The sequence below is a fragment of the Erythranthe guttata genome, chromosome 11 (assembly GCF_056151865.1).
Source record: "Erythranthe guttata isolate IM_541 chromosome 11, IM_541, whole genome shotgun sequence".
Lineage (NCBI taxonomy): Eukaryota > Viridiplantae > Streptophyta > Magnoliopsida > Lamiales > Phrymaceae > Erythranthe > Erythranthe guttata.
Genome location: NC_142543.1, coordinates 13,360,001 through 13,630,000, shown reverse-complemented (window position 1 = coordinate 13,630,000; position 270,000 = coordinate 13,360,001). Strand labels below are relative to the sequence as shown.

General features: G+C 35.1%; 12 protein-coding genes, 3 long non-coding RNA genes, 1 other non-coding gene and 1 pseudogene across 26 annotated transcripts; 4 read left to right on the top strand and 13 right to left on the bottom strand.

The window, feature by feature from the left end:
- Positions 1-31,170: 31,170 nt before the first annotated feature.
- LOC148767034 (uncharacterized) lies at positions 31,171-31,839 on the bottom strand. Its single transcript, XM_088825922.1, has one exon. It carries the CDS (start codon positions 31,837-31,839, stop codon positions 31,171-31,173), a length of 669 nt encoding a protein of 222 aa, XP_088682048.1.
- A 6,901-nt stretch (positions 31,840-38,740) lies between these two features.
- LOC148767033 (uncharacterized) lies at positions 38,741-40,230 on the top strand. The gene is made up of 3 exons (XM_088825920.1): positions 38,741-39,230; positions 39,342-39,485; positions 39,803-40,230. Exons 1-3 carry the CDS (start codon positions 38,741-38,743, stop codon positions 40,228-40,230), a joined length of 1,062 nt encoding a protein of 353 aa, XP_088682046.1.
- A 730-nt stretch (positions 40,231-40,960) lies between these two features.
- LOC105965804 (uncharacterized) lies at positions 40,961-44,586 on the bottom strand. The gene is made up of 2 exons (XR_001173482.2): positions 43,737-44,586; positions 40,961-41,212 (listed from the first exon to the last, which is right to left on the bottom strand). It is a non-coding gene; the product is annotated as an uncharacterized LOC105965804 (long non-coding RNA).
- Positions 44,587-51,809: 7,223 nt separating this feature from the next.
- LOC148767032 (uncharacterized) lies at positions 51,810-53,343 on the bottom strand. Its single transcript, XM_088825919.1, has 3 exons — positions 52,866-53,343; positions 52,676-52,777; positions 51,810-51,973 (listed from the first exon to the last, which is right to left on the bottom strand). The coding sequence occupies exons 1-3, from the start codon at positions 53,341-53,343 to the stop codon at positions 51,810-51,812; spliced, it is 744 nt and encodes a 247-aa protein (XP_088682045.1).
- Positions 53,344-53,355: 12 nt separating this feature from the next.
- On the bottom strand, positions 53,356-53,994 carry LOC148767031 (uncharacterized). Its single transcript, XM_088825918.1, has one exon. The coding sequence runs from the start codon at positions 53,992-53,994 to the stop codon at positions 53,356-53,358; it is 639 nt and encodes a 212-aa protein (XP_088682044.1).
- Positions 53,995-61,738: 7,744 nt separating this feature from the next.
- Positions 61,739-64,188, bottom strand: LOC105971108 (uncharacterized). The gene is made up of 2 exons (XM_012995955.1): positions 63,046-64,188; positions 61,739-62,551 (listed from the first exon to the last, which is right to left on the bottom strand). Exons 1-2 carry the CDS (start codon positions 64,186-64,188, stop codon positions 61,739-61,741), a joined length of 1,956 nt encoding a protein of 651 aa, XP_012851409.1.
- Positions 64,189-97,411: 33,223 nt separating this feature from the next.
- Positions 97,412-100,529, top strand: LOC148767030 (uncharacterized). The gene is made up of 3 exons (XM_088825916.1): positions 97,412-98,855; positions 99,001-99,500; positions 99,589-100,529. The coding sequence occupies exons 1-3, from the start codon at positions 97,982-97,984 to the stop codon at positions 100,372-100,374; spliced, it is 2,160 nt and encodes a 719-aa protein (XP_088682042.1). The 5' UTR covers positions 97,412-97,981; the 3' UTR covers positions 100,375-100,529.
- Positions 100,530-111,646: 11,117 nt separating this feature from the next.
- TRNAK-UUU (transfer RNA lysine (anticodon UUU)) lies at positions 111,647-111,719 on the top strand. Its single transcript has one exon. It is a non-coding gene; the product is annotated as a tRNA-Lys (tRNA).
- Positions 111,720-112,901: 1,182 nt separating this feature from the next.
- On the bottom strand, positions 112,902-115,588 carry LOC105971128 (putative zinc transporter 10). Its single transcript, XM_012995974.2, has 2 exons — positions 114,837-115,588; positions 112,902-113,576 (listed from the first exon to the last, which is right to left on the bottom strand). Exons 1-2 carry the CDS (start codon positions 115,416-115,418, stop codon positions 113,121-113,123), a joined length of 1,038 nt encoding a protein of 345 aa, XP_012851428.1. The 5' UTR covers positions 115,419-115,588; the 3' UTR covers positions 112,902-113,120.
- Positions 115,589-120,027: 4,439 nt separating this feature from the next.
- Positions 120,028-121,462, bottom strand: LOC148767028 (uncharacterized). The gene is made up of 2 exons (XR_016034271.1): positions 121,195-121,462; positions 120,028-120,297 (listed from the first exon to the last, which is right to left on the bottom strand). It is a non-coding gene; the product is annotated as an uncharacterized LOC148767028 (long non-coding RNA).
- Positions 121,463-124,474: 3,012 nt separating this feature from the next.
- On the bottom strand, positions 124,475-125,999 carry LOC105971132 (putative zinc transporter 10). Its single transcript, XM_012995976.2, has 2 exons — positions 125,323-125,999; positions 124,475-125,168 (listed from the first exon to the last, which is right to left on the bottom strand). Exons 1-2 carry the CDS (start codon positions 125,932-125,934, stop codon positions 124,713-124,715), a joined length of 1,068 nt encoding a protein of 355 aa, XP_012851430.1. The 5' UTR covers positions 125,935-125,999; the 3' UTR covers positions 124,475-124,712.
- Positions 126,000-150,629: 24,630 nt separating this feature from the next.
- LOC148767027 (uncharacterized) lies at positions 150,630-152,204 on the bottom strand. Its single transcript, XM_088825915.1, has one exon. The coding sequence runs from the start codon at positions 152,202-152,204 to the stop codon at positions 150,630-150,632; it is 1,575 nt and encodes a 524-aa protein (XP_088682041.1).
- Positions 152,205-152,720: 516 nt separating this feature from the next.
- On the bottom strand, positions 152,721-181,079 carry LOC105971110 (O-fucosyltransferase 23-like; annotated as a pseudogene).
- A 6,716-nt stretch (positions 181,080-187,795) lies between these two features.
- On the top strand, positions 187,796-192,795 carry LOC105971144 (uncharacterized). Of its 11 annotated transcripts, none has more exons than XR_016034211.1 (9): positions 187,796-187,982; positions 188,210-188,391; positions 189,904-189,967; positions 190,089-190,164; positions 190,669-190,837; positions 191,096-191,249; positions 191,394-191,521; positions 191,790-191,875; positions 192,495-192,795. It is a non-coding gene; the product is annotated as an uncharacterized LOC105971144 (long non-coding RNA). The 11 variants fall into 11 exon arrangements; XR_016034210.1 differs by having other exon boundaries at positions 192,396-192,795; XR_016034204.1 differs by having other exon boundaries at positions 187,798-187,982; positions 190,762-190,837.
- Positions 192,796-204,226: 11,431 nt separating this feature from the next.
- Positions 204,227-205,406, bottom strand: LOC105971133 (senescence-specific cysteine protease SAG39). Its single transcript, XM_012995977.2, has 2 exons — positions 204,965-205,406; positions 204,227-204,847 (listed from the first exon to the last, which is right to left on the bottom strand). The coding sequence occupies exons 1-2, from the start codon at positions 205,404-205,406 to the stop codon at positions 204,258-204,260; spliced, it is 1,032 nt and encodes a 343-aa protein (XP_012851431.1). The 3' UTR covers positions 204,227-204,257.
- A 17,632-nt stretch (positions 205,407-223,038) lies between these two features.
- On the bottom strand, positions 223,039-224,971 carry LOC105971112 (uncharacterized). Its single transcript, XM_012995958.2, has 4 exons — positions 223,850-224,971; positions 223,592-223,774; positions 223,410-223,523; positions 223,039-223,336 (listed from the first exon to the last, which is right to left on the bottom strand). Exons 1-4 carry the CDS (start codon positions 224,969-224,971, stop codon positions 223,238-223,240), a joined length of 1,518 nt encoding a protein of 505 aa, XP_012851412.2. The 3' UTR covers positions 223,039-223,237.
- Positions 224,972-225,079: 108 nt separating this feature from the next.
- Positions 225,080-226,833, bottom strand: LOC148767026 (uncharacterized). Its single transcript, XM_088825676.1, has 2 exons — positions 226,714-226,833; positions 225,080-226,347 (listed from the first exon to the last, which is right to left on the bottom strand). The coding sequence occupies exon 2, from the start codon at positions 226,343-226,345 to the stop codon at positions 225,080-225,082; it is 1,266 nt and encodes a 421-aa protein (XP_088681802.1). The 5' UTR covers positions 226,346-226,347; positions 226,714-226,833.
- Between the last annotated feature and the right edge of the window lie 43,167 nt (positions 226,834-270,000).

Genomic DNA, 270,000 nt, shown 5'->3' with positions numbered 1-270,000 from the left:
TTTGATCCTTCTGACCCTGTTCTTGATCCAATGTGGAGACATAGTCCATTTGCCAATCAAGCCTTTCGAGAATAATATCTCGCTCCCTGTAAATAGACATGCCATAGGAATGCATCATGGTTACCCATCTTTGATCAAAGTCTTTCATTATTGTAAATATTCACGGGTTAAAAAGTCATGAAGATTATTTTCAGTTCTTTTTTTTTATAAATTATATCAAAATCAAAAGGGGCTAATTGGGCTTGCCACCTTGCAAACATTTGTTTGGAAACATCATGTTTAAAATCTTTTTTAAACATATATTTTGCTGCTTGGCAGTCAGTCTTAATTATAAATTTCTGATTATATAAATCATCTTGAAATTTTAAAACACACTTAAGAATAGCTAAAATTTCCTTAGCTATAGTAGCATATTTCTTCTAACTATTATTCCATTTTCCTGAATGGAATCTAACAAGATATTCGTGTTTATTATTTGGAGAAACGTGTTTAAGGATACCTCTGTAACCTACTTCTGAGGCATCAGTCTCGATAATCTTTTCCCAATTTGGGTTAGCTAACATGAGACAAGGAAGATTAGTGACTTTGTTCTTAATTTTCTGAACAACATGGGTATGATTCTCAGTCCAAGGTTTTGGATATAGAATAGCAGTATCCTGAGCAAGATTTTTAATATAGGGGATATATAATTTAAACTACCTAAAAATCTTTGAAGCTGAGTTTTATCAGTCAGCTGGTCAGGGAATTTAGAGGCAAATTCAATACTCTATCAATAGGGATAATTTTCCCTTTTTCAATATTATGACCGAGAAATCTCACTTGTGTTTGAAAAAGTTGCATTTTAGGTTTAGATATAACTAAACCATTTTGAGTAACAATTTTCTTGAAAATGTCCAAGTGTTTAAAATGGGTTTCAATATTTTGATAAACAATGATAAAATCACTATAAGGATTAAAAATATCATTCATAATATTTTGAAATTCTGAAGGAGCATTCTTCAGACCAAAAGGCATAACTTTCCATTCATATTGACCAAATGGAACATTAAAAGTTGTTATATAAATATTTTTTCATGAATTTGGATTTGCCAATATCCATATTTTAAATCAAATTTTGAAAAAATCAAGGCATCATGAAGCCTATCAATTAAATCCTTCTTATTAGGGATTGGGTATCTAATCCATTTTAAAGCAGCATTCAAAGGTTTATAGTTAATGACTAACCTGGGAACACCTCTTTCTTGCTCAGCATGTTTATGAACATAGAAAGCTGTGCAAGACCATGGAGATTTGGAGGGTCTTATTAACCCTTTATTTTGCAAAGTTTCAATCTCTTTTTTGCATAGCTCAAGATAATCCTTATTCATTTGACAAGGTCTGGCTTTAGTCGGTATTTTTTTCTCATCAAAATTATTCTCATAAGGAAGTGAGATAATATGTTTTTTCCTATCCCAAAAAGCATTTGGATGATCATTACAGATTTGTAAAGAAAACTGATTATTATGAAGTTTTATCTTATACTGTAATTTAGGATTTTGAAGAGTTTCATCAACATTTAAAATACTTATCTCTTGTTTAAGAAAATTAATTTGGTTTTCTTTATTCTTTATAAAAGAATCTTTTATTTGATTAAGAATTCTAGTAAATGGTTACGTAATGAAATGAAAATTCATTTCTTTGCCATCAAAGGTTCCTACAAAACCTTGTTCATCAATTCTTTTAATTTGAAATATTTTCTTTAAAAAAGGGGTTCCAAGTATAACTTGGTTAGTGATATTTTTGACTAGTAAAAAACTAGTGGGGATGCAAACTTTATTCTTGCAAATAAACGCTTTTGGAATCTTAAAATTATTTTCCATGTTCTGACTGTTGGGTGCTAAATACCTAACACGCAAGTGCACGTATCGCAAACAAGTAGTAAAAGTGGACTCGTGAGAGTCGGATGTCGATCCCACAGGGAATACTCAAATTATCTAATCCTAAGTACCAAATTCTAACAACTATGATTTTTATCCAGCCTACGCAAGTTTGTCGAATTAAATAAATTAAAATAATTAAGAAAGCAAAGAATTACGAGAAAATATCAATATAAAACGGATCTAGGATTTTATCTTCCCCCTATGCAAGAACTGCTCACCCAAAACCCCTCAATTATGAAATATATGATTCATGATTATTAACCCGAGACACTAATTTACTCATAACCCGCTGTCGCGTGTATTATGAGTGTATTATTCATAAACGGTTCACTATATGTCTATGCAAACAAATTATGAATAAAGCATTAACTAACAAGTCTCGTAATTGGCTACCTAAGGTGATATCTGTATGTCTACGACACCACATGCAATTGACACACTCATCCGGTGAAAACTACTCGAAGGTTCTTACACTTACCGTCTAATTATCAAAATAGCTCTTTCGATTCAATCCCAATAATCACAGATAAAACACATAAATTGATCAAGTTCATGCACTAACAATCATAACAAGTATAAAAAATAATCATAAAATCATAATTGCATAATCTCAAGAAAACGGGTTCACCATCCCCACATAGGGTTCCAACAAAATCCTAGATTAAAAACTTAGCTACTCATAACGAAAAACATAATAAAAGTAATAAAATTCATAGCTTAAGAAAAGATAGGTGAAAGAAGAATTATGATGAAGATTCGTCAGGTCTTTGTCTTCGTTTCTTCGTTCTCCCGCTCCTCTCGCTCCAAGGTTGTGTCGAAAGTCGTGTCAAAAGTTTTTTAATTCGTGCTTGGTTTGCCCTTAAATAGATGTCCCAACTTCTTAGATGATTCTAGGTTTCCTTGTGTGATTAAAAGTCCAAAATTGTCTCCAGCGTGTTTTGGCACGGCCGCGCAAAAATCAGTGCAATTCTCACACGGCCGCGCGAGAATCGCCGAAACCTTCTGCCCAAGTTCTGCAGTTGGCACGGCCGTCCCAGTTTTAAGTGTAAATCTGGGACGGCCGTCCCGTGCTAATTTCTTCAGATTTTTGATTATTTCCCTTTTCGCCCATATTTTCTCCAAAATTGCAGTTTTGACCCAAACTTTTCCAATTCTTCAATTTGTACCTAAAATACAATAAATCAACTTTTTAAACACCAATTATCGTTAAATCACACCAAGAGCTCAAATAAAAAGATACGATAAAGTGTAAAAATATACACTTAACACACCCCCAAACTTGATCTTTTGTTTGTCCTCAAGCAAAAACAAGCAACTTTCACAGCAATACTCTCAACAACTGCCTCTCATCACATAGATTAATGGTCAACTTTCATTTTTTTCAGAACTTGCAATTATCATGACAATTCTCAAAAATTTACAAGCTCGTACTTCAAAGATACATATTCAGTTACCCTTGCCAAAAACCACAAACCATGCTATCGCTTCAAGTATCCCATATTTGTAAATTAAAAGTGGAGAAAATTTATACTTAAATAATAATATTCAACTCCAAAGACTTACCAAATTTCTCTACTCGGCTAGTATCAAATAATTGAGCTATTAGGATCATTGGGACTTTTTGTCTTTCAAATGTTGGGCTTTTGGTACAAGGTAGAAAATATGGGTAAAAGTGGCTACTCTTCTCCTTTCATCTAACAATTAGTCACTAAGAGTTGCTCTTGACGGAATTTTTAACTCTCGTTCTTGACTAGAGGTGTTTTTGCTAAGATTTATCTTTTGGACTTATTTCTTCACCTCGAAGGACTTAATACCTAACTCGATTCGTTTAAGAGTTCAAAAGTCTCCATTGAGAGTAAAATATACACTCAACACTGACCATTTGCAGAACTTAATGAATGAGTTGTTTTATGAAAGTATTTTGTAGGAATGATTCCTTCCTGTATGCTATTTAAATTTGCACCACTATCAACAAGTGCTATAAAATCTTTTTTATAATTATGATCAATAAGAAGAGAGATTTTTATAAACCATTTCTGAGAAGTTACCATTTCTAAAGTTCCTAAGAAAACTATCATCCTCAGGAAGAGTATTTTGGTAATAAAAATTAATAAGGGGTCGTTTTCCTTTATTAAAACATTCCAATTTATAAACTCTTTCTTCAAGGTTTCCATTAAAACTTTTCAAGCTTTTGATCTCATTTTTGAGATTAGAAATCTCAATTATTAAATCATTAGCATTAGTTGGGGTTTTATCAACTTGCTTTTGTTTTAACATTCTTTTTACTGCAGCCATAATATATGGATCTGAAGAGTTTTGAATAAAATCATCAGGTTTGCTTGGGGGATCTTTTTCTCCTAAAAGATCAAGAATTTTCGATCGAATTTCAGGATCTTTAACAGATCTTAAAATCTCTATGAGATTATCATTATTAAAAACATTAAAAACAGGGGGCGCATTGGCTCTCTTTTGTTCCTTTCTAAATTCTCTTTTTTCTTGTCTTTTCTTATGTTTCCTTTTAAAAAACTCATGAGATTTATCGCTTTTCTTGTGCTTCTTAGCCTTGCTATTATCCTGGCTAGTAGATGGATTTTTTTATTCCTAACTGGTCACAAAATTGACCTAGTTGTTTCTTCTCATTAAGATTCTGCTTCTTAATTTGCTGGCTTAATTTTATCTCATTACAAAAAGACAATCCTTCCTGAATGCAAGTTCCTATTAACTTACCATAAGTATAATTATCATAATTTATATTAACATCTCCTTTTCCAAGGTTTTTTCTAACCATTTCAGCAAATAAGGGAGGTAATCCATCAATCAATTTGGATTTCCAGTGAGGATTATTAGACTCAGGAAGTTCCATAACCCTACTAAGAAAAGTATCTTTGTACCACCTAAAAGATGTAATGGTACGACATCGTAAATTATGGAGTAAAGTCCTAAGATTATCACTATTATCAGACCATCTTCCAGTACAATGTTCAATAACATTAATAATTAAAGTATAGACAGAATTTTCAACCTGTGATCGACCATTTTCATCTTTAATCATATTTAAGATATCATTTTTATTATTCAGGGTAAGATAATTATCCCACCAACCTTTAAGTTGTCCGGCGAAACCCCCTATAATCATATTAGCTATAGCTCTATCAGAATTACCAGTGTTCTTGCATATAGTACTATACATGAGCATCCTATGGACAACATTATAAATATGTCTCTCAGTAAAACCATCAATATTCCATTCATAAATATTTTTACCACTATAGGAATTATTAACAATATACTCTTGTTCTTCAAAAAGAACATCCTGGGGAGTAGGCCTAGGATAATAATACATCCTTTGGGTAGGCTTATCAGCATATTTTGAGAGTTTATTAATCTTTTTTCGGATAGTATTTTGATAATTATCATTATGACTCATATCGCTTTCAAACCCATTATTAAGAGTTTTAATAGAAAGATTCTTGAATTTTTCATCAAGCATTTTTTCAAGCTCAGACATCGATTTTAATTTAAAATCATTAACATCTGGAGGAGGTTGGATACTAGGAGTAGCAATGCTTTCTTGATTAAAAGTCTTATTAATATGAAATGAACTTTTGAGTTCATTTATGCTAGAAATAATTTTTTCTACCCTATCATGTAAAGACACAATTTGTTCTACAAGAACAATTAAATAAATATTACTAAATTTTTTTTATTTTATTAAACCATTAATATGAGCAGTAGTAATGGGTAGGACTTCACTATCAAGAAGTTTTTGGAAAGTAGTATAATACCTAGTTTCAGTATTTTTTCAATTTGAAAAGATTGAGAAGGAGGGAAAATTGTTTTTAAAACCTTTCCCTTTTGAGAATACTTATATTCTCTTTCAATAACAAAAATACAATTTTCAGAATAATTGGTTATAAACCATGGGACAAAAGATATTTGAATAATTTTTTTCGAAAGATCATTATAAAATTCTTGAAATATTTTTCTATCTTCTTTTGTAAAATTTTCAAAAAACCATTTTTTGAATGGTTCCCATCTGGGAAGATTGAATTCTTGCTGAATAAGTTTTCTTGTCGGTGATCCCGGGCTAAAATCAATTTTTGATTTAAAATCCATTAAACAGAAAAATTCATTTCGGATGCAGTCATGTCTGCTTCAACTCTATAAACACCCCTTACAATATTGTCAGGATGAATTCTTAATTCCTCAACTGTATCGAGAAGAGCATCATCAGAAGATTTTTCTGTTTCTGTGATTTGAGAAGTGGAACACCTAGAAGGGGACTTAACCTCATAATCGAGAGGAGATATATGATAATAAGAAGAACTGGATCTAGAAAGATGTGATCTAGATTTTTGCCCTACAGAATATCTAGATTTATCAAAATTGATGACAACGTTTCCCTCAGGAGTTTGCACTATATTAGTAGCTTTATCCTGAGTATTAGGAAGAGCAGGAACATTTTTTTCTATGATCCAATTTTCTGGGAATGTTATTGTTGGAGTAGGTGACCAACAAGTCAACTTGTGGCTGTGGTCTTTCCTTTTATCTTGTAATAAAACAATCGTTTTTCGTTCGTAATAATAAAACATTTCATTTGGCATTCTATATCTCTTATCCCATGCAAGTAGAATAGATATAGTCCTAACGAGTTACTCTATTACTGTGAGTTGATCTAGTAGAATCATGAGATAACTCAGCAATGTAATGTAACTGTTAAACCTTGTTCCTAGTCGATGGGTTACGCCAATAATGAGGATACGGGCCTTTCCCTTTTGAGACTAGCACTTAGTGTATGTGTACTGCGTCTCATCAGTCCTCGGTGTTGTGACATCGGCATACTTGAGTGGGTGCTCATACTAGATGAGTTCACTGAACTCCCTCGCCCTAGAAATCTATAAGTGGTTCTCATTCATCGAGTAATAGGTTTCTAAGATATAGTTGTACACCATTAGTCCTTAAGACCCAGACATCACCGTGACTTCACTAGAGGACCGATTGTATCGTGACCTGTCCCTGAGTCCCACCGCGGACCGCTCCAAGGGCCAACGTTCGTGCAATCCGAAATCTAGTGTGAAGTCTGTGCATTGTAGTAGGGGATTCGAGCGCTTGAGTAGTCATGGATGTCCTGTGTGTTCTGACGGTTTATAATCCAAGGAATCTCTGGCCAGAGTTGATAGTGGGGTGATTAGGGAAATGTGTTTCCCTAAGTCGCACACGAACGGATTTATAATACCTAGAACGTTCGCACGGTTATTGAACTTTGTAAGAGGTCTCGGTGAACCAATGGCTCTAGTTCAATCGGGACATATGCTGCGAAAGGATCGTAATGTACGCTAACTATGTCATAAGGTTCTTGCAGGCACGTCACTTGTATCTAGGGAATCATGATGCGTAGTTGCTAGACGCCAATCTTGATTCGTTGGGCACCGATTTGATCGGGATTAGGTAAAATGAGTTTTACTCTAATCGGGACTCTTGGGAGGAGTTCGTATAAGAACAATGTGTTGTTCGAATCACAAAGAGTTCGAAGAGGCACTCGTATCGACGAGGACTTTGAGCTCGTCACAAATATAATTTTGTTATAATTTTGTGGACGATCGTTTATTAGAAACGAGGCCGACGAGGGAATGGGCTTTATACATCAGTGGGTCAAGCCCAATGACTTAAACCCACTAGGGTTGAAAACCCTAAGTATAAATAGACCTCAAACAAGAGTTTGAGATCAGATTTTCTGGACCAAACCCTAGCCGCCCAAGCCCTAGCCGCTCTCCCCTTCGGCTGTTGCTGCCCCGCCGCACCACCGCCGACCAACGCCGGGAAACCGCCGGTTTTCTCATCTCTTCTCCTTCGTTTACTTGTTGTTTATCTAACTCGTTTACATCTAGTGCTGTAGTTCGAGTGGGTCGAAAATACGAGGTGAAACCTAATTGGAGAGGAGCTGCTGCCCCGACGAATCCACGCACCGCTACGCCGCTCACGCGCCGCCGCTGCTGCTGCCACGCGCCGCCGCTGCTGCTGCCATTCACCGCCGTTCGTCGCTTGCTGGATCAGCTTGTTCCAGCCGTGAGTTGCAGCCCCGAGGATTGGTAATTTGCAGCTTGTACGTGATTGGTTCTAGATTTCGATTCGTCGAAATCTCACGCTACAAGAGGTAAATAAATCGAAACTTTCGTAAATTATTTCGAGCATGTTTGTATGAATTATAATTTATGATTATGAGTAATATGTGATTACGTGTTTCGATTTTATTGAATGATGAACAAGCATGTTTTGTAATTTTCGGTTTTACGCGTTTTTCAATTAAATCGATAATTACCATATGTATGGCAGAAGCGTTAAGGTACGTTGACTATGTGATTAGTTTATGCATGTAATCGAAACTAGTTCGATCTAAAATTTTTAAATTCCGCTGCGTATACATGCACGATCCCCAAGAGTGGTATCAGAGCCACGGGTTAATCGTTTAATTGTCAACGTGTTTATCGTTTTCGAAAGCATGCTTCGATTTGTTGAATTGTTGAATTTTTGGTGTTATCAAATTTGGTGGTTTAATATTAATTAAATATTTCAGAAAATATAAAAAAAAAAATTTATTTAGAAAATCGTTTTTTGCTGCTGCTTTTCAGCTGACCGAACCGGTCCGGTCCGACCGGTCCGGTCAGCACACAAAAAAAAAAAAAAAAAAAAAAATTAATTTAATTTTCTGAGATTAATATTAAAATTAATTGATTTTTAATTTTTGAAATTATTTATCAATTAAACCCAATTAGATAATTGATCCATTAATTTAATTTGAATTCAAAGAATAGTGTTGGATTAATTATTTAATTTAATCGTTAAATTAGTTTAATTAATGGAACACAAATTAGATGGCAAATAATTAATGGACTTCATTCTTATTTGATTGATTTATGAATGAAGGGAGTCCGTTAATTATATTTGCAATTAATCGTATTAATTAATTAATTCATGAGATGAATAATTGTGATTAAGTACGATGATGATCGTATGTCTCTCTTAGGATCAATATGCGTTTCCACATACCTAGAGAACATAGTTGTAGGAATCACAAACGATCATAACCTAAAACTTCCGATGAGCTAATAAGATTTAATAAATAAAATCCCTCATTCTTAATCAAGAATAATTATCAAGCTATAAAGAAAAACCAAATTGTTGAATTTTTCTTTCCTTCTACCAACAATTAAATTATGTGTAGCCTCTCATAATAGTGCAGTAAGCCGTGTCAGCGGGGAGTGCTATTGTGGGATAAGCTGTAATTTAATTGACATTAGATGGAGATACGGTCATAGATAAAATTATATTGGATTAATGTGGTCGGCTAGATTAACTAGGGATTGCATTAGTTTGATATAGTTGGATCTGTGACATCTCATATTGGTAGGCTAAACTTGACACACGAAGATTTTCATATTCGCTAGATTAACTTAGGTCATTATCAAGTGTGAGGTCAAACAAACTTTAGGGTCACATAGTGATGTGATTGATAGTACTCTACCTTTAGGCTTGTGTAATCGGGATAGATTAACTACGGGTTACATTAGCGCTATTGGACCTAAAGCCCATTAAAGAAAAATAAGTTTTCTCGATTGTCTGCTAGAGGGTAGTGGAATTCGATAAAATTAGTGGGAGAACAATTAAAACATAAAAGTCCAAAATTTTAATTGTAACGATTATTACGAAATAAACTCTAATTATTGTCTTCTTAAAATTTTCTCAGCAACAATGTCCAAACATCCCCTTTCCTCGATCCTCGACCAAAACAAACTCACCGGTCCAAACTATTTGGATTGGCTTCGCAATCTGAAACTTGTGCTCCAAGTCGAGGAGCGTTTCTATGTGCTCAATGAACGTCCTCCCGCTGCTCTCCCTGCGACTGCTACTGCTGACGAGACTGCCACTTTCGAGGCATGGAAGAAGGACGACCTCCATGCGAGGTGCTACATGCTAGCATCCATGGTGCCAGAGCTCGCGAGGAAGTATGAGTCTCACGTGCATGCTTATGATATCAAGCATCATCTTGAAAGCATGTACAGTGAGAATACTAGGGCATCGAGGTACTCATCTACCAAGGAGTTGATCACCATGAGGCTGCGTGAAGGGGCTTCGGTCCACGAGCACGGTCTCAAGATGATCACTCTCCTTGAGAAGCTGGTGAGCCTTGATGTCACCCTCCCGGCCGAGCTCTCGGTGGATTTGATCCTACTGTCCCTTCCTAGTTCTTATGAATCGTTCATAGTGAACTTCAACATGAACAAGCTCGATCCGCCATTGGATGAGTTGTTGAACATGTTAGTCAGCTATGAGTTCACGATCAAGAAGGAGAAATCTGTTCTCCTAGTTGCTCCTTCTGCGAAGAAAGGTTCTTTCCAGAAGAAAATGAAAGAAAGGAGTTTCGGCCCGAGCAAGAAACTTGAGAAGGGCGAATCGAGCGGAGTGAAGAATGACAAGGTCACCAAGCAAGTTGATGACGCTTGCCATCATTGTGGAAAGAAGGGCCATTGGCGACGCAAATGCAAGGCTTACCTCGATCAGAAACGTTCTGAAAAGGGTACGTATTTAGTTGAAGTTAATTTGTCCGTTAAATCTTCTTCTTGGGTATTGGATACTGGTTGTGGCTCACATCTTTGTAATGATTTGCAGCTCATGACAAGAAGTAGGAGACTTAATGTGGGTGAGACCTACCTAAGAATGGGCAACGGAGCAAGGGTTGCTGCTGAAGCCCATGGGACGATTTATCTTTCTGTTTTGGATTCTAGTTTTTCCATTGTTTTGAACAATTGTTTATTTGTTCCGTCACTTATTCGAAACCTTATTTCTATTCCTATTTTGGATAATGAAGGTTTTACTTTTGTTTTTGGAAATTCGATTTGCATTATACAAAAGGATCAAAATATGATTTGTAAGGGACAACTTATAAACAACTTATATGAACTAAATCCAAATGAAATACCAATTAACGTTATATCGGCAAAACGAAAAGATATAAGTCTTAACCCCGCACAACTTTGGCACGCTCGACTGGGTCACATTTCCTTGAGAAGGATGAACAAGTTTGTAAGTGAAGGAATGTTCTCCTTGGAGGACGTGAAATCACTTCAAACTTGTGTGTCCTGCCTTAAAGGAAAAATGACCAAGACTCCCTTCAAGGGGAAGATGGAACGAGCCGAGGGTCTTTTGGATTTGATCCATTCAGACGTGTGTGGTCCACTAAGTGTTAGTGCTAGGGGTGGTTTTAACTACTTCGTTACCTTTACCGACGATTATTCTAGGTATGGTTTCGTGTACTTAATGAAGTATAAGTCTGAAACTTTTGAAAAGTTCAAGGATTTTAGACACCAAGTAGAAAACCAACTCGGTAGACGTATTAAGAAACTACGATCCGATCGTGGTGGCGAATACTTAAGTACTGAGTTTATAGACTATCTTAAAGAGAATGGGATTCTGTCTCAATGGACTCCTCCTGGAACTCCTCAACTTAATGGAGTTTCCGAACGTCGGAATCGAACACTGTTAGACATGGTTCGATCTATGATGGGGTTCACCGAGCTACCGGCATACCTGTGGGGTCATGCACTCCTAACTGCCGTGTATTTGCTGAATAGGGTTAATACCAAAGCAGTTAACTCCACACCTTATGAACTTTGGCACTCCAAGAAACCCACGTTTAAACATATTAGGATATGGGGTTGTCCCGCTTACGTGAAGCGGCTAGTGGGAGATAAGTTGGATAGAAAATCCGACCTATGCCATTTTGTGGGGTATCCCGAGGATTCCATAGGATACGAATTTTACTATGTTTCCGAGGCAAAGGTGTTCGTTGATACGCGTAAAACCTACGTATAAATAACCGCAAGTGTACAGTATCGCGTTTTGCAGAATAGTGAATTCCGGATATCGATCCACAGGGAATTAAGTTCCTAAATCTACCAAATACCGTAATTATACTATCCTAAACTTTATCTAGACGATCGAAAGGGAGGGGAAAAATGAAACCAAAAAGAAACAATAAATAAAAACAACGGTCCGCCAGTATAAGCGAGGAATTCCGACGTGTGATGGCTTCTAGGGTAAAATCCACCAATGTACTATCGATAAAGATCTACAAATCCGAATCTATTGTCAATTCTATGTTCGCTAACCCAGACACTAAAATACCCTAACCCCCGTCTCCAGTGTTGTTAGAGTCTACCCACAGGTCCGACGTCTCCGTTCAGAACCTGATATTAAGAGAGCATTTAGGTCAAGTCCTTAAGGGCTACCCGAGGTGCATCACGTCTCCGTTTCCACAACCCGAGCTATGCTTTCCTAAAATCAAACGAGAAATCCTCTCTCGAGTTCATTCCCATTTAGAATCAATTCAACTGTTGGCCAAACAATCGAAAGCATTTAATACAGGAAAACATAAACAGAATCAAAGAACGACAAATAGATCACAGATCTGGAAATCAAAATCAATATATACAAGGTTTCATTTCCCTAGAAGAAAATGCTCAGTTCATTACAAACATAGCATTAAAATGAAGAACACGAGAAGTTATAAACTAAACGTAAAGAAAAGCTTATGAAAAACCCGAGTCGAAACCCTCGTCGAAGCTTCCCGCGAAGAACTGGCGAGAACCGAAGAAAAACCGAAGAATAGGTCGAGATATATGTCGAGCGATTGAAAAATGAAAAAGAGACCTTCTATTTATAGTGAAAAATCAAAGAAAAATATCTAGTCTCGATTTCTGTGCTCAGATCGCGATCTGGGCTTCTAGGATCGCGATCTGGCAACCTTGAAAACTGTGAACCGCCTTCCCAGATCGCGATCCAGGAAGTGCGGATCGCGATCTGCTCCAACTTTTCGCTGCTACTGGAATTTGCCACCAGATCGCGATCCGGTTATTCTGGATCGCGATCTGGCCTCTGCATCAACTTCAAACACTTTTTTCACCCTTTTTCAGCCCGAATTCGACAATTGTGCATTTCACAAAAGTTGTAGCCCTTGAAGTTAGGTTTCTAAATCCACTTGAATCAGCGCAATAGGAGGTCGTATGCAAAAGTTATGCTTAAATTACCAAACACTGCCACAATCCGCGAGAATGCACTTTTGCACGTGTTTGGTTTGATTCTCGGCTTCGCTTCCAAAATCGTCTCGAATCGGCAAAAATAGCTTATCTTTACCTAAAATATAAATAAAACAAAAACAACATAATATATACAAATAAAGCCGAAAACTCGGACGAACGAAGACCAAAACTCGAAGAATTGATAAGTGAAAATCATGCAAAATGAACACTTATCACACCCTCAAACTTAGATCTTTACTCGTCCCGAGTAAATCAAAACAAAACAACAACAACCCAAAAACAAAAACGACGAAAGCAAAAAAAAACTAAACCTAGGCCACTAACGTAGGGAAACACGATTGCATTTAGCGTATGCAACAAGCCGTTGAACCCCTGGGTACCCCCAAAGGACGAGTTGTGTCTCGTGAGGGTTTTCATACAACACACCCACAAAGTTGCCGGATTGGTCAAAGCATTGCAATTAATTCCAAAGATGAAACGAGCTAGATAACCTAAAATCTTAGAATGGCATACGGCTTAAGGTATTCGACTTTCTTACCGACGCAATTAGTTGTTTCTACACCAAAATGAAAGATAGACTCAAGAATCCGTAATTAAAAAATAAACACAATTATCGAGGGTTTTGAGTAGAAATGTGGGTGAAAAAAGTAAGTTTTGATTCTGCAATTCAAAAACTCGAGTTGGGCATAAGTAGGTCTATTTATTCAATAAAAGAAATGATAGCAACAATATTTTTGGTGACTTTCATCACAATTTTTTTCTCTTATTTTTTCATTTTTTTTTTTTGAAACGGGCATAATCGTGACTCGTGCAAGGCTCGACACCACTGTGTTATCTCCCTGACCCATGTATCGAACTTTAGTCCAAGAAACCCCCAAGCTCAATAGCTCGAGAGACTTAGGCGACGAGGTGCACCCAACGGGTTAAGCTCGAGTCAGAAAGGCGAGGAAATCAGAGCGTGAATCACAACAATACCACAAATTATTATTTTTCTCTTTTTTTTTTTTTTTTTTTTTTTTTTTTTTTTTTTTTTAACATCGAACATAAAATAAAAACGTAAAGACCATTGATAGAACTTTTAGCCAACAACTGGAAATCGTGAACACATAATTCAATTCTAACTCGCCCCCCAAACCTCAGACTATTATACCCCTCAGAAACGTGCGCTCAAGCTTAATCGGAAAGAATTCGAAAGGCTATCCACACAAGTTGCAAAAACGCAGTCGGAAGGTACATCTATAATTAGCCGGTTATCCATAATTTCAATTTTAAAATCAACTAGCCCATCTACTAATTCATTAATTGCTTTGCTTCAATAGAATCCGGAAATGCAACTTACACTCGATCCTAAATGTGATGCATGTGACAAACATAACACAATTACGGAAATTGATGTACATAAATGAAACTAAATTATATGATATGCATGCAAAAGACCAAAAAGAAAAATAAGCTAAACTCACCCCCAAACTTAAATCATGCATTGCCCTTAATGCGAAAAATAAAAGATATGAGAAAGAAATACGCCCTGAACAGTCGTGCCGCAGATTGATCAGTGTTCTACGGTTGTGAAAGTGTTCTTTGGTTGCACGGGGTGCCATGAGTTTTGGCACCGAGGGCGAATTGCCAGAATTGCCTAGACTTCCCGACTTCTTACTCTTCTTTCCTTGGGGACGAGATACCGGCAAAAATCAAGAAAAATGGGTGAAATCTAGCTTTAATAAAGAAAAAAAAAATGCAAAAATGACAAAAACAAATAATAACAAAATGACGAGAAATAAATAATGGGTTGTCTCCCATTCAGCGCATGTTTTACTGTCGACGGCTCGACACGTTTTGGACGGATTATGTCCAATCCAAAACCTTGTAGATTGCGCATCCATCCGTCAGTCTTGATACATACTTTGCAATCATATCATGGACTAGATTGCAATCACGTAGTGCCCATCCCATCCCATGGAACTTCTCGTTTGCTTTGGAAATCAGTCGGTAGGAGACTAGAATGGGTTGCTTGCCTACCGATCTCTCAAACTCGTATACAAGATATTCGAGCTTTGGAGTAAGCTCTACCTCGAATTTGATACTCATCTCCTCAGTCACAATCAAATCCGGAGTTACAATGTGGATAGGATTTTGTTCGCCAAGTTCCTCTACCATCATCTTCATCTCACACTCATCACACGCAAAAGTATCTACAGAACTGGGATGAATAATTCCCTCAAGGTGCTCAACCACATCGTTCATACGAAAATCTGTAAATACCTCGTTGTCTTCATAAAGGATGGTCGGATGTGGTTTGTGAATGTGACATCTCTGAAAATTTTCGAAAATATTTGCCAAAAAGTGGAGTTCTTCTTGTAGATAGCAGAAGTGCTCATTTGTTTGTGCAATTCCATTTTCTGGGTTCAACCTTCGATGTCTTTCAATATCCTCCAACTCATGTTGAATGTAATCAGCTCTGGATTGAATCTTGCAAAGAGAGAGATCATAAATCGAGGCCATCGATGTATACAAATCTGCTATAAAAATAAAAAAAAATCAAAAGAAAAAAAAATATCTAAAGTAAAGTAAGGATAGTTGGTAACGATATTAGTAAATTCTAGATTAACTAATTCCCCGGCAACGGCGCCAAAAACTTGATACGCGTAAAACCTACGTATAAATAACCGCAAGTGTACAGTATCGCGTTTTGCAGAATAGTGAATTCCGGATATCGATCCACAGGGAATTAAGTTCCTAAATCTACCAAATACCGTAATTATACTATCCTAAACTTTATCTAGACGATCGAAAGGGAGGGGAAAAATGAAACCAAAAAGAAACAATAAATAAAAACAACGGTCCGCCAGTATAAGCGAGGAATTCCGACGTGTGATGGCTTCTAGGGTAAAATCCACCAATGTACTATCGATAAAGATCTACAAATCCGAATCTATTGTCAATTCTATGTTCGCTAACCCAGACACTAAAATACCCTAACCCCCGTCTCCAGTGTTGTTAGAGTCTACCCACAGGTCCGACGTCTCCGTTCAGAACCTGATATTAAGAGAGCATTTAGGTCAAGTCCTTAAGGGCTACCCGAGGTGCATCACGTCTCCGTTTCCACAACCCGAGCTATGCTTTCCTAAAATCAAACGAGAAATCCTCTCTCGAGTTCATTCCCATTTAGAATCAATTCAACTGTTGGCCAAACAATCGAAAGCATTTAATACAGGAAAACATAAACAGAATCAAAGAACGACAAATAGATCACAGATCTGGAAATCAAAATCAATATATACAAGGTTTCATTTCCCTAGAAGAAAATGCTCAGTTCATTACAAACATAGCATTAAAATGAAGAACACGAGAAGTTATAAACTAAACGTAAAGAAAAGCTTATGAAAAACCCGAGTCGAAACCCTCGTCGAAGCTTCCCGCGAAGAACTGGCGAGAACCGAAGAAAAACCGAAGAATAGGTCGAGATATATGTCGAGCGATTGAAAAATGAAAAAGAGACCTTCTATTTATAGTGAAAAATCAAAGAAAAATATCTAGTCTCGATTTCTGTGCCCAGATCGCGATCTGGGCTTCTAGGATCGCGATCTGGCAACCTTGAAAACTGTGAACCGCCTTCCCAGATCGCGATCCAGGAAGTGCGGATCGCGATCTGCTCCAACTTTTCGCTGCTACTGGAATTTGCCACCAGATCGCGATCCGGTTATTCTGGATCGCGATCTGGCCTCTGCATCAACTTCAAACACTTTTTTCACCCTTTTTCAGCCCGAATTCGACAATTGTGCATTTCCCAAAAGTTGTAGCCCTTGAAGTTAGGTTTCTAAATCCACTTGAATCAGCGCAATAGGAGGTCGTATGCAAAAGTTATGCTTAAATTACCAAACACTGCCACAATCCGCGAGAATGCACTTTTGCACGTGTTTGGTTTGATTCTCGGCTTCGCTTCCAAAATCGTCTCGAATCGGCAAAAATAGCTTATCTTTACCTAAAATATAAATAAAACAAAAACAACATAATATATACAAATAAAGCCGAAAACTCGGACGAACGAAGACCAAAACTCGAAGAATTGATAAGTGAAAATCATGCAAAATGAACACTTATCATTCGTCTCGAGAAATGCCGTGTTCCTTGAGAAGGAATTTCTATCGGATAGAAAGGGGAGTGTAGTTGATCTCGAAGAAGTTCGAGAACCACAATCTGAAGTTCAAGCACAACAATCAGAGAATAAACCAATTCAAAAAACCACTAATATACCTCCTGAACCGACGCTGCGTAGATCCGAAAGAGTTCGGAGAGCGCCCGATAGGTTATTCCTCGTTGATGAAGTTGACCAAGGATGTGATCCTAGAACTTTCAACGAAGCTGTATCGGATACAGACAAGGGACATTGGCTTAATGCCATGAAATCCGAAATGGACTCTATGTACTCCAACAAGGTATGGACCTTGGTAGACCCACCCGAGGGAATCGTTCCCATAGGCTGCAAGTGGATCTATAAGAAGAAAATTGGAGTAGATGGAAAGGTATCGACCTACAAGGCTAGATTGGTAGCGAAGGGTTATACTCAAAAGCAAGGAGTTGGCTATGAGGAAACCTTCTTCTCCAGTTGCTATGCTTAAGTCCATTAGGATTTTGCTGGCCATCTCTGCGTGGTATGACTACGAGATATGGCAAATGGATGTGAAGACCGCTTTCCTTAATGGGGACATTGATGAGGAAATTTACATGGCGCAGCCGGAAGGCTTCATATCTTCTGGAGATGAGCAAAAGGTTTGCAAACTCCAGCGATCCATTTATGGATTGAAACAAGCATCCCGAAGTTGGAACAAAAGGTTCGACACAACTATCAAAGAGTTTGAATTTGTGAAAAACCCGGAGGAACCTTGTGTCTACAAGAAGGTTAGTGGGAGTGCAGTGACTTTCCTTGTACTTTATGTTGATGACATACTACTCATTGGGAATGATGTAGGGATGTTGCAGTCAACTAAAGTATGGTTATCCACACGTTTCTCGATGAAGGATTTGGGAGAAACATCCTACGTATTGGGAATACGGATCTATAGAGATAGATCGAGGAGATTGCTTGGCTTGTCCCAATCCATGTACATAGACACCGTTCTTAAACGGTTTAGCATGGAAGAATCCAAGAAGGGATTCTTGCCAATGTCCCATGGGGTTCGTCTCTCGAAATCCATGCATAAGGTGTCCTTTTCATGCCAAATGGAAATCGAGAAGATGAAAAGGACACCTTATGCATCCGCTATAGGAAGCATAATGTATGGCATGCTATGTACACGACCTGATATTGCGTATGCTGTGAGCGTCACAAGCAGATATCAGTCCGACCCCGGCCCAGCCCATTGGAATGCTGTGAAGGACATTCTCAAGTACTTGCGAAGAACTCGAGATTTGTTTTTGGTCTATGGGGATACCGAGTTGAAATTAGAAGGCTTCACGGATTCTAGTTTTCAATCGGACGTGGATGACTCGAAGTCAAACTCGGGGTATATATTCAAAGTCAACGGGCGTGCCGTGTGTTGGAAGAGTTCCAAACAAGGCACGACGGCTGATTCCACCACCGAGGCTGAATATATTGCAGCATCAGATGCTTCAAAGGAAGGGTCATGGATTAGGAAATTCATCCAAGAGTTGGGTGTATTTCCGAACGCTAGCGATCCAGTACGGCTGTACTGCGATAACAACGGAGCCGTAGCGCAAGCTAAGGAGCCAAGAGCTCATCAGAAGTCGAAGCACATGTTGAGAAAATACCATGTGATCCGAGAGATCATAGAGAGAGGTGAAGTCAAGCTAGACAGAGTCACCTCGGAGGACAATATTGCAGATCCCTTCACCAAGCCATTGTCAGGATCAGTCCACGAGAAACATCGAGAGTCGATGGGACTTAGATTTATGAGTAGTTGGCTTTAGGTCAAGTGGGAGATTGTTGGAGTAGGTGACCAACAAGCCAACTTGTGGCTGTGGTCGTTCCTTTTATCTTGTAATAAAACAATCGTTTTTCGTTCGTAATAATAAAACATTTCATTTGGCATTCTATATCTCTTATCCCATGCAAGTAGCATAGATATAGTCCTAACGAGTTACTCTATTACTGTGAGTTGATCTAGTAGAATCATGAGATAACTCAGCAATGTAATATAACTGTTAAACCTTGTTCCTAGTCGATGGGTTACGCCAATAATGAGGATACCGGCCTTTCCCTTTTGAGACTAGCACTTAGTGTATGTGTACTGCGTCTCATCAGTCCTCGGTGTTGTGACATCGGCATACTTGAGTGGGTGCTTATACTAGATGAGTTCACTGAACTCCCTCGCCCTAGAAATCTATAAGTGGTTCTCATTCATCGAGTAATAGGTTTCTAAGATATAGTTGTACACCATTAGTCCTTAAGACCCAGACATCACCGTGACTTCACTAGAGGACCGATTGTATCGTGACCTTTCCCTGAGTCCCACCGCGGACCGCTCCAAGGGCCAACGTTCGTGCAATCCGAAATCTAGTGTGAAGTCTGTGCATTGTAGTAGGGGATTCGAGCGCTTGAGTAGTCATGGATGTCCTGTGTGTTCTGACGGTTTATAATCCAAGGAATCTCTGGCCAGAGTTTATAGTGGGGTGATTAGGGAAATGTGTTTCCCTAAGTCGCACACGAACGGATTTATAATACCTAGAACGTTCGCACGGTTATTGAACTTTGTAAGAGGTCTCGGTGAACCAATGGCTCTAGTTCAATCGGGACATATGCTGCGAAAGGATCGTACTGTACGCTAACTATATCATAAGGTTCTTGCAGGCACGTCACTTGTATCTAGGGAATCATGATGCGTAGTTGCTAGACGCCAATCTTGATTCGTTGGGCACCGATTTGATCGGGATTAGGTAAAATGAGTTTTACTCTAATCGGGACTCTTGGGAGGAGTTCGTATAAGAACAATGTGTTGTTCGAATCACAAAGAGTTGTGAGCCCACGGCTAGCATACACATGAACCATTGAGGGTCACACTTCTCGTGTAATATAGATCCTTGATAACAACAAGCAAAGATTAATGTGTTAATCTTTGAAAGTTTGGATGTCGATATGATTGAATCCAAGATTCGTAATTGTGGATTGCGAATCGGAATAAACGTAGAGAAAGAGAGACATGCGGAATTTAGTGAACTTTCTAAATTGGGAAGTTTCCCGATTTAGCATGTCCACTGAAGTGGAAGTTTCAAATTTTGGAAATTGGAAATTTCGAAGAGGCACTCGTATCGACTAGGACTTTGAGCTCGTCACAAATATAATTTTGTTATAATTTTGTGGACGATCGTTTATTAGAAACGAGGCCGACGAGGGAATGGACTTTATACATCAGTGGGTCAAGCCCAATGACTTAAACCCACTAGGGTTGAAAACCCTAAGTATAAATAGACCTCAAACAAGAGTTTGAGATCAGATTTTCTGGACCAAACCCTAGCCGCCCAAGCCCTAGCCGCTCTCCCCTTCGGCCGTTACTGCCCCGCCGCACCACCGCCGACCACCGCCGGGAAACCGCCGGTTTTCTCCTCTATTCTCCTTCGTTTACTTGTTGTTTATCTAACTCGTTTACATCTAGTGCTGTAGTTCGAGTGGGTCGAAAATACGAGGTGAAACCTAATTGGAGAGGAGCTGCTGCCCCGACGAATCCACGCACCGCCGCACGCGCCGCTACGCCGCTCTCGCGCCGCCGCTGCTGCTGCCACGCGCCGCCGCTGCAGCTGCCATTCACCGCCGTTCGCCGCTTGCTGGATCAGCTTGTTCCAGCCGTGAGTTGCAGCCCCAAGGATTGGTAATTTGCAGCTTGTACGTGATTGGTTCTAGATTTCGATTCGTCGAAATCTCACGCTACAAGAGGTAAATAAATCGAAACTTTCGTAAATTAATTCGAGCATGTTTGTATGAATTATAATTTATGATTATGAGTAATATGTGATTACGTGTTTCGATTTTATTGAATGATGAACAAGCATGTTTCATAATTTTCGGTTTTACGCGTTTTTCAATTAAATCGATAATTACCATATGTATGGCGGAAGCGTTAAGGTACGTTGACTATGTGATTAGTTTATGCATGTAATCGAAACTAGTTCGATCTAAAATTTTTAAATTCCGCTGCGTATACATGCACGATCCCCAACAGTTATTTCATTCCATTTGATAGATCTTCTAGTAGTGATTTCAGATCTACTAAAATTCGTCTCTATAAGAATGGTTTCGTTTAATGGTTTATCAACCATTTCACAGTGGGGATTCAAGGTATGACGAGGTTTGTAATATATTCTATAACAAACAAATATAACTTCAGATCCTGGAGCAAAATTATAACCATGAGTTTTAATATTTAATGTTAAAGTATCCAAGATATTAATATCAGTTAAAGATAACTGTATATTAAGATAAACATTAAAATAAACTGGGCCATGGGCCAAACTGGACTGTATAATACCCATCAACGATTGTTTCCAATCTAAATTTCTACCGTCTCTTAGAGCAGCTATAAAGCTTTCTGGTAACCCTTCTAAGGTTAGAGGTTTAAAAGCAACCTGAACTAATCCAATATGGATGAATTTATATAATTTTTTATATTTATTCAGATCTCTATTACTGAGTAATCGAATTATCATCTCATCCTTATTAAGGGAGATTGTTTCTTCAGTGGTCTTAACCACCTGTTTTAAACCGATTCTCTCAAAGGTACCAAATTTATAAACAATTTTTGGATCTATTTTTGGAATAGTCCACTTATTAAGCAAATCAAGATTTTGAGGAATATCATACTCCTCTTCACTACTATTTTTAACAGTATCATAATTTCTTATGATATTCATTAAAAGAAAATTGTGTTGAACAATATCATTCTACCAAGATCTTAATACCATGACTTTGATACCATTTGCTAACAGGACCTTTATTTAATTTAATTATATTTGGTGAGAACCACAAACAAATATCTTGAAGACTGTATATGGATGTTTTTACAGAGTTAAAAACTGTCAAGGGATTTAGTTCTTAACCAGTCATGGAAGCAAGCCCTAAAAACACCGAAAACATGGCAACAAAGTGGGCGAATCCAGACTTCGATGTTAAACCTAATCCCTGTCTGTTTTTAATCCAAACCATACCAGACATCATAATTTTTGTCCATGGTACCTTTTTTTTTTTTTTTTTTTTTTATGCCATGATATCAGATCTTAGTATCATGATATTTATTCAACAAAAACTTAGCCGGCCATATAGGCGGCGATACGGAAAATATAATTTAAAATTCAAAACAAGAATTGAAAAGAAGAGTAAGAACTTACTTAAGAGCCCACAAGTATGATACTGGAAAACTTTAAACTTCTCCGGAAATTTACAAAGAAAATTTATTAGAGAATTCTTGATTTGTAAACTCCTGCTCCTAAACAAGAAAATAACTCCCTTAAATAGAGGAGAGAGGTATCAAAAAAGTGAAAACAACAAATAAAAGAAGACAAAAATATACATTACTTTATAAAAGCATTTGCTTTATTAAAGTGACTTTTTTGAAAAAGAAGATACCCTAAACCATTATGAAAGGTGGTAGAGACCCGAATGCATTATTTCTCCATTCTCTCTTTCCATTTGGCTGTAGTGGAACTTTGAATTTGTTCCGTAATGGATTGTTTCACATTATTGATGATATCATCAATTGAAATATCTGCTTCGTTTCCATATGGATCTTGTGATTCACCAGGATTGCAATATTCTTCATCATCATGTGAAGAGGTGGCCATGGAAATGTCTGAATGATATTCAATTCCAAAATTTCTTACCAAGTATTTTTTGACTTCTTCCATGTAAGAAGCAATTAATTCTTTGTCAGTCATCTCTCCTTTGTGGAAATTTAATTTCCTTGAGAGACGTTGAAACGGGCTGGGGGCTTCCCTTTATTGCTTCAACTAGATTTGTTCTTCATATTGGTGGATATGATCCTGGATCTTATCAATAGTTTATTGTCCTTCAATGACACCATGCTCATTTTTTCTGAGCATTCTTTTCCAAAATTTGGTGTAAGTTGCCGTTTTTATACAGGGTATATTTTGTGGGGTATGACCCAACTCTGGTTCCCATTTCCAGATCCATGGAATACCAAACTCAATAAAGAAGTGCAAAAAGGGCATTCCCTCAATCCACTTATTAGTGTGTTCAGCATCGATAAGAGTTGGTGAAATTTTTACCCATTCTGCATAGAGACCTTTATAAGGTTCTGGTAAAATTTTTACAGTCGGGCCAAATGATAGCCACCATTGGTATAACCAATTTGGAATATCCTTCTTATAAACATTAGGACAAATTTTGAAGAACCAAGTATGTTTTCTTACTAGGTTCTCATTAAATGCTTCGACATAATCCCAATAATTGTACTTAACCTGGATTTTTTGGCCAGGTCTGAAATATTCTTTTTCTTCTAGGGTACTTAACCCCCATTCGTCTGCAGATATTATTTGCTTAATGATTACTTTGCTGAAGCTATAAGCTTGTGCATTTTTTCCTGAATAAAAGTGTGAGAATTCACATGAGCTAGTAGCTTTTAGAATAACTTCATAATGAGTTCGCTGTTTGTATGAACCAGCAGTAAATGATGTTGTATTAAGATATCTATTCATAAGGTTCCAAATTTCACCTTTCCATCGAAGATCTTTATCTTCTAGGAGTAATATTACCTCTTTGCATGTATTCTGCGCAAAGGGCAAATCATCAGATTCTACCTCATCTTCCAGAACAACATTAGCATAAGAAGGGCCGTTTTGATTGGTATTACCATGCTTTGCTTTTGTTAGAGTATATTATATTATTAGATATTATAGGATATTAGGATTCTATTATGATTCGGTTACATAGATTAATTAGGATTTAGTTATCTAGTGAAACTCTATTACCTCGTATTATTTCTCTATATATATTCCATGTAAATCAACCTATAACACAATGAGGGTTTCTATTCTATTACGTATTATTATTTCTCTCTTTCTCCTATTTTATTCTTCCTATATGGTATCAGAGCACCAGGTTTTTTAACCTAGCCGCCTTTCTTCTCCATGGCGGTGACCACCCAATTTTCTCCCTCCCCCGGTGGTGGTACTCTAATATTTTTTTGTTGTTCTTCTTCTTCTTCTTCTTCTTCTTCTTCTTCTTCTTCTTCTTCTTCTTCTTCTTCTTCTTCTTCTTCTTCTTCTTCTTCTTTCTTCTTCTTCTTCTTCTTCTTCTTCTTCTTCTTCTTCTTCTTCTTCTTCTTCTTCTTCTTCTTCTTCTTCTTCTTCTTCTTCTTCTTCTTCTTCTTCTTCTTCTTCTTCTTCTTCTTCTTCTTCTTCTTCTTCTTCTTCTTCTTCTTCTTCTTCTTCTTCTTCTTCTTCTTCTTCTTCTTCTTCTTCTTCTTCTTCTTCTTCTTCTTCTTCTTCTTCTTCTTCTTCTTCTTCTTCTTCTTCTTCTTCTTCTTCTTCTTCTTCTTCTTCTTCTTCTTCTTCTTCTTCTTCTTCTTCTTCTTCTTCTTCTTCTTCTTCTTCTTCTTCTTCTTCTTCTTCTTCTTCTTCTTCTTCTTCTTCTTCTTCTTCTTCTTCTTCTTCTTCTTCTTCTTCTTCTTCTTCTTCTTCTTCTTCTTCTTCTTCTTCTTCTTCTTCTTCTTCTTCTTCTTCTTCTTCTTCTTCTTCTTCTTCTTCTTCTTCTTCTTCTTCTTCTTCTTCTTCTTCTTCTTCTTCTTCTTCTTCTTCTTCTTCTTCTTCTTCTTCTTCTTCTTCTTCTTCTTCTTCTTCTTCTTCTTCTTCTTCTTCTTCTTCTTCTTCTTCTTCTTCTTCTTCTTCTTCTTCTTCTTCTTCTTCTTCTTCTTCTTCTTCTTCTTCTTCTTCTTCTTCTTCTTCTTCTTCTTCTTCTTCTTCTTCTTCTTCTTCTTCTTCTTCTTCTTCTTCTTCTTCTTCTTCTTCTTCTTCTTCTTCTTCTTCTCCATGGCCTAAAACCTAGCCGCCGCCTCTCTTCTTCTCCATGGCCGGCGACCACCAAATCAATTATCTCCCTCCCGGTGGTGGTACTCTTCTCTCTATAAATCTTCTTCTATCAGATCTATAAAATCCACCCAAATTTCCTCCCTCCCCCGGTGGTGGTAACTTATATTTATATTACCGACATCTGCTTCTACTTAGTCGGTTAATCTAATTTTTCTCTCTTTAATCTCTATCTTCTTTTAATTATTCTTCTTCCCTCTCCCATCTCTTCTCTCTATCTCGACAAAACAAAAACAAAAAAAAAAATAAAAAAAAAATAAAAAAAAAGTTGCTTATTTTTCTCTCACCCGTTATTATTATTATTATTATTATTATTATTATTATTATTATTATTATTATTATTATTATTATTATTATTATTATTATTATTATTATTATTATTATTATTATTATTTTAATCAATTGGACAGATATTTCCACAGAGGAATTCTCTAGCGTTGTGTTTCGCTGTTTCTGTCCAGTCTTCACTTTTGAAGTTTATTCGTTTCGACTGCGAGAGCGTGCTAGCAAGTGATTGTCCAGTCTTCACGTTTGCCACATTTCGACTGCGGGGGCGTGTTAGAGTATATTATATTATTAGATATTATAGGATATTAGGATTCTATTATGCTTCGGTTACATAGATTAATTAGGATTTAGTTATCTAGTGAAACTCTATTACCTCGTATTATTTCTCTATATATATTCCATGTAAATCAACCCATAACACAATGAGGGTTTCTATTCTATTACGTATTATTATTTCTCTCTTTCTCCTATTTTATTCTTCCTATAGCTTTGAATTCCGTAAATTCTTTAAATAAAAGCTCATCTCCTCCTTTTAAAGTATTACGTGAAGAGGATGATGTAATATTGGCAATATTCTCGGCTATGAGCCTTTGATTCCCATTTTGAACTACAACCCTAGATGTAACCCTAGGGGTATTTATGTAATTCAATCTTTGGCCAATCAACCATTTCTCCTGCACATCCGAAAACTGCTCAATCATTTTCTTTTTCCCTTTTTTTTTTGCTTACCATTTTAACTGGCTTATCAGGTTATTGAAATATATATTAGGGTAAATTACACACACCCCCCTAGGTAAGCTTAAATAACAGTAAGGTCCCTGTGGTATCGATAATTACACTTAGCCCCCTGAAACGTAGTGAGAAACTCTAATGGGATAATGAATTGGATACGTTATTCCGATAGGGTTCTAACGGACTATTGGTTTCAGAAAGTGGTGAAGACAACAAAGAGCTATGGGGTGACATGGCTCCCCGAACATTCCCGAACATTTCTTAAATCACCCACATAGCTCTTTGTTGTCTCCACCACTTTCTGAAACCAATAGTCCGTTAGAACCCTATCGGAATAACGTATCCAATTCATTATCCCATTAGAGTTTCTGACTACGTTTCAGGGGGCTGAGTGTAATTATCGATACCACATGGACCTTACAGTTATTTAAGCTTACCTCAGGGGGGTGTGTGTAATTTACCCTATATATTATATACGCACGATGATAATATCTAAAGATATGGGGGAAGTTATTTTAGTTTTTCATGAAACCGTATAACCACGATGATAATAGAATTCTTAATTATCATATCTCCTTTTATAAAAGTAATTTTTTTTTTCATGAAACCTTAGATCCATTTTAATTGAATGTTAGTAGTCCCAGGATTTTTTTTGTCTTTTTTTTACTCTACACGATTTAAAAGAAAAAATAATAAGATAATAAAAAAAATGTACCCGAGATAAGAACTGAAAACACGATCCCCTCTTAATCTACACACGATCTGCTCTCAACTTCTATTCGTAACTTCTCTCATTCTTAAACTTGATTGACTGTTCTTCCGCAAGCCACAAAAGAATAAAGAATTGACGAATAGATTTCTTTCCATCATTTGAAATGTTTTCAGTTAGTTCATTTTTTTCTTCTTCACTATCTTTTCAACGAATGATTTTTTTTTTCCTTTTCAGTTTTGATCCTCAATAAGATCCATTCATCAGCTAGATTATATGGTAAATTTTCTGATATGAAGTGAATGTGAAGAACGAAAAGACTTTATTTTTTTTAGAGAAATCAGACAGACTCTTTTTCTTTGTCTTTCTTCCAATATTATAATCATTTATAATAAGGGTTCAGATTCATGATTAATTATTGATGATTATTAGGAATTCCAAGGAGATTCCATGGCTGAAGTTGGTGCTGATATTTGTTACGGAATCTTCTGCTCACAGACAATGGTTTGGTTGTTGCTTAATTAAAGGTTTCTCACTCATTTTTCTTTTGAATTTTTGTTAAATTTTTTTTATTTTTCAATCAAAAACTCCGTTTATTTCCTTCTCCACTCTAACACCTCACTGATGGAGAACTTCAGCGAAAAACACATTTTTTTCGTCCTCTTCTTCCTCACCAAGATTTTTTGTAACGGTAGTCGTATTGTTTGGCAAAAAATTTTAAAACCAAAATCAAAAATTCTAATTCCAATTTCAAAATTAAATTAAAATTTATCCGGTTCTGCATTCACATGGACCGATCACCTCCATGGCTCCACCAACATCACTCAAGAAGGGCCAACAACTAAATTTAAGATTTAAATTAGTTAATTAATCAAACACTCATTTACTGAACATTATTGATTAATGGATCAAGTATTTGGATTGGCTTTAATTGATCAATAATTTTAGAAAATTAAAAATCAATTTTGATTTAATTTTAATTTCAGGAAAAAGAAATAATTAAAACATTTTTTTTCCAGTTGTCTCAACCGATCAGATCTGATCATAACAACTTTGGGATTAGCTTCGATTCCTCGTTTTGAATCATAACCAATTTCAAAATCGATCAACTCCCATTTTAAAACCAAAATCCAAAATTCTAATTCCAATTTCAAAATTAAATTAAAATTTGTCCGGTTCTGCATTCACATGGACGGATCACCTCCATGGCTCCACCAACATCAATCAAGAAGGGCCAACAACTTAATTTAATATTTAAATTAGTTAATTATCAAACACTCATTTATTGAACATTATTGATTAATGGATCAAGTATTTGATTGGGCTTTAATTGATCAATAATTTTAGAAAATTAAAAATCAATTTTCATTTAATTTTAATTTCAGGAAAAAGAAATAATTAAAACATTATTTTTTCCAGTTGTATGAACCGATCAGACCTGATCAAGCCGGTTGGATTGGTCTGACCGAGCTGTCCGGTTCGGGCAGTTGTCAAAATGCAACTTTGGAATTTAAAATTCAAATCCAATTTTAATTTTAAATCCAATTTTCAATTCAAATTTCAAAATCGATCAAATCCAATTTTAAAACCAAAATCCAAAATTCTAATTCCAATTTCAAAATTAAATTAAAATTAAACAAACCCAGTTCCAATTTCACTAATTCAATCTATTCAATAAACTATTCACATGCAATCGAAAAGCAATAAACACGTAGGCAATTAATTGCGCAACCATAGCTCCGATACCACTATTGGGGATTAGGCACGTGTACGCAATGGAAAACACAAATTTTATTTTGTTTATACAAACTAATTTATATAAACAAACACGTGCACAATAATTACAATTAATTGCGTACCATTTCGCTTCCAATCACCGACAAACATGCTCGCATATATAATTAATTTAAATAACATAAAATAAATCATCATAGCATGCTCGAGAAATTAAATCAAATAATAAACATGCTCAAAGAACGATACATTAATATATATATATATATATATATATATATATATATATATATATATATATATATATATATATATATATATATATATATATATTAATTAGGAAAAACGACATTTTACCCATGAAGCATGAATCGAATGAAGACTCGAGAAGATGGCTAGCTGCTCTTCCCACTCCTACTGATCCAACCTGTTTGCTGATCTGAAGTTACAGGCCTGCTCCGACTTTAATATCTCCATGGATATTGACTCTATCCACAATTACCTTTGTGTTATTGTAGATCCATGAGTCCTGAAGTTGTTGTCAAAATGTCACGTCCATCCACGCACTGGTTAATTAATGGCGAATTTTCTCGCTGGGTTGCGCAGAAAATCTGAGAGCAATTTTTCAGAATTGCCTTCTCGCACTACCGGCTTGTGGCGGTGCATGGAGGCCGTGAAGGTGATCCTGGTGGCGGCGTTGGTGGCAAAAGAATCTTTCTCATCTTAGGTTTCACCTCGTAAATTCAATCCACTATCCTCGCAACACTAGATACGTGATAGGCTAAGTACAACGAAGAAGAACGAGGGAAAAAGGAAGATGCCGATGCGGCAGCGACTGGCGGGCGTGCGGCGGCTGGTGGCAGAGGTAGGGTTTCGGCTGCAAGGTGGACAAGTGATGGAGGGAGAGAGGCCAGGGTTTCATTCTTACGTTTCGTTGTTTTTGTGTTGTCTCTTTCACAAGACATATAAATCCTATTTATATGCTCCTTGTGAAAACCCTGACATGCCTTAAGTTGGGTTAGGCCCAACATCTTAAGTCCACTCTCTTTCTCCGCTCGTTTATAAGAAACGAATGCTCGAAAAAATATAACAATGAGATTTTGATAACAAGCACAAATTCTCGTCGATACAAGTACCACTTTGCAATTTACCAATTTCCGAAACTGGAAACCCGAATTTAGGACTTGCCAAATTGGGAAACTTCCCATTATAGAAAGTTCACTAAATTTCCGTCGGATTCTTTTCCTCTACTTATTCTCATCCGTAATTAAAACTTATAAAATGTTAGATTGAATCATATTGACTTCCATTTACACTAAGATTAACTAATTAATTTTAGCTCGTTGCATTAAGGATCTCAAGTACACGAGCAGTGTGACCCTCGATGTAAACTCGTCCCTAGAGTTATAATTAAGTTGAAGCTAGTTTCAACTTAATCACCCAACGAATCAAGATTGGCGTCTAGGAACAACGTGTCATGATTCCCTAGATACAAATGAAGTGTCTGCAAGCACCGTGTGATATAGTTAACGTACATCACGATCCCTTCGATACATATATCCCGATTGAACTAGAGGCATTGGTTCATCGAGTCCTCTTTATAAGTTCAATAACTATGTGGACGTTCTTGATTATATAATCCGTTCGTGTTTGACTTAGAGAAACACATTTCTCTAATAACAATACTTTCAGCTGTGGCCACAAACTTCATGGATTATAAATCGCAATAACACACATGATATCCATGACTGATGAAGCGATCGAATCCCCTATTACAATGCACAAACCTCCCACTAGATTTCGGACTGCACGAACACTGGCCCTTGGGGCGGTCCTCGATGGAACTCAGGGACAAGTCACAATACAGCTGGTCCTCTAGTGAAGTCACGGTGATGTCTGGGTCTTAAGGATTAATGGTGTACAACTATATCATAGAAACCCCTCCTTGATTATTGGGAACCAATTAGAGATCTCTAGATTGAGGGAGTTCAGTGAACTCATCAACTTATGAGCACCCACTTATGTATGCCGAAGTCACAACATCGTTGACTGATGAGACGCGGTACACATACACTAAGTGGTAGTCTCGAATGGGAAAGGCCGATATCCTCACTAAAGGCATAACCCGTTGACTAGGAACTATGTTTAACAGTTAATATACTTAAATAAATAATCTCACGATTCTACTAGATCTATTTATAGTAATCAAGTAACTGTAAGGACTACATCTATGCTTATGCAAGGGACAAAGATATAGAATGCCAAAGAGGGTTTTTATCACTAATCCAAAATATATTATTTACTAGGAGCGTGAGAGAACACAACAATTAGTTGGCTCTTCGGTCACCTACTCTAACAATTAAAAGATATGATTAAGTCTAAAAATATACACTTAACACCGACAAAGTCTACTGCCCATTGAGCGAAAGGAATTGGGATGTCAAACGGTTGCATTAACGCTGTTGGCATGTGCAGATATTGGCATATTCTTGGCCGGGTTTACACCGCTGTACTAATTTCTTTGCGTCTTCAAGCATTGTTGGCCAGTAGTAACCTTGCCTTAATAATTTGAGAGCCAAGGTTCTTCCACTTTAATGATTTATACAAATGCCTTCATGTACCTCTCGAAGTACGTAGTTTGCTATAGTTGGGTTGAGGCATTTGAGGTAGGGGAAGAAGAATCCTCGTTTGTAAAGTTCTTCTTCTCAATTATGAAGCGAGCGGCTCTCGTTTTTAATTTTCCTGCTTGGGTGGTGCCGGTTGGAAGTTCTCCCTTCTTGAGATAGTTTATGATAGGAGTGAACCAACATGGTTCGTCCTTCTCATTGTAATGCACTTCATCGGTGGATGCTATCTCTGGTTGAGGTGAGGCGAGGAGAGTAACTTTCAGACTCCCGATGCTTGCCATGGAGCTTCCAAGCCTAGCTAATTTATCCGCGTGGATGTTGCTGGAGCGAGGTACTTGTTTAATCTCATAGCCCTCGAGTTTGGACACTAGAGTGTGTGTGATGGCCAGGTATTTAGCCACAGAGTCTTCTTTGGCCTCACAGGGTCCGAGAACTTGGTTGAGGTCGCTTTTTATTAGGAGGTTACGTGCTCCATCTGCTAGAGCGAGGTTGATTCCAGCACTGAATGCTTCGTATTTAGCTACATTGTTCGATGCTGTGAATGTGAATCGTTGATCATATTCGAATTCTTCTGCATTGGGGCTCAGTAATAGGATACCTGCGCCACTTACTGTGGCTGTGGAAGATCCATCAACGCTTACCGACCAAGTGGGTAGGGAGGTGCTTTCCTCTATAGCGGTCATTTCTACCAAAAATTCGGCCAATACCTGAGCCTTTATGGTGGGGCATGGTTTTAATTCTACCTCGTATTTACTCAGTTCTATGGCCCATTTGGGTAACCGTCCGGATGTCTTGGGACTCCAATATCTGCTTGAGGGGATAGTTAGTGAAAACCACCACTTGATGTTATTGGAAGAAAGGTTGGAGCTTCCGAGTTGCATTGATGAGGACGAGGGCGAGCTTCTCCATGTTGGTATAGCATTGTTCAGCTCCTTGAAGGGCGCAACTTATGTAGTATATCAGCTGATGACCTTTCTCTTCATTTCAGATGAGGACCGCGCTGATGGCATCAACTGAAGTCGCTAAGTAAAGGAGAAGGGTGTCTCCGGGTTGAGGTTTCGTGAGTAAGGGTGGAGATGCGAGATATGAATTCAGTTCGATGAAAGATTTTTGAAATTCTTCATCCCACTCAAACTTTTGTCCACCCCTTAAAATCTTAAAGAAGGGAAGACCTCTATCCGCCGACCGAGAGATGAATGGCGTTCAAAGATGCCAAACATCCGTTAAGTTGTTGGCCCTTCTTGATTGATGTTGGTGGAGCCATGGAGGTGATGGCTTCGATTTTCGTGGGATTAGCTTCGATCAAGATCAAATTTCAAGTATCCCAAGAATTTGCCTCCTCGAACGCCGAACGAACATTTGGGGGGGTTGAGTTTTATCTTGTACTCTCGTAGGATGGCAAAACATTGATTTAAATCGGCTAGGTGGTCCGATACCTTGATACTTTTTACGACCATGTCGTCGATGTACACCTCCATATTTTTTCCAATTAGGTCTGCGAACATTGTGTTCACTAGACGTTGGTAAGTAGCTCCCGCATTTTTGAGGCCGAAAGGCATGACTTGGTAGCAGTAGATGCCTTGGTCCGTGACAACGCTAGCCCTCTCTTGATCTTCTAGGGCGAGCAAAATTTGATTGTATCCTTGATACGCATCAAGAAAGCTGAGGAGTTCGCATCCCGAGGTCGAGTCAATGAGTTGGTCGATCCTAGGCAATGTAAAAGGATCCTTGGCACAAGCTCTGTTGAGGTCGATGAAGTCGACACACAATATCCACTTGCCCCCGGGCTTGGGAACAATTACTACGTTGGATAACCACTCGGGATACTGAACTAGTCGGATGTGGCCTGCCTCTAAAAGTTTTGCAACTTCCACTTTGATATGCTTGTTACGTTGAGGACCAAATGTCCGCTTTCGTTGTTTGACCGATTTCAGTGTTTTGTCGACGTTGAGTTGGTGTAGAGATACCTTGGGGGGGATTCCTGTCAAATCTTGCGCCTTCGAAGCGAACACATCTCCATTGTGCCGCAGGAAGTTAGTTAGCTGATATTCCATCTCTGGATCAAGATCGGATCCGATGCGTAGGAGCATGGAGTTATCTTCAGAAGTGAGCTTTATGAAAGTTCTTCGACGGCGGCTAGCTTGATGATGTCGTCAGGTACACTGATGAGGATTTCTCTATCAGCCTCGATGACCGCATTGACCCATTTTCGTTTGTCGGGCTTTAGGGTGTCATCTCCCCTTCCAGATGGCTTAGGCTTTTTAGATGGTTAGAATAGAGCTCTCGCGTAGCATTCTCGCGTGAGTCTTTTATGTCCAAGTACTTCTCCCATCCCATAAGGGGTGGGAAATTTAATTTTTTGGTGAAACACGGATGGAACCGCCTCCAAAGTGTGTATCATAGGTCTCCCTATGATGATGTTGTATGGAAATGGTGTATTAACTACCACGAATTTCACAATTTTCGTCACTCGACATGGGCTATCTCCGAGTGATAAGGGAAGTTCTACTTCACCATTGGAGTATACATCTTCTCATGTGAATCCTTTCAGCGGAGTGCTCACGGGGCTGAAACCGGCGTTGTTGATCCCTAGTTACTTGAACGCGTGAGTGTACATGATGTCGGCCGAGCTCCCGTTGTCGACCAGTATTTTCTTGACTAAAAAGTTGGCCACTGAGGCCGTGATCACTAGAGCATCGTTGTGAGCTTCAGTTTGACCATCTAAGTCCGATGAATTGAAGGTGATGCTAGTGTCGGGTCTTCTTATCTCATATACAGATGCGGACAAAAATGCATGTTCTTGACTCATGGGTGCCGATCGGGCAAGGTTGCGCCTAGAGTTGTGTGATTCACCCCTGGAAGTCCTCGCGAGATAAAAAAAATGACCCCTCGATTGGGTTGATTGTCATTGTTGTCTTGGTCACGCATATGACCTCCCTCATCTCGTCGCTGCTATTGATCTCAATGGTTATCTCGATGTGGGGGGTCATCTCATCGTTTGCTTTTGGACTTGTCGATGTATTCGCCCAAGTGTCCTTGTTTGATTAGCCTCTCAATAGATAATTTAAATTGTGTGCACTCATCAGTGTTGTGCCCTTTGTCTTTATGAAAACGGCAGTATCGATCCGACTTCTCCCGTTTTGCATTGGGGTTCATGGGGGAGTGGAGACTCCATCAAACCTTTTTTTTCTATTACATGAAGGATTTCAATGAGGAGAGTGTTTAGCGGAGTGAATCGGTTATAAGAGGAAGATGGTTGGCCCTCAGGTGGGGGTGGAGGACGTCGATCATCTCGTCTCCTAGTGTTCTGGTGGTCATCTTCCCTCTTTCTCTTGGGAGGGGCATGGGCAGAGGCCTCTTCTATGCGTATGTATTTTTCTGTTCGATTCAACAATTCATCCAAATTGATTGGAGGCTTTCCGGCGATAGATTCCTTGAACCTATCCGATTTCAGGTTTTGCTGCATGATTCCTGAGAGCATGTCTTCTCCTACGCTGGGAACTTCATGGACAACTTCCACAAAACGCCTGATCTAGTTGCGGAGTGTCTCTTTGTCTCTCTGTACAATAGAAAAGAGGTGTGCTGGGGTCTTAGCGAATTGGTTGGTAAAACACTGTGATAATCGAGAGAAAGTGTCGATTGATCCTGTAGGTAAGGAGTTTAACCAATTCATGGCCCTCTTGGAGAGTGTGGTGCGGAACATCTTGTACATTGCTGCATCTGTTAGGCCATACAAATAGACCATGGCATGGAACTTCTCTATGTGTTCCTGCAGGTCAGTGGTTCCCTCAAATTGAGGTAAGCCTGACACTCTCACTCCTTGAGGCAATACCTCATTGAGTATGTCCATGGTGAAAGGACTGCGTCTTGCTGGAGCTGGCGCTCTTCCGCCAATTAGGTTATTAATTTGGGGGAAAGAGTTTAGATGAGATACTCTACTATTTATCTCATATTCTCCTTTATTAAGTGGAAGAGCTCTCCGTGGAGATGCATTACCCCTTGGGGGTGAACGCTGGCGTTACTGTCTGGGATGTCCCCCCCTGTGATTGGTGGATTGTTGCATCCGAGACCGTGGGTCTGAGGTGGATGATGACACACTTATTCGGTGGTCGTCCCTCTGGATCGGTAGCTGTGCCACTGGTGGCATCGCGGGGGGAGCATTTGCTCATATAGTGGCGATGTACTGGGCCACTGCTTCTGCGGCTACGCGAGTAGAGGCTCCCGCTATCATGCGTTGGAGTGCTTCCTCGGTTATCTGACCCATTCAGGAAACAGGGAGTGGTGGATCAGCGAGTGGCGGATCGTCGAGTGGTGGATCACGAGGGGCATTCACTTGGACATCGTGAGGTGGATCCGGAGCACAGGGAGGATGTGGCAAGACAGAGCCTCCGTGAATTGGGAGGTTGTTAGCTGTGTCATTTTCTCTCCGAGCGGATGACTCAGGTGTTGGGAATCGGGCATGTGTACGCAGCGGAAAACAAATATTTTATATGAAAAATACGATATTATTCATATAAACACATGCCCGACAATTAAGCAATTAATTACGTACCTTAACGCTTCCATCGAAATTTAAAAACAACATGCATATTAATTCGATAATTAAAACATAGAGCATGCTTGCAACGAATCGTAATATTCACACAAATATTTTCACGAAAAACGATCAAGTAAAACATACAAAATCAATTTCATGAAAAACATATAACGTGCAATATAATCTAATTAAATTAAACCTTATATCTAACGGATCCGAAAGATTACCACTTGAAGCGTAAGGCGAACTATCGGATTGAAGCAAACAACTTAAGTTCGTTAGTCTTTATTCGCTCGTTTCTCACAACTCAATGATCGGAAAATTATAACGATTATATATTCGGTATCATTAAAACGTCCTTGTCAATACGAATGCCAATTCTCGATTTCCAATTTCTAAAAGTGGAAACCCTAATTCAGTGGACCATCTAAGAAACTTCCCAATATTGAAAGTTCACTAAGATGTTCACCTAGTTCTTTTCCTTTTCTTATCTCATTCATAATTCCAAATTACGAATGTTGGACTCAATCATATTGACTTCAAATTATGCAAAGATTAAACATTTTTATCTTTCACCGTTTATTCAAAGAACTCGAGTGCACGAGCATTGTGACCCTCGATGGTTCAGGTATAAGCTAGTTGTGGGTCCACAACTCTTTGTGGTTTGAACTCGTCCCAAGAGTTACAATTAAGATGAAGCTCGTTTCAACTTAATCACCCAAAGAATCAAGATTTGCGTCTAGCAACTACGCGTCATGATTCCCTAGATACAAATGAAGTGCCTGCAAGAACCTTTTGATATAGTTAACGTACAGTACGATCCCTTCGAGTCATATGTCCCGATCGAACTTGAGGCATTGGTTCATCGAGACCTTCTTAGTACTTCAATAATCGTACGATCGTTCTAAGTGTTGTAATCGGTACGTGCATGACTTAGAGAATCGAATTCCCTAATCATCACTTAGTCAGCTCTGGCCAGAGACTTAAAGATTACAAACTATGAGAACACACATGATATCCAAGACTATTCTAGCGATCGGATCCCCAACTACAATGCACAGACCTGTTGGGATGTGAAGCCCATGAGTCAATGAAAATTTGCAAGAGGTTCTAGATTAGCCGGTTTTAATTTTATTAACATGCTTTCATTAGATTCATTTAAAGCGGAATAAATCTAATCTAGCAACTTACATTATCCGTGAGCAAATTCGTTTCTATCTTCGGCGCACGAACGAGGATCCACGTCAAGCCTTCAATTCTCGAAAAACTGTTGTCCATAAATTTCTAACTATCTTCCTTCACCGATATCTCCGATATGGTTGATCTGATTGAGATATCTTTCAGATAGATTATAATACTTTGTGTAAGTAAGCTACTGTATAAATTTCAAGCCTATCGGAATAACAGTTGATTTATGGTGAATTTATTTGCAGGACTGCTCCGAAATTTCGGGAATAATAGTTTGCACTAAAAACCTATAATCTACTATTATATATCCCGGATTCATAATTCTTCTACAAGGGTGGACTTGTACTTGAATAAATATAATTCTATAATCAAGAAACTTCTCTTCCAACGTGAAATAGGCGTGTGGCCAAAAAAAACTTCTCTCTCATCAACCTAATCTCTATTATTATTGAATATTATTTTATGTTTGTTATTTCCAGCTTAAGTTGTTTCTTGTTAAAGTTGTTATTGAGTAAATAGCAACTTCTATTCTTTTAAATAAGTGAGTAACACTTTTTCCTTATATTACTTTGTATATATAGTTGTACTCTTAGTTTTAGCAGATTAACGAAATAATAACAGTGAATATTAAAATACGAATAAAGCGGTATCTTCTTTCTCTCTTCTCCAGTCTTCAATGGAAAACCCTAATTGTTGGTTTCAACATGGTATCAGTTAGATATTTTCAATTTTAACTTCCGCATACAATTCTTTGTTTTTCAATTACATTTCGACTCTTCGTTCCTCGATTTGTCTGAGAATCTATGGCGCCGACAACTCGAACACCGTCGCCCATTGATGATGTTTCGAGTTCATTTTTCCTTCAACCTTCCAACGGACCGAATTTGATTTTGGTTTCGCAAGCTCTTACCGAAGATAACTACGCCTCCTGGTCAAGAGCTATGACGATTTCATTGACGGTCAAGAACAAAGTCGGATTTATTGATGGTACGTTTTCAGATCCTGGCGATGCCGATCCAGTTATTCGTAACGCTTGGATTCGGAATAACAACATTGTTATGTCATGGATCATTAATGTTGTTTCTAAAGATATATAGGGCAACATCATGTATTCGATTTCTGCAAAAGATACATGGGATGATCTTAAAACCAGATTTTTACAGACTAACGGTCCTAGGTTTTTTCAATTAATGCGGGATCTCGCAAATCTAACTGAAGGCCAGCAGTCTGTAAATGTTTACTACACCAAGATTAAAGCTACTTGGGATGAATTGGCTAATTATCGCCCATCTTGTCTCTGTGGTAAATGTGAGTGTGGTGGTGTTGATAAAGTTTTAGCTCATTATAATCAAGAGTATGTAATGAGTTTTTTGATGGGCTTAAATCACACTTTGGGGCCAATTCGTGGCCAGATTCTTCTCATGGATCCCCTCCCCCTATTAATAAAGTGTTTGCATTTGTTTCTCAAGAAGAGCGTCAAAGATCCGTTGTTTCCATGAATTCTGAGTCTATTGGTTCTGTCTTCGCTCTCAAGAATGATTCTATAAACAGTCTGATGGAAACCAGGTTCAATCCCATAATCAGTTTTATAGTGGTCCTCAGAAGAAAAGAGAGCGAGGTTTTTGCACCCACTGCAACATATATGGTCATACAGTGAATAAGTGTTACAAGATTCATGGTTACCCTCCTCAATATAAGCCCAAAGGCAGATTTGCTCATCAATCTTATTCTGGTCATCAAGTCTCTGGAATGGAGTCTTCAATGAACCATCTTCCTAGTCTTCTGTTGGCATGGATAATCTTCTGAAAAATATGACACCCTCTCAATGTCAACAACTCATGGCCATGTTCTCTTCACGGATGGCTTCAATATCCAGTGCGACAAGTGGTAATATTTCTGACACTGTTACAGCTTCTTGTGTCACAGGTATATGTTTTGCCTCTTTAGCTCCTTATGAATCTTTATTGCCTAATCATTGGCTCATTGATTTTGGTGCATCAAGACACATTTGCAACAACAAATCTATGTTTCTTAATTTTAAAGCTATAAATCATGCTAGAGTAGTCTTGCCTGATGCTTCTTTTATTGAAATTCCCTTTATTGGGGATGTTCAACTTACTTCAAATTTGTTGCTGAAGGATGTGTTTTTTGTTCCTCAGTTCAAATTCAATCTCTTATCTGTTAGTGCTTTCCTTGGCAAAGCTCCTTACATTGTTAGTTTTTATTCCAATGTTTTTGTCATACATGACACTTCATTCAAGATGATTGGCAAGGGTAGCAAGATTGATGGACTTTATGTTCTGGATCAAGCCCCTAAGCCCTTTGATTTTACTTCTTGCAACCAACTTGGTTTTTCTAATAAAGTTTCTACCATTGTTTGGCATAAAAGACTTGGGCATGTTCCTTTTCAGAAATTAGGTTTTTTAAAACACATTCTTGGTTTGCATTATGTATCCTCAGACCATAAAGACAATTGTTGTTTTGTTTGTCCTATTGCTAAACAGAAAAGGTTGTCTTTTCCCACTCATATTCCTTATGGTTCTAGTGTCTTTGATCTTCTTCACTGTGATATATGGGGTCCATACAAGGTTCCATCTTACAATGGTTTTAAGTATTTTATTACTTTAGTCGATGATTCTTCCAGATTTACTTGGGTACATATGATTAAATCTAAGTCAGATGCTTTGATAGTTATTCCTAGATTTTTGTCCATGATTAAAATCAATTTGGCAAGCAAATCAAAGTGTTTAGGTCAGATAATGCTCCTGAGCTTTCTTTTAAAACATTGTTTGCTGATCTTGGAATTCTTAATCAGTTCTCATGTGTTCAAACTCCTCAACATAATGCTATTGTTGAAAGGAAACACCAACATATTTTAAATGTTGCTAGATTTTTATATTTTGAATCTAAAATTCCAATAGAATATTGGGATGAGTGCATTAGTACTGCTGTTTTCCTTATTAGCAAAACTGCAGCCAAAAATTTGGGAAATCAAGCTCCATATAACATTCTTTATCCTAGCCTTTCTGTGGATTATGTTGCTTTGAAGGTGTTTGGTTGTTTGGCTTTTGCATCTACTTTGCAGACAACTAGGGATAAGTTTCAGCCCAGAGCTAGAGCTTGTGTCTTCATTGGCTATCCAAGTGGTATTAAAGGGTACATATTACTTGACTTTCATACTAGAGAAGTTTTTATTTCTAGAGATGTTGTGTTTTATGAAAATCAATTCCCTCTTATTGCTATTCCTAATACTGAATGTTTTGATGATATTCCAAAATTTGTGCCTCTGTTAGTCACTCCTACATCCATTACATCATCTTCTTCTCATATATTTCACGATGTTATTTAGCCTATTGATCCTTCTTCTGTAGTTAATGGTTCTGAAGTGTCTTCTATTGCTGAACCTAGAAGATCTTCCAGAAATGTTAAGCTCCCTACTTATTTATCTGAATATGCTTGTTCGTAGCTTGTTAAATGCAAGTATCCTATTTCTAATGTGTTAGGTTACGAAAAATTGTCTTCTGACTATAGACATTTTATTATGAATGTTGCTAATGAAACTGAACCTCACATATATAAACAAGTTGCTAAGCATGATGTTTGGATTCAGACAAAGCATGAAGAAATTTCGGCTCTTGAATCCAACAGTACTTGGTCCATAGTCCCTTTACCTTCTGGCAAACATCCTATAAGTTGCAAATGGGTGTATAAAATCAAAAGAAAACATGATGGAACGCTAGATTGGTAGCTAGGAGTTTCACTCAACAAGAAGGCATAGACTATACGGAAACCTTCTCACCTGTTGTTAAACTTACTACTGTCAAACTTTTATTGGCTTTAGCTGCTGTCAAGGGTTGGGAATTACACCAACTCTGTAGCACCCTCAATGATTTAATAGAAATTCTAGAAAATACGGACTTTATTAAAGACTTTTGGAACAAATTTGAACTTTGAGAAAAACCACTTTAAAATTTTTGAACCATTTTCCTTTACTTCAAATCTAATCCACAATCGGAAAATAAGATTTTTCATAGAGAGTGTACCATAACATGAACGGGATTTTTAAAAGAATCTCGAGGTGGCGGAATAATCCACATAAAACATCACCGGGGTTTAGAAAACACTCGTAAGACAGTGGAAGGAAATAAACTTTATTTAAGATACCCCCGTTTAATAGACTGGGTTCCAATCAGAGTACAAAATAAGGTTATACTATGTGATTAGTTTTTCGATAAAACGTTGCGTAGAAAATACGAGTAAAATAATCTAGGCACCAAGGCTCGTGATTCCTCGAACTCCACTCCGCCGGCCTCCTACGTAGCTTGGAGAACCTGAAAAGATAATTTGCATAAAAGCATGAGCCCAAACACTGGCTCAGTAAGGACATTAGTCTTAGTCTGACGAACTCACGCCTCTCTCATCGTATCTCTCACGACCTATGGGAGTCCTAAGGTATTCGTCTATGTCCTTTCCAACTAATTATGTTATCCCTACAAACATGTCACACATATTCAATCACATAAATACACATATAAGCACATAACATATTTTCTCTTGAAATCGAGAGCTTCACAACGAAATTATGGTTTTGTTTCAAAAACTGCTTAAAAATCATTATGGGAATCATTCCTGTAATTTAATTCACAATTTACTTGCGAATCCGATTTAGGCAAAAAGTCCCTTTCTTTTAAAAACATAATTTCTTTTAAAATCTTTTGAAAATCATTTTATTTTTATGCGTAGATGCGTATGACGGGATCCCTTAACGTAAGCAGCGACAATAGACGTTTTTATACTGAGCCCGGTCTTTGGTGAGAGCTACCCACCCTGCAGTCTATAGTAACTTGTCATTTGGGATACCGGCCCGCCGTATCCCGTGTCTATTCATCGGAGCAACGTTAACGTTTTGACTCTTCTATACTAGACCATGCAACCATTTAATGACTCGAGGAATGCACGTAATTTAAAGATCTTAATACACCATTCAAATAAACAGTAATAATTTCAAGTACGTCATTCACATAATTTCAAAGGAGTTAAATCACATCACTCGATAATCAAATCATATAAATTGGGAGCAAATTCCGAAACAATAGTAAGTACATATAGATCAAACATTAGTAATAAAGACACATATACTTTTACACGTATATACACATAGGCACTTATCCGTATTTATATACTTATACATATACGTATATACTCTAATTTATAACTATGGGTTATAAGTTTCCTCAACCCGAGGGGAGTACGCCTATAACATCATAGGTCTAAACTATCGATATACATATATATATACTTATATATATACATACTTATACTTCATAAGAGTAAAACACATTATTCAATAATGATCATTGAAATTCAATATTTCACATAATTTCTATTCAAAGGACCATAGAAAATCGAATCTATTAAAAGTACTAGCACATAGAAAGTTTCAAGAACAACTTATCGCTCTAAAGATATACTAGTCTTTTTATCTTACATATATCTACTCTAATAATGGTTCTAAGAGGGGACATAATAATCTATGTAACTTAATCTATATTTATTACCATGTTAAGTCATGTCTCAAGAGTTTAAACCATGCCCACGAAGGACCCCTTTAATTCGTTTTTAGGAAAATCTGACAGTTTTGACACTTTAACTTTGAAAATACATTTCTCTTAAACCGTAACTCCAAAAATTCTGAAACTTTAACAAAATACTCCTATATCAGTGGAAAAGAATCCTTTAAAACAGTTTTCCAAAATAACCAGTAGCCTAAGAGAAATAAGTAAAACAGTACAGTAGTATGGTCACACTTTCAGAAACAGAACCAGCCACTTTAAAAATACCCAATAAATCACCCTTTTCTTAAAACACTGCACACCTTTGTCAAAAACTGGTTTTATAAGTTATAAATCCATTCCAAGTGGAATAAAGGAAATCAAACTGGGAAAACATCGATTTTAAAAGCAAATCCTCAGCTGACTCAAAAACTGTGCAGGTTTAGTAAATGATTCATATCTTAATCATCTGAAATCCGATTGATGATTAAAATATATCAAATTAAAGAGAACAGAAAGATCTAGTTACCCATGAAATTTCGTGATTTTAAGAAAAGAGGGCATCTGTGAAACATGCAGTAAACTCCGGGACTGAAAACCTGAAAATTCATTAGTGATCTATATCTACATCTTTGATCAAAACAGATCTGGCAGTTTAGGCACTATAAATTCAGAAATTCATATCTCCTAATCCGTAGATCCAAACCTAATGAAATTTGGAAAACATGTTTATATCTAAGTCTAGTTTATAGGGTTAAAACAGTGTATGAAGAAACTCACCTATGTAAGAGATATAATCAATTTAGTGCAGTAACCTAAGCAGAAATTCAGAACAGATCCACTAACTTTAAAAATACCAAATAATTCATTACTTAATCCAAAAATTACCAAATTTTGTAGAATATTAGTTTCATAAGTACATAATCATATTCGAGTGAAATCACTTCAACAAGAGTAGTATAAAAAGCTATTTAACACATAATTCGTGGATGACTCCGAAACTGTGCAGATTCAGAAAACGATTCATAACTCACTCAATACAAATCCGATTTATGCATAATTTAAATCCACATGAAGCTAACCGAAATATCTAGACTACCATCAAATTTCATAATTTTATCTTAGGGATTACCCGATGAGACATGCAATACAATCAGAAGCTACGAAACTGAAATTCACTTAGTGTTCATCAAGAGCTTTATCTTCTAGAGCCCAAAATTAAAACCACAAACATATAATTCATTAAGACCCATATAATTTATATTAATTAGGTTATTATTTCAGTAAAGACCAAGGTCCTTACCCAAGAGCAAGAAATCGAAGATGGAGTAAGAAAACCAAAGGCTCGGTGGATTTTCGGTGGGTTTGGCTTGGATGTTCTTGGATGGCTTTGGGGCTGAGTTTGAAGGATGTGAAGGGGCTATTTCTTGAATATTTTTAGCAGAATTGAAGAGAGGGAGTTTCTCTTGGAGAGGAATTGAAGAGAGGAAGGAGAGAGGGGCTTTGATGGGTGATGGAAGAAGAGAATTCTTCTTTGGGGCTGTTTTTGATCGATGGAGAGGGAGAGGAGAGGGAGAGGAGAGGGCCTTTTTGGCTGATGTTTTTGGTGTGAAGAGAATGTGAAGAGGAGGGGTTTATTTATAGGGGAGATGAGGCCCTTATTTGCAATATAAAAGACATTGGGGTTTTATTGGAAATTTGGAAGAACATACCTTGGGGGCTTCTTAGCAATATAGAAGAGAAGAGAGGAGTCCCTTGTAATTAATAAACTTAGGGAGTAATTCACTTTCCCTCACACACAACACACGGCCAATACACACACTAAAACATATAATGCATATAAATTCCATAGGATACCAATTAAACTATAACGAAAACTAATTTCACATCATCTCAATCCTAGATTAATTATCAATTAAAGCACATCATTAAAATCCATGGACTAAAGCACATAATTCATTAAATCACATAATTAGAATCAACTACTCAATTAATAATAATGTCTACTTCTAAAAATACTATAATGTATCTAAATCACATAAACACATAGAGAACGTATAAATTGCTACTCAATTCATTAAATGCACGTATATTCGTATTTACTATATGTCAATATAATCATATATAAATGCTTATGAAAATGCGGGCTGTTACAAACTCGATGTAAACAATGCATTCTTGAATGGTGACTTAAAGGAGGAGGTCTATATGGATTTACCATCTGGTTATCCACATTCTGCTCCTAATATGGTTTGTAGACTTAACAAATCTTTGTATGGCTTAAGCAGGCTTCTCGGCAGTGGAATGATAAATTTACAGAGGCTGTTTTGCAATTGGGCTTCATTCAATCCCAATCCGATTATTCCCTCTTTACTAGAGGGCAATGTGGTAAATTTATTGCTTTAATAGACTATGTTGATGATATGTTTATAGTTGTTCTATTTCTAATATCAGTCAGCTTAAACTTGAATTGGGAAATATTTTTAAACTCAAAGACTTAAGTGATATGAAGTTTTTCTTGGGCATTGAAATTGCAAAGTCAAGAGCATGTATCTCTATTTCACAGAGACAATACACTCATGATTTACTTAAAGAAACTAGTTTAACAGATTGTAAACCTGTGCTTTTGCCCATGGATCCTAAACTTAAATTGAGTGCTGCCGATGGTGATCTTCTTGATGATCCTTCTTTATATCGAAGACTCATTGGTAGATTGTTATACCTCACTTTAACGAGACCTGATGTTACATTTTTTGTGCATAAATTAAGTCAATTTGTTTCTTCTCCAAGATCTGTTCATTTGCAGGCTGCATATCATCTTCTTAGGTATCTTAAAGTTGCTCCAGGCCAGGGCTTGTTCTACTCTTCCAAGTCAGATCTTCTTCTAAAAGGTTTTTCTGATACTGACTGGGGCTCTTGTCTCGACACAAGAAGGTCTACCACCGGTTTCTGCATTTTCCTCGGAGATTCTCTTATTTCATGGAAGTCTAAAAAGCAGATGACAGTTTCTAGATCTTCTGCAGAAGCAGAGTATAGAGCATTGGCATCTACATCGAGTGAACTTGTTTGGATTAATTAACTTTAAAAGGATTTCCAGATTCCTTCTTTTTCCACTCTATTTTTTTGTGATAACTTAGCAGCCGTTCATATTGATTCCAATCCAACATTTCATGAACGTACCAAGCACATCGAAATCGATTGCCACTTTGTTCGAAAGCATGTCACCCAAGGCACACTTAGACTCATGCCTATTCGAGGATCTGACCAGCTAGCAGATGTTTTCACCAATGCTCTTTCTCTACCAGCCTTTCAGTATCTTTTATCCAAGATGTCCTTTATTAATATCTACAGTTCAAGTCCATCTTGAGGGGGATATTGAATATTATTTTATGTTTGTTATTTCCATCTCAAGTTGTTTATTGTTAAAGTTGCTATTTAGTAAATAGCAACTTCTATTGTTGTAAATAAGTGAGTAGCACTTTTTCCTTATATTACTTTGTATATATAGTTGTACTCTTAGTTTTAGCAGACTAACGAAATAATAACAATGAATATAAAAATACGAATAAAGTTGTATCTTCTTTCTCTCTTCTCCAGTCTTCAATGGAAAACCCTAATTGTTGGTTTCAACAATTATATATAGCACATGGAATTAGAGTCCCACATAGAGAGGAGTACATGGAAACAAATCCCACTCCTTCTATAACTCTATATAGTCGAAAATTTCAGTTCAATGGGAACTTAATTTTCGGCTATATTAATTCCAATATATAATATTGGTTGAACTTTATTTTCTCGATTAACTAGAAAATCCAACGGGCTACAATAGGGACTAAAGGAGAAAATATAAATTGGGCAATTAATAATTAATTAAATCCAAACTCTTAAAAGAATTCATTTAATTAATCATTAAATAATTATTTATTTTCCACTACCAAATAATTATTGAACTCCCGTTTATATTCTCAAATATTACATTCGAGCTCCATTCGATCATTACTTATATTCTCCCCACATTAAGATATCTTATAACCACCAAATAATTTATTCACAGTTAAATAAATTAAAGGGATACTTTTCACGAGTCTTACCGGCTTAACTTATTTGAGTATGCCGGATACGAAATCCACCTGGCCAGGACTTGGCATAAACAAATCTTATAAGCTACTCAAGGGTTATTATCAATCCCATATTTCAGAGATATGGATTCCTTTCAATAATTAATTTCCACGTATTAATTCTTAATGTCTCTACCCAACGCACCGGGGGCCATTTGACTCAATATAGGAATCTCTCCCATTGTGACATCAAAGTAGAGATCATCAATTAAATATGTACGTTAATTATCTAGGGATTAAGAGAGTACATTTATGAACAGTGATGAAACAATTATTTCACTTTGTTCGGTTCAACACATGCCGGGTGTGCTAGCACAATACGTCAAAACAATAACTACAAAAGTTATTATCTGTTTACTGTGACCAAGACCAATCAATTAAATATTGTGCTACAATCTTTTACCAATGGTTAGTCCATTTCCATCTAGATTGTGAACGTTTATCTTTATATTCTAAACGAACTTTCCAAATGATCTTTCTGTGCGCCGTAGCAAACCATTTCGAATATTATTAGAATATTAGCCTTATGCTTTTAATTAATTGACAAACAGTCAATTAAATGCATTGAATACCCTAGTGCAGATTCTCATAAAATGATAATAAACTATTTTATTAATTCAATAATAAAAATGAAGCTAAAGCGAGACTTTTAGCCTACTATCCTAACAATCTCCCACTTAGACTCAAAGACTCGCAGTTCAACATATCTAACCCTTGCATAGAACAAATCTATGGGGCTATCATCCGATGTAAAAGCATACACTGTATGCCTAGAAGAATATGCAATCGCAGGATTGCATAAACCTCCCATTATAAATTTTCACTTACTTAGGAAAATAAATCTCCCAAAGTGGTAACATAAATAAAAATTACTATTAATCGACCATTAATTATTGAGTCGTACCAAAACTATCCGCCTAGTAAACTAGTATATAATCTTGTATCCTTGAATACTTAAGAATATAGTTTACCGCAGTCCAACATACTAGCCTTAAATAAATTCACATTTGCTAACTGTGCTAGATGCAAAGCAAACCTTGAATTTAATTATTTACTATAGCATATGTAAGGCTTCCTTTACAATAAGGAATTGCCTTCAACATGTCTATCGCATTACATATTCAAAGACACTAATTTCTCGATAGAGTGACTCCGTGCCTGAAAGATACAATTCTTTCTTCGGAATTTGTACATGCTAAATTTGACAAGTATTTAAATCAATATAACTTGTCTGTGACAACTTAATGTCATAGATCTTATAAAATGATCAATACGACATAACTAGTTTCACTCAAGTTATCTATATTGATTTGATTCGAGAATCAATACCCTTACTTAAATAATTTCCAAATAATTTTCTAAAAGGAAATTATTATTAAATACATCTTTTAATACTTTCATCACGCTTCCGTTACAAAATGTGACATATCTAGAATCCTAATCAAAATCAAAATATTGATTCTAAGATCAATTTAAATATCACATAATATGCGCACTTTGCTTAAATTCATAAATGAATTTATTAAATTTGCATTACAATGCATATGGCTCTAAGATAAAATCCATTTAATTTGCATCGTGAAATGCACTCGTCAAGAGATACGAAATCTGGACATCCATCTACCAAATTTAAAACATGGCACTGATAGATTTTAGTAATGTGAATAGACTAAAGTGTGGCTACTAGCTAGTAAGTTTCCTCGTAGTCGATCCATTTCTTTCCGACAGAACCTTCTTACTGTAAGCCTAACCTTTTAAAAAGTTTTTCACTTTTCTCTGTCTAACCATTTCCACTTTGGATTCCTATAGTACTAAGCCAATCTCTTGCATCTATAGAAATGGGCGTTCATTCATAGTTCTAGGAAGGAATTATATGTTCATCAAGAATCTTGTTATCACTAACATTCTATAAATATACAATCTTACGGTTTCATTATGAATCCTCCCACTAGGATAAATGACCCTAAATGTAACACTAGTAACTTAAATTCCTCCCATTGGAAAGTGACATTGGAATTTCTATACTAGAATACAACCGAAACTCTTAACGTATTTAGGGTATACTAGAATATTAAGACGGTCAAACTTCCTTAAAACTTCGTCATTAGGCTATGTAGTCCAAAACATGATCTTCCTATAAGAATCCAACATTGATACAAATCAATGTTTTCTTAACTCTAGGAATCAAAATGGACCACCATATTTTTTCTCTTATTATTCCATACAAGAGACATTTATTTCTAACTTATCTTCTGTCAACCATGTTCTCCCGAAGCATAATTGCTAACTGACTCCAGTTCCGAATTCTACAACGATTGTACGTTCAGACAATCTTTAATTCGGTAAGAGACATTGGATACTAACTCAGAAGATCTTAAGTTCGTAAATAAATAACCGTCTCAAATGTGTATATTAGAAAAATAAATAATACTCAACAAATCACTATAGATTAACGACGAAAATAATTAATTTAACCGTCTTCAATGAGCATTAATTATTTTCGTCGTTAAATTACATTCTATTGTGGTTCAATTTGGTACAAACATATCTAGAACAAATCCCTAGTTTAACCAAACAGTTCAATAACTTATACCCATAAGTTTCGCCATATCAAATGACTTGATATATTTATCCAAATGCTTATCTGTCACGGTCTTCAATTTCTTTAAGACCTCAGATGTATGGCGCATAATATGAACATATCTATGTCTCGAGATATCATCACTAAATGAGACGAACTACTCAAAACTACTTTAACTAGGGTATTTGTAGGTCCACAAACTATATAATAAAATAAATCCAAAAATTACTTGATCTTATTTACACTAGGCCCATCAACCGGGCACATGGTCTTTTTACTTTCCGAATAAAATTCTTAGACTGACAGTGCCTTCACTTTTCATGAACCGTAAAGGCCCATTGTAAATCAGTCTCAAAATTGTATTTAAAATAAAATCCAACCTCTTGTAAATATCAAATAATCATGCCATGGATGCGATGCGAATATATATATACTTTATTGAGGTTAATTAATAGATTTATCTATTGAATATAATAGTAGTGTAGGAAATAAAAGATTATCAATGTATTTATTATCAATCAATGTGTCTAAATAAAATTGTTTATTTTCAACAATGACCGAGTCATTATTAAATAAACAAACTATTTATTTTAAACCATCCTATAAAAGAAAAATAAATTCCTTCTATTTAGAATACACAAAATGATAATCTCTGAATATAAAATCCTACTTTCGATTTAAACATAATTAAATGTCACTACTATTATATATGTCACGTGAGTGACAAGAAGCCTAATTACTAGCTGACGATTAAGGATTGACTGAATATGAATTCTTGAAGTGCCTTCTCCGATCATCAGAGGAGCACAAACTCTATTTGAATTTCCCATAATAATTTCAATAGAAAAGATCCTTTTCTTATTCAATTGAAAATATTAAAATTCAATAGTTTTCTTTTGGATTAAGTTGATCTCGTTATTCCGCTGATCTTGGTTTCTAAGAAATCATGAACTGTCAAAAGACGTATAGTCTTTCGAACATAAAGACTAACCAATTATCCAAATAAATATGCATGTACTCAAGAGGCTTTTAATATGGCTACAAATAAAAATATAGTTCCAAATTTCTCACGTTACTAAGAAATTTACTATTATGTTATTTTGTACTTGCCATGGGCTCATCGTAGTGTTTCTATATATTGAACCAAAATTCAATATATAACACCGAACCAATTAATCGTCCTAAGAAAATAAATGAAGAACTAAATTTTCTTCCAAAAATTCACTTCATTTATTAACTCACGAATTGCATCAATGAAAATACATATTTTTAATTCCTCAATCGAAAGACAATACTTAATATATTATTATAGGTCGATTAATCCTAGCAAGGTGAGTCTATAAAGCGGATCTAAGGAATATATCATTAATTGCTAGAGAATCAAGGAAACTGTTTTAAACTATCAAGAAGGGCATCCTTAAAAACTCTAGATTGTCACTTAAAATGGCTCCCTCAAGCCAAATTTTGGAATCAACCGACAATCCATCACTATGAGGAACCGGTAGGCTACCGAGTGTAGACAGACTACAAGTTTTCAATAGATAGACATGCAAAACATCTTTAATTTTATTATCATTCCAATTCGGCGGTCTTGGAAAATAAAATTAAATAGTCGGTTACTTTGGTCCAATAAAATATAACAGGGACTTCGGAGTGAAGTATAGTTATAATTATATTTTATTGTTAAGTGTTTAACCATCAAGTCATCTTTAAATCAATTTTTCTATGATATCGGTCGACTCGGAGTGAGACAAACATATCCCTACAGTTTCTTTAATAATTATCTGTTAGGAGACTTTTCTAGATAAGTCTATGATTAAAAGTGCCCGGAGTGGGAGCGAAATTCCGGATTTAGACTCCTTAATTTTCCGCTATTATGGTTAAGTTGGGACTCCCGGATTTAGACTCCTTAAAATTAGGAAGTCCAAAAGTCCCCGTAAACTCCAGAACTCTCGAATTCTAGGCTACCCGGAGCCGCTGCCCGCTGCCCAATGTCGAGACCCCACGCGGTTGATAATTCTGGTATTGTCTTGGAATTTCCAGCCTTGTTCTGAAATTTATATTTCTATTTGGGTAACTTCGATTCACGATCCTAACGGTCCAATTCTACGGCAAGAAGTTAGGAACCTCCAGAAAACATTTCAGCTCGATCCGACGGTGGACTAGGCTGTAATAACAGAAACGGCACAGTTGTGCAGACAATTCCGAGAACAAAAATTGCTCTATTCTATCTATGTAATTTCTATCTAAAACTCCTCTAGAAAAATTACAAAAAATAAAAATATCGTAGGCACACGATCTTCCATCAATATCTCGCGATGGAAATTAAAACCGACAAGTAACCACTCACGACGCAGTGGGATCCATTCACATAAAACAGAAATAAAACATCCATAACCATAATAGCGGATTTTCTATTCTGCAAAACAATGTCAGAAACAAAACGCTACATGCAGTGGCGGAGCCAGAAATTCGAAATAGGGTGGGTTTTACGGGGTTCACGGGCAACGTCCCCGAATTCTTTTTTTCCGATTAATACATAAAGTAGCACAAAATAACTACAAATTTATAAAATTTAACTAATATAACATAAATTCAATCCTTTAAAGTTACAACTCTAAATATAGTCATAAAAGTTATTACAAAATTACAAATGACCCTTTCGTGTTTTCATTTTCTAAAAACTCTCAATGATTGTTTCATTATCAATTTGTGTGGAGACTTCTCTCTCAATAAAGACAAGCAAAGAGTCACTTAACCATTCATCATTCATCCGATTGCGCAATCCATTCTTTATGATATTCATAGCTGAAAATGCCCTCTCAACAGTAGCGGTAGCAACTGGCAATGTTAATGCCAATGTCAAAGCAAGTATACCAAAGGATACACCTTATTTCTCCTAGTGTCTACCATTATCCGAGCAAGATCACTTATACTATTCAATCCAAACAAATCCTTGCTTAGGCGCATATCAACAATATAATTATCCAATTGATCACTGAGCTTACATTTGTCAAACTCGATAAAGTCTTCTGGATAATAATCAACAAGACGAAGTAGTTTTTCCTTGTTATAATGGGAGAATGAGTTCGATGGATCAAGGCAAGAAACACACATAAGCAGTTCCATGGTCGAATCAGAAAATTGAGCATTTAATTCTCCAAGTTGCATATCCAAGACAGTGTAAAATGTCTGAATCTTATAATGATGTAGGTTTGTCATTTCTTCTTCATTCCGTCATCTTCGCCCTCGAGCAACATATTTAGCATCCATTTGAAGAATATCAACTCCGTGTTTCTCACAAACAGTTGTAACGCCATCAAGTAAAGAACTTCACCCACTTTTTTCTCAAGGATTGAATTTGAATCTTTCACAATTGAACTAATGTCATTGCATTCACAATGTCTTGATCTTTTCTTTGAAGTGCTTGAGATAGCTCATTTGTGATCGCTAGTACTTTTTTCATCAAAAAGAGGCTCAACAAAAAATCAAATGACAAAAGTCTATCTACAATATCCCGTGCTTCGGTACGATGACTTGTACTTGAAGCATCACGACCAATAAGTTCAAGTACATCAATCACCGCACCAAACATATTGATCAAGCTCAATAAAGTGTTGTAGTGAGAGCTCCAACGTGTATCACCTGGACATTCAAGAGTATTAAAAAATGAAAATGGCAAGACATTCTCAAAATAAAAAATGAAAATCTTGAAGCTTAAAAATAATCTAACCTGTTCGCTTAAGATTCGTTTCTTGATTTAAACCTCGCCCAGTTGAAATTTCTCCCATATCGAGTGCTTCAAGTATTTTTTCAGATTGCTTCTCTCTAAGCAAATCACGACGTTTACACGATGATCCAACAACATTTAACACTCTTGTAGTAAAATCAAAAAGTGAAGAAATATGACCGTGTTTTCTTGCAACTGCTACTAAAGCGAGTTGTAACTGATGAGCAAAACAATGAATATAATATGGCGAAGGGTTCTCATTCAAGATAAGTGTTTTTAGGCCCTTAAGTTGACCTCTCATGTTACTAGCTCCATCATAACCTTGACCTCTTAATTTCAAGAAACTCAATCCATATCTAGAAAAAACATTATAAATAGTTGATTTAAGAGTCAAAGCACTAGTATCGGTAACATGTTCAACTCCTAGAAAACGCTCAATCACACTACCACATTTATCGACATATCTTATCACCAAAGCCATTTGCTCCTTAATTCATATATCACGTGCTTCATCGACCATCAGACAAAACGGCGAATCACCAAGATCACTTATAATTACTTTCATAATTTCCATTGCAAAAGAATTTACAATCTTCATTTGAATATCCGGACTTGTCATCTTTTGGTTTAGCGGAGCATTATTCAAAGTAAGTGTCTTGATATCGGGATTAGTTCGCCCAAAAGTTTCTACAAGTTGAATAAAATTGTCTGGATTAGTCGAACTTTCACTTTCATCGTGACCACGAAATGCCAATCCTTGTGTTGAGAGATATCGGGCCACCTCAATCGACGTATTTAAGCGGATTTTATATCTAGCTTTTTCTTGATTTGATTGTTTGCAAACAACCGTCTCAATATGTTGCTTTTGATTCATCAAATCTTGACATTTTCTCCAAGCTATATTATGTGCACTGTTGGGCCCCCCTACATGAATAGATAATTTATCATTTCTCTTCCAATTTTTAAACCCTTCAGTAACAAAATGATCACCATAAACAATATGCGGCATCTTTTGATACACTATACTCCAACCAGTTACTATGTCCGCTAAACCAAACTTTATTAAACCGTCTATTTTGGTTGCCAAAGATTGTAGGAGGAAAGTCGTGGTTATGAGGTTGGCAAGGGCCATTTTGCAAATATGCTCTCCGAACTTCATCTCGAACGTTAATGTTATAATGCAAAATACTAGGTCTTTGTCCAGGATCTGCAGGAAGATCTCCCAAGTTAACCTCTTGGAGTGCATTACCGGATGAAGAATCATCACTTATTTGGGGAGGAGGTGATTTTCTCTTCAAATATCTCCTCATAACTGTTTAATCATACAAAATTAAGGACGTAAAATTTACTAAGCAAACAAATTAATCCAATAATCATTTTCAATGAAAAAACATTATTTTAAAAGTTGAAACTCAAAACTACTCTAACCTACTGCTTCTTACATAGACAATAAAAAAATGTACATATTATTTTTTTATTTTATTTTCTTATTTTCATATAAAAAAGTTAACCCACATAAACAACACTATACTTAATATAATATGAACATATGTTATCGGATATGGCAAGCACAACAAGTCAGCAACTAAAAAATAATTAGGTGAATTGAGTTTCATACAAAATCAAGACCACTGACTCTCCACACAAAGTAATAATTAACTAAAAGATTTTTTGTTTGGGGGGTAAAGTGCAAAACGGGCTATAGTTTAGGGGGTAAACTGCTTTTTACTCTATTTTTAATAAACTTATGAAAATATACATTCTTTACCAGAAGACAAAAGTGAGAGGAAACAAAATAATGGAATTGAGTTTTCATGTTCTTCACATACTACTATACAAAAAATTGGAATTGCTTTTATGAAACTCGTCACTATTAAAATCACTTCTTACATAGACTTCTACCTCCCTCTTTTTCGATTTTTCTTTTTTTTATGCTAAAAAAATTGGTCAAAGGACAAGCAATCAAATTAAAATATCTCACATTTCGAATAATTATATATATGTGAAAAACAGAAAAAAATAAAATATGTAGTACCAAAAGACAACTTCCATTGAAATTGGTAAAGGAAATATTCAAAATCCTAAAATTAGTTCCGTCTGCTACCCACATATAATTAATTACTATTAAATTCATTCTTAATCAAATATTATCAATTAAACCCTAATTCCTATATAAATATCTGTACAATATTATAAAGGGGATTTTTTTTTACCTTAGTTGGAAGTCTGTTCCGTTTCTTATTACAGAAGAAAAATTGCAGAAGATAGAGTTGTGGCGTATCGTGTGTTATTCCGTAGTAGAATTTTGCAAAAGAAAAATTGGACAAAAAACAGAGACAGACGATAAGCAAGAAATACTTATTGCAGAATATTAATTCTTAAAAAAGAAACGAGGCTTTGTGGTGGGTGGGCTAATTAAAATATTTGGATGGGCTGAATATACATGGGTATATATAGGTAAAAAAAAAAATGCACAGTGGGCTGGAGCCCACCGTTGCCAAAGGGTGGCTCCGCCACTGACTACATATAACTGTATATTCACCTGACCCAAATCACCCATCTAAGTAACCACTACTGATTAAGTTTCTACTATAGGCAAACAGAGCTCTCACACTTGAGGCATTTCGGATCATCTTCAAATAAATACAACAAAAATAAAAGACATGTGATTTATAGCAAAAACGAACAACATAAGAATCAAAAAATTAAATAATCAAATTAATCCAAAGAAAAATATTTTAATATTAACTGTTTACAGATCTTAAAAAACATAGTAGATCTTATATTTTTTTTAATAAAAAATACTAGATCTGATTTGAGTCCTCCCTCAACCAAACAAAGAGAAGAAACTAAAACAATATCGTAGAAACCATTTCACATGTATATAACTGTATAACTGTATATACATACAATCAGTAGTGTATAACAGTATATACATATAACTGTATATTCACCTGACCCAATTTCTATAGTCATGTATGTTATATGTATCCATGACTATACATGACTACATATATGACTGTACATGACTACATATAACTGTATATTCACCTGATCCAAATCACCTATCTAAGTAACCGCTACTGATTAAGTTTCTACTACGGGCAAACAGAGCTCTCACAGTATTTCGGATCACTTCAAATTAATACGAAAAATAAAAGACATATGATTTATAACAAAAATGAACAACATCAAACAAAATAAAAAATCAAATTAATCCAAAGGAATTTATTTTAATATTAATTGCTCACAGATCTTCAAAAACGTAGTAGATCAGGATTTTTTTTTTTTTTGAATAAGAAATAGTAAATTTTGTTTGAGCTCTCCATCAACCAAAAAAGAGATTTGCATATAAAACAATTTTAAGGCCAAGATCTATCACTGTCTAAGTACTATTCATATATACCAAATATATGTTTAATTTCCAAATAACCTGACCCCATTCAATATTGGAGTCCAAAAATTTCTACTGTTGTTCAATTGGCACGCCATGCCAATTTTACAGGCTTATTTTTAAGGCCTAAGCTTTAAGCAGAAGAAAACTTACATTAATTAAAAGATGATTTGTTTTATATTAACAGAGAATACCCAAGCCTCTGCCGCCCGTCATCACCCCCCATCTGTTGTGCATCTTCTTCGTTGGGGCCAGATCTACTGAGAAAGAGTTTTATGGATAATAAGCGAAGTCTTATCCATAACCTTCAGCACAAAAAAACACCGAGTCGATGCTCTTCTTCGACTTGTTCTTCGTTCGTCGCCGGAGACTTTTCTGTTTTTTTTTTTCTTGGCGATAGAGTTAGAGAGACGAAGAGAACGAGAGACGAAGAGAACAAGAGGGGAAGAGATAAAACGGCGGATGTTGTGGGTGTGAGTGGAAGAAAGACAAAATTAGAGTAAATTGAAATTAAAAAGGCAAAACTGGTAATTCAAGTTACCCAAGGGACCGTCTCACTAATAAAGATTAGAATTTAGGTTTTTAACAATGACAAAATAATTCATTCGACCTCGTCCTATATATTTTCAAAATTAGGGGTTATCACTCATTTACCCTTTATAATAACTTTGTTGTTCATTCTCAAGAAGTTGGAAAAGCATATCTCTAATCTTACCACCCTGTACTCCACAATTACCATTAAATCAGCTCCATGTAAATGCATGCATGCACAAATGGTTACATATATAGAACAGGGTTCAAAGAAAAGTCTGAATGTTACCTCTTTTCGAGGCCAATCTCTCCCTTGTATGAATTAATTCGGTGTGCATATGGGAGGGCAAAATCTGACCATTCTTCACCCTTTATCAATGATACAAAGCATTAGGATCCTGACATATATAAATATATGATCCCACCCATTATTATTTATCTTCCAATTATTTAGCTGCTGGTTCTTCGTATCATAACTCTGTATAAGTAAACAATCAAAATTTTACAAATACCGCACGCACCTGTGTTTGCTCGTCATTGTTCACAGTGGCTGGTCGGATCGGATTGGCGACGAGTGAGACTCAATCCCCAGTGCTGATTCCCACGATACTTGAGCAGCACGTCGCTCCCCCAACGGTTTCTCCTCTACGCGCCTCCGCATAACTCTCAACCACCACCCGTATGTATCATCAACACAACGAAAACTCCGATTGTCTAAATTAGTGTTATAATTGGGAGGATTGTAGAATAGGAAGGAGTATAGGGAAAACAAAGGCGAGGACAAGAGTGGGTCTTAGTAGAGATTTACGGGGCATTTTCCGGAGTACGGTTTTACTGCTGTAAGGCAGTGGTGATGTGGGTGGAGACGGCGGTAACTGGCAGCGATCTGAGTTTCGGCTGGAGATTCATAAACTAATAAGGTGCACGCCACATACCAGAGGCGCGTGAAACTATAAACTGTAAAGGAGGAGAGAGTAATCGATTTGCAGAATCGTTTGTTTACGAAGAAGTTTCACAAAGCAAATATTCGATTTGGAATAAGTTAATCCAAAGCTCCTTTTATTTTTTTTTCTTTTCGCGTTAGCGTTCTAGTGTATTTTGACTCGTGTAGCACCTGTCAGTTTTAAAAAAATAAAAAATTTATAAATAAATATTTTCTTTATACCATTTTTTAATATACTGTCTCTTTTGATTAATCTTAAAAATCATAATTTTTTAACATTCTGATGCGATCGCTTTGGTACCGACAGATTTTCTATGCAAGAATTGTAAGAAAAACGAGAGAAAACTTTATTTATTCAACGTCTTCTGTTTATCACGTTGGTTGAAATATATAGAAAAAAAGAAAGACAATCCTAAAGCTACGTAAACTAATACTCAAGGAATAATTCTAATCCTAATAATTAAAGAAGAGTAACTTAACTAAAATACTATAAAAATATAATAACTAGGAATTATAATAATAAGGAAGCTATTAATAAGGACACATAAGCCACGACTCTTCTCCTGACTAGTCCAAGTAGTGTCGGTTAGGTCGGATGGTTCGCATGCTACGACGTGGCTTATCATTCCCTCCCTTTTCAAATACAACCTTGTCCTCAAGGTTAAGGTGGGGAAACTTTTCGACAAGCACCTCCGAAGCTTCCCAAGTGGCGTCTTCTACTGGCAAGGAATTCCATTTAACCAACACCTCTCGCACGCGGCCACCCTTTCCAGCAACAGCCCTTTGTTGGTTAAAATACCTACACGCAAGTGCACGTATCGTACAAGTAATATAGTGGACTAAAAGTCCGGATATCGAACCCACAGGGAATATTTAATTATCTAACCCTAGACGCTAAATTCTACCAATTATTATCAAGCCCACCCTACACAGTCGAATTTTAGAGAGAATTAACTAAATTAAACTAAATTAAAAGCAAGCAAAAACAAGAAAGCAATTTTAAACGAAGATTTAATCAAGATAAGCAAGCCTAGGATTTTATTCTCCCCCCTATGTGATTATTACTCCCCCAATTCCTTCAATTATGCAAGCAATTAACCCGGATTATTAACCTGAGATGCTAAAATATTCATAACCCGCTTCCGCGTGTATTACGATTCTAATACTCTAGATTCAATTACTATATTCCTATGCAATTAATTCTAGAACACAGCGTTAAGCACAAATCTCAATAATAGCTACCTAAGAGATTAACTATATTCCTATGTTAATACCACAAAGGCTCTTCTACCACAGTTCTAATTATTAACCCGATCTTCCGATTCATGCGATTAACAATAACATAAAAGCACATAAAGTGGCCAGTTTCATGAACTTAATAAAATAAGTAGAAGAAATAATCCGGAATTAAAACTTGCATAAAATCATAGAAAATGGTTCATAAATCCCACATAGGGATCCAAATAAAATCCTAGAAATAAGTAATTTAGCTACTCATGATTAAAGGAAAAACGCAAATAAAATAAGTCATAAACGATAAATCTATGCTTAGAGTCTTCGAATTCTTCGTCTTCGTTATTGCTTTGTTGCTCTTGAAATTGCGTAAAAAGATCCCAATTGTGTGCTTGGGTTGGTCTTATATAGGGTGAAGAACTTGGGGAAGAAGGCAGTTTCCTTGTGCAATTAAAATTCCTTTACTGCGCAGCTTCGGAGTCTCGGACGGGGGTCCCACAAATTGAACTAAAACTCGGACGGGGTTCTGAGCTTTAAATCTTCAGAATTTTGATTTTTTCACTTTTGACCCATATTTTCTCCAATATTGCAGTTTTGACCCCACACTTTTCCAATTCTTCAATTTGTACCTAAAATACAATAAATCAACTTTTTAAGCACCAATTGTCGTTAAAACACACCAAAAGCTCAAATAAAAAGATACGATAAAGTGTAAAAATATACACTTAACACCCTTGACTCTAGAATTTGTGTGGGCTCAAGAACAGGTTCTCCGTCCACGCTGTAAGGTGATAAACTAGCTACTGCAGACTGTTGATCCCCAAGCTTACACCGAAGCAATGAAATGTGAAACACTGGGTGTATGCGAGACTCGCTAGGAAGGTCCAACTTATACGCCACAAGGCCAATTCTCTCGACAATGCGAAAGGGACCGTAAAAACGGCTAGCCAACTTATGGAAAACCCTCTTGAAAACAGACCGTTGCCGATATGGTTGAAACTTTAAATACACCCAGTCGCCTATCTCAAACTGCTCCTCACGTCGATGTTTATCAGCAGCTTGCTTCATTCGATCCTGAGCGACTGCCAAGTGAATTTTCAATTCCTTAATAATCTCATCTCGTGCCCTCAAGGTTCGATCAACCTCTGGTACATTAGCAGTTCCAGCCATGTATTGCACCAATGGTGGTGGAGGTCGCCTATAAACTGCTTCAAATGGTGTTATTCCAATGGATCGATGGAACGATGTATTGTACCAGAATTCAGCCCATGCTAGGTACTCTTCCCATTGTCTTGGTTTGAGGTAAACAAAGCACCTTAAATATTGCTCAAGACACCGATTTACTACTTCGGTTTGGCCGTCGGATTCGGAATGGTAAGCCGAACTAGTGCACAAGGCAGTCCCTGCAAGCGAAATAGCTCCCGCCAAAAATTACTAATAAAAACTTTGTCTCGATCAGACACAATTGACGTGGGAAGGCCATGTAATTTGACCACTCCTCTCACAAATGTAGCTGCCACATCTTTAGCCGTGTATGGGTGGGTTAATGTCATAAAGTGGGCATATTTTGATAATCGATCGACTACCACGAAGATCGTATCTTTCCCTTGCGATCTCGGCAATCCCTCAATAAAGTCCATACTTATATCGGCCCAAATGACAAGTGGTATTGGCAATGGTTCGAGCAGACCCGCCGGCCGACGATGATCAGCTTTATTCCTTTGGCACGTGTCACACTCTCGCACAAATTGCCGCACCGCTGATCGGAGTCCGTGCCACGAAAACAACTGTGAAATGCGTTTGAATGTGTGAAGCTCTCCTGAGTGGCCCGCAATTGGTGAAGAGTGAAATTCTGTAAGGATCTTTTGCCGTAGAGGAACCGCCTCGGGAACCATTAGACGTCCTTTCACTCATAGGCACCCATTTTTGACTGAAATCCCGTCTTCACTTGAAGTATTTTCCCATTTTTTTTCAGCTCGTTCAACTTTGGATCCTCTGCAGTTGCAGCCGCGATCTCGTCCCACACGACCCAAGTTGGTATGGTAATCGCGGATAACTCCGACTCGCTAACCATACCCTCGTCGATTTCTGGATTTGCATGTTCGCGGCGGGATACGGCATCAGCCGCGCTATTTTGTTTTCCCGGCTTATAAATGATCTCGTAATCAAAGCCCAATAACTTAGCTATCCACTTTTGTTGTTCAGGCGTAGTAATACGCTGCTCAAGAAGATAGCGAAGACTTCGGTGATCGGTGCATATTTTGAATTTACGCCCTAAGAGATACGGTCGCCAACATCGAACTGCTTCTAAAATCGCTAGCATCTCTTTTTCGTAAGTGGACCAAGATCTCTTTGCTGCGATGATCCCCTTGCTAATAAAAGCAATAGGTCTTCCCCCTTGACTCAACACTGCTCCTATGCCTTCACCGGAAGCGTCCGTCTCAATGGAAAATTCCTCCTCAAAGTTTGGTAGGGCTAGAACAGGGGTCTTCGTCATTGCTTCTTTTAATTTTTCAAATGCTAATTGTGCCTCTTCCCCCCACTTGAAGCCCCCTTTTTTTAGTAAGTTTGTCAGTGGTCGAGTAGAGCTATACTCCCATAGTTGTGTACAAATTTTCGATAATAACCGGTTAACCCTAAGAATCCACGTAATGCGCGCACAGTTTTTGGAGAAGGCCACGATACCATAGCTTTAATTTTTTCTTGATCAACTCTTACCCCTTCATGTGAAAGCCAATGGCCTAAGTATTCCACTTGCTTTTGGCCAAAACAACATTAACTGGGTTTTAGAAAAAAATGTGCATCCCTCAATATTTGCAAGGTGGTTCTCAACTGTTGTAGGTGATCTTCCCACGATTTACTATAAACTAATATATCATCAAAAAACACCAATATGAATTTCCGCAAGTGTGGCCGAAAGATCTCATTCATAGCAGCTTGGAAAGTCGATGGTGCATTACACAATCCGAACGACATTACTAGATACTCGTAGTGGTCATTATGAACTCGAAAGGCAGTTTTGTGAATGTCATCAGGATGTACCCGGATTTGATGATAGCCCGCACGTAGATCGAGCTTGCTGTAATACTGAGCCCCGTGTAGCTCATCAAGCATGTCGTCCACAGTTGGTATAGGAAATCGATCTTTAATAGTTACGTCATTCAATCCCCTATAGTCTGTGCAGAAACGCCACGAACCATCCTTCTTCTTTACGAGAAGAACCGGTGATGAAAAAGGACTTGTACTTGGCTGCATCAGTCCCGACTTAAGCAATGCGGCTACTTGTTTTTCGATCTCGTTTTTCTTGAAGTGTGTGTATCGATAGGGTCGCACATTGACAACGGTTGCTTCATCGTGTAAACGTATACGGTGGTCAAACTCTCGTTGTGGTGGTAAGGTTTCGGGCTCTGTCTGGATATCAAGAAATTCAGTCAATAAGTTTTTTATTTCCACATTGTCGGTACCAACTACTTCGCTTGTTTCTTCCCTATCGAACGATGCCGCTACTCCGAATAGCTCGCCTCCTGCTTTCCAGTCCCCGATCAGCGCATGGAGCTCGCTAATTTCGATGTCCTTCTCTTCCCGTCCCTGAATGTGATATTCACGGCCTTGGACTTTAAATTTCATTGATTTTTTTCGATAATCTGTTAGCACAGGACTCAGGTCCTCGAGCCATGGTAAACCCAGTACTACATCCAGGGGCGGATCCACCTATGGTCTAGGGTGTGCAGTTGCACACCCTTGGGTTTGAACAAATATTAGTATTATAGATAATTTGACAAAAAAGGCTGTTGGTTGAGGTGGTAAAGGTGTTCTGAATCCACTAATAGGTCATGGGTTCGATTCCCCAATCTCTCAAAAACTGACTTCTCTTTCAAATCTTAACATTTTCACATTTTTTGTCTTTAAATATTCCACAATTCACCCAAAATTTTTAAATTGTAAATTTTTGGTCCACTATTTTTAACATTTTCAAATTTTTAAAATATTCCCACAATTCACCCAAAATTTGTAAATTGTAAATTTTTGGTCCACTATTTTTATAAAGTGATATTTAAATTTTTTATTCTACAATTTCGAACCCCCTTGGCAAAAATCCTGGATCCGCCACTGACTACATCTAGTCCGTCGATCGGCAGAGGATATAAATTGGCACGAAAATCATATCCATTTACATGCATTGGGACGATTTCATACCTTGCCGAACACTCCAATTTTTTACCATTCGCCATCCGCACCAGAAAAGGCTTAATCGGTTTAACCTTCAATCGTAGTCGTTGAGCTAATTCCGAGTTGAGGATGTTGAGACTGGACCCGTTATCCGCCAACATTTCGACCGGCGAATTCTCAAGCTTTCCACTTACTCTCATGGCTTTCTTTCCTGACTCTCCTCCAATAGCATGCAATGAAATTTGTTGTTGTTCGTCAAAGTCAACTCCTTCCTCGTCGCCCTGATCTTCCGCTTCGATTATTAAAGCTTGTGCTTTTTTACACTGGTGCCCTCTTACAAACTTCTTATCACAATGATAACATAGGTTTTGTTCCCTACGACGTTGCAATTCTTCCCAGGTCAGACGCTTTGCTCCATCAGCAACCAATTGACGAGCGGTCGTTGCCGGGTTCGGGTTCACGAATTTGAGGTTTATGGAATTCACGGTCCTTGTTTGGCCTGCACTTCTTTTCCCGAATTGCAACTGCTCGTCCTTGCGTTTTGCTAACTCCATAGCGGTCTGTAGATCCTTAGGTTTGAACAGACGAACGTCCCTCGCAATATCTTCACGGAGACCTGCCATGAATGCTCCCATAAGTGCCTCTTCGGGCCAATCTGGTAGACAATTCATGAGCTTTTCGAACTCTCCTAAGAATTCTTTGAATCCTCCCTTCTGTCTTAAACGACACATGGACTCGTTGGGGTCCTCGTAATTGCCGTGGCCAAAACGCAATAGTATCCCTTTCTCGAATTGCCTCCAAGATATTTTACGACCTTGATTCGCCCTTTCGAACCACAACCACCATTGATTGGCATCGCCTTCTAGATGATACGAAGCCAGCACTACTTTACGATGGCCATGTAAGTCATTAGCCAAGAAAAATTGCTTCGCCCGATTGAGCCATACCCTCGGCTCTTCACCATCAAATTTTGTAAAATCCATTCTAACCTGGTGGTGTCGCCTTCCGTGTTTGCAGTTGTTCGAAGCTCGACTCCTAATCGAATTGTTCGACATGCGGCTATCTTGGCTATCGTTGCCCGACGAGTCGTCCGATGGTGGCGGCGACGACTCGTTTCTTCTTCCCCATGGGTTTTGTCGATCTTGCCCTCATTCAAGCATCATTTGCATCTGTTGCATAGAATTCTGAATCTCTTGCACGGAGCCTTCCAATCTATCAAATCTTTCCTTATTTGTTGCCATGACCGTAGCGGAGCGTTGATGTTATCGCAACCTCGCTCTTGATACCAATTGATGCGATCGCTTTGGTACCGACAGATTTTCTACGCAAGAATTGCAAGAAAAACGAGAGAAAACTTTATTTATTCAACGTCTTCTGTTTATCACGTTGGTTGAAATATATAGAAAAAAATAAAGACAATCCTAAAGCTACGTAAACTAATACTCAAGGAATAATTCTAATCCTAATAATTAAAGAAGAGTAACTTAACTAAAATACTATAAAAATATAATAACTAGGAATTATAATAATAAGGAAGCTATTAATAAGGACCCATAAGCCACGACTCTTCTCCTGACTAGTCCAAGTAGCGTCGGTTAGGTCGGATGGTTCGCATGCTACGATGTGGCTTATCACATTCAGTCAACAAAATTTGAAAAGCAGCACAAAACTCGAAAAAAAATATGTTCCAAAATAGGCAAAATTTGGATCGAAATCATCGGAATTCGGAAATTTCTATTGTAGTCACCGAAGATATAAAATATCCATCAAGGAATTTTAAAATAACTTAAAAAAGTAGACTCCATTGACAAGAAGGTTGCAAGAAATACATGTTTGTCTATATAGGGGATAGTTCATTAACAAAAGCCATGACTAAAGATACAAATCATTCCCTCACTATCCAACTCCCAAACACACTTTGAAAAACATGTATACTCTCTTCAATGAAATACGAAATCCCAATAAGCTCCTCAATGTCTCATTTTGGGCAGTAAAATTTTGTACCCATAGTGTCCACTTTCTGAGAATATTTAACGAATGATCCGTAGATGCAAGATAAGAATCTTTATCATCTAATCTAACAAAAAATAATGGATTGAAATAAGTGAATTTCGGCGCCATTCTGCAAGCGGTATATGAATTTAACATTAATAGGCACATTACATCAATTGTAGAACAACATATGCTGAATGTTTATGTAATTCATTCTAAGAAAAAATGTATAAAATGATGATACTTGCAAAAACTCAAGAAGAAAAAACAAATGCGGACAAAATACTGTGTCGAAAAGAAAAAAAAAATCGGAAAAAACAATACACTCGAGCAAAGAAGTACATATCCAGCAAGTACACCAGTGAAATAAAGTGGAGAAATTAATGTGCTAGAAAAAATGCACATATCCAAGAAAAAAAAACTAACGCAAACAAAAAAAAAAATACAACGAAGAAAAAAAAAAAAACCTAACAAATCTTTGACAAAAGAAAAAATCTGAAGAAGAGTTTGCAACCAAAATTTTCGATGATGGAGAAATAATGGCGGTAGAGAGAAACTGAGATGTGGTGGAGAAAAAATGGTTGTGGAGCGAAATAAAAACATAAATAAAAACCGCATGGGAAGGTGAGAGAAGACGTGAGGAAGAAAAGTTGTACTGCGTTGAGAAGAGAAATTGTAGGAGAGCAACTTACGTGTCAAAGATTTATACCAAAAAATCCTAGGGGAGAAAAGAAACCGACGTTACTTCTTTTATATATGGGATTATTTTAGAGACCCCCTAATTTTTACATTATATCTAATTAACTACCATGCAGATTGCACCTTATGGGAAACCTCCCTCATTTCGAAAATATTTTGACAGTGATGATGCTAATTACTTAGATCACTAAGGGTAGTGTGGTAAACGAATGGGGAGAGCAAAGTAGATCAGTAGCTTGCCAATTAGATGGTCATGAGGGCCCTGCGAAATGAAACACGTGAACTAAGCCAGGGGTTGATCCGGCGGAAACCCCTCCGACGCTCAAGTCAGATGTACGGATCGTGGAGATGGTAGAGAGAATATGCACTCTAGAATACTTGTGAATAATAGAACGTACCTTAACAAATGTCGTTGATTGGGTTCGGTTTACTTTGTTGGGCCCAATCTTTATTTTGAAGGTGTTTGGGCTTTCGTGTAGCGGGCCCCATTGGGCTTTCGTGTAGTGGGCCCAATTGTTAGATAAATTGGGGCCCCATTGGGTCGGTCCAATTAGGTATATCATTAAGCCCCCCAACTCTCGAGTCGAGATGGGAAACTTGTCGAAGGGATTCCGGATCGTGTCGAGAGTTAAATGTGCTGTGGTTTGACTGATTTTCATTGCCGTTGAATTAATTCGTAATTAAGTAATAAAGAATGGCTTATTGTATTTATTTGGCAGCAAGATATATATTTAAGGGTTTTAAATAATATACTAGGACCAAATAAATAGAATCCTTTTACGGTGGAGAGAATTAAATTCGAACTCTTGTGGGGAATAAATATGGGTAAGTATTTTTAACTTTTGGGTCTTCTTGTATGCTCTTGCTTTTTATTTTTTGTGGTAGAGTAGAAGATTTTATTTTTTGAGTGTTTCTTTGGAGAAAAATATTTATCATGTCGAACCCGGGTAAGTCAAAATCTTTGCGAATTAAAATTCGAGATCCGGTTAAAGGGGGCGAGAAAACTTTTGGTACTGTGGGTATGGAACACGAGAAGCTTGTAGTATCGGGTGCGGAAATCGGATCCTCGTCGGCTAGTGCACGGATCGAAGGGAGAGGAGAGGTAGTTGGTGTGGGAGATGGGCCGGTTGCAGCCATTGGGGAGGAGCGAGCCGCCGCTGTGCACGGCTTGTCTTTGGGCTCGTCGTTCGATGTGAGGCGCGGAGAGAGAGGTCAGCCGGCTTTTGCGCCGTCCAAGGGGAGAAACGGCTCAAACGGCGCGGTTGGGGTGCTGGGGAGAGGACGCGCGCGCGTGTCTGGCAGGCCGTCCGAGGCACGTGCGCGCGCCGGGTGATGTGTCTGGTGGACGCGTGCACGCGTCAGGCACGGTTCTTGGTGAACGCGCATGCGCGTCAGTGGCTGGGGCAATTGGCTGATGCGCGCGTCACGCACGGAAAACGAGGGACGCGCACGCGCGTCCGAGATGGGGAGCGTGGAAGGCGCGCATGCGTCAGATGCACCGCACATACAGAGCGAGAGTGAGGCGCGTCTGTACAGGGTGTTTTAGGGTGCGGGCCGGCGCGTGGATCGAGCCGGAGGTGCCGTTCAAAGACATTCTTGATAATCGGACAGTGGGACGTGGATTTCGCGAAACTGTAGGTGCTTGGAGTGATGATTTTGAGCGAAATGTTAATATTTGTTCCACTATTAACGAGGTCGGTTCTAGTAGGCGTCGTTCTCGATGTCAAGTCGTGGATTCTGGGAGTGATAGTGACGAGTCAAATCAATCGCACTCGTCGAGTGAGCCTGCGGGGCCGAGTAGTGAAATTGACCCGATGGTTGAAGTGGAAGAGAAAGATGATATTCCGCTAGGTGATGTTGAGATGGATACTAGGAGGCAAAAGAAGATTAAGCCAATCAATCTTGATTTAGTTGATGTTGATAGTGCATTCAATGAAAAGCACTTGCGGTCTATTCGTCGGTTAGTTGGAGGGCCAAGGAATATCGAGTTTCTTTTGCCTCAGAAGGGCGAGCGTTGATATTCACCACATGTTGGGTTTCATACGGTTTACTTGGCGTATGTGACTTGTACTTCTCACATCACTCCGCATCCGACGTTGTTGAAGATTTGTGATAAATTTAAGATAGGATATAGTCAGTTGTCTCCGACCGTGCTTCTTACATTTGAGGCGTTTCACCATAGAGTGTCACAAGTAGGTTTGCCTAGTAGTGTCAATTTATTCAAGGCGTTGTTTACGTTACATCGGCCGAATATGTTGCCCTTCTTTTGTGCTCATCCGAGGCTTCCCTACAAGTTTTTGAAGCGTGTGAAGTTTTCATGGGGGGTTTGGAAGTCCCGTTTCTTTTATGTGAGGGTTCCATCTTTTGATGTCCCCCTAATCTGGAATCCCACGTGTGAGAATTTCAAGATTACTGAGAATATGGCTAAGAGGATCACATAATTTAGGTTGTGTGATGTGGAATTTGATCATAAGCATTTGATCCCGGGCGGTCAACGCCGCATATCCTTTTGTTTTTATCGAAACATTTTTTTTTCTGTGTTGTTCTTCGGTTTTATTTATATTTTGTCTTTTTTTTTTTGTAGATGATTGTATTGACTTTTCGGCGGTTCGAGCCAAGGCGAATGGGATGTATTGGGTCACAGCCTCTGTGGCGGCGCGAGTTGAAGCTTCTGCTATCATACGTTGGAGCGCATCCTCGGTTATCTGAACTGTTCAGGGAGCAAGTAGTGGCGGATCGGCGAAGGGTGGATCCCAAGGGGGATTCACTTGGACATCGCGAGGGGGATCTGGAGCACGGGGAGGAGGTGGCAAGCCAGAGCCTCCGCGGATTAAGAGGTTGTTAGTTGTGTCATTCTCTCTCCGAGCGGATGACTCAGAAGGATCTTGCTGGCTACGTGATCGGGTTTGCATTCCCACAGACGACACCAAAATGATGATTCCAATTACTTAGATCACTTGGGGTAGTGTGGTATGTGACACCCCTCTCTCGATTACTCTTATTATATGTAATCTCAGCGGAAGACTTTTTAAAAATGATTATTGTGGATATAAATTTACGTAAAAAAAAAATTGTTTTAAATCAGAGGGAGAGAGGTCACCCAATACTAAACCCTAATAAATCCATTAACACAAATACACACTACATGTAAGACTAGAAAATAACTAGGTATGATGGACCTAATGCAAATTCAGACAAACTCGGTGCAGAAACTTTAAAAATTAATTCCTCTTAAACTACTCATGAAAATGACCCCAACATAATACCATACCATCTACCATGGGTCTAAATCACATAGTTAATACAATTTTGAAAATCACTAAATTTAAAATCGAGAACAGGGGAGGGAGTTTTGAAAATTCGTAATAAATTCCTCACTGACCCAAAAACTACCAAATTTTAACCCAAGGCAGAAAAATAAGTTTCAAACATTTTCCAAGTGGAAACAATGAAGTTGAGTGAGTAAACCTCCAGTTATAACAGAAAACACAAGACTGACTCTGTTTTAGTGCAGTTGTGAGAAATATTTTATAACAAATTAAATACTTACCCAAATCATGCAAAAGACCTATCAAAATGATGAGAATAGAGAGATGCAGAGACTCCAAAAAAAACATGATTTTCTAAGTAGAGCACCTATATGAAAACATTTTTCAAACCTCGAGACAAAACACGAAGAAGTTACTAGCCGAAAAGCGTGCATGCATATAGTTAGTAAAATTCGCTTTCGTTTACAAAATGGGGTAATCCTAATTACTATTACACATATTGTCTTTTAATAATTCCCACCGATCGGAGGAAGGGAACGGTAGAAAATACCTAAAACTGTATCAAATGTCTTTACAAGCATATTATACAAATAAAACCACATAACTAAGTTGAGAGCCAACACAATTTACAATCCCTCCATACGATCTCCTTTCGATTCTCAAGCTCGATTCCCAACTTCACTCCTCGGGCTCTAAATCGGGTATACCTACAAACATACAACACCTATATGAGCGTTTGACGACTCAATGAGAATCTTGAAGTATTATCAAATACACATAACACACAGAGCATATATATATATATATATGTTAGAGTAGGTGACCGGCAAGCCAACTTGTGGCTGTGGTCTTTCTCTTTTCTTTGTAATAAAACAATCGTTTTTCGTTCGTAATAATAAAATATCTTATTTGGCATTCTATATCTGTTATCCCATGCAAGCAGCATAGATATAGTCCTAACGAGTTACTCTATTACTGTGAGTTGATCTAGTAGAATCGTGAGATAACTCAGCAATGTAATGTAACTGTTAAACCTTGTTCCTAGTCGATGGGTTACGCCAATAATGAGGATACCGGCCTTTCCCTTTTGAGACTAGCACTTAGTGTATGTGTACTGCGTCTCATCAGTCCTCGGTGTTGTGACATCGGCATACTTGAGTGGGTGCTCATACTGGATGAGTTCACTGAACTCCCTCGCCCTAGAAATCTATAAGTGGTTCTCATTCATCGAGTAATAGGTTTCTAAGATATAGTTGTACACCATTAGTCCTTAAGACCCAGACATCACCGTGACTTCACTAGAGGACCGATTGTATCGTGACCTGTCCCTGAGTCCCACCGCGGACCGCTCCAAGGGCCAACGTTCGTGCAATCCGAAATCTAGTGTGAAGTCTGTGCATTGTAGTAGGGGATTCGAGCGCTTGAGTAGTCATGGATGTCCTGTGTGTTCTGACGGTTTATAATCCATGGAATCTCTGGCCAGAGTTGATAGTGGGGTGATTAGGGAAATGTGTTTCCCTAAGTCGCACACGAACGGATTTATAATACCTAGAACGTTCGCACGGTTATTGAACTTTATAAGAGGTCTCGGTGAACCAATGCCTCTCGTTCAATCGGGACATGTGCTACGAAGGGATCGTACTGTACGCTAACTATATCATAAGGTTCTTGCAGGCACTTCATTTGTATCTAGGGAATCATGACGCGTAGTTGCTAGACGCCAATCTTGATTCGTTGGGCACCGATTTGATCGGGATTAGGTAAAATGAGTTTTACTCTAATCGGGACTCTTGGGAGGAGTTCGTATAAGAACAATGTGTTGTTCGAATCACAAAGAGTTGTGAGCCCACGGCTAGCATACACCTGAACCATTGAGGGTCACACTTCTCGTGTAATATAGATCCTTGATAACAACAAGCATAGATTAATGTGTTAATCTTTGAACGATTGGATGTCGATATGATTGAATCCAAGATTCGTAATTGTGGATTGCGAATCGGAATAAACGTAGAGAAAGAGAGAAATGCGGAATTAAGTGAACTTTCTAAATTAGGAAGTTTCCCGATTTAGCAAGTCCACTGAAGTGGAAGTTTCCAATTTTGGAAATTGGAAATTTCGAAGAGGCACTCGTATCGACGAGGACTTTGAGCTCGTCACAAATATAATTTTGTTATAATTTTGTGGACGATCGTTTATTAGAAACGAGGCCGACGAGGGAATGGGCTTAATGCATCAGTGGGTCAAGCCCAATGACTTAAGCCCACTAGGGTTAAAAACCCTAGGTATAAATAGACCTCAAAAGGAGTTTTGAGATCAGATTTTTCAGCACAAAAACCCTAGCCGCTCAACCCCTCTCGGCCGTTGCATCTCCGCCGCGCCACCGCCGACCACCGCCGGAAACACCGCCGGTTTTCTTCTCTCGTTTCCTTCGTTTTATTCTTGTTGTTATCTAACTCGTTTACATCTAGTGCTGTAGTTCGAGTGGGTCAAAATATACGAGGTGAAACCTAATTGGAGAGGAGCTGCTGCCCCGACGAATCCGTTCACCGCCGCACGCGCCGCACCGCCGCCCACGCGCCGCCGCTGCCGCTGCCACGCGCCGCCGCTGCTGCTGCCGTTCGTCGCCGCTCGTTGCTTGCTGGATCAGCTTGGTCCAGCCGTGAGGTGCAGCCCCGAGGATTGGTAATTTGCAGCTTGTACGTGACTCGTTCTAGGATTTCGATTCGTCGAAATCGCACGCTACAAGAGGTAATTAAATCGGAACTTTCGTAATTCGATTCGAACATGTTTGTATGATTATTAATTTGCAAGCATGAGTAATACGTGATTACATGTTTCGATTTTATTAAATGATGAATAAGCATGTTTCGTGATTTTTCGGTTTTATGTATTTTTCAATTAAATCGAAAATTACCATATGTATGGCGGAAGCGTTAAGGTACGTTGATTATGTGATTAGTATTGCATGTAATCGAAACTAGTTCGATATAAAAATTTTAAATTCCGCTGCGTATACATGCACGATCCCCAACAGTGGTATCAGAGCCACGGGTTAATCGTTTATTTGTCAACGTGTTTATCGCTTTCGAAAGCATGCTTCGATTTGTTGAATTGTTGAATTTTTGGTGTTATCAAATTGGGTGGTTTAATATTAATTAAATATTTTGAATATTTCAGAAAATATAAAATTTTTAAAACTCGTTTTTCTGCTGTTTTTCCCAGCTGACCGAACCGGTCCGGTCGGACCGGTCCGACCGGTCCGGTCAGCAACAACAAAAAAAAAAAAAAAAAAAAAAAAAAAAAAAAATTATTTGATTTTCTGAGAATTAATATTAAAGTTAATTGATTTTTAATTTTTGAAATTATTTATCAATTAAACCCAATTAGATAATTGATCCATTAATTTAATTTGAATTCAAAGAATAGTGTTGGATTAATTATTTAATTTAATCGTTAAATTAGTTTAATTAATGGAACACAAATTAGATGGCAAATAATTAATGGACTTCATTCTTATTTGATTGATTTATGAATGAAGGGAGTCCGTTAATTATATTTGCAATTTATCGTATTAATTAATTAATTCATGAGATGAATAATTGTGATTAAGTACGATGATGATCGTATGTCTCTCTTAGGATCAATATGCGTTTCCACATACCTAGAGAACATAGTTGTAGGAATCACAAACGATCATAACCTAAAACTTCCGATGAGCTAATAAGATTTAATAAATAAAATCCCTCATTCTTAATTAAGAATAATTATCAAGCTATAAAGAAAAACCAAATTGTTGAATTTTTCTTTCCTTCTACCAACAATTAAATTATGTGTAGCCTCTCATAATAGTGCAGTAAGCCGTGTTAGCGGGGAGTGCTATTGTGGGATAAGCTGTAATTTAATTGACATTAGATGGAGATACGGTCATAGATAAAATTATGTTGGATTAATGTGGTCGGCTAGATTAACTAGGGATTGCATTAGTTTGATATAGTTGGATCTATGACATCTCATATTGGTAGGCTAGACTTGACACACGAAGATTTTGATATTCGCTAGATTAACTTAGGTCATTATCAAGTGTGAGGTAAATCGATCTTTAGGGTCACATAGTGATGTGATTGATAGTACTCTACCTTTAGGCTTATGTAATCGGGATAGATTAACTACGGGTTACATTAGCGCTATTGGACCTAAAGCCCATTAAAGAAAAATAAGTTTTCTCGATTGTCTGCTAGAGGGTGGTGGAATTCGATAAAATTAGTGGGAGAACAATTAAAACATAAAAGTCCAAAATTTTAATTGTAACGATTATTACGAACTAAACTCTAATTATTGTCTTCTTAAAATTTTCTCATCAACAATGTCCAAACATCCCCTTTCCTCAATCCTCGACCAAAACAAACTCACCGGTCCAAACTATTTGGATTGGCTTCGCAATCTGAAACTTGTGCTCCAAGTAGAGGAGATGCAACTGCAAGGCTTACCTCGATCAGAAACGTTCTGAAAAGGGTACGTATTTAGTTGAAGTTAACTTGTCCGTTAAATCTTCTGCTTGGGTATTGGATACTGGTTGTGGCTCAGATCTTTGTAATGATTTGAAGCTCATGACAAGAAGTAGGAAGCTTAATGTGGGTGAGACCTACCTAAGAATGGGCAACGGAGCAAGGGTTGCTGCTGAAGCCATTGGGACAATTTATCTTTCTGTTTTGGATTCTAGTTTTTCCATTGTTTTGAACAATTGTTTATTTGTTCCGTCACTTATTCGAAACCTTATTTCTATTCCTGTTTTGGATAATGAAGGTTTTACTTTTGTTTTTGGAAATTCGATTTGCATTATACAAAAGGAACAAAATATGATTTGTAAGGGACAACTTATAAACAACTTATATGAACTGAATCCAAGTGAAATACCCATTAACATTATATCAGCAAAACGAAAAGATATAAGTCTTAACCCCGCACAACTTTGGCACGCTCGACTTGGAGGACGTTAAATCACTTCAAACTTGTGTATCCTGCCTTAAAGGAAAGATGACCAAGACTCCCTTCAAAGGGAAGATGGAACGGGCCGAGGGTCTTTTGGATTTGATCCATTCAGACATGTGTGGTCCACTAAGCGTTAGTGCTAGGGGTGGTTTTAACTACTTCGTTACCTTTACCGATGATTATTCTAGGTATGGTTTCGTGTACTTAATGAAGTATAAGTCTGAAACTTTTGAAAGGTTCAAAGATTTTAGACACCAAGTAGAAAACCAACTCGGTAGACGTATTAAGAAACTACGATCCGATCGTGGTGGCGAATACTTAAGTACTGAGTTTATAGACTATCTTAAAGAGAATGGGATTCTATCTCAATGAACTCCTCCTGGAACTCCTCAACTTAATGGAGTTTCCGAACGTCGGAATCGAACACTGTTAGACATGGTTCGATCTATGATGGGGTTCACCGAGCTACTGGCATACCTGTGGGGTCATGCACTCCTAACTGCCGTGTATTTGCTGAATAGGGTTAATACCAAAGCAGTTAACTCCACACCTTATGAACTTTGGCACTCCAAGAAACCCACGTTTAAACATATTAGGATATGGGGTTGTCCCGCTTACGTGAAGCGGCTAGTGGGAGATAAGTTGGATACAAAATCCGACCTATGCTATTTTGTGGGGTATCCCGATGATTCCATGGGATACGAATTCTACTATGTTTCCGAGGCAAAGGTGTTCGTCTCGAGAAATGCCGTGTTCCTTGAGAAGGAATTTCTATCGGATAGAAAGGGCAGTGTAGTTGATCTCGAAGAAGTTCGAGAACCACAATCTGAAGTTCAAGCACAACAATCAGATAATGAACCAATTCAACAAACCACTAATATACCTCCTGAACCGTCGCTGCGTAGATCCGAAAGAGTTCGGAGAGCGCCCGATAGGTTATTCCTCGTTGATGAAGTTGACCAAGGATGTGATCCTAGAACTTTCAACGAAGCTGTATCGGATACAGACAAGGGACATTGGCTAAATGCCATGAAATCCGAAATGGACTCTATGTACTCCAACAAGGTATGGACCTTGGTAGATCCACCCGAGGGAATCGTTCCCATAGGCTGCAAGTGGATCTATAAGAAGAAAATTGGAGTAGATGGAAAGGTATCGACCTACAAGGCTAGATTGGTAGCGAAGGGTTATACTCAAAAGCAAGGAGTTGACTATGAGGAAACCTTCTCTCCAGTTGCTATGCTTAAGTCCATTAGGATTTTGCTGGCCATCTCTGCGTGGTATGACTACGAGATATGGCAAATGGATGTGAAGACCGCTTTCCTTAATGGGGACATTGAGGAAGAAATTTACATGGCGCAGCCGGAAGGCTTCATATCTTCTGGAGATGAGCAAAAGGTTTGCAAACTCCAGCGATCCATTTATGGATTGAAACAAGCATCCCGTAGTTGGAACAAAAGGTTTGACACAACTATCAAAGAGTTTGAATTTGTGAAAAACCCGGAGGAACCTTGTGTCTACAAGAAGGTTAGTGGGAGTGCAGTGACTTTCCTTGTACTTTATGTTGATGACATACTACTCATTGGGAATGATGTAGGGATGTTGCAGTCAACTAAAGTATGGTTATCCACACGTTTCTCGATGAAGGATTTGGGAGAAGCATCCTACGTATTGGGAATACGGATCTATAGAGATAGATCGAGGAGATTGCTTGGCTTGTCCCAATCCATGTACATAGACACCGTTCTCAAACGGTTTAGCATGGAAGAATCCAAGAAGGGATTCTTGCCAATGTCCCATGGGGTTCGTCTCTCGAAATCCATGCGTCCACAAACGCAAATGGAAATCGAGGAGATGAAAAGGACACCCTATGCATCCGCTATAGGAAGCATAATGTATGGCATGCTATGTACACGACCTGATATTGCGTATGCTGTGAGCGTCACAAGCAGATATCAGTCCGACCCCGGCCCAGCCCATTGGAAGGCTGTGAAAGACATTCTCAAGTACTTGCGAAGAACTCGAGATTTGTTTTTGGTCTATGGGGATACCGAGTTGAAATTAGAAGGCTTCACGGATTCTAGTTTTCAATCGGACGTGGATGACTCGAAGTCAAACTCGGGGTATATATTCAAAGTCAACGGGGGTGCCGTGTGTTGGAAGAGTTCCAAACAAGGCACGACGGCTGATTCCACCACCGAGGCTGAATATATTGCAGCATCAGATGCTTCAAAGGAAGGGTCATGGATTAGGAAATTCATCCAAGAGTTGGGTGTATTTCCGAACGCTAGCGATCCAGTACGGCTGTACTGCGATAACAACGGAGCCGTAGCGCAAGCTAAGGAACCAAGAGCTCATCAGAAGTCGAAGCACGTGTTGAGAAAATACCATGTGATCCGAGAGATCATAGAGAGAGGTGAAGTCAAGCTGGACAGAGTCACCTCGGAGGACAATATTGCAGATCCCTTCACCAAGGCATTGTCAGGATCAGTTCACGAGAAACATCGAGAGTCGATGGGACTTAGATTTATGAGTAGTTGGCTTTAGGTCAAGTGGGAGATTGTTAGAGTAGGTGACCGGCAAGCCAACTTGTGGCTGTGGTCTTTCTCTTTTCTTTGTAATAAAACAATCGTTTTTCGTTCGTAATAATAAAATATCTTATTTGGCATTCTATATCTGTTATCCCATGCAAGCAGCATAGATATAGTCCTAACGAGTTACTCTATTACTGTGAGTTGATCTAGTAGAATCGTGAGATAACTCAGCAATGTAATGTAACTGTTAAACCTTGTTCCTAGTCGATGGGTTACGCCAATAATGAGGATATCGGCCTTTCCCTTTTGAGACTAGCACTTAGTGTATGTGTACTGCGTCTCATCAGTCCTCGGTGTTGTGACATCGGCATACTTGAGTGGGTGCTCATACTGGATGAGTTCACTGAACTCCCTCGCCCTAGAAATCTATAAGTGGTTCTCATTCATCGAGTAATAGGTTTCTAAGATATAGTTGTACACCATTAGTCCTTAAGACCCAGACATCACCGTGACTTCACTAGAGGACCGATTGTATCGTGACCTGTCCCTGAGTCCCACCGCGGACCGCTCCAAGGGCCAACGTTCGTGCAATCCGAAATCTAGTGTGAAGTCTGTGCATTGTAGTAGGGGATTCGAGCGCTTGAGTAGTCATGGATGTCCTGTGTGTTCTGACGGTTTATAATCCATGGAATCTCTGGCCAGAGTTGATAGTGGGGTGATTAGGGAAATGTGTTTCCCTAAGTCGCACACGAACGGATTTATAATACCTAGAACGTTCGCACGGTTATTGAACTTTATAAGAGGTCTCGGTGAACCAATGCCTCTCGTTCAATCGGGACATGTGCTACGAAGGGATCGTACTGTACGCTAACTATATCATAAGGTTCTTGCAGGCACTTCATTTGTATCTAGGGAATCATGACGCGTAGTTGCTAGACGCCAATCTTGATTCGTTGGGCACCGATTTGATCGGGATTAGGTAAAATGAGTTTTACTCTAATCGGGACTCTTGGGAGGAGTTCGTATAAGAACAATGTGTTGTTCGAATCACAAAGAGTTGTGAGCCCACGGCTAGCATACACCTGAACCATTGAGGGTCACACTTCTCGTGTAATATAGATCCTTGATAACAACAAGCATAGATTAATGTGTTAATCTTTGAACGATTGGATGTCGATATGATTGAATCCAAGATTCGTAATTGTGGATTGCGAATCGGAATAAACGTAGAGAAAGAGAGAAATGCGGAATTAAGTGAACTTTCTAAATTGGGAAGTTTCCCGATTTAGCAAGTCCACTGAAGTGGAAGTTTCCAATTTTGGAAATTGGAAATTTCGAAGAGGCACTCGTATCGACGAGGACTTTGAGCTCGTCACAAATATAATTTTGTTATAATTTTGTGGACGATCGTTTATTAGAAACGAGGCCGACGAGGGAATGGGCTTAATGCATCAGTGGGTCAAGCCCAATGACTTAAGCCCACTAGGGTTAAAAACCCTAGGTATAAATAGACCTCAAAAGGAGTTTTGAGATCAGATTTTTCAGCACAAAAACCCTAGCCGCTCAACCCCTCTCGGCCGTTGCATCTCCGCCGCGCCACCGCCGACCACCGCCGGAAACACCGCCGGTTTTCTTCTCTCGTTTCCTTCGTTTTATTCTTGTTGTTATCTAACTCGTTTACATCTAGTGTTGTAGTTCGAGTGGGTCAAAATATACGAGGTGAAACCTAATTGGAGAGGAGCTGCTGCCCCGACGAATCCGTTCACCGCCGCACGCGCCGCACCGCCGCCCACGCGCCGCCGCTGCCGCTGCCACGCGCCGCCGCTGCTGCTGCCGTTCGTCGCCGCTCGTTGCTTGCTGGATCAGCTTGGTCCAGCCGTGAGGTGCAGCCCCGAGGATTGGTAATTTGCAGCTTGTACGTGACTCGTTCTAGGATTTCGATTCGTCGAAATCGCACGCTACAAGAGGTAATTAAATCGGAACTTTCGTAATTCGATTCGAACATGTTTGTATGATTATTAATTTGCAAGCATGAGTAATACGTGATTACATGTTTCGATTTTATTAAATGATGAATAAGCATGTTTCGTGATTTTTCGGTTTTATGTATTTTTCAATTAAATCGAAAATTACCATATGTATGGCGGAAGCGTTAAGGTACGTTGACTATGTGATTAGTATTGCATGTAATCGAAACTAGTTCGATATAAAATTTTTAAATTCCGCTGCGTATACATGCACGATCCCCAACAATATATATATATATATATATATATATATATATATATATATATATATATATATATATATATATATATATATATATATATATATATATCTTATGCATAAACATGCAACATAAATTAAAGCAATCATATATTTCTCTTTTCGTCAGAGTTCTTCATCACATAATTGTCACACGCATAGAGTGAGATAAATTCCCACGTTTATAACCCTATGATCCCAAGACCATAGAGTGAGAATATCCCACCTTTATAACCCTATGCCATGACACGTATTGAAGATTATAGAATGAGAATCTCCCACCTTTATAACACTACGATCCCAAGACCATAGAGTGAGATTTTCCCATCTATATCCTCAACACCATAATGCGATATGCATGACATGAAAAATCATCAGGAATCCCTTTAGAAGAATCAATCTAAGTTCCCGGTAAATAACCTCATATTTTACGAATCCGTCTATCTACATGGAATCAAACCACCCCTAGGCCCTACGTTACTGACTCGTCGTACCCCGGATATTTACCGTAACCTCGAAAGACTTTGCAACATATTTTTACCTTTTAAAAATTCATGACACTAATGCACCCACACATGCACCCTTCTACTTACCCTTCTCTCACCCTCACACCCAATGATCAACACATAAGCAAGCAAGAGCACATAGCAAAACACAATTAAATTTTCACGTAGTCATTTAGTCATAAAAATATAATCCATAATCAAATGCAAGAAATAACCGAAATCTTTAACATGCAAAGACAATCTATAATCAAAAGTTCATTAAATATAACATTTTACAAGAATAAAGTTCAAGACTTTCATCTTTACATTTATTCAAGTAAATTCACTAGATCTACACATGCAAGGGTCTATTTAATCAAGTTAGCACAATTTCTTAGTCCTTCATCATTTTTCATAGAAAACACTAGATCTTAACAGGCAAGACTTTAGATCAACCATCAATCACTAGATCTTAACATGCAAGACCTTAGATCAACAATCAATCACTAAATCTTAACATGCAAGGCCTTAAATTAACAATCAACACAAGATCAACACATGCAAGATACCAAATAAACCAAATAAGCAATTTTAAGCAACTTTACCTCAAAATTCGAAAGTTCCATAGTTAAGCCAAAAATTCATTTCCTTTTCACAAATCAACAATCAATTACTAGATAAACACATGCAAGGCACTAATTAAACCAAATAAGCAAGTTATGCATTTTTCCCCAAATTTTCGAAAAACTCATACTTAACCCAAAAATCAATTTATTTTCACAAATCAACAATGAAGCATTAGATTAACACATGCAAGGCACTAATTAAGCCATTTAAGAAGTTTTCCCCAAATTTTCGAAAGAGCATAAAACTTTAAGAACAAAGTTATCTTTTCAAAACACTAACATGCAATCATCATCTAAGCCATATAATCACATAATATGCAAGAATAAACAATTAAATCACATAAAAAAAACCGAAAATACTAGTGGTGTTGCATGTTTGAGCAAGAATTCAGGAATTCTCACCTCTACTCTTTAGGGGAAGGATTTGTTAGCTATTTTCTCTATAATACAAGAAGAGATAAGAGTTAGATTATATATTAAGAAAAGAAGAAGAAGAACAAGAAGAACTTGGATGAAGAAGAGATTAGCTCTTTTCGAAAAAAAAATGAAGAAGAAAGAAGAGGAAGAAGGGCTTACTTAGCCTTGGCCGAAAATTTTCCTTCCATTGAAGTAGAAAGAGACCTTAAACTTATAGATAGTAAGACTGGAGTTTGAGAGTGAATTTTTATCTTGGACATTGGAGGTATTTATAGAGTTTTTGGAGAGTTCAAAGCCAATGGAGAAGAAAGGGATATACATTTTTTTTGTGGGGGTGATTTTGCAATTTTCAAAAATAGGTGTGGTGATGGTTCTTGGGTGGTTAAAGCTTGAGAAGGTGGTGGTTATGGTGGTGGGGTGTGGCTGCCGAAATGAAGAATGAAGGAAAAAGAAGAAAGACCTTTGGTCTACTTAAAGTTGAGTGTGGAAGTGAAAAAGCATGCCTAGCTAGAGTGTACAACGACACTAATGCATTTCTTTTCCTAATTAACATGCAATTTTTAAATCATGTGTGTGTGCATGCATAAATATGATAAAATGCTCACTTAAATTCATAGACAAGAATAAAATCCTAGTTCATAAAAAATAATTTATTTCGACATAATATCTCGAAATATTTCCTAAGCACATAATTCACATAATCACATAATTCACATAATCACATAATCACATAATTCACATAATCATATATTTCACATAATCACCTAATTTTCACGTAATTATTAATCATGCAAGAATTATTCTAAATTCTAATTTTACAAATTGGCACATAGAGGTGGTAAAATAAAATAATAATATTTTACCGAAAATGCGGGGTGTTACAATCTTCCCCCCTTAAAAAAATTTTGTCCCCAAAATTTGTACCTTTTTCAATTAGTTCCGGATAACGACTCACGATCTCATCCTCAAGTTCCCACGTTGCCTCATCCGGAGAATGTTCTCTCCAAAGGATTTTTACTAGGAGAATTTCTTTGTTTCGGTGTTTCCTAACTTTTCGGTCTAGTATTTGAGAGGGTTCGTCGGCAAATGATAGGTTCGGGGATAAATCTAGTGGTTCGGTTTCAAGAATGTGGTTAGGGTTGGGAATATATTTTCGGAGCATAGAGACATGAAAGACATTGTAGATTTTGGATAGTTGAGGGGGTAGGGCGAGGCGATAGGCTTGGCCACCAATTCGGTCGAGTATTTCGAAGGGTCCAATGAATGGAGGGCTTAGCTTTCCTCGTTTTCCGAATCGGATGATTCATTTGAGTGGAACGACTTTCAAGAATACGTGGTCACCGGCTTGGAATTCCAAATCTTGTCTTCTTTTATTCGCGTATTTTTATTGGCGATCCTAGGCGGTTCTCATTTTCTCACGAATATTATTGATTATGTCGGCGGTGTGTTGGACTAGCTCAGGTCCTAGTAACCTTCGCTCTCCTACTTCGTCCAATGGATTGGAGAACGGCATTTTCTTCCGTACAATGCTTCATAAGGTTCCATTCCGATCGAAGATTGGAAGCTATTGTTGTATGAGAATTTGATGAGAGGTAGACGGCTTTCCCAATTACCACCAAAATCCATTATACATGCTCGAAGCATGTTTTCGAGGGTCTTGATTGTCCTTACCGATTGTCCGTCGGTTTGGGGATGGTACGTCGTGCTAAAGGCTAGACGGGTTCCCATTGTTTCGTGCAATCTTTTCCAAAATTTGGAAGTGAATCGGGGATCTCGGTCGGAGATGATTGATATCGAAACTCCATGGATTCGGACGATTTCTCCGATATAGAGTTCGGCCAAATTTTCGAGACTAAAGGTGGTCTTGACCGGTAAGAAGTGTGCAGACATGGTTAGGCGATCGACTATCTTCCATATCGAATCGGATCCTTTAAGAGTCTTCGGGAAACCTTGAACAAAGTCCATCGTTACTCTTTCCCATTTCCATTCGGGAATAAGGTTGGATTGTAGAAGTCCACCGGGCCTTTGGTGTTCCGTTTTGATTTGTTGACAAATTAGGCATTCGGATGCGTATTTGACTATATCCTTCTTCGTGCCTGGCCACCAATACAATTTCTTCAAGTCTTGATACATGTTGGTTTCACCGGGATGGCAAGAGTAGGGCGTTTTGTGAGCTTCATCGAGAATTAATCCCTTTATCTCATTGCTCGCCGGAATGCAAATTCTCCCTTGAAATTTCAAGATCTTGCCGTCGGTCATCGAGAAATTTGGATTTTGACCGGTTGCTAAGCCTTCTCGGGTTTTAACAAGTTAATCATCATGGTCTTGAGCGGACTTGATAGTTGATTCGAACGGCGGTTTAATGATCAAGGCGGACATGGATTTTCGGCTAAGAGCGTCGGCGACAACGTTGGCTTTTCCGGGATGGTAAAGGATTTCACAATCATAGTCCTTGACTAATTCAAGCATCTTCTTTGCCTCATATTGAGCTCTTTTGGGGTAAAGAAGTACTTGAGACTTTTGTGGTCGGTGAAGAACGAACATTTTTCGCCGTAAAGATAATGTCTCCAAATTTTGAGGGCGAACACGAATGCCGCGAGTTCCAAGTCGTGCGTCGGGTAATTCTTCTCGTAGTCCTTTTATTGTCTACAGGCATAGGCAATTACGTTCCCGTTTTGCATTAGGACGGCTCCGAGCCCGTGCTTGGAGGCGTCACTATAGACCACATAGTTTTCGGTCTTATCGGGTAGAGCGAGGATTGGTGCCGAGGTTAATCGTTTCTTGAGTTCTTGGAAACTAGACTCGCATTTGGGAGTCCATTGATACTTGACTTCCTTTCGGGTCAAACGAGAGAGTGGAGAGGCTATCTTGGAAAAGTTTGGAACGAACCGTCGGTAGTAGCCTGCGAGGCTGAGCAAACTTCGGATTTCTCCGACATTACGAGGGATTGACCAGTTACAAACGGCTTCAATTTTGCTCGGATCAACGGCTATGCATTCCTTGGAAATTACGTGACCAAGAAAGCGGACTTGTCTTAACCAAAACTTACATTTGGAAAACTTCGCATAGAGTTGGTTCTCTCGGAGAGTTTGGAGCACCATTTCCAAATGATTCCGATGTTCTTCATCATTTCTTGAATACACTAAGATATCGTCGCTTAATACGATCACAAATTGATCAAGATATTTGCGGAAGATTCGATTCATGTGATCCATGAAAGCGGCTGGGGCGTTGGTTAGACCAAACGACATCACTACAAATTCGTAATGGCCGTAACGAGTCCGAAACACGGTCTTCGGAATATCTTCCTTCTTGATCTTCAATTGATGGTATCCGAAACGGAGGTCGATTTTGGAATAGACCGTGGAGCCTGGAAGTTGGCCAAAAAGGTCGTTAATTCTTGGCAAGGGATATTTGTTTTTGACGGTGACCTTGTAGAGTTCTCGGTAATCGATACACATTCGGAGGGTTCCGTCTTTCTTTTCCACGAAGAGTACCGGAGCACCCCATGGGGAAAAACTAGGGCGAACGAACTTCTTGTCGATAAGATCTTGAATTTGGTCTTTGAGTTCGTTTAGCTCTAATGGCGCCATGCGATAAGGTGCCTTCGAGATAGGAGCCGAGCCGGGGATCAAATTAATTTCAAATTCGATTTCACGATCGGGCGGAAGACCGGGGAGATCTTCGGGAAAGACATCGGGAAATTTACAAACGGTTGGCACTTTGAAAATGTCGGCTTTATCTTCGTTGAGAGTTTCCACTATGTCGACCAAATGACATAGGTGTCCTTTTTGAATAAGTTTGCTCGCTTTGATGGCGGAAATGATAGGAATTGACGGATTGTACGAGCTTCAGAATTCGAGAAAACTTCCATTCGGTAAGGAGAAATGAACGGTTTTGTGAGCGCAATTAATTTGGGCGTCAAATTTTGATAACCAATCCATTCCGAGAATTATTTTGAAATGCTTAATGGGTAGAATGATCAGATCGGAGGCTAGGGTTTGGTTATGAATCTGAATACGGCATTCTTTGATGATGAAATTGGATTTAAGTTCATCACCAGAAGAAATAAGTATGCTAAACAAGGCATCGGCTTGACTACGGACTAGGCGGAGTTCGGCAACGAGGGTACTTGAGATGAATGAGTGAGTTGATCCGGAATCGATGAGGGCATACACGGAATTATTATAGACATTAACGGTACCTGCAATCATTGACGGGTCGGCTTCGGCTTGATCTCTAGTCATGGAGTATACTCGTCCCGACACTTGTCTCGGGGCGATAGGGCAGTCTCGGACCATGTGTCCGGGCTTCTTGCATCGAAAACAATGGTTGGTTCCGGCAGCACAATCGCCTGAGTGCTCTCGATTGCATTTAGGGCAAAATGGTTTGTTGCTCGGTTGATCGGTTGCTTTCCTTTGGCGTTGTTAAGGTTCGGTTTCTTCCATGGTCGAGAAGAGGCATCGTGAGGAGGTCTCCATTGTCGGATTTACATCTCATCTTGTTCGGCTTCCAAGTCTTTATCCACTACTCCGCGGAAAGTAGAAGCAGAGGTTAGTCGAACGTCGCGCTTGCTTATCGGGTTGAGGCCCCTTAGGGGTAGTGATTCATTTTCTCGGTGTCTTATTTGGATATGAAAGGTGCGTAGAGGCTTCCTTGCTCGAAACGGCGAGTGAATTCGGCAACGGTTAGGTTTCCTTGTTTGAGTTCGAGAAAATCCTTAATCTTTTGTGCCCGGACATTCTAGGAAAAGTACTTTTCGAAGAAAAGAACTTTGAAAGCTTCCCAAGTGGTATTTGATAGATCGATCCCACTCTTTGCGCCTTCCCACCAATTTCAGGCTTCGTTTTTCAACAAGAATAGTGTGCAATGGATTCGGTCGATGTCGTTCATTACCATGTATTTGAAGATAACTTCAAGGGATTTGATCCATTCTTCGGCAATAGTTGTATTAGGGCCGCCGTGGAATTCGGTAGGATGCATTTTCAAGAATTGCTCGTAGATGGCTTGTGGGCTGTATTTCTAGGTGGGGGAGGAGGAGGAGGTGGAGGAGGGTTTCGGTTTTGAAGGTTAAGAAGGCGTTGATTTGTTCATTTTGTTCTCGGACGAGGGCGGTCTTGGATGGTACGAGATTGATTGTGAGGATCGTTAGCGGCATTTTGAGCTCGAGTTCTTGCTCCCGACATTTTAATACTTAAACATATACAAACAATTCACATTAGCCATAAAGAATTCACATAAAATATATACCTGTCCGAGTGCTCAGTTGGACTCGTGCATTGAGAATCGTGAAGATCTGTATGGAGATTACCGGGATCGTTGCTCTGATACCACCGTAGGTGTGACACCCCTCTCTCGATTACTCTTATTATATGTAATCTCAGCGGAAGACTTTTCTAAAATAATTATTGTGGATATAAATTTACGTAAAAAATTTCATTTTAAATCAGAGGGAGAGAGGTCAACCACTATTAAACCCTAATCAATCCATTAACACAAATACACACTACATGCAAGGCTAGAAAATAACTAGGTATGATGGACCTAATGCAAATTCGTACAGACTCAGTGCAGAAACTTTAAAAATTAATTCCTCTTAAGCTACTCATGATACTGACCCCAAAATAATATCATACCATCTACCATGGGTCTAATCACTAAGTTAAAAACAGTTTTGAAAGATTATTGACCATTTGGGAGACATAAATAAAATAGCACAATCACTCAATTTAAAATCCAGAATAGGGGAGGGAGTTTTGATAATTTGTAATACATTCCTCAGTGACCGAAAAACTACCAAATTTTACCCCAAGGCAGAAAAATAAGTTTCAAACATTTTCCAAGTGGCAACAATGAATTTGAGTGAGTAAAACTCCAGTTATAACAGAAAACACAAGACTGACCCTGTTTTAGTGCAGTAGTGAGAAATAATTCATAACAAATTAAATACGTACCCAAATCATGCAAAAGACCTATCAAAATGATGAGAACAGAGAGATGAAGAGACTCCAAAAATTTCATGATTTTCTAACCAAAGTACCTATATGAAAACATTTTTCAAACCTCGAGACAAGACACAAAGAAGTTACTAGACAAAAAGCGTGCATGTATATAGTTAGTAAAATTCGCTTTCGTTTACAAAATACTACGGATTACCGATTAAATATCCAAAATGGGGTAATCCTAATTACTATTACACATATTGTCTTTTAATAATTTCCATCGATCGGAGGAAGCGAACGGTAGAAAATACCTAAAACCGTATCAAAAGTCTTTACAAGCATATTATACAAATAAAACCACATAACTAAGTTGAGAGCCAACACAATCCACAACCCCTCCATACGATAATCTCCTTCCGATTCTCAAGCTCGATTCCCAACTTCACTCCTCGGGCTCTAAATCGGGTATACCTACAAACATACAACACCTATATGAGCTTTTGAGGACTCAATGACAATCTTAAAGTATTATCGAATACACATAACACATAGAGCATACATATATATATATATATATATATATATATATATATATATATATATATATATATATATATATATATATATACATACATATATCTTATGCATAAACATGCAACATAAATCAAAGCAATCATATACTTCCCTTTTCGTCGGAGTTCATCATCACATAATTGTCACACGCATAGAGTGAGATAAATTCCCACTTTTATAACCCTATAATCCCAAGACCATAGAGGGAGAATATCCCACCTTTATAACCCTATGCCAATGACACGTATTGAAGATTATAGAATGAGAATCTCCCACCTTTATAACCCTACGATCCCAAGACCATAGAGTGATATTTTCCCATCTATAACCCTATGCATGACATGAAAAATCATCGGGAATCCCTTTGGAAGAATCAATCTAAGTTCTCGGTGAATAACCTCATATTTTACGAATCCGTCTATCTACGTGGAATCAAACCACCCCTAGGCCCTACGGTACCGACTCGTCGTACCCCGGATATTTACCAAAACCTCGAAAGACTTTCCAACATATTTTTACCTTTTAAAAATTTCATGACACTAATGCACCCACACATGCACCCTTCTACTTACCCTTCTCTCATCCTCAGACCCAATGATCATCACATAACAATGCAAGAGCATATAGAAAAGTACAAATAAAGTTTCACAAAATCATTTTGCCATAAAAACATAATCCATAACCAAATATAAGAAATAACCGAAATTTTAACATGCAAAGACAATCTATACTAAAAATTTCATTAAATCTAACATTTTTACAAGAATAAAGTTCAAGACTTTCATCATTACATTTTATTCAAGTAAATTCACTAGATCTACACATGCAAGGGTCTTTTAAATCAAGTTAGCACAAATTCTTAGTTATTTCATCATTTTTCATAGAAAACACTAGATCTTAACATGAAAGACTTTAGATCACCATCAATCACTAGATCTTAACATGCAAGACCTTAGATCAACAATAAATCACCAAATCTTAACATGGAAGGCCTTAAAACAACAGCCAACACAAGACCAACACATGCAAGATACCAAATAAACCAAATAAGCAATTTTAAGCACTTTACCTCAAAAATTCGAAAGTTCCATAGTTAAGTCAAAAATTCAAATTCATTTCACAAATCAACAATCAAACACTAGATAAACACATGCAATGCACTAATTAAGCCGAATAAGCAATTTAAGAAGTTTTCCTCAAATTTCGAAAAAGCATAAAACTTTAAGAACAAAGTTATCTTTTCAAAACACTAACATGCAATCATTATCTAAGCCATATAATCACATAATATGCAATAATAAACAATTAAATCACATAAAAACCGAAAATACTAGTTGTGTTGCATGTTTGAGCAAGAATTCAAGAATTCTCACCTCTACTCTTTAGGAGAAGGATTTGTTAGCTCTTTTCTCTCTAATACAAGAATAGATTAAGAGTTAGATTATATATTAATAAAATAAGAAGAAGAACAACAAGAAGAACTTGGATGAAGAAGAGCTTGGCTCTTTTCAGAAAAAAAAAAGAAAGAAGAGGAAGAAGAAAGCTTATCTAGCCTTGGCCGAAAATTCTCCTTCTATTAAAGTACAAAGAGACATTAAACTTATAGATAGTAAGAGTGGAGTTTGAGAGTGCATTTTTATCTTTGACATTGGAGGTATTTATAGAGTTTTTTGAGAGTTCAAAGCCAATGGAGAAGAAAGGGAAATACATTTTTTTTTTTGTGGGGGTGATTTTGCAATCTTCGAAAATAGGTGTGGTGGTGGTTCTTGGGTGGATCAAGCTTGAGAAGGTGGTGGCTATGGTGGTGGTGTTGTGGCTGCTGAAATGAAGAAGAAAAGAGGAAGAAGAAAGACATTTGGTCTACTTAAAGGGGAGTGTGGGAGTGAAAAAGCATGTCTGGTCTAGAGAGTAGGGAGACTAATGCATGTGTATTCCTAATGCATGTGTATTCCTAATTAATATGCAAATTTTAAATCATGTGTGCGTGTGTATTGATGTTCGAAAAATAGAAAAAATGAGGGGAGGATTTTTAATTTTCTCCACTAATTAAAAATCCTAAAATGCATGAGAAAATTATTTTCTAAAATTTTGTGCATGCATAAATATGATAAAATGCACATTTAAATTCATATGCATGAATAACATCATAGTTCATGAAAAATAATTTAATTCGACATAACATCTCAAAATATTTCCTAAGCACATAATTCACGTAATCACATAATTCACATAATCACATAATTCACATAATCATATATTTTACATAATCACATAATTCACATAATCATATATTTCACATAATTACATAATTCACATAATCATATATTTCACATAATCATCTAATTCACGTAAATACTAACCATGCAAGAATTATTATAAATTCTAATTTCACAAATTGGCACATAGATATGGTAAAATAAAATAATTATATTTTACCGAAAATGAGGGGTGTTACACCTTTTGTTTTGAACGATTGTTTATTTGTTTCGTCTGTCATTATAAACCTTATTTCTATTCATGTTTTAGATATTGAAGGTTTTACTTTTGTTTTTGGAAATTCGATTTGCATTATACAAAAGGATGAAAATTTGATTTGCAAGGGAAGACTATTAATCAACTTGTATGAACTAAATTCAAATGAAATACCAATTAATGTTATATCAGCAAAACGTAAGGAGATAGATCAAAACCCCGCACAACTTTGGCACGGTAGATTAGATCATGTCTCTTTAAGAAGGATGAACGATTTTGTTAGTGAAGGATTGTTCACTTTGGACGACGTGAAATCACTACAAACTTGTGAATCTTGCCTTAAATGGAAAAAGACCAAGTCACCCTACAAAGGAAAAATGGAGCCGGCCGAAGGTCTTTTGGATTTGATCCATACAGACGTATGTGGTCCACTAAGTGTTAGTGCGAAGGGTGGATACAACTACTTCGCTACCTTTACCGACGATTATTCTAGGTATGGGTACGTGTACTTGATGAAGTACAAGTCCGAAACATTTGAAAAGTTCAAAGATTTTAGACTCGAAGTAGAGAAGCAACTCGGACGAAGTATTAAGAAACTACGATCCGATCGTGGTGGAGAATACTTGAGCATCGAGTTCATTGACTATCTAAAAGAGAATGGAATACAATCTCAATGGAATCCACCTGGAACTCCTCAACTTAATGGAGTTTCCGAGCGTCGGAATAGAACATTGTTAGAACATGGTTCGATCTATGATGGGGTTCACCAACTTACTGGCATACTAGTGGGGTCATGCTCGTCGCATTGCCGCGTATTTGCTGAATAGAGTTAACACCAAAGCAGTTAAATCCACACCATATGAACTTTGGCATTCCCGGAAACCCAACTTCAAACATATTAGGATATGGGGTTCCCGCTTATGTGAAGCGATTAGTGGGAGATAAGTTGGATAGTAAATCCGACTTATTCTACTTTGTGGGGTATCCCGAAGACTCAATGGGATACAAATTCTATTATGTCAAGGAAGCAAAAACGTTTGTTTCGAGAAATGCCACCTTTCTAGAAAGGGAGTTTCTATCCGATAGAAAAGGCAGCATGATAGAATATTGAAGTAGTTCAAGAACCGCAAAGTGAAGTTCAAGCACAACAACAAGTAGTCAAACCAATACAACAATCCACTAATATACCTCATGAACCTACAGTGCGTAGATCCGAAAGAGTTCGGAAAATGCCAGATAGGTTATTCCTCCTAAAAAATAATGAAGATCATGTTGATCTTGGACAAGATCCAAGAACATACAATGAGGTCGTATCGGATGCGGACATCGGATCCAAGAACATACAATGAGGCGAGGGTCACACTGTTCGTGCACTCGAGATCTTTGAATAAACGGTCAAAGATAAAAATGTTTTATCTTTGCATGATTGGAAGTCAACATGATTGAGTCCAACATTCGTAATTTGGAATTATGAATGAGAATAAGAAAAGGAAAAGAAATTGCGAACATCTTAGTGGACTTTCTAAATCGGGAAGTTTCCAAATTTAGAAAGTGCACTGAATTAGGGTTTCCACTTTTAGAAAGTTGGAAATCGAGCATTGGCACTCTTAATGACGAGGACATTATAATGATTCCAAAAATGTAATCGTTACAATTTTCCGATCATTGAATTGAGAGAAACGAGCGAGTAAAGAACTAACGAACTTAAGTTGTTGGGCCCGGTCCAACTTAAGCCCGTTAGGGATTTTATGCAAGACACTATAAATACTTGATTTATAGGTCTTGCACAAAAGACAACCTAGCCGCTTACCTCTCTCTCTCTCTCTCTCGGTTGATCTCACTCACAGCCGCCGCCGTTCGCCGTCGTTGCATCGCCGGAATCGGCCCCCCTTTGGCCGATTGTTGTGGTAGTTCTTTTCCTCTTTTCTTTTCTTCCGTCTATTCTAACTATTGCGTGTCTAGTGCCACGTTTTTAGTAGATCCAAGTATACGAGGTGAAATCCGAGAGGAGCGAGGAAGATTGAAGATTCGAAGAACCGAGGAGCAGCTCCGATCCGACGACGCACGCGCTCCCACGCACCGCCCGAAGACAGCGCATGACCATCACGCGCCGCCGTCGCTTGCACCGCCGCCGCCGCTGCTTCGCCGTCGCCGCTCCCGAACTGCACGGATTGGTTTCCGTGGCAGTCTTGCTTCGATTCGTGCGCCAACCTCACGCTTCAAGAGGTAATTCACGAATCCGGTATTCGTTAAGTTTTAATTTAATTTGATTAAATTATCCATGTTCGTTTTTCGTAGTATGCTTCGTGAATTTGTATATTTTGTATATTTACATGAAATTCATGATTTACTGCGAGCACGTTAAATGATTTACTGCAAGGATGCTAATTGATTTGCTGTCGATTAAATTAATTCGCATGATTGTCGTTTTTAATTTCGCTTGTAGCGCAAAGGTACGCAATTAATTGTTTATAATTATCGGGCATGTGATTATGTGATTTAAATTTGTTTAAACTCGCAGAAAATTTTTGTTTTCCGCTGCGTACACGTGTCCGATTCTCAACATAAACGAGAGATGAAATGGGTTGGATCTTGGGGTTTGGGAGTTTGGGTGGAGATTATAACTATAAATTAATATTAAATAATAGAGTTATGTGAAATAGAAAGGAGGGTATAATAGTGAAATCATATTATTTTTTTATTAATTAAAAATGTTTTGAATTTAACTTAAAAATGAGTAATTTTTTTGGACTCATTGTAACCGGAGGAGTCTAATGAGGGGGTTTGTCAAATAACTCCTAATTTTTATAAGAGATAATTTGACAAAACCCCCTCATTAGCCCCCTCTAATTACAATGAGTCCAAATATTTTTCTTATTTTTGAGTTAAATCTAAAACAATTAAAATTGATAAAAGTTAATATAGTTTGACAATTATAACCTTTTCTCTTATCACGTTTCTTTATATTTCATATTTTATACTCAGTTATTCTCTATTTCTCTGTTAAGTCCCACACCCAAACCCTAGATCTGTCGTTCATCCTTTTCTACACAGACCACTCCTATGCTGCCCCGCCGCCACCACCACCACCACCACGACAAACAATGGTCGTTGAAGCAAGTGAGGAAATCCAACTTCTCGAAGGCTTTGCCGGAAATTCGATTTCGTAGCATTTTTTTTTTTTTTGTAGAAAACCGAATTTTGTTCGGCAAAGTATCGATTTTTGCAGAGAAAGGCTTCGAAATATATATATCGAGTTTGCGAACGGCTTAAAGAAGTTGAGAATTGAGTGCATGAAAGGTGGCGGTGGAGGGTTTTATTGTTGGGAAGATATGATTGGATTAATTAGTCCGTACAGTGAAAAGGGTGAGATCGAGCTTTTGGAGAAGCAGTTGACCATGGTCAAGATCAACGTTCTTCCGGGATCTTCTTGTCGGTGTTTGGAGCCTGGATGGTTCAGTTTATGCTTCAGCACTTTATCGGAAAAGGATATTCCTTTGGTTATGAGACGTATTCAGAAAGTTTTAAGAACTTGTAAATCTTCTTCTTAGTTGAAATTTGTTTATTTGATTCGATTCTTTCTTATAGAAAGCTGACAAAAAAATAGAGAGTATACACACACACACACACACACACACACACACACACACACACACACACACACACACACACACACACACACACACACACACACACACACACACGTATGTTTGGCGTAAGGCTGTGTGGAGTGATTTTTCGATTGAGGTTGTTCGATTATTTGTTGTTGGTCAGAAGTTGAAACATTTTGTAGATGGCTTTTTACAGTTAATGCAAAATTAAAGAAACATTTGCTTCATTCTTTTATGTGCAGAATTTATATATGTGATCTTAATATGATGTTTTTTTGTACTTTCTGTCGTATAGTAGGATTTGGCGTGGAAATCGGATCGGATCGGAGTTAGCACTTTTGTAAAACATTCGATTAAGCAATGCGAGGTTTCAAGTCAGCGTTAGCCTCAGAGCAGAAACTAATGACTGGAAAGATGGAGTGGTTTTCAATAATTATTTACATAATTTTTATAGTGGTTTTCAATAATTATGTACACATTTTTATAGTGGTTTTCAATATTTTACATAAACCACTATAAAATATGTACAAAAATTATACTGGTTTTCAATAATTTTTGTACAGATTTTTATATAACTGTACATACAGAGTGGTTTTTATGTTGACATAGTTGTCATACAGAGTGGTTTTCAAGTTTATATAGTTGTTATACAGAGTGGTTTTCATGTTAAATAGTTATTATACATAGTGGTTTTCATATTTATATAGATGTTTATACAGAGTGGTTTTCATGTTTATATAGAGTGGTTTTTATTTAAAAAATTGGAAAGAAAATAAAAAAAACCATTTTTAAAAAAATTCGAAATTAAGAAAAAAGAAAAACCATGAAAAACGAAAATAAAAATTAACACATTTTTTTAAAATTATAATAAAAAAACATGAAAATATAAATAAGAAAAAAATAATTTAAAATAAAAAACCAAAAATAAAAAATATAAAATAATAAAATAATTAAAAAAATTTCTTTTAAATCGAAATAAAGAAAATCATTAAACAAAATTAAAAAAAAAGGAAAAAAAAACTGAATTGGCGTGATAAGGGGAATATTTTTTGGAAAAGATTAAGGTGTATATTATAGGTATAATTTTTTTTTAAATTAAATAATTATACTAATTAATAGTTAGTGGATGCATATATGGTTTTTCAGGACTATTGAATTTATCTTAAATATCATTTGTGAATAAAGGATTCATCAAGAATTAAAATCTCGTTTGGCATATAGAACTTTTTTATTATTTCTTCTTTTTAAACATAACTTCTTTCAATGTGCTAACACATTTACTATTTAAAAGGTATGTACATAGTAAATGAATTTTTTTACGATTGAGAATTTATTTATCTATTTTTATTTTTATTTCCATATATTTATTTGATATTTGTAAATTTAAAATTTATGTTATGATCTTGCGCACATTATAGACAAGTCCATCAATGGATACTTATTCACAAAGAGATCTAGACAAAAAAATATTTTACAAAAAAAGTCCACACATTGTCCAGAGGTGTGTAAAGGACTAAAATAGCCCCTCACATTTTAATATGCTCTAGTTTCATCCTTTAATTTAATTGAACCTCAATTTGACCCCAAATTTCACAAATTATGATTTTTTACCAAAAACTCAATTTTGAGTACAATTTCGCCCGTCGCCGTCGTTGACCGCTGGTCTCCTGCGTTGACTCTTTTTTTTCTTCTTCATTTGTCCCCTGGTTTCCAACGTTGATTTTTTCAAAAAAAAAATTCCTGCTTCTGTCGCCGCTGACCGGCGGTCAACGCCGGTCTCCGGCGGCATTGACTATTTTTTTTTTTTAATTTTTGATTTTTTTTCCTTTAACATCTTTTTGCCCCGTTTGAACAACAATATTGATGTGGTTGATAGTCATATTAACTATATTACTGTTAAACACAGTAATATTAACTATACTACAGTTTAACACAGTAATATTGCTATATTAATCTCTAACACAGTAATATTAACACAATAAAAGTCATTATTATTGTGTAATAGAGTAGTATTAATATGTTGACCGTTCAACAAAGGTTAATATAATAAAAAAACCAAAAGAATTAATATTGATGTGGTTTTGACAGTAATATTATTGTATCTACAGTAATATTACAATAGTAGGCAGTAATATTATTACGTTAATCCATCAACAACTCAAACAAAATAAAAAAGCCAAAAAAAAATAATATTGATGTGGTTGACAGTAATATTATTGTGTTTACAGTTATTTTACCGTCAACTACAGTAATATAATTACGTTGACTTGTCAACAAATCAAAAAAAAAAAAAAGATACAAGAAAATAATAATATTGTGGATGATTGTAATTGTACTATCAACGACAGTTCAATTACATAAATGTACTGTGAACGAGAGTACAATTACGTTAATATACTGTCAACGATAGTACAATTATTGTCAGCGACAATATAATTACTGTTAATGACAGTACATACGCTCAACGTTTAGCGGCGAACATAAAAAAAATGGATAAAAAAAAAACTCTAAAGAAAATCAACGCCGTAGACCGGCGGTCAATGCCGGAAACCGGCGGTGGAAAAAGCATGAAAAAAAAAGTCAATGCCGGAAACCCGAAACCCGAAAAGAGTATGTGAATTGTGTTTTAATTCAACATAAAGAATAACTTTAATAGCTTATACTAATTTATTTTATGTTTAATTGTTCTCAAGTTATGATGTTTGATTTTCAATTTCGTGCTATATATGTTTCTAAATCTTAGTCGAAATACAAAATAAAAAAACTAAAATATTAGTGAATACTTCATTTACAAAAAAAAATGTTAGAATAATTTTTTGATGTATAAATTTCTTAATTGACATGATCTTTAAATCTTTCGGTGCGTTAAAAACCAAAATAGGAGTATGTAATCGGGTGACAAAATGTAAAGGATTAGAACTTAGAAGATCTTCTTTTATTTTTATCAATGAATAGGGTTTGGGTCGATATGTCATATAGTTGTAGTTTCTACATTAATATTCAATATTTTCTGATATAATTAGGATAATGGAAAATGTCTTATATTAGTGGCGAGCCCTGGACGATGGATCAGAATAACTCAATCAAGACTGGAAAGGAATGTAATTTGCTCCAATAATATTTTGGGATTTGGTGTATTACCCCTTGTAAAATTCTGGAATTACATATCAATTATCTCACAAAAATAGCTAAAGAAAATAAGCTCTTGATTATTAGTTGCAGATAATGAAGCCCTGGTATGTGCATGCTACAAGTTCAAACTAATTTTATCCGGGGGCATTTTCGAAATTAGAAAATGAAAGAACATATTATAGAATTGTTATATTTGGATGTCGGAATTCATTGCAATGTTTGGAAGCGTTTTGATTAGAATTGTTTTTAATTCAGTTTGGGTACATATATTTTGAAGGATGATTTGAGAATGAATAATATTCGGTTATATTTTGGAAGGAGATAAAAAAATAATGTGGCAGTTAAATATATCTATAAGTAGTTGAAAAATGTGACTTAGATGAATAATAATTGGTTAAACATAATGATGTTTTATTTGCTATCCAGTGGATTTTTTTAATTTACTGTAGCAACCAAATCATGTTTGCAGAAAAGATAAACTTTGAAAATTGTTTGAATAAATTATTGGAGAAACTGAACAAACACAATTTTGTTTCGTGAAAAACAATTGGAACAAAACAAAAATGGTACCAAATTAAGTATATTTTCGTTGTCATTTTATTTTCTATATAAGTTTCATATTTTCATAAATAGAATATTATGTATCAAACAATAAAAATACTAACATATGATGTCATCTATATAGGCACATAATATTTTTATTAGAAAACTCTTCGAATATAAACAACTTATAAGATGTACAAGAGTGTTGACGCACTTCTAAAGTTTTAAAAGTATAAAGTATGAAACTACATGTGTACCAAAATATTAGCTAAAGTTGATCTATTATAATTGTAAGAATTGTATCAAAATATCTCAAAGAAAAATAATAAAGCACACAAAATTAACAGGAATGATTTTGTCTGTGGGGCTTCGTCTTCCTCGAGTCACCTTCCGTGCTTACTCCGATGATGGTACCTGCAACGCCGGGAGGGGTTCCCGGCGGGAGAGCTCCGACGATCAAGTCAGTGATCGGAATAGAGGAATAAATGTGTGTAATGTAACAGTAAAGTGGTGTATTTTTCGTGTGTGCGTGTGTTTGATGATCCTTCTATTTATAGATGAGGAAACCTTGGCCTCCAAGGTTTCCTTTTTTAGGGTTTGCTCCCTCTTCAAGTTACGTGTTTGGGCCTGTATTGCCCTGGGCTCGATTTACCACGAGCCGATACTGGGCCTGCGAGCCGAAGTTCCGCAGTTCGTCGTTGAGGTCGTACGACCTAATGGTCTTTTTATATCATTGGGCTGAATTGTCATGGGCCTATTGTCGTGGGCCTAATTCGTATTGGATCTTTCCAGAATGGCCCGTATCAACTACTCCCCCCTACTCCTTAATTATCGGGCGAGATAAAACTTCTGTTTTGTCCCGTTCGATGAATATGGAGTATGGAGTGCGAGGTAACAGTTCGTTTTTAGCGTTTAATCTTTGATGGGGAAGCGTGCTCTACCGCCCTCTGCTGTCCTATCAATCAATGCAGTCGATTCGAGTTCCCTAGGTCATAATGAGGGAATGTCAATCGGTGCTTTCCGCGCCGAATTCGAGGCGGCCTGCTTTTGATCTCGTTCGTCCGAATGAGTGGTTGAGATCTAATTTCCTTTTATCTCTTTCCCTATAAATACCCCATTAACCCAACTTGTAAAAGTTTTTTCTTTTTGCCTACGCATCTCTCCTCCTGCTTGATTTCTGGTGATTCCATTTTCTGAGACAGAGCTTTCCTCCCTCAAGCCCACTTTTTTTTTCTCCAGCCAAGGTATTACTTCTCTTCCCCATCTTTTATTACCTCCATCTTATTCTTCAATTCGATAATGTCTGCCAATTCCCCTGATCCATTCGGCCAAAAAGTGCCCTCCGGGGAGGGGGGTGAAAACCCCGCCTTCTCTATCTCTTCTTCGTCGGATGAGGGACCTTTCTTCTCTCCCTCGGGCAAACTTTTGGAGCGACCCAAGAAGAAAAACAGAAAAGAAATTTCGTCCTCTGCGAGGAGTGGTTCCCCTTCCTTATCTGAAGGACGAGATTTTGATGACCAATGGGGACCTAGCACTTTAAGTGAGACAGATTTAACTAACTTAGTTCGCGACATAGGCCTCCCTACCGATGTCGAACTGGTTCTGCCTTCGCGAGATGATCGCCCTCTAAACCCTCCTTTAGGTTTTAGTACTTGGTTTTCAGAGCAGTTCTATTTTGGTCTGTCTTTCCCCATCTCGCCCTGGTTTTCCGAGATTGCCCAATTATGTAACGTGTCCCTTAACCAATTTCATCCCCACGCCATAATAATCATGACCGGGTTTCGCATGCTGTGCGCCTGGTCGGGGGTGATTCCCACACCAGCTCGCTTTCGAAGCGTCATGGTATTAAAAAATTCAAGTCCTTTCCATGTCTCTATCTCGGCTCGGCCGGGTTTTAAGATTCTGATGCCACCTAATAAGACCGATGGGTGGCAAGGTCATTATTTCTTTGCCCGAAATCCTGTTGACACGCCTTATTTGTGTCCTTGGTTCGCCACCCTGCCTGAAAAGAAAAGGGGGAAACCTTTGGCGGTTGACGAATGTTTGTTGAAAATGATATCCCATTTCCAACCGAGCTACGGCGTCCCGGATAGCCTTACCAGCTTTCCGCCAATGCTTCGCCACTTCTATTTTCACGACAACGGCACATATTCTCTAACTCGGGAAGATTTAGGTGGGTTTGGTTATAACACTGATTTTTACTTCGACTCATTGCCTTACTTCAGTCGGTTTATTTTTTGTTGCTTCGCTAATTATGTACGTTTATGTCTTGTTTCTCACCCATTTATCTCCTCTTGCCCGTTTGCTTCGGTGCGCAGATCTAAGGATGAAGAGGATGTTCCGAGGTGAAAAACCGGCTACCCGTCCTTCCGAGCCGGAGCCTGGGTTCGATGCTCCCGAGTTTCAGCGCCCTCTAATCGCTGAATCCGAGAAAAGGCCTTCAGAAGAAGGGGCTTTAAGGCCCCGGCCATCGAAGAAAAGCACCGCTCCTTCTCGCGTCCGCAGTGGTCCTCCCTCGCGACCTGAGGATTCTGAGCCTCCTCAGCGATCCTCCGCTATAGTTATTGCCTCATCACCGCCTCCTTCTTCAACCGAAGAAGTGATAGAGAGGGAACCCGCTCCGAAGAAACGGAGATCTGAGTTGGCCCTTGGGGCGGCTGGGTCATCTTTACCGGCCGACTTTGGACTGTACCTCTGCCGGAATGCTGAAAACGCTATTGCTGCGTGCCGGTCCTTGGCATTCCCCACCGATGTCGCCCATTTCGGGCAAATGAGTAAGGGCGACCGACTTGAGCTGCTTCTCCATAACATTACACAGGTTTGTTTCACTCTGTCTTTGTGAATCAATCTTTGCCATTGCATCTTGTATTTGAGATTGACTCTATTTAACCTCTTTGTGGGTGCAGCAATTCGCCATCGCCTTTTCGGGCCCTTTAGGGTGGGACGATGTGTCACGCGAGGCGTATGATAATCAGAGGAAAGAGGTGATGCAGCTCCGGAAGGAAGTCCGGGGTTTAAAGGAGAGCCTGGGGATGTCGGAGTCTTCGAAGGAGGGGCTGTTTGCCGAAGTGAAGAGGCTGAAAGAGAGAGAAAAAATCCTTGAAGCTGAAAAAGACTCCCTTGCATCCCACAATGCCAGTTTGGAGGAGAAAGCTAAGGGGCTTTCCAACGAGCTGTTCGCAGCTGGAGTACAAGCTTCCACCAATTTCACCGAAGGGGTGAAAGAGGGGCAAAGGTTGTTCCCGGGGTCGCCCGAGGGTCTTCGCTTCATCGAGGAGTTTGTTCGCCGCTTCTTTCACCGATTATGGCGTTCCACCACTTTTACTCGAGAAGCTTCAGGTTTAGCTCGTTTCTTCTTTTCGTCAGCGGTTGCGGCTGTTCGGAAGAGGTTAGGCGGTGCCGGCATCGAGTTCCCGTTGGTGGAAAACGAACTGGCAGAGGACCTCCCCGACGACGTGATCCCGGGTTTTGAGGGGGATGTAAATGAGGATCCCAACTTAGAGTGGTGGAGGCCGGTTTATCAAGGCCTCGTCGAAGAGTTCTCCCGTCAAGGGGCTATTACCGACTTCGTCGGAGATGTTGGGGCCCTTGGGACCGTGACCATTCCGACCGATGCGCAGGCAGACCTCATCTCACCATCCCCTCCAGATGCTGAGAATCGAAGTGGAGCAGACGCGGCGGTCCCGAAGTGAAGACGGCCAAAAACTTAGCCATTTTCTTGTTTGTGTTCTGATTATGTATTTTTAAACATTATTTTCTTTATTTCGTTTTGCCATGTATCCTTAACAATTCCTCCGTTTTTCCATATGTTCCGAAGCGTCTTTATTCATTTTTCAAATTTGTGCTTCGAGCCTTTATATTTGTCTTGTCTTGACTTCGAGTTCAGTCCATATTTTCATATCCCCGATCATTCTCATTTGTGCTTATCCTCTGAGCTTATCAGTTAACTTGATCTCAGAAAACTGTTTTTATATTTCAACTTGATGCTTGACCCCATCATCTCGCTTATGAATACGCGACTTAGCGCTGCAACAGAAAACACGAAACATCGTCATACTAGAACACACTTTTTACTTACTTTAGTAAAACACTCGATTTAACGCCACGGTGAAACACGCGAGTTAACGCCACAATGAAACACGCGAGTTAACGCCACGGTGAAACACGCGATTTAACGCTACAATAAAACACGCGATTTAACGCCACAATGAAACACGCGAGTTAACGCCACAATGAAACACGCGAGTTAACGCCACAATGAAACACGCGATTTAACGCCACAATAAAACACGCGAGTTAACGCCACGGTGAAACACGCGATTTAACGCCACGGTGAAACACGCGAGTTAACGCCACAATGAAACACGCGATTTAACGCCACAATAAAACACGCGAGTTAACGCCACGGTGAAACACGCGATTTAACGCCACAATAAAACACGCGAGTTAACGCCACGGTGAAACACGCGAGTTAACGCCACGGTGAAACACGCGATTTAACGCTACAATAAAACACGCGAGTTAACGCCACAATGAAACACGCGAGTTAACGCCACAATGGAACACGCGAGTTAACGCCACAATGAAACACGCGAGTTAACGCCACGGTGAAACACGCGAGTTAACGCCACGGTGAAACACGCGATTTAACGCTACAATAAAACACGCGAGTTAACGCCACAATGAAACACGCGAGTTAACGCCACAATGGAACACGCGAGTTAACGCCACAATGAAACACGCGAGTTAACGCCACAATGAAACACGCGATTTAGCGCCACAATAAAACACGCGAGTTAACGCCACGGTGAAACACGCGATTTAACGCCACAATAAAATACGCGAGTTAACGCCACGGTGAAACACGCGAGTTAACGCCACAGTTATAACTTAAGTAAATAACACAAGTACTTTTTTAACGTGGAAACCCTCCAAATAAGGAGAGAAAAAACCACGGGGCCTAGCCCAGATCGGAAAATGGATGTTTATTAATGGTTTTTTGTGCGTACAAGGTGTGTCTCGATTTCACTGACTATCTGTCCTCCTTCGCTCTTTTTTTTTTTTTTTTTTTTTTTTTTTTTTTTTTTTTTTTTTTTTTTACGCGAAGAAGCGTTTTAAATGGATGACATTCCATGCCCGTGGCAGTGGTTTTCCTTCTACGTCTGCTAGTTCATACCCTCCACCAGCCAAACATTTTGTGACCATGTATGGTCCTTCCCAATTAGCCTCTAACTTTCCTGTGTGTTTTAGTGCGTCAGCTCGGCGCAAGACCAGGTCGCCGATCTGGAATGAACGAGGCCATACCCCTTGATCGTATCGTGCTTTGATCAGGTTCTTACTTCGCTCCATGTGTAGGTACGCCGCTTCTCGCAGGTCAAAGACCTCATCCAGCTGTGTCCTCAAGGCTTCATCGTTTGTTTTCTCATCAAATGTAGCGATGCGAAGTGTGTCCATTGCCACCTCAACCGGAATAACAGCGTCGGTTCCATAGGTTAATCGAAATGGTGTCTCGCCGGTAGCTGCTTTGGCCGATGTCCGGTAAGACCATAGGACCGAGGGCAGCTCGTCGACCCAGCTTCCTCCTAGCTCATCCAGTCTTTTCTTCAGACCGTTGACGATGGTCCGGTTTGTGGATTCCACTTGGCCATTAGCCTGGGGGTGTGCTACCGCCACAAATTTCTGTGTTATCTTCATCTCTTCGCACCATGCGCGGATCTTTTTGCCGTTGAACTGAGTACCATTGTCTGACACAATACTGCGAGGTAGGCCAAACCGGCAGCATATATACTTCCAAATGAAGTGCATTACCTCATCTTCTGTTATTTTAGACAAAGCCTCAGCTTCAACCCACTTGGTGAAATAGTCCACCGCAACAATAAGAAATTTCTTCCTACCGGTGGTTTGAGGAAAAGGTCCCACCAGATCAATTCCCCATTGGGCGAAAGGGCATGGAGCGCTCATAATAGTCATTTCTTCTCCTGGTTTATGGATAAGTGGGGCAAATTTCTGACATTGCGCGCAATGTTGTACATATTGATGGGTGTCTCTCTTCATGCCGGGCCAATAATACCCGGCCCGATGTAATTTTTGCATGAGGGCCCGAGCTCCTCCATGCTCCCCACAACCTCCTCGGTGTACTTCGTCCAGGACACATTTCGCCTCTTGTTTTCCTAGGCACCTTGCATCCACCGTGGTGAAGGTCCTTTTATACAATACCTCGTGTCGCACATAAAAGTGCCTTGCTTTATATGCCAAACGATGCTGTTCCCTCTTCGTGCCAAAACGCTCTCCTCTAAAATATCTGAACAAAGGTGTTCTCCAGTCAGATTCTTCATCGATTACCATGACTCCTTGCATCGGGGTAGGGGCGATGAGGATGGTAATTTTTCGCTCGACACAGTCAACAACTGATGACCCAATTTTAGCGAGGAAGTCAGCTCGTTGGTTGTCGCTCCTCGGAAGTTGATGCACCGTACAGGCTTCGAAAGTTTCTTGTACTGCTCGAGCTTTATTCACATATCCCTTCATTCTATCATTTTTTACTTCATAATCTCCCTCTAGTTGGTGTATCACCAGTTGTGAATCAGAGTATATTCGCACCACTCGTGCTCCGAGTTCCTGGGCAATCTCCATTCCTCGGATGAAAGCTTCGTACTCCGCCTCGTTGTTAGAAACCCGAGGTAGTTTGACGGCGAACTCAAACTCCGTTCTGGTGGGATCAATGACTATTATTCCTGCCCCTGCTCCGGTTGTTGTTGACGACCCATCCACGTAAATTTTCCACTCCTTTTCGACTGGTATCCTGGTAGTTTCCCGGATGAAATCTGCCAGGGCTTGCCCTTTAACCGAGGTACGAGGTTGATACTGAATCTCGTATTGTCCTAGTTCGATGGCCCATTTGACAATTCGTCCTGACGCAGTAGGTTGACCTAAGGTTTGCCGAAGTGGTAGACTTGTGCGGATCACCATGGTATGCGATAGGAAATAAGGCCGGAGTCGTCGTGTGGTGAGGACCAGAGCATACGCTATTTTCTCGACTTCAGAATATTTACTTTCCGACGTAGTAAGGATTTTGCTAATATAATAGATTGGCTTTTGTTGGTTATTCACTTCTTTGAACAGAACCGAACTGATTGATTCATCGCCTACTGACAGATATATGAACAGTGTTTCCCCTTTTTCTGGAATGCTAAGGATCGGTAAACAAGTAAGGGATCGCTTTAGCGCGTCGAATGCGAGCTGGCACTCGGTAGTCCATTCAAATTGGGCCGTTTTTCTTAATATTTTAAAGAAAGGTAAACTCTTGTCAGCCATACGCGATATAAATCGAGCTAAGGCTACTACCTTCCCTGCTAAGGATTGGACCTCCTTGATGGAGCGAGGGGGTGTCATTTGGAGTACGGCCTCAACCTTATCCTGGTTCACTTTGATACCTTCCCGGTTAACAATATACCCTAAGAACTTTCCAGCTTGTACCGCAAATGCACATTTCGCAGGATTGAGTTTCATTCCATACAAACGAAGAGTGGCAAACGTTTCAGCTAGATCCGCGAGATGTGTGGAGCGCTGCTTGCTTTTAACTAGCATGTCATCCACGTAGACTTCGATGTTGCGTCCGAGCTGAGCCCGAAACATTCTATCCATTAATCGCTGATACGTGGCCCCTGCATTCTTCAAACCAAAAGGCATCACCACGTAACAATAAGTACCCGTGGCTGTGACAAAGCTTACTGCTGGCTGATCCTTCTCGTCCAACGGGATCTGATGGTATCCTTGCGAAGCATCCATCATACTAAGTAGCTCGCACCCGGCAGTGGCATCTACAAGCTGATCTATGCGAGGTAAGGGATAATCGTCTTTAGGGCAGGCCTTGTTTAAGTCCCTGAAATCGATGCACATTCGCCACTGGCCGTTGGCTTTCTGTACCAAAACTGCGTTGGACAACCATGTGGGGAATTGAATTTCCCTAATATGTCCGATGTCCAGAAGTCGTTGAACCTCTTTTTGTATGATTTCATCCTTTTCAGTACCGAAGTGTCGTCGTTTTTGTTTGACGGGTCTACACTCAGGTCGCAAATTGAGCCTGTGCACGACAGTGCGAGGTGAGATACCGGTTAAATCACTTGATTGCCATGCGAAGATATCCTCATTAGATCGCAACAACGCTATCAGCTCATCTCGGAGAAGTGGTTCTAAGTCCTTGCTTATTCGAGTTTGCTTCATCATGCCAGGGACGAGGTCAACCATCATCAGTTCGTCCATAGGCTGTACATGATTAACCTTATCCTCAGGGTCAATTCGGGGGCGTTTCTCGTCTCCCAAATCTTCTTTAGTGAGAGTGTCACGTCGCCCTCTCTCTGCTACCCTAACCATCTCAACATAACATGATCTTGACTGGGCTTGATCTCCCCGGACCTCTCCTACCATCCCATCGACTGGGAACTTAAGCTTCTGGTGAATGGTTGAAGGGACCGCCCGAAAGGTATGCAGCATCGGTCGTCCTATTACGATGTTATACGAAGTCGGCGATCCTTCCACGATGACAAAATTGACAGCTTGTGTGCGGGTTCGAGGTGGCGTCCCTATGGTGACGGGAATTTTAACTTGGCCAATCGGCGTCAGGGACCCTCCTGTGAATCCGAATATCGGAGTAGTGACAGGAAAAACTGGGAGGTCCAGTTCCATCTGTAGGAAGCACTCATAGGACATAACATCCACTGAACTTCCCGGATCAACGAAAGCACGGGCGACCTCATACCCACCAACATTAATTGTAATGAGAAGAGGGTCGCAATGGAAATCCTCCAGATCCCCCTCGTCTTCGGGACCAAACGATATAGTGGGGTATTGACGACTCTTCGATGTAGAAATCTGGCAGATTTCGCGTTGGTTCTTAAGGTTACCGAGATGACGTCTCCTAGCCCGATGGGTATCTCCTCCCGTAGGGCCCCCCGAAATCATCTGAATGTATCCTCTTTTCGGCGCGGGCGGTGGAGGCGGTGCTCGTGGCGGGTTCCCAAACTGGGCTTCACGCTTTTGTCCGCGGGGTGAATCTATCTTCACAAAATCTCCGATCTTGTTGTCTCTAATGAGGCGTTCCACCTCGTCTTTCAAGTGTGCGCAGTCGTCGGTCGTATGTCCATATTCGTTATGAAAACGACAGAAAGTTCCCAACGCCGGATCTCGACGGGGGGCTCCGCGAGCTGTTCGGGGCCACCGGAGATCAACCCTCTTCTCGATCGCGCACAACACCTGGGACAGAGGAGCCGTGAGGGGTTGATAAGATTGGAACCGGGATCCCTTAGCATCTGGGACAATACTCCGACTAGGAGCATTGGCATCCCTGCGAGGTAACACGGGTTCCTTGCCTCTCTTTACTTCACTAACCCGTACGTTCGCGACTTGGTGGGATTCCTCCACTTTTTGTTGGCGGGCTTCTTCTAAGTTGATGAACCTAGACGCTCTCTCTAATAAGTTATCGAAATCAGGGGACGGCTCCAACGCCAAAGCTCGGAAAAACTCATCATCTCTTAATCCTTGCGAAAGAGCCGCCATAAGCACCTCGTCACTGGTAGTCGGGACTTCCAGGGTGGCCGATGTAAACCGTTTGATGTAACTTCTGAGGCTTTCTTTCTCCTTCTGGCGAATGCTGAATAGCGACAGGGAGGTTTTCTTGCACTTTTTTGAACTGGCGAACTGGTTCATGAAAGCCTTGGCAAATTGCTCGAAAGATTGCACGCTCCCGGGAGGCAATAAACCGAACCAGGCCTGAGCGGATCCAGCTAGGGTGGTAGCGAAGGCACGACATCTCACTCCTTCTGTGAGCTGATGAAGCGAGGCGGTGTTGTTGAAACGGCTTAGGTGTTCGGCGGGATCCGATGTGCCATTGTATTCGAACGAAATGGGTCGGTAGCTAGCGGGTATGGGGTCATCATCAAGGTGTTTTGCGAAAGGGCTAGATCCCACGAGATCCCGCCCTGGCCTGTTCCGTAGGGCCTTTAATTCATTCATGTCGCGTCTCAGGCTGTCTACCTCGGTCCTGACTCTATGACTATCGCCTCTTCGATTTTCCGAATAACTGTCGCCTTCGTCATCAGCTCGTCCCTCGTTCGGGGAATGTCTGGGATCCCTCCTGAGTCGGTTATCGTGAGGTAAACTTTGGGTGTAGTTTCTGATAGCCGCGGTGATCATGGTTTCCACCTCGTCTCGGGTATACGTGCGCTCATTAGGAGCCTGAGCGGGGGTTGTGGCTGGCCTTCTCGAAGCAGCTTCGCCATCCTGGAACTCGAAAGAGGGGCTGCTTGGAGCGAAGGGGATCCGGCCCTCCTTTTCAGGTGTAAGGAAGCTACACCCCGATCTATCTTTCTGAACGGACGATGGGTCAACCGGTGCACCACGGGCTACCGCATCCAAATCCTTCTGCAAATTCCGAGCGACTGCGTCTTCTCCGTCCATTCTTTCTCCACGTTCTCAGCTCAGATCTGGACTTCCGGGGGTAGATCTGATTTTTCCCGGAAGCTGTTTTCTCCTGATTTTTAGGCCTTTCCCACAGACGGCGCCACTTGATTTTGTCTGTGGGGCTTCGTCTTCCTCGAGTCACCTTCCGTGCTTACTCCGATGATGGTACCTGCAACGCCGGGAGGGGTTCCCGGCGGGAGAGCTCCGACGATCAAGTCAGTGATCGGAATAGAGGAATAAATGTGTGTAATGTAACAGTAAAGTGGTGTATTTTTCGTGTGTGCGTGTGTTTGATGATCCTTCTATTTATAGATGAGGAAACCTTGGCCTCCAAGGTTTCCTTTTTTAGGGTTTGCTCCCTCTTCAAGTTACGTGTTTGGGCCTGTATTGCCCTGGGCTCGATTTACCACGAGCCGATACTGGGCCTGCGAGCCGAAGTTCCGCAGTTCGTCGTTGAGGTCGTACGACCTAATGGTCTTTTTATATCATTGGGCTGAATTGTCATGGGCCTATTGTCGTGGGCCTAATTCGTATTGGATCTTTCCAGAATGGCCCGTATCAAGGAAAATTATCACGAGACGTGCAACGCACGTCGACCTTTCTAGTTTTCAAAAAATGTGAATGACGTAGAAGGTACATTTACTTGCACAAACAAACATGATCTTACCAAGTTTGTCTTCTTTTTTTAACTAAAACCATTTATTTTGACAATGAGCAGCTGGTGTGCAGAACAAGTTCAAAAATTTCAACACCTAAAGTGAACTAATTATGCACAAGATTGGTTGATTCTCCTGTATATTGTGCTGCTGCTGTCTGCTTTCACAACTTAGGCCAAAGAGTGTTGGGCATATATAGGGGGTGGCACTTATATAATTATTATCTTTTACCCTCACACACTAGAAGAAAGCAACTCTACATACTTTGCTATAATTACAAGAATGAGGAAGAGGGATGCACTACAAAACTGTTGTGTCCCATCATCACCAGGCAGCTAATGAATCACGTTGAAATAATTACAATTAGTATTTAATGTGTTGCAATTACAATAATCTTATATTATATATATATATATATATATATATATATATATATATATATATATATATATATATATATATATATATATATATATATATATATATATGCTTCATGCAGGACCACCATCTGATATCGTCCCTTCCGAATTAAGAAGACATGATCTCCTCTTCATCTTCTTCTTTTGTTTGTTTTTCAGATCATGCAGAGGGTACATAGGCTTAGGTGAAGTTGGTCTATTGCAACCTTCGCCATACAATACACGAACCGATTGTGCTATTGCAGATAAAGTTGGAGGCAGCTCAGATCGGGGTTTTTTACCTGGAGGATCTTTTTATTACTGCTTCTCGAAGCCAGTGTGGCACTGCCCGGCCCCTTTCATGGAAATGAATATCTCATCAAACGGTAGCTTGGGCAATAGCATTCTCTCTTGAAAAATCGAAAAAGTTGCACTAGAAGAGTTCTACGAATGCTCTGCAGGCCTTTTACCTTTCCGGATATTCGAGCAATGCTGTCGCAAAAAACCATATGAATATATTCTATTCAGATGAGAAACTGTTAACCTTTTTTCCCCAATTAAACCTTACCAATTCATCTCTATAAAGAAACTTACTGGCGTATATTGATCAGCAAGTGATCCAGGCAACATATGTTGTTGGGCTGGCATCGACTCTTTACCTTTACCAGTCATCTCATTTAACCGGAACTCCAGCCCGACCCCGTGTTTGAATTGCTTGCCTTTGGTAAGAGTTCATTTACATTTCTCTTAGCCAGTCTTTCCTTTTGTCTTGCACGATGTTGAATGACCATAATCTCAACCAAAAGCTTATAAGGCTATTAGTGAAATGCATGGTTATCGGATCGTAAAAATATCCCGTATCGTTTTGCTCCACGTCTCGTACCGTATCGTTATCGTATCGTATCGTAAGATATTTAACCAACTATTAAAATAGTAAAAAATATATATCTACATTATAAAAATATTATAAACATATAAAATTTATTACTTTTTTAGTAAACTACTCATTTCAAAATAGATATAAATTCAAGTTTCAACATCTTATTATAAAATATGACAAAAAATATAATTGTTCATCAAATAACATCATCTAAGGTGGTGTTTGTCTAGGCTTATAAGATGTTTAAGAGTTTATAAGTTCTTCCAATGTGTTAGGTAATTTTTTTAAAAAGATCTTAAAAATTCAAAATATAAGTTGGTGGAGTTTTTGAAAAAGTACATTTACCCGTCTATTTAGTTAAGATCTTATAATGAGTAAAAATATCTTGTAAGATTATTATCCAAACACTTGAAAAAATCAATTCTAAAAACAAAACGTAACAACTTATCAACTCTTAAAACAGCTTATCAGATGATGTAAGAGTTTATCAGCTGTTTAAAATAAACTTTAGCGAAATGGGCCCTAAGTTCAAATTCGAATACCTAATTTGTAAAAATATTCGGTCACTCATAATTTTAAAGATCAATGTCACTTAAATCATCTTCATCCACCAATTTTAAATGATTGCCTTCATCATTATCAATCGCAAAATGCAGTCAAAAAACGCCTTGAATCGGTCTTGAATCGCATAAATTAAAATCGCAATGCAAGGGTTGCGATATTGTAAGATTGGTGAAGAGATTGAAGAGAAAAGTGTGAATTAAGGTTGGGATATTGAAGAAATTTGTTCAAATCCATTTTTCAGAGCAGCTGATTGCGTTTCTTCTTTTTTAATTGTCGACTAATATCGTAAATATCGTATCGTATCGTGATACGACGATACAATACGATATCTCGCGGTTTTTAACGGTATTTATTAATACGCGATACAAAACCCGAGTTGTATCGTTTTGATTGGAACCGTACCGTATCACGATATATATCGCGGTATATCGCGAGATTAACTACCATGGTGAAATGTATCATTTAATATTAATATCTCCAAGATTGCCGCTGTTGAATAATAAGCACATTAGTTGTATAGTACAACTTTTAAATGACCTTCACCAAAATAAGAGTGTCAATTTTAACCCAGGAGAGGAGAGGGGAAAACGGAAAAAAAAAGAAGAATTCTCTTGAATGAACGACACACAAATAACAAAGCCCTAATTGTGCATTTTCTGTGCAATGCATCAGCAGAATAATGATAGTAAGTCGACAAACCAATAAATTCTATAAGAAATACACGTGTATGGATAATACACAAATTGTGCATTTTCTGCGCAATGCATGGGAAGAATGCTAGTCAACATTCTATAAGCAAAATACAGTATTGTATTGATAATGTACGTAATGCATCAATCTAGTGATCCAAAAGGAAAATTTAAGATGGTGTGTATTTATTTAGATCTATATAATTATCGGTACTAATTAAATAAGTACTCATAAAATTACGATGAAATCAAATCATGAATTCAGTGTATATACATGTTCTCGAAAACAAATACAAAGGAAAATCTGCACCAACGTGTAAAAATAGCACAATTACGCTATCCATGCGCTTATGCTTGTTCCCATCTAAAGCATATACTTAAAAGACAGACTTTGATGAACTACATAATTAGATACACCAATACTTTCCCTGCACAAAAGCACGCATATATTCGGATATGATATACTTCCCCGTCTGGCTGCCTCCTGATGCTCGACTGGCGGCCTTGATGATTTGTGACCTACAACCAACAAAAAAGTCCAATGATAAAACTTTACACTCAATATTTGGTGTACAAGTAAGATGTGTTGACTCATTTGAGCAAACAATATATAATGGGTCATGTTTACCGGAAAAACAAGAAGAAATAATTCATTTAACGTCTAACGAAGCAATGCAAATTGGAATGGACGATCTCCGATTCATCCTTGTGAAAAGATGCTATTATAACTTACATGATTTCTAAAATTCAAAATGGCCCTGTCAACTTACACGATTTATATATTCTCCACCCCAACAATCAATATTATTATAACTTATAGGGTAAATTACAAACACCCCCTGAGGTATGATCAAATTACAAAAACACCCCTCTTGTTTGGATAATTACAAATACCCCCCTCAACTATGTTTTTTTCTTATACCTCCACCCGTATGGTGCCAAATTCAACATAATCATCTAGATTCCGTGGAATGTGCTCTAGTTTGTACTCGTTTTGTGTAAAAATGCAGTTTCCGATGCACCACAAACTGATATATACAAGCTAAAAATCACATATTATGATCATCTTGCTTCATAATGTAGAGTTTGAATGGGATAAAACGTGTACAAAAGTGATAATATTCCATATAATCTCGAAGATTCCACTAAATTTGAGGAGTTGAGGGGTGGTTGTAATTATCCAAACAAGAGGGGTGTTTTTGTAATTTAACCATACCTCAGGGGGGTGTTTGTAATTTACCCTAACTTATATATATAAAGTTAGCTGAGCAACGTTAAGTTAAATAGTAAATACAATCACAAGAATATACTAGCAATTAGCCGTCTTAGCTCAGCTGGTAGAGCGCGTGGCTTTTAACCACGTGGTCGTGGGTTCGATTCCCACAGACGGCGTTTTTAATTTTTTTGGGTTATTTTTGGTTGCTATAAGCCATACTTTGAGGCCCAATATGCAGACAATGTCATTTCGGCGTTTTTTATTTTTTTTGGGTCATTTTTGGTTGCTACCTAAATAAGCCACTTTAAGGCCCAATATGCAGACAATGTCATTTTTGTAGCTACCCAAATAAGCCACTTTAAGGCCTAATATACAGACAATGTTGCCTTAGGCCCAACATGAATTTTAGAAATGAAATAGACGGATGTTATCTAGTTTTTCCATGATTATAATTTGCAATGCAACGCATATAATTTGCATTTCCCCACCCACCCTTCTCTTCCTCAAATTCCGTCCACTAATGGCGAATTTGATCAAATCCTTAATGACGCTTGACGTGCATAAGGATCGTTCTCTTACAGTGGAGGTTCCAACAAAATCTTGCACAGATCCCAAGTCTTCGAGAGCAACGATGACATTAGGTATGTTAGATTGAGTCCGGCGGACGTTGGAGTTGGCGAAGGCTGCTCCCAATTTGGCAATTGCTTTCAAGTACATGGTTGGCTTTGTTGTCTTTTTCATCTTATTAATACAACTAAATTTGAATCAAAACAGCACCTTGTTTCGAACTCATGGCATGTTGAGATTTGACTAGATAGATTTGTCACTGGGCCGTCCATTTTGATGTGCAATTACAATCTTATACAAGTACGAATATTACAAGCACCTATCTTTGTCACCTTAAAACTTAGAATTCTAATTCCCTTGAGTAATACTAGCAACTCCAACCACGAGGATAAGAGGAAGCATGAGTCCCACGATGAGGAGTGAGCTGCAAAAGTTCTTAATAAAAAAAAAAATTGTGACTTTTTCTAGTGGGAAGGTGGGATCCGGCTACTAGGATAAATCCAACATTTCGATCTTGTGATGGTACACTTGCACTTGAGAAAACCGGTGTTCATGTATTTCTCTTAAAAAAATTAAGTTTACTTTCATCCGTAAATTAGAAAAAAAATTCAAAAATATGAATACCAACTTTTATGATTCGACTTCAAATGTAACTTTGCCAATTTCCAGTCTAAGTTTCGCAAGTATCAAAACACAAAAAACAAGTATTTTATCCATAAATTTTCAAAAAAATCGAAAATAGGAATAGCTTATGCATCTTAATGAAAAAAACTAACTCCAATTTCACTATATATACAACAAGCAAAACTCCACCTGCTTTTCTTATTATTAATGGGTAACATTTACATTTCAAAAAGTGGAGACAGTGAAATAGGGAAATTTCCATCAAGAACGACACGTACACAATAGACAACATATATCTAAACAAACTAGACACAACATTTTTTTGTGTTCTCTTCAAAAACAACAATCATACTACATTCATATGTTGCATATACATATATCATGAATTAAGCCCATTTAGCCATGAGTGACATCCCACCGGCACCCAGTAGAACAGCTATGTAAGACTTGATTTGGAGTTTGATACTTCCCTGCAATTTCGGCCCCATAAAATCAGCAGCCAATAGATCGACCAAAGCCATATAGATCAACAGCCCTGCAGATGATGCGTTAAGCAATCCAACGGTGATCAACGATCGAGGGCTGTTCTCCTTGTATGTGCTGGCCAATGCCAATCCCAATGCTATTCCAAATGGAGTTGTCACACTGAAGAAGAATGCCATTGTTGCCTTCTTTACGAACTTGTACTCCGCCTGGAGAATGCAGCCACCAAGTCCCATTCCTTCAAACATTTGATGGAAGCAGAGTGCAGCGATAAGTCCTTTGATCGAGCATGTGTTGTTAGACGCGCCAAGTGACAACCCAATCACTATTGAGTGTACAATGATTCCCAGCTCCAAAACCTGCAGTAATGCATACTCTTAATCAATTAATCATACATTTTTATGTCAATGTTCCCATTATTATCCTATATATGATCGAACTGTTTTTTTAGTTAATCAGGTTCTTTGAGTCGGCTAACCTATAGTTAAAATATGATAACTAGTGAGATGTAATTTAGGCCACATGCATATAGGATTATTATTCTAATTAATTGACAACAAGTAGAGGTTAACATGAAAATGAAAACCATGATATATATGAAATATTGAATGCATAATATATATTATGTAACATCTGCTCCATTTGTTGTAGGTAGGGGTGGTAAACGAGCCGAGCCGACTTGTGAGCTCGAAGAGCTGGCTCGAACTCGGACTCGAGTTTCTCGAGCTCGAGCTCGAGCTTTCTGACGAACCGAGCTCGAGCCACGTGAGCGCACGAGTTGGCTCGCGAGCCTTATTTTATTATTTTTTTTTTATTATTTAAATGATGTATAATATAAAATATTATAGAAATCAATAGAAATAGAATAAAAATATTAAAAATATATATAATTACAATTTATTATTTATTTTGTATTTTTTTAAAATATTTTTTAATAATAATAATAATAATAAATAGTACTAAAAAAGATATTAAAAAAAAAAACAAAAGGAGCTTGAGCTCGAACTCGAGCTCGACAAAATGGACACGATCTCGAACTCGAGCCAAAAAAGAAGGAACTCGAGCTCGACAAAATAGACTCGAGCTCGAGCTCGAGCTTGCCAAAAGAGGCGAGTTCGACTCGTTCACACCCCTAATTGCATTGGAGGACTCAATAAGTACTAATTTATATCATCATCATAGTTTTTAACACAAACAGACAAACATTAGAAAAGGACCATGTATCATCTGATCTGATGATCCTTCTGCTCCTATTAATTATTTCATGTGGAAACTGCACAACCACTTTAATTTATTAGTCTTTATATATATATATATATATATATATATATATATATATATATATATATATATATATATATATATATATATATATATATATATATATATATATATATATATATAGGAAAACTGATTGTAACAGATCCATTCAATTCAATGACTCGAGATGCACAATTATATAATGTCCTCACTCATTCTGTACGCACTTAATTATTTAGTTTGACTACAGAAAACCCTTATTTAATTCATTTAAACTGACTTTTATCAGTTAGATTCAGATTGGGGTTGAAAACATGTACAATCGATCATTATTTTAAATTTGCTATTCAAGTACTAACCATCGCGATGACTCGGTAACGTAGAAGTTGGGCACCACCCTGTACTTCCAGCTTGGCACCACCGCCGCCAGCTTCCACCACCGCCAGCTCCACCGGTTCCCCGCCGGACTCCGGCTTGATAACTCCAGAATTGTGTTTCTTAGAGTAGACGCTTGTGGCCATAGAGTCGATTATGAGAGTAATGATTGCGGAGATCATAGCCACGAATCCGGTGAATGGGAATTTGTGCCACGGGTTATCTTTCAAACAGGTGGAGGACAACATGTCGAAAGAATCGGGCAACACGTGCATGAAACCCGTGGCTAGAATAATCCCGGAGGCGAAGGCTTTGACTATGACGAAGAGGCTTCGCTCCGGGCTGAGAGCCGGAATTGACTGTGTGACAAGTGGCAAGCAGACTCCGATTATGCTGCTGATTAGGATTGTTACGATGGCGATTATTTTGAGCGGCAAAGCCTTCTTCTTGTTTGTGCAGCCGTCATCTTCTTCGGCGCCGCATTCCTCAACCACTGACACGACTTGGACCGAAAAATTGGATAGGATGATGAAGAAGATGATTAAAATAGATTTCGGAGAAGTCATAGTGAAATCTGAATGATCTCTTGAATTGATCAAGTCTTAATGTGAATACAAATGATAAATTGAGTGTTGTGACTAGTGATTGTTTTAGTTCAAATTTATAGGAATATATGGTGGCCGGGAAAAATAATTTAGCGGAGAAATTATAATTTGAAGTGAGATAAGAATGGCATGGAAGGGGCGTTGCGGGTAAATCGCGATTTTGTTATTAATTTATAGTGTAAATGACAAATATGCCCATAATAACGACATTCAAATTAAGAAAGGGACATCTAATTTTGTTGTTTTCAAAATAATTTCAGTTCATTTTAATTTATTTACAAATAAGAAAAACCTTTTCATATATGTCATAAATTATCCCCTAATTTCTTGAAATGCTATTAATTTCAATTTCATGATGTAAACCTTAATTTAGCCCAATTTCACAAATTAACTAATTTTGACCTGCTACCGTCGGTCAGCCGTCGTTGATTTTTTTTTTTTCCGGTAGGTAAATTGCCGATCTCCGGCATTTACTTTTTTTTTTAACTTTTTTTTTTCCTGTCTTTTTTTTGGTAGGTCAACCACCTTTGATTATATCTTTTTTAACTTGTTTTTTCGTAAAAAAAAATATTTTAATTAATATTAATGGATGCTAAATTACTATATCCAACAATAATTTAACTGTCTAAGGCAGTAATTTAACTGTCTGAGACAGTAATATTATTGTGGGAGACAGTAATTTTACTGTATTACTGTGTTCGACCATAATATAACTGTCTTCGACCGTAATATTACTGTCTCATGCAATAATATTATTGTTTAGGACAATAATATTAGTAATATTACTGTCTCATGCAATAATATTATTGTTTAGGATAATAATATTAGTAATATTACTGTTCGGGAAAGTAATATTCATAATATTACTGTTCCAGACAATAATATTACTGTCTGAGACAGTAATTTTACTGAATTAATTAATTTTATCGTCTTGGCCTGCAATTCCGTTGTCTTCGACTTTAATATTACTGTCTCCGACCGTGATATTACTATCCCATACAATAATATTACTATTCAAAACAGCAATATTAGTAATATTATTGTTTGGAATAGTAATATTAGTAATATTATTGTCCGGGAAAGTAATATTCATAATATTACTGTTTGGGACAGTAATATGAGTAATATTACTGCTTTGGTATTCAATATTACTATTTCAGACAATAATTTTGTTGTTAACACTGTAATCCCAAAGAGAAATTTCTATAAATATAAAAAAAAAGTCAACACCGGAGACTAGCCGGCAAAAAATTTCAGAAAAATAAAATTTCAAAAAAAAAAATCTACCCCAAAATCTAGCATGACAAAAAAAAATCAGAAGAAATATTATTTTCTGAAAAAAAAATATATTTTCCAAAAATTATTAAAGTAAGGGTTAATATAATATATTTGTTAAATTCAGGGTCAATGTATAATATTGATAAAGTTAGAGTCTAATAATACATGGAATCTGGCAATTCGCCCTAATTTATAATGCAAAAGCGTGGAGGCTTGTTTTGCATGAAACGGGGGCCACGGTATGTGTATGGCTGGCACGTGGCTCTGTTATTACGTGGCACTCTCATATTCTACGTGGCATTACACGACAATTTTGATTGTTCTGCTTCCTGATTTACCTGCCAACTCAAATTGACCCTATTCAAAACAGGATTTCTTTGTTTTCTTTTTTCTTTTTAAATAAATAAAAATTCATTTTGTATTGAAACAAATCTGGTAATTTGTATAGGTGATCGAATGATGAAATTTTGTTTATTTTATTATTGGATGTTTAAACATTACTCCCTTCTTCCCTTAATAGTTGTCACTTTTGTTTGTTGCACACATATTAAGAAACTCAATAAATATGCATAGATAGTAGCAAAAAGTATAGTAAATCACTAAAATGTTCATGCCATTAATTAATTTTAAATAATTATATTTCAATTAATTATGAGTGAGGAAGGGCAAAATTGAAAGATTGCAATTAATTATTCATTGGAATAGTAAAATGACAAATAATTTGAAATATGAAAAAATGGCAAAAGTGACAAGTACTACTTATTTATTGGTTTAAGTTATTGTTTTACAAATAGTTGAAAATACTTAAAAGTGTGCGGTCGCGCACCCCTTTACTGACTTTTAGTATTCATTTAAATTTGTTATTAATTTACGAGTAAATTGCAAAAACTACCCCTATGTAATCCTCAATTGCTACAAAAGTCCTTGTGTTATAAAAATTAGCAAAAACCTCCCTATATAATTTTTTTATTAGCTCAGATACCTTGCTCTTCTCCTCCACTGTTTTGTGTGGTTGCCGGCTTCGACAGAGCTAGAGGATTTAAGAGAATTAGGGGCGGCTCCGGGCGGCAGTAGTGACCGTGGTTGTTGCCTTTGCTGTTTTGAGATCCAAAAAATTTGGGGAAGAAGAGAATTAGGTGCTGGATTTTTTTTTCCCAAGGGGGGCGTTGAGAGGGTGAGAGGGAGAAGAAGATGATTAGGATTTAAGATTTTAAAAATTGTTATTTGGTCCTTTGAATTTGAATTATTTATAATTTCATCAAATTTAACATACAATTTTTTATTTATATGTATAAAAGGGTGTTTATGTTATTATACCCCAAAATTTTCAAAAAGAACCGCACAACCCGCGCGTGAGTACCACGAGCAGTTTTAATGGACTTTTTCTCCTTTGACTTTTAATCATAGGGGGATTTTTGTTAATTTTATAACACAAAGACCTTTTTAGCAATTAATGATTACACAGGGTGGTGTTTGCAATTTTCTCTTAATTTATATATATAAGTATAGGTATCATTTGTCTGTGAAGTTTTTATTAAATGAAACGTCAAAATCACGAATATAGACTTTGCAAGGTCCAAAATGAAGACAACTTCCAACTCGGGCAATTGAAGAAAAAAGTAGTAATTATTACAAGTCTTTGGATAAAAGGACAAAAATAAGTAAACTCTCGCCAATTAAATTTCGATAGTATAGTATAGTATGGTATTATTCTATTTAAAAACTCCAACCAATAAACAATTGAATTTTCGTGAACATAAAAAAAGAAAAAGAAAAAGGCGAATGAATGGCTGTATTCATGCCGCTCAAGTACTCAAGACTCAAGAGTCAACTCGTGCTATGGGACATTCCAATCATTTAAGGAATTTTGACTTTTCCAAGTTTGTTAAAAATAAAATATTATCCAATTAAAATATTGTTGTCTGGCTACGCAATTAAAACAATATTTATTTATTTATTCATTTTCTCTTGATATATATCCGGTACTAGAGATTAATGATTTTCTCACGCACATAATTTTTTGTGCTATTCATTTCTGGCCATATCTAATGCTGTCAATTTTCTTTTTCTTTTTGTGTGGAAATGATTAATTGTTATAATATTTTTGTTACACATGCGAAATATATCTAAATTGGCTCAGCTCGTTTTATTTTCATTTATAAATTTAATGGGTGATTACAAATAAGCCCATTAATGTGTATTTATTCATAAAGAGATCCATACAAAAATCTACTTTATCAATAAGTCCACACATGGTTCAAACTTTTGTAAAGAACTAAAATAACCCCATATACTTTAATATACTCTAATTTCATCCTCAACTTAATTTAACCTCAATTGGACCCCAAATTTCACAAATTATTCAATTTTTACCCAAAACTTTTTTTTTTCAAAAAACTATTTTTTTTTCAAAAAACTATTTTCACCGCCGGATTCCGGCGTTGACTTTTCAAATTTTTTTTTCTTCCGGATTTTTTTCGCCGAGTTCCGGCGTCGACTTTTTCGATTTTTTTTTTTTTTTTTTTTTCCTTTTCTTTCTTTCTGTAACTTTTTTTTTTCGTTTAAACAACAATATTGCTGTGATTGACAGTAATATTAACTATATTACTGTTAAACACAGTAAAATTAACTAAACTACAGTTTAACACAGTAATATTGCTATATTAATCTCTAGCACAGTAATATTACACTACCAAAAAACAAGGCTTCAGTGACAACCAATTTTGTCAAAAAATTGATCAAAATCTGTCATAAATAAGCTTTAGTGACGGAGTCATGACAAAATACGTTTGTCAGAAAAACCCTCGTCACAAACTGCAATTGTGACGAATATTTTAATTCCGTCACATTGTTTATCACGGAATAGTTGGTCACAAACAAAAATAATTCTGTCACAAATACCATATCCAAGGTCCCTAAAATCTATGACGGATTCTATCAAAAACATTTTTTGTTTGTCAATAGTTCGCCACTAATGAACTAAATATTCCCATAAAATTTGTGACGGATTCCGTCGCAAAACAATATTTCCTGTCAATAATTTGTCGCTTAAGTATGTGACGGATTCTGTCACACAATATTTGTTTATCAGTAATTTGTCATTAATCAACAAAATATTCTCTCTAATATATGTGACGGATGTCGTCACAAACAATTGTTGTTGTCCGCAATTCGTCACTAACCCTCTGCCACAAACATTCCGTCAAAAGTTATTATGTAAAAATTATCTTTTATTCAATTTTATATATGAATTTCTTAACCTGCTATTAAAATATTTCAAATTCTATAAATCTCCAAAATAAATCATTCATAACAATATCAACAAAAATAATTACACATAAATATGTCTTAATATCAACATTACATCCCTTCAGATATATTTCAATGTTCACATCTACAGTCATTGCAAACATAACTCAGATAAACCTTAATAGCTCCCAAAAATGCACAATACATCACAACCAACGACACAGATCTTATTTCAATGATGTATTTGTAGCTTCATACATATCACATCGCTCTAGACCTTTCGTTGTACACCGCTCCCCTAACAGCTGACATCCTGTGATAACCACATGAAAAATAATCACGATTAAGAATTTTAGGTATTAGCGAAAGAAGAAACCAAATTAGACAAGAATTATAGAAAGGATTTCAAGTGACATTACAAATTTACAACTTCTAATCAAAACAAAATGAAATTTCAACTCCTATTCAACAAGCCATAGATCGAAGTGAAAACCACCATTTCAGAGTAATAAACTAAACAATCTGAATTCTAAATTCTTTCAGACCATAAAAAACAAATAAAATGAAGAACACTTGACATGAACACTTGACAGAACACAACCTTCTCATCATATACAATGTCCGGTAATATATATGCTCAAACCACCGACATGATAATAATTTTCAGTTTACTAGCAGTAAGGAATTGCACAGCAGTCCCACAATTTTCGATACAAAATAGAAAGAAAGAAATTAAAAAGTGAGAAGTGCAACGGAACAATAAGCATATATACATGCTGGCTTCTTCTATTAATGGAAGATGATCATCTGAGGCCTCTCTATTACATTTTTTTTCCTGCCAAGAACAACACTTAATTTAGGATTTATGCATTAATTTATTAGGACACGGGTTACACGAATAGAGAATTTGTTCTACAAATCTTCTTATTTATTGTCTCTATATTACTACAGCATCTACAAGTCCCATAATTGGATCAATTCTTGTTTGAACTTCATTACTTTGGGGAGTAATTATAAGCTTCCAAATTGCGAGAATCTAAAATAATATAACTACTTATTTAATAGATAGTGCTAATAATCAACCATCTAGAGGGGTTAATATGTACATAAAAAATAAAACCCATTCAACTAGAAATTGCACATTGAAATCAATCTCAGCTACAAACCTCATTCTGAAATTGGATTAAAAAGATAAAGAGGTAAACTGCACCTGCAACTTCGGGTAAGAAAACGACTGTCATCGCTGAAGGAGAGGGTAGATCTATCCCCTTTTCTTCGTCCCTGCTTCTCTGTCGCCGTGGTTTCTCCATCTTTAGTGGATTAGATTCTCTCTCCGGTGAAGTGAATCTCTCTTACCCATGGGGTTAAGCTGCTCGCCGGGGATTGAAGTCGTAAGATGTGAGCGGCGGTTTTGGGGGAAAATAATGAAACCCCCGTTTGTTTGTGTGTTTGATAGGTTATTATATTTAAGTTATGGTAAGTTTATATTTATTATTTACATATATATTAGGGTATATATATTATTAATTTCTTTTTGTTAAATCAATCAAAACACCAAGTAATCAAAAATTAAAACAAAAACACCACATTCGCATTTCATTAAAAAAATAGAAATATATTATTATTACTATTATTTAAATTAAGTGTGTGTTTGGCAAAAATATAACAGTTAAATTAATTTGTTAATTTTTTTCTATCATTTTTCTTTAGTTTATTCGTTTAAAAAATTATGTATATAAATCAAATAACAAAGTTATAATTATATTCTTTACTGGTTAATATCTTTGAACTAATAAGTTATAAAATTAAATAATAATTGTATCAACTATAACATTAGTTATCAGTATTTTTAAAAAATTAAAATAATTTCAAAACATTTGTATAATACAAGAAAAAGTTAAGCATTAGTTAATACTAATTAGAGTTCAAAAAGTAATAGATTTTGAGTGTGAGATGTAAGAGTGTATTCTATATATATATATATATATATATATATATATATATATATATATATATATATATATATATATATATATATATATATATATATATATTGATTTAAACAATATATTTTTTATACACTAGTACAAGAGAGTTTAATAAAATTAGTGTAATTCACATTTGTGACGAATTTGATTTTGTGCCGGATTAATGGCGGAACATTAAAATGTAACGGACTTGCGACCGAATAATACATGACACATATGTGACGAAAAGTACATTGTGACGGATTAATGGTGGAACTTAGAAATGACCGATTTGTGATCGAATTATATGTGACACATTTGTGACAAAATGGACATTATGACGGGTTAGTGGCGGGATTTAGAATGTGACGAATTTGCGACCGAATTATATGTGACGCGTCTGCGACGAAAAGTACAATGTGATGGATTTGTGACTTGACTTCAATTATGACGGATCTGTGATCGAATTATATGTGACGCATTTATGACGAGAAGAACTTGGTGACCGATCTGAGACTGATACTTATTAAAGTGTAAATCCATAAACCATTTGTGACGGCTATTATCACAGAAAAAATTTCCGTCTCAAAATCTGTGACCGAAATGTGATCGAATATTCGTCGTCACGCAATTAGTCACATAATTCATCACGTACCCGTCACAATAAATTGTATTATTTTTTGTTTCAAATCAGTCACAAATTGGTCACTAATTTGGTCACTCATTATGACGGATTAGGTTTGTCACTAAATTTCTGTCACAAAAGCCTTGTTTTTTGGTAGTGTTAGCACAACAAAACTCATTATTATTGTGTAATAGAGTAATCTTACAATGTTGACCGTTCAACAAATGTAAACATAATAAAAAGCCAAAAGAATTAATATTACAGTGAGTGACAGTAATATTACTATAACAACAGTAATATTACCGTCAACCACAGTAAAATTACAATAATAGACAGTAATATTGTTACGTTACTCAGTGAATAATTCAAACAAACAAAAAAATCAAAAAAAAAAATAATAATATTGATGTGGTTGACAACGATATTACTATTACAACAGTAATATTACCGTCAACTACAGTAATATTATTGTGTTTACAGTAATATTACAATAATAGACAGTAATATTATTACGTTACTCCGTAGATAACTCAAACAAAACAAAAAACCCAAAAAAATAATAATATTGATGTTGTTGACAGTAATATTATTGTGTTTACAGTTATTTTACTGTTAACGACAGTATTATAATTACGTTGACTTGTCAACAAACCAAACAAAATAAAACAAATAACAAAAAATAAAAAATAATAATATTACGTTAATTTACTGCCAACGGCAGAATAATTACATAAATGTATTGTCAACGGCAGTACAATTACGTTAATTAACTGTCATTGACAGTATAATTACATTAATTTACTGTCAGTGACAACACAATTACGGTCAACGTCTAGCGGCGGGCGTTAAAAAAAAAACTTAAAAAAACACTAAAAAAATCAACGCCGAAAAAATCTGAAAGAAAGAAAAAAAATAAATAAATAAATTGAAAAGTCAACGCCGGATTCCGGCGGCAAAATTTTTTTTTGAATTTTTTTTTTAAGTTTTGGGACAAAATTGAATAATTTGTGAAATTTGGGGTCAAATTGAGATTAAATTAAGTTAAGAATGAAATTGGAGCATATTAAAGTATGCTCCAAAAAAAGGCGAAATTGAATTTTTGTGGTCAAAATTGGATTTTTGTGGACAAAATTGATTAAATTGGGGTTACAATTAAGAATTATATATAAATGGTTGAGGGTAATATTGGCATATACATGAATGTTTCTTTTATTTATAATAAATATTAAAGTAATGGATTTATTGGTGAAAGAGATATAGCCCCTAAATGTTGGGGACTTATGCACAAAAACCCCTAAATTCAATTCAATTAATCATCCTGACTTTATTTTTTCATACATAAACAAAGAGAGGTAGCAACTAAAATCCCCAGTGCAAATAACAATGAATAAAGCAATAATATTTGCTTTAATAATAATAATTATCAAGCTAATTAGTTTTTTGACTTTGCAATAACTGGGGTTAGATATGATTAAATAATTCGTGTTTAAGCTTAAATTAAATATCTTTGGAGGTTGCACGTTGACTACATACAGTTGACTACATACATGTACGTCCATACATTTGCCAACTTGAATTTGTTTTGTGGCTATTGATAACATTATTTTTATTATGAATTAATTACGAAATGTTGGCAAATGGATTGTGGTATGGTCACTTTTGGTTGTGGTATGAAATATTCAACTTGAATTTATATTATATAGGTTGGAGGTCTGCCTATCTTCCTTTGGATAGATATTTTATATTTGTATTTAAAAAAATATATATCTAAAAATGATTATTTTTTATAATGAGTACATATCGACGAATAATAATATTTGTAAGGAATCTAAATTAGAGACGGTCACAACATATATAACCGATTACATTACGAGAAATAGAAAGCTGAACTTATAAGCTTTATGATCAAATGATGATCACGACTTGATGAAAAATAATAGCGTACAACTAAAATTCCAGTATATATACATGCAAGAACCGGAAGTTACCTTTTTTTTTTTTTTTCATAATCATGAAGAGTTAAATTTACATTTGCAGTGGAATCAATGAAATCTAGGGAATCTTAATCAAGAAGAACATCACACGAAGCACATATATCTGAATTAAACAAACTAGCAAAACACATAAAATCATTAATTAAGCCCATTTAGCCATGAGTGACATCCCACCGGCACCCAGTAGAACAGCTATGTAAGACTTGACTTGGAGTTTGATACTTCCCTGCAATTTTGGCCCCATAAAATCAGCAGCCAATAGATCGACCAAAGCCATATAGATCAACAACCCTGCAGATGATGCGTTAAGCAATCCAACGGTGATCAACGATCGAGGGCTGTTCTCCTTGTATGTGCTTGCCAATGCCAATCCCAATGCTATTCCAAATGGAGTTGTCACACTGAAGAAGAATGCCATTGCTGCCTTCTTTATGAACTTGTATTCCGCCTGGAGAATGCAGCCACCGAGTCCCATTCCTTCAAACATTTGATGGAAGCAGAGTGCAGCGATAAGTCCTTTGATCGAGCATGTGTTGTTAGATGCGCCAAGTGACAACCCAATCACTATTGAGTGTACTATTATTCCCAGCTCCAAAACCTGCCAATATAATATTATATTAATACACACTCTTCATCAATTAGTCGATCGATATATGTTCTTTTTTTATAACTATTCTTTAATTCAGATTGGGTGAAAATATAGTACTCCAAATTAATATTAATCAATTATATTAGTATAGACATATACTAACCATGGCAATGACTCGGTAACGCAGAAGTTGGGCACCCTGTACTTCCAACTTGGCTCCGTGGTTGTGGCCGTGGAAATGAGAATGGCCACCGCCGCCAGCTTCCACCACCGCCAGCTCCACCGGTTCCCCGCCGGACTCCGGCTTGACAACTCCAGAATTGTGTTTCTTAGAGTAGAAGCTTGTTGCCATAGAGTCGATTATGAGAGTAATGATTGCAGAGATCATAGCCACGAATCCGGTGAATGGGAATTTGTGCCACGGGTTATCTTCCAAACAGGTGGAGGACAACATGTCGAAAGAATCGGGCAACACGTGCATGAAACCCGTCGCTAGAATAATCCCGGAGGCGAAGGCTTTGACTATGACGAAGAGGCTTCGCTCCGGGCTGAGAGCCGGAATTGACTGGGTGACAAGTGGCAAGCAGACTCCGATTATGCTGCTGATTAGGATTGTTACGATGGCGATTATTTTGAGCGGCAAAGCCTTCTTCTTGTTTGTGCAGCCGTCATCTTCTTCGGCGCCGCATTCCTTAACCACCGACACCACTTGAACGGAAAAATGGGAAAGGATGATGAAGACGATGAATAATATTGAGGATTTAGAACAAGTCATGGTGATCCAAATTAATGTGATGAGTACAATTATGAATAAGATTATAAATAATGATTTGTTGTTGGTTGTGAATATTTTAGATGAAATCGAGGGGCATATTTATAGGGATGAATTAATGATGAAGAATTAAGCAGATAATTAATTAATTCATTAATTATGAAGTGGGAATGGCATGGAATGGCCCTTGATGACCATAATTATCAGAAATTATATAATTATATAGAGGGTTAATGGCAAAGAAGCCCATGACAAGGCATTTAATGAAGAAAAAAAAAAATCCAATTTTTTTGTGTTTTAAATATTTCCAGCTCATTCAAACTTATTTACAAATTAAGAAAACCTTTTTATGTATACTAAAATTACCCTCAATTGCTTAAAATCCAATTCAACTCTAATTTTCAGATTTATACCTTAATTTTGCCCAATTTAACCAATTAACCAATTTTGATCCGCCACTACCAGAAACTACTGGTCAGCCGCCGTTAATCGTCGGTCTCCGACGTTGACTTTTTTCTTTTCTTTTCTTTTTCCGGTAGGTCAACCGCCGTTGACCGCCGGGTCTCCAACATTGACCTTTTCTTTTTATTTTTTTTATTTTGCTTTTTTTCTTAAAAAAATATTTTAATTAATACTACTATCTTGACTGCTAAATTATTGTCTCCACCAGTAATTGAACTGTCGGAGGCAGTAATTAAATTGTAAATTGACTTTTTTTTTTATAAAAAAATTATTTTAATTAATATTATTATCTTGGCAGCTAAATTACTGTCTCCAATAGTAATTTAACCGTCGAAGACAATATTTAACTATTAATTGACTTTTTTTCTTAAAAAAATAATTTTAATTAATATTACTGTCTTGACTGCTAAATATTGTTTCTAACAGTAATTTAAATGTCTGAGTCAGTAATTTTAATGTATTAATTAAATGTATTGTCCTGGCCTGCAATTTTGCTGTCTTCGACCGTAATATTACTGTCTCCAACCGTAATATTACTATCTCATGCAATAATATTAGTGTTTGGGACAGTAATATTCGTAATATTACTGTCCGGGAAAGTAATATTCGTAATATTACTGTCCCAAACAGTAATATTACTGTTTGAGACAGTAATTTAGCAGCCAAGACAGTAATATTAATTACAATAATTTTTCTTGTAAAAAACAAAATTAAAAAAAAAAGTCAATACCTGGAGACCGCCCGGAAAAAAAATTCAGAAATTTTTTTTTTCCAAAAATGTTAACACAGAAGAACCGCCCGGTGAATGCTGGAAAAAAAATTTCAGAACATTTTTTTTTTTCTGCAAAATTTTTTTTTTTCAAAAAGTTGTTAAAATATGGGTGAATGTAATATGTTTGTTTAAATTCGATATCAAGTATTGAGAAAGTTAGAGTATAATAGATGAAATTGATAAAAAAATATATTATACAGGGTATTTTAGACTAAAGACATGAGGATGGGTTTATTTGAAAGACTATTTTTTGTGTGAACCAATATTCAATTAAGTCCCTTATCATATTCCTCTTTGTCATTTACACTTATATAAAACGAGTAAATAAATAAATAGGGCATTTATGTAATTAATTATGCAAATGTGTGGATGCTTGTTGTGTAATGGAATGGAGGCACAACATGCGTACGGCTAACACGTGTTCTCTTCTTCTCACGTGGCAACTTCAGAGTCTACGTGGCCGTACACATTCTATGCATCCTCATTCCTTTCCTTTTTTATTTCCTTTTAATAAGAAAGAATAAAAAATAAAAAAAAGAAGCCCATTCCACCCTTTTACAAGCAAACAATAAAATTAAATAAAAATCACTAGACGATTATTTACTTAATGTCAACTCCAACTTTGTTTTGTTTCTTTTCTTTTTAAACACTTATTCAAATTCGTAGTAAATTTGTATATAAATAGAAATTATTTGGTTGTGAGTTTTGCAATAAAAAAAATCGTCAAAGCAAGATGCTACAATGAGAGTCAACTTCCAAGAAGCAAATTAAAGCTAACACCAAGTTGCCAAATTATCAAAAAAAATCACCAAGTTTTTATTAACACTTTGAACTGCAATTTGTCAAATACTCAGGGGGGGGTTTCGAATTAGTAACATTAATTCAATGTGCAATATTCAAACATGCATTACTTACATTATCAAATTATTCGAATATTGCAATATTAATGCATTGTTGGTCAACAAATTAAAATATCAATTTTGAGGACGGCAAACAATCCCTAAAAAGTCTTTTATACTAGGCGGTGGGTGGGACATTCCATTCATTTGGGTCCATTTGACTTTTTGCACTTTTTTCTATATTTAAATAAAATAAATATTAAATATTAATGAGATTAAATTCTGAGCGGATCAGTCGATATTTAATATAAATCGGATTCCACTAATTTTTTGACATGTGGCACTCTTAAGTCATAACTCTTAATAAATCACGCTATTATAATTAGGGTTAGACGGGTTACGGGTTATGCTGGGTTTTCTTTTTTCTTTTTCTGTTTCTGTTTCTTTTTTTCCAATTATTAGAATCTTAATTATATTTTTATTTAAACTATCCACGTGTCAATCATTCTATGGCATCCGATTTTTCTATTAAAACAGACCATCCGGTCTAAATTTGCACCCAATATTAATGGCACAACAGAGCCAAAGGTCCAACCGTAAGTTTGGCATCTGAATGTCATAAAGGCCTAGATAACAATAACATACCAGGTTACCTTTTTACCCTCATCAACAAATTTAGACATTTTCAAAAGTTTGATTATGAGTTTATAACAACAGTCCATCTGTTAATTCAGAAGAAACAACAATTACCTTGTCCTAAATATTGAACTCCTCTGACATAATTAGCTTCTACTAACACTTTGCAATTATTTTATTTATCCCAATATATATAATCTATCTATTCTATACTTAATACTTATAAAAGTGTGAATGTAGTTGGTGATTTCTTCCCTTTTTGTGTTTACAAAAATATCCCTTCATGAAATATATGAATGACAAAAAAGTAAATTGAATTATTCATTAAATAGTTATATCTATTTTAACTCATTAATTGAACACGAAAACCGTACTCACTATGTACCATTTTAATGTCAATTATTATTTAGTGATTAGTGTTTAATCAAAGCAAACTAAATTGGGTTATTTAGTAATTGATCGGTTAAAGAAGACAAAAGAAATGAAAGGTTTTTGACTTCTCAACACACCCAAACGTCATATGGCACTTATGAATTAAAAAGAAAAATACATCATGGTATTTCTAACATCAAAACACACACAAACCTCTTACAATTAACAATTACTCCCTCCGTTTCAAATTAACTGTCGCTTTGAGGAATTTTTCTTGTTTCAAATTATCTGTCACTTTAGAATTTCAATGATGCATTAATTACTATTTTCTCAATTTTACCCTTAAACTATTCATTAATTGATTGAAAATTAATGGAAACAACATTAATAACATGAATATTTCAGTCATTCTATATATTTTTCTCTAAAATCGACGCGCATTTATTAATTTTCTTAATATATGCGCAACAACTCAAAGCAACATATATTTTGGCATGAAGAGAGTAATTGACTTTTGTTTGCTCATAATGTAAAACTTCTTAGTCCTAATTATAAATTTATAAGTAATTGACTCTATAAATGAATACACAACCTAGCTCTTATATATTCTCATTCCTACATCAATCCCATTAATTTCACAAGAGTTTTTTTGCGCATAAGTTCTTGACCAACCATCTTTATTATTCTAGGTTCCGGGGTTATATCTCTTTCGCCACTAAGCTCATCCCTTTAATATATGTTAGAATTATTTCGTGCAAATTAATTATAAATTTGTGTCCGATAAATCCCAGATTCAGTTTTAGCTACTGTTCTACTGTTTTACGAAGAGTTGCAACAGTTAATGGAACAGTAATAAAAAGACACAAATTTTAAAGTGGTTCGGATACAATTGTACCCTACATCCACGGGGACCTGCAAATGAAATTCACTAATTTTTAGTTTTACGAATACAGTAATAGGACTTAATCGAAAATGCAAAGACTCCCTCTTTGTCGACGCCGTTCTTGTATCCTACGCTGAATTGTCAATCTTCACTTTGCAGCACGTCCCTTTCCGCACGGTTGAAATTTCTTCAACGCTGAGTCCCTCAGTCGGCGGATCGACCTCCTCCCGAGATCTTCTGAGTTCTTCTCCCGAAGAACCGATCTTCTTTTCGCGTGAAAGAAGCAAATCGTTTGCTGTGTTTTTCTTCTCGAATAAGATCACAACTCAGGTGCAGCAACGCAAGAGCAGAAAAAGTTTTTCTCTCAAAATAAAAGGGACGACCTATGACGACGTTGATGCTGCTCTTCTTATACTTCCTTAGTTGTATTAGTAGAGCCCTACAAAATTAGAGCCCATTAGGTTAGATAAATTCTTCACGTAAGGAACAAGGAATTATGACAACAAGGAAAGTCTTAGCCAAATAAATTCCTTGTTAATCAAACACTAAGGTAATTAAATAAATTAATGACAAAATAAGAGTTTAAAGAACTAAGGAAACTTCCCTAGTTTTTATACACGTTTTTCGTACACGTCTTGAAAAACCGAAATAGAATCCTCTCGGATTCTAACAATCTCCCCCTTTGTCATCTATTTATTATAATCAAGTCCTCCCCCTTGATCAAATACCTGACAAAACATTAGACTGCATAATAGAGTAACTGTTAGAACAGTTAAAGGAAAAAGCAGTTAACGAAACAAGAAAAAAGTTAAGCCTAGCAGACTATTAGAGGCCGTTGTTCAGAAAATCAATTCGACAACCACAAAAAAAACTACTCCAGAATATATTCAGCATCAACGAACAACTCCTCGTCATCATTCGTATCAACTCCTCGTCATCATTCGTATCAACTTCAGCTGTTGTACCATCAACTGTTGGAACAGTTGGAGCAACAACAGTTCAGTAGTAGTTCCAGCAGCTGCATCAGCTCCCCCTGTATGTGGTTCCTCCTGGGTTGATGCTTCGTTGTCAACTCCCCCTCAAGAATAATCTCCCCCTTTCTGAGCAAGGGCAGTAAAATAGTCGAGTTTCTTCTTTGTAAAAAAAAACGACCTCGACAATCAGAGACCCCACTAGGTAGGTTGGCATAAAAATTATGAACCACTTGACAGACGCCACCGGGTTTGATGCTCTCGGAGAAGGAACCGAGAATTAAAAGCATCGACAGCAGAGATAGGCACCACGGGATCCGGTGCAGAGTGACCTGCGGTGGTGCGAGTAGCGGAAGGCGAGGCAGAGTGAGTAACGCGTCGACGAGAGCGGCGAGGTGGCGGGGTGCAGGTGAGGCCGGTTTGGGTGGTTGCGATGGCGGTGCACACGGTGGTGGTGACGATTGGGCCGCCGGCGACAGCGGTGGAGAAAACCTAGGGACCAAAATTTTCAGCGGAGGCGGCCGTGAGAAGGAGTGGGGGCTCCCAAAAGGCAAGAGGCACGGCATCCAACGGCTCTTCGAAGGCAGGGCGGTCATCGGAGCGGCGTCGCGGCGGAGGAGCTGCCGAAGACGCGGTTGCTGGTCGAGATGATCGTCGTTTGGACGAAGAAGACGATCCACCGGTGCTTTTTCGTTTCCCCATAACTGTGCTCTTGGATTCCTTTGATTTGAGTGCAGATTTGAGATTTGCTGCAAAGGAGAAAGAAGGAAAAGAGAGCAGTAGAGAAGAAAACCAATTTGGAGAAAAAAAACGAAAAGGGGCATAAACATAGGTAACTGTTGGTCTTCTCAGGGGTATTTTAGCAATTTAGGAAGATTATAGTGAAGAAATTGCAAGTATTATTCTGCCAATAAGGAGAGCAATTTTATAAAAATTAAATTCAGGTACAGCAACTCTCAACCTTCACATATGAAGCCCAATCACAGTTCAAGAAAACTTCGAGAAGAAAAAAATGTTCAGAAAAGTGGGTGACTTCAAAAAAATGATTGCCGCCAAAACATATACGAACCCACCCCGTTTTTTTTTTTTTTTTTTTTTTTTTTTTTTTTTTATATATATATATATATATATATATGCCTAATATGCAGAATTAAATTACTAGGACGAGAAAAATAAACGTGAGAAAACGAAAGAGAGTATGAGTGAGTAAACACGAGTGAATAGGATACTATTAGGACTATCAAACCCATGGGGTTTATCTTCAATTTTAACAAAAAAGCAAGCTCCGAAATACAAACTAACAAGACTAACAATAAATTTAATACTCTCAAATCAAGCACAAAAACGCTCTTATTAGGTAGCATACACACCCTACTAATGGTAGCTTTTTCATGAAGAACAGAGCAATTTAATTAGCGAGATAGTTGCGGTCGTGCAATGTGTAGTTCCCTGGGCTTTCTAATTGAGTCGTATGGTGAGGGTTCGGTCATGAGGTTTACCGGCTCAACTCAAAAAGGCTTCGAACTATTCACTGACCATATAAAAGTTTACAGTGGTCGTGCAATGTGTAGTCCCCTGGGCTTTCTATTTGAGCCTTGTAGGAGCTTTCGGCCACGTGATTTACTGACTCAACTCAAAAAGGCTTCGAACTATTCACAAACCAATTTATTATATATAGTTTAAACAAAAATTCAAGAGTAGCTTTCACTCATTTGGAGAGGCAGCTTTTCCTTATGAAAGTGTTAAACCATGACGAGATTGTGAAGAGTATTAAATAAACTAAAGCCTCTATAGCCATCATTCGGGGATTGATGAAGTTTTACCTCACAAAGTTTGAAAGTACAGATAGTATCCAATACACAAGAGTTTTCATCACATGCAGCATGACTAATGCATAACTTAGATGAACAAAATGCAGTATGTGTGATGTGTCCATAAAAACCTAAAAGTTGCAAGTCTGGACACAGACAGTTGCAACAGTTTATGCAGCTGCACAGATCAAACAATACAGATTCCAAGCGAATTTCGCAAGGAATCGAACCTATGTGCATCAAGGGGTTTAGTAAAGATGTCAGCAAGTTGTTTTTCTGTTGTGACATACTCTAATGAGACAGTTCCTTCCTCTACCAGATTTCTAATGAAGTGGTACCGGATTTCAATATGCTTAGTTCGAGAGTGCTGTACTGGATTCTTGGAAATATTAATTGCACTCATATTGTCACAATAAATATGCAATAAATCTTGACTAATACCATAATCACATACCATTTGTTTCATCCATAAGAGTTTTTTGCTGTACCAGGACACGAGATTGTTCCCAAGATAGAAGCATCCTCCAGTTGTGCTTTTTCGATCATCTGCATCACCTGCCCAATCAGCATCGCTAAAGCCTCGGGTTTGAATTCCTTCTTCTACCGGACCAATGACTTGATCCACTGGATGATTCTTCTTGACTCTTCTTGAGGGTTCCTTGTGAGTTTGATCATCCAATTCGAGAGGCCTGACTTCAGCTTCGTCTCCTGTTTCAGAATTGACGTCACTTTCTTCTGAAATGGTAGAGGCTGCATCAACTGTTGGAACTGTTGGTGCGACACTGGAGCTGTTTTCCGATTCCTTTGTTGGTTCCTCTTCCAGTAGTCCAGCAGAGACAAGAATATAGCAGTTGTCAGATGATCGAGTTCCTTGAATAACACAATTCTCGTCTTTGTCTAATACTCGACATGTGAATTTGTTGAATCTGACTTCAAGATCTTGATCACATAACTGGCTGATGCTTATCAGATTTGACGTGAGTCCTTCTACAAATAGTACATTCTTCAGCTTTGGGAGATTCTCATGATTTAGCGATCCTTTCCCTAGCACTTCACCATTTTTTCCGTTTCCAAAGGTAACAGCTCCACCGGTGATTTGTTGATAGTTTTTCAGAAACTCTTTAACACCGGTCATATGTCGTGAACACCCACTGTCAAAATACCAATCATTAGTAGTACTTGCTTTTAAAGAAGTAATCGCAGATAAGCATTTAAACGTGGACTTTTCAACCCAAATTTTTTGCTGAGGTCTATTGGAAATATCGATTTTATTTTTGGGTTTTTGAGAGGGTGAAGGAAAATAATCAGCCCTAGCAGAGTAAAGAGAACGAGCCACAAGCTTTTTCACAAGTTTTAAATATTTGAAGCATCTAGGACGTATGTGACCTGGATTTTGACAGAAAAAACAAGTGGGAATAAACCTTTTCTTTGAATTGTGTTTCGTTGCTTCAACAGTTGCAACTGTTTGTGAGACAGAAGCTTGTTTAACAAAGTTGATTTTTCTGTTTTGATCTTCCTTTCGCTTTAGATCAACTTTGGGTAGCTGACTCCCTCCTATGCCTAGACGATTATAGTTTGGCTTGTTGTTGCTTAAGATTTCATCTAGATTACCTCTACCCAAGTTCAATTTTGCAATTGCTTCTTGAGTTTGAGTAAGTTTAGCCTGCAAACTATTTTTCTCTTGATCACTAGATATGATCCTTTTCTCAAGAGTAGAGATTCTTACCTTTAGTGTCTTGTTTTCCTCTATAAGCACAAACTTCTCCTTTTCCAGGAAGTTATTTACCTTAACGACGTCGAGCCATTTTTGGTACATTTTTTCATATACCTCCTTTACTTCATCCAAGGTTGGTTCTTCCTCATCACTGCTGCTGTTTGGATCCTCTGCAAAAGAAGAATTTTCGTTTAGATTTTTGTCATAATCAGAACACATATTTTCATACCTGGATTCTGTTTCACAGTCTGTTGCAACAGTTGAAGCAACAGTTGATTCTGAGTTGTCCAGAGGAACTTTGCTGCTGAATGCTACAAAGTTAGTGACTTGATCGTTGTTTCCTTGGTCATCATCAGATTCTTCTTCATCGCTCCAAACAGTAGTAAGTGATATTTTCTTCTTTTTCTTCAGGGTGTTTGCGCATTCTGATTGAATGTGACCAAAGCCTTCGCATTCTCGACATTGTATTCTTCTTGGTTTTGACTCCTCTGAGTTATCTTGATTTGAATTTCTCCTCGAATTTTGAAAGTTCACGGTTTTCCCTGTGCTTGGAAGATTTCCCCTTTTACCGATCTTTTTGAGAAATTTCCCAAAATTTTTCGATAGTATTGCCAAGGATTCGTCTACCGTCTGCTCATCTTCTTGAGTTGACGAATTTTGGGGTGTTGCATATGAAGTTTCTGCTTGAAAGGCTATCTTCTTTTCTCTAGGCTTTTCACGATGATTTTCACCATGATTGAGTTCTTGTGCCAGAAGTTTCCCCATGAGTTCGTCTAGTTTGAGCGTGTCAACATCTCTGACTTCTTCAATGGCAGCAATTCGGTAAGCAAATCTTTCAGGTAAAGAGCGCATCGCCTTTCTCACCAATTTGCTTTCAGAGTAAGGTTCACCGAGTGCATATGATTCATTGGAGATATCACATAATTTAGCATGGAAGTCAGTGATCGTCTCATTCTCTTCCATCTTCAAATTTTCGAACTTGGTGGCCAGCATTTGTAACTTCGACGTCCTCACAGTTGACGTTCCTTCGTATGTGACTTGAAGGATTTCCCAAGCTCTTTTAGCAGATTCACATGACGCTATTAGTTTAAATTGATTATCATCAACACCACTAAATATTGCGTTTAGGGCCCTTGAGTTGTAGTTTGCGAGTAGTATCTCTACGTCACTCCAATCTGCTTCTGGTTTGAAAACTTCCATTTTGTCTTCTCCTTTGACCATGGGAGGTGTCCAACCAGTTATGATGGCGCGCCATGCTCTCTCATCTATGGATATGATAAACATCTTCATTTTTGATTTCCAATATGAGTAGTTTGATCCGATTAGGAGAGGTGGGCGAGTAGTTGACGATCCTTCTCGTTGAGTATTCATATCTGCACAAAATAAGAGTAGTTAGTTCCCAAAATCTCACTAGATGTATTTAGTGACAGGCTCTTGATGCCAATTGTTAGAATTATTTCGTGCAAATTAATTATAAATTTGTGTCCGATAAATCCCAGATTCAGTTTTAGCTACTGTTCTACTGTTTTACGAAGAGTTGCAACAGTTAATGGAACAGTAATAAAAAGACACAAATTTTAAAGTGGTTCGGATACAATTGTACCCTACATCCACGGGGACCTGCAAATGAAATTCACTAATTTTTAGTTTTACGAATACAGTAATAGGACTTAATCGAAAATGCAAAGACTCCCTCTTTGTCGACGCCGTTCTTGTATCCTACGCTGAATTGTCAATCTTCACTTTGCAGCACGTCCCTTTCCGCACGGTTGAAATTTCTTCAACGCTGAGTCCCTCAGTCGGCGGATCGACCTCCTCCCGAGATCTTCTGAGTTCTTCTCCCGAAGAACCGATCTTCTTTTCGCGTGAAAGAAGCAAATCGTTTGCTGTGTTTTTCTTCTCGAATAAGATCACAACTCAGGTGCAGCAACGCAAGAGCAGAAAAAGTTTTTCTCTCAAAATAAAAGGGACGACCTATGACGACGTTGATGCTGCTCTTCTTATACTTCCTTAGTTGTATTAGTAGAGCCCTACAAAATTAGAGCCCATTAGGTTAGATAAATTCTTCACGTAAGGAACAAGGAATTATGACAACAAGGAAAGTCTTAGCCAAATAAATTCCTTGTTAATCAAACACTAAGGTAATTAAATAAATTAATGACAAAATAAGAGTTTAAAGAACTAAGGAAACTTCCCTAGTTTTTATACACGTTTTTCGTACACGTCTTGAAAAACCGAAATAGAATCCTCTCGGATTCTAACAATATATATTATAAATAAAGGAAAAATTAATGTATATGACAAAATTACTCCCAACCCATTACACCTAATTCTTAATTATAACCCAATTTAATCAATTTTGACCACAAAAATTCAATTTTGATTTTTTTATAAAGTTTTTTTTCTTCATAAAATATGTTTTTGCTGCCGGTTTCCGACATTGACTTTTTCGAAATTATTATTATTATTTTTCCTCCGCAGGTTTCCGGCTTTGACTATTTTTTCTTTCGCCGTCGGTTTGCGGCGTTGACCTCCGGTCTCTGCCGTTGACTTTTTTTAGTGTTTTTTTTTTTCTAAAGTTTTTATCCCTTTTTTTACACTCGCCGTTAAACATTGACCGTAGTTGTACTGTCATTAGCAGTAATTGAAAGTTTAGTTTTTTAAAGTTTCACTTTGAACTAACACGTAAAAAAGTAGGCAACAAAAAGATGTAATGCGAATGTGGTTACATATGCTTGTACATGTATTAATTATTCATGTGCGTGCATGTATTATAAATACAATAGTTCATGTACTTCATTTTATTATTGCAGTTCCATGTATTAAAAATTTAATGTATGTATTGTTGGAAATTGGGTGTAAGCTCAATTTGATAAAATATTTAAGTGGGTTCCATTTATTGAAAAATGGAAATTGAATATAAATTCATAATCTACGTTTTGAGTAGATGAATCTGATGTAGTTAATTTCTCAAAACCAATTAGTATGAATGAGAAATTAATGCATTAAGAAAAACACTTACATATGATTCATTTATGGGAAATGAGAATGTGATAAGTCACTATTCCACATTGGAAAAGCATCTTGATGAGAACACTTTAAATAGTGGAACGTGGATTGCTAAAAGTATAATTGATATCAAGTGTGAACTTAAGTGCAAAGTCACACGCGCACCGCCGCTCGCCTGGCCTGAGCTGCGTGCTTTGAGAATGTTTTGTTTGGAGTTGGGCCATTTTATGGACCCAAAAATTAATTAAGTTTTGTGGGCTTGATTAATTAATCCAAATTTAATATTTTTAGCAAATCAGAAAGCGATGTGTGTCCTATGTGACATCATCGTCCTATTAGGCGGACATGGCTGTTCGGGTGAGCGCCAAGTGGCGCCTCATCATCCGAAAATGTGGCTATCTACGTTGAATTGGTGCTTGGTCCCTGCGAAAAGTTGCCTCACTTTTTCAGCCCCTTCTATTTCCAAAAGGTGTGTCTTTTGGACACAAGTTTTTCAAACCTATAAATACAAGTCCTTGCAGAATGCAAACTAACTCATTCGAATCTAAAGCATTTTTCTGCACTCATAAAGCATATTTTTCATCTCCTCCTTTGTGTCTAGAGAGTCCAATACTCACGTTTTTTTCGTTGTAGCTCGATTCTTGTTGTGCTGCAAAATTAAAACCCTTAAGTCGTTGTATCTTGGGGACAATTGGCTACAAACGTAAGCACATATACGGGCCAATCTTGTCTTACGGAGAAAGAATCTAATTCTTGCCTCGACTTCGTTTCCGTAATAAGTTTCTGTTCTAATATTCATTTCGAGATATACCCATCTAAGTAACAACAGTAAGACAAGATTATGTATATTTCGAAATGTCAAATAACGATGTTGAAATTGTTGATGCTACCATGGCCGTCGATGCCGCTGCTGCTGCCGCCGCTACCAACCCGGCGATTCCGATGGATCTTCCGATCCACACCTCCACCCCTGCTTAGACACGGCCACAGATCGGGTTCGGGTCCAGGTATTTTGGACCCGAGACCCGGACCCGTCGGGTCAACCCAGATTTCAGGTACCAACCCGACGATTCCGATGGCTCTTCCGATCCACACCTCCACCCCTGCTTAGACACGGCCACGGGTCGGGTTTGACCCAGACCCAGCCCCGAGGACCCGTCGGGTCAATCCAGATTTCAGGTTATTTTATTCCAAAAATTGAGCATTGCGGGATTCGAACTCAGGCAAATGGGCAAAATTGGGCAACTCTAACCACTAGGGCAACAAGCATATTTGATTAAATGTAGACAATAAATATATATAATATGAAACGCTAGTGTAAAATGATAAATATGTTAAATAGATTATTAAATTTCATATTAATTATTATTAAATAATTTTAATTAAATTATTAACAAATGCAATATAAGAAACTTTTAAAAATATATAGAATCACGGTTCAATACTTCAAAACATCTATTATTAATTACTATATCAATATAATCTCCACTATTGAAAAATATAAAGTATTGAATCAATTCAATATATAAAAAAACACGTTGACTTAATACTAACTCACTTATGTTATTAAAATCGATAGTGTGAAAAATTCGAATGAAAAATAAAATAAGATGTTTATTTAAAAAAGTAGATTATAACTCATTGCAATTAATTTAAATTGATTAACGTCAATTGTTGACAAGAACTTATTAAAATTAATGATTATTTTATCATAAGATAATTATTTAAAAGTAAAGATAATGTTTATTTTAACAAAATAGATTATATCACATTCAATTAATTTTTTACTTTAAAAATAAAACTATATATGACGAGTATAATCAAAATATGATGATGTGATTTCTCTTTTAATAATTGGTTTAATTTGTTAAAATCGTAAGAATTAAATCGTAGGTCATATGATTTAATCATTTTTTTTACATTTACATTTTATTCAAATATTAGGATCGAATCGTAAGATTTAAATGAATTAAGCTCAAATCCTTTCAAATTTTTTTTTTTTATTATATTATAGTTGTTAATAATTTAATTCAAATTATTTAATACTAATGAATATGTTAATTAATAATCTATTTAAAATTATTTATTATAATCATTTTACACCTTTTGTTTATGTTATATATATTCCTTGTTATAATAATCCTAACTATAAATATATAAATATAAATAACACTGTAAAATGATTATAATAATTGTATAACTAATATTTTTTATAAATTATTAATTGTCATGTTGACTATTATTATTATCAAAAATCTCGACTAATAACAAATGCATATATATTTAATTTTGAAAAATATAAAAAAAATACGATTTAATTTTAAAGAAAGATTGAATTTTGATATTTTTTGAATTTTGAAGTTTTAAAAAATTTCTCAATTATTACTTTCACTTATAAATACCCATAATTCAATCTTCACAACTTTCATTTTATTTAGTTTATGTCTCAAAAACTTAATCGTTTCATTTTTTTTTTCTAAAATTGTTTAGTGTTTAAATTCAATTATTTTTGTAATTTTGAATTTAAATTTAATCTCATGTTTTTTCAAGTTTCAATATAAGTTTTTTTTCTTTCTTGTTAAAAAAAATTAAAAAAAAAAAATTTGAAAAACCGGGTGAACCTGGACCCGACCTGGACCCGGACCCGAACCCGGGTGGACCCGCCCCGAACCCGGACCCGCCTCCCTGCGGGTCGGTTTCGGGTCCCCTAAAAGTCGGACCTGGACCTGGCGGGTTCGACCCGGACCCGACCCGACCCGCCCCGTGGCCATGTCTACCCCTGCTCATGGAGAAAGGCCGGAAAAATTTACCGGCGTTGATTTGAAAAAGTGGCAGCAAAAGATGTTGTTCTACCTTACGACATCGAACCTTCAAGGGTTCTTGAGGCATGCAACTCCTACTGTGGCTGAAGGTGACACCGATGTTCCAAGGAGGACTGCCTACGATGCTTGGTTCCACAGTGACTTCCTAGAACTACATTCTCAATGGTCTCGACAACAAGCTGTACAATGTCAACAACATCAAGACTGCGAAAGAGTTATGGGACTCTCTCGAAAAGAATTACAAAACGGTGGATGCCGGCTTGAAGAAATTCATAGTCAGACCGTTCCTAGAGTTCAAAATGGTGGACTATAAAACGGTTGTGGAACAAGTCCAACAACTCCAATTGATCCTGCATGACATACATGCGGAAGGGATGCAATTGAGTGAATCTTTCCAAGTAGCCTGCTATGATTGAGAAGCTACCGCCTCTGTGGCAAGAATTCAAGAACTATCTCAAGTACAAGCGAAAGGAAATGGGGCTTGAGGACCTTATCGTATGGCTTCGAATTGAGGAAGACAATCGCAAATCCGAAGCGAAAACGGGGAAGGTCAAGATAGAGGCAAATGCAAACTTGGTTGAATCAAGTAGCAACAAAAGAAAGGCGACATCAAAGCCAATCAAGGCAAAGAAATTTAAGGGAAGTTGCTACAATTGTGGAAAGTCAAATCACCTTGCAAGAGACTATCGCCAATCAAAGAAAGAAAAGAAAAACCAAGCAAACGTGGTCGAAGACAAGAACGAGAACGACATGGACTTAACAGCTGTAGTCTTCGAAGCTAACTTGATTGACAACCCTATAGAGTGGTGGGTGGATACCGGAGCTACTCGCCACATCTGCTACGAGAAATAGATGTTTTCGAGCTACACACCTATCAATGGGAGGAAACTCTACATGGGAAAATTATGCTACTTCAAACGTCGTAGGATTGGGAAAGGTGGTGCTCAAGATGACTTCGGGCAAAGAGCTTACGCTTGTGGATGTGCTGCATGTCCCGGATATTTGCAAGAACTTAGTATCCGGCTCTTTGTTGAACAAGGTCGGGTTTAGGCTAGTGTTTGAGACCGATAAGTTCATTTTGACTAAGAATGGTTTCATAGGAAAAGGGTACCTCGAGAAACGACTCTTTAAGATGAATGTAATGGCTGCTAGCCGTTATGAATAAGAATGTTTCTTCTGCTTATTTGGCTGAGTGTATTAATTTATGGCATGATAGATTAGGACATGTGAATCTTAATACATTAAAAAGGATAGTAATTTGAATCTACTACCTAAAATGGAATTAAATTCACAAAGTGTGAAATATGTGTGGAAGCAAAAATGGCTAAAGCACCATTTCATTCCGTTTAGAGAAGTACAACACCTGTAGAATTAATTCACATCGATATATGTGATTTAAAATTTGTGCAAACTAGAGGTGAGAAAAATTACTTTATCACTTTGATAGATGATTGCACAAGATATTGCTATGTGTATATTTTAAGAAGTAAAGATGAAGCAATTGAGGCTTTTAAAGTCTATAAGAATGAAGTTGAAAATCAACTCAGCAAAAGAATTAAAATAATTCGAAGTGATAGAGGAGGATAATCTGTAGCTTCATTTGAATAATTTTGTCAAGCTAATTGTATAGTTCATCAAACGACTGCCCCATATTCACCTCAATCTAATGGTGTTGCCGAACGCAAAAATCGTACTCTTAAAGAGATGATGAATGTTATGTTGATAAGTTCGGGACTTCCCCAAAACTTTTGGGGGGAAGCCATCCTTTCGACCAACTAAAATATTAATAAAATACCACCCAAGAAAGAGGATCAAACTCCATATGAGTTATGGAAGGGTCGAGAACCGTCCTATAACTTTCTTAAAGTGTGGGGGTGTTTGGAAAAAGTAGAAGTACCTAAGCCTAAACAAGTAAAAATTGGACTCAAGACTATTGATTGCATATTCATTGGGTATGCAAACAATAGTAGTGCCTATCGATTTTTAGTGCACAATTCATCAATTCCTGAAGTAAATGAAGGAATGATCATAGAGTCAAGGAACGCTTCTTCCCTTGTAAAAACATGAAAGAAATGAATTCCAAAAAGAGCAATTATGAAGCTACAAATGACTCACCTCAAGTGGAGGAAGAACCAAGACGTAGCAAAAGAGCCAAAGTGGCTAAGTCATTCGGTCTCGACTTCCTAACGTATGTGTTAGAAAACGAACCAAGGACGATTCAAGTAGCGTTGTCTAGTCCCGATGCTCCCTTGTGGAAATAAGCTATTAATAGCGAAATTGAATCCATCATGGAAAACCACACTTGGGAATTAGTTGATCTCCCTCCGGGAAGCAAACCTTTAGGATGTAAATGGATCTCAAAAAGAAAATACAAAACCGATGGATCAATTGACAATTACAAAGCTAGACTAGTAGCTAAAGGTTTCAAGCAAAAAGAAGGTTGTGACTTCTTTGATACATATTCTCCTATAACAAGGATCACCTCCATTCGTGTTCTCATTGCTATTGCAGCAGTGCATAACCTTGAGATTCATCAAATGGACGTGAAAACGGCCTTCTTAAATGGAGAACTAGAAGAGGAAATCTATATGGAACAACCTCAAGGGTTCGTTGCTCTCGGACAAGAAAATAAAGTGTGTAGACTTGTTAAGTCACTATATGGAGATAAGCAAGCGCCAAAACAGTGGCACAGAAAATTTGATAAAACAATGTTACCAAATGGTTTTAAAATCAACGAATGCGACAAGCCCTATGTACCGTGAAACTCAAAAGGGAAGTCTCCTTGTTTACTTTAATTCTTTAATTTGTCATTAGTTGTTTCTTTTGTATAGGACACTATTTTATTAATTAAAAAGAGTTTCGTGCATTAAGACTATCCAATAGTCCTTGTGCGTATGGTTTTTCAAGAAGGAAAATATTTACATAATTATTTTTTATATTTTATTGTCATTAATTGGTTGTTTTGTTTACATGGCAATTCCCATTAGATTAGGATGACAATATTTTAATAAGCATGGACTTGTATTCCATATCTTTTAAAATTCCTTGTACGTCTCTAACTTGGAGAAATCTAATACAGGGGTTTTCCATGCTATAAAAGGAGGAGCATGAACGCAGTTTATAAGTGCCTTTTTTCATCGAGAGAATTTTTTCTGAGAACATATTTTTTCCTCTCATTTTTATTGCTCCATCGTGATACATGATTTTCATAGAAAATATATTGGCTTCAAGGCTTTGTGGAGAAGAACCAAGGTTCAAGGATTATCACAAGCTTTCTTCTTTTATATAAAAACAAGATCGGTTCTTCGGGAGAGGGGCTTAAACAGATCTCAGGAGGAGATCGATCCGCCGACTCAAGGGATTCAGCGTTGAAGGGAGTTCAACCGAGCGGAGAGGAGGATGGCGTAATTGGAGTTAATAGTTTCGAGTATTGCACAAGAACAGCGTCAAGATAAAGAGGGAGTCTTTAATTTATTGTTTAAGTCCTAATATTGTGCTTGTAAAACTAATATAGTGAATATTCGTTTTTGCAGATCCTCGTGGACGTAGGGTACAATTGTATCCGAACCACATTAAATTTGTGTCTCGTTTATTTCTGTTTTTACAAACTGTTTCACGAACTGTTGTAACACTTCACGCAACAGTAACGAAAAATTGAATATGACATAAATAATTAATATTCGCACGAAATAAATTCCAACAATATCTACATTAAAGACAATCCAAATGAATATGTGATAGTGTGCCTATATGTAGATGACATGTTGATTATGAGAATTAATCATAAGCTTATCATGAATACTAAACAAGTGTTGAAACGAATCTTCGACATGAAAGATATGGGCCTAGCCGCTGTTATTCTTGGAATAAAAATCTCTAGGACTTCAAATGGGATATTCTTATCACAAGCTCATTATGTTGAGAATGTACTTAAGAAATTCAAAGTATTTGATAGTTCTCCCATTAAAACACCCGTGGATTTGAGCCTACACTTGGCTAATAATCGAGGAGAAGCTATCCTTCAAGTTGAATATGCAAGGATCATTGGAAGTTTGATGTACTCAACATATTTTACACGTCCAGATATTGCATATACGGTGAACAAATTGACTAGGTTCACAAGTAATCCAAATAATGATCATTGGAAAGCATTAACAAGGGTACTTAGATACCTAAAGTATAGGATGAATAATGGATTACACTATACGAGATATCCTGCAGTACTAGAAGCGTATTGTGATGCAAAATGGATATCAGACACAGAAGACTCCAAATCCACAAGAGGTTATGTGTTTACTATAGGTGTCGGAGGAGTGTCTTGGAAATCTTCTAAGCAAACATGTATTGCTAGATCCACCATGGAATCAGAATTCATTGCTTTAGACAAAGCCGGAGAAGAAGCCGAATGACTTCGTAATTTCTTAGAAGATATTCCTTGTTGGGGAAAGCCAGTACCTGCTGTAATAATACATTGTGATAGCATGGTTGCTATAGGACGAGCTCAAAACAACATGTATAATGGCAAGTCTCGACACATTCGTCGAAGACATAATACGATAAGACAATTGATCTCAAATGGAATAATTTCCATAGACTATGTAAAGTCAATGAAAAATATTGTGGATCCGCTCACAAAAGGCATAATTCGAGATCAATTGTACAAGCTAGTAAGAGGGATGGGATTAAAATCCACTACTAAAGAACGTTCATGATGATAAGCCAACCTTGTTGAATGGAGATCCCAAAATCTTGGTTCAATGGGACAACTAAGTTATGAATATTCAAACGAGCACTTGAACAAATTCATCTCATTCCTCCAATCCAAGTGCACACCTGCAAAGTGTGGTGAGGTTAAGTTAAAGGACTTTTAATGATTCTTATACCAATATGGTGGAGTAGTGCGGGATACTCTTAATAAGAGGTCACCTATATAAGTGAAGTGGGGCCGCTTCAAATGAGAAACACTTATGAATCCGAGATATGGTCCAAGGTCGAAATGGACACAACGTGAGAACAAATGGAGCTAGAATTATTATTGTGTAAGTGTTGTTGACTTGGTTTAGACAAAAAGTTGATTAGTTCAAGACATCGCGTTCACTAAGCATCGAGTAAATCCGACAACATTTTACTAAGGAAGGTTCAAAGCCACAAGCTACCTCGCCCCATGCATAAATCTCATTCATGTGGGGGATTGTTGGAAATTGGGTGTAAGCTCAATTTGATAAAATATTTAAGTGAGTTCCATTTATCGAAAATAAAAATTGAATATAAATTCATAATCTACGTTTCGAGTAGATGAATTAGTTAATTTCTCAAAACCAATTAGTATGAATGATAAATTAATGCAGTAAGAAAGACACTTAAATAGGATTCATTTATGGAAAATGAGAATGTGAAAAGTCACTATACCACATTGGAAAAGAATCTTGATGAGAACACTTTAAATAGTGGAACGTGGATAGCTAAGAGTATAATTAATATCAAGTGTGAGCTTAAGTGTCTCGTGCTTTGGGAATGTTTTGTTTGGAGTTAGGCCAGTTTTGGACCCAAAAATTAATTAAGTTTTGGCTTGATTAATTAATCCGAATTTAGTACTTTTAGCAAATTAGAAAGCGGCATGTCCTACACGACATCATCGTCCTATTTGGCGGACATGACTGTTCGCGTGTGCGCTAAGTGGCACCTCGGCTATATAAGTTGAATTGGTGCTTGGTCCCTGTGAAAAGTTGCCTCACTTTTTCAGCCCCTTTTATTTCCAAAAGGTGTGTCTTTTGGACACAAGTTTTCCAAACCTATAAATACAAGCCCCTGCAGAATGCAAACTAACTCATTCGAATCTAAAGCATTTTTCTGCACTCATAAAGCATATTGTTCAGCTCTTCCTTCGTGTTTAGAGAGTCCAAAGCTCACGTTTTGTTCGCTGTAGTTCGATTCTTGTTGTGCTGCAAAAATCGAAACCCTTAAGTCGTTGTATTTTGGGGATAATTGGCTACGAACGTAAGCACATATACGGGCCAATCTTGTCTTACGTGGAAAGAATCTAATTCTTGCATCTACTTTGTTTCCGTAATAAGTTTATGTTCTAATATTCATTTCGAGATATACCTATCTAAATAACAGGTATCATACACTAAGGCTTAACCTAAATGGTAAAAGGCTCTCTATCTCGTCCAGGTTTAGGTGAAAGGTTGCGAGATTGAAACACTTCAATTGCAAGACTACATTATAAGTCAAATTTGCTGAAGAAAAAAAGAGTTAGTTTCATATACTGCTTTCCATGTTCAAAACACCCTATAGACTCGTAAGTCGTATAAGTTACTATAATAATGTTTTTTTTTATGTTTCTTTTGGAAAGAAATTATTTTTTTATTAAGAACTCCGCCTCAAACGATACAATATTTTGAATCGAATTAGGTAACACTATTGACATACAAGGGCAGCTCATCTAATGCTCAGAAAACTACGGAATCGACCAATACAACAATTTTTTGAAGAAAATATAGTCTCGACATACTTAAGGCAAATGAAATATTTCAGGATTCAAATTCAAAACTTCTCTAATAAATATAAAGAAATATAAAATAAATAAGAAAGTGCTATTTCCTGGCATGGGTTTAAGGCATTTGAATTCCTTGGAGATTTATTGAACATTTACAAATAATAAAACAAATATAGATGGAGAAAATGCAATTGGAATGGAGAATGGGAAACCGCTTATATTTGTAATTGATTATTTCTTCCATTTCCATATGTATTTAATAATTTAACATCCAACCCTCATTAAGAGAGTTGGTACCTAGCTAGGGGTGGAAATCATAACAAAATTTTCGATTTCCCCCGAATCTGATCCGAATATTTCCAATTTTGGAACGATTTTCTATAGTCCAATTTCCGAAATTCCGATTTCCAAATTTTCCGAAAATAATCGGATCGGAATCGGAATTTGATATAAAATTTTGGAATTTTCGAATTCCGATCCAAAATAATCCCGAAATTTTTCACAATTTTCCGATTTTTTCCAAAGTTTAAATTTTTTAAAATATATATGGTTTCATATTGCTTACTAAAACTAAGGCCCAGTTTGGGCTGGGCTATAAATTGTTTGGCCCAGGTAATAATAGTCCATTTTAGAACTTCAACTATCCAACATCTCTCCTCTCAAACCTAGTAACCCCTATTTTCACTTTCTACTCTGCGCCGTTTTCTTCACCTAATCTTTCATTTTCTTTTTTCTTCACATTTCTTCTATCTTCTCCGCAGCTTCACCTAATCTTTCATTTTATTTTCTCTTCACATTTCTTCTTTCTTCTCCGCAGAGCCGCGCCCCACTTTGATTTTTCTCTGTTTTCGTTATGTTCAATCATTTAATGATAACATATTTCCTTTTTTTTTTTTTTCTTTTTTTTTTTTTTTTTTTTTTTTCTGTGGCTTCTGTAGATATTTAATTATTTTAAGAATTATTAACGTGTAATACGTCCTTTTGTTCGGGTAATATGAAGGTGATACGAACCACGCCAACCATGTGACGAGACCCGATAACAATACTTCAGATATCAAATCCTGGACCGTCCAAAAGAAGGAATCAAAGGGTGGAACCGCGACCCGTTGTCTATAAAGAGACAAGAAGCTTGGTATGTGAAGACACCACAATCAATTGTACAAGATTGATTGATAAGTCGGATGAACGTACGAAATCCTCCGATATGTTCGAAGAGTTCTTACAGAACTAGAGAGAATAATCTCACGATTTAATTAATGATCAAAAGTTGTTTTTCACAATGAATAAGAAGGCATGTATATAGCCCCCAAAACTTAGTCTTCAAGAAAAGAAAATAAAACCCTAAATCTACCTAATAAAGGCTCTAAACAAGTGAGCCACAAAATTAAAGAGGGCCTTAATAGAATAGGCCCATAAACACACTAATATGAGCTGCTTAAGATGAACCCACGAATTTAAGGTAGGGTGGGCTTTGGTCTTCATCCTGCTTGCTCTTATTTGCTCAACTTGGGCGAATCTTTAGCCCGGATGGTTCCCACACTTGTTCGGTGACACCGCCACTTGAATATTCATAATCCAACCTTGTTTATCACCATTGAATGAAGCTTTCTTAGTTAAGACATTTTGGATCAATGCAACAAGCTTCTCCTGAATTTCTTAGCTCGACTCCTCGTTACTGGTCCGGATGGGACTTGGATTGGATCATCTTGCCAACTGTTGGTTAGAGCTCCATCATTCCCCTCCTCTTGAAAAAGATTTGTCCTCAAATCATCACGTACATTAAAATAACTCAAATCAGCAACATTGAAGGTTGTACTTACATTATAGTCACCTGGAAAATCCAGCTTATACGCATTATCATTCACTCGCTTGAGAACTTGAAAAGGACCATCTCCTCTTGGCAGCAACTTAGAACGCCTTTGTACTGGAAATCGTTCTTTTCTCATGTGCAGCCAAACCTAATCTCGAGGTTCAAAAACCAACTTGCGACGTCCCTTGTTCGCTTCCTCGGTATATTGTTATGTTATCCTTTCAATATTGAGCCTTGTTTTTTTCATGAATCTGCTTCACAAGTTCAGCCTTTTTCTTTTTATCCAAGTTAACATGCTCAGATAAGGGTAGTGGAGTTAAATCTATTGGAGTTAAAGGATTAAAACCATAAACAATTTCAAACGGTGAAAACTTAGTAGCAGAATGAACAGCTCAATTATATGCAAACTCAACATGTGGTAAACACTCTTCCCATGTTTTAATGTTTTTCTTGATAACAGCCCTCAACAAGGCAGACAAAGTCATTTTTACTACTTCAGTTTGACCATCGGTTTGTGGGTGACAAGTAGTAGAAAATAACAATTTTGTTCCTAGCTTACACCACAAGGTCTTCCAAAAGTAACTAAAGAACTTAGCATCACGATCAGAAATAATTGTCCTAGGCATGCCATGCAATCTAACAACTTCTTTAAAAAACAAATCAGCAACATGCGACGATGCATCATCAGTTTTGTGGCATGGTATAAAATGCACCATTTTAGAAAATCTATCAACAACAACAAAGATCGAATCCCTACCATGTTTTGACCTAGGCAAATCTAACACAAAATCCATAGAAATATCAATCCACGGTGCATTGGGAATAGGCAATGGTGTGTATAAACCATGGGGCTGTACTCGAGACTTAGCTTGACGACATGTAACACATCGACCACAAATTCTCTCAGCATCTCTCTTCATGTGTTGCCAATAAAAGTGTTCTTCAGCATGTGTAATGTCTTTTCGAAACCAAAATGACCTCCCCCATGCGATTCAAGCACAAGTAGTTCACGTATAGAATACATAGGAAGGCAAAGTTTATCTTCCCTAAACAATGAATCCCTCATGCCTATATAACTTATCAAATGCAACTTTTTCACATGCTTGATAAACAGTACCAAAATTAGCATCTTGAATGTACAACTCCTTAATTTGTTCAAAACCAAGTAATTTAACATTAAGAGTAGAGATTAAGGTGTACCTTTAGGACAACGCATCAGCCACAATGTTCTTTGTTTACCTTGCTTGTATTTGATGACATAAGGAAATGTCTCAATGAATTCCATCCATCGGGCATGCCTCTTGTTTATCTTGTGTTGTCCCTTCTAGTGCTTCAATGATTCATGATCCGTGTGAATCACAAACTCCTTAGGCCAAAGATAATGTTGCCATGTCTCTAAAGATCGAACCAAGGCATACAACTCCTTATCATAAGTCGGGTAGTTTAACGCTGCCCCACTCATCTTCTCACTAAAATTTGCAATCTGTCATCCCTCTTGCATCAAAACAACGCCTATGCCTACTCCAGAAGCATCACACTCGATCTCCAGAAGCATCACACTCGATCTCGAATGTTTTCGCGAAATTTGGTAGAGCAAGTAAATGAACTTTGGTTAACTTCTCCTTAATCAATTGAAATGCTTTCTCTTGCTCGTCCCCTCACTTGAACACCACATTCTTCCTTATCACCTCCGTCATCGGTGCTGCAATAGTGCTAAAGTCCTTCACGAACCTCCTATAGAAACAAGCAAGGCCATGAAAACTTCGAACATTCGCTACACTCGTCGGACTTGGCCATTATTGAATAGCTCGAACCTTTTCTTCATCAACCTGAACACCTTGTGCACTAACAACAAAACCAAGAAAGACAAGCTTATCCGTGCAAAATGTACATTTATGCAAATTAGCATACAACTTCTCTTCCCTAAGCGCATGTAAAACGGATTTCAGATACACAACATGATCATCCATATTTTTGCTATAGATAAGAATGTCATCAAAGTAAACTACAACAAATTCACCAATGAAAGATCGCAAAACATGGTTCATTAATCGCATGAAAGTACTAGAGCATTACTTAACCCAAACGGCATAACTAACTACTCATATAAACCATACATTGTTTTGAAAGAAGTTTTCCATTCATCACCCTCTCTCATTCTTATTTGATGATACCCACTTTTCAAATCAATTTTTGAAAACACACAAACACCATGCAGTTCCTCAAACATATCATCTAATCGTGGAATAGGATGACGATACTTTACCGTTATATTGTTGATTGCTCGACAATCGACACACATTCTCCACTTTCCATCCGCCTTAGGCACCAAAAGTACCGGAACAACACACAAACTCATGCTCTCCCTCACGCGCCCTCTTTCCATCAACTCCGTGACCTGCCTTTGTATCTCCTTAGTCTCCTCAGGATTGCTTCGGTAGGCTGGTCGGTTTGGAATAGAAGCTCCTGGCACAAAGTCAATTTGATGTTCAATGCCTCGAATTGGTGGCAACCCTGGTGGTAGCTCCTCGGGGAATACATCATCAAAGTCCTGCAAAAGACAAACAACAGAACTAGGCAAAGAAGAGTTAACGTTGTTAGTGTTCAAAAAGGCCTCATTGTACATAAGTACAATCATCGGCTGATTGGAAGTTATAGCTCTCTTCACATCACTCGCCCTCGCATATAAACTTGTTTTTCCCTCTTCTTTTCTATCATTGGCTGAACTCACCTTTTTATTTTCTCTCTTGTTTTCCTCAGCCTCACTCTCTCTTTCTTTTGTACTCTCACTCATTTTCTTTTGATTACTCTCTTTTTGTAACCTCACTTGATCCTCATGGACCTGCTGTGGCGTTAAAGGAACTAGAGTGATTGTCCTTTGGTTGAACGCAAATGAGTAGTTGTTGGTGAAACCATCATGCTTGGCCCGTCGATCAGACTGCCACGGTCGACCAAGTAACAAGTGTCCAGCTTGCATCGGAACAACATCACACAGTACCTCATCTTCATACTTTCCAATGCGAAATGATACTAACACTTGCTTGTTCACCCTCAATTCTCCATTATCATTAAGCCATTGCAGCTTATATGGCTGTGGATGGTTGGTTGTAGGCAGCCCTAACTTCTCCACCATCATGATGCTAGCAACATTGGTGCAACTCCCTATATCAATGATCATACTACACACCTTGTCTCGAACATGACATCTAGTGTAGAAGATGTTTTCTCGCTGTGCTTCTTCATCTCCCTTTGCTTGCACGTGTAGAGCTCTCCTTGCAACCAATAGTTCACCATGTGCTGCATATTCTTCTTCTCTATCATCCTCTCGTGGTGGGGTGAAATCCTCCTCTTCTTCGGTCTCAAACCCACCATCATCACGCAACAGCATAACTCTCTTGTTTGGACATTGGTTTGCTCTGTGACCCCTGCCATGGCATTTAAAACACTCTATATCACGATTTCGAGTTATAATAAAATCAATTTTACCTTGGACTGCATGGTCGGTAGTGTTTTGCTTTGGCTCGAATTTGAGTTTAGTCATAGCCGGCTTCTCATCTCTGCTAACAACATTATGCCTCCAAGATGAACTCGAACTAGGGGCTGATCGTGGATTGTTACCCCTCCGCTTGAGCTGATTGTCAATCTCCATGGCCATGTGTACCATGTCCTCCATCTTAACATAGTGTTGCAACTCCACTACGTTAGCAATCTCTATTCAGCCCTGCCAAGAACCTTGCCATAGTAGCCTCCCGATCCTCCACAATATTTACTCGGATCATTGAAATTTCCATCTCCTTAAAGTACTCTTCAACAGTCCGATTTCCTTGCTTCAAATTTTGCAGCTTTTGATACAACTCTCGGAAGTAGTAGCTTGGCACGAACTGCTTTCTAATTAGGGTTTTCATCTCGTCCTAAGTTGCCACTGGATTCTCCCTATTTCTCCTCCTATTTAGCACCAATTGATCCCACCAAATGATGGCATAATCGGAGAATTCAATCGATGCCAACTTCACCTTCTTGTGTTCCAAGTAATTGTGACAAACAAACAACAGCTCCATCTTTCGCTCCCACTTAATGTAAGCTTCGGGATCGTTTCTTCCTTGAAACGATGGTATATTCACCTTTATGTTTCCCAAATTGTTATCCTCATGGTTTCGAGCATCGCGAACCCTCGCTCCAAACCTTCGATTTACAGCAACGGAATGTTGGTCATCGAATTCATCACTGTAATACTCATCCTCTTCTGCCCTAGGCTCTCTAGGTGGAGCCCGGATTTCCTTTGCCCGTTAGGAATGGTTTGGGGAAACTCGTGCCGTGAGTTTTCCATTTGATCCATCCGCTCATGAATCTGCTCCATCTCTTCCCTCATCAATCTCTTCATCTCACTCATCAACGCCTCCATCATAAACTTTGGATCAACCTCCCTATGTGTGTCTTCCAATTTTGTTTGATTGTTAGACATGATTCCTGCAAAACAATGTTAGAAAGAAAATATGGACCTCACACACTCCCTTATGTGTTTCACTCAATAAATGGATATCACTCAAGTTCACTCGTGTTTGCACACAATCAATTTTGGCTTTTACCCTCTTATGAACTCACCACTCTTGCCTTTTTCCTCTCAAATTATCAATAGTCCCAATCAAACTTACCAAACAAATATCAGAATTTTCAGCAACAGTTCACCACGAATTATCAGGAATTGATATAGAAGATGAACGATGAAATTGAATCGAAATAGAATATGAGCAGAATTTAATGACCTTTGGATAGTCACGAGTAATTTTTTTTTTTGAATTTCGAAATTAATATTATAGGAAACAAAAGAGTGTAGGAAGGAAGTAGATATGGAGTAGAAAACAAGATATTCAAGGATCCCGAGGATAGGAAATAAAATATACCCTTCCCAACTTAAGATGCAGTGTTCGGATCCTTTCCAACTACTTATAATACCAACAAGGAATTTATTCCTTTCAAATAATTTCGATTTTCCTTCTTCTCCTGTTTTTTTCCTTTTTTTTTTTCCGGATTTTTTTGTTCAGATTTTTATGGTTTTTTGGACAATAGACTCAAGACGAACAAGATACAGAAGGCCTGTACAAATTTAATGACTCAAGAACAGATGTGATGACAGAAACAAAACAAAAGAAGAAAATATGACACTAGAACGAAGAAAGATATGGAATACGGAAAGAAACGAAACAAAAAAAAACAAAAGACTCAAAGGATAGACGAAACCTTCTTGGAAGATGGCTCTGATTACCAAATGATACGAACCACGCCAACCATGTGACGAGATCCGATAAAAATACTTTGGATATTAAATCCTGGACCGTCCAAAAGAAGGAATCAAAGGGTTGAACCGCGACCCGTTATCTATAAAGAGACAAGAACATTGGTATGTAAAGACGCCACAATCAATTGTGGAATATTGATTGATAAGTCGGATGAACGTACGGAATCCTCCGATATGTTCGAAGTGTTCTTACAGAACTAGAGAGAATAATCTCATGATTTAATTAATGATCAAAATTTGTTTTTCACAATGAATAAGAAGGCATATATATAGCCCCCAAAACTTAGTCTTCAAGAAAATAAAATAAAACCCTAAATCTACTTAATAAAGGCTCTAAACAAGTGAGCCACGAAATTAAAGAGGGCCTTAATAGAATATGCCCATAAACACAATAATATGAGTTGCTTAAGATGAACCCACGAATTTAAGGTAGGGTAGGCTTTGGTCTTCATCCTACTTGTTCTTATTTGCTCAACTTGGACTGATCTTTAGCCCGGATGGTTCCCACACTTGTCCGGTGACACCGCCACTTGAATATGTATAATCCAACCTTGTTTATCACCATTGAATGAAGCTTTCTTAGTTAAGACATTTTGGATCAATGCAGCAAGCTTCTCCTTGAATTGCTTAGCTCGACTCCTCGTTACTGGTCCGGTTGGGACTTGGATTGGATCATCTTACCAACTGTTGGTTAGACCTCCATCATAAGGGATAACATTCTAGATTGTGCTCAACTATCTGAAAATATTAGCCATAGATTGTGTTGATGATCTTTTTTTTTTTTTTTCTGTTTTCGATTACTTTTCTGTTTTCCCCTTTTTTATCGGAATTTTCCGAGAATTCCGAATATTCCGATTTTTACGAATAAATCGGAATCGGAACTCACTTTTAGATTCCAAAATTTTCGGAATCGGAATCGGAAGGCATATTTCAGTTCCGAAAAAAGTTGGAATTTTTCCGAATAGCCTATATCCGATCCGATTCGTCCGATTTCCACCCCCATACCTAGCCTTACCAATAGGGTAGAAGGTCTAGGTAACTAGTCCTCTCTCCCCTACTTCCCCTTGTTAATGACTTGAATTTACTTAAAAAAAAAAAAATTAACAACCAAGGCATGAGCATATATCTATTTTCAATAAGGGTTAATGTTAAAGAGACCCATGACAAGGGCACTTAATTAAAAAAGGGACATCCAACTTTTTTATCTTTCAAATATTTCCACCTCATTCAAACTTATTTGCAAATAAGGAAAATCCTTTTATATGTACCAAAATTACCCCCAAATCCGTGAAACCCAATTCAACTCCAATTTCCTGATTTACACCACAATTTAGCCTAATTTCACCCATTAACCAATTTTGATCATAATTCCAATTTTGACACAAATTTTGACCTGCCACCACCAGAGACTGCCGGTCAGCCGTCGTTGATCACCGGTCTCTGGCGTTGACTTTTTTTTTTTCTTTTTTTGAATTTTTTTTCCACGATAGGTCAACCGACGTTGTCTTCTTCTTCTTCTTCTTTTTTTTTTTTTTTCTTTTTTTTGTTTTTTCTTGAAAAAAAATATTTTAATTAATATTACTATCTTGGCTGCTAAATTACTGTCTCCAGTAGTAATTTAACTGTTGGAGAAAGTAATTTAAACTGTTAATTGATTTTTTGTCTTAAATTTTAATTAATATTACTGTCTTAGCTGCTAAATTACTGTCTCCAACAGTAATTTAACTGTTAGTTAACTTTTTTTTTTCTTGAAATCTTTTTTTTCTTAAAAAAAAATTATTTTAATTAATATTACTGTCTTAGCTGCTAAATTACTGTCTGCAACAGTAATTTAACTGTTTGAAACAGTAATTTAACTGTATGAGACAGTAATTTTACTGTGTTAATTAATTTTATCGTCTTGGCCTGCAATTTTGCTGTCTTCGGGCGTAATATTACTGTTTCCGACAGTAATATTAGTGTCTCATGCAATAACATTACTGTTTGGGACGCTGAATTCTACCAATTATTATGAAGCCCACCCTACACAATCGACTTTAGAGAAAATTAACTATATTAAAATAAACTAAATTAAAGCAAATTAAAAAGACAAAGCAATAAATCAAATTAAACACAAAGATTAATCAAAGTAAACAAGCCTAGGATTTTATTCTTCTCCCTATGTGTGATTATTACTCCCCCAATTCGTTCAATTATGCAAGTAATTAACTTAGATTACTAACCTGAGATGCTAAATTAATCATAACCCGCTTCCGCGTGTATTACGATTCTATTATTTAAGACTAAATCACTGTATTGCTACGCAATTCAATCAAGAACAAAGCATTAAGCACAAATATCAATAACGGCTACCTAAGAGGTTAACTATATTCCTATGCTAACACCACAAAGGCTCTTCTACCACAGTTCTAATTATTAATCCGATCTTCCGATTCATGCGATTAACAATAACATAAAAGCACATAAAGTGATCAAGCACTTAATAAATCAAGTAGAAGAAATAATCTAAATTAATACTTGCATAAAATCATAGAATTGGGTTCATAAATCCCACATAGGGTTCAAAATAAAATCATAGAAACTAAAGAAGAAATAATCTAAATTAATACTTGCATAAAATCATAGAATTGGGTTCATAAATCCCAATAGGGTTCAAAATAAAATCCTACTAAAGCTACTCGTGATTCTTATGATAAAGAAAATAAAAGAAATAAATTAAATAAGAAAAACTATGGTTGAGTCTTTGTTGATCTTCGTTCCTCGCGTATTGTGGTGTAAAATTTCGTGCTTATGGTGTAGAGGCTTATTGCTTTTATTGGCTTTTCTTGATAAGGAAGTAGTGGAAACCTAATAGGAATCAATTTCCGCCACTTTCCCCCATCGAGATTTGTTCTTTGATTTTCGCCATGTTGGAGTCCGACTTTTAGAATGTTACGTGATTAAGAATTGTAGCCCTTGCAATTATCTTTCCAATGCCGCCTAAATCAGCTGATTTGGAGTTCGTATGAGAGAGATATGCTCGAAATGGTGGACACTGCCAAAGCTGTGGCGAGATTCCTTCTTCCAATTTGATCTATTTCCTTATGTACAACTTTTTCCTTTCTTTTTTTATCTTTTTTCCTTCATGGACACCTAATTCTCGTTCTTCACCTATAAAAAAAAAATCAATCAATTAAAGCACAAATATAATTAAATCTGAACAAAAGATACACGTAAAGTAAACGTATTGAGCGTAAAATCTACACTCAACACACCCCCAAACTTGAACTTTTTGTCCTCAAGCAAAATCTAATCGTAAGAAAATAACTCTACTGCCTCATCTCATCACATAGATTAATGACCAACTTCACATTTTTATAACTTGTAATTATAATGAAAATTCCTAGGAATTCGCAAGCTCAAAATTCAAAAGCACTTAGTCACTTACCATAGCCAAAAACCACAAATCATGCAGTTGCTTCAAGCATCCAATATTTGTAAATTAAAGATAGAAGACATTTATGCTTACATGCATATGTTTGACTCCAAATACTCACCAAATTATTCTACTCTACTAATATCGAACATTAAGCTATTGGGATCATTGGGGCTTTTTGGCTTTCAATTGTTAGGCTCTTTGGTTTGAGGTAAGAAATATGAGTATATGTGGGTATTCTTCTTGAATTGAGGTGATTACGCCGAAATTTGAAAGATAGGCGTCTAAAACAATGAATTCACCTCTAAGGACCTTAATAAACTCGATTCTTAAGAGTTCAAAAGTCTCCACTTTTGCTCTTAAGACAATTGATTGAGCTTTCAAAACAATTCAATAACTAGTCCTTACTTCTCCCTTCTAGTCTCTTCTTCTTCTTCTTCTTCTTCTTCTTCTTCTTTATATATATATATATATATATATATATATATATATATATATATATATATATATATATATATATATATATATATATATATATATATATATATATATATATATATATATCTTTTTTTTGCTTTTTCTTTTTAATTCGAAGAAGAAGAAGGACCTCATAAAATTTTCTAACCGAACTCCAAGGGGTAATTTTTCAAGAATCTCCATCTATCCTACCTTATACACATTGGCTAAAAGAAAGAACACCTTTTCTCCGAGGCTCAAATCAAGGTTCTAAGGATAATTTCGATAAAAAAGTCGGCTTGAAAGGCTCAAACAGTTCGAAGAAGGCCCAAATCATATCCCAAATTACTCACTACTCAATACTTGGTATCATAAATTTCCTAGGGTGAGTTTTAAAACCGAACATATCATGATCTAACACAAATTAATTCGAAATTTAAAATACAAAACATTCAACCAAAACAATGCACAAAGCGTGATTCCTAGCAATAATCTATTTCTAAGTTCCTTTGAATCGAAAGCTAAACAAACATCTAATCCTTATCACAACAAAACAAGAAATTTCATCATCAAACATTGATCATCTCTTATCATCATAACTCATCGATGCGTTCGACTCAAGCAAATTTTTTTTTAAAGAAAACAATAAATAAACGAAAACGACTATAAAGAAAGAAAAATCCTAAAGCATGCAATCTAAAACATATAACGCACATAAAAAGTGTTTTTCCACCCCCAAACTTTAAATTTACATTGTCCTCAATGTAATTACAATGAAGTTTAAGGATAGAATACACCTTGATTAGTCGAAACTTCCTCCACGTGTTGCACCCCTCCATCTCTTTCTCTTTCAAGCAAACTTTTTTTTTTCAATTTTTTGAATTTTTTTTTTCAGGGGTGTTGCGGACGGCCGTCTCAACTTTTGAACTGTTTGTGAGACGGCCGTCTCAAAAACAGAAGGTTCACAACTCGTCGTAACTTCTCCGGACGGCCGTCTGGAGTTTTGGCTTGATTTTCGGACGGCTGTCTGGGCTTTTTGTGTCCGTTTTTCGACCTAAAAATTCAAACATGATTAAATTATTAGATTGCAAGCTTATATATATTCTAAGAAAATTAAAAGAAACTAAAAATACGAAAAATATGAGAAAAAAAAACGATAAATGCTCGGGTTGCCTCCCGAGAAGCGCTAAATTTTAAGTCTTCAGCCAGACTTTGCTTCTTGAAATTTTATGTCTAATCCAAAGCCTTATAGATTGCGCATCCATCCATGAGCCCTTTCACTTCAATTGCAACCGATACAAGGATAGGATTGCAATATGTGAGGGTCCACTTTAGCTTGTAGTCTTTCTTGATTGCAATCAATCGGTACGAAGCTAAGATGGGATCTTTATTACCAGATCCCTCAAATCGGTACACAAAACACCTCGCGTCCGCGTATAACCTCCACTTCAAACACATTCGTCTTCTCATCAACCTCTATTGATGCCTTCAAAGCCACGTCATGAACAACAATAATATCCTCGATTTGAATATTTGCACCAACCACATCCATCTCCTTCTTCTCTTGTTCCGAGACATCTTTGCAATTTAGCTCGATTGCATTGTCAGATTCATCATCCTTAAGCATCTTCGTAATTTCTTTTTCCCTCTCATCGACACTATTTTCTAGGTCTAAAGGATTTTTCTCACTACAAGTTTCAGACGGATTTTCTTTGTTGCAACCATTCTCGATATCGTCTGAAATATTTTCAAGAGACCTCTGGCGCTTGAATTCTTCCAACTGTATCTCCAGTCTTCGGATAGATGCTTGAGTGGATTTCATAAATTCTTCAAGGACGGAGTTCAAATAACACTCCTGAATAGTGGGTTCTCGTGGCGTGTTGGTGTATGTGTTCCCATAACCTTTGTTGGTATTATCTATGAAATTATTCGCCTTCGGTGCATACCAACATTGGTTAGTGTAATGATCTCCACCATATATCGAACAAAATAACGGCATATCATAGGTGTTTTGGAGGTATTCGCCAGACGGAAGCCATTCATTTCTCGTTTGAGGTGCGGAAATTATACCCTGACATCTAACCAAAGAGAAAAAATATTAAAAAAAATAGAAATAAAAATTAATTTGTGTGAATCGTGAAAATTGTTCAAATCTAGAGCTAGAATAAAATAAATAATTAAAATATTCCCCGGCAACGGCGCCAAAAACTTGTTGATGGATAACCTACACGCAAGTGCACGTATTGTACAAGTAATAAAGTGGACAATTAAGTCCGGATATCGATCCCACAAAGAATATTTAATTATCTAATCCCAGACGCTAAATTCTACCAATTATTATCAAGCCCACCCTACACAGTCGACTTTAGAGAAAATTAACTAAATTAAAATAAACTAAATTAAAGCAAATTAAAAACAAAGATTAATCAAAGTAAACAAGCCTAGGATTTTATTTTTCCCCCTATGTGATTATTACTCCCCCAATTCCTTCAATTATGCAAGTAATTAACTTAGATTACTAACCTCAGATGCTAAATTAATCATAACCCGCTTCCGCGTGTATTACGATTCTATTATTCAAGACTAAATTACTGTATTCCTACGCAATTCAATCAAGAACAAAGCATTAAGCACAAATCTCAATAACGGTTACCTAAAAGGTTAACTATATTCCTATGCTAACACCACAAAGGCTCTTCTACCACAGTTCTAATTATTAACCTGATCTTCCGATTCATGTGATTAACAATAACATAAAAGCACATAAAGTGATCAAGTTCATGCACTTAATAAATCAAGTAGAAGAAATAATCTAAATTAATACTTGCATAAAATCATAGAATTAGGTTCATAAATCTCACATATGGTTCAAAATAAAATCCTAGAAACTAAAGAAGAAATAATCTAAATTAATACTTGCATAAAATCATAGAATTGGGTTCATAAATCCCACATAGGGTTCAAATCCTACTCGTTGTACCCCTTGTTTTGCCCTTCCCCTAAGGGGTTGTTGTGTAACAAGCGCATAATGCCCACTAGAACGTCCATGGATTTTATCATCAACTTGATGAATTAATTTCAAGATATAAGGTAAAATCCTAGAAACTAAAGACTTAGCTACTCGTGATTCTTATGATAAAGAAATAAAAGAAATAAATTAAATAAGAAAAACTATGCTTGAGTATTCGTTGATCTTCGTTCCTCGCGTATTGTGGTGTAAAATTTTGTGCTTATGGTGTAGAGACTTATTGCTTTTATAGGCTTTTCTTGATAAGGAAGTAGTGGAAACCTAATAGGAATCAATTTTCGCCACTTTCTCCCATCAGGATTTGTTCTTCGATTTTCGCCATGTTGGAGTTCGAGTTTTAGAATGTTACGTGAATAAGAATTGTAGCTCTTGCAATTATCTTTCCAATGCAGCCTAAATCAGCTAATTTGGAGTTCGTATGAGAGAGATATGCTCGAAATGGTGGACATTGCCAAAGCTGTGGCGAGATTCCTTCTTCCAATTTGATTTATTTCCTTATTTGCAACTTTTTCCTTTCTTTTTGATCTTTTTTCCTTCATGGACACCTAATTCTCGTTTTTCACCTATAAAACGCAAAATCAATCAATTAAAGCACAGATATAATTAAATCTAAACAAAAGATACACGTAAAGTAAACGTATTGAGCGTAAAATCTACACTCAACAATTACGACGCTTCCCGCGACGCCTATGACTCTGTGAACTGCAAATAGCAAACTGAAAATTAGATTTTGTATTATTGAATTGCTAATAATGAAATACCTATGATTTCGTCAAATGCAAACAACAAACTGAAAAAAAAAATCCAGAATTTGCATTATTAAACTGCAAACAAAAAATTACCTATGACTTTGCCAAATGCAGACAGCAAACAGAAGAAAAAGATTCAACATAACTTGCATTATTGAGTTGCAAGCAATAAATTACCTATGACTTCGCCAAATGTAACCGCAAACTAAAAAAAAAAATCATCATCATTAAAAACACCAACATAAAAATTGTTTATGGAACACGTTGCAAATAGCAAAAATATTAAACAAAGTGTTTGTAAAATGTAACTTAAGACATACCTTGCAAATTGTAAACCAAAGGAATCGAATCTCAACACCAAACACAATTCTTCAAACAACAAACGAAGTTAAACAACCCCGTAAACGGAAATTGGTAACAACAAACGATGGGATGGTTCTACGTACGGGACACACAATGCGAATTTTGGCTAGAATTTTGGATTTATGAATTTTTTTTAGGAGAGGGGAGGGAATGTTTGTTGTCCTTTTAAATTATTTTTTACCAAAAAATCATCTCATAATCTAAAAACATCCCTGTTTTTTCCTTCTCTTCAATATTTCTTCATAAAAAAATTAAGAAAAAGAAAAAAAAAAGAACAGAGAAGAACGAGAGAAGAACAGAGAAATGATGGATTAAATATATGGTGAGAGAAACGTGAGATTGAAGAGATGATATATGGGATTTGTTTTCTTATTAATTGAGGGTGTTTATGTCTATATACTAATTATTTTATTTTATTTATATTATTTTTTTGGATCAAAGGACATATGCCTATATTCATCTAGCAACTAGAATCTCTACTTATATAAGTCCAAAATAAGGGGTGTCTAGCAAATTTCCCCATAAAACTAAATCGTTAAAGATTATAGAAGCACAATAGAAAGGCAATAAATTGTACAGTAGAACCTCGATAAATTAATACAGTTGGGACCATCGAAATTCTATTAATTTAACGAAATATTAACTTATCGATAAATTAATAATTATTAATTTATACATTAATTAATAATTTATTAATTTATGAAATTATTGTTATTATTATTTTTACGTATATATTTATTCATTTTACCATTAGTTTAATGTATTTTAGGGTTCAATGTTTATAATTTTCGGAGAGTATGGACGAATCGTTAGATCTTGAAAGCACCCAGGAACTACAAATCTAATTAATACGTTGAATTATTGGAATGAAATTGATGTCAAATATCTTTTGAACTACTGTGAAGAAAACAACGTGTCTTGAGAGATGTTGATAGATAAGCAAATAATTGAGAGTGTCATGGGAACTGATAAAGTGGATGAAGTGGAAGGTGATACTTCTACTATAGAGCCCGTTTCTCGAACAGAAGTTCTGTAAGAAACAATGGTATTGAACAATTTTCTTTTGAGTTATGAGAAATCTACACCAGAAGGTCTTACTATGTTAACAAAAGTGAGGAACGAGATTCAATGGGATGTGAACGTCAACAAGAAAAAAACGACAATAACCTCATATTTTATAAAGCCCTCATAGATATATCAAAAATGTATTGTACTATGCATTTTATGAATTATTTTTATATATTATTAATTTATATATTAGATAGGGCTTCTTACAATTTTCGAATGTGTATTATCTTATAAATTTATCGAATTGTTAATTTAGCGCGTGGTCCACGAGTCGGACCAAAAGAAATATTATTTAAGCGAGATTATTAATGTATCGAGGTTCTCCTATCTAAACATATATAATAGTAAAAAAAGTTAAAAATTTGAGGGGACCGTGGCCATGTATAGACTTGTAATAGTGCAATAATATAAATGGGTCATTACAAATAAGTCAATCAATGAGTACTTATTCATAAAGAGATCCAGACAAAAAACTCCTTTACCAATGTGTCCACACATGGTCCAGGTTTTTGTAAAGGACTAAAATAACCCCTCATACTTTAATATGCTTCACTTCCATCCTTAACTTAATTTAACCTCAATTTTACCCCAAATTTCACAAATTATTCAATTTTGACCCAACACTTTTTTTTTTCAAAAAAAAATATTTTTTTTCAAAAACATTTTTTTTCCCGCCGGATTCCGGCGTTGACTTTTCAATTTTTATTTATTTATTTTTTCTTCCGGATTTTTTCGCCGGTTTCCGGCGTTGACTTTTTTGATTTTTTTTCTTCTTTTCATTCTTTCTGTAACTTTTTTTTTCGTTTAAACAACAATATTGCTGTGATTGACAGTAATACTAACTATATTACTGTTAAACACAGTAAAATTAACTAAACTACTGTTTAACACAGTAATATTGCTATATTAATCTCTAGCACAGTAATATTAACACAATAAAACTCGTTATTATTGTGTAATAGAGTAATATTACTATGTTGATCGTTCAACGAATGTAAACATAATAAAAAACCAAAAGAATTAATATTACTGTGAGTGACAGTAATATTACTATAACAACAGTAATATTACCGTCAACCACAGTAATATTACAATAATAGACAGTAATATTATTACATTACTCCGTGAATAACTCAACCAAACAAAAAAATTAAACAAAATAATAATATTGATGTGGTGGACAGCAATATTACTATAACAACAATAATATTACCGTAAACCACAGTAATATTACAATAATAGACAGTAATATTATTACGTTACTCCGTGAATAACTCAAACAAAACAAAAAATCCAAAAAAATAATAATATTGATGTTGTTGACAGTAATATTATTGTGTTTACAGTTATTTTACTGTCAACGACGGTAATATAATTACGTTGACTTGTCAACAAATCAAACAAAATAAAAAAAAAACAACAAAAAATAAAAAATAATAATATTACATTAATTTACTGTCAACGGCAACACAATTACATAAATGTATTGTCAACGGCAGTACAATTACGTTAATTAACTGTCATTACAGTATAATTACGTTAATTTACTGTCAGTGACAACACAATTACGGTTAACGTTTAGCGGCGGACGTAAACAAAAAAAACAGACAAACAAAAAAAAACTTAAAAAAACACTTAAAAAAGTCAACGCCAGAGACCGCCGGTCAACGCCGGAAACCGGCGAAAAAATCCGGAAGAAAAGAAAAGAAAAAAAAAAAAAAAAAAAAAGTCAACGCCAGAGACCGGCGTCGACCGCTGGAAACCGGCGAAAAAATCCGAAAGAAAGAAAAAAAAAATTTGAAAAGTCAAAAGCCGGAGACTGGGGTTAAAATTGGTTTTCGGTCAAAATTGAATAATTTGTGAAATTTGGGGTTAAATTGAGATTAAATTATGTTAATGATGAAATTGGAGCATATTAAAGTATGCTGCAAAAAAAAGTCAAAATTGAATTTTTGTGGTCGAAATTGGATTCTTGTGGACAAAATTGATTAAATTGGGGTTACAATTAAGAATTGAGTATAAATGGTTGAGGGTAATACTGCCATATACATGAATGTTTCCTTTATTTATAATAAATATTAACGAAATGGGCTTCTTGGTGAAAGAGATATAGCCCATAAACCTAGAACAATAAAGATGTTTAGTTGGGGACTTATGCACAAAAACCCCTAATATAAAAGGTCTAATTTACATCATTTTCATGTCCCGAACTCTTAAATGAATTTGAATTCCTGTTTAATTTGACTTAATTGATAAACAAATTGAGTTACATCAATCAATTCATCAAATGCCGCTGAAAACTGTTCGTTTAATTTATGATCACGTAGTAGGAAATTAAACTGGGGCGTGATAAATTCCACACTAAAAGTTACTAAATCCCGCACATAAATAAAAAGACAATTCTCTCTCTTTGCTCTAGTTCTTCTGACTTCTCTGTAACTTCTCTCTAGGTTTTCAAATTAACAAATGGGTCATTAGCAATAAACCCCTCATACAGTTAAGAAATGGTGATATGTCCACCCCTTAAATCTTTCTTTGTAATAAACCCCTACAAATTTTATTCCCAATTCTACCCTTATGCCAATTAGCATAATTTCTCCCAATTATTCCTTTTGTTTCTCTTTCCATAACAATAATCTAATTCTTACAAAATCTGCTTCCAAATTCCTAAAAATTGCTACCAAATCAAAGGAAAAAATGATTTTTTTTTATTATTTTCGGATTTTATTTAGTCATTTTTTATTTATTTATTATTTTTTAATATTTTTTATTAATTTTTTTTTCAACAAAAAATTGAATTTTTTGTTGGACAGTTTACAACGCCGAATACAACTATATGTGACTATATCAACTGGTAGTCATATTCTTTCTTTATATTGCACTTTTTTACATTTTTAATTTCAAAATTCCGATTATAAAGTGCGGTACAGTTATGTTTACCAAATTATATAAAACAACTAAGATTCCCTATTGTTAGGAAAACAATCCAATCAACATCCACACAAAAAATCACAAAAAATCACAATTTGAATCTTGTTATTACAAGTCAACTTGAAACGAGAAGATAGAACATATTCGAATATGACTACAATCATATTTAATAATAGTCATATTCGAATATGACTACAGTCATATTCGAATATGACTACAGTCATATTCGAATATGACTATAGTCATGTTGCTGCTACTGTATAGATCTGAAACTGTATTTTCAGATCTGGAGAAAAAAAAAAGAGAGAGAGAAATCGAAAACTACATAAATTAAGGTAGAAAATTAACGAAAGAGAGGGAGGGGGAGTCGACGACAACGCTTCAATTCGTCTAACTAAATACATAAATATGACTATAGTCATGTTCGAATATGACTATAGTCATGTTGCTGCTACTGTACAGATCTGAAACTGTATTTTCAGATCTAGAGAAACAAAAATAATGAGCGAGAGAGAGAGAGAGAGAGAGAGAGAGAGAGAGAGAGAGAGAGAGAGAGAGAGAGAGAGAGAGAGAGAGAGAGAGAGAGAGAGAGAGAGAGAGAGAGAGAGAGAGAGAGAGAGAGAGAATAAAGGTAGAAATTCCACGAAAGAGAGGGAGGGGGAGTCGACGACAACGGCGATAGCGGCGGTGGTGAACGAAAGATAGAATGAGAGAGGCGGCGACGGTGGTGGTGCTAGACAGATCTGGAAAAAAAAAACTGAGAAATTGAGAAAGATAGCAAAAAAGAGAGAAAGAGCTTTACGTGGAAACGAAGGAGGCGGCGGCGGCACAAGTGACGACGGTGGTGGTGGTATGCAAATGTATGTGGAGACGATGGTGGTGTAAAGAGAGAGAAATCGAGAAAGAACGAACACGAGAGAAAGCGATTATTTATATGGAGACGAAGGAGGAAGCGGCGGCGGTGGCGGCGCGACGGCGGCAATGGCGGTGGATGAAGCTTGAAATTTTAGGAGTGTTTTTAGAGATTTAGGTGGAGAGGTGGAGAAAAGAGAAGATGAAAGTGGTAGGTGGACAAATAATTAGGATTATAGTAATTGAGGGTACTTTTGTCTTCTCACACTAGTCTAGGGGGGTCTCACTAATTAAGAATGGAATATGGGTGTAGGCAAAAGTCTTTAAAAGTCAATTGGGTTTAGTTCAAAATATTTTCCATTTGAGGGGTGTATTGCATATTTCCCCATTAACAAATTAAAAAGGGGTAAATTACAACCACCCCCTGAGGTATGATCAAATTACGAAAATTCCCCTCTTGTTTGGGTAATTACAACCACCCCCTCAACTATAAATCTTCTTACACGTCCACCCTTGCGGTTTCAAATTTAGTGGAATCTTCTAGATTATATGTAATATTATCACTTTTGTACCCATTTTATCCCATTCGAGCTCCACATTTAGAAGCAAGAAGATCATACGATGTGTTTTTTGGCTTGTATATATCAGATTTTGGTGCATCGGAAACTGTATTTTTGCACAAAACGAGTACAAATTAGAGCACATTCTACGGAATCTAGATGATTATGTTGGATTTGAGACCATAAGGGTGGTGGAGGTGTAAGAAGATTCATAGTTGAGGGTAGATGTAATTATCCAAACAAGAGGAATTTTTTTCGTAATTTGACCTTAGGGGTGGTTGTAATATACCCATTAAAAAATAATTGAATAAAAAAGAAAAATCAAAACTTTATATCTTCAATTCCATGACAGGGCGCTTTCTTCCCTCACCGACCACGACGACCCAATTTCACCTACAGCCACTCCGGACGGCGACCCAACTCCACAGGCACCACACAACTTCTTCACCAAAATTTGTTTTCCCAAAAAATCACCGTAACATAAAAAATCGATGTTAATTCGAACAGAAAATAAAATTAATAGATAAAGATAAAATGATTACTTTGACTGTAAAATAAAATTTTGAAGATTTTCTTCAAGTCCAAATTTCAATTATAGGGTTGTTTTATGATGTTTTTGTGCAAGTATAAGGGAAAAGGAAGAACTGTGTTGGAGAAACGTTTTTGGGCTATTGCATTTTTAGAGAAAGAAAATAAATTAATTATGTGTATGATATAGTAATTTCCGTGTGGAATTTAATATTTCAGAATTAAAATATGAGCATTATTCGTTATAATTCATAATAAATGCATTGTGATACCAATTCATGCATGGCTCAAGACTTCATTTTTTGGAATCGTTTTCAGTGGGAAGCCAGTGTAGGACCGGGGGCATAGCCCTCCCTCAAATTTTAATATTTTTACGACTATATGTATATATATATAGAATTTATATGTGTATTGTATTTCTATAATTTTTAATAATTTAATTTTATCAGAAAAATAAAATTTAGTAGTTTTAATTAATGAAAACAAAGAAAACAATAAATGAGTCTAACAAGTAGGATAAGAAAGTTATGAATTATGACTTGTAACCAGTGGTGAGTCCACCTTTTCGGAAATGATGGTCTCAAGCTCATCCTGAATTAAATACTATATATTTATTAAATTCATCCATTTTTTTATTATTTGGTCCACCCAAGATTCAAAATTAATGCAAAAAATGTTCTAAGTTTTTCTTTTCCTATTTTCAAGCTTTTAAAAAAAAAAAAAAGAGAAAACCAATTTGTTTTCAAGGACGCTGCCCCCGAACCCCTGTAAATAAGTCCATCCTGCAACAAAATTCTAGACTTGATCGCCACTTTGTTCTTATTCATTTCTTTATGTCATTTTGACATTTATTATATAAAAAAATTAATGCTTATTTGGCCCTTCAGTGACGAAATCCTGGCTTCGCCACCAATCGTTTTGGTGAATAAAATGGAAAACTAAGTTGTACGAAGATACAAATAGTACGAAGATAGTGTGTATACACAAGACAAAAAATAGTGAGATATTATTAATTTGCAGTTAAAAGATAAAATATTAATATATGTTATAGAATATAAACTATACTATATTAGAGTATAAAGCAAACAACTATTTACGAATAGTAATATAAGAAATATATTCTATTATACTTGTAAATGAAAGCAAGAGAATACTAAATTGAGCGGAAATAAGTTTTTTTTTTTTTTTTTGATAAAAAAATAAAAATAAATAAATAAATAAATAAGTTTTATTGCTAATGAAATTGCTGTGTATTTCTCACATCTGATAGCACCTATTTCTAGATGAAATATTATATGCATTGTTATTGTAAAATACAATTTGACTTGATACGTATCATGCTAACCATTCCTAAGTATGCAAGTTTTCAAGGTGCTAATCTATTATGGGCAAATGACAAAAATGTATATGACAAAGGACTTAAATGTACATTGGTCCCAAAAAAAAAATAGTCTTTCAAATAAACCCATCCCCATATATTTAATCTAAAATACCCTCCATAATATATTTTTTATCGATTCCATTCATTAGACTCTAACTTCCTAAATATTACACATTGACCCCGATTTAAACAAATATATCACATTAACCCCCATTTTAATAATTTTTTGAATTTTTTTTTTTCACAAAATAATTTTTTTTATCTGAATTTTTATTTTCCGGCCAGATTCCGGCGTTGACCTTTTTTTTTTTTTGGAAAACTTTTATTTCTGAAATTTTTTTCCAGCCGGTCAACCGCCGGTCTCCGGCATAGAATTTTTTTTTTTTTGAAATTTTTTTTTCTTATAAAAAAATATTCTAATTAATATTACTGTCTTGGTTGCTAAATTACTGTTTCAGACAATAATATTACTGTTTGGGACAGTAATATTGTGAATATTATTTTCCTGAACAGTAATATTACTAATATTACTGTCCCAAACAGTAATATTATTTTGCATGAGACAATAATATTACGGTTGGAGATAGTAATATTACAGTCGAAGAAAACAAAAATGCAGGCCAAGACGATAAAATTAATTAATACAGTAATATTACTGTCTTAGACAGTTAAATTATTGTGGGAGACAGTAATTTGGCAGATAAGATAGTAATATTAATTAAAAAAAAAAATTTAAGAAAAAAAATAAAAAAAAAAAGTCCATTAACAGTTAAATTACTTTCTCCGACAGTACAATAACTGCTAGAGAGTGTAATTTAGCAGCCAAGACAATAATATTAATTAAAATATTTTTTTAAGTAAGAAAAAGTTAATTAATAGTTAAATTACTGTCTCCGACAATTAAAGAACTGTTGGAGACAGTAATTTAGCTGCCAAGACAGTAATATTGATTAAAATATTTTTTTTAAAGGTCAATTGACAGTTAAATTACTGTATTCGACAGTTAAATAACTGCTGAAGACAGTAATTTAGCAGCCAAGACAGTAATATTAATTACTGTTTTTTTTAAGGAAAAAAAAAGTCAACGGCGGTTGACCTACAGGAAAAAAATTTCAGAAAAAAAAGAAAAAGAAAAAAAAAAGTCAACGGCGTTCTCCGGCGGTCAACGACGGCTGACCGGCGGTCTCTGGTAGTGGCGGGTCAAAATTGGAGTCAAAATTGACATTAGGGTCAAAATTGGTTAATTGATGAAATTGGGGTGTAAATCATGAAATTGGAGTTTAATTAGGTTTCAAGGAATTGAGAGTAACTTTGGTATATATAAAAGGATTTTCCTTATTTGCAAATAAATTTGAATGAGCTGGAAATTTGAAATGAAATGCTTTTTGGGGTTTGAAAATTGCTATTTGCAGTTCATACCCCAAAAAGCTTTCTCTCTCTAAAAAAGAAAAAAAAAATTCAAAAAGTTTGAAATGAAGCCAAATTTATCGGAATTTTGAGGTACTTTCAACTCCTAAACATTTTAATTGCATTGGGTAGGAAATTTCGGTTGTAATTGCATGTTAAATAGCCCAAAAAATCGAACTATAGGGCTGTTGTTTGTTCAAAACTGCGCTCGGTGAACGCCCAAATCGGGCGTTCACCAGCATTTTTCACGCCCAGTTTGGGAGTGCAAAATGCTGGTGAACGCCCGGTCCGTGCGTCCGGTCCGGGAATGGACGCCCGGGTCCGGTTTAGGCGCCCGGTCTCGGCGTTTTTTTTTTTATTATTTATTTATTTATAATTTCAATTTTACTTATTTAAATATCTCTTATATTTGCAGAATGTCTAATTTGATTAAAAAACTGAAGATGGGAAAGGGAAGGGGCCTATGATTCGTCCCAGACATAATCGAAAGGTTACTAATTCTACACGGCATGGCGAAGGGACAATGATTTTTAAACAACCACGAGCACTTGTTGATGTTGGATTGTTGGTTTTCTTTTTTATTCTGTTTTGTTGATTCAGGATTGTTGGTCTTTTTTTTTTTTTTTTTTATTCGGATTTGTCAATCCAATAAAAGTACTAAGTTCGACATAATAAAATATTAAGTTTGACGTCATAAAGTACTAAGTTCGACATAATATAGTACTAAGTTTGACATAATAAAGTACTAAGTTCGACATAGTAAAGTACTAAGTTCGACATAATAAAATACTATAATACATTAAATCCGATAAACTAAAGTAAATCAAACACTATTTACAATATCTCGCGCATGCCGTCTACCTCGCATTGTGTTGGGGGGGGGGGGGGGACAGACGCCCAAGCCGGGTGTCGGAAGCTGTTACACACGCTTGGTTTGGACGTGGACCGGGGTTTTTCACGCCCGAAATGGGCGTGGATCGATGGTTTACACGCCCAACTTGGGCGTGTAAAACAGCTTCGGGCGCCCGGGTTGGGCTTTTGCCCGTTCTGTCCAGATTTTTCAAATGAAATGACGAAATTACTGTCTCCGATTAACTGTCGGAGACGGTAATTTTGCAGGCAAGACAGTAATATTAATAAAAATATTTTTTTGAAGAAAAAAAAAAAGTCAAACCGGAGACCCGACGGTTGACCTACCGGAAAAGTTTTCAAAAAAAAAAAAAAAGGTCAACGGCGGCTGACCGGCGGTCTCCGGTGGTGGCGGGTCAAAATTGGGGTCAAAATTGGTTAATTGATGAAATTGGACTAAATTAGGGTGTAAATCATGAAATTGGAATTGAATTGAGTTTTAATGAATTGGGGGTAATTTTGGTATGTATAAAAGAGTTTTCCTTATTTGCAAATAAGTTTGAATGAGCTGGAAATATTTGCAAGACAAAAAAGTTGAATGTCCATTTTTGAATTAACTGCCCTTGTCATGGGCCTATTTACAAGTTGCCCATATAACTTCCATGTGAGTAGTTTTCTTCCTTTTTTTTTTTTTTTTATATCACATAAGGAATAAAAATTGCAAGTATTGCCACTAGACAAGAGTAACATATGTTCACGGTTAATGCATAATTAATAAAGGGGTAATATGCCATGAGCCCTTCAAAGGAAACATAATTTGAACTAAATGACAAATCCAAATTCAATCTTTTAATTAAATCCTTAGTTTGAAATAATATATGAGCCACATTCCTAATTTTTTTAATCCCTATCTTGCCCTTATACCCTAAATTATATAAACCAAGACATTCACGTCAATTTAGATTTATTTTTCTTCTTTTTGTTCTCCCTCTCTCTCTCTCATGTTCTCTTTATCTCCCTTTCTCTCTCGTTCTTTGCTCTCATCCCTCTATCTTTCTCTTGTTCTTCAGTAGTTGCACGAAGGCAACCACCGCCGGTGATGGAGGGAACATGAGCAGGGGCGGTGGATCGAGAGAGTGTGGTGGAGGCGGCGGCGGCAGCGGGAGGAGGCGGCGGCGGCGACGGGTGAGGCGGCAGCGGCGGCGTCGGGTGGAGGCGGCGGCGGTGGGTGGAGGCATGGTGGGGGTTGTGCGGGCGGGGGCTGTGATTATGGTTGAGATATTATAGAATGTATATTTTTGACTAATAAATTGGATTTGATTTCCTTGTGTTTTGAAAGATTTTTGCTTGATTTGAGTTTAAATACCAGATTTAGGTTTTCCCAAAGTTGGTAGGTGACTACAGTCGCGGCGGCTGTGAGCGTGGGTTGCTAGGGTTGGCGGCGGCTGCGTTGGCTGCTAGGGTTTGCGACGGCTTGGTAGCAAGGGTTTGATAGTAAAGTGTAGTACACCGTAGTATACTATACTACACCGTAGTATACCATAGTACATCACTACATTATACTATACTACAGTACATCGTAATATACCATAGTATACTACAGAAAAATTGAAAAATATGTAAATTGAAATTAAAAAAATTAAAAAAATAGCATTTTTTTTTGTAATTCTCATTATTAAGTAGGAAAAAAATAAAGAATTTTTTATAATAGTGTATAAAATGCTAAAATGAATAAAGGAAAAAAGGAAGACAAAACGATATTTTGAAGAAAAAAAGTATTAGATGGAAATATGAAAATATTAAATGCATAATAAATAAAATGATAAATGCAGTTTGAAATTTACTTAATGAATATTTCGAATTTGTGAGTGGAGGGGCATTTTTGGAATGAATTTTATAAAGGATGTGAAGCAAATGTTTAATTAGACTTGTGATTTAGTTCAAATAAGTTTTGTCACCTGGGACCTATATCCTAAGGCCCCATTAATAAAAGGGTTTTCATACATAAGTCCCTGACCAACCATCTTTATTATTCTGGGTTGAGAGGTTATACGTATATCTCTTTCGCTAATAAGTTTATTCATTTAATCTTTATTATAAATAAAAGAAAAATAAATGTATATGACAAAATTAGTTCCAACCCTTTAAACCCAATTCTTAATTGTACCAATTTAATCAATTTTGACCACAAAAATCTAATTTTGATTTTTTTTTTCTGAAATTCTTTTATTCCAGTCGGTTTCCGGCGTTAATTTTTTTTTGTCTGCTTTTTCTTCCGCCGGTTTCCGGCGTTGATTTTTTTTAGTGTTTTTTTTCTAGAATTTTATCCATTTTTTTACGCCCGCCGCTGAATGTTGTAGTAACTGTATTTTCATTAACATTAATTATACTGTCGCTGGTAGTAATTGTACTGTCGTTGACAGTACAATTACTGTCAACGACAATATTATTATTTTTTTGGATTTATTTTTATTTTGTTTGATTTATTGACAAGTCAACGTAATTAAATTATTGTCGCTGACGGTAAAATCAATGTAAACACAATAATATTACTGTCAACCACATCAATATTATTTATATTTTTGGCTTTTTTGTTGTGTTTGAGTTGTTGACTGATTAACGTAATAATATTACCGTCTACTATTGTAATATTACTGTAAACACAATAATATTACTATAAACACAATAATATTATTGTCAACCACATCAATATTAATTATTTTTGTTTTTTATTATGTTTGCCTTTGTTGAACGGTCAACATATTAATATTACTCTATTACACAATAATAATGATTTTTGTTGTGTTAATATTACTGTGCTAGAGACTAATATAACAATATTACTGTGTTAAACTGTATTATAGTTAATATTACTGTGTTTAACAGTAATATAGTTATTATGACCGCCAACCACAACAATAATGTTGTTTAAATAGGGCAAAAAAATGTTAAAGAAAAAAAAATCAACGCCGCTGGAGACGGCGTTGACCGCCGGCAGAAAGACGAAAAAAATAGAGAAAATAAAATAGAAAATTCATCTCCGGAAACCGACGGAAAAATCAGGAGAGTAAAAAAGTCAACGCATCGACGGGCGAAATTTGTACTCAAAATTGAGTTTTGGGTCAAAATTGAATAATTTGTGAAATCTGGGGTCAAATTGAGGTTAAACTAAATTAAATTAAAGGATGAAATTGGAGCATATTAAAATGTGAGGGGGTATTTTAGTTTTTTACACACCTCTGTACAATGTTTGAACTTTTTCGGAAAATAAGTTTTTATATGGACCCCTTTATGAATAAGTATACCATGATGGACTTATTTGTCAGGACCTATTAATAAATATCATAAATCAATAAATATATAACGTTTTATTTAAGGCTGCACTTGTTTACAATTTCAAAAATTTCTAAAGGCAAGACCTTACTTGATGCAAGACCAAAATATAAATAAATTTACTAAGAACAAGGCTGAAAATTACAAATATAACCCCAATATTGATTTTGATATTATTCATTCAAGTTAAACCTAATTACTATTGCAAGACCAAAAAAGAAAAGAAAGAAGAAAAAAAAAAGGGGAAATTGAAAAACGAGAGGGTGCTCTAGCGGAAGAAGAGAAGAACCCAAGGCGAGAAGAATTGCCGCCTCCCATCCGCTGCCGCCGCCCGACCGTGGATGCTTGGAGAGGAAGAGAAGAAGAAGGTGGAGGAAGGAGGAGGGAGGAGAAGGAGGAGGAGAAGAAGAAGAAGAAGGTGGAGGAAGGAGGAAGAAGATGAAGAAGAAGAAAAGAAGAAGAAGAAGAAGAAGAAGAAGAAGAAGAAGAAGAAGAAGAAGAAGAAGAAGAAGAAGAAGAAGAAGAAGAAGAAGAAGAAGAAGAAGAAGAAGAAGAAGAAGAAGAAGAAGAAGAAGAAGAAGAAGAAGAAGAAAAGGAAGAAAAAGAGGAAAATGATAAAAATTCGACCAGTACATGTTGATTTTTTGTGTGAAAAATCGACACTTAGATGTCGATTTTTGGCAAAAAAAAATCTAGATGTTGATTTTATGGCGAAAAATCGACATGTAGATGTCGATTTTGTCACAAAAATCAACATCTAGAGTTGATGTCGATTTTTTGCTAAAAATTCGACATCTAAATGTCGACTTTTGTGACTAAAATCGACATGTATATGTCGAATTATGACTGCGCGAATTTTCTTTTTGAAAACTTAAAAAATCGACCACCTAACTATAAAAATACATTCATTCATAGTTTGTTTTCTATTTTGTTTATAGAATTCTCCATATTGATGTCTCGTGATTCCTTAATGTTATCATTTGCATGTTTGAGTAAGATTTGATAATTTTGGGTGTTGAGGATTTTTGGAGAAGATGAAGATTTTTTTTTTTTGAGGAATTTGTGTGAAATGGGTTTATGAGGAAGATGAAATGGATTTTACTTGTGTGGTCTTGCACAAAGGAAGTTGTGGAATTTTGTAATTGGGGATTTTGTATTTAGTGAAGGTATAATAGTCTTTTAGTAATTTATTTGGTGAAGAATTAGATTTGGTCTTCCCCTAATTAATTTTTGCGATTGCATATAGTCGCCGCCTTTATTTAATCTATCATGATAAAAACACTGATATGTTTGTATGTCTCATTTGAGCGTATCAGATCAAGCCCAAACAATGGGCCCAAGAAAGATTAGCTTAAAGAAAAGAAAGTACTATGCAAAAATAAATAAAAATCATTTAAAGTTCTAAGAACGGCAAGTAAATACACTTGAACAATTGAATTAGAAAACTGAAAAACAAAAAATCAAACTATGAATGGGGTAACTAAGCATGAATATATTTCTATGTTTAAAAAAAGGCGGCGGTTATATGCAAGCCCATTTTTTTATTAGTTCAAGACCTCCAACATAAAAATACTAATTTATCCTTAATCAAATTTAAAATCAAATAAAAAACACAAAACATTAAAAAAAAAAAAATTCCTTTGTGCAAGACCAAATAAAATACATAAATCCAGAAGCCCCTCTTCCTTATTTCACGACTTAAAACTCTTCTTCTCATATACACCAAAATTATCAAATACATACCAAACATTCACGATGGAACCAGAAAACAATGATATGGTGGTTTACGAGGGTGGAGAACAAAATGAAATATGTTTTAACCGTTTATTTTTGCTTTTGGGTCGTCTTTTTTTGTTTGGAAAAAAATTCGACGATACCAAAAATCGGTCTGCAAATACCGATTTTTGTTACTAAAGCCAGTAACCACATTCCGATTATTTTAATAAAAATCGGTACTTAAAAACCGATTATTGTAGTAAAAATCGGCATGACAACACCGATTTGTTTTTGTATTATCGGTATTGTCATGCCGACTTGTACTACAAAATTCGGTTTTTAAATACCGATTTTATTATCTGTGTTTTTTTAAGACCGTTTTCTCATACTCTCGTGCATCAACCTAGGGGATTGATGGAGGATTATTCAAATGAATTATCTAACGAATAAATATTTGAGATACGAAAAACTCTACTCGATTGTGTTAAAGGAGTGGTAGACGCCACCGAATGGTGATAAACATTTTCGTTTCAAATATTTAAAAAATATCAATTAACCAAATATATAATGTATTATTTAAAAAAAAATCAAAAAATATCGGTATTCGAAAACCGATTTTGTACTCAATAATCGACATTAGAACGCCGATTTTGACTTGTAAAGTCGACGTTGTGTCGCCGATTTGGTTAACAAAAATCGGCATTATGACGCCGATTTTCGTGTACAAAATTGGTCTAGATAAACTGATTTGAGAAACCAACGAAAAAAAAATAAAAAAACCAATTTCAATCTCAATTTTTTTTCCAAAATCGGCCAAATCATTGCAACCCAACAAGAAATAAGCATAGATTAATGTTCATTCATACATATTTAGCATAGATTAATATTTGGCAGTCGTGATATTTCTTTTTTGTTTTTGTTTTTTTTTTTTATTTTTTTTGATTTTTGGTCTTGAACAAATTAAAAATAAGATTTATTTGTATTTGAGTATTATTTGTGGATAAGGGTATATTTGTCATCTTTGGTCTTGATGTAATAAAATTAGATTAATTTACGGGCTTCAACTAATAAACTCATTTATGTGGTTTTGAACTAATAAAAAAATGGACTTGCATATAACCGCCGCCTTAAAAAAAATCAAGATTACTGAAAACTATTAAAAATTGTGCTGAAAACATATGTCCAAGAATCGGACATTTTTAGATCGAAATCATCATTGATCAATTATATTTTGTTAATTCACCTATAATATAAATTAAATAATATATTTGACATTATATATGTCAATAAAATCACCTGAAATCGTCAAAATGTCTATGAAAATTACTATGAATGTTATTTATAAAACTGTCAGGGCGATGATAGATGACCTCGAAATTTGACCCACAATTCATCGGATGCCCTAGCAAATAACCGATCGCCGCCGTCGGAATCTTGAATGAGTTGCCGGATTCTTCATACCTTCAACAACAATATTGATATTTAAAAAAAAATAAGTTTATAAGGGGGAAGTTATTTCTTTTGTGCAGTCAACAACTCCGTGATGCATCATTCTCAACAATATAATTTGTCCAAAATATCATAAATAGCTGGTTAGGATGAAAATAATTTGAGCATCATGAACTCATAAAACATTGCCAAGAACCATTGTTTAACACGCGCATGTGCAGCTTACTAGTATATATAAATACGTATACCATATAAATTTAATTCCAATAAACAGCTTCAAAAGAATACATACACAAGGACATTTTTTCTCCTTTCCGATAATTTGTGCTGTGTTATGCTGTAAATGATCATTTGCCACGAGTAAACTGCAAAAAGTACCCATCTGTAATGTTAAAATAGCAAAAAACCACATGTGATAAATAAACTAGCAAAAACACCCTGTGTTTTTTCTTAAATAGCACACTTGACCCACTACCAATTTAAGGGTTGACCTTGTGTAAATAGACAAAAACCCCTATGAAATATCTATTTTTATAGTATTAAAAAAAACAAATGAAATATTTAAATTCTTATTTTCTAATATTCTAACTATTTTATTTTTTTATTACTGATAAAAAAACTAATTTTATTTTTGTTATATCTTTTAATTAAACAAATGGAAAGGGGTTTTTATATTTTTAAAATTATTATATAATTTCTTTATAACTTTTAAATTTTTCCTACACTAAATTATGTAAAAGAAAAAAAATTACAATATTATGTATATGTTTATTGATGATTATTATTATTATTATTATTATTATCATATATATATATATATATATATATATATATATATATAATATTTCAATTTAATTTGTATACTAAATTTTTAATAATCAGAAAAAATCAAGGAAAAAAAAGAAAAAAAAAATAATAGATAAATTGAATCATCATCGTCTTCAACGATTTGAATCCCGATGCCATCTCCAACACCACCACCATCGTCTTCCCACTTAATTACTGAATCCCAACCAGCAAAAACAAACTAGAAAATTCTAGCTTTTTTTTTTTCAAGATCCAAAACCAAACAAAACAAAAATTAAAAACAGTGGGAAATATTATCTTCAAGCTAGTTTTGTTTCTGCAAAACCTAGCAACAACACCAATAAAAAAAAATAAAAAAAAAATCCACAAAATCCGTTGAATACCAACGCAGATGTGATATGTGGTGAAGAAAGGCTCGAACGCCAGTTTGTAATCAGGGTTGTAGGGCTCAGCTGGGCTCCAATTGCCGCCGCCGCCGAAGAAGGCTTCCAATTTCCGGAAGCTCCTCCGATCGTCAGCACCCTTGTTCGTCCGAGCCTGGACTTCGCGCGACGGCTATGGTAGAGCAACACAGCGGAGCAGCCGACGGTGGAGGCTGTGCTGCGGTGGTGGGAGGAGGCTGGTCACATGATCTTGGAGTTGGAATTGAAGTTGGGAAGATGAAGATTTAAGTTTGTGTAGTAATTTCCGGAAAAAAATATACTCTTAGATGCAAAATTTCAAAACCTCAACATTTTACACTACCCAAAGTATACCTGAATCCCTATCATCAAATTTATATACCTGATATTGTCTACAAACAATTTGAATCTATACCTATTTTAAAAATAAAATAAAATAAACATAAAACCATGGACAAGAAATATGATTAGAACTGTAACTAATTGCTTGGAGGCTCAAATCAGACATATTAGCCGCCCATGCACGTGGTGTGCCTTTCGGTTCACATTCTAAATTGTAAGCATAAGAAAAAGTCCCATACTAATCATTCTTTGAGTTCTATCAAGAACCACAAGGCTAGAAAAAGTCGAATAGCTATTCCCAACAAAAACATCCGACCTCGCACAAACTTCATAGTCAATTGCTGATTGTATCAAATATGATTGCTTCTTATATATCTCTAAAACACCCAACTTTTTCTTCTCAAATGGAAGCAAACCTTCCTTCCAACCCGCCAATATAGAGTTATCTTCTAGAAGATCATCGGCAACCGCGAGGTATATTAGAATCGGAGTTTTCAATCCCACAATATTCACCACTCTTTCAATCATCTGCTCTTTGATACGGCACACACTAGTAGAAAAAATGGCTTTTTACTACGATCATTAACTGTAGCAAAAGGGATCAAATTCGTACTAAAAAGGCTTTTGCTACGCATTTGCTACGAATTTGCCCCATAGCATATACGAGTGTGACAAAAGCTTTGCTATGGTAAATGGCCATACGACTTCAAAATTGTTCCGTAGTAAGAAGTACTTTTTATTACGATTTTTTACTGTAGCAAAAAATTTCGTAGTAATAACCAAATTTTCTACTAGTGATATTTCCGTTATATTCAGTCTCTCCAACAGCTTCTTCCAGTGTATTATCCAATCCTTTTCGATTCTCATATGAACTGATACATAAGGCTGTAACATCAAATTATTACCATTTTGTAATGAAGTGATTTTTCTAATCTTGGAAAACAACTTTATCGGCCTCTTTAGATATTTCTTCCACCAAGACTAAACACTCAAAGACCTTTGCGTAGTCTTTAAGGGGCCAATGATCATGCCACAGAAATGGGTTCTTGCCTACTATCCGGATTGTTCCGCACCTATTGTAGGGATGCCCAGTCAACTGTTGCAACTGTTCTAGATCTTTCTCAACAGTCCATTTTCGCCCACTTCCTTTTTGAATCTCGAGTGAATCGGTTTTGTTTGAAATTTGTGAATAACGTCCCAATTGGACGACCCCTTTGCAGAGTAAATTGAACTTTTCGAATTGGAAAACCTTATCGAATGAAATAGGTTTGAGGTGATCAACCTCTTTGTAAAACAAGGAGACGCTCAAGCTAGGCACTAGAAGTGTTCGATTCAGCATTCTTGCGCATATGCAATCTTTTGGTTATTCAGACCCCATACGATTTTAGGAACCTCTAAAAACTTGGATTTTTCATTGTCAAGTTCTGGATTTAAGGTTTGCCGATTGTTGACAACAGGAAACAAAATGCTGTGTTCAATTCCAACAAAGCCGGGGAATCTAGGAAGAAAAACTGCACGAAGAACCAAAGCAGTGACCACCAAGATCACACATTTGCATGCCAGAGAATTGAAATTCAATCCAAAGAATCTCAAATGTTTAAAACAGGGTAAGTCCATTCGAGGTTTGTGAAATTAATTCGATCCAATAAAGCTCTAAGTGAATCCACTTCAGATCCAACTCAACTACTTAATCAGTGGGAAGCCATCATAACTGAAATGCAACATGTTTTTCTTCATACAGAGGGATAAGAAGAAAGGAAAATGAAACCAATTAAACTTTCATACAGGATTACAGGTTGATTTCGATGAAATCAAGAAAAGTAGTGCATAAAAGAATAGAAATATAGCACGACTATTACTCAAATCCAGAATCAGAATAAGGGCATCGGTGAATAAGGGTCGAAGGAAAACGGGATTTTTCATGAATCATAATTCATTTAAAATCTAGAAATCTTCAACCCCAAATCCGATTGAACAATTATTATTTTGCAACAAAAAAAGCAAATACTCCGAAAAGGTTTGGTGTCGAAGCTTAAATTAAATCTCTTTGGAGGTTGCACGTTAGCTACATACATGTACGTCCATACATTCGCCAACTTGAATTTGTATTGTCCCTATTGATAACATTATTTTGAGTATGAATTAATTAGGACAACGTTTTAATTTGTTTTCATTAATTTGTTATCGATTGTATGGTCTTGATTTGACTCTTTCTTATTCATATTTATAGTCACTTTTGGGTTGTGGTATGAAATATTTAACTTGAATTTATATTATGTAGGTTAGAGGTCTGCGTATCTTCCGTCGGGTAGATATTTCATATTTGTATTTAAAAAAATTATATCTAAAAATGATTATTTTGTTAATGAGTTAATATCCACGAATAATAATATTTATAAGGAATCTAAATTAGAGACGGTGACACCATATATAACCGATTAGATTACGAGAAATAGAAAGCTGAACTTATAAGCTTTATGATCAAATGATATTCAGGACTTGATGAAAATAATAACGTACGACTAAAATTTCAGTATACATGCAAGAACCGCAAATTACCTGGTTTTTTTTCATGATCATGAAGAGGTAAATTTACATTTTCAGAGAGTGGAAACAATGAAATGTATGGAATCGTAATCAAGATGAACATCACAAGAGGCACATATAACTGAATTAAAAAAAACTAGCAAAACACATAAAATCATCAATTAAGCCCATTTGGCAATGAGTGATATCCCACCGGCACCTAGTAGAACAACTATGTAAGACTTGATTTGGAGTTTGATACTTCTCTGCAATTTTGGCCCCATAAAATCAACAGCCAATGATCCACCAAAGTGATACGAACAAGTTAAACTATGGTTACATCAATTAATGTTTATCTATTTTAGTTTATTTACTTCGTATGCAGTTATTGTATGTTTATCTATTAGGGGTAGTTTATTAGAGCAATTTAGGAAGTTTCCTTATCTTATAGGACTTATTTAAGCATGTAATGTAAAGGGGTGAAGGATATACAAGATTTATTTCTCTAAAAATACTTACGCAAGTAAGAGTTTCACTTTCTTACCAAGAGATTGTATCCATTGGTATCAGAGCAAGATTGCGATTGTATCAACGCTACGCTTGATCAATGGCAACAAATAGGGAACGGTTAGATACGTTGGAAAATTCTATGCAATAAATTAGAATTTTCCCTCAACAATTACTTGAACGTGGTCCAGAGAGACGACGACATCGGAATCCATTGGGCTGCAATTCACTACCATCGTCAGATGGATCGTCGGAAGAGGGAGATAGCGATGGAAGTCATGCATCGACTATATCTTGCCGCAGCAGGGCTTCTGGTCAAGGGAACCACGGTGACAGAGAGAGAAGAAAACTTCAAGTTCGTATGGATTTTCCGAAATTCGCGGGGGATGAGCCAAGAGTTTAGATAAATTGAGCACAACAATTTTTTGGGGCGAACAATATTCATGGTTCTAGAAAAATTATGCTGGCCTTGTTTAATCTAGAGGGAGAAGCGAACCAATGGTGGAAATGGTTCGAACGTGCAAATCGAGGACACAAGCTTTCATGGAATCAATTTGAAAAGGGAATACTTCTCCGTTTCGGACATGGAGATTGTAAAGATTCGAACGAATCAATGTGTCGATTACGAAAAAAAGAAGGATTTCGTGAGTTCTTACGAGATTCTGAACGCTTAATGAATTGTTTACCTAATTGGGCAGAAGCAACTCTACTGGGAGCATTTATGGTAGGTTTGAAGGAGGAGATTGCAGGCGATGTGAGATTATTTAAACCAAGGGATCTTCAATTGGCGATTGAATTAGCGAAGAGAAAAGATAAACAACTCCAGGCTGGGAAGAAGTTGAACATCCCAAGTAGTTCAACAGGGAGGATGTCGCAATTGACTTGCAACATTGGATCGATGAGCACCCAATCAAAGCCGTCTGGAGAAGCACGAAAACTTTCTTGGAAGAGATGCAACAACGGAGAAAGAAGAATTTATGTTTCAACTACGACGAAAAGTACGTTTGAGGGCACCAATGCAGACGGGTCCAAGCGCTTTTAATAGAAAACAAAGGGGGTATAGAAGAAGAAGATGTTGGATTCTAAGAAGAACCCCATATTTCATTGAATGCCTTGGGGGAGAAGCTGGTGCAACTACCATGCGCTTAACGAGACTACTTGAGATGTCACATGTGGAAATGTTAATTGATACGGGGTCGAACGTAAATTTCATAAACCCAGTCCTAGCCCATCAACTCCAAATACCAGTCACTCGAGTCAAACCATTCACAGTACGTATAACGAATGGGGATAAAATTAGAGTGTCAAATTGAGTACAACTCTGTACCGATTCAATTGCAGGGGTACACCTTCAACGTAAATTTGTTCTCATTACCGATTATTGGTGTGGACATAGTACTCAGGGTACCGTGGTTGAAGGGCCTAGGGCCAATCTTGATGGACTATCGTGCCATGACTATGCAATTTAGCGAGAATGGCAGGACATACCACCTACAAGGAAGTAAGCAAAAGGGGGTTGAGTTGGAAGATGTGAATTTGATTGTAGCTGATTGGAAGGTAGGAGGCAAGGAATAATATCAAACAGGATAACAAGCAAGTAGATGATAGGCAAGGCGTGATGACAAAGAGTTTCCATAAACTCCACCTTGAGGACAATGTTGTTCATAAGGGGAGTGGAATGATACGAAAAAGCTAAACTTTGGTTACATAAATTAGTGTTTATCTATTTTAGTCTATTTACTTTGTACGCAGTTATAGTATGTTCTATTAGAGGTAGTTTATTAGAGCGGTTGAGGAAGTTTCCTTATCTTATAGGACTTATTTAAGCATGTAATGTAGTGGGGTGAACGATATGCAAGATTTATTTCTCTAAAAATACTTACGCAAGTAAGAGTTTCACTTTGTTACCAAGAGATTGTATCACAAACGCATATAGATCAACAGCCCTGCAGATGACGCGTTCAGCAATTCAACGGTGATCAACGTTCGAGGGTTGTTCTCCTTGTATGTGCTGGCCAATCCCAATCCCAATGCTAATCCAAATGGAGTTGTCACACTGAAGAAGAATGCCATTGCTGCCTTCTTTATGAACTTGTAGTGCGCCAGGAGAATGCAGCCACCAAGTCCCATTCCTTCAAACATTTGATGAAAGCAAGTGCAACAATAAGTCCTTTGATCGAGCATGTGTTTCTTAGAGTAGACGCTTGTGACCCTACAGTCGATTATGAGAGTCATAATAGCGGAGAGCATAGCCACAATCCGGTGTATCGAAATTTGTGCCACGGGGTTTTTTTCAAACAGGTGGAGGAAAACATGTCGAAAGAATCTGGCAACACGTGAATGAATCCAGGTACTAGAATAATCACGACGGCAAAAGCTTTGACGATGACGAAGAGGCTCCGCTCAAGGCTGAGAGTCAGAATTGACTGGGTGACAAGTGGCAAGCAGACTCCAATCGTGCTGCTGATTAGGATTGTTATGATGGCACTGGAGAAATTTGCTAGCTAGAAAGGTCTAGAAAAGCGGGAGAAAGAAGGAGAAGTTGCCATAGAAGCACATAAGAAGAAGAAGGGAGCAGGCAAAAATAAAAGAAAAAAGAGAAATAAAGAGAGAAAGATAGAAGAGGAGAGAGGGTTACCTGGACTAATACTCTTATCTATGAGAGAATGACCAAAAAACTAAGGAAAAAATCTACGCAAGAAACTCCATGACCCGGCGGCGATAAGGCGGAAGAACGACGACGCAGTAAGTAAGCAACGACGATATTGCAATATTTGGAGGAGCAAAGGATGAAGCGAAAAAAGGAAATAAGATGAAGAATGAGACACGGAGGCCAAGGCCATCACCCAATGGTGCACTTTGGAAACAAGAAAGCTTATGGGATGGCCACGGAGACCGAGGCTGACACCGTAATTATGATGGCGTACTGAAAAGTTTCGCGTATTCTTGAGGAGAAATTGGAAGGGCGAAATTTACTTGCTTCTTATTCCATAGAGAAGCACTTCGCTAGCTACGTCAAACAATAGGAGGGAGTAGCCTGCATCTTACAAAGTCAAAGCGAAGAGGAATATCGAGGCCAAAGTCAAAGTTGCTTTTTATTCTATAGCGAAGCACTTCGCTAAAGAATATGGGGAATAGATGATGGATGCTTGTTTGGTCAATCAATTGTTAGCCCTAGAAATGGCCCAATAAAGACAAAACAAGCCCAAGTCCAGCGGAGCCCAAGGTGAAGAGAAAACATCTAGGCCCAGATAAGCCATGGTGAGCAAGGTGGACCCCATTATTCAATGCCCAAACAAAGTCCCAACGAGGTCATTCACCATGGTTAGCCGAGCAATCCACTTAAAACCCACGAGATGCGAAAAAAAGATTAGGTGGCGACCTAGTTAGCCGATCGTTCAGAAAACGTGATGAAAGCATCTATACCATAAAATAGATCGAATGTAATATGTAAAGTAGTATCAATTAGTAGATAATGGAGGGTCTTAATTGATATCCAAAATAAGATACTTTATCTTGTATATAAGACATATGAGAAAACCATATACGTTTACAAAAGATATTTCAATAAAATATATGAATACTTTCTCCAAAACACTCTCTCTCTCTCTCTCTCTCTTATTTATTACTTCTCCGTTCGCCGTCTTCACTGCCACCAGCTCAAGGTCATACTTTCGGTGTACTCTCGACAAAAAGAAGTAGAATTTTGTAGTAAGGTCTTGAAAGCGTTGATCCTATGTCATCAATGATTAATGAAATCAACTATTAAAATAGTTGTTGATTAATGTAATCAACTTGAAAAGAAACAAAAAGAACCTTAATGCTTCAACAACATAACCAAAAAAAAAAACAAAAAGACCATAGAAATAAAAAAAAAACGATCACAAAAATAGCGGAAACATCTATTTTTACAACAAAAAGAAACAAAATATAAGAGTAGTAGTTGCTTTATTCAAAGTTTTACAGGAATTCATAAAAAATCAGAGAAAAAGGTTCTTTCACAAGTCCACAACAACTGCAAATGCAATAATAACAACAATTACTGCAAATGCAGTAATAACAACAATTATCGGCAAAAATTCCATCATCAACAAATCAAACCCAAAAAATAATTATATATTTGAAAAAAAACTTCTAAATTATCTTCATATACATTCCGGACTTGTATACATAGAAAAATAACAAAATTAACTTAACTAACTACTAATTTATAGTAAACAACTACTAAATTATAGAATTCAAATACTAAATTACAGTAATCAACTATCAAATCAAAACACATCTTATAAACGCAAATGAAATGGTAACTAAGGAAAATTAATTGAATCCCTAGTGGTGTTAATAATACATCAGAATAATAGCTTAAATTCCATACATCATTTGTCTCCTTCGCACTACCAAACAAATTGTCAATTTGAGGTTAAAATTTTCAACAACAAAATAAGATTTTGAAACACAATAAAATTCAACACCACAACAGCTTGGCAACTAAAATTCAAAATTATAATTTAAAAAATAAAACAAGAACCCCATATCTATTTTCTTACGTAGGCAAATGGTAAATCTCGTATTAGCAAAACCAATTACAAAACAAATCTGGAAAAATATAGTGAGTTGGTTTCAACTAATATAGTGAGTAGGATTACATAACAAGAATCTATAACTATTTTCAAAATGATTTTGATATGTTCCAGATAATTTGACTCGCATTTTGTTCTCGTTTCTCGGCCTTTTTTCTACAAATTTCTCTTCTTTTTTTTTTGTTTGTTTTTTGTTACACGTTTGGTTTCTAACTTTTGATGCATTCATTTCTGAAAACTTTTGATTATGAAAACATTTGAGAACTTTTTTTCTACTTTTGCTTTGATTTTACATTTTGAATAAAATTTCCGAAAAAATTGGAATCTAAATCAGAACAAATATTTCAATTCCGAAAAAAATTCAAAATTTTCTGAAAGGGTCAAATCCGATCCGATCTGTCCCATCATCGTATAGGGAACTCCTGTTGAGGTGGCCCATCATCGTCGACAATGACCTCCTCCGAAATTTCATTTTTTAATTTTATTTTCTTCAATTACCTTAACCACCACCCCCCACCCCCCCCAACCAACCCCTTGTTGCTATTCGACAGCTCTTGTGAATTGTAATTAACAACTGGAAACTACTATAATCTTTATATATAAAAGAAAGGTTTTCCCCGAAACCCTAACCGTAAACCTAGGGTTATTTTTGAAATTTTAATTTTTTAGCCGAATTTTTTTCCGTTTTATTTTGGCCTTTTTCTTTTTTTTTTTTCGTCCCACTCTGTATAGAAAACTGCCCACGTTTTTCTAACTGCAAAACTTGTGTAGAAACTTCTCCCTCCACTTCTCCACTTACCCTTATTAGCTTCTTTGTTGTATAAACACATTCATCACTCCACTGACACAGAAACCTCTTTTTTTCTGCAACAATGGAGCAAATCGAAAAATCAGAAGCAATCTCATGGTAAGTATTTCTCCTAATATACCAAATTCAATAATTGTGTTTCTTCATTGCTTTGCAGATACCTGATGGCAAAAAGTAGAATCCACAGCTCGATTATTTTTGGGGTTTTATATGTTTGGAGAAGGAATTGAATTTTCTAATTCTTTGGTCTCTTAATTTCCCTCATTACCGATCTCTGCACTTTCCACTCCCTTATTTTCATTTTTTTCCGCCTACAAAAAGTACAGAATTCTGAATACGATCTTTGTTGCTATTCTGGACGAATTCTCAATTTGGTTTCGGAATTTCAAAGAGAGATTTTGTTTTCAAAGAGAATTTGGGGTCACCAGTTTATGGTATTCACCTCACCTCTCTGCGGGCTCAGCCATCTCTTCAACTACATCACACTGTTTTCTTTCCACCAACCCAAGTAAGACCCTATTTGTTTTTTCCTTTGTTTTTACAAATGGGTTGTGTCTATTTTTTTAGTTTGCGTGTTTAATGGTTGTAAGTTTCGCAAATTTGCTATGTTAGATCAATGGATCTGTACAGACATGCTTTAATTTCTGGCCACCATTATCAGTTTCTGAACGTTTCCACAACTCTTCTTTCCAATTTTTGTTTCCACCCGTCAAACAATCGTTTGGATTCTCTTTGTTGCTCTTCTTCCATCACAACATAGCATCAATACATAGGAACATAATCCCCAATCATCTCCATTCATATTATGGATTTTGCCGTCAAAGACCAATCTCTGCTTTTGGTAATTGTTTGTTTGAGACTTCTTGATTACGTTTCGTTTATTATGGATGTAATTTTATATGATTGATTCTTTGTAGTAGTCGTGCACAAAATTGTTAGTTTTTGTAGATCTACTTCCAAAGTTTATCTTTTGTAACGATTTATTCGTGTAAATTGACAAATTCCACACAACTTGGTTGGTCGAGAGGTTGGTTTTGCATTCAAGCTGCTGCTCATGAAATTCTTTGTTGCTCTATTTACTTGCATCTTTACTTTAGCCTTTAGGTATGTTGCTCTGTTAAAGCTTCAATAGTTCATCTTGCTGTAAGTGAAAATGGAAATAAGAAATGACTAATGGAGGCCATTAGATGGTACAATGCTTTATAATTGAACCGCAATGAAATTCCGGGGACCAATTTTCTTGACGTTATATGTAATGTAATTAAAGTTCTTCTAAATTTTGCTATATTGTTTGCGTTATTATGTTCTTTTTTCGTAAAAATCATTTGATGGATCTGTGATAGTATGAAAAAATAATTAAAGTTCTTCTAAATTTTGCTATATTGTTTGCGTTATTCTGTTCTTTTTCGTAAAAATCATTTGGTGGATATGTGATAGTATGAAAAAATAATTTTTCTTTCTTTTCCGAAAAAATATTTATGCGAGCATTTTTGGCGAAAAGCTACTTTGCTCTTTTCTGAAAAAATCTTTAGCATAGACCTGATTTTATACTATTCTTTTACCAGAAAAATATCGCAGCTCCTCGAAATTTTGCTTGGTTTTTTGCGTTATTTTGTTCTTTTCCGAAAAATCTTTCGTGGGTCATTGGGATTATGCGAAAATATATCTCTGCTCTGCGAAATTTTGTTCTTTTGTTTGTGTTAACAAAATTGCAGCTTTATTTTGTAAATCCGTCTCTTGCGCTTCACTCAAGAAAATATTGTTAGCGAAGAAGAATTCTACGTTTTCCCTCATACAACAGGCAAAACAAAAATGCGGATAACTCTGTTTTAATGTTCTTAAACAGTCGTGACATTTGTTGGCATTATTTTCGGCGCTTTATGTGGCCTGTTTTACAAAGCTTTTACTGAATTTTCTACAATCATTGGAATTACCTCGCCTAGCTTTTTAATTTGTTTTTTCATGCATATTTTTCCTGTTGTGTGAAGCCTGTTTTTACCATTTATTTGTGTTTGATAAGTTGGAGATGACTGCAATATTGAAGATCAAGGAGACAAGTAATCCTCCTATTTGCTTGATCGGAGGTCAGCATCATGACATTCTTATATATGTAATTGCAATAGTTAGTAATGATGTCTTATCAGATTGAAGATCAAGACTCATTATTCTTCCACTTGATTATACTGATATTTTCTTCACGTGTAGGGAGGGAAAAAAACATGAATGTCTAACTTGGGGAATTGACAGCAAACGGGTTTTGAGGTGTTGAATAGCTCTTCAGGTAATACTACTCTTTTAGTACATCGGAATAGGTAACATAATTTCTTTAGGAAAAGAAAGGAGGACGATGTTACATGAAAGAGTTTGTGTTCCTATTCTTTCGTACTGCACTTGCCACTTATTTCCTATTGTACTAGGATTGAAATTATCTATGCAAATTTTAGAGTGAATATCCGTACATCTTTGAAATGTTTTCCCTAATGTTACCTTTCTAGCTGCAAGTATTTTGTTAACATGATGTAGGTTTATCTTTATATATAAAAACAAGAACTTTTGACTTATCTTTATATATAAAAGAAAGGTTTGCCCCGAAACTCTAATGCTGTTTTGGTGAAATATTTGTTGCCCTGAGGATTTTTTTGGTAAAGGATAATTAAGTCCTATAATTAATTGTCCGTTTTATTCGCTAAGCAGCTCAACGATAATAAGAATAAATTAAAAAAAAAAAAAAAAAAAAAAAAAAAAACGCACACATTTGATAAACTGATGACTATCTTCTCTCAAGTTTCAACTCCTTCGCCACTTCTGATAAAAATGACAACACCAACACGTTTCTGTCTCATTTTCTCCCACAATCTCTGCAACAATTCGCAATCAGTCTTGCGAAATCGTTGGTGGCATAAAAAAATCTCTGCTAGACCGCAAGGCTGGGACGCGCCGCCGCTGACAAGAAGGTATTTGCTTCTTTTTCTTTTCCCTGATTCAGTCCTTTTTCTATAACATTCTTTTGTGTGTTGAATTTCTCATTTGGGGTTGTGTTTGATTCTTTCTGACAAGGACAAGGTATTTGCTTTTTTTTTAATTCCCCCTGATTCATGCGTTTTTCTATGACTTTTTTATGTTGAATTTCTCTTTTGAGTTGTGTTTGATTCTTCTGATTATCTCTCTTCCATCCTCACTCTCATTTGGGGCTGTGTTCATTCATTTTTCAGAGGAGTTCATTGTGACGGTGACGAAGAACAAGAATCGAAGAAGCTAAAAAATGATGATGGTGTTTGTAATAATGATGATATATAAGAGCTCCAAGTAATCTGGCTGGCTTAGATCTGTTTAGCTATGGAACCAATCCCTAATCTGCGGAAAGAGGTAATTTAATTTCACAGATTATCATTTCATTTTTATTTTTGCAAATTTATTTCATTTTGATATGTGGGATTTGTTAACTCGGACAAAAAAAAACTACAATCTTTGTCGGATTCTTTTTTTTTTTTTTTTTTTTTTGGTGTTTAGCGATTCCCCAAGGAAAAATTGTTGTGACGGAGGTGAAGATAAATGGTAGTGGTGAGTGATGACGCATTTCATCTGTTTAAGAATTAGAAGAAAAATTGTTGTGACGGAGGTGAAGATAAATGGTAGTGGTGAGTGATGACGCATTTCATCTGTTTAAGAATTAGAAGTGTACTACCGCCATTTCATCTGTTTTGTTTAAGCTCTGTTTTGTTTTCGAATATACCATCTCAAAATGTATTAGCCGAATATTATGTCTTGATGCTCTGGATTTTATTCATTTTCGTTCATATCTAATTTCTCGATGTTATACGTGATGATGGAATACCATTAGTTTAAGCCACTATATATATTATCAGACAAGAATAATTAATCACATAATACGATTAATGTGAGCAGGACAAGCTTCTGGATGGGACAAGCATCACCTATTTGTTTCTCATTACTAAGTACCTCGGTTTGTTTGAGAGCTACTAGCATAACAGGTATCCTTCTTTTCTTTTTTGAGGTATTGTTTTGGATATAAGGAATTTTGTAAACTGGGATGGCGAAAAATAATTAGTAATTCAAGAATTGTGAGTTGGCTTTCTAAGTTCTTCATTTCATCATTTTTATTAAAAAATGTCACGATGAGATGAAATGACTTCATTTTGGAAGGGTGAGGAAGCATCCTTATTTGTGCGGCCTTCCGACATTAATCTTATTTCTCTCGGTATTTGAATATGTCTTTAAAGTCCACATTTTTTGCTTAATTTGGTTTCTTAACAGATTGTGAATTGATTTTCATGAATGATTATTTGATCAAACAAACTGCCCTAATCACTATAATATTGATTTCTTTTATTTATTTATTTTGTTTTTTAAAATTTGACAGTTATTTTATATGCAACATGTCATCCCAGTTTTCTGCTTTTACTTTATGAGGTTATGCGGTGTTTTCGATTTTTTTTTTCTCTCTATTGTGTTTCTTCTGACCAAGGTCTTCCTGTTTATCGAAAAGAAAAGGAAGAAAAGAAAAAATAAGAGGAAAGCCAACCTCTTGCTCTGTATCAAGATGAGTTTAACACTGTCAAGAATTTGACAAGAATGGGGATGTTCATGCAGGTCTTTCCAAGAACAATTTCCTTATGAAAGATTGAAAATAGTTGGTGGTTCTTAACGAACATGGATAGGCATGGTGCCTTGGAGGTGGTTTAATCTTTTATGAATACTAATAATATGTTTATCAAAAATCATGAAATTGCTCCATCAAATCTACATATTTATTATTGAGATGAAGTGCAATGCCATTACTGCTTCTAATCTTACGAAAATTTGAACTCACTATTCTCATTGTAATAATTTATGTATTAACTCCAATTTTATTAATCTACCACAATGAAAGCAAGATGCAAATTGTTACTAATTTTGTACCAGTTAAATTTTAATGTTTTGCCCGGTTATTAATTTTTTTGCTTTATTGAATGCTTTAATTTTTATACAACAATTTATTAGAACAATAATTATTTCAACGTTTGTTATGCTACACCGTGCAACGCACGGGCGCGATTACTAGTTTAGAATTAAATGACCGTTTTTTATCCCACAATATAAAACAAATGTTAATCGGCCTTGCATCTTCAGCACTTCAGCAAAAAATGAAAAAAAAAAAAAACCATATGTCCTATTTTTATTATGCTTTTCATTCTTTACTTCCAAACAACAATCGCCCTTGAAATTGTTGCAATAACTTGTATTTGCAGACAAGTGATTCCTATTATAAATGTAAGGGTAAATTACACCCACACCCCTGAGGTATGCTTAAATAACTTTAAGGTCCCTGTGATATCGATAATTACACTCACCCCCCTGAAACGTAGTTAGAAACTCTAACGGCATAATGCATTGGATACATTATTCCGATAGGGTTCTAATGGACTATTACTTTTAGCTAGTGGTGGAGATAACATAGAGTTATGGGGAGTTATGGGGTGACATGGCTCCCCCAATATTTCTTAAATCACGCATAAATCTTTGTTGTCTCCTCCACTTCCTGAAACCAATAGTCCGTTAGAACTCTATCATAATAACGTACCCAATGCATTATACCATTAGAGTTTATAACTACGTTTCAAGGGGGTGAGTGTAATTATCGATACTACAGGGACCTTAAAGTTATTTAAGTATACCTCAGTGGTGTGGGTGTAATTTACCCTAAATGTAAAGTACTTTTCTGGTTATGAAAAAATAACAACAAGTACTCAGAATTTTTCATAAGGCAAAGTTTTCTTTGCACCCATAAACTTTAAACAATGTCGTGTTTGTGTCCATGTACTACACACCGTTAAAAAATAGGGCGAACGGCAAAAAGGCCCATCACATGGGACTTAAATGCATTTTGGTACACAAAAAAAAAAACAGTCTCTCAATTAAACTCATCCCCATGTCTTTAATCTAAAATACCCTCCATAATATAATTCTTATCAATTTCATCCATTATGCTCTAACTACCTTAATATTACACATTGACCCCGGATTTAAACAAATATATCACATTAACCCCCAAATTTTTTTTTTCAGAAAATAATTTTTTTTCTGAATTTTTTTTTCCGGCCAGATTACGGTGGTCTCCGGCGTTGACTTTTTTTTTATTTTTCGAAATTTTTTTTTTCCTGAAATTTTTTTCCGGCCGGTGACCGCCGGCCTCCGGCGTTGACTTTTTTTTTTTTTTTTTGAATTTTCCTTTTCTTAGAAAAAAATATTTTAATTAATATTACTGTCTTGGCTATTAAATTACTGTCTCAGACAGTAATATTACTGTTTGGGACAGTAATATTATGAATATTATTTTCCCGAACAGTAATATTATTAATATTATTGTCTAAGACAGTTAAATTACTGTTGGAGACAGTAATTTAGCAGCCAAGGCAGTAATATTAATTAAAATAATTTTTTTTAAGAAAAAAAAAAAAGTCAATTAACAGTTAAATTACTGTCTCCGACAGTTAAATAACTGCTGGAGACAGTAATTTAGCAACGAATACAGTAATATTAATTAAAAATATTTTTTTAAGAATAAAAAAGTCAATTAACAGTTAAATTACTGTCTCCGACAGTTAAATAACTGCTGGAGATAGTAATTTAGCAACGAATACAGTAATATTAATTTAAATACTTTTTAAAAAAGTCAATTAACTGTTAAATTACTCTCTCCGACAGTTAAATAACTGATGGAGACAGTAATTTCGTAGCAAAGACAGTAATATTAATTAAAATATTTTTGAAGAAAAAAAAAAGAGTCAATTAACAGTTAAATTACAGTCTCCGTCATCGTCTTAGAGCTGGAGAATATGAGAAAATAGGATAACAACATCATCATCGTCTTATTCCTGTTAGATCTTTTAAAGATATCATTAACAGCTTTATTGAACACGACGAATTTTTATTATCAATTTTGTGGGGTACAATAATATCGAGTTCCACTGTATACCAATGGTGGACCATTTCGTCAATCCTGCTTCATTGCGTTTACATAAGTTGTTGTTGGTAGAGTCATCTTTTGGTGGTGGTGGGTGACCTTTTGATGGTTCAAAAAACATACCCATCTTCGAGCATGTATGGAGCCTATTATGAAAGAGAGTTTACGATTTTTCAAGTTGTTGAAATCAAAATCAATTTTAATGCATTGAGGTAACAAATGTAGGCAATTAGACGATTTTTGTCGATAAAGTTAGAACTGAATATTGTTATCAAACAAAATTCGAGTTAATATACAAATGAAGGTGAAATACTGCTTCATATCTTTGATTTGAACAACTTTGGCGTAAAGTCAATTTTTGTCGTGCTTTATAGTTTTAGACAAGCAGTTGATAGCTACTTGGATCCGACGAGAAAACTTCACCATTTTATAGAAATCTTCCACAATTTCCTAATATTTATGCGTTAGTTTTCCCCCCTTTTCTTTGAAGTCCAATATTTATGCGTGCTTGGTTTTTTTTACTTTTTCTTTTTCTCTTTTGTACTGCACTATTGTTTGTTTTGTTATGTTCTAGTCCTTGCATTTGAAGAGATATTCTTATTAATCAATTTATTCTATGAGATGTATTTGTTAATTAAATGTGTTTCATTATCTTTGATTAGTAAAGATGAGGCCTAATAGTTGATAAGTACATGTACATGCCTAGCAAATTTACATTCATAGTAAGCAAAATTTCAAATTTAACAAAACCGCATATATGATAACAAAGAAGGGAAAAAAAATGAAAGGAAGACACCAACAACTTCACAATACCATCTTCAACTTATATCTATGAGTTACAAAAATCGCAAGTATGCATTAACTATTACTAACAAATAAATATGTTGTTTAGAGTGATAAAATCTTTTAAAAAATTATCTACACAATGTGCATATGTGGTTAAAAATATACGATATTATATGGAAAATAACAACAAGTACTTGTACTACACAACGTAAAAAAATAACCCCTGACTTTAACAGTCAAATGTTGATATTGGTGCCTTGAATGAAGGTCAATGAAAGTTGATAAGATTCCAATAAATTGTGCTGGAGCACAAGGCTTCCCTTAAGATGTTTTGGCCCTGGCTGAAAATGCAAAAGAAAAATATTTTACTTCTGTAATTAGCTAGGAAAAGCTAACTGTCAAACAATAAAATCTAAGAACACCTAAATACTTACATGGAGAAGTGTCAAAATTGTTTTGGTACAACAAACATTTGTCGCAACAGACATAGCATCTTTCGTCCAAGGGCTCCCTTGCTAACTCAATGTGAATTCCCATTAAAATTGGTGTTGAATCAAGTAGTCCTCTTATTGAACGACTTGAATGGGATGAAATGCACCCATCTAATACCAATTCTTGCCTAAAAATATGAAATCTATGCATCTCCAACCAAAAAAAGAAACAATTCTTGTTCTACAAATACACAAAAAATGCAATAAAAACACGAATTACTCTAGCCATAGCTTGTGGAAAAAAACTCGCATTCAAAAAATACACAAAAGATGCAATAAAAGCACGCATTACTCGAGCCATAGCTCTAGGCTGCTCAATGGAGCCTCCCTTGCCTTTTGCATTTTACCTTCATTAATCATATTAGGGGAAATGAGTGATACCCCTATTTTTGAAAATATATATGAGGAGGCCCAATAAATATTTCTACCCTAATCAAAAATCCAAATTCTGATCTTAATTAGTGAGACCCCCTTGAACAACTTGAAGTACCTATTTTACCCTTTTAGTTTGAATTCAATATATACCCTAACCTCCTAATCTTATCTCTTCTCACTCACACGTTTCAACCCACACCGCCATTCTCACCCTCTCTCTTCATCTCTCCCTCTTTCTTACTCTCTCTTGCTGCTCCCATATCTCATCCTCCTTCTCCAGATCCTCCACCACCGCCCCCGGCAGGGTTCTGTCGTTGCCGCAGTCGAGATCGCTCTTGCCGTCCTCGTCACGGTTGCTCTTCTGGCTGCTCATGTTGAGGGTGCCGCTGGTCTCGATTTGCTCGTCGTTTGAGTTGTGGATCTGGTGATGGTGGAATTACTCAAATTCAGTCAGGTAATTTGACGAGCATCTCTTGATTTTTATTTTTATTTTTATTTGTAATTTTGGGATTTTGATTGAATGATTGTGTGGTTATTTCCCAAATTTGACTGTTTGTTCTGACATTAGATATTGATGCTTGATTTGATGCAAAGTTTGTTGCATTTGGCTTGCAATTAATTAATGTATATGTTATGGGTATCCAACTAAGAACTTTTCCTTTATATTCATATAATGTTGATTTTAATTTCGCTGTAATGGTGATAAGAGTCGATTGCTGATATAAATTGATTTCTTATATTGTAGTGCTGACTTAAATTATATATACATAACCATAGTTACACGTAGTAACATATAGTAATATATAGTAACATATGCACATGACCGTGTGTTTTCAATCGATATTTGTAATAAAAATTGTTATTTATAGTTATATATAAGATTTTGCTTTTTTTTCTTTTCTTTTTTTAATTAAAATTCTACTCTCCAAATACATACCTACAATTCATAATTTAAATTATATGTATACATACCTCATTGATTCTCACATTTTATTATCTGAGTTTATTTGTCATCTCATTAATTCAGTTTCAAGAACATACAACAAATCAAATGTTTTTCTGTGATAGAATTTCACTACAGTAAGTAAATATTTTTTTTTTCAACCACATTGTTCTATTCATCATATTTATATATAGATTCAATTGTGAACTTTTTTGTGGTGTAGATGAATTTTATTTATATACATATATAGTCACATATGGTCAGGTAAGTGTAGTCATATATAGTCACATGTAGTAACAAGAATGAACCTAACTACATGTGACTACATATAGTCATATCTAGTCATATGCAGTAACAATAATGCACATAATTACTTGTGACTATAGTTCACCAAAGTAAATTTATCAAAAAATTGTCTTTCATTGTTTTTTGGTATTTTTTCATGTAATGTAATTCGTTTGTTCCATTTTGTTCTTCGTTTTCTTTAACTTGAATTTTTTTTTTGCCACAGGTTTTGCTTTGTATAACATTATGAGATGCAAAGAATAAGATGCCAAGAAGTGCCATGTGAAGTTGCATTCATGCTACAGTACTCCAGACTTATGTGCTACTTATATAACTATAGATAATTGTATATAACTATAGTCACGTATAGTAACATATATTTATATGTATGTTATGTGTTTTTTAATGTATAGTAATGTGTGTTCATGTTTTGAAGATTATATGCATGTGATTGTGTTTTTTTGGGTTCGTTGATTTATAATATCAAGATTAAAATTGTGAATTTTGTTGTTGGTGTAGAATAATTTTGGGGTAAAAGAACAGTACATGATTACATATAACCTATACATGACTCTAGTATACTATAGTCACATGTAGTCAATTTCAGTACAGTAAATTTATCAAAAAAAAAATTAAAAAATTAAAAAAATTAAAAAAATTAAAAAAATGAAAAAAAATAAAAAAATTAAAAATTAAAAAAATACAAAATAGGATATATATTAAAAATAATAATAAAATAAACATTTATATTTTTTATTAAAAAAATCTATAAAAATGATAAATGCAGGCCCAAAATGCTAAATGCAGTTGGGCATTATGCTGAATGTAGGGGCGAAAATACTGAATGCAGTTGGGCGAAAATTGCACTTAAGGGCACAATAGTACTTTTGCCTCTCCATGGGGTATCTCAAAGGAAGAATTTTAGGGGTGGACCTATCCCTATATATTTTCTATTCTAAGGGTGTATATCAAATGGACCCATCATATTAAAATAAAGTGAATAACTAAGACATGAAATTTATTACCGGAGCATTTGACTCTTCTCTCACACTAATCTCATAAACCAGGGGAAAGAAAATGAGTGTTTACCTCCGTAGATCGACTTGAAATGTACCTGATAACGAAGTTTAAAGATATGAACAAAAAAAAGTGAAATGAAACATAAGTAAATATTTGATAATCGTAGCACGGATCAATGAAGACACATATCGATGTACACAACTTGAAATCATGATGTTCATATAAAAGTTATAGAAAGAAAAACATTTATTTATAAATTTATTTGTACCTCCACGACGTTTACATGAACATTTGCGAAATTATTAGTAAAAATATACATTTACACATGCATCTAAGTAAAACTATCAACTTCAAATAATGGGTTGCTTACGGCGATTAAACACTCAAATACAATGAAGATATTTAGAAATCAGTACCACAAACTCGAATAGTTAATAAATTTATCTGATGTTCAAACCAAAAGAAGAATTTCAAGTCAATTGGAAAATCTATTTGTGAATAATTATAATCACTTCACAAAATCAGGTACTGCATTACCAAAGGAATCGATATTTAACCTTATATGAATAATTATATGTGAATTCACATAGATTATTAACATAAATATACATAAGCCTATAAATATTTCAATTTACTACATAAATAAAATTACAATCTGATTATAATCTCAATTTATATGATGAATTTAGCAAACAATTGTTTTTTTAATCTTTTTTTTTTTTGCTCGACTTCAGGAGATAAAACACTAAACAATATTGTTCTTTTCATTAGTTTGATTCATGAGCAACATGATGATCTTTTCTAAGTTTAATGAAATAATAAAAATAAAAATAAATAAATAAATAAGAAGAAGAGACCCTTTATTTCTTTGAATCGCAAAAACCAACTTACTTCTCTTGTAATTTTGTGTCTTGTTTTAGGGCTCCACTGTACTTCATTCCCTTTCAAGAAGATGTGCCAAGACAAAATAACTGACTAGTTTATTTTTCTTTTTTTCCTTATGTAAATGTCCATCATTACCTATATGCAATTAAACTTAATAAAGAGCAAAATTTCGGGAACGAACACAACTATGAGTCCCCTGTTTGGATGATTCCAATCATATATGTTTACCCCTTCTTTACTGCTACGCAAACAAATCTATGAGATTAACATTAACCCGTACATTCGCACTTCGACGTGATACACAATTTTCGTGCAAGAGTCTTTCCCAAATATTTCTCCAAATCCCTCGATTTTTTCTCCGAACATCATATGTCACAGTAGATTATGTTCCCCCAAATCCGTTGTTGTTGTTGTTCGTACGAATCAAACTACTTAAAACCACAATGATAAAAACTAAACTTGTTATTGTAATGTATATCAACCTTCTGTACAACTTTACTGAAGAAATCGAATCCAAATTCATGCGTCAAGATCCTCGAAGTAATTATTTAAACTTCACTAAAAGGCTTATCCCATCGCTTGCTAGCATTGGAGTGAGTAATGATTGCCTCCATATTTCGCAGCATAAGGGCACATCGGGTGCTTGCACTGTGTGGACTTGTTGTGGTGGGTTTGCCTAGATGTAAAAGGAGATATTTTATTGAGAAATTTGGGCGACGTGAGCTTGAAGGGCTGTAAGTGCGTCTAGTTCCAAAACCTCGGCAACTTTCTTGGCTCCACTGGTCATCCTTTCGCTTGATTTGGCGAACCTGTTATGCGCAATCTGATCCAACAAAATAAATGCATCAAGAATAGATTAACTCATAAAGTTGCCTCTAGATAATGCATTTAAGACGATTCTCACATTCTTATTGATCATTTGATAAAATATGTGGATTTGCCGCCACTGTTTTACTCCATGAGTTGGAAATTGTCTCAAAAGCGTCTTGAATCTCTCCCAAGCCTCGAATTCGAATAATGCTTCTCTTCGCTCTTAGAAAAAAATTGTGAATCTCCCTTCGTATTCTTTCATCCTTTTCTGGTGAGCTGTAAACTTGCATGAAGAGTTGTAGGAGTTGAGGCCATGAGGAGATGGAGTGAGGAGCTTGGGACATCAACCATTGACGAACTTTTTCTTGCAATGAGTGTTTGAAGAGAAGAAACTGGAGCTCTTCTTGGGAAACACCGTTTTGATGATGTTCAATTCCAGGTATCCAGAAAGTTTATTTTGGAGTATCATCGTAAACCTTTGCTTGATCTCAAAGTTATGTGCTTCAATGGGTGGATACTGGATGCTAGAGAGGAAACCATCAAGAGTGGGGACTATGTAGTCTTGCAATCTTATTTACATAAATCAAATTAAAATCTTATTATAATCTCAATTTATATGATGAATTTTGCAAACAATTTTTTTTTTTTGCTCAACTTCTGGAAATAAAACACTAAACAATATTGTTTTTTTACATTAGATTGATTCATCAGCAACATGATCTTTTCTGAGGTTAATTAAATAATCAAAAATAAAAATAATAGAAGAAAGAAGAAGACGAAGAAAAGACACTTTATAACTTTGAATTGGAAAAATTAATTTAGTTTTGTTCTAATTTTGTGTCTTGTTTTAGGCTTCCACTGTAGTTCATTCCCTTTCTAGAAGATGTGCCAAGCCAAAATAACTGGCTGGTTTCTTTTTTTCTTTTTTTCCCTATGTAAATGTCCATCATTTGCTACATGCAATTAAAATTAATAAACAATAAAATATTCATTGGCATAATAGACATTCAATAAAATAGATACAACCAGAAAATCAAAGAAATACACTTAGAAAATAAAGCAAATACCTTGAGCCTCTTCAACCGATCCTTGTTACGAAGAAGAAAAGGAAGAAGAATCCAACGGTCATTAAATTCTCTATTTCATCACAAAATGAAATTGTAAGCATTTCAAAGATACCGTCGGAATGCCTTAAATAATTGAATCCAATGATTGAAACCGTTTTCTTAAGCATTGATTGAAACTTTTGAGTTTCTTATATTGATGTGAACAATACTGTGAATTCCAAACGTTTAGACCTGCAAATCTGAGATAGATGGCTGAAGGAATTCTTGCTGATTCTTCTATAAAATTATGAACTACACCCAATGTGGATATTCTTTTGTATACATGAATCTTTATAATGGAGAGTTAATGCATAGTTATTTACTTTTATGACTTAAGTTACAAATACATGAAATGAAGTGTTAATAATTAAAATGGACCCGTTCAATCTAAATTCAAGCATGTAATAAGAAACAAACAAACTTATGTTTATAGATATACGCCGAATCACTATCAATAATCCTATTTAATCATAATAGTATAAATATGTCAGAATTCATTTAACTTTAATAAATTAAAATAAATTAACATTAAAAAATTTAGATGAAAAACTACACAATTGTTTAAAAATCAAATCATTTTAAGAACATTAAAAAAATAATAAAGTAGAACCTCGATAAATTAATACTCGATAAATTAATAACCTCGCTTAAATTATAGTTTCTTCTGGCCCCGACTCGGTAAAAAACTACTAAATTATTAGTTCGATAATTTAATATTTCACTAAATTAATATAGTTTTGCTAGTCCTGACTCTATTAATTTATAGAGGTTTAACTATAATTACATCTGGTCACAATATTTAATATTCTCAATCAATATATATATATATATATATATATATATATATATATATATATATAGATTACTGTAAATAGGAGGTAGAATTATGCAGTTTTAGCATTGTATGGTTTTTCGTGATGTTTTTGCTATAAAGGCGAGCAGAGTGAAACGAGGGCGACAACGGACCGCAAAAGGCAAAGAAAAGAGTGATCGGTCGATCTCAAGAAACTTATTGATTCGATCTGCGCGATGCGCTGAACAACCTAATTTTAGCCCATTGATCGATTTGTAAGTAAGTACCGACCGATTGTTGAGTAAGTACTGATTGATCGGTGGGGCGTTGTATAAAAGAATTTTTTGTCAATTAAAATGTAATCCGGTATTTTGGAGCAAAGTTACATCTTGGAGGAGAGGGAAGGCAAAGAACTTGATCTAGGTCTTCTAAAGTCAATGGTAACATCATCTACTTTCTTGAATATATTGACGACTTGCTTATTACAGGAAACAATACTGATCGAACAAATCGATCCCATTTCAGAAGCATTATATCAACAATTCTATTTAACAAATTTTAGGCCTCTTAATTACTTTCTTTGTGTGGAAGTTCTTTCGATCGACACCTCAAAGTTTGTTTCTCAGTCAACATAAGTATATTCATGATCTTCATACTTGGAAAAAATGGACAGTGAAAAAAATCGATCCCACTTTCCACTATTGATTCTTTGGTTCCATGATGGCTCACCTTCTACTAATATCGTTAAATACAGACAAGTTGTGTATATCCTTTAAAAGACCGGATATCTCATATACTGTGAATAATTTGGCTCAATTCATGTAGTCACCTTCTCAAAAACACTGGACAACAGCAAAATATCTTATATATTACGTAAAACATACAATATATTTACTATGGGCTTCATTTGAAACGAAAGCATCCTCTCTCTCTCTCTCTCTCTCTCTCTCTCTCTCTCTCTCTCTCTCTCTCTCTCTCTCTCTCTCTCTCTCTCTCTCTCTCTCTCTCTCTCTCTCTCTCTCTCTCTCTCTCTCTATGCATACATCGAAGCCGCCTAAGCTGGAAATCACTACAATCGAACTTCCACTTCAGCATATCTTATATTCTTAGGTGGGAACCTCATCCCTTGGTCATCTAAGAAATAAAAAATCGGTAGCCCGATCTTCAGCAGAGACGGAATATCAATCGGTTCCTTCTACTACCATAAAGCTCTCATGGATACTCTTTTTTCGTTAAGAACTTGGTGCTACCCCAGCTCCTCCTACTATCCATTATGACAACATGGTGGCAACAAAGATATGATCTAATCATGTGTTTAATCCAATCGCGAATGAAGCATAATTTCCACTAACTACCATTTTGTACGAGACAAAGTTGCTTCTCGTAAGCTTTGAGTTTCACATGTTTCTTCTCAAGACTAGTTGGCTGACCTACTTACCAAAGCATTATCAAGGCCATGAACTACTTCGAAACAAGATTTGTGTCTCAAATGGATCCACTGTCTTGCGGAGGTATGTTAGAAATAATCGCTGAATATATTCGAAAAGGTACCGTTTATCCTTAATTTATTTGATTTCCAGTAGGTATAGAACTTATCAAGTTGCTATTACAGATTTTACGTAAATTTCTTGAATTGCTTTTATGTTGTAACTACTGTGTTTATATATTTGGCTAATTGCCCTATATAATAAAAGGAAGATTTTAATCCTATTCTCTTGAACATTTAGACAAAGTGTGTGTTTGTACTAATACACGCTATGAGGTTGTGAAAGTGGTGAAATTGGAAGTTCGTTTGATTTCAAGCTTTACATAAAATTCTTACAGCAAATTAGTTTACACATATATTCACATAATATGGACATGAAACACTACTTCTTGGGATACTTGTATATGACCATCTTAAGTTTTTACACATTTTAGGCAGTAGGATAGGAAGCTTGCATGGCAATGCCACAGAGACCTTCAGCAGCATCGATATCCCTTTGCATTCTAATATATCCATTTTCACCCCAACTAGTTCCCCACGAGTTCTTAACCAACCAATACTTCGTTCCATCACTAGTCACTCCATAACCAACCGCAGTCACACCATGGTCAAGTTCAGTTCCACATTGTCCAGTAAATACTCCACCAGAGTAGAACTGAAAATCAGATCCACTAGCATCAATTGCAACAGATATTGGTTGGTTAGCCACAGCCTTGAGCAGTGCTGACTCACTATTTGAAGGAACATCCTCATACCCTGTAATCCTTGCCGCATGAGAAGATTCCTTCTTAGAGTTGCATGTTCCATCTACTCCTTCGTACGGGTAATTGGATTCAGTTGTGAGTCCGTTATTACTTATAATGAACTCGAATGCATTGTCCATTAGACCACCGTTGCAACCCTGATCTTCGCTTGTGTCACAATCCACAAGTTCTTGTTCGGATAACGAAACCAGATTCCCCGTTGTGAGTTGGTTTATTCCTTCTGTGGCTGCAACAGCTGAAAATGCCCAGCAACATCCTGTATTTTTTTTTTGTTGATGATAAATTAGTCTATGTAATGCTACAATTTCTCCAAAAAAAAAAAAAAGAAGAAGTAAATATTAGATGTAGATATGGGTTATTTTGACTTAATTACCACATTGCCCCTGATCCTTAACAGGAGTTACAGCTCCCTTCTTTGTCCAGTCAATGCTCGGTGGAACTGCACTGACATTAGCGTACCTAAATGATGAAACTTTAGATGATGATTTTGATAGAGATCTCATTTTGTATCCATTTCGAGATGCTTGAAATTCTTCATTTGTTAAATCAGCAAATTTGTTGATAGCAAGTTTGTAAGTCCGAGTTTCAGCTTCATTTACGGACTGAATGTACTCCACATTGTCCTTGAAAATATTGTATCTCTTGGCTTTCTCTGCATCATTTTTGTAAGTACGGCCATATTGAACCATCCATTGCTCGTGTCTTTCAACCATTGATGCGTTGGGCAGTGTGCGGGCAGTGGCTTGAGAAGCCCACATTTGCAATACTAACACGACAGCTAAAATAAACCTCCAATTCGGTGTGATCGAGGCCATTTTCCTTTTTCTAGCTGGATATGGTAATTAAAATGTATTGGAATATTTATGATGAGAAAGTATTATTGCTGTGAATCCTTGTATAAGACATGAGGTATTTATAGTTACACAACTCATGATTCGGTTAATTCTTCTCCCTGGAAAACACGGCAAGTTAAAGATGACAACAAAATCAAAAAGTTACGTAGAGGCTGCTCCATTTTGAATGAATTTTCAATTTTATTATTATTGTTTTGTAGTTTAGTGTTTCAGGATTATATTACAAGTTAAATTAAAAGTATTCCATATGATACCCTTGTTTGTCCTATCCATTCATAATCTTTTTTTTATTCAATTGTTTAGGGTCTTTCTTTCCTGTTTCAATGTGAAATCTTACAAAACTTGATTAGTACTGCATTTATCTTTTTTCAAAAAAAAAAAAAAGTACTGCATTTATCTCTAAAATATTGTTAATGGGGTTATTTGATATAACCCCTTAATACTTCTTTTAATATGGAGAAGTCCAAATTACCGTTCTTTTTTTTTTTTTTTTTTTGAATTTTTTAATTATTATTATTATTATTATTATTATTATTACTAGCATTTTTTCCCCCGTGTGATGCACGGGATATTATTTCAAAAGTGAAAAAAAAATTAATCAATTTAATACATAATAAGAAAATATAGTATACTAACATAGTAAAATTTAATAATGTAGTATTATTCATATTTTATATAAGATTAGGTTTTTTAAATCTGACATATTAAGATTTATAATCCAAATATATAGATTAAGATTTAACAAATCGAATTTCTATTTTATCTCTTAAGATTTGAGATATATTGATGAAAAATAGAAGATCGATAATTGTTGAAAATTATAGTTAAAAAATTAGTAAACAAAAATAATTAAAAATAAATAATTACAAAAGTACCATTATATATTATTCTTCAGGATTTAGTTTCAATTTTGATAATTGTTTAAAAAAAAATTAAAAATATATAATTACATAAATACCATTAGGGTTTTTTAGGGTTGCCCAATGTTTCTTTCTTTTATATATAAGATTATTATTATTATTATTATTATTATTATTATTATTATTATTATTATTATTATTATTATTATTATTATTATTATTATTATTATTATTATTATTATTATTATTATTATTATTATTATTAAAATTATTATTATTAAAATTATTATTATTATTATTATTATTATTATTATTATTATTATTATTATTATTATTATTATTATTATTATTATTATTATTATTATTATTATTATTATTATTATTATTATTATTATTATTATTATTATTATTATTATTATTATTATTATTATTATTATTATTATTATTATTATTATTATTATTATTATTATTATTATTATTATTATTATTATTATTATTATTATTATTATTATTATTATTATTATTATTATTATTATTATTATTATTATTATTATTATTATTATTATTATTATTATTATTATTATTATTATTATTATTATTATTATTATTATTATTATTATTATTATTATTATTATTATTATTATTATTATTATTATTATTATTATTATTATTATTATTATTATTATTATTATTATTATTATTATTATTATTATTATTATTATTATTATTATTATTATTATTATTATTATTATTATTATTATTATGATTATTATTATTATTATTCTGATTATTATTATTATTCTGATTATTATTATTATTATTATTATTATTATTATGATTATTATTATTATTATGATTATTATTATTATTATTATTATTATGATTATTATTATTATGATTATTATTATGATTATCATTATGATTATGATTATTATTATGATTATTATTATTATTATTATTATTATTATTATTATGATTATGATTATTATTATTATTATGATTATTATTATTATAATGATTATTATTATAATGATTATTATGATTATTATGATTATTATTATTATTATTATTATTATTATTATTATTATTATTATTATTATTATTATTATTATTATTATTATTATTATTATTATTATTATTATTATTATTATTATTATTATTATTATTATTATTATTATTATTATTATTATTATTATTATTATTATTATTATTATTATTATTATTATTATTATTATTATTATTATTATTATTATTATTATTATTATGACTATTATTATTATTATTATTATTATTATTATTATTATTATTATTATTAATATTATTATTATTATTAATATTATTATTATTATTAATATTATTATTATTATTATTATTATTATTATTATTATTATTATTATTATTATTATTATTATTATTATTATTATTATTATTATTATTATTATTATTATTATTATTATTATTATTATTATTATTATTATTATTATTATTATTATTATTATTATTATTATTATTATTATTATTATTATTATTATTATTATTATTATTATTATTATTATTATTATTATTATTATTATTATTATTATTATTATTATTATTATTATTATTATTATTATTATGACTATTATTATTATTATTATTATTATTATTATTATTATTATTATTATTATTATTATTATTATTATTATTATTATTATTATTATTATTATTATTATTATTATTATTATTATTATTATTATTATGATTATGATTATTATTATGATTATTATTATGATTATTATTATGATTATTATTATTATTATTATTATTATTATTATTATTATTATTATTATTATTATTATTATTATTATTATTATTATTATTATTATTATTATTATTATTATTATTATTATTATTATTATTATTATTATTATTATTATTATTATTATTATTATTATTATTATTATTATTATTATTATTATTATTATTATTATTATTATTATTATTATTATTATTATTATTATTATTATTATTATTATTATTATTATTATTATTATTATTATTATTATTATTATTATTATTATTATTATTATTATTATTATTATTATTATTATTATAATTATTATTATTATTATTATTATTATTATTATTATTATTATTATTATTATTATTATTATTATTATTATGATTATTATTATTATTATTAAATATTTTTTAACCTTTTTTTTATCTGGTGTATTAATCAGCGGTGTATTAATCGGCTATGATATTAATCGATAATAGAACATAATCGACTAATGAAATTTCTTTAATTTTTTTTTTTAATTTTCTTTTTCTCTATCAGGTATATTAATCGACTATGATATTAACGAACTGTAGAGCGTCGTGGATTAAGGAACTAACTCCTAAAAGTAAAAAAATAAACACAACTATATAAAAACGAAAATCAACATTTTGTTACAAAGCAAATAATATACATAAATTGTAATTGATTATGCAAATCGGGATCAATACACAAAAATCTCAAAATGAATCAAAACAAATATTTCTCATTACAGTAATTACTTATATCAGTTGATATTCTTGTATGAATCTTTGAAAACCCAATACCATGTATTTTGCCATTTCTCAAAACCCAATTTAGATGGCTGAGCCTGAACGTAAATGCCTTTACATTTACATATTAATAAATAATTATTTTATTTCTGGGTTATATATTAAATTATTGGTAGAGTAAAATGCAAATACCCCGGGGTTTTACAATTAATAAATTCTTATGTTTTCTTTAACATTTTAATCAATTTATTTTATTTATATCTTAATTAGATAATTTATTATTCTATTTTTATTATCCAATAATTTATATATATATTTTAAATTATCCCTACATCAAAAAAAAAATAATATTAAATTCCATTATTATGTATTTATTTATTTTGTATTTGAAAAAAAACCTATACTTAAATTGATTACCAAATTTTGAATAAATTTTCAATTTAATTGTTTATTATTTTTTTAATAATATTTTAATTTCTAAACAATCAAATTAAAAAGGACATATATACATATAATATATATCTATATAATATATAAATTGAAACCCTCATGGTCTAGAATTACGACATGTGTCATCCATGTCACCATTCACGTAGGCATCCTAATCATGATCCATGTGTCACTACATATTACATATTTAATGTCTATTTAATTATAACTTTCCATAATGTAATATTAGAATATATCATAATGCATAAATGATATTTTTTATGAGAATTAAATATTTCCGTAATATTATATATATTATTATGGTAATCATTAATATGTTATTTAATAATTATATATCATAATAAATGACATATTCCATAATGACATATATATTTTATGGTAATCATTAAATGACATTTCTTTAACTATGGTTAATTTGTAAAGATCTACATTGTTTTAGTAACAATATATTTCTCAATCCATAATATATTGAATTATTATTCTTACATACTAAAATGAAATAATTTTAATTGTATCAATTTAATGCATATAATTTATTTCCTTAAAGATATATATTATTTATCTTTTATTACATAAAACATAAGTATAAATACCTCACTCTACATCCATTATTTCCCATTCATATAATAAAGCACACGGCAAGAAAAAAGGTTTTATAACATAATTCAATTCTTTCATTATTTTAGTTAATTTTTGTTTTTTTTATATATTATTGTTTATACCCTAAGAATATTTTTTTATTTGTGTATGGTTTTCAGTTTAATATTTACCATTTTCCTTTCTGTTTGATAATTAATTGTTATTTTTATTTTTTATTAGATGTTCAAATTAGGTCGTTTGCGGAAAGATTTATCTGCCGAAATTTATGAAGGAATGCAAGAAGTGATACTACAAGGAGACATGAAAAAATCTGATATCGAAAAACGATCAAATTGCCTTCTTCGTTTTTGGGGAATAATGTGTATGTTTTTCATTTTTTACATTGTTTTTGTATTCCAATTTATGGGAAAATAAAATAACACCGATATTAATTATGTTTTTTTCCGACAAAATAAGTCATTATGATTCATTTGTTTCTATGCACATGATAATTACTTGATCATAATTAAATTTACATTATTTTTTTTGTTCCGTCTTTTACGTATGTGTATATATGATATCTCTAACAATTGTTTTTTGTTTGTTAATGATTTATAGATATGGACGCTGCTAAGTCATGTATTATAAGCGACTACTATCGGATATGGAAAAAGGTCTATGGATTTGTAGAAAATGTGACTACATCTTGAAACTTCAGAAATCAAAGGTTATATTCATATTTTCTATAACTAATATGTAATTAATAATATATTTTTCATTGATCAATTTTCGTGTAGCATATATCCAAGCAATTTGCAGATGTTGTTGGATACATTGGCCAAAAATATAAATGTTTCTTTGGGATTTATTCGAGGAAGAATCACAGAAGTACAAGGATGGAAAACAAAAAGTGTTGGAAACCATTTTGTGAAGAAAGCTAATCAATTTTTGTTTATCTCAACAAAAACGTCACTGAAGTGTATGGTGCAAGTCCAGAAGAAGATTTAAGGTTTTTTTTTGTTTGATTGAATTTTTTTTTTGTTGTGATTTTTTTTTTTAATGTTGGGAGGTTAACAATGTTAAGACATTTTAATTTATTTTGTGTTTTAGTCTTGCTTGATAATTATAATTAAATTGATAATTTGTGTATATCGGTTTATGAAATATGCCGTGCTCAAATATATATGTACGGATATTATATTAAAATATAATAGTATACTTATGCATATTATTAAAATACAGTAATATATTTCTACATTACAAACTTTTGCCAAATCTTATTTTAGATGTATTTAATAAATTAAAAAAAATCATATTTATTACTTGAAATTCTGCTATAAGCATTTAAGAAATATATTATTAGTGTAAAATGAGATTCTTTTAAAATCAACACATACCATTTTTTGGGATTTATTTATGATATATACACACACACACAATAAATTAAAATGAAAACTTTATAAATATTTACTGCCAAAAAATTTAATATAAAAATTTATAAAATATATTAGTCAACATTCATAGAAACGAGATTCATTTAAAATCAATACATACAATTCTTTTCCGGCAGATAAATATTATATTGCTCGATGCCATATTGCCATCTTTCCGTTTTTTATTTATAATAATTTGACTTTTTTCTTTTATCTATATGATAAATAAAACTAAGATACACAATTAAAGTTAGAAAAAAAAAAGCGTAGACAAGTAATAAATTAATATTATATGTAAAACCAATAATTTAAAAAAAAAAGTAGATAGGTAAATGTAGTATTAATAATTTTCCCATATTTTTATATTTAAATTAATATAGATTAATTTGGAAATTATATCAATTTAAATTTATGCAGTATTACAAATCTTTACGAATTATATCATCCGGTTGTGTACTATTCCATTAATCAATCATTTAAATTCCATTAATATAATTTTATAATTTTACATTTATGTATTTTATTAATGCATTAGAAGTCGATTTTAAATAAACATATTAATAATATATTATGACATTTATAATTTTATAATTAAAATACAAAAAAAAGGAAAAAAAGACAAAAAACCAAAAAACCGTGTATGTTTTATGTAATTTAAATTTTCTAAAATTAGAATACGCATTTTATGATATGGAATTTGATTTCTTGCCTATTTAAGATTATTAGATTTAATTGATATAGTAATTTTAAGGAAAATATTCAATAACCATAAATATTGTTTAATATTTTAAAATCAATATAAATCAAATCATCCGAAATTAATTGATTTGATTTCTCACCTTTTCTTATCTTTTTTTTTTTTTTTTTTTTTTCTTATTCCACCCTAATCATGTCATTTGAAATTTGAATTCTAAAATTTTCCTAATTACTATATAATTCTCAAAACTATATAAACCCTCATCTATTTATCCGTACACTATTCTTCTTCACCCATTTCATTCCAGTTGTTTTTGTTTTCCGTTTTATTTATTTGTTTTTTTTTTTTTTTTGTAATTTTTTTTCAATTAATTTCATACCCTTATCGTATTATAATTTAATTTAGATGGTTTAAATTCGTTTAATATTTTTAGTTAACTGAAGATCTATGCTAATATTTTTTCTTTATGTATTTTTTGCAGATATTGTTTACGAATCCAACTTATTTCACATGTGCTACATTGTTAGCGTTTGCATATAATTTTGTAATTTCATTTATTTATTTTTTGTTTAGTAACATTTCCCATGAATATTTTTTTATGTAAAAGTTTGTATTTAGTTTTTAATTTAATTGAATTATATATTTATCATTATTCAAAAATCGATTATTGTTTTGTCAAATAGAAATGAGAGAAATTGACACTAAATCATGTATTGTATGCAATGTTCTAAAAATCGGCCGAGGCGGCCGATTAATCGGTCTCCAAGGCAGAGGCGGTCCAAAACCTTAACGATTTTAGTTTAAAGGTTTGAAAAATCGGTTTTTTGCCTGTGAGGCGGTTTTAGGCGATTTGAGGTGAGGCGGTGAAACCTTTAAGGCGGGTCAAACTTCGGTGGGAAAAATCGGTCAAAAATTGGTGTTTTTTATTTTTTTTTTTATTTTTTTATTTTTTATAATTCAAAATAAAAGTTGGAATTTTAATAAAGAAATATGAGTTTATGCTTTATTTTGATTATGTTAACTATTATTGTTAAAGAACTAATGATGTATGCGAGAAATATATGTAATTTTAAAAAAATCCCTTTTTATTTATAGTTTATAAGGGTATTTATGTATTATGATCTTATTATTATTAAATTTTTATTATGTTATTAGGATATATATATATATATATATATAAGATGGAGATATAACTATGTTTAAATATCTTTTTATCTATATTTTGACTATTATAAATAATACCTACAAATATATTATATTAAATTATAAAAACCGATTTATTTTCGATTTATCACCGCCACACCGATTAATCGTGAGTCGGTCCCTGACCGCCTCTGACCCGATTACCGTTTTTACAACCTTGATTGTATGTGGAAACGTGGAAATCAAAGATTTCTTATTTTTCTTTTGTTTGGAAATGAGGATTGGACAATATTGGTATATGTACAAGTTTCACCACAATTGACATGTATCATCTTTTGAATGTTTTTTTTTTTGTAAATAATAAAAAGACAAACAATTTATGTACTTTTGCTTCATTAGTGCAAATTTGGAGTTTTATTTTATTTTCTTATAGTTTGCATATTTTACATTCATTATAATTTTCTATTTTATGTTTCAATCTTAATTTTTCTGAATAAATTACTACCTTAACACTATAATAATACAATATTAAATAAATAAGTGTAATATTTTAATAAAGTATCACTTGCAACTCGAATTAAATACTTCTTGGTCATGAGGTATTTCATGAAAGATTTGAACAAATAAATATTTTTAGTAAAATATACATAGAATTTTTTATTCCATTTTTTTAATCCTTACAAAATTTTGTCAAATTTTCATAATATTTCAAATGTATATAATTTAATAGCATTCCAAGTTTTCAAATATATTAATTTGTTAAACACTACAAATTTAAATTTTGTTTTTTTAGTTAATTTGTTATAGATTAAATACGAACTATTAGACTATTTTTTGTTTTCAAATGTTACTTAATTAAAATTTTATATAATTATTTAATTGTATTTGTAACCTCTGAAAAAAAAAAATAGTTGTAATATATACATTAATTGTTTAATTATTTACGGATAAGGTCATACAATCATGGTTGACTATGAATATTGCGCCCCTATTTTGTTTGTTGTTCAAAATTTCCAACTTAAATTTAAAATTGTCTCAACTTTCAAGTAAATATAGATAAAAACTTAATAGTAGTTTTTTTGTTAAGACGGCCTTAACTTATGTGTACATTGTTTCTATATTTATAAAATGGCCTCATCTTCTATAGACGGACAAAACCTATTGCCCTAAACTTACTTTAGTTGTGTTTACTACCATGACATTAACGATGGTGTGTATAAGGTAACATGAATACCGAGCTTCTTTAAATTGTATTTGTGTCTATATGTAAATCAAAAGTATAGTTTTTGTTGTTTTCTAGGGGTGAGCAAAAAAACCGAAAAACCGAAAAACCGAACCGAAAACCGAAAAAACCGAGCCGATATGTACCGTCCCGACTTAAAACCGCATATACGGTAATTTTTTTTTGAAAAACCGAAAATATCGGTTTGTGTACGGAGAATTTAAAAATTACCGAACCGATTTCCCGAACCGAACCGATTTATACAAAATGATGTATTTTTGATATATATTATAAATACTTATCCTAGCGTGCCTCTATCTTTCGAGCGCCTCCATGTGACATCTTTTTCTATTAATTAATTTTAGTTGTGACGTGTTTTTTATTAATTAATTTTCGGTTGTTATTTGTTAATTTTCTCAAATAAATATAATGAAAGTCCAAATATATGGGTTTTATGCCTAACCGGTTCGAACAAATAGACGAAATCGAAACCGAAAATAAACCGAATTGATACCGAAACCGTTTACCGAAAACCGAAAAACTGATTCACACCGAACCGAAAAAAACCGACATATTCGGTTTTTAAAATATGAGAAACCGATATTATCGGTACGTGTTTGGTTTATTGGAAAAACCGAGCCGTACCGACCCGTGCACACCCCTATTGTTTTCTAAAACATAAAACAAAAATAATTTATATAAAATATTTGCCTAAATAGTTACATAAGCATGTACATTGTGAATTGTAAAATATCAGCGTATATCTCTCATGGTATCTAACATCCTAACAACTACTAGGATATAGTTTCATATGCTATATAATAACTCAGATTTGAGAAATTTCATTTCAATTGTAATATATACATTAGTTTTTTCAAGTTACAACATACAATATAAATTATTGTAAAAAGAATACTATGTGTTTGATGGTGAAAATATAAAAAGGGAATAAACTTAAAGCAAATACTTAATATAGAAAACAACTAAGCAATTGAGTAATACACCTAATTAATTGGAGATGACACATTAGCAATTGAACTCAACCTAATGAATTTGAAGATACACATAAGCAATGGGTATGACAAATGTCATTCATTCATGCATGCAATCATCTTTTTATATTATATGTAGATCAATTTCGATTTGAATCAAATATTATGTTCTTATTTACTAACTCTTGCCATATTTGAATGGAATCAATTTCGATTTGTATATATTTGTTTCTTAAAAGTGTAAATAATTTATAATATGTACCCAATATGTAATTAAATATGTTACTTATAATAGAGGATATAATATTTTCTAATAAATATCGAGTTTTTAAGTATTTCTAATAATATTTTCATATACATTAGCATTAGCATTAACATTAGTCTATTAGTATTAGTATAAGTATTAGCGTTAGCATATTAAGATTAGTATTAGCATGGCATTAGCATATTATTATTACCATTACCACATTAGTATTAGAATTAACATTAGAATTAGCATTAGTAAATTAAAATTAATATTAAATTACCATCAACATATTAGTATTAATATTAATATTATTCCTATTAGTATTAGGATAAACATTAAGATTACGGTCAAGATATATTTCCAGATGATGATTAGGATGAAGATCAGGATTATGATCATGATCGTTATTAGGATTATGATTATGATTAAAATTCAGATTAGGATGATAATCATGATTAGCATTGGCATTAGCCTTTTATAATTGACATTAGTATTAGAAATATCATATTACTATTAGCATTAGCATATTAGTATTAGCATTATCATGTTAGGATTTGTATTAACATTGACATTAGGATATATTAGTATTAGCATAATTAGTATATTATAGTTAGAATTAACATTGACATATAAGGATGAACATTAAACTACCATTAGGATATTAGTATTAGAATTGGGATTATGATTAGGATTAGTATTATGAATAATATTTGGATGATGATTAGGATCAAGATTAATGTCAGAATTAGTATTAGAATTACAATTAATATTAATATTAGAATTATATTAGTATTAGGATTATAGTTAGTATTAGTACTAGGATTACGGTTATATTAGGATTATGATTATGATTAACATTGGGATTATGATTAATATTAGGATTATGATTATGACCAGAATTAGGATTAAAAATAGGATCAACATTAGGATTATGATCAAGATCATGATCATTATTAAGATTAGGATTGTGAATAGGAATAAGATTACGAATATGATTTATATTAGGATTAGAATTATAATTAACATTATATTTAGGATTAGCACTAGCATTAACATATTATCTTTAGCATATTATGATTAGTATTAGCATTGTCACTAAATTATTAGTATTACCATTAGCATATATTAGTGTTAAAATTAAGATTAGGATTATGAGTATTATTAGTATTAGAATATGGATAATGATTAGGATACGGTTTGCGATTATAATTAATATTAGGATTAGAATTAGGATTAACATTAACATTATGATGGATGACGAAAATTAGCATTAGCATTAACATTAGGATTAATATTGTGATTAGTATTAGCATTAGCATTAGCATTAGCATTAGCATTGAGATAGTATTCGGATTAGCATTGGTATTAGTAAATTGACATTACCATTAGGATAATGATTATCATTAGCATTACCATAATAGGATTATTAATTAATATTAGTATTAGCATTCGTATTAGCATTAGCATATTATGAATACCATTAGCATTGACATATTAGGATTAGTATTAATATTGGTATCAACATTCACATTAGTATTAAAATAATCATTAACATTAGCATTAGTGTTAGCATTAATTAGCATTAGCATCAACATTAGCATTAGTATTAGCATTAGCATTAGCATTTTAGAATTAGTATTAACATTAGTTAGCATTAGCATCAACATTAGCATTAGTATTAGCATTATCATTAGCATTTTAGAATTAGTATTAGGATTAGAAATATGATAAGGATTGTGATTAGTGTTACGATTGTAATTAGAATTACGATTAGTCTTAGGATTAAGATTAATTTAGCATTGACATTACGATTAAGATTATGATTTGTATTGGCATTTGCAATAAGACTAGGATTAATATTAGTATTATGATTAGGATTAGCTGTAACATTAAAACTGCATTAGTATTAACATTAGCATATTAGGATTAACAATACCATAGTATCATTAAGAGTAATATTGTCATAATCAGATTATTAATAGTAATAGTTATAATAATAGTAATAGTAATGATTATAGTATCAGTATCAGTATCAGCATCAACATCAGTATCAGTATAGTATTAATACTAATATTAGTATTTTTTTAGAGTAAAATATTAGTGTTAATATTTGTATTTCTATTATTATTAGTATTAGGATTATTTATACTGGGAATTAGATTATGATTATGATTAAAATTAGAATTAGCATTAGGATTATGATATGAAGTAACATTATAATTATGCTTAGGATTAGAATTAACATAACAATTGGGACTAGAATTAGTATTAGGAATAACATTAGCATTATCATATTAACATTGCCATAAATATCAACATTAAAATTAGTATTAACAATTTTGAGTTGCATCAGTATCAGTAGTAGCATTACCATTAGCAGTAGCAGTAAAAATAGAATTACGATTAGTGTTAGTATATAAAGATGGGAATTAGTATATTAGGATTAACATTAGCATTAGTATATTAGGATTAACATTAGCATTGGCATTAACATTAGCATATAAGTATCAGTTTAGTATTATTATTAATATTAGTATTTGTATTAGCATTAGGATTAAGATTAGAATTAGCATTAGCATTAGGATTAGGATTTGAAGTAACATTATAATTATGCTTAGGATTAGAATTAACATAACAATTGGGACTAGAATTAGTATTAGGAATAACATTAGCATTATCATATTACCATTGCCATAAATATCAACATTAAAATTAGTATTAGCAATTTTGAGTTGCATCAGTATCAGTAGTAGCATTACCATTAGCAGTAGCAGTAAAAATAGAATTACGATTAACATTAGTATATAAAGATTGGAATTAGTATATTAGGATTAGCATTAGCATTAGTATATTAGGATTAACATTAACATTGGCATTAACATTAGCATATAAGTATCAGTTTAGTATTATTATTAATATTATAATTTGTATTAGCATTAGGATTAAGATTAGAATTAACATTAGCATCACCGTTAGCATATTAGAATTAATATTAGTATGAATATTAGTATGCATATTAGTATGAATATTAGCATTATGATAATGATGCATATTAGTATTAGCATTATGATTAGAATTATTATTGAAAATTAGTATTAATTTTAGCATTAACATTAGCATTAGCATTATCATATTAGGAATAATATTAAAATTAGTGTTAGCATTAGCATATTTGCATTTCTATAATGATTAGAATTATGATTCGTGTCATTATTAGAATTAGGATGATAAGTAGAATAAATATTAGAATTCAGATTAGCATTACCATTAGGATTAGGAGAATGATTATAATTAGGATTAAAATTATGATTGAAATTAGTATTAGGATTACAATTAGGGTTAGCATTAGCATTAGTGTTAGGATTAGGATTAGTGTTAATACTATGATTAGGATTATCATTATAATTACTAATACTTATAGTATTATTATCATATTAGTCTTAATATTAGTATATTACTATTAGTAATGGTAATGGTAATAATGGTAATGGTAATGGTAATGGTTGATATTGGTATCAATATTGGTATTGGTATTGGATTGATGTTAGTATTGGTAATAGTAATGATAATGGAAGTGGTAATGCTAATGATATTGGTATTGGTGATGGTAATGATAATAGTAACGGTAATAACGAAAATTGTCATGGTAATGGTAATGGTAACGGTAATGGTAACGATGATGGTATTGATAATGGTATTGATATTAGTATATGTATTGGTATTGATATTATATTGGTATTGGTATTGGTAATAGTATTGGAATTGGTAATTGTATTGATATTGGTATTGATATTGATATTAGTATTGGTATTGGTATTAATAATTGTACTGATATTGGTATTGGTATTGATATTGATATTGATATTGGTATGCATTGGTATTAGTATATTAGTATTAATATATTAGTATATTAGTATTAGTATTAGTATTTGCATTAGCATTTCTATACTTATATTAGCATTAGCTAATTAATATTAGTAATAGTATTAGACTATTAGTAGTAGCATTAGTATATTAGTATTAGCATTAGCATATTAGAATTAATATTAGTATGAATATTAGTATTAGGATTAGCATTATGATTAGAATTAGTATTAAGATCAGTATTATGATTAGAATAATAATTAAAATTAGGATTTGCATTACCATTAGCATTAGCATAAAAAGATTGGTATTAAGTTAGAATTAGCATATTTGCATTTCTATAAGGATTATAATTAGTATTAAGATTAAGACTAATATTGTCATTAAGATTACAATTTGGATTAGAACTATGATTGAGATTAGTATTAGAATTAAGATTAGAATTAATACCAGGATTAGGATTATCAATAACATTAGGATTACTAACACTAATAGTAATAGTATTATTATCATATTAGTATTAGTATTAGGATTAGTAATGGTAATGGTAATGATAATGATTGGTATTGCTATAGGCATTGGTATTGGTATTGATAATGATAATGGCAATGGTCATAGTATTGGTATTGGTGATGGTAACTGCAATAGTAATGGTCATGGTTATGGTAATGTAAATAGTATTGGTAATGGTAATGGTAATGGTAATGGTAATCGTAATCGGAACGGTAATGATATTGATATTGATACTGGTACTGGTACTGGTATTCATTACTTACACAATACGGAATATATTTTTTATTTTCTTTTACTTTTCTACTTACTACTTTGTATTGCATATCATTGATCTTACTATATCAATATTTTTTTTAAAACCAAATATTTATTTTTATGATGAATACCCCGTGCAACGCACGGGTGAAGTACTAGTACATATAAATACGTTTGATGATCAATTCGGTCATTTAACGTCCAAAAACCCACTACCAGTCGCGCATCCCGCGAGTGAGCTACGGGAAAGTCAATCAGGGGGGTTTCTACCTTTGACTAAATTTCACGGGGGGGTTTTTGCTAATTTATTTATTACATGGGTTTTTTTGCTGTTTGGATATTACACAGGGGTACTTTTTGCAGTTTACTCATTATTCTTAGTCAAAAAGAGGAAAATTTCTAGGGCTGTGCATTTGGGATCGGGATTCAGGATCCCGTCCCGTCTCGATCGGGACTAAAACTTCGGGAATTCGGGAATTCGGGAATACGGGATCGGGATATTTTAATCTCGAATTAGGAATATATATATATATATATATATATATATATATATATATATATATATATATATATATATATATATATATATATATATATATATATATATATATATATATATATATATATATATATATATATATATAAACTTTAGACCACACATTTTATTTTTTCAACTTTTTAATTTCTTTTTGGTGTGTGGTGTGCCCGTGAGTGTTCTAATTTTTGTATGGGAAAGAAAATAAAATGATTGTTTAATTTTTTTTATGGTAGATTGCATCTGTAATTTATTATAGTGTCAAGGAGATGAGAAATACAATATAATATATCGTTTCAACTTATTTTAATAAAATTAAATTTAATTTGTTCCAAGTTTTGTGGTAAAAATAAATAGTGCAAGAACGGTAGTATGTATATAATATGTTCAAGTTGGTTTAGTGATAAAAAAATACTAATGGAAAAAAATGCAATATTTCTTACTTTTTAGGCAAAACTTGCGATGCACGGGGTGATATTCTAAAAGTCAAAAAATAATAATTTAAATCGTGACATTAAAAATGAGTATATTTGAAGAAAATATTAAGTGAAAAGTCATCTATAATTTGAAGAGAAAAACAAAGTTATAAAGATGTCATTAGCGGTTTCATAGAAACATAAAAAGTTAATTTTTTTTTTACAAAGACGTCATTGACAAAGAAAGGGGAATAACAAACAGAGTTAAGAAAAAATAATATATAATTAGAAAAATAAAAACAACTACAAAGATGTAAGAGAAATAAATTTAAAAAAAATATAATTACAACAAATAACAAAGAATATTTGAAAAAAATAAAAATAAAGAATAAAGAAATTCAAAATTTCGAAAATAAAGAATGTGTCAACTTGTCAACTGTGGAAATAAAGAAATTCAAAAATTAAAAAATGAAAAAAAAAATAGGATGGAAGTTCCAACAATCATATATTTATAAAAACAAAAAAAATCAGCCAAGTGAAAAGACACCACAGCATAAAACTTAATCCAATCTAATCTGATGAACATGGTGAATGCCCAAAAAGAAATTGTTCATATGAAGGGAGGAAAGAAAAAAAAATTGACATGATTGTAAAAGACACATATGCAGAACAATAGAACATTTTAAAAATTGGGGTCAATTTGTAATTGTTTAAAAAATTTATATACCATTCATATGACCCCAATTTAGATTATCATCTTCTTTTACCCGCCTTTTTCACCAAGATTGTGTCAAAACATAAGTATTTTTGCTGTTAATAAACATACATTCCAAAATTTTCTTATTGAGAAAAACACGTTTTAAAGAACAAAATGTAAGGAACAACCAAATTAAATAAATAATTCTAAAGAACAACCAAAAAATGTAAAGACCAAAGCTAATTGTCAACATTGCGAACACGGGCTATATGGATTAGAAAAAGGCTGCTATAAAGATGAAGATGTGAAGCTTTTGTTGAGAAACAATGAAAAAAGCATAAATTGGTGGAAACTGCTGATAATGAAATACAACTACCAGGAATCGAAACATATACATTTGTAGATAACACACACACACACACACACACACATATATATATATATGTACACACACACATAGGCGGAACTTACAAGGGCTGGGGCTGTTGACCCCCAAGATTTTTTTTTTTTTGGTACACTGTAATTTTTGAATATTACTTTTGCCCCCCCTAAAGTTTTTGCAAATATGTATCTTAATCCTTAACTTTTTTGTTTCTTCTCCATGTATATATATAAATATATATATATATATGTCATATTTAATATAAAAATATAAAATAAAATGGTGAAAACTTGTATTATTTGAAATAAAATTTATGAATATTTACTTATTTTTGAATTTTTTTTAGGGCTAAATACAAAAACACCCCTGTACTATGCACTTTGTATCAAATACCCCCCTGTACTACCCATAAATACAAAAACCCCCTGCTGTTACAATTTTTTCTTAATCCGTTAGTCAGACATTAAAAATAGTTGGAGGGAAAGATTTGTTGGTTTAGCTTGACGAAAATACCCCTGGTAGATTCCATAAATACGAGGGTTTATTTGAGCCACTTCCTACTAATTTTTTTCGCATTTTCAATCGATTCTACTTAAGAAATTTTGTTTTTTTTCTCCAAAATATCTAATTGCTTAGATTTCTTTAATTTTCTGAAAAAAATATTTTATTTTGTAATTTTGAATTTTTTTCATTTTCTCTTAAGCTAATTTATGGTTAGCAATAAAATTTGCAATATCTATTGAAATAACAATTGCAATATTAATTAATCCACTAAAAACACAAAAGTACTGATCATCACTGCTACATCTATTTAATCCACCAAAACCAACAGAATAGACAAAAACATACATTGTAATCAAAAGAACAATAAAGTATGTTCATCAAAAGCACAACAAAATAAATCTATTTTAAGTACCAGCCCATCAAAATCAACCCAAAAAAAAACTTCTTTACCAAAAGTGAAGTAATAGAAAGTCAAAATTCCCCATTATCTGCAGTGCAACTGAACTTGTTTGATCTTGATTGTTGACTTGAGAATAAAACAGATCCAAATCTTGAGTGTTGTACTCGTATCTGAGAAAATAAAATGTAAATGGAAGTTCTTGTATAACTAAATTGCAATTACATCATTTGCTTAATCATGTACCTGTATATCTCCATCTTTACCACTAGTGTTGCTGTGTGATCCTCTCATTGACTTCTTTGCCCTAGCATCATTCCTCACTGACGTGCTTGTAGTTGCATCATGTTTGTGTGAATTCTAATAATAAAAATAGTGAAAAGTCCAGTTCAAATTAGTACAAAGTTCCAAAGTCTGAATAAGATTACCTGTTGTGGAAGACTAAATGTATTATGTTGTGGAGGCTTCAAACCATTTTGCATCAGCCCAACCCCATTCCAGTTTCCATATCCAAGGCGTCTACTTTTTTCACCTTTTGATCTTGCTGCAACCATGGGAGCTTGTGTTGATGCTTGTGTTGATGGAGCACTGCCTTCCAGATTTTTAGTTGCCTACAAGTGAAATAACATATATTAATTATAATTGAAATAAAAACCAAGAGATATAACAAATCAAATATTTCTTACCTTTCTTTTCCTTGTTTTTTGATTGTTGACAGGTGGTGGTGGCTTCTTGCACCTTCTTTTGTTGTGTGTAGTATCTCCACAATTAGAACATGTTTGTGTGATGCCATTTCTTGTTAATTTTCCACCCACACTTATCTCATCTGGACCTTTCTTCCTCAACTTCTTAGGTCGACCTGGTTGTTTTTTAAACGGAGGAGGCATGATTGGTTGCTCGTTACTTGCATCCGTTACCCATTGCGAATGGTCTGGTACTCGATTTATTGTGAAACTATAGGCCCTCTTATACATGTCCAATGAATAGTAACGGCTTACAAAATCTTCTGGCTCCTTATGCTCCATCAGAATTGCACAAGTAGCATGCATACACGGTATTCCAGTCAACTCCCATTCTTTGCAACTGCAAGTTTGTCTGTTCAAGTCCACATCCCAACCCTTGTTTCCCATAGTGACTTCCCATTTTCCATTTGCAGAAACATGACACTCAAAATCCAGTGCCTTGTCTTTGATCATATTAACTTTATCTTGAATTCTTGGACATAATTTCCCACTACACTTCTCAACCAACAACCTCTTAGTATGGATTCTACACATAAATTGTCTTCTCAAAGCCTCCAACATTGTTAAAATTGGCATGTCTCTAGCCTCTTTAATGTAATTGTTAAATGACTCACATAAGTTATTGCATAACAAATCACATTTAGATCTACCTGACATCATATGCTTGCACCATAGCTGAGGAGATATGTTTTTCAGCCATTCATATGCTTCCTTTGAAATTGCCTTGATTTCATCCATTTTTTCATTGTATCCATTCTCCAAGTAAGCTCTAGCTGCACTCCACATCAGATCTTTCAAAATTTTATCTTTGAACCTTAGTTTGAAGTTAGCATACAAATGCCTCACACAAAACCTATGTTCAGTGTGTGGCAAAATTGTATTGAAGCTTTCAACAAGTCCTTTTTGTCTGTCGGATATGAAGGTGCACGTTGTTATATCATTGTTCCCAAATGCAGAAACCAGCAAATTCAGAAACCAACCCCAGCTTTCTTTGCACTCACTCTCTACCACTGCTATTGCCAAAGGAAACATTTGATTGTTCCCATCTCGAGCAATGGCAGCCATCAATTGTCCTCCAAATGGTCCCTTTAAAAAGCACGCATCCAATCCTATGTGAGGTCTACATCCTTCTAAGAAACCGTTCTTTTGTGCATCATAGAGTACAAAAAACCTTTAGAATCGAGGAATTCTGTAGAGTGGAGGCCCCTCAGTCCTCACAATAGCAGTTGAACCAGGATTAGTTTTTAAAATTTCATAACAATAGTGTCTAATTCTGGAGTATTGCTCATGAACATTACCTTGGATTTTTTCAATGGCTTTCTTTTTGGCTCTGTACAACTTTTGTCTGTGTGCATACACTTTGACCTCTCTTCTCACTAACTTCTTGAAGGAATCTACCGGCAAAGTGGGAGTTTCCATAAAAGTATCAATGTATCTGTCAGCAAGGTATGAAGAGTTTGCGCTCTTATTAGTAAAACTTCTTGGACATCTGTGAGGCTCACCCTTAAAGCTCTTGATCTGAAACGCAGTTGAAGTACCCATTACACTAGCATGAATCCTCCACCCACATTTATTTTTACATTGTGCAGTAACTCTTTTTGTTTCATTTTTGTCATATATGAGATCAATTCCTCTAAGAACAGAAAATTGTCTCAAGGCCTTTCTATAAGCTGCAATATTGCAGAACACAAGACCTACCTCAAGAAGTGGTTCTTTTAGGCTATTTTCCTCCTCAAACTCCGGAAACTTCCTACCCTTGGACTCTTCATCAGACTCATTAGGCTCAGATAAAACTTCAGGATCACTTTGTATGGCATCTTCTGAAGCATCAAATGCTTGCTCAAGATTAATTTCTGGATCAAATGGTTGACTGATTTCCTCTCCATCATCTCCTATATAATCAGTTCCTAAAGGATGGAAACTCTCACTCATTGTATCTCCTTCAGCAAAAAAGTCAAAGTCAGATCCAGACTCAGACTCATTGTCGGCTACATAACTAGGGTCACTTTCATCTTCATCTGCATCAATCCCCATATCCACCTCTGCATCAGCCCCGATATCAACCTCTGCACCAACACCCATACCCATCTCTGCATTAGCTTCATGAGATGACATTACATCACATGATATATCAATATCAACATCTTGTAGGAACAGATCAACCTGAAACACCTTTACATCACTATATTTCTTGAACATCTGAAGAACACCACTGTCACTATCCAACAGGTTCAATCCATTTTCATTAGGCAAGTTGTACCAAATAACTGTAGTAGCTGATAATTGAAGTTCTTTGATGATGCCAAGCATCTCAAAGTATGACATAAGATCAGGATCCACATCTGCTACCATTGAGACCATCCCTCCAACATATTCAAAATCCATATTTGAGAAGTTCCCTCCATAATTAAGTCTAAGGGTAAATAATTTACTGGACATTCCTGCAGAAAATAAAAACCCTAACTGTTACTATCAATCACGAAAAAATGAAAGTACAACATATTTCTCTTCAAAATTATACTCTAAAACCTAAAAAAAAAATTATATAAAAAAGCCTCATTTTTTTCCCGCAAAAACCCCAAAAAAAATCTTTGGAATTTTAACCATAAATTGTAAATAAATCGTAAAAAAATATCTATCAAGAAAAACAAAAAATACTACATATTTATACTTGAAAATATACTCTTAAATCCTAAATGTTACTTTTCGTAGAAAAGCCTCAAATAGTTTTGGAAAACCCAAAAAAAAAAATAACAGAAAATAAAACCTTATTTTAGGGAGAAATAGTCTTTAGAATATATACTAACCTTTGCCTCCGAAATTTCTGGGAATGAATAGCCTCACCAACAATTTCTGAAACTAAAATCTTCGCCAAGTTATCAAGCTTTTGGAGAGAAAAGTGTCGTTGTTTTTGGTGGAAGATAGAAGGTCTTTTTTCTCAAAAAAAAACAAAATAATAAAATAAGGGAAAATGAGGGATAACCCCCTCAATACACAAAATAATAGAGTCCAGGCCCATTTTAATATTTACCATTTGTAAAGAAATCTAAAATTAACATTAGGAATTGTGAGACCCCCCTCACGTGTTTATTATTCCAATTTTGTCCTTTCTTCCCCCACTCTTTCTCTCTCTCCCCCCCTCTCTTCTCAACCGTCCTTTTTGACGTGTTGTCATTTATTATTTTTCTTCTCTCTCCTCTCTCCTCTCTTCTCTCTCTTCCACAATTTCCTCTCTTCTCTCTCCTCTCTCCTCTATTCTCTCTCTTCTCTCTCTTCCACAATTTCCTCTCTTTTCTCTCCTCTCTCCTATCTTCTCTCTATTCTCTCTCTTCCACAATTTCCTCTCTTCTCTCTCCTCTCTCTCTCTTCTCTCTCTCTCCTTTCTCTTCCCTCATTTCCTCTATTCTCGTCTGTTTCATTTTTTCTCTTTAGTTTCTCTATATCTTCTCAATACTTTATCTTTTCTTCTACATCTCATCTCATTTTATAACACCATAGTATCTTAAATTGAAATATAATATAGTGAATTAATGGAAAACTATAGTTGATTACCAATTTTTTATAGTTGACATCGGAACAATTGTAGTTGACTATCCAATTTTTGTAGAACTCTGGCAACAATATAGTTAACTACCAATTTTTTATAGTTGACATCGTAAAAATTATAGTTAACTATCTAATTTTTATAGTTGACTCTGGAAAAAATATAGTGAACTATCCGATTTTATAGTTGACTCTGGCAACAATATAGTTAACTACCATTTTTTTATAGTTGACATCGTAAAAATTATAGTTAACTATCTAATTTTTATAGTTGACTCTGGAAAAAATATGGTGAACTATCCGATTTTATAGTTAACTCTGAGTGTATGACCGTAATTTTTTAAGTTTTTCGACAACAATGATCTCTTCTTTGTTGTGGACTCTGATAAAACAAATTTCATACGAAACAAATATTTATGAGTCAACAAATAGTGCGACCATAGATATGTAGATCTAAAAAACAAGCTTGTTTACAAACTCCATTTTTGAATAATCAACCATTTTTGCAGTCTTCATAGTCGCTGAAATTGAAAAAAAAAATGGAAATATGTCGTATTATGACATAAAACAGAGAAATCTAATTATATGTTGTAGGAAAAACGGATTTCATAGCAGCCTACCTTTATTTGATTTTTTTGATTTCACCATGTTTTTGTGTCTGCTTCTCCTCGATTCACACGTTTGTGAATTTTTTTCCAACAAATGAAGAAAACTAGGGTTCCACCGAAGGCCATAGATCATGGGTAGATTTTAGCGAATTATTGGGATGATATTCTACATATTGCCGTGATTTAGGGGGGAGAGATTTTTTTCCCATGAATATTTGATATGAATCCCGTAGTTTAGGTAGAGATGGTGGGGGGGCTGATTTCTAATACAAAATGTGAGGGTAGTATTGGTATGACACTAATGGAGGGGGTTTGACTTATTAAAAATAATGAGGGGTGGTTAGTTCTAATATTTTTCTTAATGAGGGGGTTTTGTCTCATTAACCCATAAAATAAAGAAATAGATGCTGAAGACGTAAGTGAAAGAGAGAGGGAGGATTACTACTGTATCAAATAAGTTGAGGGTAAAATTGTAGTTTCACTAGGCCATTTAACGTCGTCAGCTTTTTGACCGTTGACTGTTAAAGATATATAGGGGGGTTTTTGTATTTATGGGTAGTACAGGGGGGTATTTGATACAAAGTGCATAGTACAGGGGTGTTTTTGTATTTAGCCCTTTTTTTTATCAATAACTCTGAAAATTAATATGAGACGATGCCATGAATACAAAAATATTAAGTACGATGCATTATTAGAATAATTTGAATTAATTTAGATTTTTTTTCATGCTTAAAATACGATAAAATTATAATATATATAACATTTTAATTAAAACATATCAATATAAACTTATTTTTGCAATGTTTGTGAAACTTTTTTTTTTTTTTCGGGGCGCTGCCCCGAACCCTGAAATTTTAGTTAGCCCCCCCTACATTTTCATCCAGGTTCCGCCCCTATATACACACACACACACATGTGTGTGTGTGTGTAATCGCTGCTATACAAAGTCTCAATAATCGCGGGGTGTTAATAACATTTTGTTAAAGCATATATAATCAAGTCTTTCATCTCATCGTAACAATGTTTAATAAAAAATGTTGAAATGAAGAACTATATAAAGTTCAGGAATCAAGCTATAAACAACATAGAAAAAGAGAGCCAACAATTTCTTGCCCAGATCCATAGAAAAATGAACAATTATTTTCTTCTAACACTAAAAAATGAAGGGTGGAAAGTTCAAGAAACAAAAGTCTGAGTATGTTTACTCACCAGATTTAGTCCACACCAAAGATTCAGATCATTGGGCTGTATGCATCTTAGAATTCACAATGACTTTAGTCGCCAACTTCTCAAGAACCATCTGAGAATTCTGAGATGTAGAAATTCCGTGTGAAATTGCAGGCAACCGTGAAAGTGGCGAAGAAATATAAAGAAGAGAAAATCCAGTTATTTAAGTGGAAACGTGGGAGTTAATTATTTCACATGTACAAATGTGGGAAGTTATTAGAACGTGCGCGAAGTTATAGACGAAACTGAACTACATACAATTACCTTAAACTGAAACGGCCATTTGTAGCTTTCGAGAAGAAAAAAAAGAATGGAGCGAAGAAGAATGGGAAGGCAATTTCGAAATTGTGGGAATATTTATTTATTATTTTTTTTAACAGTTTCTACGTGCTAAATAAACCATTTAAAAACAATGACGATAAAGGAGAAATTATGAGAAATCACTTACCTAAATATGTGTATACAAAACATAAGAATAATTATAGGATGGAATAATGGTCTTTTCCAAAAATGCGCCTAGGGTTACAAAGATTTCCCAAAAATGGGTCCAGGGTTTAGGGGCAAACCTTTCTTTTATGGGATTATTTGACAAACACCCCTCATACCCACTGTACGTTTAAGATGGGTCCAAAAAAACTTCTCCTTTTTAAGATAAATCCATAATATTTTTAATCAACCTAATTTCACTATAGTACCCTTTTTCTTTTTTTTTTTAACCTAATGTTGTTAGACGTCCCTTCTTCCATTTCTCTTTCTTGTTTCTCTCTCTTCTGTCCACAACCACTCTCCACAACCAACCAACGGCCCCACGACCGCCGCCCTGCCGGCCCTCATTTTTCTTCCATCTTTCTTCTCTTCACAACCAACATCTCTTTCACTCATCACCACCGCTCCTTCCCCCGCCCATCAAGACGATTAGGATTAATGGTAATTTGCAGATTCAGATCCAAGCCAAGGACGGTTGTTAACGAAGGAGGAAGAGACATTATTTGCCGGTGGTAAATGTTGGAAATTGTAGATCAATTTGAAATAGGAATTTGGTTTTTTTTTTTTTTACTTTGGTCGATTCTTCACACACACGCACAACCCTAAAAGATAGTGAACCAACCTTACGAGACCAACCAGAGGAAGCTTAGCCACAGACCTCTTCAGTAAAGAAATTACAAAGTTTAATCAACAAAAAGACAGAACAAATGTGAGTCAAGTTTCATAGTGTAATAATGGGAACACTAACAGATTATACAAACAAAGTCATGGGACTTTTGTTAATTGACAAGTTTATGATGGATTTTTGTAATATAATTTGTTAATTACATTGTAATTTTCGTTAATTACATAGTTGTTTTTGTTAATTGATAAGTTTATAGTGAATTTTTGTAATGAAATTTGTTAATTACTTAGTGATTTTTATAAATTACAGAGTGGTTTTCATTAATTACAGAGTGGTTTTCGTTAATTGATAATTTTTTAGTGAATTTTTGTAATGGAATTTGTTAATTACATAGTGATTTTTGCTAATTACAGAGTTGTTTTCATTAATTACAAAGTGGATTACGTTAATATTAACGTGGATTATGATTATTTTATAGTAATTTTTACTTTAATTTCATAGTGTTTTTCGATAAATTTAGTGGTTTTCGATGAGTTTATTTTATAGTAATTTTTACTTTAATTTCATAGTGGTTTTCGATAAATTTAGTGGTTTTCGATGAGTATGTAGCGGATTTCAATTTTTTGAAAATATGAACCATTTAAAAAAGTGAAATAAAAAAAACCAATTTTTGTTTTAAAATGATATAAAAAAAACCATTTAAAAGAAAAAAAGAAAAAAGATGAAACTTATACTGAAAAATAGGGGATTTGCATATCTACTAAAAAATAATGAATTTTTTAAAATAATATAATATGGTAATTTTCAGTAATATTAAATAGGGGCATATTGGATAATTCCAGTCAATTGGATTTATAACAAATATCAATTAAAAAAATTGGATTGATCAAGAAGTCAAAATCCAATGAAGGGTGTTTGTCATATAGCCCCTTCTTTTATATAAAGATATGGGATTTCCCGATCCCAATCCCAAATTCTCGAAATATTCAGGGATACCTATATACCAGGATTTAATAGTATGGGACGGGATTGGAATTTAAAATTTCTATCCCGAATCCCAAAATCCCAATCCAAAAAATTCCGAAGTCCCAAAATCCCGTCCCGAACTCACCCCTAAAAAAATCTAGACTAAAATGATTATTTGCATCAGCCGAGAATCGAACCAGGGTCTTTTCCGTGGCAGTTTGCTCTTTCATTGCATATATTATAAATATTGTTAGCACAAAAAATATACTCCTGCAGTTTAACGTCTGTCCAAAGGAAAATACAACCTTTTTTTTCAATTATTTTAGTGTATTCATTTAATTTCAAGTCTGAATATACTGAGGGCAAATGGCAAAGAGGAACATGACAAGGAACTTAAACGCACATTGGTTCACTCAAAACACAATCTTTCAAATAAACCCATCTTCAATGCCTTTAGTCTAAAATACCCTACGTAATATAATTTTTATCAATTCCATCGAATATATTCTAACATCCTCAATATTACACATTGACCCCGGATTTAAAAAATATATCACATTAACCTCCGTTTTAATAATTTTTTGAAATTTTTTTTTTTTTCAGAAAATAATTTTTTTCTGAATTTTTTTTTCCGGCCAGATTCCGGCGTTGACCTTTTTTTTTCCAGCTGGTCAACCGCTGTTGACCGCTGGTTTCCGGCGTTGACTTTTTGTTTTCTTCTGAAAAAAAATATTGTAATTAATATTACTGTCTTGGCTGCTAAATTCTTGCCTCAGACATCAATATTACTGTTTGGGACAGTGATATTATGAATATTACTTTCCCGAACAGTAATATTACTAATATTATTGTCCCAAACAATAATATTATTGCATGAGACAGTAATATTACGGTCAGAGACAGTAATATTACGGTTGAGGATAGCAAAATTGCAGGCCAAGACGATAAAATTAATTAATACAGTAAAATTACTGTTTCAGACAGTAACGTTTGACAGAATTAAGCGCTGAACACTGAATGTTGAATACACGACTCAATGGTTAAGATCAGTATCTGAATACTGAATACAAAAGAATTAAGTTTGTTTGATAACTGTAAATTTATTGTATCTGAATAATGTAATTTTACTATGTTATCCTTCAAAGTATTGAACATATATTTATTCACTAATAGAATCATCAAAAAGATCTAAATAGAAAAATATAATTATGACAATTGTAATATTATATTATATTTAGGGCAACTTACGACCACCCCTGAGGTAAGGTCAAATTAGGAAAAAAAAAAATCCTCATGTTTGCAGAATTTCAAGCACCCCTTAACTGTGTATTATTCTATAAACAAAAATCCCTCTATTTGATAAATTTAGGGACGTTCATTCGGTAAAATTGTAGAAAAATTGCGGTACGTTAAAATTTCATACCGTTTAGCGTTTGGTTCAATATATATATATATATATATATATATATATATATATATATATATATATATATATATATATATATATATATATATATATATATATATATATATATATATATATATATATATATATATATATATATATATATATATAAATTGAATATATATATGTATTCAATTCGATTCGATCGGTTTACCGACCAAATGAACACCCCTAGGTAAATTTGACACCGTAAGGGTGAACATGTAGGATGATACATAGTTGAGAAGGGTGGTTGTAATTATGCAAATAAGCGGATTGTTTTCGTAATTATACCTTACCTTAGGGAGTGGGCCGTATTTTGCCCATTATATTTATTTGGAAAAGGGAAAAAAACTGTAAACTAAATTCTATAATTGTGAAAATAAAGTGGTAAAATTTCAACGTAAATTTGGTGGAGATTTATTGGATGAAGTGATGGTAGTGGTAAATTGATAAATTGATTATTTGGTTTTGAACATGACGACCAACAGAGAATTTAATGGGGATACTTTTGTCTAATTTTTATTCAGTCCATCTCTGAACCATCAAGTCCCAATTATTTTACTGAATCGATAAGCAATAGATGGTTCCGGTCAGAGTTGCATACCAAACACTCTTAATTAGTCTATCTCTTACTTAATCAGAAACTAAGAGCCAATCAAACAGAGCCTTATTGTCTCAGAAAGATATATTACTGTTTCAAACAGTTATTTATTGTTGGAGACAATAATTTAGCAGCCAAAACAGTAGTATTAATTAAAATAATTTTTCTAAGAAAAAACAAAATTAAAAAAAAAAAAGTCAATTAACAGTTAAATTGCTGTTGGAGACAGTAGTTTAGCAGTCAGGACAGTAATATTAATTAAAATATTTTTTTAAGAGGAAAAAAAGGTCAATTAACAGTTAAATTACTATTAGGAGACAGTAATTTAGCAGCCAAGACAGTAATATTAATTAGGGGTAATATGCTAAGAGCCCCTCAAATCAAACCTAATTTGAACTAAATGACAACCTTAAATTTAATCTTTTAATTAAATCCCTATTTTCAAATAATATATGAGCCACATCCTTTAATTTTTTTTAATCCCTAGTTTGCCCTTATACCCTAAATATAATATCTATATTCACGTTTCTCCAACTTATCAGATTTATTTTCTCTTATTTTCTTTTCTCTCTTCTCTCTCGTTCTCTCCATCTCGTTCTCTCCCTTTCGTTTTTTTCCCTCTCTCAATCTCTATCTCCCAACATCGATCTCGCTCCTCAATAATGGTTGGGCTGGTGACGGTGGCTATGATCGGTGGACTATGGTGGCGGAAAACAACAGATCTACAAATTCCGGCGATGGATCGAGAGGGTTTGGTGGAGGCGGCAATGGCAGGTGGAGGCAACGGCGGTCGGTGAAGGCACATCGGCGAGTTAAGGCGGCGCCCGTCGGTGGCCGCCGGTGAAGGCGGTGGCGGTGGGTGGGGGTCGGCGGCGGCGGGTGGAAGGTGTGGTGGCGGTTGTGCGGGCAGGGCTGTGATAAATATTATGGAAAGTATTTTTTGACTAATTAATTGGATCTAATTTCCTTGTGTTTTGAAAGATTTTGCTTGATTTGGGTTGTTCAAATGTCAGATCTAGGTTTTCCCAAGTTGGTAGGTGATTATAGCCGCGACGGCTGCGAGCGTGGGTTGTTAGGGTTGGCGGCGGCTGCTAGGGTTTGCGACGGCTAGGAGTTTTTCGTGGCTAGGGTTTGGTAGTAAAACATAGTACAGTGTAGTATACTATACTACACCGTAGTATACCATAGTACACCACTACACTATAGTATACTACAGTACGTCGTAGTATACCATAGTCTACTACAGAAAAATTAAAAACTATGTAAATTGAAATTAAAAAAAATAAAAAAATAGAAATTTTTTTTTTTGTAATTCTGAATATTATGTAGAAAAAAAGAAGGAAAAAATAAAGAGATTTTTATAATAGTGTATAAAATGCTAAAATGAATAACGAGAAAAATGAAAACAAACGAATATTCTGAAGAAAAAAATATTAGATGAAAATATGAAAATATTAAATGCACGATAAATAAAATGATAAATGCAATTTGGAATTTACTTAATGAATATTTCGAATTTGTGAGTGGAGGGCATTTTTGGAATGAATTTTATAAAGGATGTGAAGCAAATGTTTAGTTAGACTTGTCATTTAGTTCAAATAAGTTTTGTCACGAGGGACCTATATCCTAAGACCCCTATTAATTAAAATATTTTTTTGAAGAAAAAAAAAGAAGTCAACGCCGGAGACCCGACGATCAACGGCGGTTGACCTAGCGGAGAAAAAAAAGAATGAAACAGTTAACGCCGGAGACCGGCGGTTAACGCCGGCTGACTGGTGGTCAACGCTGGAGACCGGCGGTCTCCGGTGGTGGTGGGTCAAAATTGGAATTATGGTCAAAATTGGTTAATTGGTGAAATTGGGTTAAATTGGGGTGTAAATCATGAAATTGGAGTTGAATTAGTTTTCAAGGAAATGTAGGTAGTTTTGGTATATATAAAATGGTTTTCCTTATTTGCAAATAAGTTTGAATTAGCTGGAAATATTTGAAAGACAAAAATATTGTCATGGACCTCTTTGACATTAAGCCATACACTAAAGACTTATTCAATTTACATAAGGTCACCAAACATTATGCCTTTCCAAATCCTAGACAAAAACATAAATACACACACATCAACTCATGATGATGCATTCGTTTGACCATCTGCAAGTTGGACAGAAATCTAGATTCATTGAAAACTCAAAACTACATACGTTAACACCACCGAAATTTTGATATCTCATTCTTCAAAATGTGTGCATGAAGATAATTTAGAGCTTGTCTCACTTCAGACAATAGATCCGGTATTAACTCTAAAAATATATTATTTTGTACATTATGTATAAAGTTCTACCAAAATGTACATTAAAATTTAAAATACAATATTTAACATATATGTCAAATACTAAATACATTTTTCTATAAAATAAAAGAATACATAAATGAATAATATTAAGTTTAGTAAATTAATTGGGTGATCCATGTGTAATTATTTTAATATTTAATGCACTAAAGATTCAGGAGTTAATGAACTTGATTTGATGAAGCTAGTATGAGCAATCTTAGTACATTTACAATTAAACATCATTTTAATAACATATTTTAATAATATTAGACATATGACAACAAAAAACATCATCATACATATATTTCATAAAATAAAATAAAGGAAAAAAGAAAAGTGAAAAATGTAATGTAGTTAGGGGTGTTGGAATGAAATTTTTGAATTATGCCGATTCCCATTAAATAATGGGGTAATTTTTTATAAACTCTCCACTCTAAGATTATATAGGTCCTAGTCCAAGTCATAATTTTTCTAAAACCCCTACTAATATTTTTGGGTGATTGGCCATTTGCAGCAAAATAGGAAAATTTGCTTTTAACTATAATTATCCACCAAATTAGTTTTTTAGCTAAAAAAAGAGGCAAAAAAATCTCAAATCGTGAGATTGAAACTGCAAAATCTTACCTCTCGTTTCTTTCAATGCACCCTATAGCCCTAACTCTCAAATCGACAGAAAGGGTTGTATATCTTCACATCGCCATCGAAGGGAAAAACTGCAAAAACTCACCTCTCGTTTCTTTCAACGCACACGATAGCCCTAATTCTCTAATCGAGAAAGAAGTTGTAAATCTGCAAACCGCCACCGAAGGGAAAAATCTGCAAATCTCGTCAATTGAAACATGCAAAAACTCTCCCCCCTTTCGTTCAACCCAAACTCTGTAATCATAGCCCCTTATTGCTGAGATCGATGGAGAGTCTGTAGGTCTAGAAACCGAGAAGATGGCGCAAAATTTAAAACGTACAGGTAATTTGCTATATATTGCATTTTTTTGTATTTTTTTTAAAAAACCGCGATTCATTGACGAAATACAATGGATTTTTTTTATGAATGAAGTGAAAGACAGAGATTTGGAGCCTACGACCCCAGGTAATAACTTTGTTTTTTGCAAAGAATTTTTTTTTTGTTTCTTTTTTATTTTGCTGTTTTTATGTGTATTTTGCACTTTGATTCTTCGACCCCAGTTACTATATCTGTTTTTATGTGAAAATCATTGGTTTCTTGCTTTTGATTTTGCTGTTTCTTGTTACATAATTTTTTTATGTCGATTGAAACATTTTATCGGTTTTTGTTTGGATTTTTTTTGTTTTTAGCATAGTATATTTTGCACTTTGCTGTTTATTTTGGATTTTGCTTATATGATGCGTACTTTTCTTTTATATTATATTTCATTTCGACTTTGTTGTTATCATAGTACAAGTTGCACTTTACTGTAATATTTTGCAGTTTGGTGTCGTAACTAATGGTTTCATCTATCATAACAAAATACTTGTTGAAAATAACTTATTGTCATTGTATCGTTTGCATTTTGCAGTTTGTTGTGGACAATTACATTTGGATATGGTTATTTGCTACTTTCATTTGGTTGTTGCTGCCACTATTTTGTTGATGTTGTTGTAGTTTATGTTTTTTATGTTGTTGTCTGCAACTCGAAGTTTGTTGATGTTGTTCCTTTAGACGGTTTTCATTTTCACTTTTGCAGTTCTGCATATTTTAATTTGCAGCTCGTTATTGCAAATTAATATTAATTTTTTTTTCTTCTTTGGGAATAACTATGAAAGGTTTCACATATTTTTTTGTTCTCTTTCTAAACTCTTATTAAAGTTAATGTGTGTGTGGCTTTTTTTTTCTTTTGTATTTTGCCGTTTCATAATGTATTGCATATTGCAATCACTACAAGAAAAATCCTTATTCGTATCGTTTGAAAAACGGGGAAATTTGCTAGACACCCCTTATTTTGGACTTATATAGGTATAGATCCAAGTTGCTAGATGAATATAGGCATAGGTCATTTGACTCAAAAAAATAATATAAATAAAATAAAATAATTAGTGTATAGACATAATCACCATCAATTAATAAGAAAACAAATCTCATATATTTTCTCTCTCCAATCTCACGTTTCTCTCACCCTATATTTAATATCTCATCTCTTTCTCTCCCACTGTGTCTCACGCCTTTCTCCCTCTCTCGAGCTTCTCTGTTCTTTTTTCCTTTTTCTTTACTTTTTTGATAAAGAAATATTATTGAGAAGGAAAGAAATAGGGATCTTTTTAGATTATGAGATGATTTATTGGTGGAAGAATTAAAGAGGACAACAAAAGTTCAAAAATCCAAAATCATAGCCAAAATTCACATTGTGTCTCTTGTATGGAGAACCTTCCCATCATTTTGTTTGTTAGCAATTTCCGTTTGCAGGTTGGTTTAACTTCGTTTGTTGTTTGAAGAATTGCGTTTGATGTTGAGATTCGATTCCTCTGGTTTACAATTTGCAAGGTATGTCTTAAGTTACATTTTATAAACATTTTGTTTAATGTTCTTGTTGTTTGCAAATTGTTCCATAAACAATTTTTTGGTTGATGTTTTTAATGATGCTGATTTTTTATTTTTATTTTTCAGTTTGCTGTTTGCAATTGGCCAAGTCATAGGTAGTTTATTGCTTGCAATTCAATAATGCAAGTTTTGTTGAATGTTTTTCTTCAGTTTGCTGTTTGCATTTGGCGAAGTCATAGGTAATTTTTTGTTTGTAATTCAGTAATACAAATTATGGATTTTGTTTTTTCAATTTGCTGATTGCATTTGGCGAAATCATAGATATTTTGTTGTTTGTAATTCAATAATATAAAATCTAATTTTCAGTTTGCTATTTGCAGTTCGCGGAGTCATAGGCGTCGCAGTTCCCGAATCATAGGCGGTGGTGGAGCTGCGGTGGCGTTTTTAGAGTATGAGTTTGTAAAATAAATTGTATATTTTTGTTATGAATTAATTTATATGTTTTAGTTAATATTTGGAAGAAATGTTTGGAAATTTATTTTGATAGAGAGATTTTTGGGGATTTGATTTGATTTAATTAAGGGTATTTTTGCCATAATAAATATTATTAATTTATTAAAACATTAAATTTTGACTTGAATTTACACACATAAATGGACCTATAGCAAATTGTCCCTTAAAAAACGCTATTATAGGATTCCATAGCGTTTTTACAAACGCTATATCTGCCCGATCTATAATAGATCTAGATTTTTTTATAGCGTTTGTCAAACGCTATTGTAGGTTCTACATTAGATAGCGTTTCTAAAACGCTATTTTAGTGTTACTTTAGATAGCATTGTTTCTTTGTTATTGTATGTGTTCTTACAACAATAATCAAACGCTATCATACCTCTTTCATGTCATTATTAAAGTGCTATTGCAGTGTTAAACTCTATTGAATTACCAATGAAAGGGGGGTCCTTAAATATCACTGATAGCAAATGCTACTGTATCAATTTTTCACTATTTATTTTTAATGTCGAACCTTCTAACTTTACTGCAGCAATGATGTAAAATACGAAATGAATATTAAAAAACTGTTACAAAATCAATCATTTGTATTAGTATTTGAACCCAATTGAAGAAACAATACAAAAATTAGCTGTCTTCAAGGACTACTTCAACTAGATTGAGTAGAAAATAGCTAAATTCAACAATGTCTTAGAAACTCGGTAAGGAAAATCTATTGTTACTTCAAAGCATTGCATCTCAAATCTGTATTTGTAGTTCTTCACCATCACCTTGACCTGTTCCAAAAGATACAAAAATTTACACTGAGTTACAAAAAATAAAATAATTGAGTATAAAACTATATACTCCCGGTTGTTAATAGTTTAGCACCTATGTTCGTTTAACAATTTCAGACCAGTTCTTTGGATGGAGAATCATTACCCTCAATTTTGACTTAAATTGCATCGGACATAAAATAGTTGACCATCTCTACAAAATTTCTATACGACTAGAAAAATAAGTAATCAAGCATTGAACATTTATGGGGATTACCTACGAACTCAATCACCTAAAGTACCATGTCCTCAGTTAGTATGTTACATCCTAAATCCAATACCTGAATACATAAAAACTTCTTGAATAAATAAGCATATACGTTGTTAGTATATATATATATTATATTACAAATGAAAACCTGCAAAAAAAATCTTATATATTAGTTGATTAACCACAATATAGAAAATACGGATGGTATTTATTATGGACAAGAGAATCCCTACAAGCAAAAAAAATCATCAACGTACAAAATCAGTGTAAGTACCTTGTGATCCTTTGTCCTCTCTCTTGATAAAAATTGTCCTAGATGCTCCGTCAAGATATTTAAGGCTGTAATATATAAAATGATAAGTATATAGTATGCAATCGCTTAAATAGGTTAAACCCAATAGTATATTTTCAGAGTATCGAAATTTAAAAAATACTAAAATAGTTTAGCATGAACAATAATCCAAACAAATTCAGTATACTAAATCATTCAGCATAAACAATACACCAAACAAATTTAAAATACTAAATCTTTCAGTATAAACATTAAACGAAATAAATTCAAAATACTAAATCATACAGTATTATATGTGAACATTTGCAATTGCAACTAAAAACTCCACTAGTAGTGCAAATAATATGTTAGGTATATTAATATATACACGTATTTACGCGTCATAGAGAGAGCAGGATGACCAAGTTCAAGAAAGAAATCAATGTTACCAGTCAGGAATGAAGAAACTCCACACACCAAGACAAAGAATCGCCCCAACACCTCATATATGAGTCTAGCCATTGATTTCAAATGAGCGTTACGTTGCTTGAATATGTAGTAAGAGGTTCCCAAAACTTTAGAAAACTTCACACCTAAAGTTATATAAATAGACCATAGAAGAATCCCGTAAAATTACATATGCATAATGGTGAAACAGTGCATAGAAGAATCTAATAAACTTAGATATACATAAAAGAAAACTGGAACTGCTACCACATTTACATCTAAAATGAAATTTAATCTTCAATATATATTGATGGCTACAAAAAAAGTTGATCGATACTAAACCAAACAGGAAAACGACATTCTCAGATATTAAATCATATAAATAGCCAATTTTGTTTGTCTTTCTCTTTTACCTTTATCAATTTTACATTATGAAATGCACTTCCACCTAAAGCAAAAGAGATTGAATTCACCAAAAGTTCACAATTTATTATTAAAACCCTACATTTTCTAAATCATCATACTTGCATAGTTTATACCACAAAACAACCATGTGTTACTAAAGTCACATACCAGAATTAATAGTGGCCGTGTGTGAACCGAAAATAAAATATCAATTCTTTAATGGGTTATAGAACATTGTAATTTAGAAAAGGTTAAAAACGATCATCGTCTTTTTCCTTTAGAGAAAGATTAGGTAAATCAGCAGTAAATTAATTGAGTGAATTTAGGGCTTCTTGCAAAAATAAAAAAAAAACAAAAACAAAAAAAACAAAAATTAAAATTGGGAGAAATCTGGAAATTGAAAGTTAGAGATACGTTCATCGCTGGTAAAAAATGAGAAAAACAGAAAGATATTGACAACAGGTCAATGGTGAATAGAGAGATGGCAGTCTTCAAACATTGGTTCACGGATTTGTGTCGCCTATAAAGAGGGGTTCTGATTGAGTAAGAGAGAAAACCCGAGATATCGCCGCAACGACTGAATGAAAGCTTCAGAGGGGTTTTCTAATCGGGAAATAAAGGTGAAAAAAACTTTGGCGAGGGGTTGAAAGATAAAAGTGAGCCAGAGAGTAGAGATATGTTTGTGAAAAAAACTTTGGCGAGTATTTTAAGGGTAAAACCCGCCGTGCTAATGTTATAGCGTTTTCTATTATTTACTATAAGTTTATAAAAATAAAAAAAATAGCTAATATAGCATTTCCGTTAAAAACGCTATAATGAAGTGCTATCAATAGATACTTTTCTTGTAGTGAATAGCAATTGTATTTTTTTGCATCTCGTTGTTGCAACTTCGAACATTGTATTTTTCAATAGGGATTCTATGATGTGTTTTGATATTGTAATATGCATTGATGCAAATTTGTGCATATTATTATTGGAAGCTTTTTTGGTTGAACTCGCATTTTACCGTCGGTGCAACTATAGGCCAGAAGAAAACAAACAAGAGATTCATTAGAGGTTGATGCTAATGACACGATCATGTTTCTAGAAGATCCCCGATGATGTTTGGAAGTTGTGAATTCAGTCGGACGTCGAGACTATGTCTCTTATGACATCACCCCAGCCATAATCAGTTATGATAGATTGTAGTTTGTTCATCGACTATATTGCAACACTGCTGATATCTAGTAATTTGTATCTTACATTTGTATTTAATGTACTGATTTATTCCTAAATAAAAATGGTTTGTTGGTTTGTTATATTATCTTTTATTTCATATTTTATATTTTAAATATATTTTATATTGTTCGAGTAAGAATAAACTTGAACCTCTGATGTTTGAGCAAATTATCATTAGTTCCAAATTGTGTTGTTGTGAAAAGACATTTGTAAAATAATATTTTTGACATATCGTATGTCGTTCCGTATTATATTTTATTTTGCTATTTATTTTTGCTATTATAAATTGCAGTTTGTATGTTGCTAATTGTATTTTGCAATTAGAGTGAGAGAGCCGTGAGACAACTTAGAGTGAGAGAGCCATGAGGCTACTAAAATAGAAAAGAAAAAAAGAAAAAAAAAGAGGAGAGAGAGAGAGAGAGAGAGAGAGAGAGAGAGAGAGAGAGAGAGAGAGAGAGAGAGAGAGAGAGAGAGAGAGAGAGAGAGAGAGAGAGAGAGAGAGAGAGAGAGACGTGATTGAGAGGAGAGAGAGAGGGGAGTTAAAGGAGAGAGAAAAGAAATGAGAGATACGTGATGGAGAGGAGAGAGAGAGAAGTTAAAGGGCAGAGGGAAATGTTGGATTTTATTCATATTTTCCATAACTAACTATCTCAATATAAATAATAATTAAGGGTATCAATGTCAATAGAAAAATAATTTAATTTAATTTACATTACATTTATTGGTCAAGGGACCTATAGCTATAATCAACTAATAAAATGGACCTCCATCTATATAAGTTCCAAACAAGGGGGTTCCATCTAGTTATCCCTTGATTTATATCCGAATTTTTCATTTTGATTTCCCATTTTTCCAAAAAAAATTCCGATTTCCAACCGACTTTAGTTACGAATATTTTGATTGTTTTTCGAAATATATAATATAATTTTATGATATGTTTTTGTAATTTCGTAATATAATCTATGTCATATTTTATATGATAAATATGAATAAGGTCCAAATAAATTAAAAACTTTTAGAAAAATTAAATGGTATCAGAACTATCTGGTGCATTTTTTCTTGTATCAGAAACTTTGTTGTATATTGTTTTTTTCTACATATGGTTTTATTTGTTGTATTTTTGTTGAATTATTTTTTGGATTTTCATGCATTTCACTAGAAAATTACGAAAATTAGTGACAATTCTCATAATGTTCGAATTTGTTTCAAGAGATTATAAATTAATTCAATTTCTGAAATTCCGCCAATTCCCGGTCATTTCGAAATCAGAATGGATTTTTGAATTCCAATTTTTTTGGAACATAAATTGCAACCCATTTTAACTTCCGAAAAAATTTCTAAATTTTCAGAAAAAACCATTTCCGATCCGTTCCGCCCGATTTCCACCCATAATTGTGGTTAACATTTGACATTTCAAGAATTTAGATAACTATTTAATCACTGTATTGATGTTCCATGTAATTTACCTTTGATATTTTCCATATACATCAATTATCTAGATATTTTTTAATTAGATTAACTTAATTTATAAACAATGTAAAAAATAACTTCAAATGATGGGACTTGTTTTTTTTGGAAGGTCCTTGACCAACAAAAATATTTACGGTAACGAAACTTATATTTTAAAAATTATGTATCAACAATAAAACGGGTTCATGTTAAGTAAAGCAATTGAAATTGTCAACGCACGGAATTACCAAACAATAACTTTACACATGAAAAAATATTAACCATTAAAAATTTACAATTTATCCACTTGTTGAGTGCCCTAATTATGTGAAGAGGTTTTTGAAAGGTCGGTACTCATGTTTTTTATTTGACAAAAAAATTATATGTGAGAGAGAGAGAGAGAGAGAGAGAGAGAGAGCCCACTTGAGCTCTCATTTAAGAATCTAATTTACTTAGAAAGTGAACTCTCATCATGTGAGCATTTATATATATATATATATATATATATATATATATATATATATATATATATATATATATATATATATATATATATATATATATATATATATAAGGGTTTGTTTGAGCCATTCTCACTATATATTTTTTACCATTTTCATTCAATTTTACTTGGAAATTTTTTTTGTATTTATATTTTTTTCTTCAAAACATCCAATTGCTTAGATTTTTTATTTTTATTTTCTGAATAAAACCTTTTGTTTTTGTCATTGAGTTTCTTAATTTTTTCTCTTATATGTCTTCCGATAGTTCAAACATCATAAGATTACAAACATCTTTACAATCCTATGATTGTTGAGAATTTGAACCACCGAAAGACATTTAAGAAAAAAAATGAAGAAATTCAAACTGACAAAAATAAAAGGTTTTATTCAGAAAATTAAAAAAAAAAAAATCCAAGCAATTAGATGTTTTGTAGAAAAAGAATAAAAATACCAAACTTTCACTACAAAAAAAAAAAGTATTTTATGTGACAATTTCGTGTGACAAAAAATAATTTCGTCACACTAGTAGGTGTATTTATTTTTTATTTTATTTTTTTGGCCGAAAAAAAAACTTTATTATTCCATTATTATCGAAAGACTTGGGGCCTCGTTAAAAACCTTGTGGGCCTTCACAAGGTAAAAGAGTACCCCTACAATGGTAATAAAAAGTCTGGGGCAACCCTAACCTTTCTCATACAAAAAGGCCCTAAAATGGGGCTAAAATGAAATAAACTATAAAGCTGCCTAATAAAGCTAAAAAAACGAAAATAGCATAATTTCCCCCATTTGTTGCCACTAATGTAATTATCCAAAATATCTTCTTTGCCAACTTCCATTATCACCTGACGAACACTGCTCTTCCTATTCACCATCATTATCACAATATTTGCTGGAATTGCTAGAATGACCCCCACCCAAGTTGCTAGTAAAAATGCATTTGCTTGCCAATTCCACCAGCCTGCCTTGCTTTTAATTTGCGCCATCATTTGCTTCTTGAAAATCTACGAAACTGAGGAATTCCAATCCTATCGTGAAGTAATAAAGGTCTAATATAACGAGGAAGTTCGTTTACAACTTTAAATAGCTTCCTCTCTTTGTGCTCATGAGCCAACTTAGCTAACCCATCTGCCACCCGATTACCCTCTCGATAAATATGCATCACGCGCCAATCGTCCTTGAGAAGTCTTCTAATGCATCTGATGACGTAAATTAACTCCCATGCAACTACGGCTTTATGATAAATCATGTCGATAACTAATTTGGAATCTGACTCCACTTTAACCTGTGTAAAACCCATCTCATGACAAATTCGCAACCCATCGAGAATTGTCTGGGCTTCTGCAAGAATGTGAGTACCTTGACCGTAAAGATTAGAAAAACCTCGAATAAAAGATCCATCGTGAGTCCGAATTAACCCACCACCGGAACATTCATCCCCTTTTCTTGAGCCGTCCACGTTGACCTTGACTTGAAGTGGATTCGGAGGGTTCCACTTTATCCAGCTGCCCCTAGTCAATGGAGGTGACTTAACCTCCAAATTTAATTGTTGGATTATGAGGCGACCCATCAGTTTCATTGGGCGTTTTCCCAAGAAAGCGTCGTTCAAAGCTCGAAGATGTGAGAATATACTTCGAGTAATAGTGGTCGTATTCATCGGAGTATCCTCGAAGATTACCCTGCACCGACTTTTCCAGATTTCCCAACAACCGAACATGAGAGTACCAAGCTCCATAAAACTGTCTTGAGTGTTAATACTAGCATCAACCATCCAAACTTGAACTAGATGCTTCATAGACCCATAAACATAAGGTTTCTGCCAAATCCGTGCGTACTTACTCCAAACACCACGAGCAATATCCGACTGAATGAATAAATGAGAAAGACTTTCTTGCTTGGGAGCAGCACAGCACCGACATTTGGATGGAGTCATGCAGCCCCGCCTTTGAAGAGCCAAGTCCACCGGGATCGCTCCATATGATAGTTTCCAGAAAAATGCACCTATGTTATATGGAATTTTAGGATGCCAAATTTTTTTTTGCCAAAGGATTCGGAGAAGCTTTGGAACGGATCAACTCCCAATAGTCAGCCACATTAAAATTCCCAGAAATCGATTTTGTGAAGATTAATCTATCCTCAACCCTCTCATCCAGCTCAATAAGATCGAAGATCGTTTGTTGCTCCGGCTGCAGTTGAGGAGTAAATTGTTGCGGCTGTTCCTTAGCCTCCCTGAAAGAGATAGATCGAGTTTCATCAAGACATTCATTGTTGATCCAACGATCTCTCCAAAAATCGATATCCCCTATTCCCACGATCCATCTACTATAATTCTCCAAGAGTTGTAGATGAGGGAATAATTCTCGCCACAGTAAAGAAGCATGAGCTGGAATTTGGCTTTGAAAGTCATACCCGTATTTTGCTCTGGCGAACCGAGCCCAAAGAGTTTTACCTTCGAGGACCCGCCATGCCAACTTACCCACCATAATCTTCTTAGTGTCTAGCAATGAGCGAAAACCAAGGCCACCTTCATCTTTCGGCTGACAGATAGTCGTCCAATTGATCCAATTAATCCCAGATCCTTCATATTTACCCCATAAAAATTTACGAAAAAGCCTCTCCATTCTGACTATGGTTTGCTTGGGGACCACGGCTGATGAAAGAGTGTGGGTGGGCAGGCTAAAAAGAACCGAACGTACCAGTGTAATTCTACCACCAAAAGATAGTAACTACGATTGCCATCCTGCCAGCCGATGTTGAACCTGTTGGATCAAATAATCAAAATGTTTCACGAGACAACGGCCTTTGTATATTGGAGCCCCGAGATATTTCAACGGCAACGAGTTATGGATGCAGCCAGTCCATTCTTTAAGGAGATGAATTTTAGTATCTCGGATCCTCTTAGATGTGTAAAATCCACTCTTATCCAAATTAATCAGCTGACCAGACGAATCCTCGTATTTTTTTAGCATGTGCCTTAATCTCGTGACCGATTTTTTGCTGCCATTGGTGAATAAAATCATATCGTCCGCATAAAAAAGATGGGAGATGTGAAGCGAGCCTCGACGGATTTTATACTTTTTACTGCGTTCTTGATCCTCCAATCGTTTAATATTGAGAGTGAGAATTTCTTGGGCGATGATAAATAAAAGTGGAGAAAGGGGATCACCTTGACGAACTCCTCTGGAAGATTTGAAATGACCGTACGATTCCCCATTAATTAATATAGAATACCAAATATTGGAAAATGATCTATATAGTAGATCACACACTGGATGTGAAAATCCCAGGGCGTGCAAGGCTTTAAGCAAAAACCTCCATTCCAATCTATCGTAGGCCTTAGACATGTCAAATTTAAATATAATATTTCCACCTTCAACTTTTCGGTCAATATCCGAAACCAATTCTTGCGCTATAACAGTCGATTCATGGATGCTCCTGTCTTTCAAGAACCCTGATTGTTCTTCCAAAATTATCTGAGGTAGGAATGCGTTTAATCGCGAAGCAATAATTCTGGAAATAACCTTGCTAGCAAAGTTTCCCAAGCTGATTGGCCGAAATTGAGTAAGGTTTTCCGGATTAGAAACCTTCGGCAGAAGAAAGAGAAGAGTAGTGGACATGCATTTCGAGAGATAGTCCCCTTGAAAATAGCCACTAACTAGCAGCATAAAATCTTCCTTGATTATTGTTGGGTGCTAAATACCAACACACAAGTGCACGTATCGCAAACAAGTAGTAAAGTAAACTCGTGAGAGTAGGATGTCGATCCCACAGGGAATACGCAAATTATTTAATCCTAAGTACCAAATTTTAACAATTACGATTTTTATCCAGCCTATGCAAGTTTGTCAAATTAATTAACTAATTAAATTAAACTAATTAAAAAAGCAATTAAACAAGAGAAAATATCAATATAAAATGGATCTAGGATTTTATCTTCCCCTATGTGATAATTCTTCACCCAATTAATCTCCTATCATGCAAGTTATGATTCCCGATTATTAACCCAAGACACGAAATTACTCATAACTAGCTGTCGCTGTATTATAAGTCTATTATTCATAAAAGATTCACTATATGTCTATGCAAACCTAGTATGAATAAAGCATTAAATAACAAGTCTCGAAAACGGCTACCTAAGGTATTATCTGTATGTCTACGATAATACATGCAATCAACACACGCATTCGGTGAAAACTACTCAAAGGCTCTTCTATCCCTGTTCTAATTATTAAAACGATCTGTCAATCAATTCTAACAATAACACATAGCAACATAAATTAGCTACGTTCATGCGCTAAATAAGATCAAAATAGAAGAAATAATCGAAGAATTAAACTTGCATAAAAGTAGAAAAAGAGGTTCGAATTACCACATAGGGTTCCAACAAAATCCTAGAATAAAAACTTAGCTACTCATGTTCTCTACGAAAAGCATAATAAAAATATGAAAAACCATAAAAGCTATGAATAAAAATAAAAGAGGAGAACTATGATGAAGATTCGTCAAGTCTTCGTCTTCGTTCTTGTGCTTCTTGATCGCGTGTAGAAAGATCAAAGATAAAAGATAGATGATAAAAAGATCCCTAATTGTGTGCCTAACTTGGTCTTATATAGCGTGAAGAACTTGGGGAAGAAGGCAGTTTCCTTGTGCATTTAAAATCCCTTTTCTGCGCAACTTCGGAGTCTCGGACGGGGGTCCCACGATTTGCACTAAAACTGAGCTTTAAATCTTAAGAATTTTGATTTTTTCACTTTTGGCCCATATTTTCTCCAAAATTGCAGTTTGACCCCATACTTTTCCAATTCTTCAATTTGTACCTAAAATACAATAAATCAACTTTTTAAGCACCGATTATCTTTAAAACACACCAAAAGCTCAAATAAAAAGGTACAATTAAGTGTATAAATATACACTTAACACACCCCCAAACTTGAACTTTTGCTTGTTCTCAAGTAAAATCAATTTAAGAGCACAAAACACGACTATACATCTCATTACATAGATCGATTGGTCAACTTCGTGTTTTCAGAACTTGCAATTATGATGATAATTCCTAGGTATTCGCAAGCTTAACATTCAACGGCACTTAGTCACTCACTATTACAAAAAACCACAAATCATACAATTGCTTCAAGTATCCAATATTTGCAAATTAAAGAGAGAAAGAATTTATACTTACATGCATATATTTGACTCCAAATACTCACCAAATTATTCTACTCAATTAATATTGAACACTAAGCTATTGGGATCATTGGGACTTTGTGGCTTTCAATTGTTAGGCTCTTTGGTCCGAGGTAGGTAATATGGATATGTGTGGCAAATTTTCTTGAACTGAGGTGATTACGCCGAATTTTGCAAGATAGGCGTTTGAAACAATGAATTCACATCTAAGGACTTTAATAAACTCGATTCTTAAGAGTTCAAAAGTCTCCACTTTTGCTCTTAAGAGAAGGGATCGAGTTTTCAAAACAATTCAACTACTAGTCCTTATTTCTCCCTTCTAATCTCTTCTTCTTCTTTTCTCTCTTTTTTTTTTATATTTTTATTGTTTTTTTTTCGAAGAAGAAGAAGACCTTATAAGAATTTTCGACCGAACTTCACGGGGTAATTATTCAAGAATCTCCACTCTTCTACCTTCTACATATTGGCTAAAAGAAAGAACACCTTTTCTCCAAGGCTCAAATCAAGGTTCTAAGGATAAATTCGACAAAAAAAAAGGGTAGGCTTGAAAGGCTCAAACGGTTCAAAGAAGGCCCAAATCATATCCCAAATCACTTACCACCCAACACTTCGTATCATAAATGTCCTAAGGTGAGATTTAAAACCGAACAAAGCATGATTTAGCACAAATAAATTCCAAATTTAAAATACAAAACATTCAACCAAAGCAATGCATAAAGCGTGATTCCTAGCAATAATTCACTTCTACGTTCCGTTGAATCGAAAGCTAAATGAATATCTACTCCTTATCAACATAAAACAAGTAATCTCATCATCAAACATTGACCATCTCCCATCATCATAGTTCACCGATGCATCGATTCAAGCAATTTCGTTTTTGTTTTTTTTTTTTTTTTATTGCAAATAATAAAACGACAACTAAAACAAAAACTAAAGCATGCAAACTAACAAACAAGTAAAACACAAATAAAACGCACATAAAAGAAAACAAGTAGTTAACCACCCCCAAACTTAAAATTCACATTGCCCTCAATGTGATTCGCCCAAAGTTTAAGGATATAAAACACCTGTTTAAGCGTTGGGACCCTCATCGGGTTGCTCACCCACTCCACCATGTGTATGAGCATCATCCTCCTCGTCATCCTCCAATAGCTCGGGTACGGGCGGGGGCACTTTTCTGTCTCTTTCCCTTCCCTCTGGAAGATTATGCTTTGCGCATGCGGCCTCGTTTGTTGGACGACATAGTTGGGAGAGAGGTTGGAATAGATTCGGTGAGAATTGGTTGACAATCGAACTCAAAATTTGGTTGGAGCAAATTGTCGAACACCTTGTGGGCGTGCCTTGAAAGAGTAGATTTTGGAGAATTTTGTTTGATTCTCTCGCCTCTTTGTGTGTGGGATTTGGGGAGAACGAACGAGGAGGGTTTAGGAAATAATGGGGGAGAAAATCTGATTTTTAAACATTTAAAACGCCCCAACTAGGTTCGGACGGCCGTCCCGGTTTTTGTGCTAAATTTCGGACGGCCGTCCGAAATTTTTTTCTCCTTACTGGTTTTGGGACGGCCGTCCCATATTTACACCTATTTATGGGACGGCCGTCCCACAAGCAGTGGTGCAAAATTTTTTTTTTTTTTTTTTTTTACAGACGGCCGACTCGACCCTCGATCACGTTTTCGACCCTGAAATGTAAAATTCAAATAATGAATTAGAATGCATGCTTATGACAATAATAAAAAAAACGAAACGAAAAATTAACGAAAACTACGAAAAACAATAAAGCTCGGGTTGCCTCCCGAGAAGCGCTAAGTTTAAAGTCTTCTGCCAGACTTTGTCTACTTCTTGATTCACGCTCACGTGACCGAAGTCACTTGGCGATTGAGTTCCTCTCCCCGATGATGCTCGTTTGGTTCTTTAGGTGGCCACATCCTCCTTGCACGTTCGTCACCGTTAGCACCCCAACTCTTTTGACTATCTCTCGGAGGAGTTGAATATGAGTCCGCACAATAAACGTGCTCCTTCCGATTCCCTTTTTCGCCGTCATCTCCTGCACTCAACGATGCTTTCCCTTGGTCCAAAATTGAAACATCAAATTTTTCATGATTTGTAAAATCCATAAGATCAACAGTAAAACACTCATTATTCTCACAGGGATTTTTATTCGCACAAAAAACATTAAATTTGATCGTTTCATCATGCACTGTCATTGTAAGATCACCACTCGCACAATCAATTAGAGTTTTTGAAGTGGCTAAAAACGGTCTCCCTAAAATAAGAGGTATCTCCCTATCTTCATCTATATCGAGTACAACAAAATCAACCGGGAAGATAAATTTGTTCACCTTTACTAGCACATTCTCTAAAATACCTTTTGGATAAACCAAAGACCTATCGGCTAATTGAAGAGTTATAGTCGTAGGTTCAATCTCACCTAACCCAACATTTTTGTAAGTGGAATAAGGCATAAGATTAATGCTAGCACCTAAATCAATAAGTGATCTAAAATTTTTACCTCCTATAGTACAAGGGATAGTGAACTTACCTGGATCGCCGAGTTTTTGTGGAAGGGGCCGTGTAAGAATTGCACTACATTGTTCCGTGAGTTGGATCATCTCGTTCCCTTGCAATTGCTTCCTCTTTGTTACGAGATCCTTGAGGAACTTCACCCACTTTGGCATCTTTTGAAGGACTTCAATAAACGGGATATTTATGTGGATTTCCTTCAGCTTGTCCAAAAATCTTTGATAATCGGCATCGAGCTTCTTCTTTATAAGCCTCTGAGGATAGGGAATTGTAGGGGCTCGTGATTTCACTGGGGATGATAGTGGTTCTTCGTGAGTTGCTTCTTTTTCCCCAATCACGTTCGGCTTCTCGATCACCGTGTTTTGCTTCTCTTTTCGTGGGGCTTCCTCCAATTGTCTCACATTCCTTAAACTCACAGCGTTGCACTGCTCGACGTTGTTCTTCCGAGGATCTTCTGTATTTGACGGCAGTGCTCCCAATGGTCTCGTGGTTAGCTGGGTTGCAAGTTGACCCATTTGTGTTTCCAAATTTCGGATGGAGTCTTGGGTGGTTGTCATAAATTGCGCCAAGATATTTGCGAGATCTCCACCTTGAGGTTGAGCTTGAGGCGGATTTTGGAATCCGGGAGCTGGTCGTGAATAATTAGGCGGTTGACCTTGAGGTGGTGCTTGCCTTTGTCCTTGCTGATTTCCTCCCCACCCAAAGTTAGGGTGATCCTTCCATCCCGGATTATACGTGTTGGAGTACGGGTTCCTCTGTTGTCGGTTGGTGTCATGCACATAATTCAGAGACTCCGTTTCTTCTACGCGCTGGTCGGGAACTTGGACTGCGTGGACTTGCTGAGTCTGCAATGCCGCTACTTGCTTTGATAGCTTCTCTAATTGGGCCGTGATTGCAGTGACCCCGTCTAACTCCAAAATTCCACCCGTTTTGACTGCTCCGCTATTCGACCGGTCCGATGCCCGCATGTATTTGTTTCGAGCGATTCGCTCTAAGAGTTCGTATGCTTCGTCGTAGGTCAAACTCATGAACATTCCTCCAGCTGCCGAGTCGAGAACGGTTCTCGAGTTGTCTTGTAGCCCATCATAAAATATTTGCAGCTGGCGCCACTCTTGAAGTCCGTGATTCGGGCACCTCCTTACTAACTGTTTGAACCGCTCCCACGTCTCGAATAATGCTTCACCGGCTTCTTGTATGAAATTTTGAATTTCTCTCCGGATTCTCTCAGTTTTTGTTGGGGAGTTATATGTGTTCATGAAAAGTTGTGCTAGCTGGGCCCAAGACGAGATGGAATGCGGTGCGCGAGTTTGTAACCATTCTCGGGCTGCGCCTTGTAAGGAGTGCTTGAACAGGCGGAGTTGCAGTGCTTCGGGCGTTACTCCGTTCATCTTGTGCGAATCACACGTCTCAAGAAAGTTGACCAAGTGGAGATGTGGATCTTCGTGAGCCAATCCGCTGAATAATCCATTGTTTTGGAGCATAGTGAGGAGTCCCGCTCAAATTTCGAAATTGTTGGCTTCAATGGGGGGCTGCTGGATGCTTGATTGAAACCCATTGAGTGTCGGAACGGTGTACTCATGCAAGGCTCGTTGACGAGGTGGTGGATTAATTAGCTGGCGTTGGTTTTGCTCGTTGACGATTTCTCCTGCCGCATTCGGTGGGCGCCTTTGGTCACCTTCCCCACGGTTAATCTCTTCTTCCATTGTTGCGGGAGCGTTTTGAGCTAACCTTTGATTTCTCCTGGCTTGCCTAAACGTTCGCTCAATTTCGGGATCGAGAGGTAACAAGCTCGTATCGTGTCCTCTTTGCATAAAAAGTACCTAAAAAAAATAAAAATAAATAAAATGGCTGAAGTAAGAAAAATTGCTCAAATTTAATATTAGGGTAAATAAATAATTTAGCCGTATTCCCCGGCAACGGCGCCAAAAACTTGTTGGGTGCTAAATACCAACACGCAAGTGCACGTATCGCAAACAAGTAGTAAAGTAGACTCGTGAGAGTCGGATGTCGATCCCACAGGGAATACGAAAATTATTTAATCCTAAGTACCAAATTTTAACAATTACGATTTTTATCCAGCCTACGCAAGTTTGTCGAATTAATTAACTAATTAAATTAAACTAATTAAGAAAGCAATTAAACAAGAGAAAATATCAATATAAAACGGATCTACGATTTTATCTTCCCCCTATGTTATAATTCTTCACCCAATTAATCTCCTATCATGCAAGTTATGATTCCCGATTATTAACCCAAGACACGAAATTACTCATAACCAGCTGTCGCTGTATTATAAGTCTATTATTCATAAAAGATTCACTATATGTCTATGCAAACCTAGTATGAATAAAGCATTAAATAACAAGTCTCGAAAACGGCTACCTAAGGTATTATCTGTATGTCTACGATAATACATGCAATCAACACACGCATTCGGTGAAAACTACTCGAAGGCTCTTCTATCCCTGTTCTAATTATTAAAACGATCTGTCAATCAATTCTAACAATAACACATAGCAACATAAATTAGCTACGTTCATGCGCTAAATAAGATCAAAATAGAAGAAATAATCGAAGAATTAAACTTGCATAAAAGTAGAAAAAGAGGTTCGAATTACCACATAGGGTTCCAACAAAATCCTAGAATAAAAACTTAGCTACTCATGTTCTCTACGAAAAGCATAATAAAAATATGAAAAACCATAAAAGCTATGAATAAAAATAAAAGAGGAGAACTATGATGAAGATTCGTCAAGTCTTCGTCTTCGTTCTTGTGCTTCTTGATCGCGTGTAGAAAGATCAAAGATAAAAGATAGATGATAAAAAGATCCCTAATTGTGTGCCTGACTTGGTCTTATATAGGGTGAAGAACTTGGGGAAGAATGCAGTTTCCTTGTGCAATTAAAATCCCTTTTCTGCGCAACTTCGGAGTCTCGGACGGGGGTCCCACGATTTGCACTAAAACTAGGACGGGGGTCCGAGCTTTAAATCTTCAGAATTTTGATTTTTTCACTTTTGGCCCATATTTTCTCCAAAATTGCAGTTTTGACCCCATACTTTTCCAATTCTTCAAATTGTACCTAAAATACAATAAATCAACTTTTTAAGCACCAATTATCTTTAAAACACACCAAAAGCTCAAATAAAAAGGTACAATTAAGTGTATAAATATACACTTAACAATTATACTCCAACATCGAACATAAAAGTAACCTGTGAAACCATCTTGCCCAGGAGCACTATCCGATGACAAATCTTTAATAGCCTTTGTTAAGTATATATTTTTATACTTTATCGTACCTTTTTTATTTGAGTTTTTGGTGTGATTTAACGATAATTGGTGCTTAAAAAGTTGATTTATTGTATTTTAGGTATAAATTGAAGAATTAGAAAAGTTTGGGGTCAAAACTGCAATTTTGGAGAAAATATGGGCCAAAAGTGAAATAATCAAAAATCTGAAGAAATTGGCACGGGACGGCCGTCCCAAATTTACACCTAAAAATGGGACGGCCGTGCCAAATGCAGAAATTGGGCAGAAGGTTTCGGCAATCCTCGCGCGGCCGTGTGAGAATTGCACTGATTTTCGCGCGGCCGTGCCAACACACGCTGGAGACAATTTTGGACTTTTAATCACACAAGGAAACCTAAAATCATCTACCAAGTTGGGACATCTATTTAAGCCCAAACCAAGCACGAATTAGAGGGACTTTGGACACAACCTTGGAGCGAGAGGAGCGAGAGAACGAAGAATCGAAGACGGAGAATTGACAAATCTTCATCACAATTCTTCCTTTATCTATCTTTTCTTAATCTATTTCTTTTTTATGTTTTTATGATGTTTTCCGTAGAGAACATGAGTAGCTAAGTTTCTAATCTAGGATTTTGTTGGAACCCTATGTGGGGATGGTGAACCCGTTTTCTTGAGATTATGCAATTATGATTTTATGATTATTTCTTCTACTTGTTATGATTGTTAGTGCATGAACTTGATCAATTTATGTGCTTTATCTGTGATTATTGGGATTGACTCGACAGAGCTATTTTGATAATTAGACGGTAAGTATAAGAACCTTCGAGTAGTTTTCACCGGATGAGTGTGTCAATTGCATGTGGTGTCGTAGACATACAGATATCACCTTAGGTAGCCATTTACGAGACTTGTTAGTTAATGCTTTATTCATAATTTGTTTGCATAGACATATAGTGAACCGTTTATGAATAATAGACTCATAATACACGCGACAACGGGTTATGAGTAAATTAGTGTCTCGGGTTAATAATCATGAATCATATATTTCATAATTGAGGGGTTTTGGGTGAGCAATTCTTGCATAGGGGGAAGATAAAATCCTAGGTCCGTTTTTATTGATATTTTCTCGTGTTAATTTGCTTTCATAATTAGTTTAATTATTTAGTTGATTAAATTTGACAACTTTGCGTAGGCTGGATAAAAATCATAATTGTTAGAATTTGGTACTTCGAATTAGATAATTTAAGTATTCCCTGTGGGATCGACATCCGACTCTCACGAGTCCACTTTTACTACTTGTTTGCGATACGTGCACTTGCGTGTTAGGTATTTAGCACCCAACAGCCTTGTAAACTTCATCTTCGTCTGGGATTTCACAAAGTTTAGTATTCATTGTTGTAGTAACCTTAGCTTCCACATGTGAGAATAGATCTTGATCTAGATGGTAAGGAGTAGCGTGAAAAAGATCATCAAAATAGGCCAATGCTTTCGCCCCTATAAGTTGACAGTCTGACGTGAAGGAACCGTCGTCGAGCTTGAGGGTAATCTGATTCCTTTTCTTTCTCTCTTTGATCCGGGCGTGAAAATATTTGTTGTTTCGATCTCCTTCCTAAAGTGCATTCTCCCATTCTAACTGTTGAACGAGGTCCGTTTTTGCTTTTTGGCATTCTGTGAACAAATCATCTTCCCATGCATGGGAAAGACGGGCTTCCATATCCGCTATATTACTTTGCATGGAAGAAATATTATCCTCGAGTTTCCCAAAAACCTCCCAATTCCACTTTCTAAGAGCCTTGCGAAGGTTGGCCAACTTACTCTCAAAATTAGCACGACCGTCAGGAATAATCTGTTGCCAAAAAGAGGCAACGAAATCTTGGTAATTGTGGTGCTCCGTCCACATTTTTTGAAAGTAGAAACGAGATGGCTTAGTTTGCAGCTGGCCAAAATTGAGAAGTAATGGGCAGTGGTCGGATTCCAGCCTTGGGAGATGATCCACTCTGGCCAAAATGGCAGTGAAAGCCTCCGCGTTCAACAAAATTCGATCTAATCTTTGCCAAATGCGATTTTGACCCCGTTGATTATTACTCCAAGTGAAGATATTACCCACGAAACCTGCATCTGTTAAGCGAGCATCAACTAAAAAGTCATTAAAATCTTGCATCCCCGTCATATGTGCGTTCGATCCTCCCTGCTTTTCATCTAGAGTTTTGATAACGTTAAAGTCTCCACCAATCACCCAAGGCTCATGACAATTGCTACTGTGGTGAGATAGGTAATCGCACAAAGGTAATCGTTCATGCCGATTGCATTTAGCGTATACGAAGGTCAGCTTCCCAGAAAAAATATTTGGAATCACCACTTCCGCAGTAAGGCATTGAGGATGAATCTCCAACGTATGCCAATTCACCTCGTCTCTCCAAAACACCCATATATAAGGATTGAGAGGGTTTCCATGAGTATAATTCTTGTAACCAATCTGCTGGGCAATTTTTCGCAGTAGGTGTATTTTATGACGAAATTCAAAGTCGTCACAAAAATGAACATTTTATGCGATGAAAATTTACTTCGTCACATAAATTCTAATTTAGGTGACAATACTGTGAAACCGACATAAAAAATATGAAATTTTCATAAAAAGATGTACGTGATTTTTTGAACAATTCACCGACACTGTGCTGCAACGAGAATTGTTTTCTATGACAAAACCAATTTCGTCACTATGATTATTTTAGGTGACAATATTAATTTCGTCACAAGGCCAAATTCATCTTAGAAAAAATATTCCTCAAAATTTCCCCCGATTATTTAATGGTGTCTTTCCATATTTCTTATTTCCAACACTTATAATTTCTCCCAAAAAAGTTCTGGACTTCTCTCTCTGTTGTTTGCTCCTCCACCACCCCCAATCCACGAGTCCACCAATCAATTCAGGAATTCTCGGCATACATCTCCCCAAAATCGGCGGCTCAGACGGGATTGACGCACAATGAATTAATGCATCTTCCCACCAGTCGAGCGCTCCGCGGAGGAACTCGATCGTAATAAGCTCGGCGGCGGCAGGGACGACCAGTCGCACCGTCTAGGGCTGACGAGACCGACGATTGGCGGGCGGCGGGGAAGAAATAATCTTCCAATAACGTCTCTGATAGGAAGGAGAGGGGAGAGAGAGAGGGGGTTTCTTCTCCGATTTCCAATCGCGAGCAGATGGCGTCAGCAATTGGTCGTTTCTCTCCCTTTCTTCATTTGTATAATTAATTATTCAAAATTTATTAAGGATTTTCTAATATTTGGAGTTAACTTAAGTATTGGAAATCACATATTAGAAATTTATTTAGTGTTGTTTGGATATTTAAAATCGAGTTGGCTATCTTAAATTGTGTGTTTCATATGTTTAGAATTTAGTTTTATGTTTGTCTGTTGAGCCACCTTCTTCCACCTTCTGAACAACTTGATCCCATGATGGTGCTCGAATTTTGCACCCTCAAGACCTTCTCCGAAACCCTACTTTGAGCGTTGCCGGAGAATCCACCACTAGCCGGATCAGACAGCGGTGGCTAGATGTGTAAAGGATAAAATAAAGTTTTTAGAGAAAAATTAAAGAAAGATATTATTGATGTCTTGAAAACGTAACCCTAATGAGGGTTTTTACATGTGTTTATATAGGTCAGTTAATATTCTAGATATTTTCCTATAAACAAGAGGCGTGTAATCAGCCAATTATTTTAGCTTATCCGATTTTATCTCCTTTCCTTATATAAGATATCTTCTTTCCTTCTTCTTCTAGTCTTTCCATGCAATTTGCGCTTTGCCATACGAGCTAAGGCCTAATTTGGGCCACCAATTCGTACAAAACTCCTCCGGTCCAGATCGTGTTTCCTCTTCTAGCCCACTTCCTTGGGCCCAGCCCAAGCTTGCCAAAATGGGCCCCATCATCTAGTCCCCCCTATTCTCTAGTGAACCTAGGGAAGTGGTTCGCTTGAGAATATAAAAAGTCAGAATCGACCATTTTCACTTTTCGCGGAGCTTTGATGTTTTATGATTGTTTTCGAAACACGCGATTACTGAAGTATTATTGTTTTTATTTTTGTTTGATTTTCATAACCATAAGTTGTTAATATTTTGTCCAAACAAGCGTAATGAGCTCAACCGTGCGAACGTTCATAACTTACTTTTCGGGCGAACACATCTACCTTTTGGGCCGAAACCTCGGGAATCTTCCAACCCTTCTCAAATACTTTCAACTACCTTTTGGGCCGAAGCCGCGGGGATCTTCCAACCCTTCTCAAATAATTTCAACTACCTTTTGGGCCGAAGCCACGGGGATCTTCCAACCCTTCTCAAATACTTTCAACTACCTTTGGGGCCGAAGCCGCGGGAATCTTCCAACCCTTCTTAAATACTTTCAACTACCTTTTGCGCCGAAGCCACGGGGATCTTCCAACCCTTATCAAACACTTTCATCTACCTTTTGGGCCGAAGCCGCGGGGATCTTCCAACCCTTATCAAACACTTTCAACTACCTTTTGGGCCGAAGCCGCGGGGATCTTCCAACCCTTTTAAACACTTTCAACTACCTTTTGGGCCGATGCCGCGGGGATCTTCCAACCCTTAGCGAACTCATTTTTTTTTTTTTTTAATATAAAACATAAGCGAAGATACATATGCGAGTTCATGCATGATGAAGTCTAATAGATAACTGAGCTTAAGATAAATTGAATCAAAATAATTTATTCTTCAAGAATTTAATTGTGACAGATAGCTGCGAACTTTTAGAGACATATGCGAGCATATAATAACTTTTCGAGAGACTTTTGGACTTCAATAAAGGCGAGCTTAAATAAATTCAAGCATCAACGAGTAAGTTCAAAGCCGTGGAGTCATGTATTAAGATATTTGATACGATCCGCACAAGCTCCAAGACAAAGAATTGGAAGAAGAGAAAGCGAGTGAGATTAATGGAGCCGTTCGTGTTGGGATTGAAGAATAAAGGCTTGAATGGGGCTTTCGAAGAGTCCGTGGTTTGGAATTGGAAGAAAAGAAAGAGAAGAATTCGTTGGACAAGTCGAATTCCATGCATCCGAGATTCTCGCCTATTCTGGCAGAGTTTACCATTCGGGTTATAACTCTCGCATCTGAAGTCCATTTAAGCTGATTCAAAATGATTCGGAAAGCTAACTGAAAGATCTACAACTTTTATGTTTTGAGCGAAGAGATATTCGAAGTGGAACAGTGCCGAAATTGAGCTTTAATTGCATGCACGTGCACAACCCAATGTCGCGAGTTAAGAAGGGTGATCGAGAAGTCGACTTGAAGATCAAATTATCTAATTTATTTATGCACGTTTTTAATTTAGTATTTATTATGTTTTTATTATTTTAGAGTTGTTTATGGTTAGGATTTGCTTATTTACAAGTTTCCTTATTATAGTTTAGGTAGGAGTCATTTTCCTTGTGAAAAAGGAGTTTTTTTTAGACCTTATAAATAGGTTGCCAATTTGGCTTATTTTATAGGACGAATTTTAATGAATATTTGAGTATTTTGAGAGTTAATTCTCCTTCGCTGTTCTACAGCATTCTTCGGGAATTTACAAGTGGATTCTTGTAATTTTCTTAGCGCCATAATATTGGTTTCTGGTTCTTTATAACCACGGGGTCAATATTCCACCTTGATAATAATGGTTTCTAGCTCTTTATAGCTATGGGGTCATTATTCCGTGCTTCCGCCAAATTTGAATCTCTGTTTTTGGGTGTTTCGATCTTGCTTCCGCATAGGGTATTTGGGTCTCCTAACAAGTTCTACGGGGTTCGTATCAATATTGAAGTAAAATTATGAAAGGATGGTATAGTCAAATATTTATAGCAACGCTTCATTAGGTTTCATGACATGTAAATCCTTGAGAGAAATAGGCATTTATTGTAGTTTTAAAAAGACAAATGCGAGTATCCTTAAATAAACGAGGGTTACCAAACTCAAACGCAACCTCAAACGAAGTCAAATTGAAGCATACTTGCCCTATTAATGCGAGGGTTACCTAAAATCATGGGGCTTGAGCCCCGGGGAGACCCTCCGACGCTCAAGTTAATTGGTAAAATAGTTCAGGAAAGAGTAAAATGATAGGAAAACGAAATAAAGAAGAAGACGATGTGAGATCTGTGATTTTAATCGTGTGATTTAGTGTGTGTTGGAGTGTGTATTGTGTGTAAATAAAGCATACCTTTTAGAGAGGAGAAGGTGGAAATATTTATAAGTCATACCTACCTTTTAGGCTTTGATCTAATTTTGATCCATTAAACATGATAAAGTTGGATCATGGTCCACTAATGGGCTCCAAGCCCAAAGATTTACACGAGCCCAATAAAATGTCAAATTGGCCCCCATCATGATATACTCTCCCCTAGTCTCTAGTGATCTAAACGAAGTGGTTCACTGGAGACTCAAATTGTGTGATTAATTTGATTGATACTGTAAAGGAACGAGTTTCGTTAACATCGATCTTTGAGAGATAGGCAGCTGCAAAGAAAGATTGGCTCAAATAACTCTAATAATAATAAACTCATTAATATCGAGCTTTAAGAAATATACGAGCTGCAAAGAAATGTTAACTCAGATATTCTCATAAAAACGAGCTCATTAACACCGAACTCTAAATCTATTGGTAGACGAACTGCAAAATAAAGATTAGTTAAAATAATTATAATCACAACGAGCTGCTTAATATCGAGCTCAAGATAGTGAAGCGGATTGTTATGACAATCTCGAAGGATAAATAAGCCTGCCCATAAACTCCGAGCTTGGTTAGGCGTTGAGAGCTTAATAGAATGGCGATCTGAGGATTTCATGCGAGTTCCACGAACAACTAGGCTAGGAGATGAGATGCGAGCTGATGTTCTCTCGAGTTTTATTTGGAACTATTAGTTCATATGTCGGGGTAAACTATCACACCTGCAGGATTAGCACAATCTGCAAAAATGCTGGAGGAGATAAAATCAAGTATTCTTATTATTGAATTAAATATTCAAATCATATCCTCCTAGATTTCATTACAAACCAACATGTTATAATTAAAGTTAACTTAAGAGTACTACCACATGTCTGTGCAAACAGTCAAAACATGTAATACAAATCAAACATTTTTTCTATTAGTGGGACTATATAACATGTATATCCACAGCATACTAGAAATATGAATTAGCTTCCACATAAAATATAAAAGATTAAATTCCATTACTCAAATACTCAGCACCACGTGTGTTCGCCGATCTCGCCAATCAAGAGCATATTAATGTACAACATGCTTGCAATATAAAACCAATTTTAAAAGCGAACAACATTAGGCAATTATGAAATTTTCATATAAACTGGCAGATGCTCATTACCCTAAAACATAGCACAATTCATGGAAAAGAAATCATACGAGAATTTTGGAAATCAAGAATCCTATAACAGACCCATTATTAGAATAAAATCATATCAGATCAAATCATATTAAGAGTATATTTCTTGAACATCCATATAAACATGTGATTAAATTTCATAAACTCATGAATAGGAATATACGAGAATTGCTATATAAGAATTTTTTCTGTTTATTGATGACCCTCAACATCTCAGCTCGATTCGAAGTTCCCACAGACGGCGCCACTTGATGGTGCTCGAATTTCGCACCCTCAAGACCTTCTCCGAAACCCTACTTTGAGCGTTGCCGGAGAATCCACCACTAGCCGGATCAGACAGCGGTGGCTAGATGTGTAAAGGATAAAATAAAGTTTTTAGAGAAAAAGTAAAGAAATATATTATTGATGTCTTGAAAACGTAACCCTAATGAGGGTTTTTACATGTGTTTATATAGGTCAGTTAATATTCTAGATATTTTCCTATAAACAAGAGGCGTGTAATCAACCAATTATTTTAGCTTATCCGATTTTATCTCCTTTCCTTTTATAAGATATCTTCTTTCCTTCTTCTTCGAGTCTTTCCATGCAATTTGCGCCTTGCCATACGAGCTAAGGCCTAATTTGGGCCACCAATTCGTACATTATTGCCATTTAATCAATATGTGGCCAAGCTTCATACATTATTGCATCTATATTTGTATGTTTCTTTCACTTAATTTAGGTAACATGTATTGCATATTTCTTCTCGGCCATCGGCTACTGTGATCACCGCATCCGAAGTGCCGGAGCTTGCTGAAACCAGAGCATCGCTCTCCCTGTACAACGTAATACTGTCGGAAACTCTCAAGTTCTCTGCTCTCCGGCGTCTCGGATTTCCCGATGCCGCCGCATTCCGTGCTAAGGATCTCGATTGCTCTAATGCCCCGTCGACTTTTCTAAATTACATCTCTACCATCGCCGATGAACTCAAAGTTGAGTCTCTCTCTCTCTCTCTCTCTCTCTCTCTCTCTCTCTCTCTCTCTCTCTCTCTCTCTCTCTCTCTCTCTCTCTCTCTCTCTCTCTCTCTCTCTCTCTCTCTCTCTCATCAATATAGTAATATTGATGTGGTTGACAACAATATTTCTATAACAACAGTAATATTACCGTTAACCACAGTAGTATTATTGTGTTTACAGTAATATTACAATAATAGACAGTAATATTATTACGTTACTCCGTGAATAACTCAAATAAAACAAAAAACCCAAAAAAATAATAATATTGATGGTGTTGACATTAATATTATTGTGTTTACAGTTATTTTACTTCAACTACAGTAATATAATTACGTTGACTTGTCAACAAATCAAACAAAATAAAAAAAATAACAAAAAACAAAAAAATAATAATATTAAGTTAATTTACTGTCAACGGTAGAACAATTACATAAATGTATCGTCAACGGCAGTACAATTACGTTAATTAACTGTCATTGACAGTATAAGTACGTTAATTTACTGTCAGTGACAGCACAATTACGGTCAATGTTTAGCAGCGGATGTAAAAAAAAAAAAAAAAAAAAAAAGGTTAAAAAAAAAAAAAAAAGTCAACGTCGGGACCGGCGAAAAAATCCGGAAGAAAAGAAAAGAAAAAAGAAAGAAAAAAAAATTCACCACCAGTCAACGCCGGAAACCGGCAAAAAAATCCGAAAGAAAGAAAAAAAAACTGAAAAGTCAATGCCGGAATCCGGCGGCAAAATTATTTTTTTTTGAAAAAAAAAAAGTTTTTCGTCAAAATTGAATAATTTGTGAAATTTGGGGTCAAGTTGAGATTAAATTAAGTTAAGGATGAAATTTGAGCATATTAAAGTATGCTCCAAAAAAAAGTCAAAATTGAATTTTTGTGGTTAAAATTGGATTTTTGTGGACAAAATTGATTAAATTGGGATTACAATTAGGGGAAACTACAGATAAATCCCTAATCCAAAACTCAAAACACAGATCAGTCCCTAGGTAGTTTCTCCAAGCAAATCAGTCCCTATTCACGCGTCTGACATGCAGATCAGTCCCTAATGTAAATTTAATATATTTTATTATATTCTCTCTCCTCTTTTTCACTCTCACCCTTTTCTCTCTGCTCATTTTCTCTCTCTTCATTTTCTCTCTCTTCATCTTCTCTTTCTTTCTTCTCTTTCTTCATTTCTATCTGCTCTTTTTCTTCTCTATTTCTTCTCTCTTTCTCTCCTCTGGTTTCCTCTTTTTCCGACGAAAAAATCACTTTAAAACCCACCCACCCCACAATGGCTACAAATGATGTATCTAATGATGTACCCACTGTGATTCTTGGAAGTTGTCGATACAAAGATCAACTTCACATTATTTCCATCAAAAGTAATTCAACCTTAATGGAGATATATGGTGCTATTATCAACAAATTGAATCATATCCATCCAGATGCACTGATCCTTCAATACTTGGCTCCTCGGGAAAGATTGTATGTGACATTGGGCAGTGATGAAGATGTGGAGAATATGGTTGCATTGCATCTGATAATGAAGATGAGTGTGGTCGACATTGTCGTGATCCGCAAAGATGAAGCTAATTCGCGTGGAAAGAGGGTTCGCACCGATGGCTGGTAGGTCTCCATATTTTTCTGTACTGCTCAAGTGCATTTCTTTATGGTTGTTAATTATTGTGATACATAGTATAAAATATGGCACGTAATAGTATCATGCTAATATAAATATGGTATGGACGTATGGTACTTACAGTACGTAATCGTTATTCGTATAGTATGCGTGATAGGTAAATTTGGTACTGTTGGTGGGAAAACATTGTATCATATAATGGGGAAGATAGTACGTAACCTTCATCTGAATAGTATGGGTGATAGGTAAATTTGGTACTGTTGGTGGGAAAACATAGTATCATATAATGGGGAAGACAGTACGTAACCATTATTCGGATAGTATGGGTGATAGGTAAACTTGGTACTATTTGTGGGAAAACTTAGTATTATATAATGGAGAAGATAGTATGGAACCAGTGCATTGTTATGATATTTTCATGTACATTGTTATTTGGATTCCACTCTATTGTAATCCATTTTTTGAAATTTTTTAAACCAAAAGCGGCGATCAATCGATGGAAATCGTGGGTAATCCGCTTGGAAATTCAATTGATGCATGGAGACATTGTATCCGTGGGGAGAATCAGTTTTTTAAAGATCCTGATGATTTTAGGCATATGCTGAAAAACTATTCTATTGCTAATAATCGATCATTTAAGTACATGAAAAATGATCAACAAAAGATCATAGCAGTATGCATTGACGAAAACTGCAAATGGAGGGTTTATGCATCATTGTACAAGTCAGATAAGTTATTTAGCATTCGTAAATGCAATCTTGAGCACACTTGTGGTGATGCTACTCTTCGAGTAGCACCACTCAAATGAGTGGGTTAAAATACAAAAAAGGGAAATGCAAGCGTCTTGATTGTGGGAAAAAAAGAATAATCATGGTTTCAGAAACTATTTTGAATCCCGGAAGGTTATTTTACTGTTGCCCACACCATGGCTACTCCCATTGGTGTGAACCATTTGAAGTTGGGCAAACTTTTTCCAACTCAAATCGTGAAGAAAATGAAGCTACAAGTGCGTCGATGAACCAAGTCCATCAAGAAAGTGAAGTGAAGAATTGCAATTCTGAAGGTGGAGTAGTTCATAGTTTGATAGTGTTGAATCAAGTAATATTTGCAGTCTACATGCTATATAAAACCTATGTACTGTTGTTTAATTAGTGAACATAAGAGTACAATGTATAAGCTGGTAAAGTTAGGGTTATTCGTGAATATAGTACGCTTTGTTCACAAAATAAGTACAATGTATAAGCTGGTAAAGTTCGGTTTATTCGTGAATATAGTACGCTTTGTTCACCAAATAAGTACAATGTATAAGCTGGTAAAGTTCGGGTTATTCGTGAATATAGTACGCTTTATTCACCAAATAAGTACAATGTATAAGCTGGTAAAGTTTAGGTTATTCGTGAATATAGTACGCTTTATTCACCAAATAAGTACAATATATAAGCTGGTAAAGTTTGGGTTATTCGTCAATATAGTACGCTTTGTTCATCAAGTAAGTACAATGAATACATATGTGAAGTACAAGTGATTCGTGACTATAGTACGCTTTGTTCACCGATGAAGTATATGTTTGCCATTCATATAGTATTGTTACACTCTATATATTATTGTGGGGCCAATGCATCCATATGATCGCATTTTAAGACACAACTCTTCATTTTAAGACTATTAAGAATGAATAGAGACAATGTGGGAGTCGATCAATATCGATTATGGTAACAATTGAGGAAAATATTAGTTTTACACTTGAGCATTGTAGACTTGTATGAATATATTGTATAGTATATGAGTATCATGTATGAAATTCAACATATTTATGGGATCTTGTATTCCAAACGCAACAATAATGCTCACCTACCTTAAAATAATCATCTAAAACATAATTTATGCATCTCCCGTACTTATTGATCATTAAAGCGTCAATGAAATTGGTACAATTCAATTCATCAAAAAATATAGTACGATTTGTTCATCAAGTAAGTACAATGAATACACATGTGAAGTACAAGTGATTCGTGACTATAGTACGCTTTGTTCACCGATGAAGTATATGGTTGCCATTCATATAGTATTGTTACACTCTATATATTATTGTGGGGCCAATGCATCCATATGATCGCATTTTAAGACACAACACTTCATTTTAAGACTATTAAGAATTAATAGAGACAATGTGGGAGTCGATCAAAATCGATTATGGTAACAATTGAGGAAAATATTAGTTTTACACTTGAGGATTGTAGACTTGTATGAATATATTGTATAGTATATGAGTATCATGTATGAAATTCAACATATTTATGGGATCTTGTATTCCAAACGCAACAATAATGCTCACCTACCTTAAAATAATCATCTAAAACATAATTTATGCATCTCCCGTACTTATTGATCATTAAAGCGTCAATGAAATTGGTACAATTCAATTCATAAAAAAATATGGTACGCTTTGTTCATCAAGTAAGTACAATGAATACACATGTGAAGTAGAAGTGATTCGTGACTATAGTACGCTTTGTTCACTGATAAAGTATATGTTTGCCATTCATATAGTATTGTTACACTCTATATATTATTGTGGGGCCAATGCATCCATATGATCGCATTTTAAGGCACAACTCTTCATTTTAAGACTATTAAGAATGAATGGAGACAATGTGGGAGTCGATCAATATCGATTATGGTAAGAATTGAGGAAAATATTAGTTTTACACTTGAGCATTGTAGACTTGTATGAATATATTGTATAGTATATGAGTATCATGTATGAAATTCAACATATTTATGGGATCTTGTATTCCAAAGGCAACAATAATGCTCACCTACCTTAAAATAATCATCTAAAACATAATTTATGCATCTCCCGTACTCATTGATCATAAAAGCGTCAATGAAATTGTTACAATTCAATTCATCAAAAAATATGGTACGCTTTGTTCATCAAGTAAGTACAATGAATACACATGTGAAGTACAAGTGATTCGTGACTATAGTACGCTTTGTTCACTGATAAAGTATATGTTTGCCATTCATATAGTATTGTTACACTCTATATATTATTGTGGGGCCAATGCATCCATATGATCGCATTTTAAGGCACAACTCTTCATTTTAAGACTATTAAGAATGAATGGAGACAATGTGGGAGTCGATCAATATCGATTATGGTAAGAATTGAGGAAAATATTAGTTTTACACTTGAGCATTGTAGACTTGTATGAATATATTGTATAGTATATGAGTATCATGTATGAAATTCAACATATTTATGGGATCTTGTATTCCAAACGCAACAATAATGCTCACCTACCTTAAAATAATCATCTAAAACATAATTTATGCATCTCCCGTACTTATTGATCATTAAAGCGTCAATGAAATTGGTACAATTCAATTCATCAAAAAATATAGTACGATTTGTTCATCAAGTAAGTACAATGAATACACATGTGAAGTACAAGTGATTCGTGACTATAGTACGCTTTGTTCACCGATGAAGTATATGGTTGCCATTCATATAGTATTGTTACACTCTATATATTATTGTGGGGCCAATGCATCCATATGATCGCATTTTAAGACACAACACTTCATTTTAAGACTATTAAGAATTAATAGAGACAATGTGGGAGTCGATCAAAATCGATTATGGTAACAATTGAGGAAAATATTAGTTTTACACTTGAGGATTGTAGACTTGTATGAATATATTGTATAGTATATGAGTATCATGTATGAAATTCAACATATTTATGGGATCTTGTATTCCAAACGCAACAATAATGCTCACCTACCTTAAAATAATCATCTAAAACATAATTTATGCATCTCCCGTACTTATTGATCATTAAAGCGTCAATGAAATTGGTACAATTCAATTCATAAAAAAATATGGTACGCTTTGTTCATCAAGTAAGTACAATGAATACACATGTGAAGTAGAAGTGATTCGTGACTATAGTACGCTTTGTTCACTGATAAAGTATATGTTTGCCATTCATATAGTATTGTTACACTCTATATATTATTGTGGGGCCAATGCATCCATATGATCGCATTTTAAGGCACAACTCTTCATTTTAAGACTATTAAGAATGAATGGAGACAATGTGGGAGTCGATCAATATCGATTATGGTAAGAATTGAGGAAAATATTAGTTTTACACTTGAGCATTGTAGACTTGTATGAATATATTGTATAGTATATGAGTATCATGTATGAAATTCAACATATTTATGGGATCTTGTATTCCAAAGGCAACAATAATGCTCACCTACCTTAAAATAATCATCTAAAACATAATTTATGCATCTCCCGTACTCATTGATCATAAAAGCGTCAATGAAATTGTTACAATTCAATTCATCAAAAAATATGGTACGCTTTGTTCATCAAGTAAGTACAATGAATACACATGTGAAGTACAAGTGATTCGTGACTATAGTACGCTTTGTTCACTGATAAAGTATATGTTTGCCATTCATATAGTATTGTTACACTCTATATATTATTGTGGGGCCAATGCATCCATATGATCGCATTTTAAGGCACAACTCTTCATTTTAAGACTATTAAGAATGAATGGAGACAATGTGGGAGTCGATCAATATCGATTATGGTAAGAATTGAGGAAAATATTAGTTTTACACTTGAGCATTGTAGACTTGTATGAATATATTGTATAGTATATGAGTATCATGTATGAAATTCAACATATTTATGGGATCTTGTATTCCAAATGCAACAATAATGCTCACATACCTTAAAATAATCATCTAAAACATAATTTATGCATCTCCCGTACTTATTGATCATAAAAGCGTCAATGAAATTGGTACAATTCCATTCATCAAAAAATATGGTACGCTTTGTTCATCAAGTAAGTACAATGAATACACATGTGAAGTACAAGTGATTCGTGACTATAGTACGCTTTGTTCACTGATAAAGTATATGTTTGCCATTCATATAGTA

Bases quoted from the DNA above. Each gene is read 5' to 3' on its own strand.
- LOC148767034 (XM_088825922.1), bottom strand. From the start codon at position 31,839: ATGACCGCTATAGAGGAAAGCACCTCCCTACCCACTTGGTCGGTAAGC.
- LOC148767033 (XM_088825920.1), top strand. From the start codon at position 38,741: ATGGCTTCAATATCCAGTGCGACAAGTGGTAATATTTCTGACACTGTT. The intron at 39,231-39,341 runs GTTTTTCTAATA...ATGTATCCTCAG, and splicing joins TACTTCTTGCAACCAACTTG to ACCATAAAGACAATTGTTGT. The intron at 39,486-39,802 runs GTTTTAAGTATT...AAATTCCAATAG, and splicing joins CAAGGTTCCATCTTACAATG to AATATTGGGATGAGTGCATT.
- LOC148767032 (XM_088825919.1), bottom strand. From the start codon at position 53,343: ATGGCTTTGGTGATAAGATATGTCGATAAATGTGGTAGTGTGATTGAG. The intron at 52,778-52,865 runs GTTAGATTATTT...TTGAATGTCCAG, and splicing joins AACGAATCTTAAGCGAACAG to GTGATACACGTTGGAGCTCT. The intron at 51,974-52,675 runs GTACAAGTCATC...TAACATTGCCAG, and splicing joins TATTGGTCGTGATGCTTCAA to TTGCTACCGCTACTGTTGAG.
- LOC148767031 (XM_088825918.1), bottom strand. From the start codon at position 53,994: ATGGCCCTTGCCAACCTCATAACCACGACTTTCCTCCTACAATCTTTG.
- LOC105971108 (XM_012995955.1), bottom strand. From the start codon at position 64,188: ATGTCGAACAATTCGATTAGGAGTCGAGCTTCGAACAACTGCAAACAC. The intron at 62,552-63,045 runs GTTCGAAATTGT...TATCACATTCAG, and splicing joins CCAGGATTTTTGCCAAGGGG to GGACGGGAAGAGAAGGACAT.
- LOC148767030 (XM_088825916.1), top strand. From the start codon at position 97,982: ATGTCTGCCAATTCCCCTGATCCATTCGGCCAAAAAGTGCCCTCCGGG. The intron at 98,856-99,000 runs GTGGGTTTGGTT...TTCGGTGCGCAG, and splicing joins TCTAACTCGGGAAGATTTAG to ATCTAAGGATGAAGAGGATG. The intron at 99,501-99,588 runs GTTTGTTTCACT...TTGTGGGTGCAG, and splicing joins TTCTCCATAACATTACACAG to CAATTCGCCATCGCCTTTTC.
- LOC105971128 (XM_012995974.2), bottom strand. From the start codon at position 115,418: ATGACTTCTCCGAAATCTATTTTAATCATCTTCTTCATCATCCTATCC. The intron at 113,577-114,836 runs GTTAGTACTTGA...GCATTACTGCAG, and splicing joins GTTACCGAGTCATCGCGATG to GTTTTGGAGCTGGGAATCAT.
- LOC105971132 (XM_012995976.2), bottom strand. From the start codon at position 125,934: ATGACTTGTTCTAAATCCTCAATATTATTCATCGTCTTCATCATCCTT. The intron at 125,169-125,322 runs GTTAGTATATGT...TTATATTGGCAG, and splicing joins GTTACCGAGTCATTGCCATG to GTTTTGGAGCTGGGAATAAT.
- LOC148767027 (XM_088825915.1), bottom strand. From the start codon at position 152,204: ATGGAGGACATGGTACACATGGCCATGGAGATTGACAATCAGCTCAAG.
- LOC105971133 (XM_012995977.2), bottom strand. From the start codon at position 205,406: ATGGCCTCGATCACACCGAATTGGAGGTTTATTTTAGCTGTCGTGTTA. The intron at 204,848-204,964 runs GTAATTAAGTCA...AAAAAAATACAG, and splicing joins TAAGGATCAGGGGCAATGTG to GATGTTGCTGGGCATTTTCA.
- LOC105971112 (XM_012995958.2), bottom strand. From the start codon at position 224,971: ATGGCTGCCATTGCTCGAGATGGGAACAATCAAATGTTTCCTTTGGCA. The intron at 223,775-223,849 runs GTAAGAAATATT...TTTCACTTGTAG, and splicing joins AAAAAACAAGGAAAAGAAAG to GCAACTAAAAATCTGGAAGG. The intron at 223,524-223,591 runs GTAATCTTATTC...TTTTATTATTAG, and splicing joins CATTTAGTCTTCCACAACAG to AATTCACACAAACATGATGC.
- LOC148767026 (XM_088825676.1), bottom strand. From the start codon at position 226,345: ATGTCCAGTAAATTATTTACCCTTAGACTTAATTATGGAGGGAACTTC.